Source organism: Palaemon carinicauda, unplaced genomic scaffold (genome assembly GCF_036898095.1).
Source record: "Palaemon carinicauda isolate YSFRI2023 unplaced genomic scaffold, ASM3689809v2 scaffold149, whole genome shotgun sequence".
Taxonomy (NCBI): Eukaryota; Metazoa; Arthropoda; class Malacostraca; order Decapoda; family Palaemonidae; genus Palaemon; species Palaemon carinicauda.
Genome location: NW_027169025.1, coordinates 1 through 264,373, shown reverse-complemented (window position 1 = coordinate 264,373; position 264,373 = coordinate 1). Strand labels below are relative to the sequence as shown.

The following is a 264,373-nucleotide window of genomic DNA, read 5'->3' as shown; positions in this document are numbered from 1 at the left end:
CTTTTAGCTAAAAGTTCCGTAAAAAATACCAGATAAAATGTTTTTTTTTTTTTTTAAGTCTATTGGAAACGTTCCTTGCCTGGCGTTCTACTGGACAGGAGTTCGAGTCCCGCTTAAACTCGATAGTTCCTTTTAGTATCTGCAACCTCACCATCCTAGTGAGTTAAGAATGGGCTGTTTTGGCTACCCTATAGGTCTGCTTACCGAGTCATCAACAGCCATTGCCTGACCCTCCCTGGTCCTAGCTTGGGCGCTGATGTTAGTCTCTAGAGAATTGTCCTGCTAAGCCATTGTTCCCATCCCTTGCCTCTGCCATTCACGAGAGGCCTTTAAACTAGAACTCCACTTTCCAAATATTAATCAGAAATATGAAGTTTTTAATATACTCGGTTTTAAAAATTAGTTTTCTCTAAGCTTGGAACTCTCCACATACTTGCGCGTTCCTTTAAAGGCTTTAAAACCATTGTTCTCTAGTCTTGGGTAGTGCCATAACCTCTGTACCATGGCCTTCCACTGTCTTGGGTTAGAGTTCTCTTGCTTGAGGGTACACCCGGGCACACTTCTATCTAGTTTCTCTTCCTCTTGTTTTGTTAAAGTTTTTATTGTTTTATAGGAAATATCTATTTTAATGTTACTATACTTAAAATATTCTATTTTTCTTTATTTCCTTTCCTCACTGGGCTATTTTCCCTGTTGGGGCCCCTGGGCTTAGAGCATCCTGCTTTTCCAACTAGGGTTGTAGCTTAGCATTTAATAATAATAATAATGATAAAAAGCCACTCATGAAGGGCAGAGGCAAGAGACAGTGACATTGCCCTATCAAGCAGGACAATGCCCTAGAGACTGACCATATATTCATATGATGAACACCCAAACCCCTTCTTCACCCAAGCTAGGACCAAGGAGGGCCAAGCCATGGCTGCTGATGACTCAGCAGATAGACCTATAGGCTCCCCCAAACTCCCCATCCTTAGCTCCCAAGGCTGGTGAAGTTACAGACACTAAAGGTACTAGCGAGTCTGAGCGGGACTCGAACCCCAATTTTGACTTTTTGTAGCTGTTAGAATATTTTTGTTTACCTGTATTTGTTTATGTTCAAATGTTTATGTTTAGACTTACGCTAATGAGAGCGTAACTTACGCAAAATATACATCTGTATACGTCACATCATTGAAGAATTGCTGATGATAATTGTTCAATACAAATATAAACAGCTTTGTTTGAGCAGAAGGGACAATACGCAAATCACATCTATAGCTGTTACATCGTTAGGAATTGTTTCCAATTCCAACTGGATTTGGTTTTTATCTAAACATAAACAGTTTTGTTTACCTTATCTAAACATAAACAGTTTTGTTTACCTTATCTAAACATAAACAGTTTTGTGGTTCTTATCTAAACATAAACAGTTTTGTGGTTCTTATCTAAACATAAACAGTTTTGTTTACCTTATTAAACATAAACAGTTTTGTTTACCTTATCTAAACATAAACACTTTTGTTTACCTTATCTAAACATAAACAGTTTTGTGGTTCTTATCTAAACATAAACAGTTTTGTTTACCTTATCTAAACATAAACACTTTTGTTTACCTTATCTAAACATAAACAGTTTTGTGGTTCTTATCTAAACATAAACAGTTTTGTTTACCTTATCTAAACATAAACAGTTTTGTGGTTCTTATCTAAACATAAACAGTTTTGTTTACCTTATCTAAACGATCCTATTTACCACTAACAATCAACTCACAAACACAAACAACAATAAACTAGAATGGTCATTCGGTAGAGCGCATACCTTCGCCTATATCAATTTGTGTCATAAGATAGGAAATTAAATTATGAACATTTTGGCGCAAATTTCATGCAAATTATATAAATGGCTACGATATGGCAAAAAGACGTTTTGACCTTTACGTGACCCTGACCTTGACCTTTGACCGAATCACTCCCAAAATCTAATGAAATCTTCTATGGATCGTGACCAATCCTCCCCAACCAAATTTTATGAAACTCGGTTAAATGGTTTTTGAGTTATGCGAACCACAAAAAAAAAAAAATAACAAACAAACACACATACAAACATACGTTGATTTATCCAAAAAACCTCTCTCTCTCTCTCTCTCTCTCTCTCTCTCTCTCTCATATAGTTAACTCTAATATATAATCATTTTATCAACAAACTAACATACATTGATTTATCCAAGAAACCTCTCTCTCTCTCTCTCTCTCTCTCTCTCTCTCTCATAATTAACTCTAATATATGATCATTTTATCAACAAACAAACATACGTTGATTTATCCAAGAAATCTCTCTCTCTCTCTCTCTCTCTCTCTCTCTCTCTCATAGTTAACTCTAATACATAATCATTTTACCAACAAACAAACATACATTGATTTATCCAAGAAACCTCTCTCTCTCTCTCTCTCTCTCTCTCTCTCTCTCTCTCTCAGAGTTAACTCTAATATATAATCATTTTATCAACAAACTAACATACGTTGATTTATCCAAGAAACCCTTTTCTCTCTCTCTCTCTCTCTCTCTCTCTCTCTCTCTCTCCCATAGTTAACTCTAATATATAATCATTTTATTAACAAGCATGTCAACCAATTATTCCAACCTCACCCCGCGTTCAATAGTGAATAATATATATTTCAATTATATATTTCACAATATTGATGGAGCTTCATCCGGCCTGCAATTACAATCTGGAATAAAAGGTATTAATTGGTCACAGTCAAAAGGATTCAACATTCGAGATAGGGTCTCTTCTCTGCCAGCTGATTCTCGAATTATTTTTCATTGGACGTGTATGATCAAGGTTTTGATTAGGTCGTTGGTGGTGAGATGTGCGTGTATGTATGTATGTATGTATGCATACGAAATATGTATGTGTGTATCTTAGTGTACACAAACACACACACACACACACACACACATATATATATATATATATATATATGTGTGTGTGTGTGTGTGTGATTGTGTTTACATATATATGACTATTTATGTATATGTATATACAATATACTTTATATGTATATATATATGTATATATATGAATTATGTGTGTATATATATATATATATATATACATATATTCTTTTTATTCATATTGATTCACACGTATGTACAAACATCTTGAAATCGTCATGATTAATTAAAGTACAATCAAAATCAACGCTTATATCTTTACAGCCGAATGACCCAAACAGTTTAATGCTTACCCTTATTTCTATCCATCTAAGGTTCGAATCCCTGGAGGGCTAGAAATATTGATCACATATATATTTTTCCATGTTGGAGCCCTTGGGCTTATAGCGTCCTGCTTTTCCAACTGGGGTTGTGGCTTAGCTAATAATAATATTAATGATAATGACAATAATAATAATAATAATATACTACTTCAATATTACAATAAATCCAAATACAGTGTATATATATATATATATATATATATATATATATATATATATATATATATATATATATATATATATATAAATTATATATATATATATATATGTGTGTGTGTGTATCCGTTTCTGAGTGGGGATACATTAACGCAATTAAGGGGTACTAGTCAGATCCACCCATACTAGGTCGGTTTGCTGTGAGCGATGAGACAAAAATCTCCCACCATCACCAACATGCAATTGGCCGGCATGGTGATAAAAATGTCCAAACCCCAGACATGAATAAAGACATGTCTGAGGCCTTTGTCATGCATTTATTATTGTAGATAGATAGATAGATAGATTTTTAATGTTTCTTTAACTTTGTATGACTTTTAAAATTTTAGTAGTGATTCTCGAAAGCAAATTCCCCTTTGAGAAACACATTAAGTCATTGTCTTCTTCTATTGTACAAAAAAATAGCTTATTGAGAAAGTCTTGTTAAGATTTTCGGTGATAAACCTATTCTGAAAAAAAGTGTTTTAATTCTTAAACTAAAGAAATATCAGGCAAGTGAACGTGAAAAAAATATATCACAAACTATATTCTTCTAACCCTAAAGACGAATTTCCAAAAATAAAAGAGAGTGGGACAAAATAGGGACTTTAAAATTGAATTGGAAACAAGGTTTTTTGGGGAAAAGTGTGAGAAAGGATCGCAACTCGAAAATATTTTGGAGGAAAACTAGAAAAAAAAGTAAAATAAAAAGAAATTGAAGAGAAATTTTATTTTAAATGTAAAGTTTTGAAAGTTTGGCTTCTCCGGAAATTATTTTTCATGAAATTATCTATCATGGTGTTAATGTATTTCAGGAAATGTTATTTTCTTTAAACAAGAAAAAGGAAAAAGGAAAAAGATTGAAAGGAAATATGAATGTTAATGTAAAGTTTGGCTTTTACAGAAAGTATTTTTCTTGAAATGTGCAATATGGTGTCAGTTTCATTGCATGAAATGTTAATTGTCTGATCAACAAAAACAGGGAAATGTGATGGCAAATGTAAAGTTTGGCTTCTCCAGAAATTATTTTTTATGAAATGTGCAATATGGTGTCAGTTTCATTGCATGAAATGTTATTTGTCTGATCAACAATAACTGGGAAATGTGATTGCAAATGTAAAGGTTTAGCTTCTCCAGAAATTATTTTTCATGAAATGTGCAATATGGTGTCAGTGTCATTGCATGAAATGTTATGTCTGATCAACAATAACAGGGAAGTGTGATTGCAAATATAAAGTTTGGCTTCTCCAGAAAGTATTTTTCATGAAATGTGCAATATGGTGACAGTTTCATTGCATGAAATGTTATTTGTCTGATCAACAATAACAGGGAAGTGTGATTGCAAATATAAAGTTTGGCTTCTCCAGAAAATATTTTTCATGAAATGTGCAATACGGTGTCAGTTTCATTGCATGAAATGTTATTTGTCTGATCAATAATAACAGGGAAATGTGATTGCAAACGTAAAGTTTGGCTTCTCCAGAAATTATTTTTCATGAAATGTGCAATACGGTGTCAGTTTCATTGCATGAAATGTTATCTGTCTGATCAACAATAACAGGGAAATGTGATGGCAAATGTAAAGTTTGGCTTTTACAGATATTATTTTTCATGAAATGTGCAATATAGTGTCAGTGTCATTACATGAAACGTTATTTGTCTGATTAACAATGAAAAGGAATTATGAATACAAATTCAAATTGAAAATATCAGAATTTATTTAACGAGTAACTTGTAAAATTACCCAAAATATTTGTATGATATTTAAATGATTTATCATCTTTTCTTGAGGAATTTATTTAACAAGATTACTTTGATATAGTTCCTAAGAAGTTCTTAATCTTTTACCTCCGCAAACGAAGTTGGAAGGAGGTTATGTTTTACCCCTGTTTGTGTGTTTGTTTGTGAACAGCTTCCTGGACACAGTTTTACCCGTAGAGTAATGAAACTTGCAGGAATTAACTGTTATGTAAAATGCTGGAAATAATAAAATTTTGGAAGGTCAAGGTCAATGGTCAGGGTCAAAGTCAAAGGTCAAGGTCAAGGTCACGGTCAAGCAAAATGTCCAGTTCAGTTTGTTTGTGAACAGCTTCCTGGCCACAATTTTACCCGTAGAGTAATGAAACTTGCAGGGATTAACTGTTATGTAAAATGCTGGAAATAATAAAAATTTGGAAGGTCAAGGTCAATGGTCAGGGTCAAAGGTTAAGGTCAAATGTCAAGGTCAAAGCTTAAGGTCAAAGCTCAAAGGTCAAAGGTCAAGCAAAATGTCCATTTCAAGTAATCAGGCATAAGTTTGGACAGTTGTCACAGAGACTTCAAACTTGGTTCATATTTGAGTGTATGAAAATCCACGCCAATTAGTACATGTTAAAATCAAAGGTCAAGGTCAAGAAAAAGGTCGAGAAATAAGCTGACGCAGTGGAGGTCTGCGCTCTACTGAGTACCCCTCTGCTTATTCCTGTAGTACAATGTAGTCTTCTGATCATATCTGCAGTTCTAAGGACACTCCAAAATCAAACCATTGTTCTCTAGTCTTGGGTAGTGCCATAACCTCTATACCATGGCCTTCCACTGTCTTGGGTTAGAGTTCTCTTGCTTGAGGGTACACTCGGGCACACTTCTATCTAGTTTCTCTTCCTCTTGTTTTGTTAAAGTTTTTATAGTTTTTATTGGAAATATTTACTTTAATGTTGTTACTATACTTAAAATATTTTACTTTCTTTATTTCCTTTCCTCACTGGCCTATTTTCCCTATTGGAGCCCCTGGGCTTATAGCATCCTGCTTTTCCAACTAGGGTTGTAGCTTAGCGTTTAATAATAATAATGATAATAAAATCATATTTTCCGGATTTTTTTAAGTCATTTGTGTGGTGTTACTAAACCAATCTTTCGATAGAGTATATCATTTTAAATATTCTATAAGAATTCTATGATGTTTTTTCTTTTATATATTATTTTCCTTAAATATACAGTTTTTTTCATTCCTTATGTACGTCATCATCATCATCATTATCATTATCATTATCGTTATCATTATTATCATTATTATCATTATCATTATCATTATCGTTGTTGTGTTGTTGTTATACAGAGGAGATTATTATTATTATCATCCTCAGCATCATCATCATCATCATCATTATCATTATCATCATCATTATCATTATTATTGTTGTTGTTGTTGTTGTTGTTGTTGTTGTTGTTGTTGTTGTTGTGGTTGTTGCTGTTGTTGCTGTTGTTGCTGTTGTTGTTGTGGTTGTTGCTGTTGTGAATGAATGAATGATTTAAAGTTTTCAGGCATCCTGACATCTAAGGTCATTGACGCCGGTGTTGCTGTTGTTGTTGTTGTTGTTCACGCGCACGATCCTTTACGTGCAACCGCCCAGGTATTACCCATTACCTAACAAATACTATCACCATCCTTTCGAAATACTGCCTCAGGACGTCCTTCTCATGAGGAAGAATGTTATCCCACTAAAGATCAAGGAAGCCGAGGCGAGAGTTGTATCCCGCTTCGATAGACCCCATAATCTCATTCGCTGCAATGAGATTTTCACCCTTAAGGTATGGAATGATGAGGCCGCTTCCCTAAGACGAACCGGGAATAGGGAAATTCGAATTCCCGGGAGAGCGAATGTGTCATTTCCTCCTAGATACGATTCATTATAGGAAATGGGACGATGAGATTGAAATGTGAAGAGGAGTTGATAGCTAACCTGGATGTGGTATACGCTTTGGCGTAAGTGAGACATTTAATGGTAGTTTTATCGTGTAGAAAAAAACAAATGACGATCATGCTTGTGAAATAGAACATAAATAGGTTGGACAGAGGATTTAAAACGTAAAGGGAGATTAGTTCACCAAACTTTCAACTGGGCTCCACAAGGCACTAGAAGAGTTGGAAGACCAAGGCCTACATGGCTGAGGACTATTAAGCGTGAAGTTATTTCATAAAGAGGTAGATGGAGAAGGTTTAGGTATGCTCTTCGTACTCCCCAAGAGAGATTAGTTCACCAAACTTTCAACTGGGCTCCACGAGGCACTAGAAGAGTTGGGAGACCCAAGCCTACATGGCTGAGGAATATGAAGCCTTAAGTAGGAGATGATGAATGGGGAAGTATCGATTTAAAAGGTCAAGATAGAGAAGACGAGGAATCTAAAGGAGGCTCTTACAACTGGGCTCCACAAGGCACTAGAAGAGTTGGAAGACCCAGGCCAACAGGGCTGTGGACGATGAAACGTGATGTAGGAGATGATGAATGGTGAAGTATTGATTTAAAAGGTCAAGATAGAGAAGACTGGTGAAATCTAACCGAGGCCCTTTGCGTCAATAGGCGTAGGAAGAGACGACGATGCAAGAACTTCTAAGGTATTTGACGTGTTACAGATGATCTCCCTGTGTAGGTGAATAAAACAATCAACCCCGTGGAGGCTTTATTGCACAGGAGGCTCACCCATGATTCAGCTTTCAAGATATGAATGTATTGGAGACTCCTATGTTGTTGTTGAGTTGTTTGTTTCTTCAGCTTTTCAGCAGCATAGAGATTTACTATGGCGAGGAAGCCTCTAAATGTTATGCATTTTACATGCTTACAAATATAATCATTATTCACATTTTCAATATACTTTTTGCCTTAGGCTAACAAGTATTTTTTATCATTAAAGGGTTGTAGCTTAACTAGTAATAATAATAATAATAATAATAATAATAATAATAATAATAATAATATTATTATTGTGTCTGGGAGCGCAAGACCCTTAAGTTGAATACTTGACTGGTTTTGAGCTCCGGGAACCTGTCGTCCAGAAAGGGGTGAATTGGAAATCTGTCTCAGAGCTTGACATCCACCTAACTTATATGAGTGACTGTACAGTTGGACTATTCAACATATAACCATTGCTCTTTAGGATCTAAGTTGCCATGCATTAAAACCATTAGATAAAACAATCTAAGTAACTTTATTTGAAAATTCATTTTATACATAAAATAAATACAAATAGTTCATTGTTTGTCATATAACAAACTAAGATTAGTTTAAGATTGCCATATAGGCCTACTGTGTGTGACATAAGCTCATGTTTTGATAATCTGCCAGGACTAGGATATAAATTTTTAAGAAAAAAAATTGTCTTCAGAATAAGTCAAAACATTATTTTAAATTATGAATTTTATAAATTTTTAAGAAAAAAAAAATTGTCTTCAGAATAAGTCAAAACATTATTTTGAATTATACATTTTATAAATTTTTAAGAAAAAAAAAAGTCTTCAGAATAAGTCAAAACATTATTTCAAATTATACATTTTATAAATTTTTAAGAAAAAAAAAGTCTTCAGAATAAGTCAAAACATTATTTTAGATTATAAATTTTATAAATTTTTAAGAAAATTGTCTTCAGAATAAGTCAAAACATTATTCCAAATTACAAATTTTATAAATTTTTAAGAAAAAAAATTGTCTTCAGAATAAGTCAAAACATTATTTTGAATTATAAATTTTATAAATTTCTAAGAAAATTGTCTTCAGAATAAGTCAAAATATTATTCCAAATTATACATTTTATAAATTTTTAAGAAAATAAAAAGTCTCCAGAATAAGTCAAAACATTATTCCAAATTATAAATTTTATAAATTTTTAAGAAAATTGTCTTCAGAATAAGTCAAAACATTATTACAAATTATACATTTTATAGATTTTTAAGAAAAATAATTAGTCTTCAGAATAAGTCAAAACATTATTCCAAATTATACATTTTAGAAATTGTTAAGAAAAAATGGTCTTCAGAATAAGTCAAAACATTATTCCAAATTATAAATTTTATAAATTTTTAAGAAAACAGTCTTCAGAATAAGTCAAAACATTATTTTAAATTGTACATTTTATAAATTTTTAAGAAAACAGTCTTCAGAATAAGTCAAAACATTATTTTGAATTATACATTTTATTAATTTAAGAAAAAAAATTGTCTTCAGAATAAGTCAAAACATTATTCCAAATTATACATTTTATAAATTTTTAAGAAAAAATGGTCTTCAGAATAAGTCAAAACATTATTTTGAATTATACATTATTAATTTCTAAGAAGAAAAAAAATTGTCTTCAGAATAAGTCAAAACATTATTTTAAACTATACAAATGTAAAATCTTGAAAAATTGGATATGTCTCATGAAGACTTGTAAGGTTGGGTATTTTTTTTTTTTTTTTTTTTTTTTTTTTTTTTTTTTTTTTAGATGGGATAACTAGATCAGCGAGATATTAAAGGTTCTTTCCTTCAAACAAAATCCAAAAACCTTTAAAATTGGATATATCTAATGAAGACAAAGTTATTATTTTCTTTAAAAGTGATAAAAACTATATCAGTGAGATACTTCAAGTTCTTTTCTTCAAACAAAATCAGTCAAAATCCTATTGGCTAAATTTTTTTTTACCTAAAATGGAGTTTAAAAATTAAAATCTCAGTTTACGATTTAAGGTTATGTTATTTAAAAACCAAGGTTTTAAAAACTCTTTGGTTGTGAAATTTAAAAGTATTAGATTATTTCCTCATAAAACCGTAAGAAATCGGTCAGTCAACTACGTACAAAAGTTAGTTAGAAAAATCGATAAATATAAATAAATTATGGTATATACAATCTTAAACTCAAATATAAAATGAGAGAAAAGCAAACAAAACGCATATTGGCAAGTAATTAGGGCTAAAAAAAATATATTACAAAATGTGGTGATATTAGCAAGTTTTTGACAGCATGAAACTGATAATGCCAAATTAAAATCTCTTCACAAAATGTCATATTTTACGATACTGCCAAAGTGAAATATAGTATTTAGTATTTTGTATCATATTTCATTAAAATCCCTACAACATCTAGTGCCATATGAGAGGTTTTCTTTGACTTTTTTTTTTAACTAATATCATATTTTTCTTGCAGCCAGAACTTTATAGACAAGGCAAGATCGAAAGGGAAAATCTGCGTGCTCGCCGGAATGCTCTTCTCAATCTTGGATATGAACTGCGAACTGATCTCTTCGATGAGCTCAGACTTCCTTGTGTTAGCTGCAACGATTTTCGGCACCATTAGCTTCCAATTAAGGCCAGTGAGCGGCGACAGTCTCATCGTAACACTCCGAACGTACTGCGACTTGCGCAAGTCCCCGATGAATTCGTTCATCTCTTCTATGCCCGTCCAACGACTGGTGATGAGGACTTGCGACAGGGGGAACTTCAATACCATTTCTTTAACGACCTCTTTAGCTTCGTCGGTAGCCCCATCGAAGCCGTCCACTAGCCAAAGGATCTTGGAGGATACCAGCCCATTCAAGACTGCCTGGTCATCAGTCCCCTTTGGGAAGTATTCGAAGTTGAGGATAGACTCTAGATTTGGGATATCTTCTTTCGTTTTCACCTTATCTACTTCGAAAACGATCGCTGCATGGAAATCCTTTATATTGAGAACATCTTCGGCTTCGTGGAATATCCACTGATAATTCAGATAGTTAACTAAAGATGTCTTACCCGAACCTTGAGCTCCGAAGATGACGAACACCTTCGGCTTGTGGAGATTCGTGGCGGGGTCGAAGTCACCGTGAAACTCAGTGAAATCAGTGGCGAAGAGGTCGTTGACGCTGATCTTGTGATTGTCACCCCATTCTAGGGTCATTGGCAGGTAGGTTTCGTAAGCATTTGCCACTTGGTTGTCGAATATGTCCACGGTGTGGATCTTGGAGAATTCTACCAGCGAGAGACGCATCGCTTGCAGGCAAGTGCCGAAAGATGGGTTGGTCAAGTTGTCAAACAGTATGTTGTCCTGAGACATCTGTTGGAAAAATAAAAAATGATTGGTTAAGTCAATAGGGTATGTTGGAAAATAAAGAAAGTAATGATTGATTAAGACGATAGAGTATGTTGGAAAATTAAGATGAAAGGGTATGTTGGATAATTAAGAAAGTAATGATTGATTAAGACAATAGGGTATGTTAGAAAATAAAGAAAGTAATGGTTGGTTAAGACGATAGAGTATGTTGGAAAATTTAAGATGAAAGGGTATGTTGGAAAATAAAATAATTAATGATTGATTAAGACAATATGGTATGTTGGATAATAAAGAAAGTAATGGTTGGTTAAGACGATAGGGTATGTTGAATAATAAAGAAAGTAATGGTTGATTAAGACAATAGGGTATGTTTGGAAATAAAGAAAGTAATGATTGATTAAGACAATAGGGTATGTTTGGAAAATAAAGAAAGTAATGATTGATTAAGACGATAGAGTATGTTGGAAAATTTAAGATGAAAGGGTGTGATGGAAAATAAAATAATTAATGATTGATTAAGTCAATAGGGTATGTTGGATAATAAAGAAAGTAATGATTGATTAAGACAACAGGGTATGTTGGATAATAAAGAAAATAATGATTGATTAAGACAACAGGGTATGTTGGATAATAAAGAAAGTAATGATTGATTAAGACAATAGGGTATGTTGGAAAACAAAGAAAGTAATGATTGATTAAGACGATAGAGTATGTTGGAAAATTTAAGATGAAAGGGTATGATGTAAAATAAAATAATTAATGATTGATTAAGACAATAGGGTATGTTTGGAAATAAAGAAAGTAATGATTTATTAAGACAATAGGGTATTTTTGGAAATTAAGTAAGTAATGATTGAATAAGACAATAGGGTTTGTTGGAAAGTAATGGTTAAGACGAAAGGGTATGTTGGAAAATAAAGAAAGTAATGATTGATTAAGATATGGTCTTTCCTGGAGGTATTAAAGGACTGGCTATTTTTCACAAGCAACTACAGAACATCTCTCACTCCATATTTTAGTATAAACTTAGAATATCCTTTAAAATAGATGGAATATAGTAAGACAAGCAAGTCAGAGAAATCATCTAACATTAATGCTATCATATAATGAATAAATGGAAAAGCCATTCGCAAAATGTTAAGCACAATAGTTCACCAATAAAATACATTTGTTGAATCCTCGCATAGGCCTACATACTTCTAGTAGGGGAAGTGGTCATTGAACTATCAACTACATCGTCGTGGAAGCTATACTAGAGGTTAAACATGTACGGGTATAGTTTAATTTTACTTTAATTGCTATTTTCCTGGTTCTATTAAACAGAAATTCTGTGACCCACAGGGCATACAAGTTTGGTGTGTACATTCGAATTGGTCATTGAACTAGCAACTACATCGTAGTGGAAGCTAAACTAGAGGTTAAACATGTACGAGTATAGTTTAATTTTACTTTTAATTGCTGTTTTCCTGGTTCTATTAAACAAATTCTATGCCCTACAGGGCATACAAGATAAGTTTGGTGTGTACATTCTTAGGTAGTTATAGAATCATAAGAGTAAATACAACAGCGAATAACTTCAAAAATGTAAAAAAAAAGAAATGTAAGAAGCTTTAAGTTGTAATGTCCTTTACGGTGCAAACGAGCTAAAATAACCCTCACTGCGACTAGCAATGTTGATCTCAATTATGTTAGCGTGAAGGACAGATTTTCAAACCAAGCTCATCAAAGAGCAGACTGAATAGAAGACAATTTTAGTTTGTTACTGTGATTTAACAAAGTCTCTCACTCTCTCACACACAGACACTTTGTCTAAATGCCACGCACTTGGTTTAAATGTCTCACACTTGGACTGGTTTAAATGTCTCACACTTGGGCTGGTCTAAAGGCCACGCACTTGGGCTGGTCTAAAGGCCACGCACTTGGGCTGGTCTAAAGGCCACGCACTTGGGCTGGTCTAAAGGCCACGCACTTGGGCTGGTCTAAAGGCCACGCACTTGGGCTGGTCTAAAGGCCACGCACTTGGGCTGGTCTAAAGGCCACGCACTTGGGCTGGTCTAAAGGCCACGCACTTGGTCTGGTCTAAAGGCCACGCACTTGGTCTGGTCTAAAGGCCACGCACTTGGTCTGGTCTAAAGGCCACGCACTTGGTCTAAAGGCCACGCACTTGGTCTAAAGGCCACGCACTTGGTCTAAAGGCCACGCACTTGGTCTAAAGGCCACGCACTTGGTCTAAAGGCCACGCACTTGGTCTAAAGGCCACGCACTTGGTCTAAAGGCCACGCACTTGGTCTAAAGGCCACGCACTTTTGGTTTAAATGCCACACTTTTGGTTTAAATGTCAACAAAACCTATCAATGATTAATTAACACAGATAGAACTATTTTAAGAATATCAGGCAAATACACAAACAACCCTGTTTTAAAAGGGTACACCAACTCACTTTCTTGACGAAGACGAGAAAAGCACTCGAAAAAAACACACAACACAAGATGAAACTCCTTCAAATATTGAAATGAAAAGCCAAGGTATGTACTCTGAACGTGGAAGAATAACTTTGACAATATAATTTGGGGCTCTTACGGCATCACCTCTGTTTATTCCCTAAAAAAAAAAAAAAGTTTCATTTCACTTAGAGAAAAGTAACATTTCCCTTGTTATAATTGCTAGAGTATAGTCTACGACGACTGTTAATGATAGTTTCGGAATTCATGATAACAGTTGTTTAGGAATTCTCTCTCTCTCTCTCTCTCTCTCTCTCTCTCTCTCTCTCTCTCTCTCTCTCTCTCTCTCTCTCTCTCTCTCTCTCTCTCTCTCTCTCTCTCTCTCAGGTTATAATAAACTGTCGAAACACTGACGAATTTAGACGAAATGAGAAGTAGGCTAATATTGATGACCTAGCCTGTATCTATTATTATTATTATTATTATTATTATTATTATTATTATTATTATTATTATTATTATTATTATTATTATTATTATTATTATTATTATTAGCTAAGCTACAACCCTAATTGGATAAGCAAGATGCTATAATCCCAAGGGCTCCAACAGGGAAAAATAGCATGGATAATTAGCGATTGCCTAATTGAGTATTAGTGAGTTTTCATATTAAACTATTTTAGCTTTTTTTTAGAGTATTACATTAGTAGGAGCTCAGCTCACAATCTCTTGTTGGAATTGTAGAAATTCAGATTGTTATATTTTTGGTGTCTAGGAGAACGTATATAATTCATGTTTGAAATAACTTTTTTTAATGAAACTAGGTTGTTTTATTGCTGAAATTTTTATTTTCATATTTTTACAATCGCGTAAGGCTCCTTATTCAATGCTTTCTCTGTCCTGGGTATATATTTAGTTACCATTTCTTCAAAATTTTAGTGTAATCTATTTATTTTAGTTTCCCATACAAATATTCCTACAGTTTTCTATGACTTCCCACAATGACTAGAATATCCGTTTTCTTTTACTATACGGGGTATTCTTAACTAGATATTTATTGCACATTCGTTTTTAATATCTCGTTGTTTTTTCATTTATATGTTTAATTTCTCTGTGTTATTATTGCACTTAAAGATGCAAAAAGTGTCAGATGTTATCAATGAATAGGAAAATAGCGTAAAAATGCATATTTTGTTTGTATTGCAATTGCTAATCTTTATGCTCGTCATAATAACATCAAATGCAATAAAATGATAAAAATATATATAAATTAAATTCCAATTTACTAATTGATTTTATATTGTCATTGTTTAAATATAACGGGGAACAGAAATCTTATAATTTTTCTTTTAATTTCTTCCTTTTTAATTTTATATAAATCTATGGGAGCCCGTAGTAGTAGGCCTACTATAACTAGAATGCTTTTGATTATCTGTCCAGCTCCATGGAAAGCTGTTACATAGATAACCCTTCATTACTACTGTTCAATCATTCATAACTGATATTTCAGGCTATCAATTTAGATAAGATTCGGACGATATTTTGATGTACCTTATTAGCCTCAAATTAAATCCCATCTTTGTAAATGAAGTTCCTCGTATTTGTATTTTAACTGATATCTATTTGATTTATACATTAAGAACGTATCTATTCGTATAGAATTAAAATATATATGTCTCTGCACTATTTAATTAATGAAAGTAAGGTGAAATAATCCATTTTCCTATGTATTACCGTATTTTAAAAGTTTGGTCGATATACTACCAGCTTTGAAATACCTGTCATTTGTCTGTTTATATATCTATTAAATACTCACAAACATCAATAGTAATTCAAATATAGATTTTGATGGATAAAATTGGAAAATTTCGAAATAATAACCGTTTAAAATTGTCTTTCTTTGAGTTTGAAATAGGCCAAGTTCATTTCTATAATCTAATATTTCTTAAATCACGCTTAAGAAAACTCACAGGAAATATATAAAATACATCTGTATTTTATTTGATAAAAGACTTTGCTTTTGCACAAACCAGATTTGCATCTAGAAGAAAAAGAAGAAAATTTTCAGCTGTTTGGGGACGTCACAGTGAGCATGCGCAGTTGCGCCAGGGTTGCCAGATATGGAGATTTATACCCTAGATTTGGAGACTTATCCCTACATTTGGGAATTTATCCTTAGGTTTGGGGATTTTGGATGACTGGTGACGATATTCTGTACATGTATCTATGAACAAGAAACAGATGATTAAGCCTTTATATTGTTGCAATTAGTTTATTTACAATTTCATCAAGTATAACGAGTAATTTCTGTATTAAAAGAAAATATATTTCTGGAAATGGGGATTTTTATCAAGAGTTTTAGGGAATTTTACACTAACCCACCTGGCAACACTGAGTTGCGCACCTCACAATTGTAAACATTGTGGCCTGAGCTGTCATTATGGACACAGATGGTGAGAAATTTTCTATAAATGTACATTTAAATGCTAAATATTAACATTAAAAGGCCATTAGCCAATGCTAGTTATTGCTAGGAATGTTTTAAAACTATAATTTCACATTTATCGAATACCGTCTTGCTTTAATGTATCAGCCGTCAAATGCTGGGACCAGGGAGTGACAGACAATGGCTGCCACTCGGCTGGGGTAAATGAAGCTTACTTTTACTTTTAGGGGTTTATTTCTAGCCCTCCATCAGACACTAATAGTCTGTTCAGGCGGGCCTTGATGTGTGAAAATAATTTCGGTATTATTGTAGTGTATCACATTAATTTCGAATAGTCTACATGGGTCATCAGCATGTCTAACTCTTACAGCAGCGCTAGTAGCTTGAGGGTAGGGGACCAAGCAATCACGAAGATATTTAGGCTTATCACTTGTAAGTGCCTTGTGAGTCAACAAACAAATCTTAAATTCAATTCTAGCCTTAACAGGTAACCAATGTAGATCGATCAGCGCAGGAGTTATTCTCTCCCGAAATTTAATGCCTTTTATCAGTCTAGCCTCCCGGATTTGCACATTTTGAAGCTTTCTTAGTAGTGTATTGGGCAATTTATAGTACAGAGAATTGCAATGATCAAGCCTTAATATTAAGTGACTCATCACTAAAATTTTTGTACTGCCCTCTGTTAAATATTTTCTAATAAATGCTATCTTTCTCAGGTGATAGTTACACACTTTCACTGTTTGATCCCTCATTGACAAATTGCAATCTATCAGTACACCCAAATTTTTCACAACAGGCACAATACTAACATCGATTGTATGACCACCTACTGACGTTGATACCAGAACATTGTTTATTAACCCTTTTACCCCCAGGCTATTTGGAAGTTTCCAACCCTTAACCTCCAGGCATTTTTTTTTTTTTTTTTTTTTCCCCCAAGCACATTTTGCAATATATATTTTTCGAATTGCTCTAACAGCCTTAATTTTCGTCAATCAGAGGTCAGGTTGGTCTCATTCTTTTGGAAAATGTCTGAAGTTTCTCATAAAGTTATCAAAAATATGCAAAAAAAATGTAAATAGCAGTTTTTTGCAAGGACGTACCAGTACATCGATGGGGGTAAAGGGAAGAGTTTTGTGAAACGTACCAGTACGTCCTTGAGTTCTTTAGCCTTCATCATCTACCCAACAATTAAAGTCTCCACCAATTAATGTATTTTTAATATCGTCCACCACACCCGCAAGAACACTAAATTCTTCTATGAATTTCTTCATATTACTCCCTGGTGGTCTATACAATGATATATTTAATACCTTACTGTTTCTTGTCAGTTTTAAATAGATAGTCATGTATAAGTACTGGCTTGGATAGATGAAGCATACTTTATATAAGTATTCGTAAATGCGTTTATGGAAATCGTGAATTACGAGTAAGCTTAATTTTGCTTACCCTACAGTAAAGCTTATTATTTCAATTATAATATTCAACTAGGGTAAAGTATAGGTAAAGTTATATTTACGGACGGGGAAACATTGCGAACAGAAATACATGTTTTCCTGTAGTATATAAAGTGATTTAATCAAATTTGACCTTCATCCGTAGGAAAAAGCTGTTATTTCGGAGGACAACTTTCCCTGTTCCTATCTATAATAAAACCAAAGTATTTGTTGTATGGGTCAATATATTTTAATTTCTATCCAAATATATGAACCATATATTTTTCGTACTCATAATTTTCAATATTAAACTTACCCGATAATCATGTAGCTGTCAACTCCGTTGCCCGACAGAATTCTATGGAGGGATACGCCAGCTATCACAATACTAGAAGGGGGTGTACTCACCAGCGCCACCTGTGGCCAGGTACTCAATCATTTGTTGTTTACACCTCCTCAATTATTCCTCTGTCGTGCCTCCGGCTAGACGTTCTGGGATACGCTTATGGTCTTCGAGTTTATTCTCGCTTATTTGGTGATGTATTCTCTTTGATTTACGGCTGTCGCATTACTAGAAACCTTCTGATATTAGCTAGATAGCTTTTATTTAATTCAGTTTAACGGTTAACGATTTTTTGCTTGTTTTTTGGATCTCCCTTTGACTTCTCTTGAAAACAAAATGTCTGACATTTCGCAAGCCCCCTCCCATAGACGATGTAGGTCTTGCAATAGACGTATTCCGAAGGTCTCGGTAGATCCTCACACCGCTTGTTCTGACTGTAGGGACAGACCCTGTCAGTTAGAAAATCGATGTGAGGAATGCGCCGGACTTTCGGAATTGGATTTTGTCCGACTTTTGAAGTATTCTTCTAAGTTAGAGAGAATTAGAGCTAGGAGGAGTTCGTCTCACTCTTCTTTATTTTCCTCATCTCATGATCCCCAACCTGATCCTACCCCTGTAGTGGCTACCCCCGATCCTACTGTGTGCCCTCCGCCTGATATGTCAGTGGTTTTACGCGCTATTCAGGCTTTAGGCGATAAGGTAGAGTCAGTGGTAAGTGACCATAAGTCTCTGATGGCCGAAGTGAAAGAGTTGAAGGCCAAGAGTGCAGTGGGTGAAGTTAGTGCCAGTGCTGTGACGAGTGCTAGTGTCGGTGCAGTGCCTTGTACTAGTGTTAGTGCCAGTGTGGTGCGTGGGGATTTTTCTGTGCGAGCCAGTCGTTCTCCCAGTCCGGGACCTCTTGCAAGCTCCCAAGCCCAGGGGAGAAGCAATGTCGAAGGGCATAAGGGTTCGGCAGGCCTTGTTAGGCGCACAGAATTATCCTCAGTGGTTGCGGGCGTGTCTTCCACAGACCGTCACTCCCACTTGCAGACGATTGAGCCCGTCTTCCGCTCGTCCGCTGATCTTCTCTCGGGGAAGAAACGTTGGTCTCAGGTCTCTAGACCGCTTAAACGCAGAGTCCAGCCATCGAGTGCTCAGCCAGGTTGCAGTAGTTGGCTCAGCTCTGACTCGCCTCATTCATCTAGCGACTGTACTCCGCCCAAGAGGAGTAAGGTACAACAGAGCTGCACCGGTGGTGCAACCACTGTTATGGCTTTACCTCAGTCTGCCACTGTCTCTGCTGATCCCAAGTGGTCTATGCTTCAGTCCATGCAAGCTCAGCTGTCGGACCTGATGCGTGAGTGTCGTGCTGAGAGTGTTGCTCCTCCTGCACCTGTGGTGCACCAACCTCCTGCACCCGTTCAGCCTGTGCTGCACCCGCCTGCACCGGTGGTGCACCTACCTCCTGCACCCGTTCAGCCTGTGCTGCACCCGCCTGTACCGGTGGTGCACCAACCTCCTGCACCCGTTCAGCCTGTGCTGCACCCTCCTGCACCGGTGGTGCACCAACCTTCTGCACCCGTTCAGCCTGTGCTGCACCCACCTGCACCGGTGGTGCACCAACCTCCTGCACTCGCTGCACCCAGTCGCAGCTCCATCTGCCAGGCATACGAGGTTGAACCACTTTCTGTGTTCACTGTTCCCAGTGTTGTTCAGCATCAGCCTTCTTTAAGGCAACCTTCGGTTTGGGATCAGGAGGATTACTCCACTCTTCCTCCTCCTCCCCTGGCTGCTCCACCGGCGGTGCAACTCTCGGTGGAAGTACAACAACCTCTTCCACCTGTGAGTCAGTCTCCTCAGTTGCTGCACCGAGCTCTACCCGTGCACCCTGATCCTGCTCCTCAGACATCTCTGCTTGCGGGATCTTTACCTTGTTCTGCACAGCCTCGGTCTCTTCACGCTCCACTCATACCACAGGAACAGGAACGGACTACTCCGCCTCCGTCCTCCGTTCAGCTGGTGCATTCCTTGGGTGCAACTCTTGCTAGGAGTCATCCTCCTTCACCCTTGCACCTGCCTTCTGCTCCGACTGTTGTTCAACCTATGCAGTCTGAACCTCAGGTTTTCCCTCAAGTTGAGGAAACCTCTGCTGTTGTTCCTACCCATTCTGACTCTGCGGTTCAGCATTCTGGTCCTTTTGCTTCGCTACCTTCTGCTGATGAAGTGTCGGATGATGAGGAGGCACATCTTGATCCCTCATCAGACGTGGAGGAGTCTAAGCCTTCTCCATTGTCTGTTGATTTTAGAAAGGTCTTGGCTCTACTCAGGGAGCTTTACCCTGACCACTTCGTCTCTGCTGTTCCCCGCTCTCCTCCATCTGAGTTTTCGCTAGGCGTGCAACAAGCTAAGTCGTGCTATACTAAGCTTGTCCTAGCTAGATCCTCCAAGAGGGCCTTAAGGATCTTAGGGGATTGGCTTCAGTCTAAACAACACCTGGGCAAGACTTCCTTCATGTTCCCTCCAACGAAGCTCGCATCGAAAGGTTGCGTTTGGTATGCCACAGGGGAAGCACCAGGCTTGGGAGTTCCTGCCTCTGCCCAGGCTGACTTCTCAAGTCTGGTGGACTCGCCTAGGAGGACTGCGATGAGACGCTCGAAGGTTTGTTGGACCTTCTCAGACCTGGATCATCTTCTGAAAGGGTTGTTCAGAGCTTTCGAGATGTTCAATTTTCTCGACTGGTGCCTGGGAGCCCTCAGCAAGAAAACATCTCCTGCGGACAAAGACTCTGCCATGTTAATTATGTCCTGCATGGATAAGGCTATCAGGGATGGATCGGGTGAGCTAGCGTCGTTATTTGTATCAGGGGTGTTGAAGAAAAGAGAACAACTGTGTTCCTTCCTCTCAGCCAGCATTACACCGTGCCAGCGGTCTCAGCTCCTTTTTGCTCCACTCTCTAAGTTCCTCTTTCCAGAGGAGCTAGTTAAGGACTTGTCGGCTGCCCTGATACAGAAGGACACGCACGATCTTGTAGCTTCATCGGCTCGTAAGTCTAAGGTTACCACCTCTGTCCCCAAGACTTATCGCTCTCCAGTGGCTGATACCCCGGCCACTAGGTTCATACCGCCCTTTCGTGGTAGAGCCCCCAGCCGAGGAAGCTCCCGTCCAGACTCTCACAGGGGCAAGTCTAAGAAAGGACCCAGGACATCCAAGGGAAAACACTGACTCTCAGATTCTCCAGACAACAGTAGGTGCCAGGCTCAAGATCTTCTGGCAAGCCTGGGAGAAGAGAGGTGCAGACGCACAGTCTGTCAGTTGGCTGAGGTACGGTTACAAGATTCCATTCTGCCTCAAACCGCCTCTGACCACATCGCCCATCAACCTCTCTCCCAACTACAAAGAAGAGGACAAGAGGCTAGCATTGCAACAGGAGGTGTCGCTACTTGTGCAGAAGAAGGCAGTGGTTATAGTCCGGGACCATCAATCCCCGGGCTTCTACAACCGTCTCTTTCTTGTGGCCAAAAAGACAGGAGGTTGGAGACCGGTGCTGGACGTCAGCTCTCTCAACGAGTATGTCACCAAGCAGACGTTCACAATGGAGACGACCAAGTCGGTCTTAGCAGCGGTCAGACAGGAGGACTGGATGGTCTCATTGGACTTGAAAGATGCATACTTTCACGTTCCCATTCATCCAGACTCCCAACCTTTCCTGAGATTCGTTTTCGGAAAGGTTGTCTATCAGTTCCAAGCCCTGTGTTTTGGCCTAAGCACAGCTCCTATGGTCTTTACTCATCTGATGAGGAATGTAGCGAAATTCCTGCACTTATCGAACATCAGAGCCTCCCTCTACCTAGACGACTGGCTGTTGAGAGCCTCCACGAGTCGTCGTTGTCTGGAGAACCTCTCTTGGACTTTAGATCTAATCAGAGACCTAGGTCTATTAGTCAATTTAGAGAAATCTCAACTCATTCCCTCCCAATCCATTGTGTATCTGGGAATGGAGATTCAGAGTCGGGATTTTCGGGCTTTTCCATCGGCCCCCAGGATAAACCAAGCCCTACAGTGCATCATGAGCATGCTGAAGAGGAGCAATTGCTCAGTGAGACAGTGGATGAGTCTCACAGGGACCCTCTCATCTCTGGCCCTGTTTGTCGAGCTGGGGAGACTCCACCTCCGCCCTCTTCAATTCCATCTTGCAGCTCATTGGGACAAGGGCTCGACTCTAGAAGCAGTCTCTATCCCTATCAACCAAGAGATGAAGACCACTCTCCGGTGGTGGAAGCACAATCTTCTTCTCAAGGAGGGTCTATCATTGGCCATCCAGACCCCCCATCTTCTTCTCTTCTCGGATGCATCGGACTCGGGCTGGGGTGCGACCTTGGACGGACGGGAATGCTCAGGAGTGTGGAACAAGGAACAAGGATTACTCCACATCAATTGCAAGGAACTGTTAGCAGTCCATCTTGCCCTGTTGAACTTCAAGTCCCTCCTGCTAGGCAAAGTGGTGGAGGTGAATTCAGACAACACCACAGCCTTGGCTTACATCTCCAAGCAAGGAGGGACCCATTCGAGGAGCCTTTACGAGATCGCAAGGGACCTCCTCATTTGGTCAAGAGGTCTAAACCTCACTCTGGTCACGAGGTTCATCCAGGGCGATATGAATGTTTCAGCGGATCGCCTCAGCAGAAGGAATCAGGTCATTCCCACGGAATGGACCCTCCACAAGAGTGTGTGCAACAGACTTTGGACGTTGTGGGGTCAGCCTACCATAGACCTGTTTGCCACCTCCATCACCAAGAGACTTCCGCTTTATTGTTCCCCTGTTCCAGACCCTGCAGCGGTTCATGTAGATGCTTTCCTTCTGAACTGGTCCCATCTCGACCTGTACGCATTCCCTCCGTTCAAGATTATAAACAAAGTTCTGCAGAAATTCGTCTCGCACGAAGGGACACGGCTGACGCTGGTTGCTCCCCTTTGGCCTGCAAGAGAATGGTACACAGAGGTACGTCAATGGCTAGTAGACTTCCCCAGGACTCTACCTCTAAGAGTGGACCTTCTACGTCAACCACACGTAGACAGGTTGCACCCAAACCTCCACGCTCTTCGACTGACTGCCTTCAGACTGTCGAAAGATTCGCTAGAGCTAGAGGCTTTTCGAAGGAGGCAGCCAGTGCGATTGCCAGAGCTAGAAGAATTTCCACTCGTAGAGTCTACCAGTCTAAGTGGGAGGTCTTCCGAAGCTGGTGTAGAGCCAATTCAATATCCTCTACCAATACCTCTGTGATCCAAATAGCTGACTTCCTGATTCATCTTAGGAATGAGAGATCCCTTTCTACTTCTACAATTAAAGGGTATAGGAGCATGTTGGCCTCAGTCCTCCGCCATAGGGGTTTGGACCTGTCTTCCAACAAGGACCTTCAAGACATTCTCAAGTCTTTTGAGACGTCTAAAGAACGTCGTCTTTCCACTCCAGGCTGGAATCTGGACGTAGTCTTAAGGTTCCTTATGACATCTAGGTTCGAACCTCTCCAGTCAGCTTCCTTCAAGGATCTTACCCTCAAGACTGCTTTTCTCGTTTGCCTTGCCACAGCTAAGAGAGTCAGTGAGGTTCATGCCTTCAGCAAGAACATTGGTTTCACAACCGAATCAGCTACATGTTCTTTTCAGCTTGGATTCCTAGCAAAGAACGAGCTTCCTTCACGTCCTTGGCCTAGATCGTTCGAAATACCTAGCCTCTCCAACATGGTAGGTAACGAACTAGAGAGAGTTCTTTGCCCTGTCAGAGCTCTCAAATATTATCTGAAGAGGTCTAAACCTATTCGAGGACAGTCAGAAGCCTTATGGTGTGCCATCAAGAAACCCTCGAGACCCATGTCCAAGAATGGGCTTTCGTACTATATAAGGCTTCTGATCAGAGAAGCACATTCTCACTTAAAGGAGGAAGACCTTGCGTTGCTGAAGGTAAGGACCCACGAAGTAAGAGCTGTTGCTACTTCGTTGGCCTTTAATAAAAACCGTTCTCTGCAGAGCATTATGGATGCAACCTATTGGAGGAGCAAGTCAGTGTTTGCATCATTTTATCTGAAAGATGTCCAGTCTCTTTACGAGAACTGCTACACCCTGGGACCATTCGTAGCAGCGAGTGCAGTAGTAGGTGAGGGCTCAGCCACTACATTCCCATAATCCCATAACCTTTTTTAACCTTTCTCTTGAATACTTTTATTGTTGTTTTTATGGTTGTTACGGTAGGCTAAGAAGCCTTCCGCATCCTTGGATTTGGCGGGTGGTCTATTCATTCTTGAGAAGCGCCGTGGTTAAAGGTTTGGTAGAGGTCCTTTAGTAGGGTTGCAACCCCTTGTACTTTGGCACCTTTGGGTTGATTCAGCCTCCAAGAGGAACGCTGCGCTCAGTAAGGAAGACGAACTTTAAATAAAAGGCAGAGTAACGGTTCTATTCGACTTCCTTACCAGGTACTTATTATTTCATTGTTATTTGAGATAACTGTTATATGAAATTTGGGGATACTTAGCTATCCTTTAATCATGTACACTGGTTTTCACCCACCTCCCTGGGTGTGAATCAGCTACATGATTATCGGGTAAGTTTAATATTGAAAAATGTTATTTTTATTAATAAAATAAATTTTTGAATATACTTACCCGATAATCATGATTTAATCGACCCTCCCTTTCCTCCCCAGAGAGAACCAGTGGACCGAGGAATAATTGAGGAGGTGTAAACAACAAATGATTGAGTACCTGGCCACAGGTGGCGCTGGTGAGTACACCCCCTTCTAGTATTGTGATAGCTGGCGTATCCCTCCATAGAATTCTGTCGGGCAACGGAGTTGACAGCTACATGATTATCGGGTAAGTATATTCAAAAATTTATTTTATTAATAAAAATAACATTTTTTATGAATTTCTAACTCTATGATAACAAGTATGGTGGTTCAGTGATTTTAAGGGATATTGATTGTCGGAATTGCTTAATAAAAAATAAGATAACCAGTTGAAAAATTGTAGAGTAGTACAATAAAGAGTTCGGATAAAATAAGATTGTGAATCGTACGACAAAAACCCTCGTACTTAATTGAGTGTCTCTTTTGTATAATGTTATGCAAAATTAGCACAATTATTTATTCGTCTTTGCTTTGCCGTAGCTCGCTTCCCTCACAATTTAATATTGTGTTATCTCATTACTCCTATGTACAAGCGGAACATGTTTCGCTATATGTGTTAGCCCGGCACTACTATTTTGGCGTTACTGCAATTGTTATATATGTAGATTTTGTAAACTAGATGTACAGTATGTTCCAAATTTAATCTTGCTTAACGCAAGAATATAAAACAGAACAGAAAAGCGAATCTTGTATCTATCATAATAATATAAAATATTGTATAATTGTTGGAAAATAGCCTTTGATACACAAACTTTACAAAGGGATAAGCTATGGCTTTGCACTCCAGCGTCTGTTCGAACATTGGTCTTGGCCTCCATTTCCCATTATCGGACTAAATATATGAAACACTTGTTTCTCTATTACCTATCATTATTGACATAAATAAAGTAGACTTCAATTATATTCTATATTCCAATAGTGAAAACAAATAACTAAGAGGTTTAAAATGCTGGGCCATCTATTCTGTTCGAACAAGTAACTTACAACCAAAGCAAACTTCGTTGATAGTGGTTTCTGGCAGTAGTATATCTAGGATTCAAAATAATGTACATCATTTGCAACGATCTCATCAATTATGCGAGTTCCATTACCCTAACTAATATTGTACTATTCGATAATTAAACTGGAAAAATATATGGTTCATGTAAGTGGCACGAAATTAGTGTCATAAGTGCCTAGAATTTCTATCACGTCCGTCAAATGATCTGGGTTTTTTTTTGGTGGCTCGCTTCACTCGCAAATAAACATTATCTCATTGCTCCTCAGTTCGGGCAAGCGGGGTATGGATGAGCTGCACACGCCAATCACATGCATCATTATTTACTTGTTTTGGGTTTAAATCCAACCCTCCACTGAAGTCGAGTGAACTACTTCTCGGGCGGGTCCATATCAATCATCTAATGAAACATTTTCATTATAACTTATACAATTCTTTGATTGTAGCATCTTCCAAATCGGTAAATTTTTAGTTTCAGCCAAATTTGGAAAAATGCAATAAAAATATATTTGTTGCATCAGAAATAGTGTGGTTTCAATGAATTTAACGTTTATTTTGACTGCAAACCAACCGATTTAGAGATTTACTATGTATACCCTAGTTCATCCCACCAATTATGGGGGACACCCTTTGGGAACCGGGGTTTTGGGTGGGGGAAGGGGGGGAGGGTGTTGGGGCATTGAATGATAATTGCAATAAATGAATAATTAATGTTCCAGCACCCCTCCCCCATACCCCTAACTAGGCCTACCGGGGGGAGGGGGGTAGGGCAACCCAGCGACCCCCCCTTAAAGCCACAGTAATTTTCAGGGCACCACAGAACCTAACAAACCCACCTAACCTAGCCTAGGGGCCCTGTACCCCTACCGGGGGGGGCTTCGCCCCCCCTGCGACCCCCCCTTAAGGCCACAGTAATTTTCAGGGCACCACAGAACCTAACAAACCCACCTAACCTAGCCTAGGGGCCCTGTACCCCTACCGGGGGGGGGCTTCACCCCCCCTGCGACCCCCCCTTATGGCCACAGTAATTTTCAAGGCACCACAGAACCTAACAAACCCACCTAACCTAACCTAGGGGCCATGTACCCCTACCGGGGGGGGCTTCGCCCCCCCTGCGACCCCCCCTTAAGGCCACAGTAATTTTCAGGGCACCACAGAACCTAACAAACCCACCTAACCTAGCCTAGGGGCCCTGTACCCCTACCGGGGGGGGCTTCGCCCCCCCTGCGACCCCCCCTTTAACCAGGGGTAAATTTGAATATATATATTTTGTTAAATCACTTCTTACCTTAAACGGAAGATGACGATGAAGATGTGGAAGGTTGTGGATGACCCTCTTCTGAATCATCAAGTACTGGAATACGTTCAGCCTCTGATTGGGGAGGATACAATTTACTGGCTGCAATAAAAAAATGATGGAGCAGCTCCTCCTCAGGGTATTTATGTATAAAAATGAACCGGGACAAATACTGCCTGAAATATTCGCAACGGTTACCAGGGCGTTGTATCCACTCCTTCACCTCCCGCCAAAGCCGTTCAATATTTTGTGTATGGGTTTCGGGGTTCGAAGGATCCACAAAATTCTTGGAATGATTTACACTGCGGTGATCGTAACCCAGAGAGCCCAGAGAATTGTAAGACCGCCACTTATCACTCACAATAATGCTGCCCTGTTTAATGTATTTCTGAACTAAAGGGATGAGGGTAGCTGCATCACGCTTTTGCGGTAAAGGGTCAATTAAAGGAACAATAAATGTTTTTTTGGACTCCCTCTCAATACCTCCGAACACCCATATATCACTTAGAGGCCTTCCACGGTCAAACTTCCGTTTACCAAAATGAGATTCGTCAATCTCCACTATTACACCATCACCACCAATAGGCTCTTGGTTATCAAAACAAAATTCAGTTACTTCTGAACAGAAGCTTCTCCAGTCTACACTAGTAGAAGAAGATATACCAAGGCCCTTTATAACGAAATGGTGGTCCCAACACTTATGCAACCAATGGTTGACAAATAAAATTAATTTCCACTGGGGAAGGTGGGACCCGTGCAGAAAAGTTCCCTTAAAATCACTGACAGTGTAATTACACAAACGTCTTTTTCGCGTTTTAGCTATTTTTACAGATTTGGTACAATACCACACATGTCTATCCTCACGAAAATGTAAAGCCGAATCACATTTACCACACGGCACACTTGAAGGTAATACGGAATGCTCCCTTAAAAAACGATTCACTACTTCAGGAGTTCCATTATAATTCCCATGAAATCTGCCGATCACATCGAAATAGGAATATCGACATATTTCACACAACCGTACCGGAGGATCCATGACAGTCAAGTGACGTGTGAAGAAAATATAGAAACAGCAACTTTTGAAAACCGAAAACAAACGACAATCACGGGTTTCTCCCATAATGAAATAGGGAAAAAAACAAAATACTGTCGTCTACAATGTTATATTGCACGAAAAACAGATCCTTGAAACAAGACTGAGAGACCAATGAATCGTCCAATAATAACCCTTGAAAAGAACCCAGTAGTATTTTGATTGGAGGAGTGACATTAGTGGGAGGAGCAAATGCGCATTCAAGCAAATGTTGTCACATTGCGCAATGGGGAGGAGCCAAGTAAGATGAAAACAGATATACAAACGAACAAGAGCTACCTTGCGTGCCCATGGAAAGATAAACACTAAACTTAGAAAAAGTCAAGACCTTCAATTCCTGAAATATTTTTTTTCTCTGTAAGTATGCATTAGCGACAATAATGTATTGAGAAGAAGTGTTTTGTTATCACGTGCTTTACTAGGAAAATATATTAATATAATACATTTCCCAATTTGGTTGAATCTAAAACTTTACCTCCAAATCATATGATCTTGTGAGCAGCAGTAACTATATACTGATCTAAGAGTTTTTAGTATAATCAGTTACTGATGTATATTTTCAGATGATACAGAATTTTACTTCTCCATAAATGATACAGACATCACTACTGAAACTCTAATCGGAATTCTTGCCGGTGTTAGGGAATGGATGACAATCAAAAAGCTAAAATTAGATTAAAATAAAGCTGAGTTTATGGTGTTTGGAAAGAAAGACAGCCTAAGGAACTTAGGGGATATTCAAATAAACATAAATAACTCTGCCTCGATATCTCGTAAAGTTCGCAATCTAGGAGTATCTCTTGACTGTAACTTGTCTTGCTATGACCAAATGAAATATGTAGTAAAAACTGCCGGTTATCATCTTGGAAACATTCCGTGAAGAAACTTTTGATAAACTGTGTTATGACTAGGATTCACTATTGTAACTCCATCTACCACAATTTACCGAAAGTGGCCCACCTTCCATTAGGCTTACAGAGAAAAGTGAAGAATTAGCCAGCAGTCCTCCATTTCTTATTGTGAATTCCAGTATTAAAGTATCATATTAATCGATATTACAATTTTATGTTGGAGAAAATATTGAAGATTTAAATTTTATCATCTGCAATTTATTGTTTTGATGAAGGTAGGTGTAATAGGCCGAGTGGTATTACATTGAAGAGGTTTAAAATTAATACATCATAAATGAGATTAGGAAATAGTGATGGTAGGAAGGTTGCAAGTGGGGCAAAACCCTCCTGCCAATAAGTAAGTATGACCTAGTGCCTTAGATTAGGTTACATTGCAGCCCTGTTAACTATTTGTTCTGTGTTTTCCCTCACCCAAAAACTCCTAATGCCTCTGTTCTTGTTTTCCAAGGGGGCCTTATACCACTGAAGGTACTAATTTCTAGCGTATAAATGTTTGTTGTTCCTACGTTAATAGAAATCTCATCCTTTAGTAAGGCTATGATTTCAGCAAAACCTGTAAATGGCCATTGAAGAAAATTAATGAGGTGCTGGCAGTTAGCGGTAGTTACCAGTACGGACTAGGGAAGGTAGACCTCGATCGATTCGTTCTTCACCATTCCACACAGCTTGAAGGCACATCTTAAGCTGCCTTGGTCTAGGCAAACATGGAAGACGATACAAGGTTGGAGGTGCCAGTATCCGCTAGTAAAGACTCCCTGAGGGCAGCTCACTCATTTTAAGTCTATTCCTCCAGTTTTCTCGAACCTGAGGAAGTACCGCACTATGTGATGGATGGAACATGTTCTTCTCCCCTTCCTTTGAACCAACAGGAAACGACGCTATCCCTACGGATGTCAGTAGAGATACTTGCACAGCCACCATCAACTGTTGCTGGAACAGAAGCCATGGGTATGGAAACAGCTGTGATGTCAGCGTTGTCGGTTCCTTGGATTGGCCACTGGTCTGGCACGCTTTCATATTTTATGGTACAGTATCTGAGGATCTAACGGTACCTAAAATCCGCAAACAATATTGTTTGAGGAGCCACAGTAGTTCTTTCAGGGTTGAAGGCAGTGGAGTTTTTATTACATCAGTGCACTTACCATTGGAGCAATTGGATAATAAAATGCTGTGATGCACTGGTCAATAAGTTCGTAAGACAAGTGGCCTCTAGGGACTCAATATTCTTGATTCACATTCTGCTTATGCTGAGTGTTTTCCTCTTTCCACCTGAAATCATGGAGGCATTAGTGGAGAAGTGGGAAAGGAAAAAGCAAGTCAGGCCTCCTTCAGAAGAGCCGCCACCATCAAACAGCCTCCCAATACGGTAGCAAAACCCAAGGACTCGCCTCCGAGGTAGCCACCAAAGAGAATGAGACGGAACAAAAATAAGACAACCTACAAAAGATCGACAGCAGGTCCAGTCCTTTTGTTATAGACAATTTGATGGCGGGAGAGGACCACACTAGAGTTGGCAATCCCCTCATAACACCGCCTGGGATAGAAGGCATGACAAGCCCGTGGACAAGGTGGCAATTCCACGGGGGAAAGTCATGGACGGTGGAGATACTATGCATAGGATACACACATTCGCCCTCCTCTCACTCTAGTTGCGATGAGCCGCTCATTGTATTTGAGCTATTCCAACAAAGCTAGGGTTCTCCAGGAAGCAGCCACAAAGATGTTTGGAAAGAAAGCCTTCGACGAGGTCGGGAACTCGTCTCCAGGGTTTTACAGAAGTTTGGAAGCTGAAGACCAGTCATCGACATGTCCCAGCTAAACAAGTTTGTTATGCAGACGAAGTTTAGAATGGAGATACCCAACACGGTCCTGCAGGCAATACAACAAAACGATTTTTTGATGTCCATAGATCTGAAGGAGGCTTGTTCGATATTCTGGTCCGGCAAAACTCCAGGAGACCCCTTCGGTTTATCCTGGGGACGAGGAAATTCCAGTTTTGTGCCCTCTGTTTTGGACTGTCCACAGCCCCATAGGTGTTCACGAGAGTGTTCACACTGGTGTCAGCCTGAGGACACGCAATGGGTGTAAGATTTCAGTATCTTGACGATTTTTGAGGTCAGAAACCCAACTTCTAACCCACAGGGACTTTCTGTGTTTTGTCAGGATCTGGGGGTCCTGATAAATAAAGAGAAATCTGTCCTCACTCTGAGCCAGCAGACTGTTTATTTGAGATTGATAATAGAGACAATCCAATCCAAAGTCTTTCCATTGCTTAACAGGCTGCAGAGGTTAAGAAGGGTAATACGCCCTTCTTAACCATGGATTCCCTCACAGTCAAGCAGTAGCAGAGACTGCTAGGACATCTAACTTTGCACGGTGCAGTGGGCCATGAAGATCGGGTGGCGTCAGTTGTTAGATCCACTGAACGTACTGGGAAGAGTGGCACTGCAGATCTAAACACATGGATCCCGATGGTTACAGGAGAAGAAGGCACTTCACTTCAGTTCTATGGACAGAATTGAAGGCAGCGTTCATAGCTTTGATCTACTTCCGGGAAATTGTAAGAGGCCACTTGGTAGTGTTAATGAGTGACAACACCACCATAGTGGCTTACGTAATCAAGTAAGGAGGTACTTCTTCATGACTCCCTTATCAGTTGGCAGGGAAAATGCACTCATGGGCAATAGCCAATTCAATATCCCTGTCAGCACAATTTATTCCAGGCAGAAGGAATGTTATCACAGACAATTCAAGTTTTCTGTGTCTGGTTGCAGGCTTTGAATGGTCCTTGAATCCTTTAGTAGCTTTTTGCGGTTCCCTAATGATAGACATGGTTACTACTCACCTCTACAACAAGCGAAGAGTCGTTTCCATACCAAGTGGGGACCCTAGAGGACGCATTCCAACACCCGTGGGACACCCACAGTGTTTATGCTTTTCCGCCATTCTGTCTTCTACAGAAGGTAATCAGCAGAGTCATGGAGACACCAAGTCTCAGGATGACTCTAGTGGCATCGAGGTGTCCGCATGCAGAACAGTACCCTGACCTTCTTAGTCTCTTAGCGAAAGCTCTGAAAGAGCTCCCGACCTGGCACAATTCCCTGTACCAGCCGCTCATGAAGAGGTACCACAACGCGGTGAAGTGGCTGTTTACTTCACGTCTGGAGGTTATCCAGCATCTCTTCCACGAGAGAGGCTTTTTGCGATCAACTGCGAAACAACTCTCAGGATGCCTCCAGAAATCTTTGACAGCGATCTACCAGGCGAAGTGGGCATTCTTCTGTGATTGGTCTCATAGGCGCAACACTTCTCCACGTAGAGCCTCTATTCCACCAAATGCAGATTTTCTTGTTTATCTATGAAATGAAAAACTCCTATCGGTGTCGGCGGTCAAAGGCTATACAGTAGCTCCGCCTTGAGCCAGGTATTCAAACTGAAAGGAGTAGATCTCTCTCCCTCATGGGAATTAATGGCTTTGAACAGGCCTGCCTCCCTTGTGAAATCAGACTCCCAGCTTGGAATGTGACCAGTGTGCTAAGATCACTTATGAAAGTGCCATATAAGCCATCTAGGCGGGCCTCGGGCAAAGATCTCACTCTTAAGATGATTTTCATGGTATTTTTAGCTTCAACCAAATGTGTGAGAAAACTATTTAGTGTGTCTTACTTGGTATCACATTCTGAGCGGTGAAGGCTGGTCTCGTTCTCGTTCATACCCAAATTTGAAGCAAATACTAAAAAGCCATCTATTATTGACTTGGGGTTTGATTCTTCTTCATTTTATTGCTGAAGGAGGCAACCGATAATTCCGACGAGCTGCCTGCTTCTTAGTCTTATAGGGGCAATGAGTCTCCACCTGAATTGTACGCAATCATGTAGGCCCCATTAGCAAAACCTCTTCCTGAGTACAAGGAGGATGAAGGTCTTTAAAAATATTTCTTTCTGACTTCGTGAAACAATCCACAGCGCTTACAGGGAGCCACGGGACACACCATCGACCTCAGCTGTCCCTCCTAGAGCTCATGAAGTCAGGAGAATTAATATCACTTTGGCCTTCAAGGAGAAGTACTCACTTGCCTAGGTGTTGAAGGCAGGTGTATGGAAAAGACAGACCACCTTCACGGCACATTATCTTCAGGATTAATCCCACAGGTCCTTGGACATGTTTTCTATAGGACCCATGGTAGCTGCCCAGTGAGTGGTGTAGCGAGCCTCGCTCCTGAATAGGACAGGAGGCATCATTGTTAGGATAATGGTTGCAACATAAGTATAAGGTATGAGTTTTTTTTCCCCTCTTGGGGGTTAACTACTACACACTATAATTGTTCAGTGGTTACTTTCCACTTGGCAAGGGTAGAAGAGACTCTTTGGATAAAAGCAGCACCTCTTCCAGGGAAAGGACACTTCAAAATCAAACCATTGTCCTCTAGTCTTTGGTAGTGCCATAGCCTCTGTACCATGGCCTTCCGCTGTCTTGGGTTAGAATTCTCTGGTTTAAAGATACACTCAGGTGCACAATTCTATCTGTTTCCTTATTTCCTTTGCTCACTGGGCTATGCTTCTCCCTACTAGAGTTGTAGCCTAACTAATAATGATAATAGTAATATGGAGCTGGAGTGGACACAGATGCAGGTGAGCACACTAGAGAGGTAGTTATCTTACTGGTACTGTACAATACAGTATACATACATACATACATATACCAAGGCGCTTCCCCCAATTTTGGGGGGTAGCCGACATCAACAAATGAAACAAAACAAAAAAGGGGACCTCTACTCTCTACGTTCCTCCAGCCTAACAAGGGACTCAATCGAGTTCAGCTGGTACTGCTAGGGTGCCACAGCCCACCCTCCCACAATACAGTATAAGTATATAATCCCCACTCTCCTTACGAGGGGAGTGCAAGATGTAAGGCAAACCCTCTACAATAGTTAAAAATAGACAATAGGGGGCAATGTTCCCACTGGGAAAAAGATAGGCTCTTGTATGAAAAATCTCTGTGCCATGACACAGCAGTTCATTTAAACCTGGTACACGAGATGTAAGGATTTTTTGCTCTCCTCTCCTTCCAGGACTGAGCATCGCAATCTTAGGTTGTTAGCCAGCCAGTTTGGCGAACTGGACTTCATCCCTCCTAGCGATGAGTCCCCTACTGAAGGACAAGGTTTGATTCCCATGAGTTCTTTAGGTTTCACTTCTTGCCTCAGACAAAATCAAAATAAAGCCTAGGCCAGCTATTGAGGGCCTGGGCTTACCTCGCTCCTTTGGGTGACTACCACTAGCTGCCAATGCCTCGTTGATTTCTTCAATGGCAGTTTCTGGTTCTTTGCCGAAATCATACCCTACTAAAGACTTGGGTTTGTATGGCTAGGAAAAATACAAATTACTTTTAAAATTTATGAATTTTACTAAAATTTGCGATAATTTGAGTTATATATTTCTTTTGCAATTTAATGCTATCTGAGTTTTTTTACTTTCTATAGCATAGCTTTGGTCTATTAGGCCGTGTCTTTGGGAGGCAAAAAACAAAACTGCTTGAAAAGATTATAATAGTATATTAATAATGAGGATAATAATAATAGCATGGTATTAATGATGAAATTAGTAATGGTGGTGATGATATAATCATATAAATTAAAAAATTTTAAAAGAGTTTGGTCAGTATTTCATTTGGAACAAATATAACATAGATATAAATTAAATCAAATTAATTTTCAATAACAAACTTCGTTACAAATTTGCCATCATACCTTTTTTGCCTCTGAATAGGTCCATCAGACATTCTTCTTGCAGCAGGGCTAGATGCGTGAACCAAAAAAACCCTTCCTCTCCCTTCTCGTCCTTTCCCTTCCTATCCATTCTTGGCTGCCTATCAGGTGGCCCCTTAATCAACCTAACATTGCACGAGGGTCTGCCCCTCTCTTTTACTCCTACTATACTTCTTTTTCTCCCTTTTCCCTTACTCCTTCCCTTCCCGAGTACCTGCCTTAGGGCTATAAACTGGATTGTATCCAGGGGTACTCTTCCTTATCCCTTATTCTCCACTTCCCTATCCTTATCCTTGTCGTTGTTATATACGCATTTGAAGTTCTTAGAAAAAGATTATTGATCTCACAAAATGGTGTAAAGATTCCAAAATTGTCTTGATACTAAATGATTGCTTCTTTTCAGGCTCCTGATGCAGATGTCCTTCAAATATAGTACAAGAAGAATACATTCGCTTGACGTGCTGACTCTCAACTGAGAAGAAAAATAATAATACCAAGATTTTAAGAATTTCAAGCCCCTCATGCAAGCGTTCCTTTTGTATATTGCAAGAGTTTGACATTCGACTGACACAGGGACTCGTAGCAAGAAAATAAGCGCAAAGGAGTTTCCCTTCTGAAAATGGACAATCATCATTAATTTTCAAGCTCTTATAACTGTGGTGTTCCTCGATATTCTTTTTTTTACAATGTACTACCATGCAGCTATTTCATTGATTGCACATTTATTCCTTCCAGTCCCCCTGAACTTTCATTTGCTTATTTGATTTTCACTCCTCTCCGCTCCATTTACACTAGGACATCCTGAACATTTCCACTGCCTCTTTCCATATTTCCTTGGTCATGTCATTCTGTAGATGCATTTGTTCCTATACCTATACACACCTTTGTTCTTTAATAGGAGTGAGTTTTCAGTGTAGCTTGAACTCTTGAACTCGGCTGTTGAAATTTAAAGGGGTCGGTAGTTACAGGCAGGTGATGGAGAAGCCACGCTCCCTTGCTAGCAAACTGTGTTGCCACTTTTTTCATATGGTTCAAACGTACTTCCATCGTCCCCAACTCAGTTTTAATATTTTGCTTTTTACTTTAGATAAGTCACCCAGCAGATCGTCACGTGCGGTCATTGTGCTCCATCGTAGGGAAGAGTTTCTTCTGCCACTAGGTGTGACGGCGAGGGGATCTGCCCTTCTTATTTTTTTTTTTTGTGTCATCCCGTTGGAGGTAAAGCATTAAGGACGTGTCACCTTGTTGAGCTGTCTTTTCAAAGAGTTCCTGTGATCTTATCCATGATAGAGCATCCTCACCAGTCTGGACGACACCTTAGAAGGCGAAATACTAGTTTCTCCTCCTCTGCCTTACCTTACTTCTAAAAGAACACCATAGAGGACGTCAACGAAGAAGCCCAGGAAGTACGATCGATATGTGTTGCATATGAATGTCTTCTATTAATTTCCTCGTGCGAGAGACGTTGTACCAAGACCGCACTGCACCCTTCGTTTTTCCCCTTCCTGGACTGCTGTGAAGGCGGTCCTCATGAGAATCCATGCGCATTGGAAGTCTATGCCTATGCACTTCACATACAAAGAATCGACACACAATACTGTTTTGGAACGGACCACTTTCTACACTCACCTGAGGTCTACTCACACATGCTGTATGTACAGTACAGTTTTTTTTTTACCTTAGTGCCCCTCAGGCATTCTTGTGCAAGAGATTTTTATGTACATGATTTCAACATTCCTTACTGCCATGTGCAGAGGCTCTCGTACAGTTTTTTTTTCTTTTTTTTACTGCCTTTCAAACATACAAGTACTTTTACACTTTTGCACATCAAAATTCTACATGTTAAGGGTACACAGCGTCATATACTGGATTACCTCAACTCTTGAGCAGTGTTGGTGTATGTGTGACTCCTTCAGTTTCTTTCCCTGTGGGAGAGAGAGTTCCGTTCCAAGAAGCCCTTGTCGGTTGGGACGGAGGCGGCTCCACCTTTCTTTTTTCCCTTCCTGAACTGGTTTGAAGGCAATCCACTTGATAAGCCTTGTGGATCAGGCATCCCCACTCATCGGGAATCCTCGCTTATGCGCTTCACTCTCAAGGTATCCAAGGTGCTGTTTACTAACGTACTCCCTTTTTTACACACCTGAGATTCACTCCCACAAGCTCTATGTACGGTCTTTTACCTTAGCGCCCCTCGTACGTACTCATGCAAGAGATGGGTGCATGCAACAGGTTTCCATATTCATGGTCTTGATCTTCATTACTTTTGCAGTTAAGGGATCTAGTATGTTTTTTACGTACTGCCTTTCACACGTATGTATGCAAGTACTTTCACACGTAAGGACATCAGAATTCCATTGCACGAACTCTCCGTTCCCAACTACCATCTACACGGACTCACGTACATGGGAGAGGGCTGCTGCTGTACGTCATCCTCTAACCGGACACCTATGTATGAGGTACAGGCTCGTGCTCCTTCCACCAGTACCCTTCCTGTATGGGAATGAGTACACACATCATCAGACAGGATGAAGGCCTCTGCCCTTACCCTCCAATATCTTCAAAGATATTTTCACCCATAAGGACAAATGCCCTTTGACCTCTCTTGAGGAACAGGAGGAGTCATAAGTTTCATGAGACACTGACCGGTTCCTCTACAGAGTTTCGTAGGAGAAATAGTGCTTTACCAAAACTTAACCCTACTCAAGGAGATGGTTTAGTAAAAGCGGAAGGAACTTATTTTCGTGCTTCTAGTGATAAGTCGCATGTAATACCAAGTAGAAGCATTACTTGTTTGGCCATTAGTAGCAACCCTTGTCCTTCTATAACGGCCATTAGTAGCAACCCTTGTCCTTCTATAACGGCCATTAGTAGCAACCCTTGTCCTTCTAGAACGGCCATTAGTAGCAACCCTTGTCCTTCTAGAACGGCCATTAGTAGCAACCCTTGTCCTTCTAGAACGGCCATTAGTAGCAACCCTTGTCCTTCTATAACGGCCATTAGTAGCAACCCTTGTCCTTCTATAACGGCCATTAGTAGCAACCCTTGTCCTTCTATAACGGCCATTAGTAGCAACCCTTGTCCTTCTATAACGCCTAGCGAAGAATTTTTAGAGAATTACTTGTACATACCGAGAGCGTTTCCACTTGGGAATACAGTCCCGGTATGTTCTCACCTTGGAAATGAGACAATATTTTGTATCATGAATTTTCCTTACCAGATAGTGTCTCGGTACGTGGTATAGGGGTGCACGTGCCGGCCTTTGCTGCTCGCTCTTGCATGGAGCCAAGCATGTGCATCCCAGACAGGAGGATTGATTGGTGCTACCCTCTTTCCCTTCCCTCTCAAGATATTTACAGAGACAATGACCCAAACCGGGGCTTCCATATCGCCACTGGTTTCTGCATGTTTCGTCACCCCTTGAGTACTTCCTGCATAACCAATCACAACAGAAGAATCGTACACCTAGCGATTGCATCTCTCACATCTGTTCCTCATTGTCATTCTGGTTACAGAATATCTGGAATCTGCTTTGTTCCAGCTTTCCAATCCAGGAATCTGGTGAAAGAAGAAGCTATGATCATTCACATCTCTGGCATAGAGCACAAGATCTCTTCATGAGCTTAGAGGTTTCCTTTTAGTTTTCCCTTCGTATTTTATCTACGTGGGAACGGTCTGGCTGCGTTCTCTCCTGTGGACAAATTTCCTTGTGCTTGTTCTTCACAATTGTCATTTTGAGGCAGGATTGACTGTGCACTGTTATTGGGAATTCTATGATCGGAATCAATGCGGTCAGAACACTTGATCGGTAACCATGCAATCAGAATCACACGATTGGAAACCACAAGATCGGAACTTACACTCGTTCTTCAGACAGTCTCGACTTTCAAATATCCAGGGAACTACCATGTCAGGAAGATTTTCCAATTCAAGTTACTAGGCTTTGAACTGGACAGTGGGACCCCCCCCAATTTTTTTTTCTTTCAGGTGTTCACTCTTGTGTCAGCTTAAGCTGATTTTGATATAAACTGTGTTCTTCAATACCGGGATGTCTGGCATATCCTTTCTTCCTCTTGGGAGCATCTGTGGCAAAGAAACTTAGGATGTTGTGGGATTCCCTGTCAATCAATATTTTCCCCACAAATCTCAACAAGAAACATCTTTTGCAGGTTCCCCAGTACCGGCAGCAACCATAGAGGGTCATTTTAAATACCCATAGTACAACACCAACGTCTAAGCTTTCCTGTGTTCTGCCCGATTATTATTATTATTACTTGGTAAGCTACAACCCTAGTTGTAGAAGCAGTATGCTTTAAGCCCAGGGGCCCCAACAGGTAAAATAGCCGAGTGAGGAAAGGAAACACAGAAAATGAAATATTTTAAGAAGAGTAAACATCAAAATAAATATTTCCTATATAAACTATAAAAACTTTGATAAAACAAGAGGAACAGAAATTAGATAGAATAGTGTGCCCGAGTGTACCCTCGAGCAAGAGAACTCTAACCCAAGACAGTGGAAGACCATGGTACAGAGGTTATGGCACTACCCAAGACCAGAGAACAATGGTTTGATTTTGGAGTGTCTCCTTCTAGAAGACCTGCTTACCATAGCTAAAGAGTCTCTTCTACCCTAACCAAGAATAAAGTAGCCACTGAACAATTACAGTTCAGTAATTAACCCCTTGACAGAAGAATTGTTTGGTAATTTCAGTGTTGTCAGGTGTATGAGGACAAGGAGAATATGTGAAGAATAGGCCAGACTATTCGGTGTATGTGTAGGCAAAGGGGAACCGTAACAAGAGAGAAGGATACAATGTAGTACTGTCTGGCTAGTCAAAGGACCCCATAACTCTCTAGTGGTAGTATCTCAATGAGTGGCTAGTGCCCTGGCCTACCTACTACCTGTAATTGAAGGTTTATCAGCATATGCTGATTTCCCCAAATGTAAAAGTATCCCTGGTGGCTCCCAAATGGCCACACACCGCATGGTATCCAGACTTGCTGACGCTCCTAGTCGAGGTACCAAGAGAACTACTCCGATGGCCCAGATTCCTGTATCAATCCGACCTGCAGAGGTGCCACAATGCAGTGCCATCCCTGTCACTTCACAGTTAGGGACTATATAGCATCTCCTTCCAGCAGAAAGTTTTTTGCGATGTACCACACTGGGGATGTCTGGATATTGCAGTAATTCCTCTGGCAACGTGTATCTTCTTTGACTGGTGCTATACAAGGGTTACTTCCATGGTCATGGCCCCTCTGCATCTGATAGCAGATTATTCTTGTCTACCTTTGCCGGGAGAAGTTCCTCTTAGCTAATAAACTTTAATCACCTCAAACACAGTCTTCCTCCTTGCATTAGCCTCGGAGAAGCAGTTACGTGAATTTTGCGGCGTTTCAAGCGGATCCAGCCTGACAGACCACAGTTACAAAACTTTCTTTAGTGCAGGTAGACTGAAAAAGAAAGTCTCCAAGAATACCATATCCTTCTCTCTTTAAGTTAAGATTAGGAAAGATTATCTTCCATCGGTCTGGAACAACCAACTCAAGCTCACTCTCGTGAAGTCACAGCGATTGGTTCTACATTAGCCTTCTAAAAGGACCTGTCAGTGAGTCAAGTGTTGAAGGCTGGAATGTGGAAATGCCAGACAACCTTCTTAGCCCACGTCCTGCTTGAGTATATCCACAAGTCCTTCAATACATTCTCTATGGAACCTGTGGTTGCTGCTCGGGAGGTTGTATTAAGCCTAGCCTAGACGTAAGTCTAGGATGAGGGGTAAGAAGGTCTGGCCCTTTTCCTTTATCTTTTCCCTTTTGGAATGCAGCGGTCGTGCTGTTATCCGCTGGATCGGACGCTGCGGCAGATAAGCTTTCATATTGAACAGTTTTTCTATATGAGTAGATTAGGAGTCTCCCACATCCTCCTTATGAAGGGGAGGAAGTTTACGAATGTGGAAAACCCCATCGCTTATTAGACGACACTTTTCAGACACCGTACCCTTTAGTGACCCTTTGTCGTTGGACAGACACATAGCCTATCACCTAAGAATCTTTTCTCAGGTGATGGGAAATGAACGGGAGTCGAGAGTTTTGCATCTCTTCAAGTAAAAGTGTTCGAACATACCGGGATATTAAACCAGCCAGTTTGGTTATAGGGACTTCCGCTTTCCTTAGGAGAAGTCTTCTACTAAAGGACGAGGGTTTGTATACAGTAAGGAATAAAAGGGATTTGACGAAGGAAAAATCTATTTTTGAGCGAGGGACCTGTGTCGCCCGGTGAAATGCTCCTTAAAGCACCATTTCTAAGGTATAGATACTGCTAAATATACCAGAGAAAAAGTTGCATGGAATGCCAGGAATAAACCCAGCTCGCTCACTCTAAAAGAGTGTCGGTATAGTAACTGGGGCGTGTTAGAACCACTACTAGAGGTCCCTTACCAGTTAGACCTCTCCTTCCTCAATATCCCCCGATACTACTAGGTACCGTTCTACATCCAACTACTGCCCGCTACTACGACTAACCCCCCCCCCACAAATTTTTTAAAAAGTAATTTGTATTTTCCTAATACAAACCAGGGACCTTTAAGTTTTACTTCCCCCATCAACCAGGCAACAATGTCAAGGTCAGAGTGGCTACTCGGTAAGCTGACAAAGGATCAGGCTTCCCCGCCATCAGCCAATAACTACCAACATCTCGTGAAATTTTAAGAGCCAAGTTCTAGGTACGCTGAAAACCATCCTATTGAAGGACTCAGATTTGTATGGTAAGTAAAAATACAAATGACTAGTTCAGTCTCCACCTTACCTGTCAGTGCCACGCTGTTCCTCTTGCATGAAGTTCTACAAACCTTATGTGCCCATTGTAAGAATTTTCTCTCTCTTCTGATTAGACATCTTTAATTGCCTGTAGTATGGTAATCTTGTTCCATTTCATCCATGCTACACCAACTCTATTCTGCCCTATCTCTACCTGTTTCTCAGTCCAGTGTGTCCCAAAGCTAACAGAAGTACAATTATTCGTAAGTGTATACATATATTACAACCCTGTTCTTCCCTTCCTTCTCATCCCCATTTGTTATTGTAATAGATTTTTAGGCTTTGAAATTCTATTAAATCCTTTTAGATTAGGAATCAAGAGCACTGCATGCATCTGGCACCATCTAACGTTTGGAAAACAGAACAACCGTTCAGCCACTCTCCTGATTGTATGTCTCTTACATTTTTTCCAGTCAAGAGAATCTTAGTTCTGCTTGCTTTGATATTTGATTGTTCTTTCTCCATTCAACAATTTCTTCAACTTCCAATATCAGCTGTCCCTTCCTTGCCTTGTTTTGTTTACTTTAGGTCATCAGCATAAAAGAGCTCCCTGGAACTAGTTTTCAGGTCCCCTTTCTATTTTTTTCAATTGCCATGATAAACTGCACGCCATGAACACCAGCATTTGATTATCATCTTTTACCCTTATCACTGGCTTAAGTTGATAATTGAGTAACATTACTAGCTCTTACGAGTATGTATGGTACATACATACATATACCAAGGCACTTCCCCCAATTTTGGGGGTTAGCCGACATCAACAATGAAACAAAATAAAAAAGGTGTCCTCTACTCTCTACGTTCCTCCCAGCCTGACAAGGGACTCAACCGAGTTCAGCTGGTACTGCTAGGGTGCCACAGCCCACCCTCCCCCATTATCCACCACAGATGAAGCTTCATAATGCTGAATCCCCTACTGCTGCTACCTCCGCGGTCATCTAAGGCACCGGAGGAAGCAGCAGCGCCTACCTGCATGGTATTTTTTGTAATTACTTCTTCATAAAGATTATTTCTGTTTTTCATATCTCTTTTGTGATTTATTTTGATAGTTTATCGTAGCCTTTCCTCTTGCATTTTTTTGTTATATGTTCACTGCATGCTGAAGCAGTCATGCCCCTTTATTATTCCTTTTATTGCAGTCCATCACCTTTTCTTTTACATAGAATTGGACCTAATCTCTCTTTCCACTAGTTCTTTATCATATTTTCATATTGTTAATCTCATGTTGTTATTCCAAGTGGTACTGGGCACTCTCCCATTTATCGTTCCCCAAGAGACCTTTTTATAATGTCTTGAGCTGCTGTTATCTAAATCAACTACTCTTACGTTGGCAACATAATGCAGTTCGTTTTCGTGTCTTCGTTTAGATTTCCATCGTAATTCCTTGAGTGTTCAAGTTTATCGTTAAATCTCGATTTCTACTTTATAATCTTTTTTATACTGAGCCCCCTCATATTATACTGAGATATTTTTTTATTTTTCATCATTTGGACAGTAGTCCTTCGCTTTCATTATGATTTAAGCCACTAATTTTTAGTATCTTATTTTCCTAGTTAGAAGTTTTGTAATTGTTGCATAAAATAGTACAAACGTTATGTATTCATCTCAAGTGTAAGCAAGATATGATTATCTGTAGTCCAGTTCGTTCTAAAACTAACAAATTCTTTACCTCTTACAAGACCTGTCTCTCTCTATAGAAACAGAGTTCTAACACCCCTCTCTCTTCCAGCAAATGAATTTGTGCTTCAAAAATGTCTTACTGTATTTGTTTTGTAATCTGTTAAATTTGGTATACAGAATTACACCACACAATTTTTCTAGACCAATTAAGGGATTTTGACGAAGGAAAAATCTATTTCTGGGCGAGGAACCTGTGTCGCCCAGTGAAGTGCTCCTTAAAGCACCATTTCTAAGATATAAATACTGCTAAATATACCAGAGAAAAAAGTTGCATGGAATGCCAGGAATATACCCAGCTCGCTCACCCCTAAAGGGTGTCGGTATTTAAACTGGGGCAAGTGATACCACTACCAGAGGTCCCTTTCCAATGAGACTTCTCCCTCCTCAAAATCCCCCGTGTGGTGCTCACATTAATTTTTAACCTTTTTCTCTCCCTTTCACTCATAATCATCATCATAATGAACAATTTTATATCACCCTTCCTTCTCCGGGTTATGCGGAAACACATAGGTCTTCATCTATCCACTTTTTCTATGTTTTCTTGGTCCTTTTGCGTCTTTGTCATGCGACTTACTTTTCTTGACATGTTCTTCATTCCCTATCATATCCCGGATCACTTGGCCTTTTAGTTTTAGCCTTTTTTCCAGCTTCCTGGCACCATACCTCTGCACTAGTTCCACGGTTACAATACTCTAGCCATTATTCTTCATATTTAAGGTATTCTCATCAGTGTCCATTTTTGTATTGCGTTAGACAGCCCCTCCTTATGCATCCTACACAAGTCTGTGTTCTCTCTGATTATGGGTATTGCTCTTCAGTTCATTCACACAATAGCCACTCTTCTTTTTTACTGGTCTCTCAACACGTAGTTCACAATCCAGAATCTGAAGAATAGCCCCAAAAATGCTTTACCCCTTTAAAGACCATGTTATCTGTCACATCATAGTTCTCAACCTGTTTATTATCTCCTTTTCAGGTATTCTAAAACCTCTTTTGTATTGTAGATTTTTTTTCAATCCATATCGCCTTCTTGAGACCACCTATTTCTGTATGTATGTGGTGTTGATGTTGTGGCCTTAGTTGTCCTGTAAAAGCCATTTGGCCACTTTCCCTATTGTACATTTTCCTTTGCTTCTTTTCCTCTGCTCCGATGCTCCGTTTTTTCTAATATTTCCACTACTACTGCTTCTCTTTTGTTGCATAAGATAACTCTTAGGATCGCTCTTTCTTTCTTTATTTACCAGTTCTCTTTCCTTCTCTCGGTTTCATTCATGCCGTTGATACTACTCTCTTTCTGACTACTCACACAACTCCAGTGCCAGTCTTTTGTCAGTAATTTAACTTGACTTCTCAAGATTCCCCATTTATTAACCCTTTTACCCCAGGCTATTTGGAACTTTCCAACCCTTAACCCCCAGGGGTTATTTTTTTTTCAAGCACATTTTGCAGTATATTTTTTTTAAATTGCTCTAACAGCCTTAATTTTCGTCATAGAGAGATCAGGTTGGTCTCATTCTCTTGAAAAATGCCTGAAGTTTCTAAAAAAATGTCAAAAATATGCAAAAAAAAAAAAAATGAATGGCAGTTTTTTGCAAAAACGTACCAGTACGTCCATGGGGGTAAAGGGATGAGTTTTGTGAAACGTACCAGTACTGTACGTCCTTTGGTGGTAAAAGGGGTAAAACCTTTTTTTCATTTCCTTCTCTTCCTCATTTGCTCCTTTCGGTGTTATTGAACCTGTGTTCTGATATAAGTATGTTTCATCCTATCCATCACCTTGAAAAAAAAAATTTCCATCATGTTTACCTTTCTAAGACATAAAATGAGTACCATCACCTTGAATTTTTTTTTTTCCATCACAGGTACCTTTCTAAGACATGAAATAAGCTCTCTTCACTCTTTCTATCAAACTCTCATTAGATCTATGTCATTTATTCCCCTTTATTCTTATTATCTCCTGGTCCCTAAGTCTTTTAAGATATCCGACTGTTTTCCAGCCTATGAAATCCACAACTATCTCCTTTTGTCATTGGCTATACGATCTTCCCTCTTTTTCCAGCTCGTGAGTCTTGGCATTATATGGTTGCACCTTTTCAAGATTTGTTTTCCTTGTTATTTCTCTCATGCTGCTCCTGTATTTTGTAGTACAGAACTTTAGTATCCATTCTAAATCAGCTTTTTCTACTAATGAAATGTTTATACTTGACCGTAGCGCAGCTGTCTCTATGTTTGATAAGTGTTGAAGCTTCTTTTCCACCTTCTCATTCAACTGCTTCTTTGCTGTCTCCTAAACATGGTAAACAACTAAAGACTATCCCGCATCAACCACATAGCTACTTTTTTCTTTTATTCTACCCTTTCCTTTGGTTCCTTTTCAGTCGTCATAAACCTTTGTTTTGCATATGTTGATTCTCTGTCCTCTATCCTACAGTATATACTACTCTTTCCATTTTTAAGCATTCTCACCACTCCTACCCCTTCCCCCCAAGTTCTAATTTTGAAACTTTGTTGTTAAAATGAAGCTGTTCCCAGTGTTTTTTTCAGCGACCATACTAGCTTGGTGTATTCTATGCCCATGTACAGTAAAGCCCTTTTTTGGTGCTGCTGCAATTTGTTAAAAGTTCTGCATTTAATTTTTGGGGGTCTACTCTAACTAGCACCGTACTGTGCTATATTTACTGGCATCTTTACTACTTTTTCTCCTCTTGATTCTTTTAGCATCCATTATACTAAAAATGATACTAGTAGATGATGAATTAAGAAGTATTGCTTTAAAAGCTCAAAATAGAGAACCGACAGTATCTATCCAAGACCCTTTGCATCAATAGTCGTAGGAGGAGATGATGATGATGATACTATTCTTTTGATTGGATTTTCTCTCTTCATATATCTATCTCTGCCTCATAGCCACTCTCCTTTTACCCCCACAGTCCTATTTTTCTTCTTCTTTGCCAGAGTTTGGAAGCAGTTTCAATTGTATTCTGTCAGATCAGCAGGTTTCAAGTTGTCCAGTGGGTCCTTTTGACTAACAGGGTTAGCTTTTTGTAATGGTAGAAGAGACTCTTTAGATATGGTCAACAGCTCTGCTAGGAGGAGGACACTCCAAAATCAAACCATTGTTCTCTAGTCTTGGGTGGTGTCATAGCCTGTGTACAATGTTCTTTCACTGTCTTAAGTTAGAGTTCTCTTGCTTGAGGGTTCACTTGTGCACATTATTCTATCTTATTTATCTTCCTCGTGTTTTATTGAAGTTTTATAGTTTATATTTATATTTTAATGTTGTTACTGTTCTTGAAATATTTTACTTTTCCTTGTTTCCTTACCTCACTGGGCTATTTTCCCTGTTGGAGCCCCTGGGCTTATAGAATCCTAGTTTTCCAACTAGGGTTGTAGCTTGACAACTAATACATACATACATATACCAAGGCACTTCCCCCAATTTTGGGGGGTAGCCGACATCAAACAAATGAAACAAAAAAGGGGACCTCTCCTCTCTATGTTCCTCCTAGCCTGACAAGGGACTCAACCGAGTTCGGCTGGTACTGCTAGGGTGCCACAGCCCACCCCTCCTCGTTATTCGCCACAGATGAAGCTTCATAATGCTGAATCCCCTACTGCTGCTACCTCCACGGTCATCCAAGGCACCAGAGGAAGCAGCAGGGCCTCCCGGAACTGCGTCACAATCACTCGCCATTCATTCCTATTTCTAGCACACTCTCTTGCCTCTCTCACATCTATCCTCCTATCATCCAGAGCTACCTTCACTCCATCCATCCACCCAAACCTTGGCCTTCCTCTTGTACTTCTCCCATCAACTCTTGCATTCATCACCACCTTTAGCAGACAGCCATTTTCCATTCTCTCAACATGGCCAACCACCTCAACACATTCATGTCCACTCTAGCTGCTAACTCATTTCTTACACCAGTTCTCACCCTCACTACTTCGTTCCTAACCCTATCTACTCTAGAAACACCAGCCATACTCCTTAGACACTTCATCTCAAACACATTCAATTTCTGTCTCTCCGTCACTTTCATTCCCCACAACTCCGATCCATACATCACAGTTGATACAGTCACTTTCTCATACAGAACTCTGTTTACATTCATGCCCAACCCTCTATTTTTTACTACTCCCTTAATTGCTCCCAACACTTTGCATCCTTCATTCACTCTCTGGAGTACATCTGCTTCCACTCCACCATTGCTGCAACAACAGACCCCAAGTACTTAAACTGATCCACCTCCTCAAGTAACTCTCCATTCAACATGACATTCAACCTCGCACCACCTTCCCTTCTCGTACATCTCATAACCTTACTCTTACCCACATTAACTCTCAACTTCCTTCTCTCACACACCCTTCCAAATTCTGTCACTAATCGGCCAAGCTTCTCTTCCGCGTCTGCAACCAGTACAGTATTATCCGCAAACAACAACTGATTTACCTCCCATTCATGGTCATTCTCGTCTACCAGTTTCAATCCTCGTCCAAGCACTCGAGCATTCACCTCTCTCACCACTCCATCAACATACAAGTTAAACAACCACGGTGACATCACACATCCCTGTCACAGTCCCACTCTCACCGGAAACCAATCGCTCACTTCATTTCCTATCCTAACACACGCTTTACTATCTTTGTAGAAACTTTTCAGTGCTCGCAACAACCTTCCACCAACTCCATATAACCTCATCACATTCCACGTTGCTTCCCTATCAATTCTATCATACACTTTCTCCAGATCCATAAACGCAACATACACCTCCTTATCTTTTGCTAAATATTCCTCGCATATCTGCCTAACTGTAAAAATCTGATTCATACAACCCCTACCTCTTCTAAAATCACCCTGTACTTCAAAGATTGCATTCTCTGTTTTATCCTTAATCCTATTAATCAGTACTCTACCATACACTTTTCCAACTACACTCAACAAACTAATACCCCTTGAAACTAATAATGACAATAATAATATGTTCTCTCTAAATCATCTTCATTTTCCTTGTCATACATAACCCATGTTTCTGCTGCATAGTAAAGTTGTACAGGTCAAATGCATTCATTGAAAGTTATTACCAAATTAATTTGAAATCATTTTTTTAATCAATTTAAAGGTGATTTTTTAATAAAAATATTTTTGCTTGTTTTATTAATACTGTACCAGTAATTTTTTCTCTCTCTCCTGCTAAATTGCCTCTAAAATAACCATGTTTATGTCTCAAGTTGGTTTACAATGCCTCTTTTGCCTTAGCAGCCAAATTCCTAATTTTTAAATGTGATGATAGGAAAACTTTCTATGAAGACACATTGGCTCTCCTGTCGTTTATTTTGCTGTGACACGGTAATGATTTTGAACTGCAAAAACTTTTGAATATTTTGTCATCTGCCCCTTAACCCTTTAACCCCCAGGCTATTTGGAAATTTCCAGCCCTTAACCCCCAAGGGGTTATTTTTTTCCCAGCACATTTTGCAGTATATATTTTTTAAATTGCTCTAACAGCCTTAATTTTTGTCATAGAGAGGTCAGGTTGGTCTCATTCTCTTGGAAAATGCCTGAATTTTCTCAAAAAATTATCAAAAAATATGAAAAACAAATTTTTATAGCATTTTTTTGCAAGGACGTACCGGTAGGTCCATGGGGGTAAAGGGATGGCTTTTGTGAAATGTACCAGTACGTCCTTTGGGGGTAAAAGGGTTATAAAGTGGTTAATGCTGCAATCGGTTCATATTTTCTACCTCTGTTTAGACTTTCTGTGTTTATATCTTCCTGTTTAATTTCTTTTAGATTTAATCTTGTGGTGCAACTGTAGTCCCCTTTATAGTGTCATATGGACCCTGTACTATGTCATATGGCCCCTTTATAGTGTCATATGGACCCTGTACTATGTCATATGGCCCCTTTATAGTGTCATATGGCCCCTTTATTGTATCATATATCCCCTTTAGTGTCTTATGGTGCCTTTATAGTGTCATATGGCCCGGCCCCTGTATAAATCATATGGCCCCTTTATAGTATCATATGGCCCCTTTATTGTGTCATATGGCTCCTTTATTGTGTCATATGGCTCCTTTATTGTGTCATACGGCCCCTTTATAGTATCGTGGCTCCTTTATTGTGTCCTATGGCCCCTTTATTCTTTATTCTCTCATATGGCCCCTTTATTGTGTCATATGGCCCCTTTATAGTGTCATATAGCCCCTTTACAGCAGCATATGGCCCATTTATAATGTCATATAGCATATCATAATGTAATAGAGCTACCATGAAAGTGTTGCTGGTTTTTTATTTGTGAAGAGAGTTCTTGTCAATCTTGAACAGTTAACACTTTGGAGGTTGTAACCTTATCAATTGCATTTTGGGACATTTAGTCGAGCTAAATCGAAACAAAGACCACCTGTGTCTGTGGGTGTCCCATTATGACAAGTCTTCGTCCTTCGTTATCTTTAGGCTTGCTAGTTTATCAAGTCTGTAACTTTAAATAGCTGAGTTTAGCGACATCAGTCGTTTCATAACAATGAACCATTGATTTTTTCCTAATCAGCCCCCTTGGGAGAGGAGTATATTCACTGCTTGATATTTACACCTTTCTGACACAAGATTTCTATTCTCTGTTCAACACCTGCCTGTTCAGAGCTCTTGTTAGTCCATCTTACTTCTGGTTTTAAGATTGCACTTTAAGTGTGAAGACTTTCTCCATCTCTGCATTGCTTGTGTACGCTCATTTAATGTTAGCTTAATTGAAGTTTTTTTGTAATTTATTGCTGTTTTAGGGTAATAAGGAAGTCTGTTGTTATTTCCTGCTAAGGCAAAAGAAAGAAATTGTGATATCTAGAGGCATTTAATTTGTCTTGCTCTCTTATTTCTAATTGTTCTCTCTCTCTCTCTCTCTCTCTCTCTCTCTCTCTCTCTCTCTCTCTCTCTCTCTCTCTCTCTCTCTCTCTCTCTCTCTCTCTCTCTCTCTTTCTCTCTCTCTTTCTCTCTCTCTTTCTTTCTGTTTCTTTCTTTCTCTTTCTTTCTTTCTCTCTCTCTCTCTCTCTCTCTCTCTCTCTCTCTCTCTCTCTCTCAAAATTCTGACTTTCATCTCATTATTCTTTCATGCTCCTCTCAAAATTCTGACTATTTCATCTCTCTTTATTCTCTCATGCTCCTCTCAAAAATCTGACTGTTTCATCTCTCATTATTCTCTCATGCTCCTCTCAAAATTCTGACTATTTCATCTCTCATTATTTTCTCATGCTCCTCTCAAAATTCTGACTAATTCATCTCTCATGCTCCTCTTAAAATTCTGACTATTTCATCTCTCATGCTCCTCTTAAAATTCTGACTATTTCATCTCTTTGTTCTCTCGTGCTCTTCTCAAAATTCTGACTATTTCATCTCTTCATTCTCTCATGCTCCTCTCAAAATTCTGACTATTTCATCTCTCATTATTCTCTCATGCTCCTCTTAAAATTCTGACTATTTCATCTCTCATTATTCTCTCATGCTCCTCTTAAAATTCTGACTATTTCATCTCTCATTATTCTCTCATGCTCCTCTTAAAATTCTGACTATTTCATCTCTCATTATTCTCTCATGCTCCTCTTAAAATTCTGACTATTTCATCTCATTATTCTCTCATGCTCCTCTCAAAATTCTGACTATTTCATCTCTCATTATTCTCTCATGCTCCTCTTAAAATTCTGACTATTTCATCTCATTATTCTCATGCTCCTCTCAAAATTCTGACTATTTCATCTCTTTATTATCTCATGCTCCTCTCAAAATTCTGACTATTTCATCTCTCATTGTTCTCTCATGCTCCTCTTAAAATTCTGACTATTTCATCTCTCATTATTCTCTCATGCTCTCAAAAATCTGACTATTTCATCTCATTATTTTCTCATGCTCCTCTCAAAATTCTGACTATTTCATCTCTCATTATTCTCTCATGCTCCTCTCAAAATTCTGACGATTTCTTCTCTCATTATTCTCTCATGCTCCTCTCAAAATTCTGTATTTCATCTCTCATTGTTCTCTCATGCTCCCCTCAAGATTCTTACTATTTCATCTCTCATTATTCTTTCATGCTCCTCAAAATTCTGTCTATTTCATCTCTCATTGTTCTCTCATGCTCCTCTCAAAATTCTGACTATTTCATCTCTCATTATTCTCTCATGCTCCTCTCAAAATTCTGACTACTTCATCTCTCATTATTCTCTCGTGCTCCTCTCAAAATTCTGACTATTTCATCTCTCCTTGTTCTCTCATGCTCCTCTCAAAATTCTGACTGTTTCATCTCATTGTTCTCTCATGCTCCTCTTAAAATTCTGACTACTTCATCTCTCATTATTCTCTCATGCTCCTCTCAAAATTCTGACTATTTCATCTCTCATTGTTCTCTCATGCTCCTCTCAAAATTCTGACTGTTTCATCTCATTATTCTCTCATGCTCCTCTCAAATTTGACTATTACATCTCTCATTGTTCTCTTATGCTCCTCTAAAATTCTGACTATTTCATCTCTCATTGTTCTCTCATGCTCTCAAAATTCTGACTATTTCATTTCTCATTGTTCTCTCATGCTCCTCTCAAAATTCTGGCTATTTTATCTCATTATTCTCTCATGCTCCTCTTAAAATTTTGACTATTTCATCTCTCATTGTACTCTCTGCTCCTCTCAAAATTCTAACCACTTCATCTCTCATTGCTCTCTCATGCTCCTCTCAAAATTTGACAATTTTATCTCATTGTTCTCTCATGCTCCTCTCAAAATTCTGACTACTTCATCTCTGATTGTTCTCTCATGCTCCTCTCAAATTCTGACTATTTCATTTCTCATTGTTCTCTCATGCTCCTCTTAAAATTCTGACTATTTCATCTCATTATTCTCTCATGCTCCTCTCAAAATTCTGACTATTTTATCTGTCATTGTTCTCTCATGCTCCTCTCAAAATTCTGACTACTTCATCTCTCATTGTTCTCTCATGCTCCTCTCAAAATTCTGACTATTTCATCTCTCATTATTCTCTCATGCTCCTCTCAAAATTCTGACTATTTCATCTCATTATTCTCTCATGCTCCTCTCAAAATTCTGACTATTTCATCTCTCATTGTTCTCTCATGCTCCTCTCAAAATTCTGAATATTTCATCTCTCATTGTTCTCTCATGCTCCTCTCAAAATTCTGACTATTTCATCTCATTATTCTCTCATGCTCCTCTCAAAATTCTGACTATTTCATCTCTCATTATTCTCTCATGCTCCTCTCAAAATTCTGACTATTTCATCTCTCATGCTCCTCTCAAAATTCTAACTATTCATCTCTCATTGTTCTCTCATGCTCCTCTCAAAATTCTGACTATTTCATCTCATTGTTCTCTCATGCTCCTCTCAAAATTCTGACTATTTCATCTCATTATTCTCTCATGCTCCTCTCAAAATTCTGACTATTTCATCTCTCATTATTCTCTCATGCTCCTCTTAAAATTCTGACTATTTCATCTCATTATTCTCTCATGCTCCTCTCAAAATTCTGACTATTTCATCTTCATTATTCTCTCATGCTCCTCTCAAAATTCTGACTATTTCATCTCTCATTGTTCTCTCATGCTCCTCTCAAAATTCTGACTATTTCATCTCTCATTATTCTCTCATGCTCCTCTCAAAATTCTGACTATTTCATCTCTCATTATTCTCTCATGCTCCTCTCAAAATTCTGACTACTTCATCTCTCATTGTTCTCTCATGCTCCTCTCAAAATTCTGAACCACTTCATCTCTCATTGCTCTCTCATGCTCCTCTCAAAATTCTGACTATTTTATCTCCTTATTCTCTCATGCTCCTCTCAAAATTCTGACTATTCATCTCTCATTGTTCTCTCATGCTCCTCTCAAAATTCTGACTATTTCATCTCTCATTATTCTCTCATGCTCCTCTCAAATTCTGACTATTTCATCTCATTATTCTCTCATGCTCCTCTTAAAATTCTGACTATTTCATCTCATTATTCTCTCATGCTCCTCTCAAAATTCTGACTATTTCATCTCATTATTCTCTCATGCTCCTCTCAAAATTCTGACTATTTCATCTCTCATTATTCTCGCATGCTCCTCTCAAAATTCTGACTATTTCATCTCTCATTATTCTCTCATGCTCCTCTCAAAATTCTGACTATTTCATCTCTCATTATTCTCTCATGCTCCTCTCAAAATTCTGACTATTTCATCTCATTATTCTCTCATGCTCCTCTTAAAATTCTGACTATTTCATCTCTCATTATTCTCTCATGCTCCTCTAAAATTCTGACTATTTCATCTCTCATTATTCTCTCATGCTCCTCTCAAAATTCTGACTATTTCATCTCTCATTATTCTCTCATGCTCCTCTCAAAATTCTGACTATTTCATCTCTCATTATTCTCTCATGCTCCTCTCAAAATTCTGACTATTTCATCTCTCATTATTCTCTCATGCTCCTCTCAAAATTCTGACTATTTCATCTCGCATTGTTCTCTCATGCTCCTCTCAAAATTCTGACTATTTCATCTCTCATTATTCTCTCATGCTCCTCTCAAATTCTGACTATTTCATCTCGCATTATTCTCTCATGCTCTCTCAAAATTCTGACTATTTCATCTCATTATTCTCTCATGCTCCTCTCAAAATTCTGACTATTTCATTCTCATTATTCTCTCATGCTCCTCTCAAAATTCTGACTATTTCATCTCTCATGCTCCTCTCAAAATTCTGACTATTTCATCTCTCATTATTCTCTCATGCTCCTCTCAAAATTCTGACTATTTCATCTCATTATTCTCTCATGCTCCTCTCAAAATTCTGACTATTTCATCTCTCATTATTCTCTCATGCTCCTCTCAAAATTCTGACTATTTCATCTCTCATTATTCTCTCATGCTCCTCTCAAAATTCTGACTATTTCATCTCTCATTATTCTCTCATGCTCCTCTCAAAATTCTGACTATTTCATCTCTCATTATTCTCTCATGCTCCTCTCAAAATTCTGACTATTTCATCTCATTATTCTCTCATGCTCCTCTCAAAATTCTGACTATTTCATCTCTCATTATTCTCTCATGCTCCTCTCAAAATTCTGACTATTTCATCTCTCATTATTCTCTCATGCTCCTCTCAAAATTCTGACTATTTCATCTCTCATTATTCTCTCATGCTCCTCTCAAAATTCTGACTATTTCATCTCATGCTCCTCTTAAATTCTGACTATTTCATCTCATTATTCTCTCATGCTCTCTCAAAATTCTGACTATTTCATCTCTCATTATTCTCTCATGCTCCTCTCAAAATTCTGACCATTTCATCTCTCATTATTCTCTCATGCTCCTCTCAAAATTCTGACTATTTCATCTCTCATTATTCTCTCATGCTCCTCTCAAAATTCTGACTATTTCATCTCATTATTCTCTCATGCTCCTCTCAAAATTCTGACTATTTCATCTCGCATTGTTCTCTCATGCTCCTCTCAAAATTCTGACTATTTATCTCTCATTATTCTCTCATGCTCCTCTCAAAATTCTGACTATTTCATTCTCATTATTCTCTCATGCTCCTCTCAAAATTCTGACTATTTCATCTCATTATTCTCTCATGCTCCTCTCAAAATTCTGACTATTTCATCTCATTATTCTCTCATGCTCCTCTCAAAATTCTGACTATTTCATCTCTCATTATTCTCTCATGCTCCTCTCAAAATTCAGACTATTTCATCTCTCATTATTCTCTCATGCTCCTCTCAAAATTCTGACTATTTCATCTCTCATTATTCTCTCATGCTCCTCTCAAAATTCTGACTATTTCATCTTATTATTCTCTCATGCTCCTCTAAAATTCTGACTATTTCATCTCTCATTCTCTCATGCTCTCTCAAAATTCTGACTATTTCATCTCTCATTATTCTCTCATGCTCCTCTCAAAATTCTGACTATTTCATCTCTCATTATTCTCTCATGCTCCTCTCAAAATTCTGACTATTTCATCTCTCATTATTCTCTCATGCTCCTCTCAAAATTCTGACTATTTCATCTCATTATTCTCTCATGCTCCTCTCAAAATTCTGACTATTTCATCTCTCATTGTTCTCTCATGCTCCTCTCAAAATTCTGACTATTTCATCTCTCATTATTCTCTCATGCTCCTCTCAAAATTCTGACTATTTCATCTCGCATTATTCTCTCATGCTCCTCTCAAAATTCTGACTATATCTCTCATTATTCTCTCATGCTCCTCTCAAAATTCTGACTATTTCATCTCTCATGCTCCTCTCAAAATTCTGACTATTTCATCTCTCATTATTCTCTCATGCTCCTCTCAAAATTCATACATTTCATCCTCATTATTCTCTCATGCTCCTCTCAAAATTCTGACTATTTCATCTCTCATTATTCTCTCATGCTCCTCTCAAAAATTCTGACTATTTCATCTCATTATTCTCTCATGCTTTCCTCTAAAATTCTGACTATTTCATCTCTCATTATTCTCTCATGCTCCTCTCAAAATTCTGACTATTTCATCTCATTATTCTCTCATGCTCCTCTCAAAATTCTGACTATTTCATCTCTCATTATTCTCTCATGCTCCTCTCAAAATTCTGACTATTTCATCTCTCATTATTCTCTCATGCTCCTCTTAAAATTCTGACTATTTCATCTCTCATTATTCTCTCATGCTCCTCTCAAAATTCTGACTATTTCATCTCTCATTATTCTCTCATGCTCCTCTCAAAATTCTGACTATTTCATCTCATTATTCTCATGCTCCTCTCAAAATTCTGACTATTTCATCTCTTTATTCTCTCATGCTCCTCTCAAAATTCTGACTATTTCATCTCTCATTGTTCTCTCATGCTCCTCTCAAAATTCTGACTATTTCATCTCTCATTATTCTCATGCTCTCTCAAAATTCTGACTATTTCATCTCTCATTATTCTCTCATGCTCTCAAAAATCTGACTATTTCATCTCATTATTCTTCTCATGCTCTCAAAATTCTGACTATTTCATCTCATTATTCTCTCACTCCTCTCAAAATTCTGACTATTTCATCTCTCATTATTCTCTCATGCTCCTCTCAAAATTCTGACTATTTCTCTCTCATTATTCTCTCATGCTCCTCTCAAAATTCTGACTATTTCATCTCATTATTCTCTCATGCTCCTCTCAAAATTCTGACTATTTCATCTCTCATTATTCTCTCATGCTCCTCTCAAAATCTGGCTATTTATCTCTCATTATTCTCTCATGCTCCTCTAAAATTCTAACTATTTCATCTCTCATTATTCTCTCATGCTCCTCTCAAAATTCTGACTATTTCATCTCATTATTCTCTCATGCTCCTCTCAAAATTCTGACTATTTCATCTCATTATTCTCTCTGCTCCTCTCAAAATTCTGACTATTTCATCTCTCATTCTTCTCTCATGCTCTCAAAATTCTGACTATTTCATCTCAGTATTCTCTCATGCTCCTCTCAAAATTCTGACTATTTCATCTCTCATTATTCTCTCATGCTCTCAAAATCTGACTATTTCATCTCATTATTTTCTCATGCTCTCAAAATTCTGACTATTTCATCTCATTATTCTCTCACTCCTCTCAAAATTCTGACTATTTCATCTCTCATTATTCTCTCATGCTCCTCTCAAAATTCTGACTATTTCATCTCTCATTATTCTCTCATGCTCCTCTCAAAATTCTGTATTTCATCTCATTCTCTCATGCTCCTCTCAAAATTCTGACTATTTCATCTCTCATTATTCTCTCATGCTCCTCTCAAAATTCTGACTATTTCATCTCTCATTGTTCTCTCATGCTCCTCTCAAAATTCTGACTATTTCATCTCTCATTATTCTCTCATGCTCCTCTCAAAATTCTGACTATTTCATCTCTCATTATTCTCTCATGCTCCTCTCAAAATTCTGACTATTTCATCTCTCATTGTTCTCTCATGCTCCTCTCAAAATTCTGACTATTTCATCTCATTATTCTCTCATGCTCCTTCTTAAAATTCTGACTACTTTCATCTCTCGTTATTCTCTCATGCTCCTCTCAAAATTCTGACTATTTCATCTCTCATTGTTCTCTCATGCTCCTCTCAAAATTCTGACTATTTCATCTCATTATTCTCTCATGCTCCTCTCAAAATTCTACTATTTCATCTCTCATTGTTCTCTCATGCTCCTCTCAAAATTCTGACTATTTCATCTCTCATTATTCTCTCATGCTCCTCTCAAAATTCTGACTATTTCATCTCTTATTCTCTCATGCTCCTCTCAAAATTCTGACTATTTCATCTCTCATTATTCTCTCATGCTCCTCTCAAAATTCTGACTATTTATCTCTCATTATTCTCTCATGCTTTCCTCTAAAATTCTACTATTTCATCTCTCATTATTCTCTCATGCTCCTCTCAAAATTCTGACTATTTCATCTCATTATTCTCTCATGCTCCTCTCAAAATTCTGACTATTTCATCTCATTATTCTCTCATGCTCCTCTCAAAATTCTGACTATTTCATCTCTCATTATTCTCTCATGCTCCTCTCAAAATTCTGACTATTTATCTCATTATTCTCTCATGCTCCTCTCAAAATTCTGACTATTTCATCTCTCATTATTCTCTCATGCTTTTTCAAAATTCTCACTATTTCATCTCATGCTCTTAAAATTCTGACTATTTCATCTCATTATTCTCTCCATGCTCCTCTCAAAATTCTGACTATTCATATCTCATTATTCTCTCATGCTCCTCTCAAAATTCTACCATTCATCTCTCATTGTTCTCTCATGCTCCTCTCAAAATTTTACCACTTCATCTCTCATTGCTCTCTCATGCTCCTCTCAAAATTCTGACTATTTTATCTCCTTATTCTCTCATGCTCCTCTCAAAATTCTGACTACTTCATCTCTCATTGTTCTCTCATGCTCCTCTCAAAATTCTGACTATTTATCTCTCATTGTTCTCTCGTGCTCTTCTCAAAATTCTGACTATTTCATTTCTCATTGTTCTCTCATGCTCCTCTCAAAATTCTGACTATTTCATCTTATTATTCTCTCATGCTCCTCTCAAATTCTGACTATTTCATCTCATTATTCTCTCATGCTCCTCTCAAAATTCTGACTATTTCATCTCTCATTATTCTCTCATGCTCCTCTCAAAATTCTGACTATTTCATCTCATTATTCTCTCATGCTCCTCTCAAAATTCTGACTATTTCATCTCTCATTATTCTTCATGCTCCTCTCAAAATTCTGACTATTTCATCTCATTATTCTCTCATGCTCCTCTCAAAATTCTGACTATTTCATCTCTCATTGTTCTCGCATGCTCCTCTCAAAATTCTGACTATTTCATCTCTCATTATTCTCTCATGCTCCTCTCAAAATTCTGACTATTTTATCTCGCATTATTCTCTCATGCTCCTCTCAAAATTCTGACTATATCTTTTCTCATTATTCTCTCATGCTCCTCTCAAAATTCTGACTATTTCATCTCTCATGCTCCTCTCAATATTCTGACTATTTCTTCTCTCATTATTCTCTCATGCTCCTCTCAAAATTCAGACAATTTCATCCCTCATTATTCTCTCATGCTCCTCTCAAATTCTGACTATTTCATCTCATTATTCTCTCATGCTCCTCTCAAAAATCTGACTATTTCAATCTCATTATTCTCTCATTTTCCTCTAAAATTCTGACTATTTCATCTCTCATTATTCTCTCATGCTCCTCTCAAAATTCTGACTATTTATCTCATTATTCTCTCATGCTCCTCTCAAAATTCTGACTATTTCATCTCTCATTATTCTCTCATGCTCCTCTTAAAATTCTGACTATTTCTTCTCTCATGCTCCTCTTAAAATTCTGACTATTTCATCTCTCATTATTCTCTCATGCTCCTCTCAAAATTTTGACTATTTCATCTCTCATTATTCTCTCATGCTCCTCTTAAAATTCTGACTATTTCATCTCTCATTATTCTCATGCTCCTCTCAAAATTCTGACTATTTCATCTCTTTATTATCTCATGCTCCTCTCAAAATTCTGACTATTTCATCTCTCATTGTTCTCTCATGCTCCACTTAAAATTCTGACTATTTCATCTCTCATTATTCTCATGCTCTCTCAAAATCATGACTATTTCATCTCTCATTATTCTCTCATGCTCTCAAAATCTGACTATTTCATCTCATTATTTTCTCATGCTCTCAAAATTCTGACTATTTCATCTCATTATTCTCTCACACTCCTCTCAAAATTCTGACTATTTCATCTCATTATTCTCTCACACTCCTCTCAAAATTCTGACTATTTCATCTCTCATTATTCTCTCATGCTCCTCTCAAAATTCTGACGATTTCTTCTCTCATTATTCTCTCATGCTCCTCTCAAAATTCTGTATTTCATCTCAGTTCTCTCATGCTCCCCTCAAGATTCTTACTATTTCATCTCTCATTATTCTTTCATGCTCCTCAAAATTCTGTCTATTTCATCTCTCATTGTTCTCTTATGCTCCTCTCAAAATTCTGACTATTTCATCTCTCATTATTCTCATGCTCCTCTCAAAATTCTGACTACTTCATCTCTCATTATTCTCTCGTGCTCCTCTCAAAATTCTGACTATTTCATCTCATTGTTCTCTCATGCTCCTCTCAAAATTCTGACTGTTTCATCTCATTATTCTCTCATGCTCTTCTTAAAATTCTGACTACTTCATCTCTCGTTATTCTCTCAAGCTCCTCTCAAAATTCTGACTATTTCATCTCTCATTGTTCTCTCATGCTCCTCTCAAAATTCTGACTGTTTCATCTCATTATTCTCTCATGCTCCTCTCAAATTTTTTACTATTACATCTCTCATTGTTCTCTTATGCTCCTCTAAAATTCTGAATATTTCATCTCTCATTGTTCTCTCATGCTCTCAAAATTCTGACTATTTCATTTCTCATTGTTCTCTCATGCTCCTCTCAAAATTCTGGCTATTTTATCTCATTATTCTCTCGTGCTCCTCTTAAAATTTTGACTATTTCATCTCTCATTGTTCTCCCGTGCTCCTCTCAAAATTCTAACCACTTCATCTCTCATTGCTCTCTCATGCTCCTCTCAAAATTCTGACAATTTTATCTCATTGTTCTCTCATGCTCGTCTCAAAATTCTAACCACTTCATCTCTGATTGTTCTCTCATGCTCCTCTCAAAGTTCTGACTATTTCATTTCTCATTGTTCTCTCATGCTCCTCTTAAAATTCTGACTATTTCATATCTCATTCTCTCATGCTCCTCTCAAAATTCTGACTATTTTATCTGTCATTGTTCTCTCATGCTCCTCTCAAAATTCTAACCACTTCATCTCTCATTGTTCTCTCATGCTCCTCTCAAAATTCTGACTATTTCATCTCTCATTGTTCTCTCATGCTCCTCTCAAAATTCTGACTGTTTCATCTCATTCTCTCATGCTCCTCTCAAATTTTTGGCTATTACATCTCTCATTGTTCTCTTATGCTCCTCTAAAATTCTGAATATTTCATCTCTCATTGTTCTCTCATGCTCTCAAAATTCTGACTATTTCATTTCTCATTGTTCTCTCATGCTCCTCTCAAAATTCTGGCTATTTTATCTCATTATTCTCTCGTGCTCCTCTTAAAATTTTGACTATTTCATCTCTCATTGTTCTCTCATGCTCCTCTCAAAATTCTAACCACTTCATCTCTCATTGCTCTCTCATGCTCCTCTCAAAATTTTGACAATTTTATCTCATTGTTCTCTCATGCTCCTCTCAAAATTCTAACCACTTCATCTCTGATTGTTCTCTCATGCTCCTCTCAAATTTCTGACTATTTCATTTCTCATTGTTCTCTCATGCTACTCTTAAAATTCTGACTATTTTACCTGTCATTGTTCTCTCATGCTCCTCTCAAAATTCTAACCACTTCATCTCTCATTGTTCTCTCATGCTCCTCTCAAAATTCTGACTATTTCATCTCTCATTATTCTCTCATGGTCCTCTCAAAATTCTGACTATTTCATCTCTCATTGTTCTCTCATGCTCCTCTCAAAATTTTAACCACTTCATCTCTCATTGCTCTCTCATGCTCCTCTCAAAATTCTTACTATTTTATCTCCTTATTCTCTCATGCTCCTCTCAAAATTCTGACTACTTCATCTCTCATTGTTCTTTCATGCTCCTCTCAAAATTCTGACTACTTTATCTCTCATTGTGCTCTTCTCAAAGTTCTGACTATTTCATTTCTCATTGTTCTCTCATGCTCCTCTTAAAATTCTGACTATTTCATCTCATTATTCTCTCATGCTCCTCTCAAGATTCTGACTATTTCATCTCATTATTCTCTCATGCTCCTCTCAAAATTCTGACTATTTCATCTCTCATTATTCTCGCATGCTCCTCTCAAAATCTGACTATTTCATCTCTCATTATTCTCTCATGCTCCTCTCAAAATTCTGACTATTTCATCTCTCATTATTCTTTCATGCTCCTCTCAAAATTCTGACTATTTCATCTCATTATTTTCTCATGCTCCTCTAAAAATTCTGACTATTTCATCTCTCACTATTCTCTCATGCTCCTCTGAAAATTCTGACTATTTCATCTCTCATTATTCTCTCTTGCTCCTCTCAAAATTCTGACTATTTCATCTCTTTATTCTCTCATGCTCCTCTCAAAATTCTGACTATTTCATCTCTCATTATTCTCTCATGCTCCTCTCAAAATTCTGACTATTTCATCTCGCATTGTTCTCTCATGCTCCTCTCAAAATTCTGACTATTTCATCTCTCATTATTCTCTCATGCTCCTCTCACAATTCTGACTATTTCATCTCGCATTATTCTCTCATGCTCCTCTCAAAATTCTGACTATTTCTTGTCTCATTATTCTCGTATGCTCCTCTCAAAATTTTGACTATTTCATCTCTCATGCTCCTCTCAAAATTCTGACTATTTCTTCTCTCATTATTCTCTCATGCTCCTCTCAAAATTCATACAATTTCATCTCTCATTATTCTCTCATGCTCCTCTCACAATTCTGACTATTTCATCTCTCATTATTCTCTCATGCTCCTCTCAAAAATCTGGCTATTTAATCTCTCATTATTCTCTCATTTTCCTCTAAAAATTCTAACTATTTCATCTCTCATTATTCTCTCATGCTCCTCTCAAAATCATGACTATTTTATCTCATTATTCTCTCATGCTCCTCTCAAAATTCTGAATATTTCATCTCATTATTCTCTCTTGCTCCTCTCAAAATTCTGACTATTTCATCTCTCATTATTCTCTCATGCTCTTTTCAAAATTCTCACTATTTCATCTCATGCTCTTAAAATTCTGACTATTTCATCTCTCATTATTCTCTCATGCTCTTTTCAAAATTCTCACTATTTCATCTCATGCTCTTAAAATTCTGACTATTTCATCTCATTATTCTCCCATGCTCCTCTCAAGATTCTGACTAATTCATATCTCATTCTTCTCTCAAAATTTTGACTATTTCATCTCTCAATGTTTTCTCATGCTCTTCTCAAATTCTGTCATGTGCATCACAAAACTCCCTCTACTTCATCTAATTATTCTGTTATACTGGTCTCAAAATTCTCTCTCTCTCTCTCTCTCTCTCTCTCTCTCTCTCTCTCTCTCTCTCTCTCTCTCTCTCTCTGTGCTGTAAGGCATTAGTGACGTAATAAGCCAAGACGTGTTAATGACGTCATTAGAAGATGCCGTACAAAGTGTTTTGTTACACCTTATACGTCATTTTCTGATGTCATTAAGACCGTCTTGGCTTATTACGTTACTAATGCCTTACAGTATAACCAGTACATCCTAATTATTATGTAATAAATCAAAGTTCAAATTGTTGTAAGGTATTAGATACTATGTAAGACATATTTGTATAAGCAAATGAAAATAAAGATTCGGTTTTGTTACGGACGCTCTTTTAATTAAATCCTTAGCCTTTTTATTTTAGTTACCCCTAAAATCATCAAAGAAAATGAAAATTAATTTTTTTTGGTTACCCCTGAAGTCAACATTACGATGACCCAAGAGAGGTTCTCGACAGGGAGTAACCAGCCAGTTATCAGCTTTGAAGCTGATCCAAAGACCCGTTTTCTAAGCTGACAGCTTAATTGCTGAGACGGGAAAAGTCCCTCTCTTCCTTTGTGTTCTTCCAGGTGCATAAACCCGTTTTCTGTGTCCCTGTTGAAGACTTATAGTACATTTTAAATGTAAAAGATGGATATGAACAGGAGTCCTAGGGAGGTGGTAGGGGTAACCCCAGAGAAGAGCCAGAGCTTACGTTCTCTCTCATTGGCTGTGGTTTTGTACTGGTTTTGTACTTAGGTAAACGCTACTCACAAGTAAAGTCTTGTGAAACATGCAGTGGAAACCCGTAGAGTTTTCCAACAGAACTTCTTATCAATGTTGAAGTTATACCCAAGGAAATTCTCAAATACAATTCTTCAATGAATACCACGTGAGGAAATCTACGGGGTGTAAACCTACACTTCAACATTCTACTTGTAGATTAACTTGAGAATTTTACACACAGGAATTTTACCATCTTGTTATAGAAGTTATTGTTGCTGTTTTTAACCTCATAGAAAACGGGGAACCCCCAAACTTACTATATTACCGAATGAAATTGACTTGACGACTGACCGATTTACTTTGAAACTTATATATTACAATAGCAAATTTTAATTAATACGGATATATAATTAATCTTAGCAGTATATATAATCGAAATTGATTTTAATTGATCGTAATAAAATATTGACGAATTATTTAAGTTTAAAGGACTAGGCCTACACGTTGACTATTCTTTGACATACAGCATTCTGACGTTCAATTTGACATCAAAATGTCAATACATGTAACGAAATATAAGTTATTTCGTGATTATGATATTTCATAATCACAAAGGACGTCTATTTTGCCACTGGTATATACTATTTGATGTGAAACCTAACGACAAAATGCCTAATTATGTCAGAAAATAAACTTGTGTAGGCCTTGCTTCCTTGCTTATAGATTGTCCAGCCTTTTGCTGAACACGGGCTCTTGCGTTGGCAGTAGGCCTACCTCATAGATCAAATCTATATAGATATTCAAGTGATTACAAATTATTCGTATAAGTGATTGCAAATTATTCATATGTTACTAAAGATTACTTCACAATTGTATTAATAGATTTCGTCTTATCAAATACTTTTTCTTACTTTTTTCCGCAATTTTTAATACACTTTATTTGAAAAAACACCAAGTTTTAGCCTACGTAGGCTACGATTAGAAATCTATTTAATAAAAAGAAAAATTATATACCGATTTTCATTTGATGCAATTTGCAATATAGTGATGAATTTAAATAATATTAACTTTAATTTTTTTTGCTCAATCTTTTGAACATTTCTTAATTAGACCTACACTTACTAGAATTTTATTTTTCAACTGAATATTCGCTTACTTTAACTTTTTCTTCTCAATCTTACCATGCCATTACATTAATTCGTTTTTATATTTTCTTACCATTTCAAAAATTTGATCTTAATCGTATTCATATATTTCTTATAACACATTTAGTGACATCGCTATTCAATATACCGGTATTAAGCTTTTTCTTACAAATTTGCAATTTCTTAATAAATTGAAAATTAGAAAATTGAATTTATCAAGTTACGTTATTACTAATATTAAGCGAAAAGTTGAATTTAATGTTAAAATTCGTTCCTTAATAAACACTTCGTTTTTCTAAATCATTAATATTATACCTGTCATTCACACACTGATTTTTTCATAATTTGATAGATAGCACTTTTTCAATATTTCCACTTTTTTTCGTTTTGAATATTTTAGATAATCTATGTTTTTTACTTTTTGACTTCATTTGCATATTAAATCAACATTTTGGGTTATATGCTTTGCCAAATTATCTTCATTTGCATAGTTATTCTAGATTAAATTTGGAGACTGCTAATATTTAATGTTTAGCCAAAAACAAATATATAGGCCTATGTATAGTCAAAGGGCTTATTCAAACCGGCAAATTTTGACTTTTGGATATATTATACTCGAAAAATTTAATAAGTTTTTAAGGGTGATGAGATTTCATATTTAATTATTTATCAAAATACATTTTTATGGGAATGAATTATGAACTACGTTAATTATAGACCCTGATTTGCTAACTTACTGCTATTTAAGGTGGGACAATTCAGTCACTTCATTAAATTAATCAGTTTACGGGTAAATCATATTACTTCTTTCAATTACTTAACAAATTACTGTGCTTAAGAGGGCAAGAAATTGTTATTTTATTAAATAAGAATTACGAATTAAAATAGTACTCTAATTTTTCAATTCATAAAATTCTTAAATTTTTAAAAAATTATTCTTTGATAAAATTTACTTAAAATAGCTTTTAAAAATTACTCCTTTTTTATTGAGAAATTTTACTTTAATTTAAAATGTTACTCTACTTTTTACAAATGGGAAATTCACTTGAATTAGATTTTAAAAATCACTTTAAATAAAGGGTTGGTCAAATTTCATCAAAATGTCTCCATAATATCAAGTATCTTAAATTTAATTCAATAGCTTGGGCTACATAGCCCAGGGCTAGGCCTATATGGCCAATCAGTCCCTCTTTTAGACCTATAAATTTACTTCAAACCTTTATCCATTGTGCATTTGATTTGGTGCTATCTTCATAAAGAACAATTTACATAACTTTATTTCTACAAAGCTTGATAAGTATAGATTTTATTTTCTTTCAGATGTCTTAAATGGAAATTATTGGAATTCCACAAATAAACAATTTCAAATTCTAATTTTATTCTAGAGTACAAATCATCCTTTAGTTGTGAAAATACAGTTAGTTACATTGTGACACTATTCCTCAAAACCGAAAAAGTGACTCAAACACCGTAGGCCTACTTGTGAACCACTGGGTCCTTTTGGTGTCGATATATGACTACTTCCAGGTAAATAAAGGAATTGTCTAGTATTACTTTAGCCATTTCTTTAGCTGTTTTGAAGCTAGGATCTTTCATTTATATCTCCCACAAGATTTTAACTAGACCAAGATGATGCAGTTTTAGGATGTTCACTATAACAGCACTACAATATATATTGTGCTCGCCAGAATAGGTCTATAAATACATAGTATAGTCACCTGAATAAACCTACAAAATGTATTGTGCTCGCCAGAATAGGTCTATAAATACATAGTATAGTCACCTGAATAAACCTACAAAATGTATTGTGCTCGCAAGAATAGGTCTATAAATACATAGTATAGTCACCTGAATAAACCTACAAAATGTATTGTGCTCGCAAGAATAGGTCTATAAATACATAGTATAGTCACCTGAATAAACCTACAAAATGTATTGTGCTCGCAAGAATAGGTCTATAAATACATAGTATAGTCACCTGAACAAACCTACAAGAATATATTGTGCTCGCAAGAATAGGTCTACAAACTCATAGTATGGTCACCAGAATAAGCCTACAAGAATATATTGTGCTCGCCAGAATAGGTCTACAAACTCTTAATATAGTCACCTGAATAAACCTACAAAAATATATATTGCTCGCAAGAATAGGCATACAAATATATATTGGTATTTGTGTAGCTTTTGTGAACAGAACCACATGACAGTAAATTCTAATTCTGAGTTTCCAACAGATCACCATAAGCCAATTAAGAATGAGATTCAATAATAATGCCACTATAAAAAGCTTAACTATAAAAACGGTGTTTTATACTGATCAATAGAAAAGGACAATACCATGAAACTTGTCCCATTGTCGATTAGGACAAGGGAGGTCACTATTTTCACACCAATTGACAACGGCTTGGGACAAAATTCTTGGAAAAATTTGAATTTACACACATTTCTAGACCTTCCTTTGAAATGTTAGCAATGTACTGATAAACTTGAAGTTACAATCTTTTAATAAAAATTGCAAATTCTTAAAACAGATTTTGATACTTCCAAACAATCGTTTTTCGAGAGAAATTGCAATCATTATATCTCTCAAAGAAGCTATTGTACTCCCAATGCTAAGTTGCAAAGACTTGCAGAATGCAATATATTAGGAATGTTTAATAAACTTGTCTTTTATTCCAAATCTTTCAGATTCTTGTCTTCATTCCATAAACTCTTTGTTAACTCAGCCACTCTTCGCAGCTAAAATTTCCATGAAAATGCTATACCAACATTAAAGCCACTTGCGAGATGGGCTCCAAAAAGCACAAGAAGAATTGGAAGACCAAGGCCTACGTGGCTGAGGACTATGAAGCCGTGAAGGAGGCGATGATGAATGGAGAAGTATTGAACTAGAAGCTCAAGATAGAGACGACTGGCGAAATCTAACCGAGGCCCTTTGCTTCAATAGGCGTAGATGATGATGATGATGCCCAGAGAGAGAAATTCTCTCTCTCTCTCTCTCTCTCTCTCTCTCTCTCTCTCTCTCTCTCTCTCTCTCTCTCTCTCTCTCTCTCTCTCTCTCTCTCTCTCAACAAATTAATAAGTAAAACTAATCTATGCTCGAAGCTAAACAATCTATAAATATCGGAAAGGATCCAAGCCAGTTTAGCCAAAATAATCATCTGGAACGAAATCACTCGAGTCTTGAAATAGCTCATAAAATAGCTTGAATACCAACCATTAAACTTTATCAAACTTCCTAAACAAATAACTAGCGAACATGTTACTTATATGAGCAAGGCATCTTGGGCAAGAAATCTTAAACTAATAGGAAATGTAACAAAAGGGTTCTTGAGCTAGTAAAAGAGCACATTAATGAACTGATACTTTTTTAGATAAAGCATTTTAGATTACTTCAAGACTTCAAATCTGGAAACAGTATTTTAGTAAGCAATGTACCGACAAAAACAAACCATTAGAAGCTTTGCACCTATCTATAAAGAGATAGAGTGCCCGCAAACTTATTTTGCAGAGTGAGCAATAAGGAACCAGGAGACATACTTAGCTTGTAAGACATTACGTCCCATTGAAAATCGAGTTTAGGCTTACTAAAAGACAATTATTTATTCCTAGCTAGAAGAAAAACAGACCACCTATGTCAACAAATTAACAGAATGATAAAGGTAACAAGAACTATATGAACAACTTGAACAGAAAAAACAAATACTTTGTGGCTAAAAGCATCTTGTATTACTAAACAAATGCAAAAGTATTAAACTTCGTTAATGAAAGAAAGTAGGGAAATAATCTTTGACTCATAAGCATCATGGTATGAACTCGCTACTTGCAAAATATCAAATTTAAAATATTTTACCGAATTGTAAAAATGATCACACAAGTTTATAAATCCAAAAGCAACAAGAGTCCAAGTTTGACTTCCTGAAGCTAAAGCCAAAAGCTACATAGAAACACTTTTGGAATCAGACTTAAAAGCCAGGTTTGAATGTCCTGAGACCAATACACAATGGAAAAGGAAACTATTCATGAATAAACTTTTTCTGAACCCCTAACTTCTTTGAGTACCAAGCAACATATCAGTTGCAAACTTTATCTCTCAAAACTAGAAAAATAATGAAGACCAACACTAAAGAAAACAGAATAAAAACAAAAACCGATTTTCAAATTCCAAATTAATATCTTTATACCAATGTTTATTATCAAAAATAGAGTTCCTGACTGAGATTCGAATACTGATTCTGTCATCATGTACAAAAGTAAAAACACTAAAACAGAAAAACAAAAACCGATTTTCAAATTCCAAATTAATATCTTTATACCAATATTTATTATCAAAAATAGAGTTCCTGACTAATATCCACTGCCACATACTACAGTTGGATGGTATATCCACTGTCACCAACTGACATCTGAACACCAAATAAAATGCTATCAAGCAACATCAGCAGAACAAACAAGGTAATCTTGCTGGGAGACTTCAATGCTCTTGCCGGAGAAAAACGCACGGGCAGTATGGATGCTAATGACCAACATTACTCCTATGCACAGAGCACGATATTGTCAAACGCATATTCCATCTCAAGGAAAAGTTCAAAATCACATAAGTACATGCGATTTAAAATCTCATATATTAGACATCAAGGAATGATACAAGTATTACTCAAGTCTAGGCTCGGAGTGTTCGACTGATTAATGGACAAGCGAGATCCATCTTTAAATTAAAAAGCTACTTCAAATCCCCAACCAGGGTCCATCTAAGAAACTGCACTGCACTGGGTTGGAAAAACATGAAACAAAAAGATCCTTTTTGAGCTCAAATTGCCGAGAAAATATCTTCCTCATTCGACATTCCTGAAGAAGACCTTAACAGTAAGTGGACAAAGTTCAGCAAACTTATGACATTCCTAAAGAAGACCTTAACAGTAAGTGGACAAAATTCAGCAAACTCATGACATTCCTGAAGACGACCTTAAGAGTAAGTGGACGAAATTCAGCAAACTTATGACATTCATGAAGAAGACCTTAACAGTAAGTGGACGAAGTTTAGCAAACTTATGACATTCCTGAAGAAGACCTTAACAGTAAGGGGACAAAGTTCAGCAAACTTATGACATTCCTGAAGAAGACCTTAACAGTAAGGGGACAAAGTTCAGCAAACATTTGACATTCCTGAAGAAGACCTTAACAGTAAGGGGACAAAGTTCAGCAAACTTATGACATTCCTGAATCAAACCTTAACAGTAAGTGGACGAAGTTCAGCAAACTTGTGACATTCCTGAAGAAGACCTTAACAGTAAGTGGACAAAGTTCAGCAAACTTATGACATTCCTGAAGAAGACCTTAACAGTAAGTGGACAAAGTTCAGCAAACTTATGACATTCCTGAAGAAGACCTTAACAGTAAGGGGGACAAAGTTCAGCAAACTTATGACATTCCTGAAGAAGACCTTAACAGTAAGTGGACAAAGTTCAGCAAACTTATGACATTCCTGAAGAAGACCTTAACAGTAAGTGGACAAAGTTCAGCAAACTTATGACATTCCTGAAGAAGACCTTAACAGCAAGTGGACAAAGTTCAGCAAACTTATGGCATTCCTGAAGAAGACCTTAACAGTAAGTGGACAAAGTTCAGCAAACTTATGACATTCCTGAAGAAGACCTTAACAGCAAGTGGACAAAGTTCAGCAAACTTATGACATTCCTGAAGAAGACCTTAACAGTAAGTGGACAAAGTTCAGCAAACTTGACATTTTCAGCAAACTTATGACATTCCTGAAGAAGACCTTAACAGTAAGTGGACAAAGTTCAGCAACTTATGACATTCCTGAAGAAGACCTTAACAGTAAGGGGACAAAGTTCAGCAAACTTATGACATTCCTGAAGAAGACCTTAACAGTAAGTGGACAAAGTTCAGCTAACTTATGACATTCCTGAAGAAGACCTTAACAGTAAGTGGACAAAGCTCAGCAAACTTATGACATTCCTGAAGAAGACCTTAACAGTACGTGGACAAAGTTCAGCAAACTTATGACATTCCTGAAGAAGACCTTAACAGTACGTGGACAAAGTTCAGCTAACTTATGACATTCCTGAAGAAGACCTTAACAGTACGTGGACAAAGCTCAGCAAACTTATGACATTCCTGAAGAAGACCTTAACAGTAAGTGGACAAAGTTCAGCAAACTTATGACATTCCTGAAGAAGGCCTTAACAGTAAGTGGACAAAGTTCAGCAAACTTATGACATTCCTGAAGAAGACCTTAACAGTAAGTGGACAAAGTTCAGCAAACTTATGACATTCCTGAAGAAGACCTTAACAGTAAGTGGACAAAGTTCAGCAAACTTATGACATTCCTGAAGAAGACCTTAACAGTAAGTGGACAAAGTTCAGCAAACTTATGACATTCCTGAAGAAGACCTTAACAGTAAGTGGACAAAGTTCAGCAAACTTATGACATTCCTGAAGAAGACCTTAACAGTAAGTGGACAAAGTTCAGCAAACTTATGACATTCCTGAAGAAGACCTTAACAGTAAGTGGACAAAGTTCAGCAAACTTATGACATTCCTGAAGAAGACCTTAACAGTAAGTGGACAAAGCTCAGCAAACTTATGACATTCCTGAAGAAGACCTTAACAGTACGTGGACAAAGTTCAGCTAACTTATGACATTCCTGAAGAAGACCTTAACAGTACGTGGACAAAGTTCAGCTAACTTATGACATTCCTGAAGACAACCTTAACAGTAAGTGGACAAAGTTCAGCAAACTCATGACATTCCTGAAGAAGACCTTAACAGTAAGTGGACAAAGTTCAGCTAACTTATGACATTCCTGAAGAAGACCTTAACAGTAAGTGGACAAAGTTCAGAAAACTTATGAGAGATGCTGTGGAAGCAACAATTGGCTTCACTAAACACTCGTGTAGACTTGGTTTGATGAGAACTGACAAAATCCATTAACTACTTGAACAATAGGAAGTGCATAAAGCATATCTCGAAAACCCCCACACTCAATTGCACAAAGGTGAGAAGCCAAGATTGGAGGCACATCATCAAATACCTGATTTAAGCCTTCACTGACAAATGCAACATGCAAGACTTTTATATCATCATCAAATCAATTTATGGCCCTAAGTAAAATGCAATCACTCATCACTAACACCTGATGGTATATTCATACCAAAGAATGGACCGAGATTCTAAGCCACTGGGCTGAGCATTTTCATGCTACACAAACATCGTTAATGTTGTTGAGTGTTATTGATTCTCTGCCTAACTTGCCATTCATTCAGGAACTTAAAACTTCCAGAATTGCACGAAGTTCCAACCGAAATAAGCAGCATTAAAGAAAGCAAAAGCTGTGGTGCTGTCAGCCTTCCAGGTATGATTTTTCATCTTTGAGACTACATTCTAAAAGATCTGCAGCACAAGATAATCTTTTCCTATAGTAAGGAGAGCAAGGACCTAAATCCTAGATAGATTCCATAATTCTTGTATGAAAGGATAGAGGGAGAACCTACTGCAACAGCAGCCATGGTATTTGTATTCAATCTGCAGTTGATAAAATACGAACAAGTTTTTTTGCTTTTCTGTTAACTAAACATTTACCCCAATGTGTGCTACCAGAGATATAGTGGGGTCTTAGGAAAGAAAGAGGGAACATTGCCATGATTTTTACTCTGAGGCAAATACAGGAGAAATGCAGAGAGATGAATACGGAGTTGTACATAGTCCTTCAAGACTTTTGACAGTGGGCCCGAGTTCCTATGGAAGATGCTTGCCAAATTATGTCCTTCCTGGCAGATTTTTTAAACATGGGAGCTAAAGTCTGTATAGACAACTTAGAATTCTTATCTTTCCCTGTGGAAATGAGACTCGATCTGATTCATACGCTAACACTTGTCCTTTCCAATCTGTTTATCTCCTCAATAATGACTATTTCAGGAAAAACAAAGAATATTGAATGGACAGTGGCCTGTTCAACATCAGACTGTTCCAAGTCCATACAAAAACATCAAAACAACAATTGGTTGCCCTGCAGTATCCTGATACTGCTGCCATTTTGACCTAACCCCCTAAGTCAATGCAAGATAACTTAAACACACTATTTTCAATATATCAACCACTTGGATTAAGGACAAATATAAGAAAACAGAAGTCACAGTAGAGCAACTAAATCAGAATGTGTCCATCTTTACTTTCAATGATGCAGAACGACAAATATAAGAAAAGTGACAGTACAGCAAACTAAACTAAATCAGAATGTGTCCATCTTTACTTTCAATGATACAGAACTGTAGGATGTGCCATTTGGTTCATATACCTTGGTAGAATGATTTTATCCACATCTGTGATTGATGATGATGTGCTGGAGTAAAACAAGACTTAGTACGCATTTAGCCACCTAAGGACTAAGATTCTACAGAAAAAAAAAACTCTTCAGACTGACCAAGAAGATTCAAGTATGTAAAATTTGTATTTCTACTCTTCTTTATGGCACAGAGGCCTGTACTATCGATGCTACCTCAAGCAACTAATATTTTCATCTTTCGTGCTTGCAAGAAATTATGGGCCTCGCTTGGAGAAATTGGATTCTACACATTCTGGAACAAACTAAATACACAAGCATAAGCCATTCTAGTCAAAATCCATCAACACATTTGGTTCATATGTTCCCTATGCATAAGGAATGGCTTCTCCAAAAAATGTTTATACGGACAACTAAAAAACGGCCACTGAAGATCTGGAGGGCCTAAGATGGTATAACGACCAAGTTGGATTAACCTTAATGCAAAACTCCAACCTTGCCAGGAAACCATTGTTAGTGACCATATGATATGGAAAATGTTTTCCCGGTCACTACACTGGAACAGAATCGCGTTTAAAGGTCGCTCATGAATGGCAGAGGCAAGGGACAGTGACACTGCCATAACAAGCAGGACAATACCCTAGAGACTGACCGTATGGTATATGATCAGCGCCCAAGCCTTCTCTCCACCCAAGCTAGGACCAGGGGCAGTGGCTGTTGATGACTCAGCAAATAGACCTATAGGCTCCCCCAAACCCCCCAACCTTCGCTCACAAGGATGGTAAGGTTGCAGACACTAATAGCACTAACGAGACTGAGCAGGACTCTAACCCCCGACTGGCGATCACCAGGCAGAGACGTTACCAATCAGGCCACAACAACCTCACAGGTTCAAAAGATAAATCTATCCCTTAATAGATAGTTAATCACCAATCCAGGAACCTGCTATCTAATGGTAGGAAAAATAACACTTTTAATCCTCAAGTGCAAAGACTTTGTTCCTGGAAATAGACACCACCATGAAAAAGATGTTATGAATCAAAAGATATAGCCTCTGGGGGCTTCCTAAGTCCATTATCACATACAAGACTTCTTTACAAATCCACTGACAATCTGAAATGAGTAATCTTAAGATTATAGTTCAAAATCAATGTAAAACCAATAGAAATAATTCTAAACTTAATTTGAATTTAGTTACCCAAGATGAGGGCTCCAACTGGGAAAAATATCCCAGTGAGGAAAGGAAACAAGGAAACACACAATAGTGAGCCTGAGTGTACTCTAACCCAAGATAGTGGAAGACTATGCATTCCAAAGTTGATTAAGCTTAAAGTTGTCTGGTTTCAGTATCAACTGAACATCCGCACACCAGAACGTCAGATGGGGCAAGCCCAACTCACTACTGTGGAGCCCCACAACAGTAGTATCCTTACCAGTAAACACCTTAAACTCACTGTCAAGAGCTTGGATCGATCTGCTGCCATGTAAATGCAAGGCAAATGCGTTGCCACTGAACCAGCCGCTTAACCAGTAACAATAAAGTCTAACATCTAGTTTTGCAAATGGAAAAAACAATATTTCTTTACATATAATCTACAACCCTGAAATGGAATTTAAGTCCCAGATTTCTTCAAGGAAATGAAGATCTTATCAAATGCTTGACCACATCAAAATTGTGACACGCAGAGTCCAAGTACCAACATGAAGTTGCTTCAATAGTTTTGACAGTTGTTACTAAACGAGGAGACCAAACAACTTCAATAATTTTGACAGCTGTTGCTAAACGAGGAGACCAAACTTCAATAATTTTGACATCATAAACTAAAATATAGTCCATATTTTTTTCCGAGGCGCAGTTGCACCGACTCGCAGAGGTGCCCTTTTAGCACTGAAAAATTTCCTGCTAGGTGACTGGTTGGAGTAAATAATTCTAACCAATCAGCTAGTACAAAACTTTTCCGATCTAAAAGTGCCCCCACGCGAGTCAGTACAAATGTGCCTCAATATAAAAAATTGAGTATAGTCATCACCAAACTGACACAAATTTATATAATTTCTTTAAATAGAAATTAACTTTCCCATAGCTTCTGTTCAATCAAAGCTTTCCATATTAAAAACCTTCAAAGAAAAAGGCAACATGAAAAATGGGATTTGCATCAATGCGATCATTTCAGGACAGGGTAGACATTCGTTCTATGAATCATATTCTGCATTTGTTTAAATCTGGAGCCTTGACAAAGCCACAACAGCTCCCGACTCAAAATGTTTCAAGGCGTTTTGATGATAAGACTTGCTCAAGCCACTAAAGCTCCGACTAAGACTTTGTTACAAAGTGATGGTAAGACTTTTCTCCTACTATATGAAAGGCTAATTCATGATTTCTTATCAAAAATTGTTTCTTTTCTATCCATGGCAAAGACTTTCATTCAAAATGCCTCCAAGATTTGATAACGCTGATATTAATATACATTGGTTCCTCCATAGACTTTTAAAAGAGGCTATCATTGTATTCATTCCTCCTTGATGTCAGTTATATTTAGGATATGTACATACATATACCAAGGCACTTCCCCCAATTTTGGGGGGTAGCCGACATCAAACAAATTAAACAAAATAGGGGACCTCTCCTCTCTACGTTCCTCCCAGCCCGACAAGGGATTCAACCGAGTTCGGCTGGTACTGCTAGGGGTGAGACAGCCCACCCTCCCCCGTTATCCACAACAGATGAAGCTTCATAACGCTGAATCCCTGAATCCCCTACTGCTGCTACCTCCGTGGTCATCTAAGGCACAGGAGGAAGCTGCAGATTAAAAGGATATATAAGCCCAACCTGGTACCACTTCCTAAAACAACAGCATGTGTCCAAAAATATAAATAAAAGTATTTTTACCTTTTCAACCAAAGGAATAACTTTTGACTTGGTTTTTCGAAATATCTAATTTCAACCTTTTAAGACATCTGGCAGGATATAAATATATATCAATACTTATCAATATGTAAAATAAAGTTTCATGCAAACTTAAAAAAAATCAGCATGTGATACAGTCAGTCGATTTCACACTAAACAGAAATGGTAAGTTTTTATCTATCAAAATACGTATTAAACATTAAGACTAAGTTGAATTTCTAACTATAAATATTAAATCTCGAAATTGACATGAAAATTGTCCAGAAACTCCTAACTCAAAAATATACCAATTAAAATCAAAGAATATTTACCGCCATGACAAAGTTTCTACAAATTGAAAAACCTAAATGTCCCCCTCCTGTTTTCTATGAGTCATTGCAACAAGCAACACATTTTCTTTAACAAAACAACCTGTGGAAAATTTCAAGAAAATCTGTAAGTAGAATGTCGAAGAGTAGGTTTAAACCAAGTAGGGTTCCTCACGAGTTATTCATGGAGGAATTATAATTTTGAATCTCGAAAGGCAATCACTCTTCAACATTAAAATGAAATTCGATTGGGAAAACACTACACATTTCTACGAAATGTTTCAAAAGACATAATTACAAGTAAGACAATTATTCACCTACGTACAAAAACCACAGACATTTTTGAGATAGAGTAAGCAGATGGCTCGTCTCTGGGGTTAACCCTACCACCTCCCTTAGGCCCTGTCCACACTACTGGGCAGTCCCCGACGGGCAAACAGTGATACCAGGCCACAATAGCTCATGAAAAGGAGGGTTGATGACGTCAGAAGCGGGAAAACTAAAGGCAGGGATCTGGCAACACTTTATGATGCCAGATCCCTGTCTGTGGTTTTCCCGCTTCTGACGTCATCAACCCTCCTTTTCATGAACTATTGTGGTCTGGTATCACTGTTTGCCCGTCGAGGACTGCTCGGTAGTGTGGACAGGGCCTTAGACTCCTGTACATACCCGTTTTCCCTTACATTCAAAATGGACTAAACAGTCTTTAACAATGACACAGAAACCATGTTTATGCACCTGGAAGACCACAAGGGAAGAGAGGGACTTTTCCCATCTCAGCAACTGAGCTGTCAGCTTAGAAAACGGATCTCTGGATCGGCTTCGAAGCTGATAACTGGCTGGTGACTCCCTGCCGAGAACCTCTCTTGGGGCATTGCAATGCTGACTCCAAGGAGCTCTCTTTATTTTTAAGTCTTTCCAAGTTTTTTCTAACTACTACAATCTTTCGGAGTTTTTTCTAACTACACATTTCAGATAAATGAACTTCTGAACTTCAACTTTATCTTGGAATTGATGATGAATAATTCACAATGTTTCTATGAAGTTTTGTATAAGGAAATTGTTCAAGTTCTCATTTAGTCCTTACTGACAACTAAAGGTTTTATACTAATTTCTAACACGAAAGATTAACTTGTGGGAATATAGCTTAAAACTTGAAAATTTACTTCAAAACATTTGTTGAATCGAAATATATCAAGGCCTAAACTTACTAAAGTTATCTGTTGAACGCAAAGTATAAACACCTAAAGTTTTACTATAGTTTACTATCCTCTCAAGCAAAGATCAGAATGTTAACTTTAAGGAAGCTGAAAGCAACAATTAAATACAAGAAGCCTCAAGACTAATGGTCAAGAATACAGTAATACTTTTAAGCATGTTGAGTGTACAAAGGATCTTCCAGGATGAAATCTGGCTACAGAGAAGCATGTTAAAACTCCAGAGAGGAGAAAAACTAAGCTTCTAATAGCTGATGTCTAGAAAAATCTATTTTCTTTAGTTAAAAAAGAAAGGGTTTAATGCTACTTAAAACATCTCAAACTCAGATTGTAGGGTCAAACTGTATGACATATCCATAAGGACACAAGATATAACTGATCCTACTAGATTTAGATGCTTGGTGAGAGCTGAACAGGACATAATCCCTAGAGGTCCTATGTGACTTGAGAACTGAACAGGGCATAATCCCTAGAGGTTCTATGTGACTTGAGAACTGAACAGGGCATAATACCTAGGGGTCCTATGTGACTTGAGAACTGAACAGGGCATAATCCCTAGGGGTCCTATGTGACTTGAGAACTGAACAGGGCATAATACCTAGAGGTCCTATGTGACTTGAGAACTGAACAGGGCATAATCCCTAGAGGTCCTATGTGACTTGAGAACTGAACAGGGCATAATCCCTAGAGGTCCTATGTGACTTGAGAACTGAACAGGGCATAATCCCTAGAGGTCCTATGTGACTTGAGAACTGAACAGGGCATAATCCCTAGAGGTCCTATGTGACTTGAGAACTGAACTGGGCATAATCCCTAGAGGTCCTATGTGACTTGAGAACTGAACAGGGCATAATCCCTAGAGGTCCTATGTGACTTGAGAACTGAACAGGGCATAATCCCTAGAGGTCCTATGTGACTTGAGAACTGAACAGGGCATAATCCCTAGAGGTCCTATGTGACTTGAGAACTGAACAGGGCATAATCCCTAGAGGTCCTATGTGACTTGAGAACTGAACTGGGCATAATCCCTAGAGGTCCTATGTGACTTGAGAACTGAACAGGGCATAATCCCTAGAGGTCCTATGTGACTTGAGAACTGAACAGGGCATAATCCCTAGAGGTCCTATGTGACTTGAGAACTGAACTGGGCATAATCCCTAGAGGTCCTATGTGACTTGAGAACTGAACAGGGCATAATCCCTAGAGGTCCTATGTGACTTGAGAGCTGAACAGGGCATAATCCCTAGAGGTCCTATGTGACTTGAGAACTGAACTGGGCATAATCCCTAGAGGTCCTATGTGACTTGAGAACTGAACTGGGCATAATCCCTAGAGGTCCTATGTGACTTGAGAACTGAACAGGGCATAATCCCTAGAGGTCCTATGTGACTTGAGAACTTAACAGGACATAATCCCTAGGGGTCCTATGAGACTTGAGAGCTGAACAGGGCATAATCCCTAGAGGTCCTATGTGACTTGAGAGCTGAACAGGGCATAATCCCTAGAGGTCCTATGTGACTTGAGAACTGAACTGGGCATAATCCCTAGAGGTCCTATGTGACTTGAGAACTGAACTGGGCATAATCCCTAGAGGTCCTATGTGACTTGAGAACTGAACAGGGCATAATCCCTAGAGGTCCTATGTGACTTGAGAACTGAACTGGGCATAATCCCTAGAGGTCCTATGTGACTTGAGAGCTGAACAGGGCATAATCCCTAGAGGTCCTATGTGACTTGAGAGCTGAACAGGGCATAATCCCTAGAGGTCCTATGTGACTTGAGAACTGAACTGGGCATAATCCCTAGAGGTCCTATGTGACTTGAGAGCTGAACAGGGCATAATCCCTAGAGGTCCTATGTGACTTGAGAGCTGAACAGGGCATAATCCCTAGAGGTCCTATGTGACTTGAGAGCTGAACAGGGCATAATCCCTAGAGGTCCTATGTGACTTGAGAACTGAACTGGGCATAATCCCTAGAGGTCCTATGTGACTTGAGAGCTGAACAGGGCATAATCCCTAGAGGTCCTATGTGACTTGAGAGCTGAACAGGGCATAATCCCTAGAGGTCCTATGTGACTTGAGAACTGAACTGGGCATAATCCCTAGAGGTCCTATGTGACTTGAGAACTGAACTGGGCATAATCCCTAGAGGTCCTATGTGACTTGAGAACTGAACTGGGCATAATCCCTAGAGGTCCTATGTGACTTGAGAACTGAACTGGGCATAATCCCTAGGGGTCCTATGTGACTTGAGAACTGAACAGGGCATAATACCTAGAGGTCCTATGTGACTTGAGAACTGAACAGGGCATAATCCCTAGAGGTCCTATGTGACTTGAGAACTGAACAGGGCATAATCCCTAGAGGTCCTATGTGACTTGAGAACTGAACAGGGCATAATCCCTAGAGGTCCTATGTGACTTGAGAACTGAACTGGGCATAATCCCTAGAGGTCCTATGTGACTTGAGAACTGAACAGGGCATAATCCCTAGAGGTCCTATGTGACTTGAGAACTGAACTGGGCATAATCCCTAGAGGTCCTATGTGACTTGAGAACTGAACAGGGCATAATCCCTAGAGGTCCTATGTGACTTGAGAACTGAACAGGGCATAATCCCTAGAGGTCCTATGTGACTTGAGAACTGAACTGGGCATAATCCCTAGAGGTCCTATGTGACTTGAGAACTGAACAGGACATAATCCCTAGGGGTCCTATGAGACTTGAGAGCTGAACAGGGCATAATCCCTAGAGGTCCTATGTGACTTGAGAACTGAACAGGGCATAATCCCTAGAGGTCCTATGTGACTTGAGAGCTGAACAGGGCATAATCCCTAGAGGTCCTATGTGACTTGAGAACTGAACAGGGCATAATCCCTAGGGGTCCTATGAGACTTGAGAGCTGAACAGGGCATAATCCCTAGAGGTCCTATGTGACTTGAGAACTGAACAGGGCATAATCCCTAGAGGTCCTATGTGACTTGAGAACTGAACAGGGCATAATCCCTAGAGGTCCTATGTGACTTGAGAACTGAACAGGGCATAATCCCTAGAGGTCCTATGTGACTTGAGAACTGAACAGGGCATAATCCCTAGGGGTCCTATGTGACTTGAGAACTGAACAGGGCATAATACCTAGAGGTCCTATGTGACTTGAGAACTGAACAGGGCATAATCCCTAGAGGTCCTATGTGACTTGAGAACTGAACAGGGCATAATCCCTAGAGGTCCTATGTGACTTGAGAACTGAACTGGGCATAATCCCTAGAGGTCCTATGTGACTTGAGAGCTGAACAGGGCATAATCCCTAGAGGTCCTATGTGACTTGAGAACTGAACAGGGCATAATCCCTAGAGGTCCTATGTGACTTGAGAACTGAACAGGGCATAATCCCTAGGGGTCCTATGTGACTTGAGAACTGAACAGGGCATAATACCTAGAGGTCCTATGTGACTTGAGAACTGAACAGGGCATAATCCCTAGAGGTCCTATGTGACTTGAGAACTGAACAGGGCATAATCCCTAGAGGTCCTATGTGACTTGAGAACTGAACTGGGCATAATCCCTAGAGGTCCTATGTGACTTGAGAACTGAACAGGGCATAATCCCTAGAGGTCCTATGTGACTTGAGAACTGAACTGGGCATAATCCCTAGAGGTCCTATGTGACTTGAGAACTGAACTGGGCATAATCCCTAGAGGTCCTATGTGACTTGAGAGCTGAACAGGGCATAATCCCTAGAGGTCCTATGTGACTTGAGAACTGAACAGGGCATAATCCCTAGGGGTCCTATGTGACTTGAGAACTGAACAGGGCATAATACCTAGAGGTCCTATGTGACTTGAGAACTGAACAGGGCATAATCCCTAGAGGTCCTATGTGACTTGAGAACTGAACAGGGCATAATCCCTAGGGGTCCTATGTGACTTGAGAACTGAACAGGGCATAATCCCTAGAGGTCCTATGTGACTTGAGAACTGAACAGGGCATAATCCCTAGAGGTCCTATGTGACTTGAGAACTGAACTGGGCATAATCCCTAGAGGTCCTATGTGACTTGAGAACTGAACAGGGCATAATCCCTAGGGGTCCTATGTGACTTGAGAACTGAACTGGGCATAATCCCTAGAGGTCCTATGTGACTTGAGAACTGAACAGGGCATAATCCCTAGAGGTCCTATGTGACTTGAGAACTGAACAGGGCATAATCCCTAGAGGTCCTATGTGACTTGAGAACTGAACTGGGCATAATCCCTAGAGGTCCTATGTGACTTGAGAACTGAACAGGGCATAATCCCTAGAGGTCCTATGTGACTTGAGAACTGAACAGGGCATAATCCCTAGGGGTCCTATGTGACTTGAGAACTGAACAGGGCATAATCCCTAGAGGTCCTATGTGACTTGAGAACTGAACAGGGCATAATCCCTAGAGGTCCTATGTGACTTGAGAACTGAACAGGGCATAATCCTTAGAGGTCCTATGTGACTTGTGAACTTAACAGGACATAATCCCTAGGGGTCCTATGAGACTTGAGAACTGAACAGGGCACAAGTCGAAATTCAGAAGTATTGTACAATAAAAACATACAAATTGGTAGTACAAAATTTTCCCATTATTTGAATTTGCAAGTTGAAAATTTTTGACTTGATAAAAATCTTATTAAATTTGATGGGAATTGTGTTTAACACTTTAACATTTATACCTTAAGTTAGAAAACTAAGTCAAGACACAATGACATTGGGAATTAAATTATTACAATTTTCTATTCTGATGGAACTGAAACCAGACACCTTTAACCTCCATGATCGCTTACTGTTCTAAAACCTTTACACTCGACGACTGTGTCTTGAAATATGCATACAGTACATATCTTAATGCACTTCATAAGATACTTAACAGTATTAAAAGCATTTTGAATGACTCAATTTTGCTTTTAAGTTTATCTAGATGAATTATTTTCAACGTGAACTTAATAAAAAATCTACGTAATTATCGAACGTTTGAAAATTATGGCAGATTATCTGTTCAAATTCTATCCCTGGTTGACAAAAATCTAAACTATCGTTTGCTTTGGGAATTATTGCAAATTTTCTATTTGTTAATAAACTACTACTATCAAGGATAGTAACAATTGAGAACTTCAGTCTTGTGCTGCCTATTAAACTAAGATTCTTACATAACCTGCCAATGTCTAGGCTATATCAGTATTGCAAAACTTTATCAAGAAACTCATTCTGAATTTTTCCATAATTGGTTAGTTGCAATAACTAAAAATCCTTATAATGGAAGCTAGTTAAACTATAATCTATGAAACTGCGTAAAACTATTAGCAATAGTTTGTAGTTTTGCTAAAAATTACCAGGTATAGACCTTCTAGTTCTAGGTAAACAGAATTATAACTACCACAATGTTTGCAAAAATGCATTCCTATTCTGGATAAATTGTGCATTTCCTAAAAAGGTAGACCAGTAAAAACTATCATAAATTACGTGAATTACTCTTACTAGTCTAAAAATTTTGGTAATAGTTTAATCTAGATAATTATTGAATTCTGGCCGCTAAAACATTGGACTGAAGCAACATACTGAGCAATGTGCTACCTGATACCATTATCATTCCGATTATATATCTCTAAATGGTATATTTCCCTAACCCTTTTACCACCGGGGTATCTGGAAATTTCCAACCCTTAACCCCCAGGGGGTTATTTTTTTCCCAGCACATTTTGCAGTATATTTTTTTTAAATTGCTCTAACAACCTTAATTTTTGTCATAGAGAGGTCAGGTTGGTCTCATTCTCTTGGAAAATGCCTGAATTTTCTCAAAAAAAAATATCAAAAAATATGAAAAACAAATTTTTATAGCATTTTTTTGCAAGGACGTACCGGTACGTCCATGGGGGTAAAGGGATGGCTTTTGTGATACTTGAAATCACCTGATATAGTAAGCTTGAATAATAGAGTATACTGAAGTACCTGATACTAATGGCAATGGGTTTCACTATAAACAGACCTAACACTATATTTTGAAATGACTATAAGCAAGTTCAATGAGTCATTTGTTTCTATGATTTTGATGCAATTTTCTATAACAGCAGAATAAGAAGTAGTAGTAGAAGCAGCTTCTTGGTTTTCGCCGAGATCTTGACGTATGAATTCGAAGTTTTTTTAAATTTTCCAAGATGTTTAAATCTGTGGAGATGAAAAACAAATTAATTATGCGATGCCACACTAAGATCTATTAACATATCAGGATGAAGGAAAAGTAAGAAGTAGATGTTGAATGGAGAAGTATTGAATTAAAAGCTCAAGATAGAGACGGATGGAGAATCCTAACTGAGGCCCTTAATAGGCGTACGAGGAGTTGATTATCAGGATGAAAACTATGAGCTAAAACTAGGCCTTAAGCATAGGTTTATTTAGGCCTCATTTTCAAACTTTTAAAAAATGTGGCAAAGTTGAGGCAGAGACTTTAAACTATGGACCTCTGTTATAATTTAATAATGATAATGGTGCATATATGATATAAACTAAGATTGTAAATGTGTATTTCATAATAAAAGGGAAAATAAAGTTTTATTTACCTACAACTATTATTACAGGCAACTTCATTACCAATGGGCAAGAATGCAAAATTAACCAAAAATGACAGTCTTAATGGAGTTGAATATTTCAACATTACATAGGTGTTTAGTTTTATAAAATCTAAGAATATTAAAAAATTATACTTAAACTCATTATATTCCAGCAATTAATATCTTGCATCAAAATGTTAAGAATATCTATAGATCTATAAACTGAGAGTTCTTACAAACTTTAAATTTCACCTTTTAATTTCAGTTTCATGATGCAAATAATTTTCGATTTTGGTTACTTTAAGTTTCTGGAAAATTAGCTGTAAATTTTATAGTTCTGAACTGACTCCATTTTAAATATCACTATCAAATCGAGTTGAACATTTATACAATTGAAATTTTCATATTTACCTACCTTATCACAATGCTGTAGACGAATTTCCTTTAAAATGAGGATTTTAACTTTCTCTCAAGACACTAAGCTGTATATATTCCCAGTGCTTCTACAATCAATATTCAGAACTTCAGTCTTCTAACCTGGAAACCAAGGTCGATTTCCTGAAATGAAGAGAAAATAGCTATTAAGAAAATAGTTCATAACATCCCATACTGCTATATAATCCACCAGCTTCAAATTAAGACTAAAGACAATGTATTTTATAATGAGGCCTCAAACACATTGTATCTAAGTACGACTTCTATTACCAAAAGGGGCACTAGATTGGACAAGTACCTTTGGCTTATATTGCAGTAACTTTTCAAAAAAATACAATTGCAAGGTACTATTACAACTGAATAAACGAATTATTGACTTCTATTACCAAAAGGGGCACTAGATTGGACAAGTACCTTTGGCTTATATTGCAGTAACTTTTCAAAAAAAAATACAATTGCAAGGTACTATTGCAACTGAATAAACGAATTATTGTTACTATTATCATAAATAATTTTATCATCATCATCAAGAATATATCAGCAGATAACAGATTTGTATACACCAAAGAAAACATTTTTCAACAAATACAATTCCAAGGTAGGTACTATTGCAACTGAATATATACGAATTATTGTTACTATTATCATAAATCATTTTTATTATCATCATCAAGAATATATCAGCAGATAACTTATTTGTATACATCAAAGAAAATATTTATTGTTAAATACTTAAAACTCACCCATGAAGAGCCAAGTTCCAATGCTCTATAGGCCTAGCTCTTTCGGAGTTCTTAGTAGTACTACGGCTCCTCGTCACAAGCTCTCTGGGTCATAGTGATTCTCCATACACAGATCTCTCCATGATCAGGTGCTAGACTTCTTCGATTCTTCCACTATTCGGATTATAATCTTTCAGCTCTTTGTTACCCGATTTATTTCTCCTTTCGTCAATGTTTCTTTCCCTGATAACTTGGTTACAAGTATCTTGTATTCAGAGACGTTCCTCCTGCTTACAATATCTTGTATTCAGAGACGTTCCTTTTGGTTACAATATCTTGTATTCAGAGACGTTCCTCCTGCTTACAATATCTTGTATTCAGAGACGTTCCTTTTGGTTACAATATCTTGTATTCAGAGACGTTCCTTTTGGTTACAATATCTTGTATTCAGAGACGTTCCTTTTGGTTACAATATCTTGTATTCAGAGACGTTCCTTTGATCTCTTGGTACCGAGATGTAGTGTCACATTTTCGTAATAGCTGATTTTGTATTCTTTTTCTATAATTTGAACCTGGACTATCTCATTTGTCCTCTTATTTTTATATAGTTATTTCTAAATTATAAAAGTGCTGACATTTCCAATTTATCATTTGTCCATGGTTCTTCGCTGATCACTCCAGATAAGTTTGAGGACACTTATCACCTCACTGATTGAAGCAAAGCTTGTTGGCCTAAAATTACTGTAACTTTAAGTGACAAACTAATAAACAACGATTTTTTATCCTGTACAGCGTAGTAACAATAGTGTCGCCAGCTTTGAAAACCTTTTGTGGTCTTGATTCCTCTACTTTTAAAATCCTATTTGTTACTTTTCGTTCTCTGGGTGGAGGTTATTTTCATTTTGATTTATTTAGTGAATCTGACCTTATAATCAACTTTCATCTGGCTCTATAAATGGCCCTGATCTGCCATTGCAATGTGTTCTCGTCTGCCCTACTTGCAATCGGCTCTCGTCTGCCCTTAAATTGGCTCTCGTCTGCCTTTACAATTGGCTCTCGTCTGCCTTTACAATTGGCTCTCGTCTGCCCTTACAATCGGCTTTCGTCTGCCCTTACAGTTGGCTCTCGTCTGCCTTTACAATTGGCTCTCGTCTGCCCTTGCAACTGACTCTCGTCTGCCCTTGCAACTGACCCTCGTCTGCCATTACAATTGGCTTTCATCTTCCATAAATTGGCTCTCGTCTGCCCTTCCAATCGGCTCTCGTCTGCCCTTCCAATCGGCTCTCGTCTGCCCTTCCAATTGGCTCTCGTCTGCCTTTACAATTGGCTCTCGTCTGCCCTTACAATCGGCTCTCGTCTGCCCTTACAGTTGGCTCTCGTCTGCCTTTACAATTGGCTTTCATCTTCCATAAATTGGCTCTCGTCTGCCCTTCCAATCGGCTCTCGTCTGCCCTTCCAATTGGCTCTCGTCTGCCTTTACAATTGGCTCTCGTCTGCCTTTACAATTGGCTCTCGTCTGCCCTTACAATCGGCTTTCGTCTGCCCTTACAGTTGGCTCTCGTCTGCCTTTACAATTGGCTCTCGTCTGCCCTTCCAATCGGCTCTCGTCTGCCCTTCCAATTGGCTCTCGTCTGCCTTTACAATTGGCTTTCATCTTCCATAAATTGGCTCTCGTCTGCCCTTCCAATCGGCTCTCGTCTGCCCTTCCAATTGGCTCTCGTCTGCCTTTACAATTGGCTCTCGTCTGCCCTTACAATCGGCTTTCGTCTGCCCTTACAGTTGGCTCTCGTCTGCCTTTACAATTGGCTTTCATCTTCCATAAATTGGCTCTCGTCTGCCCTTCCAATCGGCTCTCGTCTGCCCTTCCAATTGGCTCTCGTCTGCCTTTACAATTGGCTCTCGTCTGCCCTTACAATCGGCTCTCGTCTGCCCTTACAGTTGGCTCTCGTCTGCCTTTACAATTGGCTTTCATCTTCCATAAATTGGCTCTCGTCTGCCCTTCCAATCGGCTCTCGTCTGCCCTTCCAATTGGCTCTCGTCTGCCTTTACAATTGGCTCTCGTCTGCCCTTACAATCGGCTCTCGTCTGCCCTTACAGTTGGCTCTCGTCTGCCTTTACAATTGGCTTTCATCTTCCATAAATTGGCTCTCGTCTGCCCTTCCAATCGGCTCTCGTCTGCCCTTCCAATTGGCTCTCGTCTGCCTTTACAATTGGCTCTCGTCTGCCTTTACAATTGGCTCTCGTCTGCCCTTACAATCGGCTTTTGTCTGCCCTTACAGTTGGCTCTCGTCTGCCTTTACAATTGGCTCTCGTCTGCCCTTGCAACTGACTCTCGTCTGCCCTTGCAACTGACTCTCGTCTGCCATTACAATTGGCTTTCATCTTCCATAAATTGGCTCTCGTCTGCCCTTCCAATCGGCTCTCGTCTGCCCTTCCAATCGGCTCTCGTCTGCCCTTCCAATTGGCTCTCGTCTGCCTTTACAATTGGCTCTCGTCTGCCCTTACAATCGGCTTTCGTCTGCCCTTACAGTTGGCTCTCGTCTGCCTTTACAATTGGCTTTCATCTTCCATAAATTGGCTCTCGTCTGCCCTTCCAATCGGCTCTCGTCTGCCCTTCCAATTGGCTCTCGTCTGCCCTTCCAATTGGCTCTCGTCTGCCCTTACAATCGGCTCACGTCTGCCCTTACAGTTGGCTCTCATCTGCCTTTACAATTGGCTTTCATCTTCCATAAATTGGCTCTCGTCTGCCCTTCCAATCGGCTCTCGTCTGCCCTTCCAATTGGCTCTCGTCTGCCTTTACAATTGGCTCTCGTCTGCCTTTACAATTGGCTCTCGTCTGCCCTTACAGTCGGCTTTCGTCTGCCCTTACAGTTGGCTCTCGTCTGCCTTTACAATTGGCTCTCGTCTGCCCTTGCAACTGACTCTCGTCTGCCCTTGCAACTGACTCTCGTCTGCCCTTGCAACTGACTCTCGTCTGCCCTTGCAACTGACTCTCGTCTGCCCTTGCAACTGACTCTCGTCTGCCCTTGCAACTGACTCTCGTCTGCCCTTGCAACTGACTCTCGTCTGCCCTTGCAACTGACTCTCGTCTGCCCTTGCAACTGACTCTCGTCTGCCATTACAATTGGCTTTCATCTTCCATAAATTGGCTCTCGTCTGCCCTTACAATCAGCTCTCGTCAGCCTTTGCAATTGGCTCGCGTCTGCCCTTACAATCGGGTCTCGTCTGCCCTTACAATTGGACAATGTCTGGCCCTAAAACCAGCAATTACTTTGCCCCAAGTTCAGAACACATCTGGCTCTACAGTCAGACCTCAGGTGACCTAATAAACGGTCTTCATCTGAGCATACAATTTGGCTCTCATTTGACTAACTAGTTACTTTTTTTCCAGTCCTATGCAATTCTTTAATGGTTGTTTTCATGATCTGGAAAAACTTACTGCAACTGCTCTATGCTCACAAAACTCTTAAAACTACTTTTACGTTTTGCTACTTGTTGATTTCATGCTCTGAATATTTCATTCTAATTTACAGTTGCGTATATGGTCATTTGTATGTAGTTTTTTCAATTGATCTTAGGTGTATTTCTTGTACACTCGTCCTAAGTCCCAAATTTCTTTAAATTCCAACATCAATTGCACAAGATTCATCGTGGCAGGTCTAGCTTCGAGTAAGTTATATTCATTAGTTTGTCCCATTGGTGTTTCAATACAGAGAAGTGATTTTCTCTGTGTAGCTGAAGTGTTCTATGGACACAAAGACTTTCTTGATTGGCAGATACTGTCTTCAGTAACTGTAACAATGACCCTGTAAATAAGAGATCCATTTAGAAATAAAATTTAATGAATGTCAAGAGTTTTACAGAGTAAATTTTCACTTGATATATCATCTACACTTTCTATTTTCACTTAATAGTTTTTCATCAAGAAATTTCATCTACACTTTCTATTCTTGCACAGTAAAATGGGAAAAATAGTCGTCTATGAATAATGTATGTACATGTTCCCAAGAAGTTTTATTTTTTTTGGAAATTGAAGTAATGTACTAAAAATGTGTACTATAGATTAAGCTAATTATGAACTGTAAAAGGTCATTTAGAAGGGTATCTTAAGTGCTCATGTTTGCACAGAAAATTCAGAGAGATTAATGCAACTTTCTCATAGTAGGCTACAGCTAAAGACATCTTAAATAAGTTTTGTCAAACCTGTCACAGGAATAGTTTTAACCCAATAATTACTCTCAATACTATGGTTTTCATTACCATTAAGAAACAAGTTACTTGGAATGTTGCTAAAAATAAACTTTTGAAATGATATAATTTCTTAATAAAGGGCATTTATAAAGCAAAATAGTTATTGTATATCCTTATTCAATAACTTGAAAATAAAAACTTGAAATAATGAGTAATACCACACTGGGTTTCTCTAGCTTGATTAAAAAGGTAAAGTTGCGGGTTTTAGGTCTCCCCTGAGACGACCTTCATCTCCTCAGGCGACCATAAGCCAGCAGGGACTATCACTAGCCCCCTCTAATATCCCCCCCCCCCCAGGGTTCCACCCTGGGATGTACCCCCCGGTAAAAGGTCTCACACTATTCGCGCCTTAGCGGGGGATGCGAATTCGGGACCTCTGAAACAGAAGCCCGCAACGCTACCAACCTAGCTGTCTGTAATTTTCATTGTGAATCTTTAGCGAAAACCTATTTAGCCTAAATATTGGACATCAAGCTTACATCTACTAAATTTTCATTCTATGCTTGATATTTAAGATATTGGTATCAGTTTTTGATTTTATGATTGCTGAACTAAATTTACTGTATTATCCTACATGCTTGATGCTTCCCCATCTTTGACAAATCAAGAAAATGGTATTTCCTTCAAAAGTTCCTTACCGTTCATACTGCAGTAACAGATTTTCATTCTGGGATTGTGGCAGAGAAGTAGATCGATTCTTCTACATCGCAGTTTTTTACTGGAACGTTCACAGAAGACAGGCCTGAGAAAGAGAGTATTACTGTACTTTTTGTTTTCAAATTATAGATAATCCTACTTGGGGAATTAGACCTAAATATGTATCTAGAGGCTAGATAGGCCTATCTGGTAATTCAATTAATATATAATATCCAAATAGAAGTTACACTGATTATTAATGATGTAGGATTGTGAAATTTATTGTTTGTAAAATTGTAAGAGTTGGATGAGCAGTAGTTGCGTAAAGAATGAATGCATAGAATTAAGAAAATTACAGTATCTCAAAGATACAGAACTGAGAACTGCTAACACAATGTGTGTACAAAGAAGTGTTTTTAAGATGCACGAGCTTAAGTCTAGTTGAGCAGTGGTACCCCTTATCCAAAAGTATGTCGTCGTCTTTAGGATGTACGGGAATATTTAATTGGCAGAACAGCAGTCGACTATTATAATTTAACTGTTGCAATTGAATCCAAAATTGCTTCTATATACCAGTTATGTTCAGAGGGCAATGCTCCTTGAATCAAAGAACGGATCAACCAGTCAAATTCTAGCCACAAATGTCCCCTTATTCCAGTAACCTCTTGGACCTTAACAAATATACCAAGTTGTACTGTATTCCAGTGACACATTTGTGTATATACTTAAGTCTTGGTGTGAGGTATTTCATAAATGCAATTACAGTGTGTGTGCATGTCCTTATTACGTCCTGTCACGATATAATTCCCCCTTGACATAGGTCCCTCATCCAGAAATGAGTAACAAAATATGGTATTAAAACTTTCAATTGAAAATCTGTCACAATTTCAGTGAAATGTGGCAAAGGATACAACATATTTGGTTTATTGTCCTCAAAAGTCAAGTTAAAAGTTTCTTGCCCGTGAGAGAATCTTTGAATAAAACTTCCTTCTGTCCAATTTCTGTATAGCTCATCTTAGATAAAATCTACTCTGATTGGTATTGAATCTAATTTTAGCTTATGACTCGTGAATTCAATGATTTCACATCTTGAAGGCAATTTGATAATGTAATTCCTGTCTGTGAGTGGAAATATAGGTAACTTGACCACTTTAAAGCTCACAGAGTACAATGGAAATTTATGAATGATAATATATGATAAGCATTGTATTTTTATTTTGATCTGACACAGGTCATCCTATGTGGTCATGCAGACTTTGGGTAACCTAATAGAATTTATGACTGACATGACTGGAGTTACTGTCCAGCTAGATAAATACAAATATCCCAAATGAGCGAGAGAGAGAGAGAGAGAGAGAGGAGAGAGAGAGAGAGAGAGAGAGAGAGAGAGAGAGAGAGAGAGAGAGAGAGAGAGAGAGAGAGAGGGGGGGGGCAGTGATTTTTCTAACTACCGGTACTAAAAACAAAACTTTACAACTTTCTTATTACAAAAAAATATCTAATTTTCCTCAAAGTACACAATGTTATCAAAACACTGACTGCACAGGATGACCTGTTTGGACTATGTACCTTCGAACAGTGATCAAAATCCAATAAAGATAAATTGTATGTTTATTTTGCAATTAACACACTACGGGACAAACATTCAAATAATTGAAATTGAGAATATTCATAATTACGAGTAGTTTAAGTTATACCTTTTGCTTTCCTCGATAAATGAACAGCATATGAGTAAGAGACTTTACTGCAACCTGTGATCTCACTAAGTAAACGTTTCAAAATACAAGTTTTATAACTTTTTAAGTAATTCAAAAGATCATATACTGAAGTTTTATAGCCTTTTAAGTAATTCAATGGATTATATAATGATTTCAGTTCCATTTATGTAACAAAACTACCAAATTATCTGTAATCATTCGTGTTACCAATAGATACCTCTATTATAAAGCACATGGGAACCACAACGTATCAGATAATTGAAAATTGAAGTTATTATAAATATTAGACAAATTATAACTAACCACTACACTAATAATAGTAAAATGAATATATAAGTCCCCAATGAATTTGGATACTGACAAATATACCAACTAAGCAGATGAATTTAATTAATTTCTAACTTACCATATCATTTGTGGTGATGACCAAATGTGGAGAAGTCCTCTTGTGGGGGCGGAGTCCTCTTGCGGGGGGGAGTCCTCTTGCGGGGGGGGAGTCCTCTTGCGGGGGGGAGTCCTCTTGCGGGGGGGGAGTCCTCTTGCGGGGGGGGGGAGTCCTCTTGCGGGGGGAGCCCTCTTGCGGGGGGGAGCCCTCTTGCAGGGGGGAGCCCTCTTGCGGGGGGGAGCCCTCTTGCGGCGGGGGAGGGGAGCCCTCTGGCGGGGGAGGGGAGCCCTCTTGCGGGGGTGGAGTCCTTTTGTGGGGGAGTCCTCTTGTGGGGGTAAGTCCTCCTGAGGGGGGTAAGTCCTCCTGTGGGGGGTTAGTCCTCTTGTGGGAGAGGCCCTCATGGGTTAAGTTCTCTGGTGGGAGAGCCCCTCTTGTGGGGCGAAGTCCTCCTGTGGGGCGAAGTCCTCCTGTGGGAGGTTAGTCCTCTTGTGGGAGAGGCCCTCATGGGTTAAGTTCTCTGGTGGGAGAGCCCCTCTTGTGGGGCGAAGTCCTCCTGTGGGGCGAAGTCCTCCTGTGGGGCGAAGTCCTCCTGTGGGGGGTTAGTCCTCTTGTGGGAGAGGCCCTCATAGGTTAAGTTCTCTGGTGGGAAAGACCCTCTTGTGGGGCGAAGTCCTCCTGTGGGGCCAAGTCCTCTTGTGGGGACAAGTCCTCTTGTGGGAGAGGTCCTCATGTGTTAAGTTCTCTGGTGGGAGAGTCCCTCTTGTGGGGCGAAGTCCTCCTGTGGGGGATTAGTCCTCCTGTGGGGGGTGAGTCCTCTTGTAGAGGCGAGTCCTCTTGTAGAGGCGAGTTCTCTTGTAGATTCGAGTCCTCTTGTGGGAGAGGCCCTCATGGGTTAAGTTCTCTGGTGGGAGAGTCCCTCTTGTGGGGGAAGCCCTCTTGTGAGAGAGGCCTTCTCTCGGAGTTGGCCCTCTTGTGGGGCAAGTCTTCTTGTGGGGCAAGTCTTCTTGTGGGGCAAGTCTTCTTGTGGGGCAAGTCTTCTTGTGGGGCAAGTCTTCTTGTGGGGCAAGTCTTCTTGTGGGGCAAGTCTTCTTGTGGGGCAAGTCCTCTTGTGGGGCAAGTCCTCTTGTGAGGCAAGTCATCTTGTGGGGCGAGTAGCTCTTGTGGGGGGAGTCCTCGTGGGGGGAGTAGCTCTTGTGGGGGGAGTCCTCGTGGGGGGAGTCCTCGTGGGGGGAGTCCTCGTGGGGGGAGTCCTCGTGGGGGAAGTCCTCGTGGGGGAAGTCCGCTTGTGGGGGGAGTCCTCTTGTGGGGGGAGTCTTCTTAGAGGAGGCCCTCTCTTGGGGTGGGAGTCCTCTTGGGGGGGAGAAGTTTTCTTGTGGGGGAGGCCCTCTCTTAGAGGAGGCCCTCTCTTAGAGGAGGCCCTCTCTTGGGGGGAGTCCTCTTGTGGGAGACTCCTCTTGGGGGAGAGTCCTCTTGGTGGGGAGTCCTCTTGGGAGGAGGCCCTCTTGAGGGCCAAGTCCTCTTGGGGGGGAGGCCCTCTTGTGGGGGAAGTCCTCTTGTGGGGGAAGTCCTCTTGTGGGGGAAGTCCTCTCTTAGAGGAGGCCCTCTCTTGGGGGGAGTTTTCTTGTGGGGGGAGTTTTCTTGTGGGGGGAGTTTTCTTGTGGGGGGAGTTTTCTTGTGGGGGGAAGTCCTCTTGTGGGGGTGGGGAAGTCCTCTTGTGAGAAATGTCCTCTTGTGGGAGATGTCCATCAGTTCAGCTCAACACGATGTTTACTAAGTCCTTTCGATACATCCACCAAATAAAGTCAATTTGATACAACTCGAGTTTTTTATTATTATCTTTATTATTATTTTTATTATTATTTTTATTATTATTATTATTATTATTAACTCCCAATATCCTTCTGAGAGCTTTATTCTCAAATCTACTAAATCTATTGGAAATAGTTTCATTGTCCCAAATACCTAAGTTTAGTAATTTCTCTATGATTTTAATATAATTATCATTTACGTATGTCCTTATTTAAATACATTACCAATTGTTCATCCCTCGAGAATTTAAATCTATTGTCTAAATTATAATAATTTACTATATTAAGCTACAATAAGAAATACAATTACTATTTTTATGTTGCTGGAAGTTATTTTATGCACGAGGTCGCTCTAAAACGCTTTGGCTATACGTAAACAGAGAAACTATTTAAAACCTTTAAATAATTACAAGGTCATTTTACATTTAGTTCAAGACAATCAATTTGGAATTAAATTACGTTATAAGAATATTTCTATAATTTTCTGCTAAAGGTAGAGTCTTGTAAAGTTAAATTAGACAGAGTTTGGCGTTCAAAAATTAAAAGTGACTATTTATTTGAGTTAACTTGAGTTGTATTAAATTGATTTAACTTTTGTAATAAATTGATTTAACTTGAGTTGTATTAAATTGACTTAATGGATGTATTGAAGACTTGAGTTTAACCAGAATTAGGTATAGTAGCGATGCCTTGTCTGAAAAAAAAAAAATTAATTATTAAAAAAAGAATATACTTAATTTTATACAACTATGAAACTTTAGATTGCATTCATTTACTTTTTAATATTACAAGAATTATAATATTGATTAAATTTTGTTTCAATTATAAAGTTTGGAATTTTTTGTGATAAAATGTAATTTTTTATAAATATCTTTGTTTTGATAAATACAGTTGCCTGAAAATGTATGTAATAGATCAGAATTGGAACATAAATTACATATAATATAATATGTATTGAAGGTTTTCAAATTCATATTGAAACTTAAAATGACACAATCTGTGATAGGCAGTGTATTAAAAACTCTGTTAATTTCAAATTATAATTAAAAATTAAATGAAAGGCATTAGAGATATTTCATATACAATTAATATATACAGTCCTTTGGAAAATAGTTGAAATCTTATGTTTATCAAGCGTAGATATCATTGTAACAAATAAGAAAATTAATATACAATAGGCTTATGTCAATTTCCCATAATTACTTTTTCGTTTATTAAAGTAGTGTTATTCACCATGGACTTCCTCCTACAGCAATATGACATTAAAATTTGAAAAGCAGGGCAAGAATTTTCCTAGCATCGTAAAACAACCTTATATTATCTGGATTTTATTTTAGTTTACTTCATTTTTTTTTTTTTTTTTTTTTTTTGCAAAAATTTACCAAGTCCAATCCACGTGCAATGTTAATTCAATTTTCATTAATGATTTACTGTTATACATTGTGTACAGTAGCAAAACTAAATTGAATATAACATCACGAGTATATTCTCAATTTATACAAGATAACCAGGTTCCTGACTGACTATACCGGACTATAATGTAGTATAGTTGCTCAGTCTCCCACCAGAGATAAATTCAACAGCTATCATGGTCCAACCCAAGATTTAAAATAAGCCATTGGACACACAAGGGCTTGGCTTTTAAAGTTCGACAACTCGCCTGTTTAAATAGTGTCATCTTCTCTTCCTGATTTAATACCACCGTGGTCCGCTATAGTCCTCAAAATTCAATACCACCATGGTTCTTTATGACCCTCATAATTCTACACCTCTATGTCCCTCTAAATTCAACAACCCATGGTCCTCTATGGCCCTCAAAATTCAACACCTCTATGGTCCTCCAATTTCAACACCCCATGGTCATCTATGTCCCTCTAAATTCAACAACTCATGGTCTTCTAATGGCTCTTATAATAAAACACCATTATGGTTGTATGGTCCTCGTAATTCAACACCTCATGGCCTCTATGGCCATCATAATTCCATACCACCATGATCCTTTATGGCCTTCATAATTCAACACGACCATGTTTCACCATTGACCCTCATAATTCAACATCACCACTGCTTTCGTATATGACAATCCATGCTTCCCAAAATACAGATGTGGTTTAACAAGAAGAAATATAAGCCGTTTTAAATGTGACAATCCGAACATGGAATGTAGCTGATGTACAAATACACGAGTTGCATTTTTATACCCAAATTAACCTCGTATTATGTACGCCATTTAGTACAAAAATAACCATCTATCATGACCACAAGATACGTACAATATTAATTATATATCCCATAACTTTATGTGGAAAAGTTACTTACCACACAGCACGAATATCACTTAGCCTACTTTAATTACTTTGTCGGCTGATTTTCCTGCCCTGTACAGCAAGGGAACCCTACTCTCTACAGGACCTCCACTGTCGCTTTACCTTGTTCGTTTAGTTATAGTTGTTGCCTAATGAAATTACCAGCAATCTATATAAACAAGAACCTCTTTTCGTTTTTTGAACACAACAAAATTTACCACCTAAAACGCAGAATCGCCCGCTTGACTTTTGGCAGAATTAACAACTCTGGCCTAACTAGCTAAGAACGAGGCTCGGAAAATTTAGCACTAGCAGTAAGTGTTACGTCACTGTTACGTCACTATTACGTCATAGAAAGTTCTATAAACCTCGGCATTTTGAATTTGAAAATAAATTTTACATACACACGTCTATAAGGTTTTTTTTTTATTACCATTGAAGTCTTGCAATCACGCGTTTTCAAATCAATCTTTATTTCTCTCAAATAGTGGATATCCTTAAGACACATTCACCATTACTATTCTCTAACATATGCGCTTCTTAATGAGATTAAAAAGCTCACTAATAAAGATTAATTTTTATCAATCTGTACACCAAACCAAATCCCTTAATGAAACTCGTCTTAAACATTGCCAGCAAATATTTATTAAAACTACAAAGGCTAAGAAAGATTAAATCTGCGTTGCCTGAATGTATATATCAAGTAGGTACACAAAGTATAGCTAATTATTACGTTCGTTGTATGGTTTTGGGGGGTTGATTAAGAGAGAGAGAGAGAGAGAGAGAGAGAGAGAGAGAGAGAGAGAGAGAGAGAGAGAGAGAGAGAGAGAGAGAGAGAGAGAGAGAGAGAGAGAGAATGGAAGTATACAGCTAAGAACAGTTTTGCACAAAAAATAGACATAATTGGAACATTAAAGAAGAGGCTCGCTCTCTCTCTCTCTCTCTCTCTCTCTCTCTCTCTCTCTCTCTCTCTCTCTCTCTCTCTCTCTCTCTCAGAAAAATAATTGGCAGACAACTAGTAACAGTCCAGTCAAGCCAAACTGGACGAAACTCCTTTGGCTAAAATCACTTAACAGTCTTAGCTAAGATATAACTAAATTAATGCCAAAGATATTAAAGAATTCGATTCTGACCTTTAAAAAACAGAATTAAAATCTCAGATTGAAGGAAATTTCTCACCCGACACTGAACCCCAAAATATGCGTGACAACTAATCCAATACAACAGTAGAGTTAGAAATCTAACGAATAAAAACAAATGTCTAATTGTATAGGCCTCATTACATTTTAAACACCCGTTGGAGCCCTTGGGCTTTTAAAATCTTGCTTTAGTAGCTAGGGTTGTACAGTCACTCATATAAGTTGATTGCTGTCCGGGTGTTTGATAGATTTCTATTTCACCCCTTTCAGTACGACAGGTATCTGGGAGCGCGAAATCGGTCAAATATTCAACTACCTATTCGCACTCTCAGACACCTGTCACCCAGAAAGGTGGGGAAATGGAAATCTCTTTCAAAAACCCGGACATCCATCAACTTATGACTGTACCTCGGCTAGTAATAAAATCATTTTTAGTATGGGTTTCATTGATGCATAAAACTTCACTAGACATCCGAAAGATTGAAGATATTATTAAGGCTTTCAAAAGGAAATTGGACTTTCTTGTTCTCTTAAGTGCTTCGATAATGTGGATTTAACAAACGAGCAATACGTGAGGTGAAATGCTGAGTGCCCTGTGATGCATACGATAAAATGACATGGTTCTGTAGAGAATAGGGTTCCCTTGCTGTATAAGGCCAGAAAAGCAGCCCTTAAAGTAATATAAATAAAAACTACTATATTTCCTTTACAGTTCCATGGGGGGGGACATATGAAGCCATCAGTATTCTCACCATTCTTGAGAGATTAATAAGATACTAACAAGGTCTCCTGTGAAATTCTCAATATTTTAAACATTCATCCTGCATTTATATTCATTCCACTTTTTGAAAAATCAAAATTTCAAAGGCAACTTTCTACTATTGAAATTAGTTTATAAACTACTTATGAGCTGCATTGCTTTATAAGAAGCAAATTTGCCCTGAATTAGTCATAGAAAAATTCCTTGTATGTCAAACTATTTGCTTCAGATATAAAAACTGTCTGTGCTTCAACAACGCAAGCTCCATACCCTATTCAGTTCAAATAAATACTATAGAATAAAATCTAAGTTTTTATACACATGCGAAGTTTCCAAATTTCATAAAGGTTTGAACCCTGTCCCTCGGTGACTCTCCCCACTGCAACCAACTGAATACCTACCCCTTTCAACCCCCAAAGGACGTACCGGTACGTTCTTGCAAAACACTATTTATTACATGTTTTTACATATATTTGCTAACTTTATGAGAAACTTCGGGCATTTTCCAAAAGAATGAGACCAACCTGACCCCTCTAGGACAAAAATTAATCCTATTACAGCAATTTAAAAATATATATATAGCAAAAATGTGCTCGAAATTTAACCTTATGGTGGGGGTAAAAGGCATACGAACAATACAAAGGTCGAGAGACAATATGAAATTAATCACAATTCACAACAAAATAATACAAATATAAAATAAAGGCTTAAATCAATTCAAGACTTGAATTACACAGCTTTAAAAGCAACACATTGTAGGAGGGCATTGAGAAATGCTATACGAGAGATTTACCCCAATGACAAATATCTTTTGCTAGACTTCAAAAATTTGTTATAACCTTTATGCAAATTCATATCCTGCACTTGTTTTACTTGTTTTGGGTTTAAATCCAACCCTTTACTGAAGTCGAGTGTACTACTACTCGGGCGGGTTCCATATTAATCATTTAAACGAAACATTTTCATTATAACTTATACAATTCTTTAATTGTAGCATCTTCCAAATCCTATGATCTTGTGAAAAGTAATGTCTTTAGTTTCTTCTTAAATTCAATTGCTCCCTTTAGGTCCTTCATTTCAGTTGGCAGTTTATTATAATGTCTAGGCGCACAGTAGCTAAAAGCCCTTTCACCAAATTTACTATTTGTTCTTGGTTCAACTCGACACATACTTAATATTAACCATAGTAAATTGCATATCTCGTAATGGTTACTAGGCCACTTTCAAAATGTGTCCGGATTTGTTGACCTAAAATTTGATGAATTTATGAAAGGTTAGAGTCGATTTTTATAAAAATATTGAATCTTTGAATTAAGTTTAATGATCCAATAAATTATTTTGCTTAATGATCTCTGTGGCACCTTCAAAAAGTAACCATCCATTACACTTACGTCCTGGAATTAAGTTTGGATCATGATCCAATAGATTATTTTGCTTAATGGTCTCTGTGGCACCTTCGAAATACAATCATCCATTACACTTACGTCCTTGAATTAAGTTTGGATCATGATCCAATAGATTATTTTGCTTTAATGATCTCTGTGGCACCTTCAAAATGTAACCATCCCTTACACCTACTCACGTCCTAGAATTAAGTTTGGATCATGATCCAATAGATTATTTTGCTTAATGATCTCTGTGGCACCTTCAAAATGTAACCATCCCATTATACTTACTCCCCTCTTGTAACTAACAGCTTACAAATACTATTCCTTCCAGTACACTTGATTTCTTCTAAAAATTCCAACAAGCTACTAGCGCTGCTGTAAAGATTTAGATGCCGAATGACCCATATAGACTATTCGAAATGAGTGTGAATCATGCAATAGGAGGAAGAATGTTCAGTTATGCTGCACTGAGACTCTTCAACGACCCTTCCACTTGATGTCAAGAATAGCAAAAATGTGGCAGCTTTCAAGAAAAACCTGAAAACTTATCTCTTTAGAAAGTGTTATGATAGTGATCTGAAAAACCATTAAGCCTGAATACAAATGCTAGCGAATAACTGAAAAGATACAGAGCAAAACAAACTGGAAAGAAGTTATTTTCACACATCAAGGCCCACCTGAACAGACTCTTAGTGTCTGATGGAGGGCGAGAAATAAACCCCTTAAAGTAAAAGTAAAGTAAATGTAAGCAAAGGGGTGGTTTTTCCAGATTCAAATCACTCAGAAATTCAACTCTGATCTTGTGTCACTATTTTAAAGGTCCAAATGCCGTACAGAATGGCAGAGACAAGAGAGAGACTGCCCCTATCAAGCAGGACAATGCCCTAGAGACTGACTATATATACATATGATCAGCGCCCAAGCCCCCACCCCACCCTCTCCACCCAAGCGAGGCCCAAGAAATGTCAGGCAATGGCTGCTGATGCTGATCGACCTATAGGCACCCCCAACCCCATACCCATTAGCTCACAAGGATGGTGAGGTTGCAGATACTGAAGGAACTAACGAGTTTGAGCATGACTCGAGCCCCCTTGTCTGGCGATCACCAGTCATGGACGTTACTACATACTGTAGAACACCACAGCCTGAATCAGTAAACGTGTGTACGAACTTACTTTACTTTTAGGGGTTTATTTCTCGCCCTCCATCAGACACTAAAAGTCTGTTCAGGCGGGCCTTGATGCGTGAAAATAATTTCTTCCCAATTAATATTATGCTCTGTATCTTTCCAGTTATTCGCTAGCATTTGTATTCAGGCTTAATAGTTTTCTGATCACTATTAATAACACTTTCCAAAGAGATAAGTCTTCAGGTTTTTTTTTTTTTAAAGCTGCCACAATTTTGCTATTCTTGACATGAAGTGGAAGGTCATTGAAGAGTCTCGGTGCAGCATAACAAAAAGTTGTTCTTCCTATTGCATGGTTCACACTAATTTCGAATAGTCTATGTATTACAATTGAAATTAATTTGAACGAAAATATAGCAAATTGTATATCCCTGATGTATACGACTGGTATTTACTAAATATATACAAGTTGCTAAAGTTTGCGTTGAGAAAAGCAAGAAAATGAAAGCAAATACTCAACTTCCTTTTAATTTAACACTAATCACTTAGTTCATTGCAAATTAACAAACTGATTGCGGTATAAACATGGCTATTTATAAACAAAACTCCTGTTCGACTATTACCCTCCGCCAATACCCAAATCAGAACAGGATTAGTAGAGTACTCTATTAATCCTGGATCAGAATTCAGCGAGATACTTTCTTGGGCAAGAGCCCGTGGCTTTGCGCCATCTACTGCAAGTCGTTCTAATGCCTGACTACCTACCTATAGGCCATTTCTTTAGCGAGGCAGATTTGCACCGACCTGCAACGGTGCCCTTTTTAGCTCGGTTAAAGTTTCCTGATCGCTGATTGGTTAGAATTATCTTGCCCAACCAATCAGCGATCAGGAAATTTTTCCTAGCTAAATGGGCACCGCTACGAGTCGGTGCAAATATGCCTTGCTAAAAGAAATTGACTATAGCGAAATATTCGCCATACCCTACGACTTACTTTACTTTTACTTTACTTTGCTTATGTAGTCCTATACAGCAGGGGAATCCTACCCTCCTACAGGACCTCCACGGTCGTTTTTATGATTTTCATTCGGGAGCACTAATTAAATTACACTGGCTGCCGGTAAAGGCGAGAATTGAATACAAGCTACTCTTACTAACGTTTAAGATACTGAACCAAAATATCTAAAAGAATGCCTGAACAAACTAGAACTAGAAACAAATGTTACCATAAGACACATGAGTGACAGCTACTGTGCGCCTAGACATTATAATAAACTGCCAACTGAAATGAAGGACCTAAAGGGAGCAATTGAATTTAAGAAGAAACTAAAGACATTACTTTTCACAAGATCATATGATTTGGAAGATGCTACAATCAAAAGAATTGTATAAGTTATAATGAAAATGTTTCGTTAGATGATTGATATGGACCGCCTAAGTAGTAGTTCACTCGACTTCAGTGGAGTGTTGGGGTTTAAACCCAAAACAACAACAACAACAACAACAATGCGTGTTGTAATCATACAGTTTGATCATCAGTAAAAAGAAAAAACTCGCAGAATAAGAGTCTATGGTCTGCAACCAGCATAGGGGAAATAAAAAAAAAAAAAGCCGAACAAAAAATAAAAAATTTGCCTCTATCTTACATCAAAATATCAAAAGTTCACCTATGGGAAAATTGTATGAGGCCATTGACAATGGTCATATAGAACAGGCGAGACCTCACACGATGCTTGTCACAGAAACCATTACTAAAATTAAGAAATTTTCAGCCTATGGCATAAGAAATATGGTATTTGTCTTGAAACACAAGTCATGCGTTAAACTAAGATATGCAAACTTTAATTAATTTTCCTAAATAGTACTTTCAAATAAAGATTGACACCAGAACGCAGTTCGTCTACATTCTACAATTCTGGGCAAATGGATTAAACATGAACACCTTTTCAGTCAATTATTCTGAACATTTAATCTACAATATACCATGCTTTACTTTAAGAGGTGCTTTTCTGATCATATACAGCAGGGGAACCCTGCTCTCTCTCTCTCTCTCTCTCTCTCTCTCTCTCTCTCTCTCTCTCTCTCTCTCTCTCTCTCTCTCTCTCTCTCTCTCTCTCTCTCTCTCTCTCTTCTCTCTCTCTCTCTCTCTTTTGGCAGCTTTCAAGAAAAACATGAAGACTTCTCTTTGGAAAGTGTTATAAGAGTGATGAGAAAACTATTAAGCCTGAATACAAATGCTAGCGAATAACTGAAAAGATACAGAGCAAAATATAAACTGGAAAGAAATTATTTTCACACATCAAGGCCCGCCTGAACAGACTCAGTGTCTGATGGAAGGCGAGAAATAAACCCCTAAAAGTAAAAGTAAAGTCAGTCATTTAAACGTATACATTTCAGGGCATTCAGAATTTTACTCCGTATATTGCTCGTTTATTGTCAAATCCACATCACAGAAGCATTGTGATATACTTAGGTTAATTATATTTAGGTAAATATTATAAACAACTTGCTTGTTTGGAGCTTCACTTATTGAACTGTTTGGGAAAGGGTCGTTTCCACAATATGTATTCTTCATCTCTCTCATAACCTTTAACAAGTCGCACATATTTATTTCCTTAAATTTTATTAACTTCTTACCCTCCTTCACTGGCATAACTGACTGGCATGGCTAATTTTAGGGGAAACCTCTATAGATTTTATAATTTTTTTTTTCACTGAAGAATATAGCAAATTTCTCTGCAATAGTTACTTCATAGATAACGAGGTGATTAACACCTGTCCAATGCTAGACTGAAAATTTTAAAAGTGAAATTCAACTAAAGAAAATTTTATTATTATTATTATTATTATTATTACTAGCCAATCTACAACCCCGGTAGGAAAAGCAAGGTGCTATAAGCCCAGGGGCTCCAATAGGGAAAATAGCCCAGTGATGAAAGGAAATAAGGAAATAAATGAGAACAAGTTAACAATAAATCATTCTAAAACAGTAACAACGTCAAAACAGATATGTCCTACATAAACTATTAACAACGTCAAAAACAGATATGTTTATATAAACTATAAAAAATCTCATGTCAGCCTGGTCAACAAAAACTTTTCCAGATACATTTAAAAAAAGTTGAAAGTCATGTTCCTAATTGTATTTTGTCTGCAATATTTCAGATAATTTCATATATAACCTACATGTCTTGGTTGGTTTACCGAGTCGATAGGTCCACACTAGGCCTCTTGCTCAATGTATTTGTGGAAGTATTCCTGCAGCCATAATACCGGCTTGAATAATCCTATAAATGCATTTATATCATGGAATTGTATAGATAGTTTCAAAGAATTAGACGTTTGCTACCTTGATCATTTCAAAATGTGAAAAGACTATTTGCATTCCAGATCAAATCAAAATAATTAAAAGAAAAAAATCCCTTTGATCCTGAATAAACATTGACCAACTCTACGAAGAGACCTTTCTAATTCACTTCATTGACACCAAAATTACATAAAAATGGTTAACAACTTTGATTGGATTACAGTGTAAGATTTAGACTTGGGGGTCCTTGGACAACATCTCAATTTCTTTCTATGACAAGATCTTCTATTATAGGTGATTAACAATCCTATTTAGAAATGAAACCACGCGGCAACACCGTCCTATTATTAATTAACAATACATAAAACCACTTTCGAAAAATCTCACAGAACTTACCCCGTGGCAAGTACGATTTTCAGAAATGTCATAAAAATCCAGATTAAAAATATTCGCTGAAAATTCACTGGGTCATTGAATCTCCAGTTCAAAGTAATAAACAATCTGGAGAAAGTAATAAACACCTTTAAATTGTCTGCTTACCCATTGCCTTCATTGTTTACAGAAGCACTATTACAGACAAGACATTCTTCCTCTGTTTCTTTCACAGAAATGAACCACCTAGACCTACTGCCCTACAGCTTTCAGGGATATCCCTAGATCGTCCCGATATATGTCCCTACATCGGAAGTCATTTTAACTGTAGGCTATGTAACTGCTGTATCTTATAGCCTACTGTATATTTGTATTATAGCCTCCTATGTATTTACTTATGATTACTGTATTTGTGTAACATCAAACACGAAATTCCAGTCTTATAATAAAATGATAACCTTAGACCTATAGGCTACTTATTTTCTTTCTATTTCATTGTGGGATGTGAAAGATATATTCATAAAACCATAATTAGGCTATACTGAATATCATAGTAAAAAATAAATAAAATGCAAATTAATCACAGTAAGCTAATTAAATATTATTGAAGACTGAATTATCCATAGGTATTTCTATTAGTGTTTTACTATATACAAATAAATGATAATTTCCAAGCTTGTTCCTAAGACGACAAGAATTCCAAGATTTGGGGAAAATTCCCTAAAAAGGAGACCCCTTGTCAAAGAATAGCTTCAGCCAATCAGAGACCTCCACCATATACTCTTTTCATTGGCTAGGAAATATTCAAACAATTATTCGATACACTTATTGAATTATAAAATGCGTTCATAATACATATGTATGAATATTCTTCTGTATTTGATAGATATATACGAGTGAAGTTATATAAAAGTATTATAGTTGTTTCATGAACAAAGTAACTCAACGTGACTTAGAAAAAGAAAACGATACCTATGTTATGTTAATGAAAATCTTATTGGAGGGTTACTATAATAATTAATGATGCTATGAATATTATTTTCAATAACTTATATGATTGTAGGATATGAATTTGATATAATTTACCAGATAATAATAAAAATATCAGCATAAACTGACAATAGATAGGTTATTAATAGCTATGAATAACTATATATGAATCATTTCAAGGAATTTTCTTAATATTCTAGAAGGTCTAGTTTGACAATAGATTCCATATACAATCTTCAAATATGTGTTAGTATTAAAAATTGTATAAGACTTGAAAATATCAACATTTGGGTACAGGCCCAGTTTACTAGCATTCTTTCAACTCCAGCATCCCTTGAACCACAAAAGTCTTTATATATGTACAGTAAAAGTAGATGCTTAATACCATTATCAACGTATTTTGATTGTATGAAACTTATACACAAACTTATTCCTGAGGAATATTTTGATGTAGGTCTGATTTATACTTTAGTAAATAGATTGCATTCTTACAACTGCATCATGAATAATAATGTCTTGCTATTAAAGGATTTGTAAACACTTCATTAATTGTACTAAAGGAGTTTCCAGAAGATATTCGTATAACCACAAATCATTATTTAATGGATACATACGAATTAAATGTGGAAGTAAATAGATATACTTTGTCTAGCGCTACATCATGAATGGAACATCAGATTTAATGTTTACATTAGTCTATCCTATTTATTAAAAGAAAACGATGAGTAATTTCATTAAAAGAAAACTTTATTTATGGTAAACTAAGTTTTACTTATTAGACATAAATCAAATATAGGTTCTGTCTATATTTTAAGGATGAATGGAGATTTTTATGAATTAATGAATACAAATATGTAATATATTTATACAGCTATATAGGATAGGATTTAATCAAGATTAAACGGAAATGAAGAATATATCAACATCAACATCAGGAGTAATTTCATTTAACAAAAAAATATCCATGAATAAAGAAACAGTACGAGTGAATCACTGTTTTGTCTTTTCCTCCACATAAGACTTAATATTTCTTTTCTTTTTTCTTTTCTGAATTTGTTTCACTGAATAAAAATGATATTATTTTCTAAGATCTTTGATTTTTTTCTTTTCTATATTCCCGTAAAAACAACAAAAAAAAAAAATGGGTCAAATCTTGTTCCTCATTTTCACACAAATTAGTTTACATTTCTCCCATTGTGTCTATTTACAAATTACAGTTTGCATTCCTCCCATTGTGTCTATTTACAATGTTTAGTTTTAACCTATTAGTTCTTGCTCTAAAAAATATCACTGGTGCAAATGTGTTGTCATATATTTTTCCTTTAGTTTCTTTCTTTCATGTTCTATATATTTCTAAGCTCACTTTACTTTCGATTTCTTCTTTCCATTCTCAGTGTCCCACTTTCTGATTTCGGATTTTATTTCTGTCTTGGTCATTCTTATCTGCCTTGTATCTAAATTTAATTCTTCTATGTACTTTGCTGGTTGTTTCCACCATCTTCCTTCTTTTTCTTATATGTCCAGGATTATTATTTTCAATACTTAATTCCCATACAGGGTACGATTTACATACTGCAGCTTCCCATCCATTTTGTATTGACAGATGTCACCTAAAATTTTCCTATATACCCAATTCTCTATCCTTTGTAATCTATTCCAGTTTCTTTAAATTAATAATGTATGTTCCATACAAAATGGATGGTAAAATAATACTTTTCCTAAATATTTTCCTCATTATTACTTTATTTCAACCTTTCTCTATAACTGATCATGTTCATTTAGCTAGTTTTTGCACTTTTTGTATCATTATTTTTCTGAGTTTTAAATATGTTCCTATTACTGTCTAGTTTAATTCCTAAGTATGTTAAACTTTCTACTACTTTGATTCCCTCTATGTGATATGGCTTTTCTTCCATATTGTAAATCATATTACTTTATTCAAACCCACATTTTTGACGTCTCTACTAAAAGTTGGATGTTACACTTTGCATTATCTATATCCTCTGCAATTAGTAAGGCATCACCTGTAAAGAATAATGATTCTATCTCTATTAAATTTCTAAAGTCATTTCCTTCCTCTTCTATTTTCTTCATGACAATATACGTAGTTTAAAAAGTGAAGATGATCTTGTGCAACCCTGTTTTATCCCACTCGTAACCTCCATTTCTTGTTCTATACCTTCTTCCCTTGAGATCTGGAAGATCTCATTCATTGTCTGTCTCTCAATGACTATTAATTCAGATGGCTGCCTGTCTCAAGGCTAGCCTCTTCTGTTCCACTATTCCAGTACAACAAAATCTTCTCCAAGGGTCACAGCATAACTAGAAGTAGTCAGACTAGTTTGTTCTTCATTCGTCCGGCTGTCAAAGAAACAGTATGAATCTTTATCGAGGCAATACTGTATACCAGAGCAAGTTTGACCTCTTCCCTCTGCTGAGTCCATCTCGTAGCGTATTCCCTTGAGATCTGGAAGGCCGGAATCTACTTGCCATTCATGGTCTGTCTCTCAATGACTGTTAATTGACTGCCAATCTCAAGACCAGTCTCCATTGTTGTTCTTTTTCTTGTCTCTTAGTGTTATTCCCATCATTATTCTTTCCATAGGTCTTTGAGTTGTAACTAATTTAATTTACATACAAACACACAGACGCACACATTTGTATAGACGTTTCCAGCAGATCAACATGTATCATGACAGACCACATTCAGGCAGGCCTCGTGCTTCAACATGTCAGGATCGATATCCGAGGACAACCGCTTGAACTGAGCAAGAACTCTACGAAACAATCTCCAAAATGCCACCGGTGTTAGTGTCAGTGTTAAGCGTGTGAGGAACCAACTAGATGCCGACGTTTCACGGTGACCCCAAGACCAACTCCTAAACACCATCAGACGAAGTTGGCATTTGATCATGCACACATGGAGTGGTATATCAAGGCCTGATCATGCATACTCTTCTCTGATGTGTCAAGATTTTGTTTCTCCAAGAACAAGACACCAGAGAGTGTGAAGAGCCCGTAGGGAATGTTTTACACAGAGTGGCATTGTTGAGCACAATCGATTTGGTGGTCCCTCTGTTATGGTGTGGGCAGTGACCAGTGTCAGGGAGTTGCACAGACCTTAATGTGTTCCAACAAGGGGCCATTAATGCCCAGATGCAGCCTACCGTTGTTTGTGCCTATACTGGTGCTGTAGGCCTTTACTTTCTGGTAATGGATGACCAAGCACGAATCCATAGAGCAAGGGTGGTGCAGGACTGACTGGATAAAGAGGGAATCTGACGTGTGGACTGACAAGCCTGTTCATTGGATCTCAATCCAATCGAACACCTTTGTGACCAGTTCATGAGAGCCGTACAGCGAGGTCTTCACCCTCCAACCAAAGCCACTGAGCTCAGAGCTGCCCTCCCTGCCCTTGAATCACCCAACGGGGCACAGTTACAGAGTATTACCTAAGCAGAATTTAGAGTTTCTCAGATAATCACTAAATTACACCCCTAGATTGATAAGACCAAGAGAAACCAGATGATTTGTTATTTCTTATTCTTCATTTCTATTTACCTCTAATCTTTATTTATGAGTATACCTGTTTTGTCGTAGTGCATAGCTTAAGAGGAGGGATGTAGGATGAATATGTTATCGTGTGACAGATACAGTATTAATAATTACCATCGAATCACATTATATCATATCTATGATTAGCAATGCATAGCATACCTATGTACGCGGCAAGATATTGTCCTGAAGCTACCTTACGATTGCGAGATCTTGCAATAAACCATCAACATAGAAATAGTACCTCTTCCTTACCCTGTTCATAGAGCAGCTTACAAAACCTAACCTTACTTTTTTCATAATGCATATACTGTACTGTACTTACATCAGAATTAAAACATCAAATCCTGTAACAAAGTATGCAATATACTTTTATAAATCACCATTACAGGAGTAATATATAGTAGCAATGAGTTAAAAAAAAAAAACGAGAAAAAATAAGGAGAATATAAAGAAACATTATATGACCCACATCAAGGCTTAAAATATGTAACATGATTTCCAAACTAAGAGCACTGCCATATCTTTCTCTCACTCACTCTCATTCTGAGGTTCTATATCTTGCAACAGCAGCATAAGTCAGTTGCAAGTTTCAATAACCCTTTAAAGATGATTACTTACATTATTAAGATATTGATGGAGATTATTTTGATAGAAGAGAGATAGAGATTAAATGTTGAAGATACTTGGAAACCGAATGTTAGAGGTTTTTAGAAATAGATACAAATTAGTGTTGGAGATTTTGTCTTGAATACCCAATGTTGGAGACACATTGCAGGGAAAACAACAGTGGAATAAGAGCTAGAGGGAAACTAATTGTTAAGGAAATTACTGGTAACAAAGTTGGAGAAAAAGTTTTACAGACCACATTGGAGGAGGACTGTTGGCAATTGTGTTCGAGGATGTTGTCGCCGGTGTTGTAGAAAAATTTCTATATGCTGTTGGAGGAACATCAGCAGATATGGAATATTCTATTTCAAATGAAAAAGAACTACTCTAAAAAGGACAATAAAATTAAGATGAAAAGTATTAAAAATATTTCTTTAAAAACAAAACAAATTTACCTACAATTTTAAATTACTTGGAATGAATAATAATTACTTCCCCATTAATTGTAGCATATCTTGAAGGCACTTTTGAATCTTTCTTCTGTCCTCGTGCACGAGACCACTTCCGGCGTTCAAACCGACGAGCAATCTCTGACTTTCTTGGAGCTTCGCGATCAGAGAGGATACGTTCTCTGCATCAGAAGTTGGCGATCCAGCCGATCTCTTCCTCTTCGTCCCTCGGTCATCTTGGTTACTTGCTTGGGATGATAACGGTGAGTCTGCAGCCTTAGCGATATCCCCAACAACACTACTGATACTAATATATGGATATTTCTCATCTCTAGTATCTCCATCCTGCATTTGCATTTGTATGAGAGAGAGTCTGGTATGTCCAGCCGGTGGTGGAAGCGGTTCTTGCTTCAAGTGATTGGTTACTCTCATTTGTAAGTCCTCATCACATTCTTCTATAGTCATTGGCAGCACCTGAAAAAATTTAGAGGACTTGGAACATAAACTTATAATTTGTCAAGGCATAAACAGTTCAAAATGCGTTGTACAAGTCCTAATTACATACATATACCAAGGCACTTCCCCCAATTTTGGGGGGTAGCCGACATCAACAAATGAAACAAAACAAAAAAGGGGACCTCTACTCTCTACGTTCCTCCAGCCTAACCAGGGACTCAACCGAGTTCAGCTGGTACTGCTAATAACAGGAATATATTGAATTGTTTGGCAGCTGCAAGATAAAAAAGGAGAAATGAAGTTGTTCCAATAAGCGTAAGAACATGCTATTTGTGATTCACTTGCATGATACAAGAAAATCAGTAAAATACTATACAGCAGTTTCAATTAATGAAGAGACCTAAGATGTAGCTTCAAGGCATACAAAAAAACTAGAGGGGCACTCAGTAGAGTGCAGACCTCAGCCACGGCAGCTTATCTCTCGACCGTTTGCTCGACCTTGACTTTGACCTTTGGTCTTAACATGTATTAATTGGCGTGGATTTTCATATGAACCAAGTTTGAAGTCTATGAGACAACAATGTCCAAACTTATGGCTGATTAAGTGAATTGTACATTTTGCTTGACTGTGACCTTTGACCTAGACCTTCCAAAATTTAATCGTTTCCAGCTTTTTACATAAGTTAATCCTCGCAAGTTTCATTACTCTACAAATAAAATTGTGGCCAGGAAGCTGTTCAGCAACAAACAAACAAACACACAAACAGGGATTAAATCATAACCTCCTTCCAACTTCGTTGGCGGAGATAACAAGCGTTGGTTTCACCTACTTAGAAGACGTGATAGAGTGAAGTCCCGCGGCAAGACAAAAAGGAAAAAGGACAATTATCTGAAATACAGTTACTATACAAACCAAACTGAGGATGATCTAACCTGGTGGTTGAATCGGTGGAACTTTCAGAAGTTCAACACGGCTGCAAATGCTTCTCTGTTGAACTTGTTGACATAAGTCTTGTTTTACAGTTCATACATATTTTGCCTTTCTTGGCATTGTTGCTATAATCTTTACTTGATATATTTTATAAACACACACAAAGATAAAAGATAAAAGAAACATTAAGTTCCTAAATAAGTGAAAAACTTTTAAAGCAAATTGTATAAAGATTATTGCAGATTTTCTAGACCAGCAATACTTTTTGTCTGAGGTCATTACAGATGTTCTAGACTAGCATTTACATTTGGATCTTCCCAGACTGTACCATCCTGTATATAAAACTAGGTATGCAGTTAGTTCTAAACAGTCTTGCCTTCTCCATCACAAGGCTCAATACTATACAGTATTCAAGAAGTTTTATTCCAGCTGCGACCCGATTCTGGAACGATTAAATGACTTTGCTTGGATGGATAAAGGGTTGTGGTAACCGATGTGGCAATGTCCCTGACTGGTGAACGCCAGACTGGGGTTCAAGTCCCATGCAAACTCGTTAGTTTCTTTGGTCGTTGCAACCTCACCATCATTGTGAGCTAAAGATGGGGGGCTTGGGGGAGCCTATAAGTCTATCTGTTGAGTCATCAGCAACCATTGCCTGGCCCTCCTCTGTCCTAGCTTGGGTGGAGAGGGGGCTTGGGCACTGATCATATGTATATATGGTCAGTCTCCAGAGCACTGTTCTGCTCGATATGGGCAATGTCATTGTTCCTTGGCTCTGCCATTCATAAGCAGCCTTTAAACCTCCGGTGAATAGATATATAATCAATTTAATTTTTACACCAACAAATTATTACTATAACTTGCCGCGTGAGGTTCCTATGCCTCTCACCAGGGGACTTGGTTCCCAGCTGCTGATCACAGACAAATCTCATTTTCATTATATTTCACCATTTCTTTTCTATAGGATCAGTCCCTTCTTGCATGCAAGTACAGTACTTCATTTTATAGAGAGCTGCAGTACAAAGTGAGGTAACTTTCATTTTGCTCAAAATAATAATGATATTGTCATCATGATTATTATTATCAATAACAAGTAACCATATAAAACAACACATCCTACCTAAACTAATTCACTATAAGGACACCACTTACCAAAGATAATTGACTGTAAGGACACAACTTTTCTAAACTATTTCACAGTAATTAAGGACACCATTTACCTAAAATAATTGACATTATGGACAATTTTTCTAAACTACATCTCAGTGATTAAGGACACCACTTACCTAAAATAATTGACTGTAAGGACACAACTTTTCTAAACTATTTCACAGTAGTTAAAGACACCACTTAGTTAATTTGCCTGACTAAGGGCACAACTCACCTTTTCATGAACAGTATGCTTCCCGAAAGTGACAAATGCCTCGAGAGCACTCTGAAGAATCAACGAACTTGAGCTTTTCAGCAATGCTGACAAGCACCCTGCAAGAAAAAAGTAAACAAAACAAATATGAGAGCTTAAATGTTAGAAATAAATACTTCATATTAACCCTTTTACCCCCAGGCTGTTTGGAACTTTCCAACCCTTAACCCCTAGGGTTTTTTTTTTTTTAATCACATTTTGCTATATATTTTTAAAATTGCTCTAACAGCCATAATTTTTATCATAGAGAGGTCAGGTTGGTCTCACTCTTTTGGAAAATGCCTGGTTTCTCAAAAAGTTATCAAAAATATGCAAAAAAAATTGTAAATAGCAGTTTTTTGCAAAGGACGTACCAGTACGTCCATAGGGGTAAAGGGATGAGTTTTGTGAAACGTACCAGTACGGCCTTTGAGGGTAAAAGGGTTAATCAAAGTAGTCAAGGCAATAGATTTCTTGCATTAAATTTCCAGAAGAGTTCCAGGTAATGTCTAATTTACGTACTAGCTATCAGACTAAGAATGTCCTCTTTCTCTGGTGACGAGGAGACCGAGATGTGGCCCAAAGCTCCAATTAGACTGGATATAGCTAGACACACAGCTGGGGTACCGTGAGATGTACTTCTTCTACAAAGCGACAAGATCTGCAAAGTAACGAAATAAACAGTACGATAAAAATATTTACCCTGAATGATATATGTTCAGTTTTTAACTGACTTACTGATCATCAACATAAGTTATAAGTCATTAATCGAAGATTACATGTAATTTTTAATGCAGTTATCTGTATCTTATTTCACTAAAATGATAACAGGTTATAAGTACTTACGACACCTCGTAGTAAGGAGGGATTTTGAGGAGGGAGAAGTCTAATTTGAAAGAGATCTCTGGTAGTGGTATCACTCGCCCCAGTTTTAATACCGACACCCTTTAGGGGTGAGCGAGCTGGATATATTCCTAGCATTCCATGCAACTTTTTTCTCTGGTATATTTAGCAGTATTTATACCTTTGAAATGGTGCTTTAAGGAGCATTTCACTAGGTATTACAGGTTCCTCGCCCAGAAATAGATTTTTCCTTCGTCAAAATCCCTTTCATGTTCAGTATGTGCACAGGGAATGTACTGTATAAGTCACTTTTTAACCCTTTTACCCCCGGTAAAAGGGTTAAAAAGTGACTTTACCCCCGGGGTATTTGGAAATTTCCAACCCTTAACCCCCAGGGGGTTATTTTTTTCCCAGCACATTTTGCAGTATAAATGTTTTAAATTGCTCTAACAGCCTTAATTTTTGTTATAGAGAAGTCAGGTTGGTCTCATTCTCTTGGAAAATGCCTGAATTTTCTCAAAAAATTATCAAAAACTATGAAAAACAAATTTTTATAGCATTTTTTTGCAAGGACGTACCGGTACGTCCATGGGGGTAAAGGGATGGCTTTTGTGAAACGTACCAGTACGTCCTTTGGGGGTAAAAGGGTTAAAGTTAAAATTCAACCTACGCCAAAAATCAACTTACGTTGGGTCTTTTGAAACAAATAAACAATTAGGACAGTGTAATACTCTACCTGGAAGAGCTGGGTGTTTGAAAAGTGCCCGAGTACTAAGATGGACGAGTAGACCATGTAAGACAACATCTCATCCATGGCAGTCGAGCCAATTAATTTCTCAGGCATCCTGAAAGAAAATAGATCCTTCAGATTTTATGTCATTGATTGAAGATTGTTATAGGAGTAGGACACTCCAAAATCAAACCATTGTTCTCTAGTCTTGGGTAGTGCCATAGCTTCTGTACCATGGTCTTCCACTGTCTTGGGTTAGAGTTCTCTTGCTTGAGGGTACACTCGGGCACACTGTTCTATCTTGTTTCTCTTCCTCTTGTTTTTGTTAAAGTTTTTATTGTTTATATAGGAAATATTTATTTCAATGTTGTTAATGTTCTTAAAATATTTTATTTTTCCATGTTTCCTTTCCTCACTGGACTATTGTCCCTGTTGGGGCCCCTGGGCTTATAGCATCCTGCTTTTCCAACTAGGGTTGTAGCTTAGCATTTAATAATAATAATAAAAAGTTTAAACATATATATAGTATGGATGAAAATCAACATAATATCATGCTCCAATAGAAATCAATTTCTACCTCAAAATGGGATCAAACTCTAGTCTCTACAAATGAAAGGCAAGGTTGCTACCAATCATGCCACCAGAGGCTCTAAAAGAAGTTGGAACCTAAGTGCTAACTGTTTTTTTTCAGGATGTACCTAATGAGACCACGGTATACTCAATACCCATCACTAATGGAAGTCAAATTACAAAATACAGTGAACCCTCGTTTATCGTGGTAGATAGGTTCCAGACGCGTCCGCGATAGGTGAAAATCCGCGAAGTAGTGACACCATATTTACCTACTTATTTAACATGTATATTCAGACTTTTAAAACCTTCCCTTGTACGTAGTACTGTTAACAAACTACCCTTTAATGTACAGAACACTTAATGCATGTACTACAGTACCCTAAACTAAAACAGGCACAAATATTAAAGGCAATTTTATATCATGCGTTTCCTAAACACGCTAAAAAGCACGTTAAAAAATGGCAACATTTATCTCTGATCATAATGAAGAAACAAACTGGAGGTAGAGCTTTGCTTATTACCCATACATATTTCCCATACTATTCCCTTAGAACTACATCACATCTTCCTACTTTAGATATATATATATATATATATATATATATATATATATATATATATATATATATATATATATATATATATATATATATATATGTGTGTGTGTGTGTATACATATATATATATATTTATATGTATACCGTACACATATACATACCTACATATATACATACATACATACATATATACATAAATACATGCATACATATATATATATATATATATATATATATATATATATATATATATATATATATATATATATATATATATATATATATATATATATGTTACTGTATATATATGGGTTATGGAAAAAATCCGCGAAGTGGTGAATCCGCGATGGTCGAACCGCGAAGTAGAGAGGGTTCACTGTATCAGAGATGCAAGAATCAAAATCGTATGTCATTCCAGTGCTAAGGAAAAGTCTTTACCTGGATAGTAAAGTAGAATGAATAGAGGAAATGCCGGTAGAACCGATACAATAGGGAGAAATAGAGAAGAATAGAACATCTTTTTTGCAATGTAGTTTCTCCTATTTTGAGGATGAGAGGTTTATTTTCCCATTGGAACATACATACCTTATTAAAGTGAGATTAATTATGGTCAAAATATTTTTTCCCTTCTGTTAAGAGTTAACTAATCGTCCAAGAATTATCGGCGATGCACAATCGCCACCATCAACCTAATAATCAAAAGTACCGCACAACTGATTCTGAATTCCTGCATCGAAGAGACTAGCTTTCCATTAGATAGTTACAAAAAGTAATTGATCCCCAAAAAACATAACAATAAGACCAACGCAAAACTTCAAGATGAAAACAACTTGCCTTTTCCAAAGCTGAGCCAATTTTTCTGCAAACTCTTTTTCAGCTGCTTTTTCCAAGACATCTGCATTACTAGAAGGTGAAAATGTAGATAGGGATATAGCCTCTAAGTCTTCTCTCTGAAAGTAACATGCGAGAACTGTCGTAAAAGTGTGCACGTAACAATTAGAACGATTCGAAAGAACAATTCCTAGTTGTCACAAACAGGTCAGACATATTTGAAAACTAGAGGGACACTCCGTAGAGCGCAGACCTCCGCCGCAGCAGCTAATTTCTCAACCTTTTGAACAATCTTGACCTTAACCTTTGACCTCATCACACATTAATTGGCACGGATTTTCATACACTCAAATATGAACCAAGTTTGAAGTCTATGTGACAATGATGTCCAAACTTATGCTTGATAACGTGAATTGGACACTGCTTGACTATGACCTTGACCTTCCTAAATTTAATAATTTCCAGCTTTTTACATAACAGTTAACCCTTTTACCCCCAAAGGACGTACTGGTACGTTTCACAAAAGCCATCCCTTTACCCCCATGGACGTACCGGTACGTCCTTGCAAAAAAATGCTATAAAATTTTTTTTCTTAATATTTTTGATAATTTTTTGAGAAAATTCAGGCATTTTCCCAGAGAATGAGACCAACCTGACCTCTCTATGACAAAAATTAAGGCTGTTAGAGCAATTTAAAAAAATGTTATTTTTATTAATAAAATAAATTTTTGAATATACTTACCCGATAATCATGTAGCTGTCAACTCCGTTGCCCGACAGAATTCTATGGAGGGATACGCCAGCTATCACAATACTAGAAGGGGGTGTATTTACCAGCGCCACCTGTGGCCAGGTACTCAAGTACTTCTTGTTGACACCTCCTCAATTATTCCTCGGTCCACTGGTTCTCTATGGGGAGGAAGGGAGGGTCGATTAAATCATGATTATCGGGTAAGTATATTCAAAAATTTATTTTATTAATAAAAATAACATTTTTCAATATTAAACTTACCCGATAATCATGTAGCTGATTCACACCCAGGGGGGTGGGTGAAAAACCAGTGTACAAGACTAAAGGATAGCTAAGTATCCCGTATTTCATATAATCAGTTATCCACAATAACAATGAAATAATAAGTACCTGGTAAGGAAGTCGACTTGAACCGTTACTCTGCCTTTAATAAGATCGTCTTCCTTACTGAGCGCAGCGTTCCTCTTGGGAGGCTGAATCAACTCAAAGGTGCTAAAGTATACAGGGCTGCAACCCATACTAAAGGACCTCATCACAACCTTTAACCTTGGCGCTTCTCAAGAAAGAATTGACCACCCGCCAAATCAACAAGGATGTGGAAGGCTTCTTAGCCGACCGTACAACCCATAAAAAGTATTCAAGAGAAAGGTTAAAAAGTTATGGGATTATGGGAATGTAGTGGCTGAGCCCTCGCCTACTACTGCATTCGTTGCTACGAATGGACCCAGGGTGTAGCAGTACTCGTAAAGAGACTGGACATCTTTGAGATAGCATGATGCGAACACTGACTTGCTTCTCCAATAGGTTGCATCCATAACACTCTGCAGAGAACGGTTCTGTTTGAAGGCCACTGAAGTAGCCACAGCTCTCACTTCATGTGTCCTTACCTTCAGCAAAGCAAGGTCTTCTTCCTTCAGATGAGAATTTGCTTCTCTAATCAGAAGCCTGATGTAGTAAGAAACTGAGTTCTTAGACATTGGTAGAGAAGGCTTCTTGATAGCACACCATAAGGCTTCTGATTGTCCTCGTAATGGTTTTGACCTTCTTAGATAGTACTTAAGAGCTCTAACTGGGCAAAGTACTCTCTCCAGTTCGTTCCCCACCATGTTGTACAGGCTTGGGATCTCGAACGACTTAGGCCAAGGACGGGAAGGAAGCTCGTTTTTAGCCAAAAAACCGAGCTGCAAGGAACATGTAGCCGTTTCAGATGTGAAACCTATGTTCCTGCTGAAGGCGTGGATCTCACTTACTCTTTTACCTGTTGCTAAGCACACGAGGAAAAGAGTTTTAATGTGAGGTCCTTAAAAGAGGCTGATTGGAGCGGTTCAAATCCTGATGACATTAGGAACCTTAGGACCACGTCTAGATTCCAGCCTGGAGTAGACAACCGACGTTCCTTTGAGGTCTCAAAAGACCTAAGGAGGTCCTGTAGATCTTTGTTGGAGGAAAGATCCAAGCCTCTGTGGCGGAAAACCGCTGCCAACATACTTCTGTAACCCTTGATCGTAGGAGCTGATAGGGATCTTACGTTCCTTAGATGTAACAGGAAGTCAGCAATCTGGGTTACAGTGGTACTGGTTGAGGAAACTGCATTGGCCTTGCACCAGCTTCGGAAGACTTCCCATAAAGACTGATAGACTCTGAGAGTGGATGTCGTCCTTGCTCTGGCAATCGCTCTGGCTGCCTCCTTCGAAAAGCCTCTAGCTCTTGAGAGTCTTTCGAAAGTCTGAAGGCAGTCAGACGAAGAGCGTGGAGGTTTGGGTGTACCTTCTTTACGTGAGGTTGACGCAGAAGGTCCACTCTAGGAGGAAGAGTCCTGGGAACGTCGACCAGCCATTGCAGTACCTCGGTGAACCATTCTCTCGCGGGCCAGAGGGGAGCAACCAACGTCAGCCGTGTCCCTTTGTGAGAGGCGAACTTCTGAAGTACCCTGTTGACAATCTTGAACGGCGGGAATGCATACAGGTCGAGATGGGACCAATCCAGCAGAAAGGCATCCACGCGAACTGCTGCTGGGTCTGGAATCGAAGAACAATACAAGAGGAGCCTCTTGGTCATCGAGGTAGCGAATAGATCTATGGTTGGCTGACCCCACAGGGCCCAAAGTCTGCTGCAAACATTCTTGTGAAGGGTCCACTCTGTGGGGAAGACCTGACCCTTCCGGCTGAGGCGATCTGCCATGACATTCATATCGCCCTGAATGAGCCTCGTTACCAGCGTGAGCTTTCGATCTTTTGACCAAATGAGGAGGTCCCTTGCGATCTCGAACAACTTCCTCGAATGAGTCCCTCCCTGCTTGGAGATGTAAGCCAAGGCTGTGGTGTAGTCGGAGTTCACCTCCACCACCTTGTTAAGCTGGAGGGACTTGAAGTTTATCAAGGCCAGATGAACTGCCAACAACTCCTTGCAATAGATGTGAAGTGTCCTTTGCTCCTGATTCCATGTTCCCGAGCATTCCTGTCCGTCCAGTGTCGCACCCCAGCCCGTGTCCGATGCGTCCGAGAAGAGACGGTGGTCGGGGGTCTGAACAGCCAATGGTAGACCTTCCTTGAGAAGAATGCTGTTCTTCCACCACGTTAGAGTAGACCTCATCTCTTCGGAAACAGGAACTGAGCCCGTCTCTAGCGTCATGTCCTTTATCCAGTGAGCAGCTAGATGATACTGAAGGGGGCGGAGGTGGAGTCTCCCTAACTCGATGAACAGGGCCAGCGATGAAAGTGTCCCTGTTAGACTCATCCACTGCCTGACTAAGCATCGGTTCCTTCTCAGCATGCTCTGGATGCATTCTAGGGCTTGGAAGATCCTTGGGGCCGACGGACAAGTCCGAAAAGCTCGACTCTGAAGATCCATACCCAAGGAGACAATGGTCTGGGATGGAACGAGCTGAGACTCCTCAAAATTGACCAGGAGGCCCAGTTCCTTGGTCAGATCCATAGTCCATTTGAAAATCTCCAGACAGCGACGACTTGTGGGAGCTCTTAAAAGCCAGTCGTCTGACGGAGCCGGACACAAGATCATGATACTGCTGCACAGTCTGTAAACTGTCAATCATGGGCAAGCGAGGAAGTACAGGGACAACCCGAATCTGTCTAGACTGTCTGGGTCGTACAGACAACTCCTTAACGGGTTGCTGAGGTTGCCGCACTGCGTCACAACAAGTCCCTTCTGTTGGTTGTTGAACGTCTTCCCCGTGACACATTGACTCCGTAAACAAAAAATTCTCTAACAAGGACTAAGCTTGGACTGCATGTCATGCAACACAGCTCAAGGTCTATGGGAGCAGGTGTGGTAACAGACGGGATTAGCGGCTGAAGTGGAACCATTACCTTCCCTGTAAGCATGTTATGCTTAAATAAAAGTCCATAAGAGGTTATGCAGCTAAAGGCTCCCTCCAAATGACAGAGTCCTCAAGGGAATATCAGAAGGAGGGAGAAAAGAACTTTCTCATCTACAGGGACCTTATCCTAGAAAAGCTAAGTTCTCTGAGTGAGGGTTCACTGGTGCAAAAGCAGCAGACTAGAAGGCAACGTTATGAAACTGCTTGACAGTCTAGTGAGTTGGCAACAACCCAAGATGTGTTGAGAAGCATGCGGTAAGGTATGCAGAGCATGATGTATGCAGAGTATGCTGTATGCAGAGCATGCTGTATGTAGAGCATGTTGTATGCAGAGCATGCTGAATGCAGAGCATGCTGTATGCAGAGCATGTTGTATGCAGAGCATGCTGAATGCAGAGCATGCTGTATGCTGAGCATGTAGTAAGCAGAGCCTGCTGTAAGCAGAGCCTGCTGTAAGGAAAGCAGAGCGTGTGCATGGCGTTTAACATTTCTCAGAAATTCCATGACCAGTGCTAGAGTGCTTTATGCATGCTTGCATGGGGTTTAAACCATGGTATGAAAATGGAGGTAAGGTATGCTGAACAGCAGAGTCAGAACGAGCTGGAACAACAATAGTTGTGGTTTCCTCTTCAAGACTCCGATGAGGGAACACCTGAGGCTCAGTCTGCAAAGGCTGAATAAAAGACAAGCAGAAGGAAGGCGCATGGGTGGAGGAGGCTGACTCCTAGCATGAGTGGTTGAACCCAAGGGTTGCGCTTGCTGAGCGGTTGGCGGAAGCGGAGTAGCAAGTTCCAGTTCCTGTGGTGTGAGCGGAGCGCGATGAGGAAGAGGCTGCGCAGAACAAGGTAAATGTCTCGCAAGCTGAGGCTCCTGAGGCGCAAGGCTAAGGTGTTGTGGTGCTTGCCTTGTGGAGGGTGAAGCTCGCTGCAGCGAGAGCTGAGGAGACTGACTCATGGACGGGAGAGGTTGTTGTACCTCAACCGAGTGTTGCATCACTGGTGGAGCAGCAAGTGGAGGCGGAGGAAGAGAGGTATAATCCTCCTGATCCCAATGTAAAGGTTGCCTTAAGGAAGGCGGAGGCTGAACACCACAGGGAACAGCAAACTCAGCACGTGGCTCAACATCGTACGCCTGGCAGGTGGAACTGCTGGCAGGTGGTACTGCGATCAGGCGGAGCGAGTGTAGGTGGAGGGAGTGTAGGCGGAGGCGGAGGAGCAACACTCTCAGCCCGACACTCACGCATCAAGTCCGAAAGCTGTGCTTGCATGGACTGTAGTAGAGTCCACAACATCGTACGCCTGGCAGATGGTACTGTGATCAGGCGGAGCGAGTGTAGGTGGAGGGAGTGTAGGCGGAGGCGGAGGAGCAACACTCTCAGCCCGACACTCACGCATCAAGTCCGAAAGCTGTGCTTGCATGGACTGTAGTAGAGTTCACAACATCGTACGCCTGGCAGGTGGTACTGTGATCAGGCGGAGCGATCATAGGCGGGGGGGGGGGGGAGTGTAGGCGGAGGCGGAGGCGCAACACTCTCAGCCCGACACTCACGCATCAAGACCGAAAGTTGTGACTGTATGGACTGCAGTAGAGTTAACTTGGGGTCGGCAGACACTAAGTTCTGCTGAGGTAAAGCCTTAACAGCAGAGATCTGTTGTGGCAGAACCTTACTCCTCTTAGGCGGAGTGTAATCAACTGATGACTGAGGAGAGTCAGAGCTAACCCAATGACTGCATTCGGGTTGAGAACTTTAACTTCGTACGTCTGGCATAGGTCTGGACTTAACGTTTAAGAGGTCTTGAGACCTGAGACCAGCGTTACTCTGCCTTTATTTTCTCCCCTAATCTCTTCTGCAGACGAGCAAAATAAGGGCTCAATCGTCTGCGGGTGGGAGTGACGGTCTCGGTAAGACACGCCCACAACCACCGAGAATACTTCTGTGCGCCGATCAAGGCCTGCTGAACCCTTATGCCCTTCGACATTGCTTCTCCCCTGGGCTTGGGAGCTTGCAAGAGGTCCCGGACTGGGAGGACGACTGGCGCGCACAAAAGTACCCTCACGCACTAATCACTTATCACTTTGATTTCTGTTTGCACTTATTTCACTGAACTCGAAACTTTAAGTGGTTTGTACCTGAAATACGCAATTCTATCCTTTCTCAAAGTTAGTAATTGCGAAAACAGAATTACAATGTAACAGAAAAATCTAATGAAAGATAATTCAGTGGTTGGAAAGAGACTAAACACTAGATCACTCTAGAAACGTTTAGTTTCTTCCCCTAAAGAGACTAGGGAGAAGAGCAAAAAAACGATAACGACGTTACTCGTACGCCTGGCAGGCTTGAATGAAACGTTTATCCTCTTTCTCCCTCCGTCTCTATCTCTCTTTCTCTCTCTCTCTCTCTTGACTTAGAACCTGAGAGAAGAGCCCAATCATATATATCGTTAAAACATATTATTGTTAAAGGAAAAAACTGAAAAGTTCCTTTATTAGGATCAAAACCATTAAGTTAAGAAAGAATGAACAAAACGCTAGACACGGTTACTCTTACTGCAACGTGAAACCGTGAACATTCTTTCTCTATCGTAACGATAGAGTGCAAGTTGAACGTTCTGAACGTCAACAACTGCAGAGACAAAACAAAACGTTAGTTCAACTTTGAAAACAGTACGAGACTGTCAAAGAAAATCTTTCAAACTCTGTGGCGGAAATAGCATAATATGTTAACAGGTAAAACCGAAATGACGGGCTCAAAGTTTATTAACTTCGGTAAAAGACCGCCTACTATTAGGAAGGTCGAATATAAACAAATATAAAAATTAATTTTAATGAGTTTATAATAAAAGGAAGTTAATCGAAGAGGCCTATAAGAGGCGGAGAGATATAAAATAAATCTATAACTTTTGTTAAGCAAAATTAAGAAAGAGAGTCTATACTCTCTTAGACACCAACACTTCCGTCTAAGGGAAGGGTCGGCCATTGAAAGGTGAACGAGAGTTCATACTCTCTCGTCACCATAATTGATCAAATTAATTCCAAAAGCTAACTAAGCTAATATAGAAGTTTCCAGTAAAGCGACAGCCGAAATCAAAGAGAAATACTTCACCAAAGTCGTGAAAATACTCCAAGAACATAAGCGTATCCCAGAACGTCTTGCCGGAAGCACGACAGAGGAATAATTGAGGAGGTGTCAACAAGAAGTACTTGAGTACCTGGCCACAGGTGGCGCTGGTAAATACACCCCCTTCTAGTATTGTGATAGCTGGCGTATCCCTCCATAGAATTCTGTCGGGCAACGGAGTTGACAGCTACATGATTATCGGGTAAGTTTAATATTGAAAAAATATACTGCAAAATGTGCTGGGAAAAAAATAACCCCCTGGGGGTTAAGGGTTGGAAATTTCCAAATAGCCTGGGGGTAAAAGGGTTAATCCCTGTAAGTTTCATTACTCTACGATTAAAATTGTAGCAAGGAAGCTATTCACAAACAAACAAACACACACACAAACAGGGGGTAAAACATAACCTCCTTCCAACTTTGTTGGTGCAGGTAAAAACTGCTGTAACATTCTCACCAGGCTGAAAACCACATCTCCTGTCGCCTTTCGTGCCACTACGGATGAAATGTTTTTTGCTGCGGATTTCAGGACGCTGCACTTAATTTCCCTCGTCTCAATCGCTCCATCGAACTGTAAGACACTCAGCAAGAGAGATGTACCCGAGCCTGGGTTTAGCCCTGAAATTTTAGAAAATGAACAGGATGTAAAATACGTAATTGATAAGTACATCAACCAAATGACAGATTAATTTTGATAAGTAATTTAACCATAAAACTAATTAATTGGTGCTAAAGAGGAATAAAGGTAGTGGGGTGGGGAGGTGTAGGGATGAAGGGAGGATAGTAGTAGTAGGGGATGTTGATGAAGGAGAGGTCTAACTGGTACGGGACCTATGGTCGTGGTTCTATCATGCCCCAGTAACTACAGTATACGGACACTCATTGAGTGAGCGAGCTGGGTTAATTCCTGGCATGCCATGCATTCCTTTTTTTTTCTGGTATATTTAGTAATATTTATGCCTTAGAAATGGTGCTTTAAGGAGAATTTCACTGGGCGACGCAGGTTCCTCACCCAGAAATAGATTTTTCCTTCATCAAAATCCCTTTATTATTATTATCATTATTATTAGCTAAGCTACAATCCTAGTTGGAAAAGCAGGATTCTAAAAGCCCAAGGGCTCTGACAGGGAAAAATTGGCTAGAAAGGGAAGAAAATCAGGAAATAAACTACAAAAGAAGTATTGAATAAAGAATATAAAATATCATGACATCAGTGACAACGTTGAAATAGATATGTCACATATAAACCATGAAGCAAGACTCACGTCAGCCTATTCATCACAAAAACATTCCTCCCTATCAAGAAACAATTTTCCCTGATAGTATTTCTCCTACACACTTTTCATTCCAATGAACATTTTGAGTAAATAGAGAGAATTCTAACTAACTAGTCAAGCTCCGTAAAACAAAAGATAACGTCCTTTACTTCTTTCCTTCAAAACAGAAACGAATCTATCCTTGTCTTCCGCCGTCAACTTGGGGATCAAGCGACTCAGGAGAGATGATACTATCAGGCGCTGGTGAGAATGAATGCCATTTTTGGGTAGAATATCCAACAGCAACATACAGTAATCCCAGCATAGGTTGCTGGTTCCATACCTGGAAAAATGAATATGACAAATTCGAAGATAATTTGTATTTTTCCTAACCATACAAACCACACTAATTACATAGGGTTTACTTTCGGCGTAGCTGAAGTGACGAGCCATTAGATTTTAACATGGGTTAAACTACCCCTGCGCTAGTTAGCACGGGGGTAGGGGAGGGGTAGCTAGCTACCCCTCCCCCCTCCACACACCGGTGAGCTGCCTCACTTCACTTTTGGCTCGGACGATGTACAGACGTTTCTGTCCCGTCCTCGCATATTGACAGCCTTAATTTGTTTGCTTTTTCTTCCAGTGTGTGTTTGTTTGAAGTTGGCCTCTACCTTTGCTTTCCACCATGCGGAAATGCCCTGGACTTCCCGATCACCCCAGTGGAACTTTTATGTCGGCGATCGAGACAGACCCTCACACCCTTTGCCCGCAGTGTCGAGGTCAACGGTGGTTTAAAATCTAATGGCTCATCACTTCAGCTACGCCGAAAGTAAACCCTATGTAATTAGCGTGGTTTGTATTTCGGTTACGGAACAAATTAAAATTAAAAGGCAGAAATCAATGTAGCTGAAGCTGATTGCATGCTGTTAAGGAAAGTGTCTAACATAAACTTATAATAATAAAAATAGCAACAATAATAGAAACCACTGCAGTCATTAGAGGATAAAAATAAGACAGCACATTACATTCCAAACTATTTTCTAGTTTACAGTATGAATATTCTGTATCCACAATAACCTCTTGTTTTGCAAGGCAAAACAAACAAACGCCTTACTTTCGAGCAATATGAATCTCCAGTTACAAAAAAAATACCTCAACAATCTTTTCAACCTTACCTCGAAACAAAGCACCACACATCAGCAGCAAGGAGAGCTGGCCACGTCTGGCCACTCAACAGCCATTCCAAGAGAACTTCTTCCAAGACTCTGAAGCGGCTGCCGTCAAGACCTGCCACGAGGACGCACATTCGAGTCAACACGTGCTCATACAAGGACACCTTGCTCTGCTGTTTTCCCTTGCACGTCACGCCGTCCATCGTACAAGGTAACGACAGAGACACGTGACCTGCAAATCACAGCTGTGGTGAAGGTTTGACCAGTTCTATGGCAATGAATTAGGCGGTGAACTTATTATGTCAAGCAAAGATTTGTAGCTGCTCTTATTAACTTGAAAAAAAGTGAAAGTTAATGATCAGAACAGAGGAAAAGTCTTCTTTTCAAATTGAAAAACAGTTAGCATCAAACAAGCCTAAAAGACCATCAAATTGTAAAGTTAGCTTCCACATACCAAGATTCCACATGTCAAATTAAAGAACGGTGAAGTAAGTTGAGGCAAATAAAAAATGAAAATGGACAGTTAGGTACTATGGAGCTGAAGTAGACAGTTAAAGTAATTCAGGTGTGGTCCTTTGGGTTATACTGACTTTCGTAACAAACTAATAAACTAAATTGTGAAAATATGACTCGGCATAAACATCAATTATCAATATAAATATAACTCAGATTAAAGTGAGCATTTTATTAAAAAACCTTATTATAAAACCTTGTCCTCCACCTTTCACTTTCATCACCAATGCACGTTTTCATTAACTTACTTTTCTGCATCGTTGAGAATACTGCAGAAAGAAACTTCTTCAGATGAATAAGGACCGTTGCTGAGGGTGGAAGGGCTACAGCTACCAAAAGCAGTAAATAACTGCTCCAGTCTTTTATTATCTCATCCGTTAATTCTTTCTTGTCTTCAAAAAGTACCTGAAAATAAGACAAAACATTTGGAAATAGATTCCTGATACAAACAAGCAACTGACGTGGACTGTTTCACTAAGAATATTTTCCACAAATAAACCTCTGCTTACTGTATTTGTAACGGGAATTGGTGACTCTTCAATGCCATGGTTTTATTACTATTTCGTTCCTTATGTCATATTGCCTAGATTTCAAATTCTCTGTCTGCTTAAGAGGGGAATCCATTTAAAACCAGGTGTCCTTTCTCGCTGTATTGAGTATAGCTTATTCTGCTGAGCATTCGATAGCCACGTTACTATAATTGATCGGGAATCTTCTATAGTAAGTAAATGCTGTAAAACTTTTGAAAAAATTCCAACATCACTCTGATGTTCTGTAACATCCCACCCTACTTTGGGTTGCTTTTACATGTCTGACATGTCCCCTATAAGAACAGAGACAACAAAGTACAGGAACCAGATGCATTCGGACACTAGAAAAATAGTCCAGCATCATCTAACATTAGGAAGAAAAGACTAAAGTTGCAAATTAAGTAAAGTAGGGTAACCTAAATACACGACACTTGCTCAACCTGTAACTACTTCACTAACCTTGACAAAATCCTCATCTTCTCGTAGATGCAGCAACAGCGGTTCAATACCAATCGTCAGCTGAGTCTCTATTTCCTTCTTCAATTCATTGGGAAAATTCTTCAGGATGACATTACCTGGTGAGTACCTGAAAAAAGCGAATGAGGTAAATATTGATGTTAAAATATACTGTATTGTAGTTTCACAAGACTTCAGAGTTGCATGGGAAATTCTAAATATGTCAATTTTTCACGAAAGACGGAATTAAAGGAATTGGAAGGTGGAGTGGGAAGAGCTTGGTTGAATAAATGAAAAGTAAATAATATAATACAATATAGGAGCTGAAAAGTTTAAGAGTTATACTCAGGTACAACCAACAAAACACTAGGCAAGACACGGTGCTTATACTTATATAACCTACATTACAATAATATTTGCATGCACAGGGACTTATATGAATGAATAAAATTAATTTCCTTACATCCTTGGGTGTAAATTAACCTTAATTTCTACTCAAAGGTAGATAGAACAAGCAACTGAAAGCGCTAATCAAGCCAAGCTACAAAGGAAGCAGGATAATGACAGAAAAAAATTAAAGAACATCAACAGAGACATCCCTTGGAAGACAGAAAATTTTAACTGAGAGAAAAGAAGGACAAGAAGAAAGTTTGTTTATCTGGTTGGAAATAATCGCACATAAACCCTACAGCAAAAGGATCACCGATTTCCAGAGCTACTCTCTCCATATGTAAAGCAAAACTCAGTCCAATACTATTATTATTACTAGCCAAGCTATAACCCTAGTTTGAAATGCAGGATGCTATAAGCCCAAGGGCTCCAACGGGAAAAATAGCTCAGTCAGAAAACTAAATAAGGAAACAGATAGAATAGTGTGCCTGAGTGTAGCCTTAAGCAAGAGAACTCTACCCAAAAACAGTGGAAGATTGTGGTACAGAGGCTATGGCACTACTCAAGACTAGAGAACAATGGTTTGATTTTTGGAGTGTGATTCCCCTAAATGATCTGCTTACCATCGCTAAAGAGTCTCTTCTACCCTTACCAAGCGGAAAGTAGCCAATTAACAATTACAGTGCAGTAGTTAACCCTTTAAGTGAAGAAGAATTTTTCAGGTATCTTAGTGTTGACAGGTATATGAGGACAAAGAAGAATGATTAAAGAATAGACCAGATTATTTAAGTGCGTGTAAGTAACGGAAAAATGAGCCACAACCAGAGAAGGATGCACTGTACTGCTACCTGGCCAGTCAAAAGATCAAATTCCCTTTTATCTACGATAAACTTACCTAAAGAGCAATAAAAGTAGGGAAGCAATGCTGCAGTGACCACCTCGCAAGTACCCTCGATACTTTTCGCAAATAGCCACCACTATCTTCAAGCAGAAGTTTATCGTCTTTATGGTGCGTTGCATTATCTTCTGAGTTTTATTGGCCTATAAAAAAAAATATGGTTTAAAATATGTTATATATATTTTACCACAGAAGAAAACACAAGCACACAAGAGTTTAAAAAGTCACATTCCTATAAAAAAAAGTTTGAACGTTGACACTAGTTTGTAAACACAATAGAATAAAAAAGGGATTTTGACGAAGGTAAAATCTATTTCTGGGCTCAACCTGTGTCGCTCCGTGAAATGCTCCTTAAAGCACCATTTTAAAGGTATAAATACTACTAAATATACCAGAGAAAAAAGTTGCATGGAATGCTAGGAATATATCCAGCTCGCTCACCCCTAAACGAGAAATATTATCATATAAACTTGGCTCCAATCAACATATACAAATACTTATAATCAAGACCATAAAAATGATAATGTTATTCTGCATAACAATGTTTAAAGGCTTTTGACATCCTGATACTGGAAGAACTTGACAGCTAGAGTATCCACTGATGAAGAAAAGCCTAAAGGCTATATGTTAAACATTAATTTGTATATGTGCTGCCAAAGGGGGTTCATGAGAAACAGAGGCAATGGAAATGTCATTGCAATAGTAATGTCACAAATATCACATTTGATCACTGCCCACAACACTTCTCCACATATGCTAAGACCAGGGAAGATAAGGTAATGGGTGTTGATGCCTTGACTCACCCAAAAAAAAAATTTCCTCAGCTCGGAAGATGGTGATGATGATGATATTTGTTTTTTATGTTCCATGGGAGAAGTACAAGAGGAAGGCCAAGGTTTGGGGGGATGGATGGAGTGAAGGAAGCTCTGGGTGATAGGAGGATAGATGTGAGAGAGGCAAGAGAGTGTGCTAGAAATAGGAATGAATGGTGAGCGATTGCGACGCAGTTCCGGTAGGCCCTGCTGCTGCCTCCGATGCCTTAGATGACCGCGGAGGTAGCAGCAGTAGGGGATTCAGCGTTATGAAGCTTCATCTGTCGTGGATAATGGGGGAGGGTGGGCTGTGGCACCCTAGCAGTACCAGCTGAACTCGGTTGAGTCCCTTGTTAGGCTGGGAGGAACGTAGAGAGTAGAGGTCCCCTTTTTTGTTTTTGTTTCATTTGTTGATGTCAGCTACCCCCCAAAATTGGGGGAAGTGCCTTGGTATATGTATGTATGTTCTATGCGATTTTGGTTCTTTTCTCTCCTCTATCCTTAGTTTGAAAGAAGAAATTTCCATCCATATTGTCAAAGCAACAGCGGTTTAAGATTCCTTGCCGATGACTTCGGTTCAGAACAGGATACTAACACAAGGTCAATTATACAAATAAAGAATGTAATCCTGTATGATATATTCTGCCCATAGAAGGCTTACTTAAATACCACTTCTTATGATACTAATTTTAATCAGCTTGGACTCTCAAATCTTAAGAAAGATACTGTTGATTCAACAGCATTGTAGAGACAAGCGCTGATGTCCTGTAGAGAAATTTCCTTTGCAACTTACTCCCATGTTAGTAGGAAAGACAGTTAAATAGGGTCAATAAAATGGAAGATAATCAAACTTTAAAGAAGATATTGAAACCAGTAATGTAATAAGTGTGTATAAGTATGATCTATTTTAGTATGCCCTACTACAATGCATTTCTTTACGTTTTCTTTGCAAGAATGCGGAAACTTGTCTTCTGAGTCCTGCTATATATTGATAATTCCTAAATTATGATTAGTTTCCTAGATCTGTTTTTATACAAAATTACTTTTCCCTATTTAGGAAAGTAGATTAGTTATGCTCAAAGCATATATATCTGTGCGATTCAAATTTCTAATAATGTTCATTCAGTTCTATTGTGTTCCTGTAGCAAAAAAGGGATTTTGACGAAGGAAAAATCTATTTCTGGGGAGAGACCTGTGACGGCCGGCGAAAAAGTCCTTCTTTGTACTTTTTCTGATATAAATCTTCCAAATATACCAGAGAAAATTAAAAGCATGGAATGCAGAGGTTACAACCCTCGCGCGAGCACCTTGTTGGTGTCGTATATCTAAAAAGGGCGTTTGTAAAACACTATTCACAGGCTGTCTTCCATTTAGATAATCCCTTCATCAAAGGGGGAGGGCCGTGACAGGCCCTAGAGAATACAGTTGGGTTACCCTACCGACACCTACCACTCGCGCTCACCAGGTCATCCTTCTGTTTTGGACTTGCCAGCAAAGTTGATAAGTGTTTTGCCCAGTGTTTTTCGAAGTGATAATGCTGACGGTCTTTCGTTGGACAAAAAACTTAGCAATGAATGTGGATGTTGATCCTAGAACATATATTAAAAAAGGACAAAGGGGAGAAAAAAGTTTACAAGGACATTCTTCATCCGGAAGAAAGTATCCTGAAGAGTTGTGGTGCTACAGAAGCGGCGGAGACGGTTCAAAGAGAGGACATTTAGTCAACACAACTTCCACACATACAATAAAGTACACCAGTTGCTATAATACCTCTCAGTATTGCATTCAATGTAAAAGAAACTTACTAAAACACCAACAAGATATTCTAAAGTTTTAACCCTTTTACCCCCAACGCTATTTGGAGATTTCCAACCCTTAACCCTCAGGGGTTATTTTTTTTCAAGCACATTTTGCAGTATATATTTTTTTAAATTGCTCTAACAGCCTTAATTTTCGTCATAGAGAGGTTAGGTTGGTCTCATTCTCTTGGAAAATGCCTGAAGTTTCTCAAAAAACTATCAAAAATATGCAAAAAAATTTTAAATAGCAGTTTTTTGCATGGACGTACCGGTACGTCCATGGGGGTAAAGGGATGAGTTTTGTGAAACGTACCAGTACGTTTCTTGGGGGTAAAAGGGTTAAAGGCCACCCATCAATAGCAGAGGCAAGGGACAGTGACATTGCCCTATCAAGCAGGGCAATGCTCCAAAGACTGACCATTTTACATATGATCAGCAGTTAAGCCCCTCTCCATCCAAGCTAGGACCAAGGAGGGGAAGGCAATGGCTGCTGATGACTCAGCTGATAGACCCATAGGCTCCCCCAAAACCCCCATCCTTAGCTCACAAGTATGGTGAGGTTGCAGCTACCAAAGGAACTTACGAGTTTCAGCAGGACTCGAACCCCAATCTGGCAATCACCAGGGAAGGAGACTACTACCAGGCCACCACAAGCCTAGTAGTATCAAATATTTCTTGAATGGGTTTCCCAGCCTCAGTCACTCATTAAGCTACTTGAGTGATGAAGCTCTAAAGTCTGAAAAATAATCTTTATTTTACTGCTGTGTGAATTTAATCCCTCAATTGATCTTCACAAGGCTGACCTGAAATTTTCATTAACCCTTTTACCCCCAAAGGACGTACTGGTACGTTTCACAAAACTCATCCTTTTACCCCCATGGATGTACCGGTACGTCCTTGCAAAAAAATGCTATAAATTTTTTTTTTTTTCATATTTTTGATAATTTTTATAGAAAATTCAGGCATTTTCCAAGAGAATGAGACCAACTTGACCTCTCTATGACAAAAATTAAGGCTGTTAGAGCAATTAAAAAAATATATACTGCAAAATGTGCTGGGGAAAAAATAACCCCTTGGGGGTTAAGGGTTGGAAATTTCCAAAGAGCCTGGGGGTAAAAGGATTAAGAGTGGAGATCAAAACAAAATAAGAGCAACCCCTTTGAGATTGAACAATTAAAAACAGAAGCAACTTATAATAAATGTAGATCTCTACAAGTTGGAGTCAGAGGACAGCCCTTTCTCTGCCAGAATCTCGATAATTATTCGCTGGCCATTTCCAGCTTTTGCCAGAATCTTACCACTACTACAGGATGAAGGTTTTTGTATTCATGTACATAAGGGACACACGAGGCGGACACAAAGGGTCGAGAGCGACGTGTGAGTATGGTATCACGTCGCGACCAGAGAACTTACTGGCTAACGGGACCCAAGCGGACCTCGACCTAGCTCAAGGCTACCCTCGGGGCACGTTCTCTCACTCCCGGGTTAACCCTCCATAGAAAACGGGTATAGGGTATACTACACAAAACTCTGGTCGGTAGAGAGGAGATTACAGGTAACTCCTAAGAAAGTAGTTTGAGGTAAGTATTTGTGTTGGAACAAACTTATTTTATGTTGTAAAAATATTAATTTCAAGAAATTGACATGAACACACAAATGTAATAGGTCATTGAAACTTTGGCTTGCTTTCAACCAAGAAAAAATAATGATGATGACATTACCGTATCCACAAACCATTACTGTATTCTACATTTGAAAAACGGAGAAACGACATAAGGAAGAATCAGAACTTTACCGCTTCCTTGTCTTCGAATGGGAGAGCCTTAAGCATTTCAAAGCCGTTGCCTATTTCTTTAACCAGGGCCTTCAGCGGAACTGAGGTATCCAAGGTGGTGGTCAAGCAGCTGTGATGCTGACTGACGAGACTTGCGTACGCTCGCCACACAGCCACGAACGCTCTCAAATCCGACAGCTGCGACAGGTGGGAGGCTGTCGTGCACAGATGTTCACAAACTGCAAAGGAAGTAATTGACAATTAATTGAGAAGAATATCATGTTATTTGATCATGCTATACACAATTGCACATAAAATGAGGCAAATAAAAGACACTACTATGTTGATGAGGTCCCTTCAACTGAGGTGGCTCATATTTGAAAAGAAAAGGACAAGAAAATTGTATTACAGAAATGAAAATTGAAAAAGCAAATAGAGAAACATATATACCTTGAATGAATATATAAAGGAATACAGATGTAACCATACTGCAATTAGGTTGGTTATAACACCTCTCCAAACTACAAACTTTATTGCAATCTGCCACTGCAAAGCAGGGTGGTGGTGGCCGATGTGGTAACGTCCCTGACTGGTGAACGCCAGACTGGGGTTCGAGTCCCGCTCAGACTCGTTAGTTCCTTTGATCGCTACAATCTCACCATCCTTGTGAGCTAAGGATGGGGGCTTTAGGGGAGCCTATAAGTCTATCTGCTGAGTCATCAGCAGCCACTGCCAGGCCCTCCTTGGTCCTAGCTCAGGCACTGATCATATGAAATATGGTCAGTCTCCGGGGCATTTTCCTGCTTGATAGGGTAATGTCACCGTCCCTTGCCTCTCTCATTCATGAGTGGCCTTTAAATCTTTAAACCTTTAAAAGCACTAGTAAAAGCAAAAAGGATCTCACATACTTATCGTGGGTTGAGCAAAAGGAGCCTACTAATATTTCCTACTTCTGAACCAAGAAGAAAATATCACTGAACAAGTTTAAGGGATTTCTCGCCACTTAAGAAAAAACAAAAATATCAGCTAATTTATAATAACTAACAATAACCTCGTTTGTCCTGTTGGTCCTAATAAGTTACAAGTCAAGTATTCAATAATAATGTAATAAAAACACTGTTGATGTATGTTCATAAAAGATTTGATATATTTAACGCAACTTCCGACAGTCTGCCATCAATACTGTTGTACCGCACGTGTTTCACACATGCTCGTACACTGTAACGGTTTTGCTTTTTATCTTACCATTCGCTCTTCCCTGCAATGTTAACCCTTTTACCCCCCAATGGACGTACTGGTACGTTTCACAAAACTCATCCCTTTACCCCCATGGACGTACTGGTACGTTTCACAAAACTCATCCCTTTACCCCCATGGACGTACTGGTATGTTTCACAAAACTCATCCCTTTACCCCCATGGACGTACTGGTGCGTTTCACAAAACTCATCCCTTTACCCCCATGGACGTACTGGTACGTCCTTGCAAAAATCTGCTATTTACATTTTTTTTTTTGCATATTTTTGATAACTTTATGAGAAACTTCAGGCATTTTCAAAAAGAATGAGACCAACCTGACCTCTCTATGACCAAAATTAAGGCTGTTAGAGCAATTTAAAAAATATATATTACAAAATGTGCTTGGAAAAAAAAACACCTGGGGGTTAAGGGTTGGAAAGTTCCAAATAGCCTGGGGGTAAAAGGGTTAAAAAACCAACTTTTATAAACCTGACAGACCATGTTTATTTTTGTTTGAATTTTTGTGACGTTTTTGCTCGCAAATCCTGGTACTCAATATCTGTTTTAATAAAGTTTCCCTGCATTCACCTCGCCTCTCAGTTATCACCTAACTGGCGCCTTACACACTATCAATTTCATATCATGAGAGGAATGATGACTATGGAGTTCTGTCTAAATTTCCCTTGTTCCAGTCTTCATTAACCCTTTTACCCCAGGGCTATTTGGAACTTTCCAACCCTTAACCCCCAGGGGGTTATTTTTTTTCAAGCACATTTTGTAGTATATTTTTTTTAAATTGCTCTAACAGCCTTAGTTTTGGTCATAGAGAGGTTGGTCTCATTCTCTTGAAAAATGCCTGAAGTTTCTCAAAAAAATTATCAAAAATATGCAAAAAAAATTGTAAATAGCACTTTTTTGCAAGGACGTACCAGTACGTCCATGGGGGTAAAGGGATGTGTTTTGTGAAACGTACCAGTACGTCCTTTGGGGGTAAAAGGGTTAATGTCCTGCTCCTCCTCTCCCCTAATAAGGAGGGGTAATGATCTACACCTACTCACAGTCTTGGGTAATGCCATAGCCTCTGTACCATGGTCTTCCACTGTCTTGGGTTAGAGTTCTCTTGCTTGAGGGTACATTCTGGCACACTTTTCTATCGTTTATCTTCCTCTTGTTGGTTTGAAGGTTTTATATGAAAGATTCATTTTAATCTTGTTAATGTTCTTAAAATATTTTATATTGTTCATTACTTCTCTTGTAGTTTATATACTTATTTTCTTTCCTCACTGGGATATTTTTCCCTGTTGGAACCCTTGGGTTTAAAAACCTTGTGTGATACACACTAACAAGAGCCTCTCTTTGGGACAAACTGAATTACTGTTTGATTGCCATTTGCTTTCCACTTTTCGACTGCTTCCTTTGGTCTCTTCCCACTTCTCTAACGACATCTTACTTCAATTTTCACTTCTCATTCAAGATAAAATCCTTCAAGAAAGACCTACAAATGTAGATGTGCGACTAGGTAGCCTTGCCAAACTGTTTCACAATAACCTCAGTAACTTAAATTCAAAACTCCACCCAAGCTTGGACCAAGGAGGGCTAGGCAATGGCTGCTGTTGAGTCAGAAGATAAACCTATAGGCTCCCCCAAAACCCGCCATCCTTAGCTCACAAGGATGGTGAGTTTACAGCGACCAAAGAAACTAACGAGTTTAAGCAGGACTCGAACCCCAGTCTGGCGTTCACCAGTCAGGGAGGTTACCACATCAGCCACTACAACCCTTGAAATAGCTGCTTGAAATAGACTTCTAAATAAGTCCCTTCAAATGAAATTAGTTCTATTTCAGAATGAGCATCGCAGTGATAGAGTACTTACTATAAACTAAGACATCAACATCGTCATCACTGAACGTATCAAAAGTAATCTTGGGCGTGAGGTTTGCGAAATGCAAGCTGAGATCCACCGTCTGACGACACAGCTCGGTCAGGGAATCCTTGACGGCCTCGAAACAATCAGCGTAGGTTTCTTTGCTGTAACACAAAAGATATATGGTTGAGTATCGGCCCTAACAAATAGTACAGAAGGTTCTCAAATTATGAAAATTTGTAAATACAAACACAAATCCAACAAAAAATGATAAAGATAACATAAAAAAGGGATTTTGACGAAGGAAAAATCTATTTCTGGCCGAGGAACCTGTGTCACCCAGTGAAATGCTCCTCTAGCACCATTTCTAAGGCATAGTTATTGCTAAATATACCAGAGAAAAAAAGGATGCATGTAATGCCAGGAATAAACCCAGCTCGCTCACTCATTGAGCATCGGTATAGTATACTGGGGCGTGATAGAACCACGACCATAGGTCCTTCGCCAGTTAGACCTCTCCCTCCTCAACATCCCCCGGAACAACGAGGTGCCGTCCTACACCCGTCTGCTGCCTCCTACTACGACTATCCTTCCCCACCCCTACACCTCCCCACCCCCTTACCTCATTCCTCCACAGCACCAGCGTTGGTCAGACGTGTTTTGCTTTGCTCTGTGTTGTTTTGTGTTTTTGAAGATGTCTGACGTTTTAGAGATCCCTGCTCCCAAGTTGAGTATTATATTTGTCTGGTTGGGATTTCTAGGTAGCGACACTCATTTTATCTTTTACCGTGTTGGGTTTTCTAATTTTTCATCTTATCGCCGCTTGTTCAGGTTCCCTTGCGGGAGTTCGCCTACTGTATTATCAATTACTACAGTAAGCACAATGCCATTTGTAATAACCTGATATCTATTTGATATGAAACCTGACTATTTGTTGACTCTTGTAGCTGGCTATCATAGGCATGGGATTCAGGTTAGGTGTACACTATAGTCCATTTCTTTTAGCGATGCATATTTGCACCGACTCGCAGCGGTGCCCTTTTAGCTCGGAAAAGTTTCCGGATCGCTGATTGGTTGGACAAGATAATTCTAACCAATCAGCGATCAGGAAACTTTTCCGAACTAAAAGGGCACCGCTGCGAGTCGGTGCAAATATGCATCGCTAAAAGAAATGGACTATAGGCCAAAAGATACCAAATTTCGACTTACAAGCTTCTTGGACCCAATTAAGCTAGTAAGTAGAGGACCTTCTGTATCACCCCTAACAAATGATATGCACATCTAAAACTATCAGAAGAAGCATAGTAAATCTGAGATATAAGAATGGCTATTTCAAGTTGAAGGGTTCTAAAGTCAAACATGATTAAATTGAACATCCAACTCATGACTTCGACCACCTACTCTCTACTGTTTTCAGTCAGTTGATCTTGTTAACATTAGTGAAAATTCCTACAGCTGTTTTTGCATACTTTCAAAAGAAATTAATTTACCAGTATTTACTTCCGCCAACGAAGTTGGAATGAGGTTATGTTTACAGTAACCTACAATTTGTGTTTGTTTGTGTGTGCTTGTTTGTTAACAGCTTCCTGACCACAATTTTAAATGTAAAGTAATTAGACTTGCTTAGATTAACTGATATGTACAAAGCTGGAAATGATTAAATTTTGGAAGGCCAAGGTCAGAGGTCAAGCAAAATGTCCAATTCACGTAATCAGCCATAAGCTTGACGTCATTCTCACAGACACTTCAAACTTGGTTCATTTTTGAGTAAGAAAATCCACTCCAATTAATGCATATTAATGGTCAAGGTCAAGCAAAAGGTCGAGAAATAAGCTGCCGCGGCAGAGGTCTGCACTCTACTGAATGCCCCTCTAGTTTTATTATGTTAATACATAAACTGGTTCTTATTTCTAACAGTTCCTAAATTGAACATTCTTATCTAGGGGACCTACTACGGGAAAACATTGACACAAAGAACATAATTTCTCATCTTAGGTGAAGGCAAACCCATTTCTTGAAAAGAGGAAGGATGGACTTCTACTAACCTGGTGGTACAGTGTTGGAGAGAGGCATTCATTATGTGAAGAACAGCCCGGGGAACATCCTCCGTGCTTTCGACGCACACGCGGTCAGCTTGACACAAAAATTGCACGGTTATAAGGCAACATTCAATTATCAGAATACATTGCTGCAAAGAAAGATAATCGTAAGTGGGTGTAAGGTATAGACTTACATTAAAATATGCTAATTTACTTTAAATAGACCATAATTAAGACTTTCGGTGAATAATAGTCCACGATGTAGTCGAATTGTATTCAAACTTTTATTTAATCTAAATACTGAACCGGGACTCAATCCACGTAAACCTTAGTGAACTTGATTGTTCTATAACTGCAATGAAATTTGTTTAAACCTAACCTCATTACAAAGTTATTTAGTGGGAAAAGAATAAAAATTTTAACTAAATATTGAACCGGGACTCAATCTTCGTAAAACTTAATAAACTTGATTGTTTTATGACTAAAAGGAAAGTGGCTTAAACCTAACCTCATCTCAAACTTATTTAGTGGGAAAATAATAAAAAAAAAATTCCTCAACTTACATCTAATAACTTTCGCGTGATTGTTCCTCGAGACACATATCAAAAGGAATTAAATAAAAGCAAATACTTTGGAGATACCACACTAGCTTTCTGGAAGGAGATACTGTACAAACCAAATAGCAAATATAAACAGAACATTACTTATACTAATATCAAAGCTGTCTTTGCAAATACAATACAATGTTCTTGCATTTGCAAATATCAAACATGCATATATCTACAGATAGTCATTTTAAAGATTTGCTTTAACATTTATTATATTAACCCTTTTACCCCCAAGGTAAGGTTAAATTTTGAGCACATTTTGCTATGTATTTTTTTTAATTGCTCTAACAGGCTTAATTTTTGTCATAGAGAGGTAAGGTTGGTCTCATTTTTTTTGGAAAATGCCTAAAGTTTCTCATAAAATTATCAAAAATATGCAAAAACATGTAAATAACAATGTTTTGCAAGAGCGTACCGGTACGTCCTTTGGGGGTGAAAGGGATAATATCTAATAATAATAATAATTTTCATGGCCTTATTTCAAAGTTTACTTTTCTACATCATTTACAATTAAACATCACCAATTTGATAGGAAAAATAATAACCTGCAGAAGCTGATTAACAGCGTCAGCATCAGTTTCATCGTCTACTGCGCACTTCCCTAAGGACGTTGCAAAGAAAGTCTTGAGCGCCGGGGAGGTGTACTTGAAGAGCTTGAAGGCCTCGGCACCAACCTCTAGGTGAGACAAAAAGGCGCCGAGGGCAAACCTCGTCACCTGGATGCCTTCGCAAGCGTCGGGGGATCTTCTGAGGTAATTGTGTTCAGAGTCAAGGAAATTAAACTAGCAATAAATGTATCTTTTCAATATCTCTATTAAGTATTTAAGTGTTAGTCGATACAAATATCATAATCGCTCTTACATACTAAAAAATTTTGTCATAATACTGTACTTGCTACCAGTTTACCTTACAATTTCTTCTAGCTGCTGGATCTCCAAAACGCCTGACATCTTCAAAAATGACAAATTCGAAGATAATTTGTATTTTTCCTAACCATACAAACCTTAGCTATTTACATTGGGTTTACCTTTTAGCGCAGCTGAAATGACGAGCCAATAGTTTTAGCGAGGGTTAATTACCCCCGCGCTAGTTAGCGGGGGGTAGGGGAAGGGTAGCTTGCTACCCCCCCCCCCCCACACACACACACACACACACACCGGTGACTTGCTTCACTTCACTTAGAGGTAGGACTTGACTTGGGGGTCAGGGATGGTGGGCACATATGTGTAAATAGCTCAGGTTTGTGTGGTTAGGAAAAATACAATTTATCTTCGAATTTGTCATTTGTTCCGTAACCGAAATACAAACCACGCTATTTACATTGGGTGACTTACCCCTTAGGAAGGGTGGAAAGTCCCCAGCCTTACTGACTTCGGGGGCTCAATCTCTCAGTGAGCAGCACTAGAGAAAAGGAGCCCCTGCACCTCACAAGTTCCTAGCATCGCTAGGAACGAGTGGCCTACATATGCAGTGTGTGGAGGAAAGTGTGACTCGTCCTATGAAGTTGACCTTGAGACCTTTAGATAGGAATCTAGGATAGGACGTTCCCAATACCACCTCGTCAGGGTATGGGGGACGCAACAGTATTAAGCTTAATACTAGGAGCACAAAGAAGCATGGGTTACCTGCAGAGGTCGAGGTCAGCTATGCGAGGACCAGGATGCTACTTCCCTAAGAGAGGGGAGAATGAAGAAAGAAGTAAGGGTCAGACATACTCTTTCATTCACGCAGACTAAGACCGGTTAACAACGCCCTCAACCTACTGCTACTTGTCCAAAAAGGAGCCTGAGGTTAGACCAGCTGTTGTGCAGCCACCACAGGGCCAATAGAAAACGTATCGAGGCTCCTGTGGGTCACGTCTTGCAGGTAGTGGGCTGTGAAGGTCGTCTGACGCTTCCAGACCCCAGCTTGAAGTACCTGCGTCACAGAGAAGTTTCTCTTGAAGGCCAGGGATGTAGCAACACCCCTGACATCGTGTGCCCTAGGGCGACGTGACGGAGGAGGGTCTGGATTCAAGGCATGGTGGATAACCCTTCGAATCCAAGCTGAGATGGTGTTCCTGGTGACCCTCCTCTTAGTCCTGCCTGTGCTCACAAACAAAGCTCGCACTTGAGGACGGACTGCAGCCGTTCTCTTCTAGTAGTGCCTCAGACACCTCACTGGACATAGTAGCAGCTGGTCTGGGTCGCTTGTTACAGAACGGAGACTCGCGATCCTGAAAGAGTCGAAGCGAGGATCCGGCACTCCAGGATTCTGAGTCTTGGCAACAAACTCGAGGACGAACCTGAACGTTACCTCCCCCCCATCCCCTTGAATGGGCGATGTCGTACGAGAGACCATGAAGGTCACTAACCCGCTTGGCCGAAGCCAAAGCGAGTAGGAAAGCCGTCTTCCAAGACAGGTGGCGATTGGAGGCCTGGCGTAATGGTTCGAAGGGAGGTCTCTTAAGAGCCCTGAGGACTCGAACCACGTTCCAAGGAGGAGGTCTCACTTCCGACTGGGGGCAGGTAAGCTCATAGCTATGTATGAGTAAAGAGAGTTCTAGCGATGAAGAAATATCCACGCCCTTCAGCCTGAAGGCCAAGCTTAAGGCTGAGCGATAGCCTTTCACTGCCGAGACAGAAAGGCGCATTTCTTCCCGCAGATAAACGAGGAAGTCCGCTATTGCTGGAATAGTGGCATCGAGTGGAGAGATACCCCTCCCACGACACCAACCACAAAAGACTCTCCACTTTGCTTGGTAGACTCCCTCAGAGGACCTTCGCAGGTGCCGAGACATTCTCTCCACAACCTGTTGCGAAAAGCCTCTCTCCGTGAGGAGACGCTGGATAGTCTCCAGGCGTGAAGCCGAAGCGAGGCCACCTGCCTTGTGAGGGACCCCGAAGTGGGGTTGTCTGAGAAGCTCGTGTCGTGGAGGAAGTTCCCTCGGGAGCTCCGTCAGAAGCTGCAGAAGGTCCGGGAACCATTCCGCGTGATGCCATAGCGGAGCTACTAGAGTCATCGAACAGTTGACCGATAGTCAGGTCCTGTTGAGCACCCTTCTCATCAGACAGAACGGTGGGAAGGCGTACACGTTGATGTTGTCCCACCGTTGCTGGAAAGCATCTTGCCAGAGTGCCTTGGGGTCCGGGACTGGGGAGCAGTACAGGGGCAGCTTGAAGTTCAACGCTGTCGCGAACAAGTCCACAGTCGGGGAACCCCACAAAGTCAGGACTTTGTTGGCTATCTGAGGATCCAAAGACCACTCGGTACTCACTATCTGCGAGGCCCTGCTCAGACTGTCAGCGAGCACATTCCTCTTGCCAGGAATGAAGCGAGCTGATAGTGTTATCGAGTGGATTTCGGTCCACCTCAGAATCTCTACTGCAAGATGGGATAGCTGCTTGTTGATATAAGCCACTACCGTGGTGTTGTCGCTCATCACCACCACGGAGTGACCCGCCAGGGACCATTGGAACTGCTGAAGAGCCAGAAAGACGGCCTTCAATTCTAGCAGGTTGATGTGTAGGCACTTTTCTGATTCTGACCAAAGGCCTGAGGCCCTCTGGTTCAGAACGTGCGCCCCCCACCCTTCTTTTGACGCGTCCGAAAACAGAGTCAATTCCGGGGGGAGGACGAGAAGACTCACTCCCTTCCGCAGGTTCTCGTCGACCAGCCACCACCGCAAGTCAGTCTGTTCCAAAGACCCCATCGGGATCACAATGTCCGGAGAATAGGATCCTTGATTCCACCAGGACTCGAGCCGCCACTGTAGGGATCTCATCCTGAGGCGGCTGTTTGGAACCAGACGAGCCAGGGAGGATAGGAGACCTAAGAGACGCAACCACGACTGGGCGGGGAGCTCTTTTCGCCTGAGGAAGGGTTCCGCCACCCTCCTCAGCCTTGCTATCCGGTCATGGAGATTGGTGTCTATTAGCATGCCTATATAAACCAGTCCTTGGAACGGCTGCAGAGAGGACTTCTCAAGGTTTACCACGATCCCCAGATCCTGGCAAAGATCCAGAAGCCTGTCTCGGTGCCGAAGAAGGGTCGACTCCGAGTCTGCTAGGATCAGCCAATCGTCCAGATAACGAAGGAGACGAATGCCGTTCCTGTGCGCCCAAGATGAAATCAGGGTGAACACTCTGGTGAACACCTGAGGATGAGGAGCTGTGGAGAGACCGAAACACAGCACCTTGAACTGGTAGATCTTGTCGTCTAGGCAGAATCTCAGGTACTTCCTGGAAGACGGATGGATTGGGATCTGGAAGTACGCGTCCTTTAGATCCAGTGTGCACATGAAGTCTTGTGGTCTCACCGCAAGTCTGACCGTGTCTGCTGTCTCCATGCTGAACCGGGTTTGCTTGACAAACCCGTTCAGAGCTGAGAGGTCAATGACAGGTCTCCAGCCTCCAGACGCCTTCTTTACAAGAAAGAGTCAACTGAAGAAGCCTGGGGAGCCGTCGACAACCTCCTGGAGAGCACCCTTCTCAAGCATGGTCTCGACTTCGGCCCGAAGGGCCAGCCCCTTTGCCAATCCCGTGGCATAGGAGCTCAACGACACTGGATTCGCTGTCAGGGGAGGGTGAGATGTTGTGAACGGGACGCAATAGCCTTGGCCAATCACTGAGACCATCCAAGCATCGGGCCCGTGTTGCTGCCACCTGCGGACGCAACGCTGAAGGCATCCCCCCACAGGTGGACACGCAGGGGGACTGCCACCCCTAGGGCTTGCGGCCGCGGCCGCTACCCCTAGGAGTCTTGCCTCCTCTGGAGGACTTGCCGCCCCTCTTGACCTTGGCTGGAAAGGGCTGGGCCTTAGACACCACTTTCTTAACTGCCGGTACCTGCTTCGGAGCCTTACGAGGCTTCTGCTGCTGTTGCGGTGGAGCTGGAGGCTTATAGGGCCGAGCTGTAAGGGCCCTATGGAGGAGGGAGTCCGTGCTGGATTTCCTCCACCTCTCAGCCGTTCGCTCCATGTCCTGAGGCTCAAACAGGTTCTCCCCAAGAAGGGAAGCATGTCTGAGCCTACACACATCCACGGCGGGGACCTTCGGATGGAATCTCTCGGTCACTGCATCGCGCCGCTTCAACACCGAGTTGGCCCACAGGGTGGGGACCTGGTGCGCCAAAAACTCGATGGAGCGGGTGCCCGAGAGTAAGAAGGTCTCCAGGGCCTTCCTATTGGTCTCCTTAGACAAGTCCTCGGAGCGCAATAGGATGCCCAGAGTTCCTAGCCAAAAGTCCAGCCACGAAGTGGCCTGCATGGCACACTTCGCGACCTTTTCATGGCTAAGGATCTCTGCCGCCGAGAACGACACCTGCCGGGCAGAGAGCTTCTCAAGGGGAACTCCCTTCGCCAGCTCCTCCACGGAGTGATGGAGAGGAAGAGCGAGACTGGACTCATCCAAGATCTCAAAATACCTCCTGTGCTGAAGACGAGGAGGAGGGATGAGCTTGTTCCCGGCAGAGGAACGACTGGAGGAGGCAAGAATCGCGAGCTGAGCGTTGGCCCTGGCTCTGGCACTCTTCAGAACCCGAGACCAGGGCAGAGCCGCACTGGACTTAGGGGCCTTCCGAACGTCAAACACTTCGTCCAAGATAGTGTCCTTGCCTTCACGGGGGGCGATCACGGGGTCCATAAGCCCGTTAAGTTGCCTTATCAGGCTCAGGACCTGCCAGAAGGCATGTTCGGATTCCTGCTGATCTCCTCCTTGCGGGCTGGCAGCTAAGTCTCCTGTCCCCAGAATCTCTTCCAGGGGTGAAGCGTGGACGTTCCCCCGGGGAGCCGCGGGTTCCTGGCGAATCCTCAAAGATGATTTCGGGACGGTCTTGGAGTCCTTGGATTCCCTCCTGGGAGGGATACAGGATCCCAACAAAGAGGTTCGAAGAGCCCCTTTCGCACGAGACGACTCTCCTCCATGAAGAGAAGGCTCCCCCCTTGGTGCCGAGGGGAAGACTACCGCTTCACTGGACTCACTCGAGGACGGAAAAGCCTCGTCCACGGGAGAAGGAGAAAACGCTCGAGCAGGAGAAGGGGGCTTCGCAACAGACCTCTTGGGAAACAACTTCGCCCTGGGGGAAGTCACCACGAAGTCCACTCCTCTCTTTCTCTTCAGCATAGGAGAGGGAGCCGTTGGTTTGTTGCCCTGATCGGCGAGTGCTGGTTTCATTACCCTCACTAACGCCCGCATCAGAGGACCAAACCAAGTCTGTTGCTCCACGGACACAGAGTACGAAATCCTCACTGGAGGGAAAGGGATCGGGCGATCCTTTGGAGTGGACACCACAGTACCTGCCTGAAAAGAAGGGGGGGAAGAAAGACGCACTAACCTCTCCGCAGTGTCTTCCCTGTCCTGCACAACAGTCCTGCGTATAGATGGAGGCGATCCAGAGAGCTGTCTGGAAACACGCGTTCCTGCTGCTACCACTGGCTGCGAAATTCGCCGTGAACGATGGTCGCGCAGGCGTGCAGGCGAGCAGTCGCGTGGGCGCGCAGGCGAGTGGGCGCGAGGGCGTACAGGCGAACGAGCGCGTGGCCGAGTTGGCGAACGAATGCGTTGGCGCGATGGCGAGGGAATGCGTTGCCGCGTGGGCGAGTGAGAACACTCCGAAGATCGCTGGCGACGTAGGTCAGGAGACCTGTAGCGCGAGGGAGAGCGATTGCGAGCAGGCGATCAGTGGTGAGCTGGCGAACGCTGGCGCGCAGGTGAGCGATGGCACGTTGTCGCATGGTGACGCGTTGGCGAGCGATAGCGCGCAGGTGAATGATAGCGCGATGGTGAGCTAGCAGAGGGCGAACCATGTCCTTCCAGAATCTCTGGCCGACGACGCGTTGGAGACCGCATGCGCGTAGGCTGTAAGTCACGCGGGCGGTCCGGAGATCGCCGATGATCAGGTGATCGTTGACGCGTAGGAGAACGCTGACGAGCAGGCGATACTAGGATCGTCTGTGAACGCTGGCGAGCAAGGGGGCGACGCGTAAAATCCTGTGAAGGAGCAGTTGGCGCGGCGCGTTCGCGAACAGGAACACGAAGAGCGTAGGCGCGTGGGCGAACATGTGCTTTAGAAACACGCGCTGGAGAACGCGGACGATGTTGAGTAGAAACAAAATGAGGATCGCGAGAGAGCTCAGGAGACTGATGGCGCGCAGGGTGCCCAACAGGGACTGCAGGATGTTCAGAGACCACAGGGGAGCGCTGGCAAGCAAGAGGGCAATGATCCTCAAAAGAGCGCTGACGAACGGGAGAGCGCTGACGAGCAGGAGAGCGCTGACGAGCAGGAGAGCGCCTGTGCGCTAACACTGCAGAAAGGCGAGCAGGGGAACGCTGGCGCGCTGAGCGCTCTTCAGGAACCACAGGATGGAGGATGTCCTCAGGAGAGCGCTGACGAGAAGGAAGGCGAACAGGTGAGCGCTGACGAGCAGGAGAGCATTGACGAGCAGGAGAGCGCTGACGAGCAGGAGAGCGCCTGTGCGCTAACGCTGCACGTGAAAGGGAAGAATCCCTTTGCCCCGAAGAAACCGTTGCCCGTCGGGTGACGAGGTCCTCAGAAGGTGGAGTTCTAGCAGGAGTAGGAGACCGGTCCGCAGAGGTCCAAAGGAGCAGGAGCTGTAGGCTGAGTACGACGAGGAGAGTCCCCTTCGGAGGAAGAAGATCCAAAAAGGCGCCTCTTAACCCCCTTATAAGGGGATGGGAGGCCCTTGCGACGCAGCGGACGGTGAGCCTTACGGCAAAGGCGGCCACAGGGAAGATCATCAGGACCATCAGTCCTCCGAAGGGGAGTCTCAGTCAAGGCACTCCCCTTGAAGGGAAGCTGAACAGCAGAAGAGCCCGTAGGACTCACTTCCCCCTTCGAAGGATGTACGGAAGGGGGAGGAGAGCCGTCAGCACCAACATCCTCAACTGCACCTGCAGAGGATTGCCCCGCCCCGTCGGAGGCCTCTGCCACCACGACGTCGACGATAGACAGAGGGTCTACCTCTGCTACTGCCGGCGACTGCTTAACGGCGGCCCCCAACGAGACAAGGTCAATCAAGGCAACCCTGGAGGGAAAGCCCAAATCTGTAAAAGATCATCATTAGACAACGAATTATCAATAACCTCCCCCGGAGGAGGAGGGGGAACCGCCCCGCTATGGGAGGCGACGCCCTCTCCCCCCACCCAAGGTCGGGAAACAGAACTAGGGCCTGCGCTACCACTCGGCCGACTCTCCTTAGGAGCCGGACGAGGGGGAGCTTCGGAGGAGGTTTGGGCGACGAAAGAAGAGTCCCGAGAACCTTCCTCCTTCAAGGCAACCCCCGAAGGAGAACGGTCTCTCTTGGACTTCTTCTTACGCCGGCGGTCAAACCTCTCCCCCTGGGAGGCAGACCACTCCCTACACTCACTACACGTTTTCCTGGTCACACCGTCGGTCCCGACACTGAGGGCAAAGGGTGTGAGGATCCATATCCAAGGGCGACATAAAGGTCCCGCAAGGGCGGCCGGCAACACCAGGGCACGTACGCATAGCAAAGATAAAGGTAGTCAACTTCAAACACACACACAAGCTGTAGAGAAAAAGCAGAAAAAAGATTAAAGGCTGTCAACGAGGACGATGGACAGACACGTCTGTTCATCGCCGATCCAAAAGTGAAGTGAAGCAAGTCACCGGTGTGTGGGGGGGGAGGGGTAGCAAGCTACCCTTCCCCTACCCCCCGCTAACTAGCGCGGGGGTAATTAACCCTCGTTAAAACTATTGGCTCGTCATTTCAGCTGCGCTAAAAGGTAAACCCAATGTAAATACAGTGAACCCTCGTTTATCGCGGTAGATAGGTTCCAGACGCGGGTGCGATAGGTGAAAATCCGCGAAGTATTGACACCATATTTACCTATTTATTTAACATGTATATTCGGACTTTTAAAACCTTCCCTTGTACGTAGTACTGTTAACAAACTACCCTTTAATGTACAGAACACTTAATGCATGTACTACAGTACCCTAAACTAAAACAGGCACAAATATTAAAGGCGATTTTATATCATGCGTTTCCTAAACACCTAAAAAGCACGATAAAAAATGGCAACCAATGTTTTGTTTACGTTTATCTCTGATCATAATGAAGAAACAAACTCATTTAGTGTACTGTACACATATATGTATAGGTTAGTTTTTGCATCGATTATATTGATGTACAGTATACAGTATGTTGATTTTGTTATTACCAATGTTTTACTTAATTTTCCTTAGGACTTCCAAATGAAATGTTTTTCTTTATGACGCCACCTGAAACGACGGCGTCATAAAGTACGCTCAGTAAACAACCACGCTCAGAACAAAGAAGGCATTTAACGCGCATGATGAAAGTGATAAATAATGATATTTACAGTAAAAGCATTTACAAAATATGTTATTACAAATATTATTTACCGTATCTATATAAAATCATACAGTACATACTGTACGTAGCAAAGCAGGAAAACAATTTACGAGAGAGAGAGAGAGAGAGAGAGAGAGAGAGAGAGAGAGAGAGAGAGAGAGAGAGAGAGAGAGAGAGAGAGAGAGAGAGAGATTGTTTTACGTACGTAAATGTAAATTTTAAACAAAAAAAATATGATAGGCTTTTAAAACCTTCCCTTTAACTTAATGCATACAGTACTAAACTATAAAACAGACACAAATATTACAGTAAAATGTTTAAGTAAAAAATAAAGATTGTTACTGTACTCACCACGAAAGAAGTTCAAGAAAAACTTGAATGATGATGGCGATGAATTTGCTGCACAGTAGAAATGATGATGATGAAGCTGATGATGTCTTCTACTGTGCAGCCAATAATAGTATTTTACGTCTCTTCAGACGGAGGTGTCTTTTCCTGGGACACCTCTTCAACTTCTTCCTGAGACACTTCTTCAATTTCTTCTGAGGGCATTGTGATCGGAAGTTGCTGCCGCTGCTTCTTCTTTCGCAAGAGCATCCTGTAGGGAGCCATGTGTTCATCGATCTTGGTGCAGAATTGTACAGAACGAACCATATCCTCGTCCCACTCTTGCGACATTTCTTTCACCTCATTCGCAAGCTTGCAGAGCTTGGCAAGCCGTTCTAATTTTAAGACCGTTTCTTCGACATTTTCTTGGAACTCTTCCTGTGTTTCACTGTCTTCACTGCCCGATTTCGTCAGGTCTTCGAGGTCTGCGGCCGCGTAACTTCTACTGTCTTTTAACATAGTATCGAGAAGCGTCACCTTCTCAGCAATCATCATTTTTCGGTGCTGTTTAGGCTCACTACCAGCCTTAGTAGAAGCAGAAGGCTTGGGAGGCATTGTACAGTAGGGTTTAACAGAAAGTTCAACTTAAAACAGTCGCACACAGCACAGATTCAACTTCACAAACTTAAGAACGTCTACTCAGCAATACGCGGAAAGAGAAAGTGAACGATGCAGTCCCGCGAGAACTTTGATGCTGCGGGTAGAAGATGCGGGCAAAACACCAATCACAGGCTAGATAACAAAACTTGAGTTTTGATTCGTCATCTATCAGCGCTTGAACCAATCACAACCCGTCTTATACAGTACTATGGTGCGTTGGTTACTCATAGAAGATGTCCCGCGCACACTGAACGTACGTAGATTAAGTACAATACCGTAATAATAATAAATAATGATAATAATACTGTACAGTAATAATAATAATAATAATGATTAATAATAATAACAATAATAATTTTATTAACAACAACAATAATAATAATAATAACAATAATAATAAAAATTTACGTACGTACGCTATTTTACGCCTCTCTCTCTCTCTCTCTCTCTCTCTCTCTCTCTCTCTCTCTCTCTCTCTCTCTCTCTCTCTCTCTCTCTCGTCTCGTACGCTTACAGTACTTATTCGAAATGTGATTTTTGCAACAAAGAATATTATTGGATGCAGTACTGTACTACGTACGTATACATACAAAAGATTCATGGAAAAGAAGCACATCCATTACAGTACACACCATTCTAATATGGTATGACTGCATCTGATTTGCGTTTCATGTTCGATTTAATTTTACTACGTACTGAATTATCGTATGATCACATTCTCTTTTCGTGTTTTATTTCTTTCTGTGCTGAATTATATATCATATGTAATGCAATGAACAATCAGTAAGAGCAGATATTACTAATTACAGTATTAATGGAATTACAGGTAACAAAATATCGTATTTGGTTATCTTCAGATTTCGCGGTATTTTCGAATTTTCCGGAAAATCCACGATATGTATATATATATGGGTTATGGGAAAACCCCGCGAAGTGGTGAATCCGCGATTGTCGAACCGCGAAGTAGCGAGGGTTCACTGTAGCGTGGTTTGTATTTCGGTTACAGAACAAACAAAAAATAACACAGAGCTACGAAAAACACGTCCGAACGTTCACGGGTGCTTAGAAGGAATGAGGGGAGAAGGATGGGTAGTGGTAGTGGTGGGGAGGGGGAGGCAGTAGCAGTAGAGAACGACACCCTGTAGTAACAGGGGATGTTGAGGAGGGAGAAGTCTAATTGGAAAGGGACCTCTGGTAGTGGTTTCACTCGCCCCAGTTTTTATACCGACACCCTATAAGGGTGTGTGAGCTGGGTATGATCCTGGCATTCCATGCAACTTTTTTCTCTGGTATATTTAGCAGTATTTATACCTTTGAAATGGTGCTTAAAGGAGCATTTCACGGAGCGACACAAGTCCCTCGCCCAGAAATAGATTTTTCCTTCGTCAAAATCCCTTAATCATTATCATAAACAATTTTACGACAGCTCTCCCCATACCAGATTAGATTTGAATGAGTCATTTTGACTATATTATATCCTGGACTTTGCTGTACCAAAGGTAAATTGTGAAATCAAAATCTCTTTGTGTAAGGAAACACTATTTCCTAGCTAGGATAAATTAAGAATCGGCCAGTCTAGCAATATCAGAAACTGAAAAAAAGCAGTGGTTCTTTAGTAGAAAAATTTACAAGCCAAAAAATATCTTAATTTTGTAACTTACCAAATTAATTACTCTACAAACATACGATATATCAACTATTATTATTACAACTTTCAGCAGAAATTACTTGAGCTCATTCATGAATAAGTTTGGATTCAAAGACCTTCAACAGTACAGCATAAGGTAGAGGTGCGCATTTTGTGTCAAAATCTACCAAAATTACTCGATTTCCACCTTTTAAAGGACAATTCCTTAGTTAAGACTTATGGGCAGAAAAGTGACTTGGTGGGTTTGCTAAGCTAGTTTATAATAATAATAATAATAATAATAATATTAGTAATAATAATAATAATAATAACAATAATAATATTAGTAATAATAATAATAACACCAATAACATTAGTAATAATAATAATAATAACAACAACAGCTTAATGAAAGTCCTAAAGAAGGCATATACTCCACAAAGAAAACTAGAGAATGGTTCTGCGGTCTTTTCCTCATCTTCCTAAGCATGTCCGACTTGGAAGAACACAACGGCATTCAACACAGGGAGAATTCTCCGAGCAGGAATGACCCAAGTGAAGCAAGCAAAGAGAATAAGCACTAACAATATTAGCCCTTTCTCAGGCACTTCCGCACATCAGGTTTACTCTTTCAATCCGCGGTGAAACACAAACCGTAAACAAAGACAAACATCCACAGGAAAAGTGAAAGGATTTCAACAATATAACTTGTGAGGAACACAAGAGAAGCAGATCTGATTGCAGCCCATGGCCGATGAAAAATTAGCTACGGGCGATGAAAAATTAGCTACAGCCGATGAAAATTTAGCTACGGCCGATGAAAAATTAGCTACGGCCGATGAAAAATTAGCTACGGCTGATGAAAAATGTTATTTTCATTAGTAAAATAAATTTTTGAATATACTTACCCGATAATCATGTAGCTGTCAACTCCGTTGCCCGACAGAATTCTACGGAAGGGATACGCCAGCGATCACTATACTAGAAGGGGGTGTACTCACCAGCGCCACCTGTGGCCAGGTACTGCAGTACTTCTTGTTGACACCTCCTCAATTTTTCCTCGGTCCACTGGTTCTCTATGGGGAGGAAGGGTGGGTCAATTAAATCATGATTATCGGGTAAGTATATTCAAAAATTTATTTTACTAATGAAAATAACATTTTTCAATATTAATCTTACCCGATAATCATGTAGCTGATTCACACCCAGGGAGGTGGGTGAAAACCAGTGTACATGTATATCAGTAAGCTAAGTATCCCGTATTTCATATTATCAGTTATTCAAAATAACAATGAAATTATAAGTACCTGGTAAGGAAGTCGACTTGAACCATTACTCTGCCTTTAATAAGTTCGTCTTCCTTACTGAGCGCAGCGTTCCTCTTAGGAGGCTGAACAACCCTAAGGTGCTGAAGTATAAAGGGCTGCAACCCATACTAAAGGACCTCTACACAACCTCTAACCTAGGCGCTTCTCAAGAACGAATTGACCACCCGCCAAATCAAACAGGATGCGGAAGGCTTCTTAGCCTACCGTAACAACCCAAAAAACAACAATAAAAGCATTCAAGAGAAAGGTTAAAAAGGTTATGGGATTAAGGGAATGTAGTGGCTGAGCCCTCACCTACTACTGCACTCGCTGCTACGAATGGTCCCAGGGTGTAGCAGTTCTCGTAAAGAGACTGGACATCTTTGAGATAAAATGATGCAAACACTGACTTGCTCCTCCAATAAGTTGCATCCATAATACTCTGCAGAGAACGGTTCTGTTTAAAGGCCATCGAAGTGGCTACAGCTCTCACTTCGTGGGTCCTTACCTTCAGCAAAGCAAGGTCTTCATCCTTCATGTGAGAATGAGCTTCTCTAATCAGAAGCCTTATATAATACGAAACTGCGTTTTTGGACATAGGCATCGAAGGTTTCTTGATGGCACACCATAAGGCCTCTGACAGTCCTCGTATAGGTTTTGACCTTTTAAGATAGTATTTCAGAGCTCTGACAGGGCAAAGAACTCTCTCTAGCTCGTTACCCACCATGTTGGAAAGGCTAGGAATTTCGAACGATCTAGGCCAAGGACGTGAAGGAAGTTCATTTTTAGCTAAAAATCCGAGCTGTAAAGAACATGTTGCTGATTCGGATGTGAATCCTATGTTCTTGCTGAAGGCGTGAACCTCACTAACTCTTTTGGCTGTCGCAAGGCAGACGAGGAAAAGAGTTTTGAGAGTAAGGTCTTTGAAGGAAGCTGACTGGAGAGGTTCGAACCTAGGAGACATAAGGAACCTTAAGACTACGTCTAGATTCCAGCCTGGAGTGGACAAACGACGTTCTTTAGAAGTCTCGAAAGATTTAAGGATGTCTTGTAGGTCCTTGTTGGAGGAAAGATCCAAACCTCTGTGGCGGAGAACTGAAGCCAACATACTTCTGTACCCTTTAATCGTAGGAGCCGAAAGAGATCTAACATTCCTAAGATGTAACAGGAAGTCAGCAACTTGGGTTACAGAGGTATTGGTAGAGGAAACTGCATTGGCTCTGCACCAGCTTCGGAAGACTTCCCACTTGGATTGATAGACTCTACGAGTGGATATCCTCCTTGCTCTGGCAATCGCTCTGGCTGCCTCCTTCGAAAAGCCTCTAGCTCTAGCGAGTCTTTCGACAGTCTGAAGGCAGTCAGACGAAGAGCGTGGAGGTTTGGGTGTACCTTCTTTACGTGAGGTTGACGTAGAAGGTCCACTCTTAGAGGGAGAGTCCTGGGAACGTCGACCAGCCATTGTAGTACCTCTGTGAACCATTCTCTTGCAGGCCAAAGGGGAGCAACCAGCGTCAGCCGTGTCCCTTCGTGAGAGACGAACTTCTGAATGACTCTGTTGATGATCTTGAACGGCGGGAATGCATATAGGTCGAGATGGGACCAATCCAGCAGAAAAGCATCCACGTGAACTGCTGCTGGGTCTGGAACTGGGGAACAGTACAAAGGGAGCCTCTTGGTCATGGAGGTGGCGAACAGATCTATCGTTGGCTGACCCCACAAGGTCCAAAGTCTGTTGCACACGCTCTTGTGAAGGGTCCATTCCGTGGGGATGACTTGATCTTTCCTGCTGAGGCGATCTGCTGAGACGTTCATATTGCCCTGAATGAACCTCGTTACCAGTGTGAGGTTTAGACTTGTTGACCAAATGAGGAGGTCCCTTGCTATCTCGTACAGCTTCCTCGAATAGGTCCCTCCCTGCTTGGAGATGTATGCCAAGGCTGTGGTGTTGTCGGAGTTCACCTCCACCACCTTGTTTAGCAGGAGGGACTTGAAGTTCATTAAGGCCAGATGAACTGCCAGCAGCTCCTTGCAGTTGATGTGAAGCGTTTCCTGTTCCTTGTTCCATGTTCCCGAGCATTCCTGTCCGTCCAAGGTCGCGCCCCAGCCCGAGTCTGATGCGTCCGAAAAGAGATGAAGATTGGGGGTCTGAATCGCTAACGATAGACCCTCCTTGAGAAGGATGTTGGTCTTCCACCACATGAGAGTAGTCTTCATCTCTTTGGTGACAGGAATAGAGACCGCTTCGAGCGTCAAATCCTTGTCCCAGTGAGCTGCTAGATGGAATTGGAGAGGGCGGAGGTGGAGTCTCCCTAACTCGATGAACAGGGCTAACGATGACAGGGTCCCTGTTAGACTCATCCACTGTCTCACCGAGCATCTGTTCCTCTTCAGCATGCTCAGAATGCACTCTAGGGCTTGGCTGATTCTTGGGGCCGACGGAAAAGCCCGAAAAGCTTGACTCCGAATCTCCATTCCCAGGTAAACGATGGATTGGGAGGGAATAAGCTGGGACTTTTCTAAGTTGACCAAAAGACCCAGTTCCTTGATCAAGTCCAAAGTCCAGTTGAGACTCTCCAGACAGCGACGACTTGTGGGGGCTCTTAACAGCCAGTCGTCTAAATAAAGGGAGGCTCTGATGTCCGCTAAGTGGAGGAATTTTGCAATATTCCTCATCAGACGCGTAAACACCATAGGCGCTGTGCTTAGGCCAAAACACAGGGCTTGGAATTGGTACACAACCTTTCCAAAAACGAATCTCAGGAAAGGTTGGGAGTCTGGATGAATAGGAACGTGAAAGTAAGCGTCTTTCAGATCCAACGAGACCATCCAGTCCTCCTGCCTGACCGCTGCTAGGACCGACTTCGTCGTCTCCATAGTGAACGTCTGCTTGGTGACATAAGCATTGAGCGCACTGACGTCCAGCACCGGTCTCCAACCTCCTGTCTTCTTGGCCACCAGAAAGAGACGGTTGTAGAAGCCCGGGGATTGATGGTCCCGGACTATCACCACTGCCTTCTTCTGTAACAGGAGCGACACCTCCTGGTGTAACGCTAGCCTCTTGTCCTTTTCCTTGTAGTTGGGAGAGAGGTTGATGGGAGAAGGGGTCAGAGGGGGATTGCGGCAGAATGGTATCCTGTAACCCTCCCTTAGCCACTTGACAGACTGGGCGTCTGCACCTCTTCTTTCCCAAGCTTGCCAGAAGATCTTGAGTCTGGCTCCTACTGCTGTCTGGAGAGGAGGAGAGTCAGTGTTTGCCTTTCGAAGGCTTGGGACCTTTCTTAGACCTGCCCCTGAAAGCGTCTGGACGGGTACTTCCTCGGCTGGGGGCTCTGCCACGAAAGGGCGGAATAAATCTTGTAGCAGGAGTATCGGCCACTGGGGTGCGGTAAGTTCTAGGAACCGAAGGAGCAACCTTAGCCTTACGAGCTGAAGAGGCCACAAGGTCATGAGTGTCCTTCTGAATAAGGGCCGCAGACAATTCCTTGATAAGCTCCTCAGGAAACAGGAACTTAGAAAGCGGAGCAAAAAGTAACTGAGACCTTTGACAAGAGGTGATACCAGTGGAAAGGAAAGTGCAAAGTTGTTCCCTTTTCTTGAGTACTCCCGAAACAAACATGGAGGCAAGTTCGCCGGACCCATCGCGAATTGCTTTATCCATACAAGACATTATAAGCATGGCCGAGTCCTTGTCAGAAGGGGCAGTCTTCTTGCTCAAGGCCCCCAGGCACCAGTCGAGAAAATTGAAAATCTCAAAGGCGCGAAAGACACCCTTTAAGAAGTGGTCTAAGTCGGAAAAGGTCCAGCAGACCTTAGAGCGCCTCATAGCCGATCTACGTGGAGAGTCAACCAAACTTGAGAAGTCAGCCTGGGCAGAGGCAGGGATTCCCAAGCCTGGTTCCTCTCCTGTGGCATACCATACGCCCGCCTTAGAAGTCAGCTTAGTAGGAGGGAACATAAATGAAGTCTTCCCTAGTTGCTGTTTGGACTGCAACCAATCCCCTAACATTCTTAAAGCTCTCTTAGAGGACCTAGCAAAGACGAGCTTAGTGTAGGCCGACTTAACAGGTTGCATGCCTAGAGAAAACTCTGATGGAGGAGAGCGAGGGGTAGCAGAAACAAAATGATCCGGGTAAACCTCTCTGAAAAGAGCCAGGACCTTGCGAAAGTCAATGGAGGGTGGTAACGACTTGGGTTCCTCCTCGTCCGAAGAGGGATCATCTAGGTGCGCAGCTTCCTCCTCAGAAACCTCATCACCTGAGTGTTGAGAAGCGAGAGGTAAAGTTACAGCGGTATGCTGAACAGCAGAATCCTGACAAGCGGGTGCATAAACACTTGCGGTCTCATCCTCAAGTCTCTGTTGAAGAGGATGAGGGCTGGTAATGACAAAGTCATGAGGCTGGGATGAAGGAGGTTCTGCGGAGGTTTGAGGAGCAAGTGTGGTGAGAGGCGACTGTAGTAAAACCTGAGGTTCAGGCTGCAAAGACTGGTCAAGTAGAGGAGAAGGTGGTAGATGCATGCGTTGAGGTGGCTGACTCATTGCATGAGGTTCCTGTCTCAAGAGTTGCGCTTGCTTCAAGGGTTGAGGTGGTTGCGCAGTAAGAGATTCCTGTCTCACGAGTTGAGGTTCTTGAGGTGTGAGCTGCGAGAGTTGAGGTGGCGGCTGCGCAGAACGCGGCTCCTGTCTCACGAGTTGAGGTTCTTGAGGTGCTTGCCTCGAGAGTTGAGGTTCTCGCCTCGAGGAAAGTGGAGGTAGCAGCTGCGAGAGCTGAGGTGGCTGCCTCAAGGATGGTAGAGGTTGTCGTACCTCAAGAGGTTGCTGCCTTGAGGAAGGTCTTACTGCAAGAAACTCTTGCCTCAAAGGAAGAGGAGGTTGTAAGGCATAAGACTCCTGTCCCCATTGTTGAGGAGGTTGTCGCGTGGTAAGAGATTCCTGCCTCAAGGAAGGTGGAGGTTGCTGCACAACGCTGGTAACTGGCAACTCCCAACGCGGTAGCTCACGCATGGAGGTAGCTTGAGGAACCTCAACTTCGTACGTCTGGCAGACTGGACTGCGGAGAGGAGGAGGAGCGCTCGCAGGAGGAGGTGTAACCTTCTCTGCCTGAAACTCACGCATTAAGACCGCAAGCTGCGACTGCATGGACTGCAGCAAAGCCATCTTGGGATCAACAGACGATGAGGTCTGTTGAGGCAAAGCCTTAACAGAAGTTAAGGTCTGTTGAGGCATCGCCTTACCTCTCTTAGGAGGTGTGCAGTCACCTGATGACTGCGGCGAGTCAGAGCTAGCCCAATGACTACATCCGGGCTGTTGAACTCGTGAGGTCTGGACTTTACGCTTAAGAGGTCTTGAGACCTGAGTCCAGCGTTTTCTCCCCGAAAATTCTTCTGCAGACGAGGGAAATAAAGGCTCAATCGTCTGAGAGTGGAAGTGACGATCTCTGTAAGATACGTCCGCAACCACCGAGGATACTTCTGTGCGCCGATCAAGGCCTGCCGAACCCTTTTGCCCTTCGACATTGCTTCTCCCCTGGGCTTGGGAGCTTGCAAGAGGTCCCGGACTGGGAGGACGACTGGCACGCACAGAAGTACCCTCACGCACAACACTGACACTGACACTAGCACTCGGCACAGCACTGGCACTACCACTTCCCACTGCACTTTTCACTTTAAGTTCCTTGACGTCCGCCAAGAGGAACTTGTGGTCACTCACTACCGACTCCACTTTATCACCTAAAGCCTGAATGGCACGTAAAACATCAGACATATCAGGCTGAGCACAAATAGTAGGTTCGGGGGTAGCCACTACAGGGGGAGGAAAAGGTTGAGGATCATGGGGTGAGGAATAAAGCGAAGAGCGAGCCGAACTCCTCCTAACTCTCTCTCTCTCTAACTTAGTGGTATACTTGAGGAATCGAACAAAATCAAGTTCCGAAAGTCCGGCGCATTCCTCACATCGATCTTCCAACTGACAGGATTTTCCCCTACAGTCGGAACAAACGGTGTGAGGATCAACCGAGGCCTTCGGAATACGCCTAATACAAGTCCTACATCGTCTTTGGGGAGGAGCTTGAGAAAGGTCGGACATCTTGAATCAAAGAACAGTCAAGGGGGATTCCAATTAAAGCAAAAGATCGTTAACCATTAATCAAATCAATATAAAAGCTATCTAAGCTAATAGACAAGTTTCCAGTATAGCGAAAGCTGAAATCTTAGAGCAATACTTCACCAAAAACCGTGAACAAGACTCCAAAATTATAAGCGTATCCATGTAGGTCTTGCCGGAAGCACGACAGAGGAAAAATTGAGGTGGTGTCAACAAGAAGTACTGCAGTACCTGGCCACAGGTGGCGCTGGTGAGTACACCCCCTTCTAGTATAGTGATCGCTGGCGTATCCCTTCCGTAGAATTCTGTCGGGCAACGGAGTTGACAGCTACATGATTATCGGGTAAGATTAATATTGAAAAATTAGCTACATTAAATTAGGAGGGATGACAGTTATCCACAACTCACCATCGGAACTACCTTGCTTAATTTCAACCATCATCATCACTTCCTACACCTACTGACGCAAAAGGGCCTCGGTTAGATTTCGCCAGTCCTCTCCATCTTGAGCTTTTAATTTAATACTTCTCCATCCATTATCTCTGACTTCAAGTTTCACAGTCCTCAGCCATATAGACCTGGGTCTTCCAACTCATCTAGTACCTTGTGGAGCCCAGTTAAATATTTGGTGAACTACAGTAATCTCTCTTTGGGGAGTGCAAAGAGCATGCCTAAACCATCTCCATTTACCTCTCACCAATACCTGTTCCAATTCCTCTGAACAATACTTGACTCCTACTCTGAAGGAGTAGGGTTTGTATCTACGTTGGAAAGAAATCCCTGTTTCAGAAGCCTATTTCCTTTCAGGTGAACTAAAGTTACTTCTAACGTAAAAACCAATCTTTGCAAGATCACAAACTATATATAAAAATTTATAAAAACCTAAAGTTCTGTATACAGTACTATACGTATAAGGGATTTTGACAAAGGAAAACTCTACTTCTGGGCGAGGAACCTGTTTCGCTCCGTGAAATGCTCCTTGAAGCACCATTTCAAAGGTATAAATACTGCTAAATATACCAGAGAAAAAAGTTGCATGGAATGCCAGGAATATACCCAGCTCGCTCACCCCTAAAGGGTGTCGGTATTAAAACTGGGGCGAGTAATACCACTACCAGAGGTTCCTTTCCAATTAGACTTCTCCCTCCTCAAAATCTCCCGTTACTACGAGGTGTCGTTCATCAACATAGCACAGTATACAGCAGTACTGGATTTTTATACCTTACAAAACCTAGTACCATAAACCAAATGAATTAGTATAAGATTAAAATCCAACATGTACAATAATTTAAACATTCTAACACTGAAATACCGTAACGGTCAAGCTATAAAAGGATATTGTAAGCACAGGAAGTATGGTGGGCAATTTTGCTCGCATCTCTTCATCAGTCCACTGAACCGCTTCATTCAAAAGTTCGTGTAGATTTGCATCGTCATCCTGAGAACGTTGCGAACCCATCGTTCACTTGATCCTGAAATACCCAGGGTAGAATTATTCATTCAATCTTTAAATGTATCAAAATGACAAATTCGAAGATAATTTGTATTTTTCCTAACCATACAAACCTTAGCTATTTACAAAGGGTTATTACTTTTAGCGTAGCTGAAATGGCGAGCCATTAGAATTTAACGAGGGTGTATTACCCCCGCGCTAGTTAGCGGGGGGGGGGTAGGGGAGTGGTAGCTAGCTACCCCTCCTCCCCCTCACACACAGGTGAATACTCACTTTCACTTAGAGGTAGGACTTGTCTTGGGGGACAGGGCTGGCGGGCAAATATGTGTAAATAGCTAAGGTTTGTATGGTTAGGAAAAATACAAATTATCTTCGAATTTGTCATTTGTTCCGTAACCGAAATACAAACCACGCTATTTACAAAGGGTGACTTATCCCTTAGGAAGGGTGGAAAGTCCCCAGCCATACTGGCTTTGGCTTTACCCGGGGACTCAGAATCCGAGTGAGTCGCACTCGAGAAAAGGAGTCCCTGCACCTCACAAGTTCCTTGCACCGCAAGGAACCATGTGGCCTACGTAAGCTTGTGTGTGAAGGAAGAAGTGTGACCCGTCTTAGGCAGTTGACCTGGAGTTCCAGAAGGAACTCTGGGTTAAGACGTTCCCAATACCACCTCGTCAGGGTATGGGGGACGCGACAGTATTGACTCAATACTCGGAACACAAGGAAGCATGGTTTACCTGCAGAGGTTCGAGGTCAGCTATGCAGAGACCAGGATGCTGCTTCCCTGTAGAGGGGATGATGAAGAAAGAAGTAAGGGCCAGACATACTTCTTTCGTTCATGCAGACTAAAACCTGATAACAATGCCCTCAACCTTCTGCTACCTGTCCAAAAAGGAGCCTGAGGTTAGACCAGCTGTTGTGTAGCCACCACAGAGCGATAGAAAACGTATCGAGACTCCTGTGGGTCACGCCCTGCAGGAAGCGGGCTGCGAAGGTCATCAGACGCTTCCAGACTCCAGCTTGTAGCACCTGCGTCACAGAGTAGTATTACTCGAAGGCGAGGGACGTTGCGATGTATCCAACATCGTGCTGTAGGGCGACGTGACGGGGGAGGGTCTGAAGACAGGTCGAGATGAATGTCCTTGAGTCCGGGCTGAAGAGGTATACTGGTGACTCTCCCCCCATGTCCTCCTTGTGTTCCCAAATCGGCTGCAACTGGGGCCAAACTGCAGCTGTTCCCAGCGCTAACCTCTCGATTCCTGTACTGGCAAGAAAGAGAAGGTCTTGGGACATCAGACACAGAATGGAGACTCAAAATCTTGAATGAATCGGACCGAAGGGTCGGGACCCTCAGATTCTGAGTCTAGCCAACAACTCAGGAGCGAGCCTGAATGTTGCCTTCCCCTCTTCCTTAGAAAGGGGGGGAGTAGTAAGAGACCAAGAAGATTGCTTACACACTGGCCGTGGCCAGAGTGAGCAGAAGACCCAGGGCGGAATACAATCCGAGGCCTGTCGTAAAAGGGTCTTGAGAAGATCTCTTAAAGGACTAAAAGTCCGAGCCATGCTCCAAGTTGGAGGTCTTCCTCCGACTAGGGCAGGGACGATCGTAGCTTCGCATGAGCGAGGATAGATCCAGCGGGCAGGAAAAAGTTATTCCTTTAAGCCTGAAGGTCAGGGAAAGGCTGAGCGACAGGCTTCATTGCCAAGAGCGGAAAGGAGTTTCCTCCCGCCGAAAGGCAATAAGACCGTTATTGCTGGAGAAGAGGTCTCACGGGAAGAGGTATATCTCCCACGGCACCAACCACCTTAGACTCTTCACTTTGCCTGGGAGACCCCTGTGGATGACTATCGCAGATGACGCGACCTCCTTACCGCGACTGTAGCGGGTTGTCTCTTCTAGAGGAGGAAGCGTAGTGTCTCCAGGCATGAAGCCGAAGCGACGCCCCGGTTCGGGAGAGATGTCGCAGTGTGGTTGCTTGAGTAGTCTGCGCCGTGGGAGAAGCTCTCCCGGGAGTTCCGTCAGGGGAAGCAGAGGGTCCAGAAACCGTTCTGCACATAGTCCCAGTGGAGCTCTCCCATTGAAAGGTTGACAGACAACCTGGTTTTGTTGAGACCCATTGTCCGCAGACAAAAAGGAGGGAAGACGCAGGCGTCGAAGTTGTCCCACCATCACCGGAATGCATCTTGCCAGAGTCTCGGGGTCTGAGACTGGGGGGAAAACTAGCGGAAGCTTGAGGTTCCAAGCTGTCGCGATCAGGTCCCCCAGACCAGCACTTGCTGGTTACCCAAGGTCAAAGACCCCTAGGTACACTCTCTCTATGAGGCTCTGCTCGGATAGTCTGAGAGAAACATTCCCCTGCCTGGAATGAGAGAGCCGATGGTGGAATTGAGAGAATCTCAATCATCCCGATATCTCTACTGCAAGATGTGAAGGTGTGAAAATGCGTCCCCTGCTGGTTAGCATGAAGTCGACACGCAACGGGGCGACTTGGCAGGAGCGGTAGGATCTGAAGAGGGGCCAGACTAAGGCCCTTAAGCCTGCCTGAATGATGGAGAGGTATCCTTCAGGTCTTGACCATAGGCCTGGACCGGAACATGCCCCCCCCCCCCCCTTTCCTTTGACGAGTCCGAGAACCGCATCAAGAATGTGGGGAAAGGACGAGAATATCCACTACCATCAAGAGGCTCCATAGGTCAACACCCATTGCAGGTTTAATAGTTCCGCTGGTCCCATAGGGCCAGGGAGTCCGGTTAAACATTGCCTGAAGCCACCGGAACTTGGATCGCCCCACATGGAACTTATCCTGAGGCGACCGTTCGGACTATAAACGGGTCAATGAGGAAAGAAGAACTAGGAAACGTTCCAAGGTAGGGCTGAAAACTCTGCTTGACTGAGAACAGGTACTGCGACTCTCCTCAGTCTTGCCACGGTGAACCGAAAGGAAGGCTCGGAGGATGTGGTAACAGAATCTGGCGTCCCCAGGTGGTCACCCATCCAAGTACCGACGTTGCTTAACCTCGCTGGACGGACGAGAAGCGGGGTTTCCAACGTGGTAAGGCGGTTGACTCAATATCATGGCCAGATACTCCAGATGTTGAGGCAGAGGAAGAGAAGGCTCCAAGCAAAATACCATGAGCCCACACTCATGGTCAGCATTCGGAAGCTTTTCCCGGCGCTGAAGAAGGTCGAAACCCGAGCCTACCGGAGTTGACCAGCCCTCCAAACAGCAGAGGAGGCGGAAGTCTGCACCTGAGCGGCCAAGAGGAAGGCAGGGAGAGTTCTCTGGGGAACCAAACCTGCTATGCCACGGCGGGATAGCCACACTGCATCGTAAGCAGGAATACTTGCAGTTTAGGCTGAATTCGATGAGCACCCTGGAAGATGGATGGAATGGAAACTGAAAGTACCCGTCCTTCCGATCCAGGGTTAAAGGAGTCCTGTCGCCTCGTTACCAGTCTGATCGATTCTGCTGGTCTACGCTGGCCGAGGTTTGTTCGACAAACTTGATCAGGGCTGAGAGGTCGACTATGGACATCCCCTCTCAGATCCTTCCTTACAAGAAAGGATCGACTGAGGGGGCCGGGGGTGAAGCCGTCGATGATCCTAAGGAAGACCTTCGCCTAAGGTATGGATCATTCTGCCCAACCGGGCAACTCTGCTGATGCTATGGCATAGAAGTTCAGAGACACTGAATTCGCTGACAGAGACGGCAGGCGCGATATCCTTGGCTACTCACAGAGATTGTGCGGGAATGGGCATCGGGAAGCTGTCATTCGGATGAGTAACCTTAAGCATCCTCCCAGCGAAAAAACCTGCAATCCTAGAGTTCGTGAACTCCTTTTAGGACTATGCCCCCCCGGGGGAGTCTCCCGTGCCATCTGTTCCTGACAGGAGGAAACTGCAATTGGACACCTTGTCCCAGTTGTCGTAGCCGATAACTTAGGCCGACGTGGTTGAAAGAAAAGGGAGCTGGAGCCCTGCAGAGTCTGGAAGAAAGCGCCTTGGAGGAGTGAAACCGGAAGTCGATTTACTCCGCACAGCAGATGTTTAAGTCTCTGTCCTTGGGCAAAGACAAAACTCTTCTCAAGGATGGAAGGGTGTCTGAGGTCGTTGACCTCCACAGATGAGACACCCGAAGGAAGCTTTCAGTCAGTGCGTCCAGATGGTACAACATCGAGCTTGTCCGCAAGTAGATACTTAACGACGAAAGGCCAAGGTGCCTGAGCTCGAGAGGAGGAAAGTACCCTTGATCTTCCTGTAGCTTCCTTGAACCAAACCTCGGGCCGTAACCGAGGAGGGAAAGAACCTGGTAAGCTCCCAGAGGAAGAGGTAAGCAGTCACCCCTTGTCCGATGGAGAAATCTTCAACGGAAAGCCCCCCCCGCCAAAAATCCTTCCAGGGCGGGAGAAGGAGAGAGTACTCGTGCAGGAGAGGGGACCCTCGAGACCGACCTCTTGGGAACCAACTTCGCCCTGGGGGAAGTCACCACGAAGTCCACTCCTCTCTTTCTCTTCAGCGTAGGAGAGACAGCCGCTGGTTTGTTACCCTGGCCGGTGAGTGCTGGTTTCATAAACCTCATTAACGCCCGTGCCAGCGGATCAAACCATGTCTGCTGCTCCAAGGACACAGAGTCCGAAATCCTCGCTAAGGTGAAAGGGATCGGGCGATCCTTTGGAGAGGACACGACGGTTCCTGCCTGAAAGAAGGTGGGAAGAATGCTGTACTGACCTGTCTTCGTCCTGCACTACCAACCTGTGCTTGGATGGAGGTGATCCCGAGTGCCGCCTAGGAGCACGCGTCCCTGCTGCTACCACCGGCTGTGGAATTCGCCGCGAACTATGGTCGCGCGAGGGCGAACGGTCGCGCAAAGGCGAATGGTCGCGCGGGCGCACAGGCGAGTGGTCGCGCGGGCGCGCAGGCGAGCGGGCGCGCAGGCGAGCGATCGCGCGGGCGCGCAGGCGAGCGATCGCGCGGGCGCGCAGGCGAGCGATCGCGCGGGCGCGCAGGCGAGCGATCGCGCGGGCGCGCAGGCGAATGGGCGTGACGGCGAGGGATCGTGCTGCCGCGTAGGTGAAGAAGATCGCTGGCGGTAAGCGATGGCGAGCAGCATGTGTAGGTGAATGATCGCGTGATAGGGTGCGATGGTGATCAGCATCCGCAAGAGGGCGAGCGTTCAGGGTTGTGCGATGAGGAGCAGCATGCGTAAGCGGGCAATCGTGCAGGGTTGTGCGATGGCGAGCAGCATGCGCAGGTGAATGATCGCGTGAAAGGGTGCGATGGTGATCAGCATCCGCAAGAGGGCGATCGTTCAGGGTTGTGCGATGAGGAGCAGCATGCGTAAGCGGGCAATCGTTCAGGGTTGTGCGATGGCGAGCAGCATGCGCAGGTGAATGATCGCGTGAAAGGGTGCGATGGTGATCAGCATCCGCAAGAGGGCGATCGTTCAGGGTTGTGCGATGAGGAGCAGCATGCGTAAGCGGGCAATCGTTCAGGGTTGTGCGATGGCGAGCAGCATGCGCAGGTGAATGATCGCGTGAAAGGGTGCGATGGTGATCAGCATCCGCAAGAGGGCGATCGTTCAGGGTTGTGCGATGAGGAGCAGCATGCGTAAGCGGGCAATCGTTCAGGGTTGTGCGATGGCGAGCAGCATGCGCAGGTGAATGATCGCGTGAAAGGGTGCGATGGTGATCAGCATCCGCAGTTGAGGGTCGCGCGATGGCGATCAGCATCCGCAGTTGAGGGTCGCGCGATGGCGATCAGCATCCGCAGTTGAGGGTCGCGCGATGGCGATCAGCATCCGCAGTTGAGGGTCGCGCGATGGCGATCAGCATCCGCAGTTGAGGGTCGCGCGATGGCGATCAGCATCCGCAGTTGAGGGTCGCGCGATGGCGATCAGCATCCGCAGTTGAGGGTCGCGCGATGGCGATCAGCATCCGCAGTTGAGGGTCGCGCGATGGCGATCAGCATCCGCAGTTGAGGGTCGCGCGATGGCGATCAGCATCCGCAGTTGAGGGTCGCGCGATGGCGATCAGCATCCGCAGTTGAGGGTCGCGCGATGGCGATCAGCATCCGCAGTTGAGGGTCGCGCGATGGCGATCAGCATCCGCAGTTGAGGGTCGCGCGATGGCGATCAGCATCCGCAGTTGAGGGTCGCGCGATGGCGATCAGCATCCGCAGTTGAGGGTCGCGCGATGGCGATCAGCATCCGCAGTTGAGGGTCGCGCGATGGCGATCAGCATCTGCAGTTGAGGGTCGCGCGATGGCGATCAGCATCCGCAGTTGAGCTAGTAGCTGGCGAACCATGTTCCTTCAGAAGTGTTGGAGAACGTTGGCGTGCCAGCTGTAACACACGTGGGCGATCCGGAGATCGCTGGCGAGCTGATGATCGCTGACGAGCTGACGATCGCTGGCGAGCTGATGATCGCTGACGAGCTGATGATCGCTGACGAGCAGAAGGCTACGCGTGGAAGCCTGTGCAAAGAAGAAGAGTCCTTGACCCCGACCTGAACCGAAGTTCTAGATCGCGAGGGCGAACGTGGGCGCACAGGGCACGTAACAGGAACCGCAGGGAAGATCTTGAAAGCGCTGACGAACAGGAGAGCGCTGACGAACAGAAGGGCGCGCAGGGAAACCCTGACACGCAAGGGAAGAACCCCCGTGGGGGCAACCCTTTGCCCCGAAGGGATCGTTGTCCGCCGGGAGACTGATGTCCGTCGGAAGACCGCTGTCCGTCGGGAAGACCGTTGTCCGTCGGGAAGACCGTTGCCCGTCGGAAGACGAGATTAGACTGCTGTCCATCTGCACCAAGACGGAAGATCGAGAAAAAGAAGTTGTAGGTTGCAAACGGAGATTCAAAAAGGCGCCTCAAGCACCCTTATAGGGAGATGAGAGGCCCTTACGACGAGGCGGACGGAGGGCCTTACGGCGAGGGAGGCCAACAGCAACAGCAACAGAAGAAACCTCCGAAGAGGAGTCTCTATGAGTGTACTCTCTCGCGAACGAAAGAGAAACACTTCGTGGAAGAGACTGGTCAGCCAGTGACCTAAAAGGGGCAATCCTCCGAAGAGGAGCTCCTGCAGTTGCCCAGCCCCTTGAGCGAAACTGCAGGTGCGACCGCTCAGCACCAAGAGCATAGTCGCACGAAAAAAAGGCAAGAGAAGAACCCCCCAAAAGAGGAAAAGCTCAAGCCTGGACAGGAAAAAACTTCCCTCGGAAGGAAAGTTATCCGCCCAAGGAGGCAAGCCTCCTGACTGTTCTAAAATGAACTGGAGAGCTGTCCGTCGACACGGGAGTACTACCAGTAGAAGGAGACACGCCCCTGACGACAATACAAGGGGGGAGGCAGCAACAGCCGAATCCCCAGGACTCAACCAGACAGCTCACACCGTTGCTATATTACAGAAACGAACTAGATCGGTAACTGTAAAAAAATAAAACAAATAATATTAGTACACATTCATTCCCCCGGGAAGGCTCCGAAGAGGAATCCCGAGGAAAAGGAACAAGAATTACACAACAGGCACGTGCCCTCACAACCACTTACACTCGCGGAAGGAGAGCTGTAACCAAAACAGAATTATAACAATTATAATTATGTAACTATGTAATTATGTAATTTAAAAATGAATGAACACTAAAGAAAAAACGAAAACCTGAAAGGAATCGTTCTACAAGCTGAAAAATTAACAACTACAATTAGATTCATAAACTAATTGAGACAAAATGTACGGCGTAGCAACCCCACCCACACGGGAAGGAAGCTACAAGGGCGTAGTAAAACATAGTAAAAGGGTGAACGACCTCAAGAGAGAGAGAGAGAGAAAGACCGAAGTCAAACTCGATCGCAACCCATAAAATTAGGCCGTGGTGGCCTAACTGCCGAGGCCTCCACGTAGATATCGTACACTACACACACACATCTGAAAAGGAAACTTACTTATTTCTATACTCAAATATATATACAAACATGAAAACATGTTTACATATATATTGAGTAAAAGAAAAGTAAGCGATTAAGTAAAGACAAAACAGACAATGGCTGCCAAGCGAGGACCAAGACAGAGACGTCTGTCACAGTCCGAGCCAAAAGTGAAAGTGAGTATTCACCTGTGTGTGAGGGGGAGGAGGGGTAGCTAGCTACCACTCCCCTACCCCCCCCCGCTAACTAGCGCGGGGGTAATACACCCTCGTTAAATTCTAATGGCTCGCCATTTCAGCTACGCTAAAAGTAATAACCCTTTGTAAATAGCGTGGTTTGTATTTCGGTTACGGAACAAACATTATTTGGGGAAAATTTATGTCGTTTGATTTACTTGAACAAGAAACATTAAAATCTAATCATCATATTGTACTAGAGTTCATTTCTTTTATCGAGGCAGATTTGCACCGACTAGCAGCGGTGCCCTTTTAGTACGAAAAAGTTTCCTGATCGCTGATTGGTTAGAATTATTTCGTCCAACCAATCAGCGATCAGGAAACTTTTCCGAGCTAAAAGGGCACCGCTGCGAGTCGGTGCAAATCTGCATCGCTAAAAGTAATAGTACTGTAAACTGTAAATCACAACTTATATACAGTATACATAGACTCATAGTGTGTTTTGAGAGGTTGATTACATCAAAGAAATCAAATAAAAAATAAACACATAGCAGAGGCATATTACCCAGGCACTGAAAGAAAAATGAACACCTAAATTTTAAAGTAGATACTCTGTATTTTTCATAGCTAAACAAAAACTCAAGTTCTTTAACATAGGGGTATTTCAGCGATACCTAAAAAACATTTGATGAAATGTTAACCCTTTTACCCCCAAAGGACGTACAGGTACGTTTCACAAAACTCATCCCTTTACCCCCATGGACATACCGGTACGTCCTTGCAAAAAAAAATTATTTTAAATTCTTTTTGCATATTTTTGATAATTATTTGAGAAAATTCAGGCATTTTCCAAGAGAATGAGACCAACCTGACCTCTATATGACAAAAATTAAGGCTGTTAGAGCAATTTTTAAAAAATATACTGCAAAATGTGCTGGAAAAAAAATAACGCCTGAGGGTTAAGGGTTGGAAATTTCCAAATACCCTGGGGGTAAAAGGGTTAATACATTAAAAATGCAGTTCGATAACGACAGCATGGTATACACCACCCATCTCTGTCTAACCGAGTCAACACAATATTGACTTATAGGCCTCAAGAAAGAGAAAAATGATTAAGGAGGAACATCTGATCAAAGGACTCCACCTGATCGGTAAACACACGACCTTATAGGTCGGGTAATGGGTGGAACGTATCAGAAATATATATATATATATATATATATATATATATATATATATATATATATATATATATATATATATATATCTATATCTGCCGATAATGGGGGACCCCAAGTGGGAACTCGGGGTTTTGAGTGGGGAAAACATACTAGGGAAACGGTATCTAATGGTAAAACAAGACTTTTCTTCTCTATACATTACCTTCTTCCGGAGCCTTTGTATATCAGCGGCCAGTTCCTCAAGCGTTGATTAAAAATGGAAAACAACTAACCTAAACTTTCCCCCCTAACCTAACCTACAAGTCGTGTCCTTACCTACTTAACTAACTGGGGGGGGTTAATGCCCCCCTGCGACCCCCCATTACACTGCCGTATTCTAAGTTAGACATACAGTAATGATACATACAGGTGGCCGCTATCATACATACACCCAACCTTCTTGGATGTATAATAAACTGATGAAAAAATACGCTAATTATCTATATCCTATACGACCTGTATATTTTTTATTTATTTGTTGACATTCTAAGGGTCATTTGTAGTCAGTCTCGTTCGTTCGTTTGTATATAGCATTTTTCGACCCTGTAGACTTGTGAAACTTTAATTTATTCTTAGCCCACAGTCACCAAGGATACAGGTGGCCGCTATCATACATAACCCCCAAAAACTTTAACTGCGCCTATGGGTACCTTACGCAGTAAAATTCTGCATAAAGGTTAAAGGTGTCTGGTTCCAGTTCCAGTTCCATCAGAATAGATGCTCACCAGAACGTCAGCCGGGCAAGCCCAAACCCCAACAGTGGTGCCCAAACACAGCATTGGCCTTCCTTGTAAACAGCTTAAACTCACGGACCTGGGTAGGGATCGATCTGCTGCCATGCGAATGCTAGGCGATAACGTTACCACTGTACTAGCCACGAAAATAATTAAGAAATTGAGAAAATACAAGCCCTCCTAGGGTAGTTTAGCTTCTAAATCAAATTATTATAGGCTATATTGATATTATTATTATTATTACTATCCAAGCTACAACCCTAATTGGAAAAGCAAAATGCTATAAGCCCAGGGGCTCCAATAGGGAAAAATAGCCCAGTGAGGAAAGGAAATAAGGAAATAAATAACTGAAGAGAACAAATTAACAGTAAATGTGACACTATCGCTACCTTAATGGCAAAGCAAACACATAATGAGGTTAGTACTTGAAAAATTTACTTTTCTAAACCTATATTCTGTCAATAAGATGAAATTTACCTAATTAACCATGAAAATACATACGTAACATCCAAAAACTGCAAGAGAAATCACCTTCGGAATTGGCACCCCTTCTAAAACTTACGCCAAAATCCAAATGTAAACACAGGGTTGCTAGAGTATTTTGACTGGATTATCGTACATAAGACTTAAAATTGTCGTATTTTAACCAAAATTATCGTACAGTTTCAATACAATTATTAAGGAGTTATATGATTGACTTATTTCAAAATATTTTAGTATAATTGTTTAATTAAACACACACATTTATATACCTAAGGTATGTATCGTACATCGTACTGGACCTAAAATAATCGTACATGTACGATAGTTATCGTACGAATGGCACCCCTGTGTAAACATCAGCGAAGAATCAGTTTTTAAAATGGTATATCCTTTGATATGACTATTTTTCACTTGCTCTTAATAAATAAATTGGAGGTTTATTATAATATAATTTATGCTTAAAATATTTTTAATAAATATAATATTCATCAAGATATCATTCACTATCTCATATATTCTATCAAAGTATATTTAGACAATAACTTTTTGAAACATCATTTGGAATCTAAGGTTCATTCTAAAGTACATTTCTGTTTGATAGATTTTGAGCGCTATTAATATTTCGGATAAATATAGCATACAATGGTAACTAATTATAGTCATTTATCTTAATAAAATAAGGAATTTCAACCTAATTATCTAACAAATATTAAGAAATTTACTTAATTCATTCTTCTTTAGCTGGTTCAGATATAACAGTCTAATTTCTCAAACATATATATTTCGTAGTCTATATTATCTAATAAACCGATATTATCATAACCCTGAATTTATTCATCTTAGCGGCCACCTATATCTGTATAGAAGGGTTATATAGTAATAAAAACTGTCTCATATACTGTACAATGAACAGTGGTGTTATGTAACAGCATTTTAAGTTACTCTTTTGGGCAATTGCTTCATTCCTGTTTCATCTATTAAGTACTAGTATGGCATATTTGTTGGTTTTCATGCATTTTCTTAATTTGTACTTCAAAGTTCAAAGTTGGAGCAAATGCTTTTTTGTTGACCAGGCGGACATGAGTCTTTTTATAGTTTATATATGTCATATTTGTTGTTGACGTCGTTAATAGTTTATATATGATATATCTCTTTTGACATTACTTTTTTTAGAATGATTTATTGTTAATTTGTTCTCTTCATTTATTTATTTCCTTATTTCCTTTCCTCACTGGGCTATTTTTCCCTATTGGAGCCCCTGGGCTTATAGCATCTTGCTTTTCCAATTAGGGTTGTAGCTTGGATAGTAATAATAATAATAATAATAATAATAATAATAATAATAATAATAATAATAATAATAATAATGAACTGTGTTGTTATGTAACAGCATTATAAGTTACTAATTTTAGCAATTGCTTCATTCCAATTTAATTTATTAAGTACTAGTATAGCATATTTGTTGGTTTTCATACATTTTCTTAATTTGTACTACAGGGATTACAATATATTGGTTCGTATATTTATGTATATATCTTATTTATAACTGTAATCGAACAGTTTAACATGTTTTTTTCAAAAAGGCCCATAAAAGAAACACAGGAAATATGAATAAATCACACTATATTTCGGGTCGATGTTTATTGACCGAAATATAGTGTGATTTATTCATATTTCCTGTGTTTCTTTTATGGGCCTTTTTGAAAAAAACATGTTAAACTGTTCGATTACAGTTATAAATAAGACATATATATATATATATATATATATATATATATATATATATATATATATATATATATATATATATATATATATATATATATATATATATATATATATATATATATATATATATATATATATATACATATACATACTGTATATATATATAAAAAACATTTATGTATATCTTTTAAAGCCTATATATTCTACCCCGTAGTTTCTCTTTGTTTATACTTACTACAGCGTAGAAATTCTACGCTGGGTTGCCAGTTTGGCCTTTTTTCGGGCCAAAAAAAACTCAAATTTGACCTTTTGTATTTAGATAGGTTGGCCTTTAGTAATATGAAAAAAGCCGGCCCTTAAATACTATATTTTTGACCTTTTTCTATTAATGGGTTGACCTTTTAAAGCCTCTGTTGATTAGAAATTGACCTTTCCTCATTTAGAAAACCTGGCAACCCTGCGTAGAATATGTTCAATGTAAACAACTAACCATAACAAAAAGATAGAAAAGCTATATCCTTGGAAAAATTAGTTTCCAGAGAGGCTATTTATACCATATTTGTTTAAAAAATCGCTACTTTTATGAATACAAGTAATTATAAGATACATTTTATTCATAAATTATTTATTTACAAGCAGTATAATTAGTAAAATAAGCTATTTATACAAGAAATGTATGAACTTTAACCGGTGACACAAGGGTTCATTATTAAGTATACCAGCTTGCCTTGTCTTCTAGCCAAGGTGATATTTAATTATTTCTCATTAAACAACATTCTATTACTTAAATTCTGAAAGTAATCTTTGATTAATAGATTTATCTTATTAAATTAAGTCAGGTATTCATATTCGTTAAAGATTAGTTACCAAATTTCTCCTTTGATAATGTGTAAGGTTAATACCGTGTACCCAAAGTGTTGATTATTATACCCCCATTAATATATCCTATGACTACGTGTAATTTATAGGTACTATAAAGGGGGTCCCCCCATTATCGTAGGATTATATATATATATATATATATATATATATATATATATATATATATATATATATATATATATATATATATATATATATATATATATATAATATTACTGAAACTTCATTTACGACGGGAACGAGTGTCATTTCGGAAGAGCGCATTTTTTCTATAAGAAATAGTTTTTTTTCCTAGGTTACATTGCCCTGTAATACAGTAAAATTATACCCTATAGGTGGTAACCATTAATATATCCTATGACTATGTGTAATATATAGATACTATAAAAGGGGTCCCCCATTATCGTAGGATATAGATATATGTATATATTTCTGAAAATATTTATTTTCGACGGGAACGAGTGTCATTTTCGAAGAGCGTATTTTTTCTATAAGAAAAAGTAGCTTTTTTCCTAGGTTACATTGCCCTGTAATACAGTGAAATAATACCCTATAAAGATCCATCACATTATTAATTAACTGAGATTAAGGATAAGTTTTCTATATAAGTCCATTTCATGGTGGTATGGGGTTACGGTATGCTAATGCCAGTAAAGATCACATATATCTCAAGGTAAGACTGCTTAGCCATAGGTTTAACCATTAGTCAAGTTATGTATGATAGCGACCACCTTTATGTAAGATGACGGCTGACTAAGAATACACCAGTGTAAGGGGGGTCGTAGCGGGGCGTTAGCCCCCCCCCCCCCCCCCCCCATTAGGCAAGTCGGTAAGGACACGGCTTTTAGGTTAGGTTAGGATGGGGAAGTTTAGTTTAGTTGATGTTCAAATTTTATGTTCGCTAGAGGAACTGGCCGCCGATATACAAAGGCTCCGTTATATCTAATCAATTTATATGTTGGGTAACATCTGCATACAGGCAAATTGCTATTGGGTAAGTGTGTACCTGTGTCCGAGGACTGGTAAGGATTGAAATTTCAATTTGCTTTCTAACCTAATTTTAGGTGTTACTTATTGGTAGGTGCCTATGGTGCGATCGTAAATTCCAACTTACATTAAGTGTCTCATCCATCAAAGTATCTCTGAACGACTGAAGGGTAAAGTTATATCTACTATTGCTCTCTCGTCCAAATTACCAGTCAATCTTCGTAGGATCATTTTGGCACCGGTCGGGGCTCAACTTGGATACTGGAAGCTGTATCCTAAGTAAGCTTAGGTTAGGATGTATCCCATTTGTAACACTGTAGGTCAATGATATTCTCCAACACCACGTGCACAACCATGTTGCAGTTACTAATCCTCTACCGTAAACACCTAAACTATGTTGTTCTGCCATACATTATGCTAGCCTAGTATAGATTGCAAACTTTGTCTTTTTTTCAAACAGTGTGTTAAGGTCAAACCAGTTTCTTGTAAAAGTGCAGCTCTTGGACGAGGTGTGTTGTACTTGCCATGAACATAGGAAGTAGAAATAGTATAACCAAAATAATGGTACTGGATCATAACGTTACCCTGTAAATTGTGCCAATTGATTTCCCCGCCTGCAGTGCATCGCCATTTGCTCCAAATTCTATTAATCAATCATATAATTCTTTTAATGCATGTTTGGAGAGCAGTTTCTCTCATGTAGGATGCATATCTGTCTCACAGTTTTACCTCACCTTTTCCTTAATACTTTACCCAAGGACTCTCATTAAGTAAATATTTATTCATGCCCCATTACTACTAATAAACAGAAACCTCATAATTCCTACATACTTAAACTGACCTAGGATGCCATGATCAGAACAGTGCACATGCAAATATATATCATACCCCCTTATTGTATATGCTGTCCCCCAGAAATGCATTCTTGTCACAAAGTAATTGAACTTTAAAACAATGATATTTTATCTATTTTTTTTTTTTGGAAGGCCAGTTTGTAGGGTTGTGTTGTAGACCATACAGGACCTAGGTGGAGGCACACACTAGTCTTAATCTTGTCTCTAATGCAACAAAGATATGAATTGAGATTTCCAGAATGGCAGCATCTAGTTTATGTGACCTAGCCCCAGCTGGAGATTTAAGGTGAAGGAAGCTTAATTCAAATAGTCGTGCACAGAGGCACTAGAGTTACTTAGACGTAAGCTTTTACTTTTAATGGTAAGCTTCAGTTAACCTTTATTGTATGTTATCATTGTTGCAAACTGACCATAGTTATTTGTGCCTTAGTTGACATCCGGGTATAGATACATGGCTTTCTTGTTATTAGCATCGGCCTGAGGCACTGCAGCTAGATTTATCCATGTTTGAAGACCTCAAGTTTTTAGTCTGAAAAAAATACAAATTATTTTGTTAAAAATTTATATTTTGATAGCAGGAATTGATACAGGCCATATTGAATTTACATTGTAATACTTACTACTGTACAGGATCACTATTTAACCCTTTTACCCCCAGGCTATTTGGATATTTCCAACCCTTAACCCCCAGGGGGTTATATTTTTCCCTGCTCATTTTGCAGTATATATTTTTTTTAAATTGCTCTAACAGCCTTAATTTTTGTCATAGAGAGGTCAGGTTGGTCTCATTCTCTTGGAAAATGGCTGAATTTTCTCAAAAAATTATCAAAAATATGAAAAAAAAATTTTTATAGCATTTTTTTGCAAGGACGTACCGGTACGTCCATGGGGGTAAAGGGATGGCTTATGTGAAACGTACCAGTACATCCTCTGGGGGTAAAAGAGTTAAATTGTTAGTCATTGTTCATGTAGGCAATTGAGCTTAGCTTCTATGATGTCTTAACATCTATGGTATCTTGAAAGGAATTTTTTTCAGTATCGTTTAAGCATTGTACTAATGTTGTTTGTTTCTATGTCTACAGTATACTGTCTTTTATATTTGCTAAATGTACTTTTAAAATTTTTGTATGTACTTATCTTACAGATTAATCATTTGTTACAACATATGGGCACCAAGTCAAATATCTTTATTAAAACTGCTAATACATTTTAATGAATGGCAACATTCAGTTTCCATGCTTTGGAATCCATCATGAGTTGAAGCAGTGAATTAGAATCAGCAAGCGGTCAACATGGTAGAGGTGACGGCTGTAGAAGAAACCTGGGAGCTCCCTTTGGCTGCTATTTTTTGTATTGCTATTGCAGCATATACCCTTCTTATAATGATAGGTAGAAATGCTTTTTTTCTAATTTTGTAACAGTATTGCTGCATGCATTAAATATTATGTTTTTTTCTCTGCTTTGATAGTGATTTTGTTATTATTTAACAATGATAGGCAAAGCTAGGATTTTAGTTGCAAAGGGAGTGTGCTATAAGCCCTCGAGTTCACCTAGAGAACCAATATGGATCATAAGATCTATGAAGCCTCCCCATTACGCTATATAAAAAAACAAGAGGAAAAACCAGCTAACAGAAAAGTGTGCTTGAGTATACATCAAGCAAGAGAACTCTTTCCTAAGAGGGAAAGGCCATGGTACAGTGACTATGGCAGTATCCAAGACTATTGAATATTGGTTTTATTTTGGAGTGTCATTCTCTTGGAAGAGTTATAGGTGCTTACCACAGGTAAAGAGTCTTTCTACCCTAACTTGGTTTTCAAATATCCCCCGATGACCTTCAAACGTCATGTGTTAGGGGAAAGGAAAATGTGTAAAGAAATACACCAAACTATGTACAGCATGTGAAGACAAAGAAAAGAGCCAAACTAATAAGATGTAACATTAAACTGTCACTTTTGTGATAGTATGTGAAACTTTATTTTTTCTCTGTCTATTTATTCTTGTTTTGTGGGCTCAGGCCATGTCGTCCTGATGGAAGGTTCCTTCAGTAGCTTCCTTAGGGTATATTTGACTAGTCAAATATACCCTAAGGAAGCTACTGAAGGAACCTTCCATCAGGACGACATGGCTATCTCACCCTCTGTGCTTAATTTCATGTTTACGCTCCTATTTTATCTGTATTTTTTACTGCTTTGCAAAAAGTTATTTCAATCTGTGAGCTTTTTATATGATTTAGTGCTTCTGGCATGTTTCATATGATAGAAATACACAAGCTTTTATCAGTTTTTTATTTTTAAAAATTTTTTTAAAAAGTTTTTTGGTCATCCGGTATAACCCCTTTACTACGAGGCAGCGTTTTCGCCCTCGGTAGCTATGTACGAGGTTTGTCACCATCGGATATATATGTACACTTTATGATAACCTACTTTTCCTTATTTGTTTTGCCGCAGAATAAATTTTTCATAAGTTTGCTTTCGTTTCTATTGTATTTCACTCTAAACCATAGGTATTCTTTCGTAATGTTTATAAAGTAGGGTCATACAGCATGTAATTGTTTTTGTTATAGTATTTTGAATAGTATACATACTCTTGGTGTGCATTTGCAAACCAATTTTCTTTTGCTTTCACACTTCAGTTGTTTGGAGATTAGACTAATGAAAATGAATCATTTCGTCCAAGTTCAAAAATGTAAAATGAGAACATTTGTCCTTTTATTGTGATTGTATACAATCCTTAATATTTTTATTGTAATTAAAATACTGTACTTATACTGTGGATGTTACTTACTACTTTACTGATAACAATATTAATTTGAAAATCATATAGATGCTAAAATTACTCTGTATTTTCACAGGACTGACTATCAGGCAGTGTCTGTTAAAGAAGGGTTTCTGTGAAAGCTGCCAAATGATCTCTTGCTGCAACTGCGCGGAAATAGGTCTGCGGTGCGCCCAGGTCTGCTCTTGCTGCGGGCCAATGCCTTCGTGCTCTAGGATTCTCGATTGTTGCTGCCCAGACAAAGAGGTACAGTATAAAGAAGCTTGCTAGTTAAGTAGATTTTACGAAGTCAAACTGTGATTTTGTTTGAATACTTTAATTCTATCTCTTGGATTCATAGAATTTTCCCACACTTGAACGACGGTCTCTACTTTTATTTAATTTCTTTTTCATGGATGAATTTATATAAGGGAGAAGTCTAATTGGAAAGGGACCTCTGGTAGTGGTATCACTCGCCCCAGTTTAAATACCGACACCCTTTAGGGGTTAGCGAGGTGGATATATTCCTAGCATTCCATGCAACTTTTTTTCTCTGATATATTTAGCAGTATTTATACCTTTGAAATGGTGCTTTAAGCAGCATTTCACGGAGCGACACAGGTTGAGTCCAGAAATTGATATTTTGTCATTCATTCCAAGTAATTTTTTATATTATTATTATTACTTTTGCTGCCGTCATGGTTTTTTCATCTAATATTTAATTAAATGAGGAATAAGAAATAATTGGGAATTATTATTATTATTATTACTTGCTAAGCTACAATCTTAGTTGGAAAAGCAGGATGCTATAAGCCCAAGGACTCCAACTGGGAAAATTAGCCCGGTGAGGAAAGGAAATAAGGAAACAAATAAACTACAAGAGAATTAATGAACAAATTAAAATAAGATAAGATGAGTGTCGCTACCTAGAAATCCCAAACAGACAAATATAATACTCAACTTGGGCGCAGGGATCTCTAAAACGTCGGACATCTTCAAAAACACAAAACAACACAGAGCAAAGCAAAACACATCTGACCAATTCTGGTGCTGTGGAGGAATGAGGTAAGGGGGTGGGGAGGTGTAGGGGTGGGGAAGGATAGTCGTAGTAGGAGGCAGCAGACGGGTGTAGGACGGCACCTCGTTGTTGCGGGGGATGTTGATGAGGGAGAGGTCTAACGGGTGAGGGACCCATGGTCGTGGTTCTATCACGCCCCAGTATACTATACCGACACTCATAGAGTGAGCGAGCTAGGTTTATTCCTGGCATTCCATTCATCTCTCTTTTTTCTCTGGTATAATTAGCAATAACTATGCCTTAGAAATGGTGCTAGTGGAGCATTTTGCTGAGCGACACAGGTCGAGCCCAGAAATAGATTTTTCCTTCGTCAAAATCCCTTTTTAAGAACAATAACATTAAAATAAATGCGTCTTATATAAACTATAAAAACTTAAAAAAGCTAGAGGGAGAGAAATAAGAGAGAATAGTTTGCCTGAGGTTACCCTCAAGCAAGAGAACTTTAACCCAAGACCATAGAAGACTATGGTACAGAGGCTATAGTACTACCCAAGACTAGAGAACAATGGTTTCATTTTGGAGTGTCCTTCTCCTAGAGGAGCTGCTTACCATAGCTTAAGAGTCTCATCTACCCTTACCAAGAGTAAAGTAGCCACTGAACAATTATGCAGTAGTTAACCCCTTGATTGAAGAAGAATTGTTTGGTAATCTGTGTTGACAGATATATAAGGACAAAGGAGAATGTAGAAAGAATAGGCCACACCATTCGGTGCATGTGTTGGCAAAGGAAAATGAGCCATAACCAGAGAGAGGGATCCAATGTAGTACTGTCTGGCCAGTCAAAGGACCCTATAAATCTCTAGCTGTAGTATCTCAATGAGTGGCTGGTGCTCAAATTCAGGTAGAAAATCACAGAGTAGAAATAAGACTAAAATTCGTTGCAAATTATTTCAAATCTAACCTTTTGAAAATGTATATGACAACTTTGTGAAAGAGCCACTATAATATCCATGATTTAGAAGTTTCTTTGCTAGCATTTTGGGCTGGATTGAAACAGAAGTTTTCTAAATCTTAACCCTTTTACCCCCAAAGGACGTACTGGTACGTTTCACAAAACTCATCCCTTCACCCCCATGGACGTACCGGTACGTCCTTGCAAAAAACTGCTATTTACATTTTTTTTTTTGCATATTTTTGATAATTTTTTTGAGAAACTTCAGGCATTTTCCAAGAGAATGAGACCAACCTGACCTCTCTATGACAAAAATTAAGGCTGTTTGAGCAGTTTGAAAAAAATATACTGCAAAATGTGCTTGAAAAAAAATAACCCCTGGGGGTTAAGGGTTGGAAAGTTCCAAATAGCCTGAGGGTAAAAGGGTTAAGGTCTCTCAGGAATTACAGGTCATATCTTTTTGTTTTCTGATTGATTCTATGAGATTTTGAAGAATATGCCTAGTCCTGAGATCCAGTAATACATATTATAGACATTTCATCTAACTCATTATTATTATGAATTAGTTGAGCTAGCTCCTTGAGTCATATTTATAAAGAGGTTTGAGTTGCCAAGAGTCAGTGATAGGCTGACATAAGTCTTTTATAGTTTTTATATGACATATCTGTTTTGTTACTGTTTTTAGAATTATTTATTATTGATTTTTTTCTCATCATTTATTTATTTCCTTATTTCCTTTCCTCACTGTGCTATTTTTCCCTGTTGAAGCCCTTGGGCTTATAGCATCTTGCTTTTCCAACTAGGGTTGTAGCTTAGCTAGTAATAATAATAATAATAATAATAATAATAATAATAAAACAAGAAGGTAGAATGCGGTGTTGCATAGAACCTGTATCACTATGCAAGGTCTTTTAGATGGTAAACCCAATCTATCAGGGCGTCATGTCATCGACGTGGTCTGTCAATTGCCTCCACCTGATCCTATCTCTAGCTCTCCGTATAAATTGTCCCGCTGCTTAAAACCAAGAGGATGGATACAATTAGCCCTATACCTTGATTTTGGATGTAGTGTATTTATGTAAAATGTGAAATCTGACAAATTTTTTTTTTACCTTAATCCTCTGGTGATCCAGTGACGCACTATGGCATTATCCATTCGTATAACCATAAGTACCATATAGAAAATTTATTCAGCTTTCTTATGCAACTTTCGATTTATTACAATCTTTATTCCTTTGTCTGTTACAAGACGAAACATCAACATAAATACTGTAGTTCGACGTGACGTCATTGCACACGGGGCAATGCCCCAGACAAGTCATGACACCGACAGCAATTTTGTCACAGCCGAAATCACCAGAGGGTTAATATATTATATATATGGTGGTGCAAACAAGTACAATGTCGTACTTCCATGTTATCTTGAAAAGGTTCCACAATGATGTAAGATGTGTTTGAAAACTTGGTGTATATTTGTAGATATTACAAAAAACGTTTAGAACTTTCGTCCATCATCTGTGGATTTGGTCACTAAAAGATATTATATATATTTTCATCTTTCAGAGCTGCAACTGCCTCAGTGACGACCAGTGCGACAGTTGTTTCGACTGTTCGGGCTGCACCTCATGCTGGGATGACTGTTCGCAGAGCAACAACTGTGCGCAGTGCTTCGATTGTTCCTCGCCATCCCTTTGCAGTCCAGGGACGCTATGCGACTGCCAGAGCTGCTCGTGTGCATGTACGACACCAGAATGTTCTACCATCAATTGTCTGTGTTGTGAGATAACCATCAAAGGAAGAGGAGGCCCGGATGATGGTTAAAGGGACCGCAGTTGCTGTAGATTTGTCATGCTCCATATGTCAGGGTAGTTCTATTTATATTTATTTATTTCCAAGATACTCGTCTTATATGTCATTTTTCCAAATGGATATTTATATTTTTATAAGAAAAAAAAAATAGTCTTGTATCAAGGCACTGTTCATTATTCTTTCAAATGGCAAGGTTTATGTAACGTCGTTGTATAAAAATTGAGACAAACCGAAAACATCTGTGGTTGTGGAAATGATATAAGCACATCTAAAATTTGTGCTGATTATCACTACAGGGGATTACTATTGAGTTTACTACAATTATTTCCAATAAACATTTCCGAGTATCGACGTTACGAACTACAAGGCCTTTTTGTAATATGAAACGGGTGTAAATGATTTTTAAGTGCCTCAGTTAACACTACTTTTAACAGTCGACTAATGTATATTTATTTCAAATTATTTTAGCTTGTCAGGGATGAGTGTATAATAGTCTATAATAATTCTTGAAAAAACACCAAAATAAGTACAAAGGTGCCGCAGTCGAGTAAAATAAGTTGAGGGAAACATTTACAATTGGCATTGCAGATAGTGTGAGACCATATTCACTGTGGATTGTTTAAGTTTCCAAACATCATCTTGCAAACAATTCCCTCAAATCTTTAGCTGGGTGGTCCACATACCTGTACAGTGTTAAGGAATACCCTGTACAGGTACACAGCATAAAGTGGAATTTGGAAAATACAAACAGTTTTGGTCTTGACACTATACTGTACCAAGAAACATCCCTTATGTATGTTTTGAGTCTGACGTATTAGCAGAGCTTCTCGTAGCTTGTCCGTCCATTACACTAGCAGAGCATTTTGTTGCTTGCCCGTCCATTCGTACGTAGAGCTTTAGCCTGTTTGTGATTATGGGATTTGCTGTACCTGAAAAATGAATAGGCTGAAATGTTCACAGGTTTAGTACAGGTGACTTATTTGTTTATACAGTACAGTATTTTTTCTATTATTACCATTTAGGATATTTTTTTCTATAACTTAATCAGCAAACAAAACCAGTGTATTACCTTAACAAGTTCTCTGCATTGAGGTGGCTTCTATGTAGACAGTTAACAATCTAGTCAGCTTCCAGGTGCTAGTCTTAAATATTAGCCTCATTACTATTCACAAAGTGATTACCTGTGATTTGTTTGTACAAGCGTACGCGTATGAGAATGCTGTATGTATCAACCAGCGTACGCGTATGAGAATGCTGTATGTATCAACCTGCGTACGCGTATGAGAATGCTGTATGTATCAGCCAGCGTACGCGTATGAGAATGCTGTATGTATCAGCCAGCGTACGCGTATGAGAATGCTGTATGTATCAGCCAGCGTACGCGTATGAGAATGCTGTATGTATCAGCCAGCGTACGCGTATGAGAATGCTGTATGTATCAACCAGCGTACGCGTATGAGAATGCTGTATGTATCAACCAGCGTACGCGTATGAGAATGCTGTATGTATCAACCAGCGTACGCGTATGAGAATGCTGTACGTATCAACCAGCGTACGCGTATGAGAATGCTGTATGTATCAACCAGCGTACGCGTATGAGAATGCTGTACGTATCAACCTGCGTACGCGTATGAGAATGCTGTATGTATCAACCAGCGTACGCGTATGAGAATGCTGTACGTATCAACCAGCGTACGCGTATGAGAATGCTGTATGTATCAACCAGCGTACGCGTATGAGAATGCTGTACGTATCAACCTGCGTACGCGTATGAGAATGCTGTATGTATCAACCAGCGTACGCGTATGAGAATGCTGTACGTATCAACCAGCGTACGCGTATGAGAATGCTGTATGTATCAACCAGCGTACGCGTATGAGAATGCTGTACGTATCAACCTGCGTACGCGTATGAGAATGCTGTACGTATCAACCAGCGTACGCGTATGAGAATGCTGTACGTATCAACCAGCGTACGCGTATGAGAATGCTGTACGTATCAACCAGCGTACGCGTATGAGAATGCTGTACGTATCAACCAGCGTACGCGTATGAGAATGATGTACATATCAACCAGGTGTCAATGGTGTACTCGTATGAGAATGCTGTACATTCAACCGAATGTTGATATTTATTTTATCTTTATTACCTTATTTCTGTTTTTCTTATTGGATTCTAATTTGGCAAATCATTTTACGAGTTAATAGTCATTTAGACCTATCCTCAGAAAAGTTATTAACAATTTATTTTATGAAAATAGGAAATGTATTTCATAAACTCTCACTATATCTATCAAGTTATGAAATTGACCATTTTTAATATCGTTCGAGTTAAGTTGTAACTCCCTTTTAGAACTGAAATAAAAAGTTTCCTAGTATTTAAATATTGTTTCAAATTAACCACTTGCTTGATGTGTATGAAATCCCAGGTAAAAAATTTAGAAAAAATTTATTGGAAACCTTATATACAATGTCTTGTATAGTAGAAAATAAATATCGAACTAAGAAGATCTAATTTTTAGTATCGCTGAAAGTACCTACAAGCAGTTTCACAGATACATCACTGCTTGAAACTATAAATCCCGTAATTTCTTAACAATGAGGAAAACTCTGATAACCTAGAAATGTATACATGTTATAATGTATATTTTTATTCAACAATGTATCATTCTAATACGATAAAGTTACATTTTTGTCGATGACAATTCCCTTCACCTTTGAAATTTGTTCTAATACGATAAAGTTACATTTTTGTCAATGACAATTCCCTTCACCTTTGAAATTTGTAAATGAATAAAGTACAGATGGATGCAAAAATTCCTGGCACCCATCGCTCTGCGGAAGCACACCTTGTCACATCCTTACTGTGCATCGAGTAACCAATAGTGTACGCAGAGGTGGTGGGTGCGGCTACACACAGAAACTCGCTGTGTAGTAAGGGTGTGATGGTTCACTTCTTTAGAGTGCAATATGCCTGGAATTAATATGCTAAACTGTACATACAGTTCTTATTGTATTAACAAAACCAGTACTGTATCTTTAACGGCAACATAAGATGAAAAACCTTTTGAGATTTGTATTAAATCAAGGTACGTACGTCAGCTCTAATAGTATTAACAAAACCAGCACTGTATCTTTAACGTCAACGTAATCGAGATGAAAAACCTTTTGAGATTTGTAGTAAATCAAGGTACGTACATCAGCTCTAATGGTATTAACAAAACCAGCACTGTATCTTCCACAGGAATATGATTGTGCAAGATGAAAAACCTTTTGAGATTTTTAAATAATTAATGTAGCAGTTCCTATAGTATTAACAGATAGTATTAACAAAATCAGTACTGTATCTGGTAACAGAAAGTAAACGATATGATTGTGCAAAATTGAAAATATATTCCTAGACAAAAAATACCAGAGCTTTTAAGTATTTGATGCAACTGGTGCTTTATAATACAGTTACATTAGTAATGACTTTTTCAATGTCAATGCGAGTCACCACATCTGCACACAATTCCAATAAATAAGAACAGCGCACTACCATTGTCATCTTGATTACAAATTTCCTGACGTTCTTATTAATGAAATCCATTAAATAATTGAAATTTCCTCCCATATACCTACAATTGTTTGTTCCCTTAAGATAATTGGACATGTATAAAATATATTTATTATATTAATTCTAATCGATTTAATATCCTATGGCCACGACATACAGGCGAGTTCATGATTCGAAATGTCTTTCGAAAAAACTAAAATAAAACTCAATTATTCAAAGAAAGCTGAATGAATATACTGTACTGTAGCTTCAATTATTTCATATTTAAATTCCATCAACGATGAGTTTTTAAATTTCACTTTAAAGAAATTTGATACAGTATTCTTTAACATTTAATATTTTAATGCCACCATTACCTAACTTAAAAGAATCTTATTTCTCATCGATTACTATTCTTCAAACGAATTTTTGTACTTTTCAGTATATTCATTGATAGTTTAGTGTCAAATTAGCAAAATTTTAATAAAAATAATTTTCCTTTTAATAAAATAAAATAAAAAGTCTAAACCGCTTACCATTATCGAAGCTCGATATCAAAAACCAATTCCTTTTAATAATTGCTATAAAATAAAATGTCTAAACCGCTTACCATTATCGAAGCTCGATATCAAAAACCAACAAAACAAATGTTAATGTTTCAACTGAAAATATTACTTTGAAATGCTTTTAATCAATACATATCGTCGGGGCCGATCTCCGCCGTGTACTGAAGGCCGCGCTCCTTCATGAATCGCGCCCGCAGTTGCTCTTGCTCCTGCTGGCGCTCTTGTTCGACACGCTGCGCTTCGAGGATTTCTTCGATGCTGACTTTCTCCAGAGAGGCAGCACCTTCTTTCGTGTCATCCTTTGAACAAGAGAAAATTTTTTGAGACGCTCTAAATGTACTGTTTCATTTTTCACTAATTTTAAAAAAGATGAGGTTATTAACACAAATAATAAATTGAAGTTGGATAATGTCAGGAAAACTACGGAAAAGTGGCATAGCACCTCAAAGAGCAATACAGTCTCTTCGGAACTAAGATTTTATATAATTTCTAAGGTAATGCTTCTCATTTCAAAGGTAAAGGAAAAGAAAGAACCCTCACCAGCAGCAAAGATAACACATTCAGTTGGGTAACTCTAAATTGTAATTGATTCATAAATAAAAACAAATTGGACCTTAGGCTCCTATGATGTTGATTACCTGTTCCGCAACTCTATCGATACGAAATCCAATGGACAGGCATCTTATCGTCACCCTCATCAACTAACTGCCTAAGTCATTTTCTCCACTTGTTGGGAAATAAAAAAAAATCCTCATTTCCTAATTCTTTATATCATTGTGTTGAGCTTCAATTAACAAATTCTAATTCACAAACTCTTCTGTTAGGAATTTGTGAATTGAAACTCAAGATAATGATATAAAAATGTTATTTTCATTAGTAAAATAAATTTTTGAATATACTTACCCGATGATCATGTAGCTGTCAACTCCGTTGCCCGACAGAAATCTACGGTCGGGATACGCCAGCGATCGCTATACAGGTGGGGGTGTACTCACCAGCGCCATCTGTGGTCAGGTACTCCAGTACTTCTTGTCAACAAGACCTCAATTTTCTCCTCGGTCCACTGGTTCTCTATGGGGAGGAAGGGTGGGTCCATTAAATCATGATCATCGGGTAAGTATATTCAAAAATTTATTTTACTAATGAAAATAACATTTTTCAATATTAATCTTACCCGATGATCATGTAGCTGATTCACACCCAGGGAGGTGGGTGGAAACCAGTATACATGTTAACAAAGAAGCTAAGTATCCCGTATTTCATTTTTATTAGTTATTCAAAATAACAAATAAAATAAATAAGTACCTGGTAAGGAAGTCGACTTGAACTATTACTCTGCCTTTAATAAGTACGTCTTCCTTACTGAGCGTAGCGGTCCTCTTAGGATGCTGAACGACTCTTAGGTGCTGAAGTATAAAGGGCTGCAACCCATACTAAAGGACCTCATCACAACCTCTAACCTAGGCGCTTCTCAAGAAAGAATTGACCACCCGCCAAATCAACTAGGATGCGGAAGGCTTCTTAGCCGACCGTACAACCCAAAAACAACAATAAAAGTATTCAAGAGAAAGGTTAAAAAGGTTATGGGATTATGGGAATGTAGTGGCTGAGCCCTCACCTACTACTGCACTCGCTGCTACGAATGGTCCCAGGGTGTAGCAGTTCTCGTAAAGAGACTGGACATCTTTGAGATAGAATGATGCGAACACTGACTTGCTTCTCCAATAGGTTGCATCCATAACACTCTGCAGAGAACGGTTCTGTTTGAAGGCCACTGAAGTAGCCACAGCTCTCACTTCATGTGTCCTTACCTTTAGCAAAGCAAGGTCTTCTTCCTTCATATGAGAATGAGCTTCTCTAATCAGAAGCCTGATGTAGTAAGAAACTGCGTTCTTAGACATTGGTAGTGAAGGCTTCTTAACAGCACACCATAAGGCTTCCGATTGTCCTCGTAAGGGTTTTGACCTTTTAAGATAGTACCTAAGAGCTCTGACAGGGCAAAGTACTCTCTCCCGCTCGTTACCCACCATGTTGGATAGGCTAGGGATCTCGAACGATTTAGGCCAAGGACGTGAAGGAAGCTCGTTTTTAGCCAAAAAACCGAGCTGCAAGGAACATGTAGCCGTTTCAGATGTGAAACCTATGTTCCTGCTGAAGGCGTGGATCTCACTTACTCTTTTGGCTGTTGCAAGGCATACGAGGAAAAGAGTTTTTAATGTGAGGTCCTTGAAAGAGGCTGACTGGAGAGGTTCAAATCTTGATGACATAAGGAACCTTAGGACCACGTCTAGATTCCAGCCTGGAGTGGACAACCGATGTTCCTTAGTGGTCTCAAAAGACCTAAGGATGTCCTGTAGATCTTTGTTGGAGGAAAGATCCAAGCCTCTGTGGCGGAAAACCGCTGCCAACATACTTTTGTAACCCTTGATCGTAGGAGCTGATAGGGATCTAACGTTCCTTAGATGTAACAGGAAGTCAGCAATCTGGGTTACAGTGGTACTGGTTGAGGAAACTGCATTGGCCTTGCACCAGCTTCGGAAGACTTCCCATTTAGATTGATAGACTCTGCGAGTAGACGTCCTCCTTGCTCTGGCAATCGCTCTGGCTGCCTCCTTCGAAAAGCCTCTAGCTCTTGAGAGTCTTTCGATAGTCTGAAGGCAGTCAGACGAAGAGCGTGGAGGCTTGGGTGTACCTTCTTTACGTGAGGTTGACGCAGAAGGTCCACTCTTAGAGGGAGAGTCCTGGGAACGTCGACCAGCCATTGCAGTACCTCTGTGAACCATTCTCTTGCGGGCCAGAGGGGAGCAACCAACGTCAGCCGTGTCCCTTTGTGAGAGGCGAATTTCTGAAGAACCCTGTTGATAATCTTGAACGGCGGGAATGCGTACAGGTCGAGATGGGACCAATCCAGCAGAAAGGCATCCACGTGAACTGCTGCCGGGTCTGGAATCGGAGAACAGTACAATGGGAGCCTCTTGGTCATCGAGGTAGCGAACAGATCTATGGTTGGCTGACCCCACAGGGCCCAAAGTCTGCTGCAAACGTTCTTGTGAAGGGTCCACTCTGTGGGGATGACTTGACCCTTCCGGCTGAGGCGATCTGCCATGACATTCATATCGCCCTGAATGAACCTCGTTACCAGCGTGAGCTTTCGACCTTTTGACCAAATGAGGAGGTCCCTTGCGATCTCGAACAACTTCCTCGAATGAGTCCCTCCCTGCTTGGAGATGTAAGCCAAGGCTGTGGTGTTGTCGGAGTTCACCTCCACCACCTTGTTTAGCTGGAGGGACTTGAAGTTCATTAAGGCCAGATGAACCGCCAACAACTCCTTGCAATTGATGTGAAGCGTCCTTTGCTCCTGATTCCATGTTCCCGAGCATTCCTGTCCGTCCAATGTCGCACCCCAGCCCGAGTCTGATGCGTCCGAGAAGAGACGATGGTCGGGGGTCTGAACAGCCAACGAAAGACCTTCCTTGAGAAGAATGCTGTTCTTCCACCACGTAAGAGTAGACCTCATCTCTTTGGAAACAGGAATTGAGACCGTCTCTAGCGTCATGTCCTTGTTCCAGTGAGCTGCCAGATGGTACTGAAGGGGGCGGAGGTGGAGTCTCCCTAACTCGATGAACAGGGCTAGCGATGAAAGAGTCCCTGTTAGACTCATCCACTGCCTCACCGAGCATCGGTTCCTTCTCAGCATGCTCAGGATGCACTCTAGGGCTTGGTTGATCCTTGGGGCCGACGGAAAAGCCCGAAAAGCTCGACTCTGAATCTCCATACCCAGGTAAACGATGGTCTGGGATGGAACGAGCTGGGACTTCTCTATATTGACCAGGAGGCCCAGTTCCTTGGTCAGATCCATAGTTCATCTGAGATTCTCCAGACAGCGACGACTTGTGGGAGCTCTTAAAAGCCAGTCGTCTAAAAAAAGGGAGGCTCTGATGTCTGCCAAGTGAAGGAATTTCGCAATATTCCTCATCAGTCGCGTAAACACAAGAGGTGCCGTGCTTAGGCCAAAGCACAGGGCTTGGAACTGGTACACAACCTTTCCAAAGACGAATCTCAGAAAAGGTTGGGAGTCTGGATGGATGGGAACGTGAAAGTATGCGTCTTTCAGGTCTAACGAGACCATCCAGTCCTCCTGCCTGACCGCTGCTAGGACCGACTTCGTCGTCTCCATTGTGAACGTCTGCTTGGTGACATAAGCATTGAGCGCACTGACGTCCAGCACCGGTCTCCAACCTCCTGTCTTCTTGGCCACCAGGAAGAGACGGTTGTAAAAGCCCGGGGATTGATGGTCCCGAACTATCACCACTGCCTCCTTCTGTAGCAAGAGCGACACCTCTTGTTGCAACGCTAGCCTCTTGTCCTTCTCCTTGTAGTTGGGAGAGAGGTTGATGGGAGATGTAGTTAGAGGGGGATTGCGGCAGAACGGAATTCTGTATCCCTCCCTCAGCCACTTCACAGACTGAGCGTCTGCACCTCTGCTCTCCCAAGCTTGCCAGAAGGTCTTGAGTCTGGCTCCTACAGCTGTCTGGAGAGGAAGGCAGTCAAAGCTTGCCTCTTGTGGACTTGGCACCCTTCTTGGACTTGCCACGGTGACTGTCTGCACGGGTACTTCCTCTGCTGGAGGCTCTGCCACGAAAGGGCGGAATGAACCTGGAAGCAGGTGTATCAGCTGCTGGGGTGCGGTAGGGTCTAGGCACGGAAGGTAAGGTTTTAGCCTTACGTGCTGAAGAAGCCATGAGGTCATGCGTATCCTTCTGGATAAGAGCAGCAGCCATCCCCTTAATTAACTCCTCCGGAAACAGGCACTTGTAAAGAGGAGCAAACAACAACTCTGACCTCTGGCAAGGGGTGATACCAGCAGATAAGAAGGAGCATAGATGTTCCCTTTTCTTGAGGACCCCTGATACAAAAGAAGCCGCAAGCTCGCCAGAACCATCTCGAATTGCCTTGTCCATACTGGACATGATCAGCATGGCCGAGTCCTTGTCAGAAGGAGCAGTCTTCCTGCTTAAGGCTCCCAGACACCAATCGAGGAAGTTGAATATCTCGAAGGCACGAAAGACTCCCTTCAACAAGTGATCCAGATCTGAAAAGGACCAGCAGACCTTCGAACGTCTCATAGCCGACCTGCGGGGAGAGTCAACCAGACTTGAGAAGTCGGCCTGGGCAGAGGCAGGAACCCCCAAGCCAGGTTCCTCTCCCGTGTCATACCAGACGCCCGACTTAGAAGCCAGCTTGGGAGGAGGAAACACAAAAGAGGTCCTTCCCAGTTGCTTCTTGGACTGCAACCAATCCCCCATAACCCTCAAAGCTCTCCTTGATGATCTGGCGAGGACAAGCTTGGTGTAGGCAGGCGTTGTAGACTGCATGCCCAGAGCAAACTCGGAGGGAGGAGAACGAGGGGTTGCAGACACAAAGTGTTCAGGGTACAACTCTCTGAACAGAGCCAGGACTTTGCGAAAGTCTAAGGAAGGTGGCGAAGACTTGTGTCCTTCAACATCAGAGTGAGGATCATCTAGATGAGCAGCTTCATCCTCAGAAACCTCATCGCCCGACAGTTGAGAAGCGAGAGGCAAAGGCAGAGCAGCAGGCTGAACGGCTGAATCCTGCAGAACGGGTGCATGCGTACCTGCGGATCCATCATCATGCCTCTGCTGTACAGACTGAGAGCTGGCAACAACAAAGGCAGAGGGCTGGTGTGAGGGAGGGTCTGCGGTGGCCTGAGGAGCATGCGGTGTGGTAAGAAGAGTATGCTGTAAGGCATGCGGCTCATGCTGCATGGCATGCGGCTCATGCTGCATGGCATGCGGCTCATGCTGCATGGGATGAGGCTCATGCTGCATGGCATGCGGCTCATGCTGCATGGTATGCGGCTCATGCTGCATGGGATGAGGCTCATGCTGCATGGTATGAGGTTCATGCTGCATGGTATGAGGCTCATGCTGCATGGAATGCGGAGCATGCTGTAAGGGCTGCAGAGCATGCTGCATGGGTTGAGGAGAATGCCGCATAGTGCTGGAACCCGGCAACCCCCGATGCGGCAGCTCACGCATGTAAGCAGGAGGCGCAGCAAGAACATGCGTCTGGCAGTGAGGACTGCGCAACGGTGGAGGAGCTCTCGCAGGAGGAGGGGTGTTAACCTTCTCTGCCTGATACTCCTGCATCAAAGCCGCAAGCTGAGACTGCATAGTCTGCAGCATGGACCACTTAGGGTCTACAGTGGTTGGAGCAGAGGCCTGTTGAGGCACCACTCTACCTCTCTTGGGAGGTGTGCAGTCATCAGATGACTGCGGCGAGTCCGAACTGACCCAGTGGCTACACCTGGGCCGTTGGACTAGCTCGGAAGGGACCTTACGTTTGAGCGGTAGTGAGACCTGGGTCCACCGTTTCCTCCTGGAAACCTCTTCCACAGACGAGGAATGTAAGGGCTCATTCGTCTGGGAGTGGAAGTGACGATCTCTAGCAGATACGCCCGCAACCACTGAGGATACAACTGTGCGCCGATCAAGGCCTGCCGAACCCTTTGGTCCTTCGACGTTGCTTCTCCCCTGGGCTTGGGAGCTTGCAAGAGGTCCCGGACTGGGAGGACGACTGGCACGCACAGAAGTATCCTCATGCGCAACACTGACACTGACACTATGCACAGCACTAGCACTAACACTTCCCACTGCACTCTTCACTTTTAGTTCCTTGACATCTGCCAAGAGAAGATTGTGGTCACTAACCAACGACTCCACCTTATCACCGAGAGCCTGAATGGCACGCAACATATCCGCCATTACAGGCTGAGCACTCGTAGCAGGTTCGGGGGTCACCACCACAGGGGAAGGAAAAGGTTGAGGGGCATGGGGAGAGGAAAAATCCAAAGAGCGAGAAGAACTCCTCCTAACTCTCTCCTTCTCTAACCTATTTGTATATCTGAGGAATTCATTAAAATCGAATTCCGAAAGCCCAGCACATTCCCCACATCGATCTTCCAATTGACAGGATTTTCCCCTACAATTGGAACATACGGTGTGAGGATCAACAGAGGCCTTCGGAAGACGCCTATTACAAGTCCTAACACTACATCGCCTGTATTTAGGAGCTTGGGACTGGTCGGACATCTTGAATTTCAGAAGCAGTCAAGGGGGAATTCCAAAGTAAAGCAAAGATCGTTAACCAATGAATCAAATTAATTCCAAAAGCTATCTAAGCTAAGGGAAAAGCTTCCTGTACAGCGAAGGCTAAATTTTAGAGCAAATACTTCACCAAACCGTGAACAAAAGACTCCAAAATCAACAGCGTATCCATGTAGGTCTTGCCGGCGGCACGACAGAGGAAAAATTGAGGTCTTGTTGACAAGAAGTACTGGAGTACCTGACCACAGATGGCGCTGGTGAGTACACCCCCACCTGTATAGCGATCGCTGGCGTATCCCGACCGTAGATTTCTGTCGGGCAACGGAGTTGACAGCTACATGATCATCGGGTAAGATTAATATTGAAAAAAATTAGGAAATGAGAAGGTTTTTTTTTTTATTTTCCAACAAGTGGAGAAAATGACTTAGGCAGTTAGTTTATGAGGGTGACGTTATGGTTTCCTGACAGGTACTGTATACAGTTATTTCTTGACTTCCCTCAGGCACCTATGCTTTATTGTAATATTAATATTATTATTACTAGCTAAGCCACAACCCTAGATAGAAAAGCAAGATGCTACAAGTCCAAAGATCCCAACAGGAATTGGAAAAAATATCTTGGTGAGGAAAGGAAAGTGTTAGAATAGTGTAGCTGAGTATACCCTCAAGCTAGAGAACAAGACTGGAAAACCACTGGCTAAATTTTACTGTGGTGGTCTATTATCTTTATTAAAAGATAAGCTGCAACCCTAGCTAGAAAAACAGAATGCAACAAGTTCTATTATCTTTGTTAAAAGATAAGCTGCAACCCTAGCTAGAAAAACAGAGTGCAACAAGTTCTATTATCTTTGTTAAAAGATAAGCTGCAACCCTAGCTAGAAAAACAGAGTGCAACAAGTTCTATTATCTTTGTTAAAAGATAAGCTGCAACCCTAGCTAGAAAAACAGAATGCAACAAGTTCTATTATCTTTATTAAAAGATAAGCTGCAACCCTAACTAGAAAAACAGAGTGCAACAAGTTCTATTATCTTTATTAAAAGATAAGCTGCAACCCTAGCTAGAAAAACAGAATGCAACAAGTTCTATTATCTTTATTAAAAGATAAGCTGCAACCCTAGCTAGAAAAACAGAATGCAACAAGTTCTATTATCTTTATTAAAAGATAAGCTGCAACCCTAACTAGAAAAACAGAGTGCAACAAGTTCTATTATCTTTATTAAAAGATAAGCTGCAACCCTAACTAGAAAAACAGAGTGCAACAAGTTCTATTATCTTTGTTAAAAGATAAGCTGCAACCCTAACTAGAAAAACAGAGTGCAACAAGTTCTATTATCTTTATTAAAAGATAAGCTGCAACCCTAGCTAGAAAACCAGAATGCAACAAGTTCTATTATCTTTGTTAAAAGATAAGCTGCAACCCTAACTAGAAAAACAGAGTGCAACAAGTTCTATTATCTTTATTAAAAGATAAGCTGCAACCCTAACTAGAAAAACAGAATGCAACAAGTTCTATTATCTTTATTAAAAGATAAGCTGCAACCCTAACTAGAAAAACAGAGTGCAACAAGTTCTATTATCTTTATTAAAAGATAAGCTGCAACCCTAGCTAGAAAAACAGAATGCAACAAGTTCTATTATCTTTGTTAAAAGATAAGCTGCAACCCTAACTAGAAAAACAAAGTGTAACAAGTTCTATTATCTTTGTTAAAAGATAAGCTGCAACCCTAGCTAGAAAACCAGAATGCAACAAGTTCTATTATCTTTGTTAAAAGATAAGCTGCAACCCTAACTAGAAAAACAGAGTGCAACAAGTTCTATTATCTTTATTAAAAGATAAGCTGCAACCCTAACTAGAAAAACAGAGTGCAACAAGTTCTATTATCTTTGTTAAAAGATAAGCTGCAACCCTAACTAGAAAAACAGAGTGCAACAAATTCAAGGGCTTCAATGGAAAGCACCCCCCCCCCCCCCCCCCCGTTGTGCAAAAGAAATTATTTATGAATTAAAATAAAAGAAATAACATTAAAAAATCATTGTATATTAAGATATCCAATATAGTTCAAACAGATAAGTAACAAAAACTATGAAACAAGACATATTAAATACAGTATCGATGGATATTTCTTTTGATCTATTGAACCACAGCAATATTGTTTTTTTTCTTTATAATTTTTATTCCTTTTAAAACTATTTCAAACTTTCCTAGTCCAACTCCTATCCTTTGAGAATAAATCTTTGAGGTCCCCTACACCATATAATTGATAATTAGGTACATAAACCAGTAGGAAATCCTAAGAGACAATAAGTGACTGGTTTGCAAGTTTCTTTGTATTAACCCTTTTACCCCCAAAGGACGTTTCACAAAACACATCCCTTTACCCCCATGGTATTTTCCAAGAGAATGAGACCAACCTGACCTCTCTATGACCAAAATTAAGGCTGTTAGAGCAATTTGAAAGAAATATACTGCAAAATGTGCTTGAAAAAAAATAACCCCTGGGGGTTAAGGGTTGGAAAGTTCCAAATAGCCTGGGGGTAAAAGGGTTAAAAGTACGTACGGACAATGCTAAGCACCACAGCACAATGCAGGCAGCAGCACAATGCACCAAGTAGTATGGATTGTATATATAAATTTGGGTTATATAAAGTTAGGATAGGTTATATATATCCAAGCATTGGGACTTGTGATACCATTAAGCACCCAAGTGCAACTGGAGGAAAACCTATTCGGTTCCAATATGAAGTAAAAGTTAAATATCAGACAGCATGATGGAAGAAAGGAACCAGATATGAAGGTACTGTAGTGTGATACAATGCAAGTGCATTTAGTTGCATCAGGAACACTACAAAGGGCTTTAACCCTTTTACCCCCAAAAGGACGTATTGGTACGTTTCACAAAACTCATCCTTTTACCCCCATGGACGTACCGGTATGTCCTGGCAAAAAACTGCTATTTACATTTTTTTTTTGCATATTTTTGATAATTTTTTTAGAAACTTCAGGCATTTTCCAAGAGAATGAGACCAACCTGACTTCTCTATGATGAAAATTAAGGCTGTTAGCGCAATTTCAAAAAAATATACTGCAAAATGTGGTTAGAAAAAAAATAACCACTGGGGATTAAGGGTTGGAAAGTTCCAAATAGCCTGGGGGTAAAAGGGTTAAGTAACACCTTCAGTGAACTGCAAGAATGGTAATTATAGACAAATTAAGTACAAAACCTTCAAGAAACTTACAATTTCCCCAAGCAAGACAACATTCTCTCCTCTGATGACAAAGACCCCTCGATCAATATCTCCGTACCGGTTTCCAACGTGAATACGCTCTATTGTCCGATGGAGAACCAAATTTGCAAACTGGTCGACACTTCTCAAGTACCCAATAAGCGTCCTCCCATCTCTTAGGTACACCATTAACTTCTCTGAAAATTTCAAACTTGGGTAAGACAGTGAACTCTAGCTTATATTTGTTACATTTAAAAACGAGGCATAAAAGCCAAAGTAAAGTGAAAATCAAAAATAGAATAGCTTAGCTTTGTTGTAGTTATTATTTAAAACTTTTTAACAATTATGTTATTTTTATTAGTAAAATAAATTTTTGAATATACTTACCCGATAATCATGTAGCTGTCAACTCCGTTGCCCGACAGAATTCTATGGAGGGATACGCCAGCTATCACAATACTAGAAGGGGGTGTACTTACCAGCGCCACCTGTGGCCAGGTACTATAGTACTTCTTGTTGACACCTCCTCAATTTTTCCTCGGTCCACTGGTTCTCTATGGGGAGGAAGGGAGGGTCAATTAAATCATGATTATCGGGTAAGTATATTCAAAAATTTATTTTACTAATAAAAATAACATTTTTCAATATTAAACTTACCCGATAATCATGTAGCTGATTCACACCCAGGGGGGTGGGTGAAAACCAGTGTACAAGATTAAAGGATAGCTAAGTATCCCATATTTCATATAACAGTTATCTCAAATAACAATGAAATAATAAGTACCTGGTAAGGAAGTCGAATTGAACCGTTACTCTGCCTCTTTTTTAAGTTCGTCTTCCTTACTGAGCGCAGCGTTCCTCTTGGAGGCTGAATCAACTCAAAGGTGCTAAAGTATATAGGGCTGCAACCCCTACTAAAGGACCTCTACACAACCTCTAACCCAGGCGCTTCTCAAGAATGAATTGACCACCCGCCAAATCAAAAGGATGCGGAAGGCTTCTTAGCCTACCGTAACAACCATAAAAACAACAATAAAAGCATTCAAGAGAAAGGTTAAAAAAGGTTATGGGATTAAGGGAATGTAGTGGCTGAGCCCTCACCTACTACTGCACTCGCTGCTACGAATGGTCCCAGGGTGTAGCAGTTCTCGTAAAGAGACTGGACATCTTTAAGATAAAATGATGCAAACACTGACTTGCTCCTCCAATAGGTTGCATCCATTATGCTCTGCAGAGAACGGTTTTTATTAAAGGCCATCGAAGTAGCTACGGCTCTTACTTCGTGGGTCCTTACCTTCAGCAATGCAAGGTCTTCCTCCTTTAAGTGAGAATGGGCTTCTCTAATCAGAAGCCTTATATAATACGAAACCCCATTCTTGGACATGGGTCTCGAAGGTTTCTTGATGGCACACCATAAGGCTTCTGACTGTCCTCGAATAGGTTTAGACCTATTAAGATAATACTTGAGAGCTCTGACAGGGCAAAGAACTCTCTCTAGTTCGTTACCTACCATGTTGGAGAGGCTAGGTATTTCAAACGATCTAGGCCAAGGACGTGAAGGAAGTTCGTTCTTTGCTAGGAATCCGAGCTGAAAAGAACATGTTGCAGATTCGGTTGTGAAACCAATGTTCTTGCTGAAGGCATTAACCTCACTGACTCTCTTAGCTGTTGCAAGGCAGACGAGAAAAAGAGTCTTGAGTGTAAGGTCCTTGAAGGAAGCTGACTGGAGAGGTTCGAACCTAGGTGACATAAGGAACCTTAAGACTACGTCTAGGTTCCAGCCTGGAGTGGATAGACGACGCTCTTTAGAAGTCTCAAAAGACTTAAGGATGTCTTGAAGGTCCTTGTTGGAAGAAAGGTCCAAACCTCTGTGGCGGAGAACTGAAGCCAACATACTCCTGTACCCTTTAATCGTAGGGGCTGAAAGGGATCTCTCATTCCTAAGATGTAATAGGAAGTCAGCTATTTGGGTCACAGAGGTATTGGTAGAGGATACTGAATTGGCTCTACACCAGCTCCGGAAGACTTCCCACTTAGATTGGTAGACTCTACGAGTGGAAACCCTTCTAGCTCTGGCAATCGCACTGGCTGCCTCCTTCGAAAAGCCTCTAGCTCTAGCGAATCTTTCGACAGTCTGAAGGCAGTCAGCCGAAGAGCGTGGAGGTTTGGATGCAACCTGTCTACGTGAGGTTGACGTAGAAGGTCCACTCTTAGAGGTAGAGTCCTGGGGATGTCGACTAGCCATTGAAGTACCTCTGTGAACCATTCTCTTGCAGGCCAAAGGGGAGCAACCAGCGTCAGCCGTGTCCCTTCGTGCGAGATGAATTTCTGCAGGACTTTGTTTATTATCTTGAACGGTGGGAATGCGTAAAGGTCGAGATGGGACCAGTTCAGCAGAAAAGCATCCACATGAACTGCTGCAGGGTCTGGAACTGGGGAACAGTACAGCGGAAGTCTCTTGGTCATGGAGGTGGCAAACAGATCTATGGTAGGTTGACCCCACAAGGTCCAAAGTCTGTTGCACACACTCTTGTGGAGGGTCCATTCCGTGGGAATGACCTGATTCCTTCTGCTTAGGCGATCTGCTGAGACGTTCATGTTGCCCTGAATGAACCTCGTGACCAAAGTGAGGTTTTGACTTCTTGACCAAATGAGGAGGTCCCTTGCGATCTCGTATAGGCTCCTCGAATGGGTCCCTCCTTGCTTGGAGATGTAAGCCAAGGCTGTGGTGTTGTCTGAGTTCACCCCCACCACTTTGCCTAGCAGGAGGGACTTGAAGTTCAGCAGGGCTAAATGAACTGCTAGTAGCTCCTTGCAGTTGATGTGGAGCGTTCCCTGTTCCTCGTTCCACGTTCCCGAGCATTCCCGTCCGTCCAAGGTCGCACCCCAGCCCGAGTCCGATGCATCTGAGAAGAGATGAAGATTGGGGGTCTGAATAGCCAACGATAGGCCCTCCCTGAGAAGGAGATTGTTCTTCCACCACAAGAGAGTGGTCTTCATCTCTTTGGTGACTGGGATAGAGACTGCTTCGAGAGTCAAACCCTTGTCCCAATGAGCTGCAAGATGGAATTGAAGAGGGCGGAGGTGGAGTCTCCCTAGCTCGACGAACAGGGCCAGTGATGAAAGGGTCCCTGTGAGACTCATCCACTGTCTCACCGAGCAACTGCTCCTCTTCAGCATGCTCATGATGCAATCTAGGGCTTGGCTTATCCTGGGGGCCGATGGAAAAGCCCGAAAATCCTGACTCCGAATCTCCATTCCCAGGTACACAATGGATTGGGAGGGAATGAGCTGAGACTTTTCTATGTTGACTAACAGACCCAGTTCTCTGATTAAGTCCAAAGTCCAGTTGAGACTCTCCAGACAGCGACGACTCGTGGAGGCTCTCAACAGCCAGTCGTCTAAGTAGAGGGAGGCTCTGATGTCCGATAAGTGGAGGAATTTCGCTATATTCCTCATCAGATGCGTGAACACCATAGGAGCTGTGCTTAGGCCAAAACACAGGGCTTGGAATTGGTAGACAACCTTTCCAAAAACGAATCTCAGGAAAGGTTGGGAGTCTGGATGAATAGGAACGTGAAAGTAGGCATCTTTCAAGTCCAACGAGACCATCCAGTCCTCCTGCCTGACCGCTGCTAGGACCGACTTCGTCGTCTCCATCGTGAACGTCTGCTTGGTGACATACGCATTGAGCGCGCTGACGTCCAGCACCGGTCTCCAACCTCCTGTCTTCTTGGCCACCAAAAAGAGACGGTTGTAGAAGCCCGGGGATTGATGGTCCCGGACTATAACCACTGCCTTCTTCTGCACAAGTAGCGACACCTCCTGGTGCAACGCTAGCCTCTTGTCCTCTTCTTTGTAGTTGGGAGAGAGGTTGATGGGAGATGTGGTCAGAGGGGGTTTGAGGCAGAATGGAATCCTGTAACCCTCCCTCAGCCAACTGACAGACTGGGCGTCTGCACCTCTCTTTTCCCAAGCTTGCCAGAAGCTCTTGAGTCTGGCTCCTACTGCTGTCTGGAGATGCGGAGAGTCAGTTTTTTCCTTTAGAGGCCTTGGAACCTTTCCTAGACTTGCTCCTGGAAGAGTCTGGACGGGAGCTTCCTCGGCTGGGGGCTCTACCACGAAAGGGCGGTATGAACCTCGTAGCAGGAGTATCAGCCACTGGGGTGCGATAAGTCCTGGGGACTGAGGTAGCAACCTTAGTCTTACGAGCCGATGAGGCTACAAGATCATGTGTGTCCTTTTGTATCAGGGCAGCAGACAAGTCCTTAACCAGCTCTTCGGGGAAGAGGAACTTCGAGAGCGGAGCGAAAAGGAGTTGAGACCTTTGACAAGGTGTAATGCTGGAGGAAAGGAAGGTACAAAGCTGTTCCCTTTTCTTAAGAACCCCTGATACAAACATCGACGCAAGCTCGCCAGATCCATCTCTAATGGCCTTATCCATGCAGGACATTAATAGCATGGCAGAATCCTTGTCCGCAGGGGAGGTCTTCTTGCTGAGGGCCCCCAGGCACCAGTCTAGGAAGTTGAACATCTCAAATGCTCTAAAAACACCCTTCAGGAAGTGATCAAGGTCTGAGAAGGTCCAGCAAACCTTAGAGCGCCTCATTGCAGTTCTACGAGGCGAGTCTACCAGACTTGAGAAGTCAGCCTGGGCAGAGGCAGGTACTCCCAAGCCTGGTTCCTCTCCTGTGGCATACCAAACGCCCGCTTTAGAAGTGAGCTTAGTCGGAGGAAACATGAACGAAGTCTTGCCAAGGTGTTGCTTAGTCTGCAACCACTCCCCTAAGATCCTTAACGCTCTCTTAGAGGACCTTGCTAGGACTAGCTTAGTATAGGTAGACTTAGCTGGCTGCATGCCCAGCGAAAACTCAGATGGTGGAGAGCGGGGAATAGCAGAGACAAAGTGGTCTGGGTAAACCTCCCTAAACAGAGCCAAGACCTTACGAAAGTCAATAGAAGGCGGAGAAGACTTGGATTCATCCACGTCTGATGAGGGATCCAGGTGTGCCGCCTCATCATCAGACGCCTCATCACCAGAGTGTAGCGAAGAGATCGGAAAGGTATGCTGAACAGCAGAGTCAGAACGAACTGGAACAACAATATTAGTGGTTTCCTCTTCAAGAATCTGTTGAGGGAACACCTGAGTCTCAGACTGCAAAGGCTGAACAAAAGAAGCAGAAGGTAGGCGCATGGGTGGAGGAGGCTGACTCCTGGCATGAGTGGCTGAACTCAAAGGTAGCGCTTGCTGAGTGGATGGCGGAAGCGGAGTAGCAAGTTCCTGTTCCTGCGGTGTGAGCGAAGAGCGATGAGGTAGAGGCTGCGCAGAACGTAGTAAATGTCTCGCAAGTTGAGGCTCCTGAGGCGCAAGGCTAAGGTGTTGTGGTGCTTGCCTTGCGGAGGGTTGAGCTCGCTGCAGCGAGAGCTGAGGAGACTGACTCATGGAAGGGAGAGGTTGTTGTACCTCAACCGAGTGTTGCATCACTGGTGGAGCAGCAAGTGGAAGCGGAGGAAGAGAGGTATAAGCCTCCTGATCCCATTGCTGAGGTTCCCTTAAGGAAGGCGGAGGTTGTACACCACTGGGAACAGTAAACTCAGAACGTGGCTCAACATCGTACGCCTGGCAGGCGGTACTGCGGTCAGGCGGAGCGAGCGCAGTGCAGGCGGAGGCGGAGGCGCAACCTTCTCAGCCCGACACTCACGCATCAAGACCGAAAGCTGTGCCTGCATGGACTGCAGTAGAGACAACTTGGGGTCGGCAGACACTACGGTCTGCTGAGGTAAAGCCTTAACAGCAGAGATCTGTTGCGGCAGAACCTTACTCCTCTTGGGCGGAGTGCAGTCGACTGATGACTGCGGCGAGTCAGAGCTGAGCCAATGACTGCAGCCCGGTTGAGCACTCGCGGACTGGACTCTGCGTTTGAGTGGTCTAGAGACCTGAGTCCAGCGTTTCTTCCCTGACAATAGATCAGCGGACGAGTAAAAGACGGGCTCAATCGTCTGCAGGTGGGAGTGACGGTCTCTGGAAGACACGCCCGCAACCACCGAGGATACTTCTGTGCGCCGATCAAGGCCTGCCGAACCCTTTTGCCCTTCGACATTGCTTCTCCCCTGGGCTTGGGAGCTTGCAAGAGGTCCCGGACTGGGAGGACGACTGGCACGCACAGAAGTATCCTCACGCACCACACTGACACTGACACTAGCACTTGGCACTGCACTGACACTAGCACTCGTCACAGCACTGGCACTAATTCCACCCACTGCACTCTTGACCTTAAGTTCCTTGACTTCGGCCATAAGAGACTTATGATCACTTACCACTGACTCTACTTTATCGCCTAAGGCCTGAATAGCACGCAACACAACAGACATATCAGGCTGAGGGCAAATAGTAGGTTCGGGGGTAGCCACTACAGGGGTAGGAAAAGGTAGGGGATCATGAGGTGAGGAAAAAAGTGAAGAGTGAGAAGAACTCCTCCTAACTCTGCCTCTCTCTAACTTAGTTGAATACTTCAAAAGACGGACAAAATCAAGTTCCGAAAGTCCGGCGCATTCCTCACATCGATTTTCTAACTGACAGGGCCTATCCCTACAGTCAGAACAAGCGGTGTGAGGATCTACCGAGGCCTTCGGAATACGCCTATTACAAGACCTACATCGCCTATGGGTGGGGGCTTGTGAAATGTCAGAAATCTTGAATCCAAAGAGTTAGCCAAGTGGGGTTTCAAAATCAAGCAAAAGATCGTTAACCGTTAATCAGGACTATATAAAAGCTATCTAAGCTAATATAAGAAGGTTTCCAGTAAAGCGACAGCCGAAATCAAAGAGAAATACTTCACCAAAAGCCGTGAAAATACTCCAAGAACATAAGCGTATCCCAGAACGTCTTGCCGGAAGCACGACAGAGGAAAAATTGAGGAGGTGTCAACAAGAAGTACTATAGTACCTGGCCACAGGTGGCGCTGGTAAGTGCACCCCCTTCTAGTATTGTGATAGCTGGCGTATCCCTCCATAGAATTCTGTCGGGCAACGGAGTTGACAGCTACATGATTATCGGGTAAGTTTAATATTGAAAAATCATTGTTCTATACTGTACATAAAAGCCACCATAAAAGCTATGTTAAACATATGTAGGGTAAACGAGAATCTGAACACAATAAAACAATAAAAAAACGAAATTATGAAGCAGAAAAATGCTATTATTGGTACAGTTTTAATTTGCAGGAATCAGTACTTTACACTGTATGAACCAAAATAAATTAACAACATTTATTTCTGATATCTATGGATATATTCTGAAACTCAAAACAGCATTCTCTTTCGCACATCATCAACGACTGACTGAAAATAAATCTAAATAGAGACTGGTTACTACATCCTTTTAACCCTTTTACCCCCAAAGGACGTACTGGTACGTTTCACAAAACACATCCCTTTACCCCCATGGACGTACCGGTACGTCCTTGCAAAAAACTGCTATTTACAATTTTTTTTGCATATTTTTTATAATTCTTTGAGAAACTTCAGGCATTTTCCAAGAGAATGAGACCAACCTGACCTCTCTATGACAAAAATTAAGGCTGTTAGAGCAATTTAAAAAAAAAAAAAAGTATACTGCAAAAATGTGCTTGAAAAAAAATAACCCCTGGGGGTTAAGGGTTGGAAAGTTCCAAATAGCCCGGGGGTAAAAGGGTTAAGTCACCTGCATCACGAAATCGGACTATGGGTAAATAATTTCAAACAAGGCCAACTTTTATATCTTTATGTGAGTGTGTAAAATCTGTGCTTCAGTATTCAGAAGACATATAAGCATTTACATAGAAAATAGAAGAGATTTTGACATTTAAATATTAAATGCAAAGGTTTAAGGTTTAAAGCACATAGTCTTGAAACAAATTATATATTGCTACGCAATTTCTCCAAATTGATTTCAGGGATTTAAGTCACATGGACCAGAAATCAGGATGGGGAGACCATTCAGCACCAAAGATACAACTGGGGGGAGGGGGGGCAACACCCTCTCCACCACTGCACTTTTAGGTAATAGGTGGGGAAAAGGAGGCATGAACATTGTTTTCAGGAATGTTCCTGGTATGACCGAATACCCCAAGTTAGGATAAATCCCCGTGATTACCATTCCTACCTAAATATCAGTTTCATTTTAAGTTCCACGTAATCCCTGGGTTTGCAACCTACCCAGCTTGTTACAGGCACAGTAGAGTTAACAAAACATTTTACAGAAGCTTCCAAATTGCTTAAAATACATAAAAAAACTATTGAAAAATATAGTTCAATACTGAATAAATACATTTCAAATTTGAAAATCTTATTTCTAACCTGATTAACTACTAGGTCTATAGGTTAAAATTTGACATGAAAACCATTTTACCCAATTCTCAGATTTGACTAAACCTATCTCCCTTTACCTAGCCTAACACCATTATTGAGCTTCGGAAGGTTACAGTAGGCTAACTTTATGACCTGGACTACTAGGCTTGCTTTAACAAAAGCAAATGTATGCAACTAGACTCTGATACTTATGGTACATTAACCCTGCCGGGTAGGTTTTAGATTGGCAGAACCAACATAGCTCCCCTATTTATAAACCTACGCTGATCATGTATGGAATAAAAAATGTTCAGCACGTTCTAAAATCTAAACCATGTCTTTCCCTGAACGATTAGGAATTTCTTTAAAAGAAACAAAATTTCCCTTGATACCATAAAATTTTGTAATTCAAACAAAGCTATTTCCCTTAACCCTTTTACCACCAAAGGACGTACTGGTACGTTTCACAAAACTCATCCCTTTACCCCCATGGACGTACCGGTACGTCCTTGCAAAAAACTGCTATTTACAATTTTTTTTTGCATATTTTTGATAATTTTTTGAGAAACTTCAGGCATTTTCCAAGAGAATGAGACCAACCTGACCTCTCTATCACGAAAATTAAGGCTGTTATAGCAATTTAAAACAAAAATATACTGCCAAATGTGCTTGAAAAAAAAATAACCCCTGGGGGTTAAGGGTTGGAAAGTTCCAAATAGCCTGGGGGTAAAAGGGTTAATATAATTCTCTCACTCTTATAGTTCTTATAATTCCCAGTAGATGTCATTTCCACCACTTAAGCAGCGGAGACGGGTAATCCAAAAACGGCAGGGCCATTGCCCAAGGATATTCTTTTTATTTAGCGGTAATCAGAAACCAACTATCAAAAATTTAACCTAGGCAAAGCTAGCATCAAGTCTATCACACCAAACCTTTGTTCTTAGCTTTGTAGACATGAATTTGGCAGAGAGCCACGACATAACGAATACGGCAAAACACTCGCACATAGGAAGGTGATAACATTACTTTGCGAGTGAAGCGAGCCAAAGCTGAGCAAAGACCAATAGGAGATTAAATTGCGTAATAGAAGGAATGCGTAAATACGTTACATATTTCATTAAGTGTGGGTGATGACGGACATCCTAGAAAATGAGATGGAATTCATATTTTCCATGCGATTGGACAATTTATTACGCCGATCAGAGCCTCTGCATAACGACGGACAGGAACAAGCGCACAGAACACCATTAAACCTAAACTTCCCCACCTAACCTAACCGACGAGCCGTGCCCTTACCTACTTACCAGTAAAGATATAGAATAGTGCAATAAAATTGCTGTTTAGTGTATTTTGGGGTGTACGGAACATTTTTGATAATGGTTCTTAGCAAAAATCCATAGCTTTTAAGTTATGGGGAGTCGACTACATAACTGAAAAGTTATGGCTTTGCGGTCGGGTATCGTCATCAATAACATTCAAAACGCCGGAATATATACCGTGAACCAATCTAATTGAGTATTTAAATAAACTTTATTAAACTTTTTCTTCTCGATTCCCGACAATAATCATAAAACTTTACGTTATAATAAAAAAGTTACTGTAATCAAAACCCGGTAATAAGTAATGAAATACGATCAAAACTGGAGCTTTTGTTTCAGCGCTTACACGCAAAAAGATAAAGTGAATTTTCAATCTCGTATTATATAGGTCGGTTGTAGTGAGAACCACAGCAGTGCTATCGTACGGTTCCACAAAAATCTCTTTGCATAATCAAGTGTATTTACCTGTATGTTCGTAAGCCAAGTAACACTAATTATTTACTGGCTTTTGTTCTCCTGCATAATTTCACTGCTCCTCTGCTTTGGCAAGTGGACCATTAGCCCCTTGGGCTAGTATTTTTGCGATAATTTAATTATCTAATCAATCACATACAGTAGTTCCAACTGGATTTTTCTCAGCCATGGCTCGCTACACTTGCATTTCAACATAACTTCACGGCTCCTCTGTTCTGGCAAGCAGACCATGTTCTGCTATGTGCTTTAACCCCTTGGGCTAGTATTTTTGCGATAATTTAATTATCTCATTAATCACATAGTTGCAACTGTTTTTTGCACAGCATTGGCTCCCTACGGTCACAGTTTAACAAAGGGGGTGAGTTCAAAGGGAGTTTTAGCTTCGCGCCTCACCCTGTGTTCGAACATGGATTTCGCTTCCATTTCCTATCATCAGACTAAATTTACAAAATACATTTCTCCTGTAACTGTCATTATTAAAATTATAGATGGAACAAGAGGTTTAGAATATAAACCAGGGATTTATTCTGTTCGAAAAAGTGACTTGGTATGGATGCACATTCTATCCATGTTTTTCTGAAGTGCCGGGCGAACAGAGGCTTCTGCTGTATGCGCCAATAACGAATCAAAATGTGAATTTTTTAATAAAATCTGGGTATTTGTTTACAAGACCACACCCTCCATATACTGGCAAATTATGAAAAGCTCTTGTTTTCCTCTATTACTTTTTCATAAATTAAAACAATTTGCCACTTGGGAAACAAGTTAAAATTATAAAAAACTATAGAATCATAAAAAGAAAAACTAGCCTGGTTTCCTCACTAAACAACCTGGGACTGACATCGTCAACATAGTTAACCAAACAGAAGTTTGTGATGCCAGCATACATTTGATATATCAAAATATATACTAAATTTAAAATGGAGTAATCACTCAAAAGTGTCCATAAAATATAAAATTAACAAATCGTGAAACTTTTGAGTAATTACTCCATTTCTAATTTAGTATATATTTTGAATATATATCAAATGTACGCTGGCATCACAAACTTGTGTTTGGTTGACGATGTCAGTTCCAGGACATTTGGAGACAAAACCATGCTAGTTTTTCTTTTTATAATTCTACAGTTTTTTTTATAATTTCAACTTGTTTCCCATGTGGCGAATTGTTTTAAATTATGAAAAAGTAATAGAGGAAAACAATAGCTTTGCATGTTTTGGCAGTATATGGAGAGCGTGGTCTTATAAACAAATACCAAAATCACCAACTTAATTAATAGAGGTTTTTGCCAGTAGTATACGATATTCAAAATAGTGTATTTACAAAGATCTATTCGATTATGCAAGTTTCAATGTCCTAACTAACATTGGACCATTCTATAGTTGAACCTAATTGCCTAACAAGGGGGTTTACGACCCCATCAGACTGCCGGATTCTTAGCGATAAGGTTAAAAATAGGGATTGAGCCTTTGTATATCAGCAGCCAGTTCCTCCCATTTGGATCAGGGGGTGTATGTATGATTGCGGCCAGCTGTATGTATTATTATGTCTAACTTAGAATACAGCAGTGTAGGGGGGGTTGCAGTGGAGCATTATTCCCCGGTAAGTAAGTAGGTAAGGACACGGCTTGTAGGTTAGCTTAGGGGGGAAAGTTTAGGTTAGTTGATGTCCATTTTTAATGAACGTATGAGGAACTGGCCCAAATATACAAAGACTCCTGGTTTAGAAATTGACATCAACTAACCTAAATTTTCCCCCCTAACCTAACCTACAAGCCGTGTCCTTACCTACTTACCTAAAGGGGGGGTCTAACGCCCCCCTGCGACCCCTCTTACACTGCCGTATTCTAAGTTAGACATAATAATACATACAGGTGGCCGCTATCATACATACACCCCTAGGGATTATGGGGCATAGCCGTCATCATACATACACCTCCAACCTGTCTGTCCTTATCTGTCCCAACATTATCAGAGTTGGGCTAAACTTACACCCGGTGTGACGGTCTGAACGATCCCCGGTCTCAGAATTCTCCTTGATAATCTGCGCATGCGCAAACATTACCGTTTGCCAGTGCATACGAGGTTGATGTTTTATTTTCCTGTAATGTTAGCGTGCGCAGCTTAACATTACCGCTTGCCAGTACATACGAGCTTGATGTATTATTTTCATGCGAGCGAAGCGAGCTAATGGCGGAAAAGAACCATTATACAATGTCAAGGAGAATTCTGAGACCGGGGGATCGTTCAGACCGTCACACCGGCCTACTATGCTACCTTTAACAAAGCAAAACTACCCAACTATTGAATAAAGTAGCTTATAACTCACTATCCAATTCGTCAAAAAGTTGAGCTGCTCCTGGGATATTACTCATCTTGCTAATTACTTATCGAGTCACTTCGAGCGGACGTCTCATGTGAAATTTGACAAACCCGTTTGTTTACATTCGGATGGCGTTCTTCCTCTTTGTTTGGTTGGTCGAGAAATCTGGTTTCGAATCAAGTCATTGAGCTACAATAACCATACGAGAAAGACCTAAAGAAAATAGTAGGATTATTCTTATTTAGTGAATAAATATAGAGAAGAAAAAAGAAGTATTAAACCTTGATCACCATATTTACTATCGAGCTATCACATATCTTGAAAAAACAAAAAGTGGGCTTTAAACTATATGCAGATGATACTCAGTTCTACCTTTCAATTTCAGCAACACAAGATACAATGAAGAAAATTGATGAGATAATGACTGAAATAAAAACATAGATGCAGAGGAAAAAGCTTAAATTAAATGATGATAAAACAGAATGTATGTTTTTTGGCACAAAGGTGGCTTTGAAGAATTACCAGTTATTTCAAAGTATAAAAATTGGTGACACTGATGTTAGGATTGTGCCTGTTGTGAAAAATTTGGGTGTACTGAAAGATTGTAATTTGTCAATGAGGGATCAAATAGTGAACACAGTGAAAGTGTGTCACTATCACCGGAGAAACTGCATTTATTAGAAAATATTTAAAAGAGGGCAGTACAAAAATTTTTAGTGATGAGTCACGTAATATCAAGGCTTGATTATTGCAATTCTCTGTACTATAAATTGCCCAATACACTACTAAGAAAGCTTCAAAATGTGCAAAACCGGGCGGCTAGACTGATAAAAGGCATTATATTTCGGGAGAGAATAACTCTTGCGCTGATCGATCTACATTGGTTACCTGTTAGGGCTAGAATTGAATTTAAGATTTGTTTGTTGACTCACAAGGCACTTACAAGTGATAAGCCTAAATATCTTCGTGATTGCTTGGTCCCCTACCCTCAAGCTAATAGCGCTACTGTAAGAGTTAGACATGCTGATGACCCATATAGACTATTCGAAATTAGTGTGAATCATACAATAGGAGGAAGAATTTTTTGTTATGCTGCACCGAGACTCTTCAACAACCTTCCACTTGATGTCAAGAATAGCAAAAATGTGGCAGCTTTCAAGAAAAACCTGAAGACTTATCTATTTGGAAAGTGTTATGATAGTGATCAGAAAACGATTAAGCCTGAATACAAATGCTAGTGAATAAGTGAAAAGATACAGAGTAAAATATATACTGGAAAAAAATTATTTTCACACATCAAGGCCTGCCTGAACAGATTCTTATAGTGTCTGATGGAGGGCGAGAAATAAACCCCTTAAAGTAAAAGTAAGTCCAATTTTCATACCATTTTAAAGAAAGACAGAAACAGTGTATAACACAAAAAAAAAATAATTCGGTTATTGTTTGTGAATGCCATTCAAGAGAGAGAACTCTTGATATTTTACCCAAAGCTTTCGTGAAGAGAAATTCTCCTTTAAGCAGAAACTGCTCAAAATACACTACAATTCATCTTTACTACCAGCCCAGAACAGTAATATTAAACTGTTTACAGAGAGAGAGAGAGAGAGAGAGAGAGAGAGAGAGAGAGAGAGAGAGAGAGAGAGAGAGAGAGAGAGAGAGAGAGAGAGAGAGAGATTTTTAAGGAGAGCCGTTATAAAGAAAGCTCATTGTTTCCCTACACACACAATCCTACATTCGTAGGTTGAAAATCCTAAATTGACTTTCTTATTTAGCCGTTATTTGTGTGAAGGAACCATGCCAAAGGACATCCGTGCGTCCATTGAACTACAGAAGGACATAAAGGATAATTCGCTAGAGGTGCAGGATTTCATAGCGGACATTCGTAAATGGGAGAAGGAAGTTAAGGAGAAGGAAACTTTGGCCAACGAGAGGGAATCTGAGACCACATCTAAGGTTAGACTAGAACGTTTTATTGAATTGTATGGATTTTTAAGTGATTTATGGGATTTTAAGGGATTTATGCTCTTTTTAAGGGAGTTATTGGATTTTTAAGGGATTTATACTATTTTCAAAGGATTTGTGCTATTTTTAAGTGATTTATGTTATTTTTAAGGAAGTTGTGCAATTTTTAAGTGATTTATGCCATTTTTAAGTGATTTATGCTATTATTAAGGGATTTATGCTATTTGCAATGGATTTATGCTATTTTTAAGTGATTTATGCTATTTTTAAGGGATTCATTGTATATTTAAGGAATTTTGTCAATTAATTCATCAATTAAACCATTTTGGGTGTATGTAATTAATTGGGACAAGAGTATGCTTATTATCAAATTGATTTTTAGTGGGAATTTATCTCTGAAATATAATATTAAGCTAATTTTACGATTAATGAAATATTAGTAAATATATTCTTTTATTTATAGCTAATTACACGAGCCATATATTTTTCCTGTTCGATATCTTGTATTATATGTATTTCTGACCATGGTTTTTGTGGAAAACCACTGGTTTATGAGTTTTTGGGGTAAATTTTCATTTTAGTACAATATCTTTCACAGCCTTTGAAAAGGATATGCTGTAATTGTAAGTGTTTTGAAAATTTTTTTTCTATTATGATTTGTGCCGGAAATACATAGTTTTTGAGTTATGGTGAGTCGACTACCATAACTGAAAATCTGTGGTTTTGCGATACATATCGTCATCAATTAGGTTTAAAACACCCTAATATCAACCAGGTACTAGGCTAATTACAATGATATTTAAATTGAATTTTTTAATCGTTGTGTCCGTCAGCCATTAGTATAAAAAAACAGATGTCATATTAAAAAAGGTCTTTAATCTAAACTGAGTAACGGTAATTAAACATGATCAAAACACTGGCGGGTTTCATTATAATCACGGATGGAGAAAGCTTTTCTACTAAAAAACAGGCGGAGCCTTTCTATGTCAGTAGCCACTAGCCAGTTCCTCTTGTGGATTGAAAATGGACATCAACTAACCTCAACTTTCCCCCCCTAACCTACAAACTGTGTCCTTACCTACTTACCTAACGGCGACCTTCCTTACACTGCCGTAATCATACATGCAGGTGGCCGCTATCATACATACACCCCAAACAGGCGTTTCCTATAGAAAAATACCCATTTTCTATTGAGTCATTCGTAGCAGTGTTTAGCGTACCTGTACTATAAATACTTCCTTAATTAATTGAGCAAATGATTTATTGTTTTTTGCTCTGCCGTATGCTCGTTTCACTCATGATTAAGCATTATCTCACAGCTGCTATATTGTGGCGAGCGGAACGTGTTTCGCTATGCGCGTTAGCCCCATGGGCTAGTATTTTGGTGTTAATTATTAATTAGACAAACTTGAAGGGGTGAATACCATTTAACAAGGAGAGTTGTAGCTTTGCGCTCCTGCATCTGTTTGAACATGGACTTTGCTTCCATTTCCAATAATCAGACTAGATACATCAAACACACGTTTCTACCCTAACCATTTACAGTAATTTTTCAATATTAAACTTACCCGATAATCATGTAGCTGTCAACTCCGTTGCCCGACAGAATTCTATGGAGGGATACGCCAGCTATCACAATACTAGAAGGGGGTGTACTTACCAGCGCCACCTGTGGCCAGGTACTCAAGTACTTCTTGTTGACACCTCCTCAATTATTCCTCTGTCGTGCTTCCGGCAAGACGTTCTGGGATACGCTTATGTTCTTGGAGTATTTTCACGACTTTGGTGAAGTATTTCTCTTTGATTTCGGCTGTCGCTTTACTGGAAACTTCTATATTAGCTTAGTTAGCTTTTGGAATTAATTTGATTAATTATGGTGTCGAAGAGAGTATGAACTCTCTTTCACCTTTCAATGGCCGACCCTTCCCTTAGACGGAAGTGTTGGTGTCTAAGAGAGTATAGACTCTCTTTCTTAATTTTGTAACAAAAGTTATAGATTTATTTTATATCTCTCCGCCTCTTATAGGCCTCTTCGATTAACTTCCTTTTATTATAAACTTATTAAAATTAATTTTTATATTTGTTTATATTCGACCTTCCTAATAGTAGGCGGTCTTTTCTTGGTACCGAAGTTAATTAACATTGAGCCCGTCATTTCGGTTTTACCTGTTAACATATTATGCTATTTTAATGTCTTTGAAAGAATTTCTTTGATAGTCTAGTACTGTTTTCAAAGTTGAACTAACGTTTTGTTTTGTCTCTGCAGTTGTTGACGTTCAGAACGTTCAACTTGCACTCTATCGTTACGATAGAGAAAGAGTTTTCACGGTTTCACGTTGCAGTAAGAGTAACCGTGTCTAGCGTTTTGTTCATTCTTTCTTAACTTAATGGTTTTGATCCTAATAAAGGAACTTTTCATTTTGGGAAATATTTCAGTTTTTTCCTTTAACAATAATATGTTTTAACGATATATATGATTGGGCTCTTCTCTCAGGTTCTAAGTCAAGAGAGAGAGAGAGAGAGAGAGAGAGAGATAGAGACGGAGGGAGAAAGAGGAGAATAAACGTTTCATTCAAGCCTGCCAGGCGTACGAATAACGTTGTTATCGTTTTTACTCTTCTCCCTAGTCTCTTTAGGGGAAGAAGGTAAACGTTTCTAGAGTGATCTAGTGTTTAGTCTCTTTCCAGCCACTGAATTATTTATCTTTCATTAGATTTTTCTGTTACATTGTAATTCTGTTTTCGCAATTACTAACTTTTGAGAAAGGATAGAATTGCGTGTTTCAGGTACAAACCACTTAAAGTTTCGAGTTCAGTGAAATAAGTGCAAACAGAAAATCAAAGTGATAAGTGATTAGCGCAAAGTTCAGTGTTGTGCGTGAGGGTACTTCTGTGCGCGCCAGTCGTCCTCCCAGTCCGGGACCTCTTGCAAGCTCCCAAGCCCAGGGGAGAAGCAATGTCGAAGGGCAGAAGGGTTCAGCAGGCCTTGATCGGCGCACAGAAGTATCCTCGGTGGTTGTGGGCGTGTCTTACCGAGACCGTCACTCCCACCCGCAGACGATTGAGCCCTTATTTTGCTCGTCTGCAGAAGAAATTTAGGGGAGAAAACGCTGGTCTCAGGTCTCAAGACCTCTTAAACGTAAAGTCCAGACCTATGCCAGACGTACGAAGTTAGAGTTCAACAACCCGGATGCAGTCATTGGGTTAGCTCTGACTCTCCTCAGTCATCAGTTGAATGCACTCCGCCTAAGAGGAGTAAGGTTCTGCCACAACAGAGCTCGACTGTTAAGGCTTTACCTCAGCCTACTGTAGTTTCTGCCGACCCCAAGTGGACTCTACTACAGTCCATGCAAGCACTGCTTTCGGACTTGATGCGTGAGTGTCGGGCTGAGAGTGTTGCGCCTCCGCCTCCGCCTACACTCCCTCCGCCTGCGCTCGCTCCGCCTGATCGCAGTTCCACCTGCCAGGCGTACGATGTTGAGCCACGTTCTGAGTTTGCTGTTCCCAGTGGTGTTCAGCCTCCGCCTTCCTTAAGGCAACTTTTACAATGGGATCAGGAGGATTATACCTCTCTTCCTCCGCCTCCACTTGCTGCTCCACCAGTGATGCAACACTCGGTTGAGGTACAACAACCTCTCCCGTCCATGAGTCAGTCTCCTCAGCTCTCGCTGCAGCGAGCTCAACCCTCCTCAAGGCAAGCACCTCAACACCTTAGCCTTGCGCCTCAGGAGCCTCAACTTGCGAGATTTTTACTGCGTTCTGCGCAGCCACTACCTTTTCGCTCTCAGCTCACACCGCAGGAACCTCAACTCGTTCCTCAGGAACTTGCTACTGCGCATCCGCCAACCACTCAGCAAGCGCAACCCTTGAGTTCAGCCACTCATGCCAGGAGTCAGCCTCCTCCACCCATGAGCCTACCTTCTGCTGATCAGCCTTTGCAGACTGAGCCTCAGGTGTTCCCTCAACAGAGTCTTGAAGAGGAAACCACAACTATTGTTGTTCCAGCTCGTTCTGACTCTGCTGTTCAGCATACCTTACCTCCATTTTCAAACCTATGATAATGGAGGTTATTTGTATTACTTATAAAAATATATTTGTATTCCTGGCAATATATTTTTAACAATATCGCAAAATATGGCAAAAATATGAATCATGAGTTATGAATGTAAGGTATATATTATGTTGATATTAAAACCCCATGCAAGCATGCATAAAGCACTCTAGCACTGGTCATGGAATTTCTGAGAAATGTTAAACGCCATGCACACGCTCTGCTTACCTTACATGCTCTGCTCACAGCATGCTCTGCATACTACATGCTCTGCATACAGCATGCTCTGCATTCAGCATGCTCTGCATACAACATGCTCTACATACAGCATGCTCTGCATACAGCATGCTCTGCATACAACATGCTCTGCACACAGCATGCTCTGCATTCAGCATGCTCTGCATACAACATGCTCTGCATACAGCATGCTCTGCATTCAGCATGCTCTGCATACAACATGCTCTACATACAGCATGCTCTGCATACAGCATACTCTGCATACAACATGCTCTGCATACCTTACCGCATGCTTCTCAGTCACACATCTTTGGTTGTTGCCAACTCACTAGACTGTCAAGCAGTTTCATAACGTTGCCTTCTAGTCTGCTGCTTTTGCACCAGTGAACCCTCACTGAGAGAACTTAGCTTTTCTAGGATATGGTCCCTGTAGATGAGAAAGTTCTTTTCTCCCTCCTTCTGATATTCCCTTGAGGACTCTGTCATTTGGAGGGAGCCTTTAGCTGCATAGCCTCCTATGGACTTTTATTTAAGCATAACATGCTTCCAGGGAAGGTAATGGTTCCACTTCAGTCGCTAATCCCGTCTGTTACCACACCTGCTCCCATAGACCTTGAGCTGTGTTGCAAGACATGCAGTCCAAGCTTAGTCCTTGTTAGAGGATTTTTTGTTTACGGAGTCAATGTGTCACGGGGAAGACGTTCAACAACCAACAGAAGTGACTTGTTGTGACGCAGTGCGGCAACCTCAGCAACCCGATAAGGAGTTGTCTGTACGACCCAGACAGTCTAGACAGATTCGGGTTGTCACTGTACTTCCTCGCTTGCCCATGATTGACAGTTCACAGACTGTGCAGCAGTACCATGATCTTGTGTCCGGCTCCGTCAGACGACTGGCTTTTAAGAGCTCCCACAAGTCGTCGCTGTCTGGAGATTTTCAAATGGACTATGGATCTGACCAAGGAACTGGGCCTCCTGGTCAATTTTGAGGAGTCTCAGCTCGTTCCATCCCAGACCATTGTCTCCTTGGGTATGGATCTTCAGAGTCGAGCTTTTCGGACTTTTCCGTCGGCCCCAAGGATCTTCCAAGCCCTAGAATGCATCCAGAGCATGCTGAGAAGGAACCGATGCTCAGTCAGGTAGTGGATGAGTCTAACAGGGACACTTTCATCGCTGGCCCTGTTCATCGTGTTAGGGAGACTCCACCTCCCCCCCCTTCAGTATCATCTAGCTGCTCACTGGATAAAGGACATGACGCTAGAGACGGTCTCAGTCCTGTTTCCGAAGAGAGGAGGTCTTCTCTCGCGTGGTGTAAGAACAGCTTTCTTCTCAAGGAAGTCTACCTTTGGCTGTTCAGAAACACAACCGCCGTCTCCTCTCGGACGCATCAGACACGGGCTGGGGTGCGACTTTGGACGGACAAGAATGCTCGGGAACTTGGAATCAGGAGCAAAGGACACTTCACATCAATTGCAAGGAGTTGTTGGCGGTTATTCTGGCCTTGATAAACTTCAAGTCCCTCCAGCTTAACAAAGTGGTGGAGGTGGACTCTGACAACACCACAGCCCTGGCTTATATCTTCAAGCAGGGAGGGACTCTTTCGTGGAAGTTGTTCTAGATCGCAAGGGACCTACTCATCTGGTCTAAAGATCGAAAGCTAACTGGTAACGAGGTTCATTCAGGGCGGTTTGAATGTCATGGCAGATCACCTCAGACGGAAGGGTCAGGTCATCCCCACAGAGTGGACCCTTCTCAAGAATGTTTGCAGCAGACTTTGGGCCCTGTGGGGTCAGCCAACCATAGATCTGTTCACTACCTCGATAACCTAGAGACTCCTGTTGTATTGTTCTCCGATTCCAGACCCAGCAGCAGTTCACGTGGATGCTTTTCTGCTGGATTGGTTCCATCTCGACCTGTATGCATTCCCGCCGTTCAAGATTGTCAACAGGGTACTTCAGAAGTTCTCCTCTCACAAAGGGACACGGCTGACGTTGGTTGGCTCCGCTCTGGCCCGCGAGAGAATGGTTCTTAGAGGTACTGCAATGGCTGGTCGACATTCCCAGGACTCTTCCTCTCGGAGTGAACCTTCTAAGTCTACCTCACGTAAAGAAGGTACACCAATCCTCCACGCTCTTCGTCTGACTGCCTTCAGACTTTCGAAAGACTCTCAAGAGCTAGGGGCTTTTCGAAGGAAGCAGCCAGAGCGATTGCCAAAGCAAGGAGAACATCCACTCTCAGTATCTATCAGTCTATAGGGGAAGTCTTCCGTAGCTGGTACAAGACCAATGCAGTTTCCTCAACCAGTACCACTGTAACCCAGATTGCTGACTTCCTGTTATATCTAAGGAAAGTAAGATCCCTTTCAGCTCCTACGATCAAGGGTTACAGAAGTATGTTGGCAGCGGTTTTCCGCCACAGAGGCTTGGATCTTTCCACCAACAAAGATCTACAGGACCTCCCTAGGTCTTTTGAGACCTCAAAGGAACGTCGGTTGTCCACTCCAGGCTGGAATCTAGACGTGGTCCTAAGGTTCCTTATGTCATCAAGATTTGAACCTCTCCAATCAGCCTCTTTTTAGGACCTCACATTAAAAACTCTTTTCCTCGTGTGCTTGACAACAGCTAAAAGAGTAAGTGAGATCCACGCCTTCAGCAGGATCATTGTTTTCACATCTGAAACGGCTACATGTTCCTTGCAGCTCGGTTTTTGCTAAACGAGCTTCCTTCACGTCCTTGGCCTAAGTCGTTCGAGATCCCAAGCCTGTCCAACTTGGTGGGGAATGGTCTGAAGAGAGTACTTTACCCAGTTAGAGCTCTTAGGTACTATCTAAAAAGGTCTTAACCTTTACAAGGACAATCAGAAGCCTTATAGTGTGCTATCAAGAAACCTTCTTTTCCAAGTTCTAAGAACTCAGTTTCTTACTATTCAGGCTTCTGATTAGAGAAACACATTCTCATCTGAAGGAAGAAGACCTTGCTTTGCTGAAGGTAAGGACACATGAAGTGGGAGCTGTGGCTACTTCAGTGGCCTTCAAACAGAGCCATTCTCTGCAGAGTGTTATGGATGCAACCTATTGGAGAAGCAAGTCAGTGTTCGCATCATTCTATCTCAAAGATGTCCAGTCTCTTTACGAGTACTGCTACACCCTGGGACCATTCGTAGCAACGAATGCAGTAGTAGGCGAGGGCTCAGCCACTACATTCCCATAATCCCATAACCTTTTAACCTTTCTCTTGAATACTTTTTATGGGTTGTACGGTCGGCTAAGAAGCCTTCCACATCCTTGTTGATTTGGCGGGTGGTCAATTCTTTCTTGAGAAGCGCCGAGGTTAAAGGTTGTGATGAGGTCCTTTAGTATGGGTTGCAGCCCTGTATACTTTAGCACCTTTGAGTTGATTCAGCCTCCCAAGAGGAACGCTGCGCTCAGTAAGGAAGACGATCTTATTAAAGGCAGAGTAACGGTTCAAGTCGACTTCCTTACCAGGTACTTATTATTTCATTGTTATTGTGGATAACTGATTATATGAAATACGGGATACTTAGCTATCCTTTAATCTTGTACACTGGTTTTCACCCACCCCCCTGGGTGTGAATCAGCTACATGATTATCGGGTAAGTTTAATATTGAAAAATGTTATTTTTATTAGTAAAATAAATTTTTGAATATACTTACCCGATAATCATGATTTAATCGACCCTCCCTTCCTCCCCATAGAGAACCAGTGGACCGAGGAATAATTGAGGAGGTGTCAACAAGAAGTACTTGAGTACCTGGCCACAGGTGGCGCTGGTAAGTACACCCCCTTCTAGTATTGTGATAGCTGGCGTATCCCTCCATAGAATTCTGTCGGGCAACGGAGTTGACAGCTACATGATTATCGGGTAAGTATATTCAAAAATTTATTTTACTAATAAAAATAACATTTTAACCTGATAAGTGAAATAAGAGCTATGGTTATATTGCATGTTCCAATATTGAAAATGAATAAGAAAGAGGTTTAAAATCTAAAATGTTGGGCCCTTTATTTTGTTTGAACAAGTAACTTAATATAGAAGCACCACCTATCAGTGTTTTTCTGAACTGCTGGGCGGAAGGAGCCTCCTGTGGTATGTGCTAAGATAACAAGAGGAGCAAATTGGGTAATTTCTTAATAAAATCTGTAACTTTGATAATAGAGGTTTCTGTCAGTAGTAATGTATATGGGATTCAAAATAGGGTATCTGCAAAGATCTATTCAATTATGTGAGTTTCATTGTCCTAACTAATATTGCACTTCTATAACTGAACCAATTTTTGGGTACCTTTATATAAAAACAATTATGGAAGCCCCAATGGGAAACTAAGGTTATTTTGGGGGGGAAATACCCGAAACGAGTGATTTGGAGTAATGATAATGGTAATAATGCAAAATAAACACAAGATAGCCAGTTGGAAAAATATATGGTTCATGAAAGTGGCAGGAAATTGAAGTATCATAATCATCTATGATTCACATCACATCCTTCTAATGGATTTTGCTCCGTCGTGGCTTGCTACGCTTACAAATAATCATTACTTCACTGCTCCTCTGTACTGGCAAGCGGTACATGGATGTGCAGTACACGCAAGCCCCTTGGGTCATTAATTCGGGGATGTTTCTACTTCACAAGAAAAACAATAGTTATATGCTGAATGGAAAGCGTTTTCAACATTATCAATAACCAAAATAGATGAAATTACATTTAATTTGGTAATAGATTGAACTTCCCTCGTGGAGACTTCTTTATGTGATGGTAGTTGTGCTGGAAGTGAATGGAAAGGTAAAAAAAATGGCTGTTGTAGAACAACATCCAAGAACTTGTGCTTATATATTTAGAAGCTTGTAATTGGTTAAAAAAGCCAGGTCAGCACAGCTGACAAAAGCGAAAGCAAACAATGCATGCGTAGTAACACCTAACCAGATTCCCAAAAGTAAACAGTGTACCTAGACTTCAAAATAGACATCACTTTTTAATCGATCGATATGTAATTTATTATGCCCCAGCCCCCATTTAAACATTCTGAGTAAAGATAAAGGACAGACTTAGCCAGCACTCGTCCATTTCTTATACTGTAGTGAATTCCAGTTTTGCTAGTACTTGTAATTGAAGTACAGTATTAGTTATTAACCTTTTCCTCTCTATGTTTAGTCGGGACTGGGGTATAATAACTTCTTTAACTCCTCAATCAAGTCTCCGTCCTTGTTTCCTCTCGAGGACGTTAGAGGCAGTAACGGTGAAGTGGAGAAAGGTTAGCCATCAAAGTGAAGAAGGTATTAGTGAGCGGGGAGGTGGTGCTTCTTCCCTCTACCACTGTTAACTACTGTCCGTTTGTTGACACCGCGTTAAAAGTTTTTATAGCTGTATGCGAGCTCGTGCTATTATCATCTTCCTATGTAAAGAACTGCAGTTTTGTATTGTTTGGAAAACTGCAAATTACTTACTTGGCTGTGTTTGTTATCTGTAAATTCATTAATATTTTGCTGACAAGATTTTTTTTCCTTTCAGGATTGGCCTCCTGTCCGTTGCAAAAAGTCTGACGGTTCGACTGTGAAGTTAGTAACCGATAGCGGAAAAAGGAAAGAGAAAAAAGAACCTAACAAGAGTAAAAAGGAGAAGATCTCATCTTACGATTATGCTGCATGGGATAAATTTGATGTGGTATGGAATAATCCCTGAATTGTCTTTGAAGTGTTTGCTAAAAATCTATGAGTTTTCCTCAGACAGGAAGGTCTTAGTATTTCAGTCCTTGGTGGCTAACTTCTGACTTTTTATTTTCACCAAATAAATTCCGTGTATGTGACGCTGCAGAGGTTTTTATATAAGGGGAATAATGACTGCTACACCAGATACATACAATTAGTAATGGTGTTTTTATACCGTAAGCTACTTGTGTTTGGCCACTCTATTTTCATAATTTTGGTCATATGAGCAATGCATAGAATGTATACTTACTTCCAAGATCGAATGCTAGTGAATATAATGAAAACTTTTCTCCAAAGTCTGCCAAAATAGGTTGGGGAGACTGTATAACAGGTTTTAATTTCTTATGAAAACTGTTGACCTTTTGTGCAGTTGAGTCATGAAATTACAGTACAGTACTGGGTTTCAAGTATTCAATCATTTTTTTTTATTTCTATTTATTTGAATTTAAACAGCTGACTATATTCCTCCTGTTACCTTGAGTTTTCTTAGGGGAGTAAATTCATTATCGAGTTTTTCATTTGTTAAATACAAGTAAATTATAGAAAGGGCTTCATTAAGAATTTTGCTTCTTGTCGTATAATGTTAAATTTATTACATCTATTGTTTTAGCTTGGCTGATAGTCTAATTCTAAATCCATTTTCACAGGACAAAGCCCTCGAGTCATCATCCTCCGAAGATGAAAAAGAAGTGCCGCCCAAATCCCCCAAACCCCAAATTATAGAGAAAAGCTTATCCAACTCCAAACCCCAAATTATAGAGAAAAGCTCATCGGCTTCGTACAAAGCTCCCACTCAAAATCAGAAGGAGAGAGCTGTCAAACTTAAAGATGAGGTAAGTGTATAGTCTTTCTCTTTGATTTGATTTTCCTTGATATCACGGGATCAGTGACGGAAAGTCGCCTAATTATACGCTTTGCACATCTGAATCTTCTAAGTTACACTTCGTGTCTCAACTACCCCACTCGAGTTTGTAAAGTTAGGAAAGATACAGTGACTTTAAAAATTGATATTTTTAATGACATCATACATATACCAAGGCACTTCCCCCAATTTTTGGGGGGGTAGCCAACATCAAACAAATTAAAAAAAGGGGACCTTTCCTCTCTACGTTCCTCCCAGCCTGGCAAGGGACTTAACCGAGTTCGGCTGGTACTGTAATTATTATTATAATCGTCTTTTTCTATCTTCTACAGGGAAATAAACACTACAGTAACAACAGACTTGAAGATGCAGTTGCTAAATATACTCAAGGGATGGCGCTGGATCCAACAAATCCCATTTTGCCGGCTAACCGAGCCATGGCGTATATAAAACTGGAGAAGTAAGTGGATGATTTTTAGCGCTGGTCTTACGTTTAAGTAAATTTGAAATATGTGAAGTACAGTGATACCCCTCTGAACAGTTCCGACCTTATGTCGCTCATTCTTAAGCATTATGTACAAACATATAACTATGTTACATAGTTTTTCTCTACCACGTTCGTTACTACATTGTTATATAATGAGTAAGTACTGTACTGTGTTTCAGAAGCTTATTAATGTAAGAATGTTTTTTTAAAGAATGGTACTAGGTTATAAGTACTTTTTCATACAATACATGTATAGGGTGGCAATCCAACCTATGTCGAAGATCGCCTTGTTGTTGTCTGTTCTCTGGTATCCTGCTCATGCAAACGGTTTTACAGAGTCCAGTTGTTGAACTCTGTAACGGTTGGCATGAGCAGGAAGCAGGTTATGTTATTGCTGTAATGTAATGTGGTGCTCAAATTATGAAGACAAGGTTTTGGAGTAATATACTTTTTGGATGTATACCAGGAATGAGTGGACTGGTTTAGTCATATATGATCTTAGTATAAATACAAATGATTTAATAGTACCAGGAAGATGTTACCAATTTTGGTGGTCTTAAAATTTTCTTGCCTTCTTGTGTTGAAGTTCTAGTGGGGCCTGTTCCCACACCTTTTCTATGCATAGATATGCATTTGAGACTATGTGGTGGTGGTAAAAGTATTAATGGCATAGGTGACAACTGCAGCGTCCTAATATGTGTGGACTTTGATATGATTACCGGGAAACCATGAATAGCATTTCCTTTGTTCACAGTCTGGACTGAAGTTGGGAGGTACCTAATTTTGTTGTTGCCAAAGTTGAAACGAAGAAGACAGAAGGTTTAAAGGCTGCTTATGAGTGGCAGAGGCAAGGGACAGTAACATTGCCCGAGCTAGGAGGACAAATACCCTAGAGACTGACTATGTATACATATGATCAGCACCTAAGGTAGGATTAGGGAGGGCCAGATAATGGTTGCTGATGCCTCAACAGGTAGACATATAGGCTCCCTCAAACCCCCATCCATAGCTTACAAAAATGGTGAGGTTGCAGATACTACAAGAAACTATCTTTTTTTTTTTCTCTGGTATATTCAGCAATATCTATGCCTTAGAAATTGTGCTAGAGGAGCATTTCATGGAGCGACACAGGTTGAGCCCAGAAATAGATTTTTCCTTCGTCAAAATCTCTTTATTGAAGTGGTCAATATAGGTTTGATTAAAGGCTATGAACTTATTGGAATTTTGGGCTTAAAAGGCATTTTGCAACCACGCTTCATGAAAATCTTGTCTGTTTCTTTGAAAGGGGTCATGTATTTTCTGCTTAGATGGATGAAAATATAAATATTAAAAGATAAATGGAAGAGATTCCTAAAAGATTTAAACTCAGAATGTTGAGATTCATGGCTGGGGCACTGTGGGAAGATCAAATAATCAATGAAGAATTGCAGAGAAAGACAGAGATAGTTTCAACGTTTGATGAGAAGAGACGGGGAACTGGGATGAAGGACTTTAAGAAGGCCCAAGAAATCATGGTAAAAGGTGATTATGAAAGACGTAGGCTAGGTAAAATTGTGGGAAGACTGTGTGCAAAATAGTGGTGTGGAGAGATCTCACTTTAAGTCTAACCCCACAATAAAAAAAAAGCTGACAATGATGCTTGTCATGGTAATTAGCGGATTTTTTTTTATCTATGAGTCATCTGCATTTTCTTACTACCATTGAGCCCCTTGTCATTTTTGATTGCTCAGGTCCACTAGTGAAAAATAAATGATAACATTGTCATATGTGATTTTATTTGTAGAATGTAACACAATTCCAAATTGGGAACCATCTACTTTATGTACTCCTTCTTATGCGAGTTCATTGCCCAAATAGTTGAGTGTATTTTATTATTTCAGGTTTGAGGCTGCAGAACTAGATTGCAGCCGGTGTCTTAAACTAGATTCCAACTACATAAAAGCTTATTTAAGACGGGGTACATCACGTCTAAAGCTTGGAAAAATACAACAATCAGCCGAAGACTTTCGTAAGGTAATGATACGTACAGTTTCTTTTGGGTTATTGAAGAGGGCTTTAATCATTACAAATGGTTTTGTATCAGTGTGGTTGAAGCCCCACACTGTCAAATTTACGAAGAAGGACTAAAAGACTTGTTGCCGTATAGAAGGTCGAGGTGTACCTAAGGACAAAATGACACATTGCCATATTTTTTACTTCATAGAATATCTTCTCACCCCACTAAATTCTTGTAGTCGTCTTTGGGAATCAATGACCTATTAAAAGATTATCTCCCATGAAGGCCACAGCCGAAATATTGCTTTTTTATTTTTTTTTTTTTAAGTCATAGTGTCTCTTACAACATGGTATCTATTTTTTATTATTATTACAGTGTTTTTAACGTTTCTTTAATGATACAATTAGTACTTGCCTTCTTGTTAATTTTCTGATTTATCCATATTCTTCATTTCTTTCTTTTTTGTTATTTGTTTTCCTTCCTAGTAGGGTTGCAGTTGGCTATAAGGAAAATTGTGAAGTAGTTAAATGTAAATATCAACAGTTGGTTTTATCAAGGTATTCAAGTGATTGTTATTGTGGTACAAGTAAAAATTTGGAGATTTGACTTGTCTTTTTCCCAAAAATTTTACATTAAGATCAAATTTTCATTTATGGAAATTTTATATTGCAATACTATACAGTATAATAATACTTGTACTGTCTTCTTACGTAGGTGCTTGAGCTGGAGCCATGGAATAAAGATGCAAAGAAAGAGTTGGAGAACATAGAGAAAGAAAAGAACGAGGTTTCAAACAAAGAGAAGTCAGATCAAGAAAAGAAGTCTCCGCAGAACGAAAACAAGCCGGTATCTGTCGAAGCATCCGTAAACACAGCATCAAAAAAGAAAGATAAATCCGAGGCATCGACTAAACCGCCAGAGACTAAACCGAAATCTGGGAAGAAATTGAAAATTACGGAAGTCGACAGTAGTTCCGACGTTCCGAGAGCGTCTTTATCAAAAGGCTCGGAAGAAGTCGCACCCATTGTTAAATCACCTCATCAGAGATCCCAGGTAGGTCTTGATAAGTGTATAATTCTGAAATCAGATTTTCATTCTTAATGATCCCCCTTCAGATTGGAAAATAAATCCTTTAAAGTTATATCCTTACAACAGAGAAACCTTGGATATTCAAATTTTTTACACTTTCAGTACCCAGGAAATATATGATTATTCCTACGCAGATAAAAACTTCTGATTCATTTATATGGGTTTACCCCAATGTCGATTTTCTGCGACTAAACAAAAAATAACTGGTGCCTAATAGGTAACTATTGTAGGTTATTAAGCATCTCCACGGCTGGGCAGTTTTACGTGCTGCTGCGAGGCAAGTTCCACTCTTCTTTTAGTTGTGTTGTCAAGAGGTTGTCCTTTCTTGCTGTTCTATGATCAGGACTCGCTCCACACTGAATTACCTTGGTAATGCTTTCTGTTATTCTTTGGGCATTCATGTCTAGTGTTGCTAGTGTAATGTATACTTTCCATGGCTGTGATGGTCGTCCTTGTGGTACTCTTGAGATAGATCCACATCTACTATGCCTGAACTGATATGGTAAGTAGTGTCCACTGTCTATCTCTCCATGGCTGGAGGTTATCCAGCATATCCTCTGAAAGAGAGGCTTTTCGGGACTGACTGTGAAACAACTCAACGGATATCTCCCAAAGTCTTGTGCAGCAGTCTACTAGGCTAAGTGGTCAACTTTCTGGGATTGGTGTCTTAGGGGGAATATTGCTCCACTCAAGCCACTGTTCCTCTAATTGCTGACTCTTTAGTGTCTCTGAGGAACGAGAAGTCTCTCTCAGTCACTGCGGTCAAAGATTACCATTCAGTCTTGAGCCAAGTATTTAAACTGAAGGGTCTTAATCTTTCCCCTTCATGAGTACTCTGCTCTCATCAAAAGCTTTGAACAGACCTGTCCTCCCCGGAAACTTGAACCTCCCTCTTGGAATGTGATCAAGGTTCTTAGGTCCCCTAAGATGGCCCCTTACGCATCCTTACATAAAGCTCTAGACAGAGATCTTACCCAAAAGACGGTCTTCTTTCCTGCCCTAACCTCCACCAAGAGGGTAAGCGAATTACATAGCGTATCTTACCTTACTTCACATTCCAAGAGGTTGTGGCTAAAACCTAAAATCTGGCTATACTTGACTCTAGATTTGACTCTTTCATGATCTCGTCTCTCAAAGAGGAAACTGATTATTACTCTCCCGTAAGAAATAAGTGAATAGAACAGCTCCTGTCAGACCTAATTACGTAGTAGGTTGGCTAATGTACCAGCCACCCATTGAGATACTACCGCTAGAGTTATTGGGTCCTTTGACTGACCAGACAGTACTACATTGGATCCTTCCCTCTGGTTATGGATCATTTTCCCTTTTCTTACACACACACACACACACACACACACACACACACACACACACCGAATAGTCTGGCTTATTCTTTACATATTCGCCTCTGTCCTCATACACCTAACAACAATAAGATTACCAAACAAATCTTCTTCTTTCAAGGGGGTAACTAATGCATGGTAATTGTTCAGTGACCACTTTCCTCTTGGTAAGGGTACTAGAGACTTTAGCTATGGTAAGCAGCTCTTCTAGGAGGACACTCCAAAATCAAACCATAGTTCTCCATTCTTGGATAGTGCCATAGCCCCTGTACTTAGGTTAGAATTCTCTTGCTTGAGGGTACACTCGGTCACACTATTCTATCTGATTTCTCTTGTTTTTTAAAGCTTTTATGTTAAACAGCATATGGAAGATTTATTTTAATGTAGTTACAGTTCTTAGATTTTTTAAATTGTTAATTACTTCTCTTGTAGTTTATTTACTTTCCTTACTGGGCTGCTTTTCCTGTTGGAGCCCTAGGGCTTATAGCATCTTGCTTTTCCAACTAGGGTGGTAGCTTAGTTAGTAATAATGATAATGATAAAATTCCTAATCTGTTCATAAGTACTGGTCACTCCAAAAAGAAAATTTTCAAGAACACTACAGTATTTCATTTTGGTTACGAGAAGCAATTATGAGAGCATATAAATCCTCAGGGGAAGTATCGCCAAGTGCCCCCACTCAAGCACAGGATATTTTTGGTCTTGCCGCAACCTTAGCATTCCTCATAACTACTCAGTGACCCAGGTCCTTAGTGCAGAGGTCTGGAAGTGGCAGATGTTCTTCACAGGCGACCATTTAAAGACTGTACACATAGGTCTCTAGATATCTTTTCTTTGGGTCCTATTCTTGCAATGCAGCAAATAATCTAATTATCGCTCTTTTGGGATACCTAACCATTCGTCATAGCTTTAGTTATTCCCTGCATTGTAAGGGTATGAACAGAGGATCAAGTCAATGTGTACCTACTTTCTCCAAGCAGGGGATCTAGGATTACTCGCATTGACCACACCCAAATGCAGGTCAGAATATTTTTTCTTATCATTATATTATATTAAGTTAACATATTCATTGAAGCTGGTGATTGTAGGGCATGGCTTCTAGGGATCTGACACTTTGACCCTATGTTTTGCCTGTGACTTTTTAATCCTTTGTGTCATTTATGCAAAGATCCTACCTCATCCACCCCACAAGTCTTGACCTGGATAGAGTGAAACTTGCATGGCATCACCATGTAACACTACCCAACAGTGATGTTGCCTAGCAACCAGCACCTGCTATTTTTTGTCTGGTGGTAGAAACTCAACATGGGAGTAAACCCATATAAATGACTCACGTTTGTATAGTTAGGAAAAATACAAATTGTATTGAAAATTTATAGTGTTTTGGTTGGTATAGCTAGTGTTCTCTCTTATCCTAGCAGGTATAGCTAGTTCTCTCTCTTATCCTAGCAGGTATAGCTAGTTCTCTCTCTTATCCTAGCAGGTATAGCTAGTTCTCTCTCTTATCCTGGCAGGTATAGCTAGTTCTCTCTCTTATCCTGGCAGGTATAGCTAGTTCTCTCTCGTATCCTAGCAGGTATAGCTAGTTCTCTCTCGTATCCTAGCAGGTATAGCTAGTTCTCTCTCTTATCCTAGCAGGTATAGCTAGCTCTCTCTCTTATCCTAGCAGGTATAGCTAGTTCTCTCTCGTATCCTAGCAGGTATAGCTAGTTCTCTCTCTTATCCTAGCAGGTATAGCTAGTTCTCTCTCTTATCCTAGCAGGTATAGCTAGTTCTCTCTCTTATCCTGGCAGGTATAGCTAGTTCTCTCTCTTATCCTGGCAGGTATAGCTAGTTCTCTCTCTTATCCTGGCAGGTATAGCTAGTTCTCTCTCGTATCCTAGCAGGTATAGCTAGTTCTCTCTCTTATCCTAGCAGGTATAGCTAGTTCTCTCTCGTATCCTAGCTGGTATAGCTAGTTCTCTCTCGTATCCTGGCAGGTATAGCTAGTTCTCTCTCTTATCCTGGCAGGTATAGCTAGTTCTCTCTCTTATCCTGGCAGGTATAGCTAGTTCTCTCTCTTATCCTGGCAGGTATAGCTAGTTCTCTCTCGTATCCTAGCAGGTATAGCTAGTTCTCTCTCGTATCCTAGCAGGTATAGCTAGTTCTCTCTCTTATCCTAGCAGGTATAGCTAGCTCTCTCTCTTATCCTAGCAGGTATAGCTAGTTCTCTCTCTTATCCTAGCAGGTATAGCTAGTTCTCTCTCTTATCCTAGCAGGTGTAGCTAGTTCTCTCTCTTATCCTAGCAGGTATAGCTAGTTCTCTCTCTTATCCTAGCAGTTATAGCTAGTTTTCTCTCTTATCCTAGCAGGTATAGCTAGTTCTCTCTCTTATCCTAGCAGGTATAGCTAGTTCTCTCTCTTATCCTAGCAGGTATAGCTAGTTTTCTCTCTTATCCTAGCAGGTATAGCTAGTTCTCTCTCTTATCCTAGCAGGTATAGTTAGTTCTCTCTCTTATCCTAGCAGGTATAGCTAGTTCTTTCTCTTATCCTAGCAGTCATAAAAGACTAGGAGAAAACTTATACTGCAACATTTGTGAATCAAATCATGGTACTACAAACTAAGACGGGTAGATTATTATTTTTAAAATTAGGAACTTACAGATGAAGGAAATCAGAAATATCATTGAAAAATATCTGCATACTGTATTACAAGATTGAGAAAGTTATAGATGAATTACTGGTACCAATCTTGAAGGTTTATTGATGAGTAGTGTTCCACATTCATTTTGTGAAATTTAATGATAAAAATTCCTGATATTCCAAGCAAGTGATATTAAAGGTGACCCCTTGCTGTCAGGAGATTGGTGGTATAGCATGCTATCTTTACCTTCTTTGCTAGAATATGGTGAGTGCAATGTTTTTCTTATTACAAACAATATTTATCACGTGAATAAATGAATGGTTGACATAACTCAAATGATTTTGTTTGTCCAATTTTTACAGTTCCATTATAATTAAAAAATGTTTGTACAGCGCTAACCTAGATAATTAAAAGAGTTTAACTCTTTATAAAGGAAACTAAACTTTGTATGAAAGAAATGCTGTAGCTGTTGGAAAATAAACTCCCCCCTTACTTGTTTCACCATGCACACGATAACCAAATAATGGTAGTGGAAAGTGTGCAGAACTAGTTTCACTTGCAACTGTAAAGGGGAAAGCTGACCGAGGACTAAGATTTGTTGTTAATTTTATTTGTATTGATATAATATTTAATGTTTTACACAAGGGTGAACTTACGTATATAAAAGCCCGCTGTTCAAGATGATGTGTTTATGCCTCATTAGAATACATGAACAGCATACATCAGCGTACTTAAAAATCTGCATATTGACACTTTCATTTACAGAAACCTCTCAAAAAAATAAAAGTTTTGGATATTCCATCTGAAGACTGTCTCCCTAAAGATTTGCCTATAGGATCCGTACCAAAGGAAAAGACAGCCAAGGTCGTCTCAAATACAATTTCTAACAATATCAGAGTTGCAGAGAATTCTCAGGAACAAGACATCGTCGCTGCAAAGGTTAGAAAACTTTATTCACTTGTTCATAGATTTAATTAATCAGTGCCGAAAGTAGGATCAAAAAATGATGATGGATATATTAATAAATAAGAAACTAGTGATATGGTGTTTAGTAGAATCTTTATGCTTGCTGCTTAGTGTAGAACAGCTTGCTGCTCAGTGTAGAACAGCTTGCTGCTCAGTGTAGAACAGCTTGCTGCTCAGTGTAGAACAGCTTGCTGCTCAGTGTAGAACAGCTTGCTGCTCAGTGTAGAACAGCTTGCTGCTCAATGTAGAACAGTTCAGAGTAGAGGAAAAGTATTAATACACATGTAAATATTTCTGAAAAGTCCTGCTACGAAGTGTTAGTGATATGGACATTGAAATCACATGCTTATTTGGTATTACAAATACATAAATTGCAGAATTGTGAAGAGAGAACTTGAGTAAATATATATGATTACACAAATATCTAAAAGTCAGAATGGATTTGCATATACAGTAGTATGTAAACATTAGAAAACAGCAAATGTACGTATTGAACTTTGACATGCAAGTTTATAGATTAAAAGAAAATATTGAAAATTGGAATCAGTTGTGCTAATATTTTTCACATGTATTATGTACAGTATGAATATCACAGTTTAAGTAGAGAAGGAGCTCTAAAACTACACATTATTTTTATATTACTGTTGTGACATTTATTGATTTACATATTTCCCATAGGAAACTGGACAGCACTATGTGGTAGTTGAATGCCACTGCTAGAGATCAGTACTAATAGAATGTTTTCCTGAATCTTTTCAGAATGCACAAAATAAATTAGAAAAACCAGTAGTAGTGAATTTGTCATTGCCACCAGTTCCTCGCACGTCATACCAGTTTTCACAAGATTGGCAAAGGCTAACCGGACATCAGCCCCTGGCCGTTGAATATTTAAAGGTGGGCACTGTCATGTATTTGTAATATTATGCGTATCTTTTATTGGTGATATATATGTCAGTGATTTGTTCCTAAACAATACAAACCATCGTTGTTGGAATGCAGCAGTTAAACTTTAAATGAGGTTTAAACTACTGACTGGTAGTTACTGTCTCGCTCTAACCTCAATGGAAATTCAGCTGTCACATGGAGAACTTGTTCCTCTTGGCTGTGAATATTTGCCAGTTTATGCTATTTTGCATTAAATCAAATTTTTGCTTTTTCTTTCAGCTGTGTTTTCTGATTGTCTGTGATTATTCAAACATGTCCTGGGATCCTGCCCAAGTCCTGCGGGAATGAGCTGTGTGGAGGTGGACCCTCACAGTTTATGCTGGTTGCACCAGGGGCACATATGCTCTGAAGTGTCTCGTCTTTTGAGGAGTGTAGGGAGTAGCCATCCTCCCAGTAGGTGTTGTAAAGCAGGAGGAAGAAGGCGGCCAAAAGGGATCCTTTGCCTTCAGGGTCTTCCTCGAAGTTTCTCTCAAAACACTTCCTTTGGACTCTCCCCTGTTTCTTCCTCCGTAGGACATTCGGGTCATATCTTATAGCGCCAACATTGTATCCACTCCATAGCAGCCTTGTTACATTTGTAGAGGTCCAAATCTGTTAAAATTGGCCCGTGTTCACACCCACAAAGTATGTGGTCTATTGTGTGGATGGGATGCCCACATGGGCTCTCGAGCAGAGGGGCCCGAGACCTCACTTATGAAGATTGCTTCATGTCCTTCCAACGCTAGCTCTTCCTCATTTAGAGTAATCCAGTCCTTTCCACAGAGGTTTGTTCAATGTGGAATTGACTCACATGGGCCCTGAATGGCCTTACCAGATGGGCAGTGGTCTTTTTCTCTCCGGGGTTCTAGGCAGGAAGTTGCTGACTTCATGGGGTTGAGGCTAGTGGTGGTTATGAAGCTCTTGTGGGATCTCAGTTTTTGTCTAACCAACCAGTGATCATAGAGCAGGTGCCTTTCATCATTGCCTTGTTTATAATTTTGGGGTCTTTAAATGGGCTGTTTGGTGGTGCAATGCTTGCCAATCTAGTTGCATGTTGCACCAGTAATGATGCAACATGCTTGATAGAGTTCAGTGACAATGACTTTTCACAGATAGGTTCGGTGTCAATTTTACGGGAATATCATGGCCTTTCTCAGATTAGTGAGCAGTGTTCAGCAGTGGAGAAATTGAGTGCCAGAGCAGTTTGTTTAAGCGTTTGAGGATTTGTTCTCCAATTTTAATTGGCAAGTTTGCTGAGGAGGTTATTTCTGGTACCTACCTACCTTTACTTTCCTTACATGCTCGCTAAAAGATAGTGTTTGGTCTAATGTAATGCCTAATTTGATAGGAAAGCTACTATACCTCGATTTAATATGTTCCCTTTTGCGAGGTAGGTTTTAAGATTGAAAGCACATACCCGTGTTTTTTCTGGGTTTGCATTTAGGAAGTTTTGCTTGTAGTGTTCATTAAGATGTTTCAAAGCATTTGGTAATTTCCTCTCAATGGTAGTAAATGAATCAGATTGTATGACTAGGCAAAGATCATCTTCATATATAAATATGTGGTTGTTCATTGGAATAATGTTGAAAAGCTTGGGGGCCGCTAAACACGGACCCCTGTGGGAGGGTAGTTTTGTTTTCGCCATCTGCTTTTCCTACCGTCTATTTCAACAAAGAAAACTCTGTTACTCAGCAGCAACTTGATGATATACACAATGCTTGAGTTGCGATTAACTTTGGCAAGTTTAAAAAGAAGCAACCTGTGGTTCACAGTGTCATAGGCTGCTGTTAGGTCAACAAATATTGCCCCTGTTATTTTTCCAAGCTCAAAGCCATCCTCAATATACTGAATGAAGCTAAATACCTGGGAGTAGCAGGGTCTTCCTGACCTAAAGCCAGCCTGATCTGGTGTCAATTATTGTTTTTCAATATTAAACTTACCCGATAATCATGTAGCTGTCAACTCCGTTGCCCGACAGAATTCTATGGAGGGATACGCCAGCTATCACAATACTAGAAGGGGGTGTACTTACCAGCGCCACCTGTGGCCAGGTACTCAATCATTTGTTGTTGACACCTCCTCAATTATTCCTCTGTCGTGCTTCCGGCTAGACGTTCTGGGATACGCTCATGGTCTTCGAGTTTATTCATGGATATTTGGTGAAGTATTCTCTTAGATTAACGGCTGTCGCATACTGGAATCCTTTTTATAAGTAGAATCAGTGGTAAGTGACCATAAGTCTCTGATGGCCGAGGTTAAAGAACTGAAGGTCAAGAGTGCAGTGGGTGGAAATAGTGCCAGTGCTGTGACGAGTGCTAGTGTCTGTGCAGTGCCAAGTGCTAGTGGTGCCAGTGTGGTGCGTGAGGATTTTTCTGTGCGAGCCAGTCGTCCTCCCAGTCCGGGACCTCTTGCAAGCTCCCATGCCCAGGGGAGAAGCAATGTCGAAGGGCTTAAGGGTTCGACAGGCCTTGTTAGGCGCACAGAATTATCCTCGGTGGTTGCGGGCGTGTCTTCCTTAGACCGTCACTCCCACCTGCAGACGATTGAGCCCGTCTTCTCGTCCGCTGATCTTCATGCAGGGAAGAAACGTTGGTCTCAGGTCTCGAGACCGCTTAAACGTAGAGTTCAGTCAGCGAGTGTTCAGCCAGGTTGTAGTCATTGGCTCAGCTCCGACTCGCCTCAGTCATCGGTCGACTGTACTCCGCCCAAGAGGAGTAAGGTTCTGCCTATACAGACCCCGACTGTGACTTTACCTCAGTCTGTTATCGTTTCTGCCGACCCCAAGTGGACCCTGCTTCAGTCCATGCAAGCTCAGCTTTCGGACTTGATGCGTGAGTGTCGGGCTGAGAGTGTTGCACCTCCTCCTCCGCCTACACTCCCTCCACCTGTTCTCGCTCCGCCTGTGCTCGCCCAGCCTGCACCTGCTCCGCCTGTGCTCGCCCAGCCTGCACCTGCTCCGCCTGGTCGCAGCACCATCTGCCAGGCGTACGATGTTGAGCCACTTTCGGAGTTTGCTGTTCCCAGTGTTGTTCAGCCTCAGCCTTCTTTAAGGCAACCCTTGCTTTGGGATCAGGAGAGTTATTCCACTCTTCCTCCTCCTCCCCTTGCTGCTCCACCAGTGGTGCAACTCTCGGTTGGGGTACAACAACCTCTCCCCTCCGTGAGTCTGTCTGCTCAACCATCGCTGCAGCGAGCTCAACCCTCATCTAGGCAAGCTCCTCTACACCATGGACTTGCGCCTCAGGAGCCTCAGCTTGCGAGAACTTTACCTTGTTCTGCGCAGCCTCAACCTTCTCATGCTCCACTCATCTCACAGGAACAGGAACGGACTACTCCGCCTCCGTCCTCCGCTCAGCTTGTGCAATCCTTGGGTTCAACTCTTGCTAGGAGTCAACCTCCTTCACCCATGCGCCTGCCTTCTGCTCCGTCTGTTGTTCAGCCTATGCAGTCTGAGCCTCAGGTTTTCCCTCAAGATGAGGAAACCTCTGTTATTGTTCCTACCCGTTCTGACTCTGCGGTTCAGCATTCTGGTCCTATTGCTTCGCTACCCTCTGCTGATGAAGTGTCGGATGATGAGGAGGCACACCTTGATCCCTCATCAGACGTGGAGGAGTCTAAGCTTTCTCCATTGTCTATTGATTTTTGAAAGGTCTTGGCTCTACTCAGGGAGCTTTACCCTGACCACTTCGTCTCTGCTGTTCCCCGCTCTCCTCCATCTGAGTTTTCGCTAGGCGTACAACAAGCTAAGTCGAACTATACTAAGCTTGTCCTAGCTAGATCCTCCAAGAGGGCTTTAAGGATCTTAGGGGAGTGGCTTCAGTCTAAACAACACCTGGGCAAGACTTCCTTCATGTTCCCTCCAACGAAGCTCGCTTCGAAAGGTTGCGTTTGGTATGCCACAGGGGAAGCACCAGGCTTGGGAGTACCTGCCTCTGCCCAGGCTGACTTCTCAAGTCTGGTGGACTCGCCTAGGAGGACTGCGATGAGACGCTCGAAGGTTTGTTGGACCTTCTCAGACCTGGATCATCTTCTGAAAGGGTTGTTCAGAGCTTTCGAAATGTTCAACTTTCTCGACTGGTGCCTGGGAGCCCTCAGCAAGAAAACATCTCCTGCGGACAAAGACTCTGCCATGCTTATTATGTCCTGCATGGATAGGGCCATCAGGGATGGATCGGGTGAGCTAGCGTCGTTATTTGTATCAGGGGTGTTGAAGAAAAGGGAACAACTGTGTACCTTCCTCTCAGCCAGCATTACACCGTGCCAGCGGTCACAGCTCCTTTTTGCTCCACTCTCAAAGTTCCTCTTTCCCGAGGAGCTAGTTAAGGACTTGTCGGCTGCCCTGATACAGAAGGACACGCACGATCTTGTAGCCTCATCGGCTCGTAAGTCTAAGGTTACCACCTCTGTCCCCAAGACTTATCGCTCCCCAGTGGCTGATACCCCGGCCACTAGGTTCATACCGCCCTTTCGTGGTAGAGCCCCCAGCCGAGGAAGCTCCCGTCCAGACTCTCACAGGGGCAAGTCTAGGAAAGGACCCAGGACATCTAAGGGAAAGCACTGACTCTCAGATTCTCCAGACAACAGTAGGAGCCAGACTCAAGATCTTCTGGCAAGCCTGGGAGAAGAGAGGTGCAGACGCACAGTCTGTCAGTTGGCTGAGGTACGGTTACAGGATTCCATTCTGCCTCAAACCGCCTCTGACCACATCGCCCATCAACCTCTCTCCCAACTACAAAGAAGAGGACAAGAGGCTAGCATTGCAACAGGAGGTGTCGCTACTTGTGCAGAAGAAGGCAGTGGTTATAGTCCGGGACCATCAATCCCCGGGCTTCTACAACTGTCTCTTTCTTGTAGCCAAAAAGACAGGAGGTTGGAGACCGGTGCTGGACGTCAGCTCTCTCAACGAGTATGTCACCAAGCAGACGTTCACAATGGAGACGACCAAGTCGGTCTTAGCAGCGGTCAGACAGGAGGACTGGATGGTCTCGTTGGACTTGAAAGATGCATACTTTCACGTTCCCATTCATCCAGACTCCCAACCTTTCCTGAGATTCGTTTTCGGAAAGGTTGTCTATCAGTTCCAAGCCCTGTGTTTTGGCCTAAGCACAGCTCCTATGGTCTTTACTCATCTGATGAGGAATGTAGCGAAATTCCTGCACTTATCGAACATCAGAGCCTCCCTCTACCTAGACGACTGGCTGTTGAGAGCCTCCACGAGTCGTCGTTGTCTGGAGAACCTCTCTTGGACTTTAGATCTAATCAGAGACCTAGGTCTATTAGTCAATATAGAGAAATCTCAACTCATTCCCTCCCAATCCATTGTGTACCTGGGAATGGAGATTCAGAGTCGGGATTTTCGGGCTTTTCCATCGGCCCCCAGGATAAACCAAGCCCTAGAGTGCATCATGAGCATGCTGAAGAGGAGCAATTGCTCAGTGAGACAGTGGATGAGTCTCACAGGGACCCTCTCATCTCTGGCCCTGTTTGTCGAGCTAGGGAGACTCCACCTCCGCCCTCTTCAATTCCATCTTGCAGCTCATTGGGACAAGGGCTCGACTCTAGAAGCGGTCTCTATCCCTATCAACCAAGAGATGAAGACCACTCTCCGGTGGTGGAAGCACAATCTCCTTCTCAAGGAGGGTCTATCATTGGCCATCCAGACCCCCCATCTTCATCTCTTCTCGGATGCATCGGACTCGGGCTGGGGTGCGACCTTGGACGGACGGGAATGCTCAGGAGTATGGAACAAGGAACAAGGATTACTCCACATCAACTGCAAGGAACTGTTAGCAGTTCATCTTGCCCTGTTGAACTTCAAGTCCCTCCTGCTAGGCAAAATGGTGGAGGTGAATTCAGACAACACCACAGCCTTGGCTTACATCTCCAAGCAAGGAGGGACCCATTCGAGGAGCCTTTACGAGATCGCAAGGGACCTCCTCATTTGGTCAAGAGGTCTAAACCTCACACTGGTCACGAGGTTCATCCAGGGCGATATGAATGTTTCAGCGGATCGCCTCAGCAGAAGGAATCAGGTCATTCCCACGGAATGGACCCTTCACAAGAGTGTGTGCAACAGACTTTGGACCTTGTGGGGTCAACCTACCATAGATCTGTTTGCCACCTCCATCACCAAGAGACTTCCGCTTTATTGTTCCCCTGTTCCAGACCCTGCAGCGGTTCATGTGGATGCTTTTCTTCTGAACTGGTCCCATCTCGACCTGTACGCATTCCCTCCGTTCAAGATTATAAACAAAGTTCTGCAGAAATTCGTCTCGCACGAAGGGACACGGCTGACGCTGGTTGCTCCCCTTTGGCCTGCAAGAGAATGGTACACAGAGGTACTTCAATGGCTAGTCGACTTCCCCAGGACTCTACCTCTAAGAGTGGACCTTCTACGTCAACCACACGTAGACAGGTTGCACCCAAACCTCCACGCTCTTCGACTGACTGCCTTCAGACTGTCGAAAGATTCGCTAGAGCTAGAGGCTTTTCGAAGGAGGCAGCCAGTGCGATTGCCAGAGCTAGAAGAATTTCCACTCGTAGAGTCTACCAGTCTAAGTGGGAGGTCTTCCGAAGCTGGTGTAGAGCCAATTCAATATCCTCTACCAATACCTCTGTGATCCAAATAGCTGACTTCCTTCTTCATCTTAGGAATGAGAGATCCCTTTCAACACCTACGATTAAAGGGTATAGGAGCATGTTGGCCTCAGTCCTCCGCCACAGGGGTTTGGACCTGTCTTCCAACAAGGACCTTCAAGACATTCTCAAGTCTTTTGAGACGTCTAAAGAACGTCGTCTTTCCACTCCAGGCTGGAATCTAGACGTAGTCTTAAGGTTCCTTATGACATCTAGGTTCGAACCTCTCCAGTCAGCTTCCTTCAAGGATCTTACCCTCAAGACTGCTTTTCTCGTTTGCCTTGCAACAGCTAAGAGAGTCAGTGAGGTTCATGCCTTCAGCAAGAACATTGGTTTCACAACCGAATCAGCTACATGTTCTTTTCAGCTTGGATTCCTAGCAAAGAACGAGCTTCCTTCACGTCCTTGGCCTAGATCGTTCGAAATACCTAGCCTCTCCAACATGGTAGGTAACGAACTAGAGAGAGTTCTTTGCCCTGTCAGAGCTCTCAAATATTATCTGAAGAGGTCTAAACCTATTCGAGGACAGTCAGAAGCCTTATGGTGTGCCATCAAGAAACCCTCGAGACCCATGTCCAAGAATGGGCTTTCGTACTATATAAGGCTTCTGATCAGAGAAGCACATTCTCACTTAAAGGAGGAAGACCTTGCATTGCTGAAGGTAAGGACCCACGAAGTAAGAGCTGTAGCTACTTCGTTGGCCTTTAATAAAAACCGTTCTCTGCAGAGCATTATGGATGCAACCTATTGGAGGAGCAAGTCAGTGTTTGCATCATTTTATCTGAAAGATGTCCAGTCTCTTTACGAGAACTGCTACACCCTGGGACCATTCGTAGCAGCGAGTGCAGTAGTAGGTGAGGGCTCAGCCACTACATTCCCTTAATCCCATAACCTTTTTAACCTTTCTCTTGAATACTTTTATTGTTGTTTTTATGGTTGTTACGGTAGGCTAAGAAGCCTTCCGCATCCTTGGATTTGGCGGGTGGTCTATTCATTCTTGAGAAGCGCCTGGGTTAAAGGTTTGGTAGAGGTCCTTTAGTAGGGTTGCAACCCCTTGTACTTTGGCACCTTTGGGTTGATTCAGCCTCCAAGAGGAACGCTGCGCTCAGTAAGGAAGACGAACTTTAAATAAAAGGCAGAGTAACGGTTCTATTCGACTTCCTTACCAGGTACTTATTATTTCATTGTTATTTGAGATAACTGTTATATGAAATTTGGGATACTTAGCTATCCTTTAATCTTGTACACTGGTTTTCACCCACCTCCCTGGGTGTGAATCAGCTACATGATTATCGGGTAAGTTTAATATTGAAAAATGTTATTTTTATTAATAAAATAAATTTTTGAATATACTTACCCGATAATCATGATTTAATCGACCCTCCCTTTCCTCCCCAGAGAGAACCAGTGGACCGAGGAATAATTGAGGAGGTGTCAACAACAAATGATTGAGTACCTGGCCACAGGTGGCGCTGGTAAGTACACCCCCTTCTAGTATTGTGATAGCTGGCGTATCCCTCCATAGAATTCTGTCGGGCAACGGAGTTGACAGCTACATGATTATCGGGTAAGTATATTCAAAAATTTATTTTATTAATAAAAATAACATTCTTCGATTGTAGGAGGTATGCAGGCCATAATCATCTGTTCGTACAGTTTATATAAGATGCAGAGGAGAGATACTGGCGAGATACTGGCTGAAGCTCTTAGGAATCATTGGAAGGAGTGCCAATACACATGATTTAGTCCTGCCACAGTGCAGTATTATCTCAGATATAGTGTTGTCCAGCCCAGCAGCTTCTTGGAGTTCTTCAACAGTGAATGGTTCAAACTTGTTTTCTTGCATGGCACGTCTGATTTTGTCCTTCATTCTTTTGAGATGTCCCGATTGTTTGCCATATGGCTTTCCATTAAGTAAGAGGTGTTTTGCTACTATGTTAGGAGTTACTGCACCTAGTCCTTTTTGGAAATTCTTATCAGAGTTCAGTTTACTGTACTGATCATTTTCCATGCTTTCTTATTGTTCCAAGTCATGTGAGCTGGGTATTGGCTCTTGCCATCTCTTCTTTTTCTTGTTGGATACCAAAGCCATCAAAAGCTCTCCAAGTTCGATGGTGTCCTTGGAAAACAGGTCTGAATTGTACGCCTGTGTATGATCATTGTCAAGTCAGAGCAGTGGTTATCTGGCTTGTGGTCCAAACTTGGGATAGGAAGCTCAGTCGGGTACCCTAGCAAAACGGCGTTGCCTCCTCCTCAGAGTGGTTCCCCTAATGCTTCTTCTCATGATTTAAAGAGGATGGGTACCCTTTGACTGTTGAGGCCTTCAAGTATTCCAGTCTCACTGTTGGACGGGCGGGCTTGGAAGAAATCACTAATAGGATTGACAATTATCTTACCTCACAACCAGGGGGCTGCAGGAATTGGAGGAGGTGCGGTCATACGGTGCGGAGGACTGGACCATCCACTTCGTGCATCAAATATCATCATCATAAATAGGTCTTGGAGAAACAACATGCCTTCCAACAGGAGATCCAGAAGATGATCGAGAAGGAAGATTAAGGATGTTTTCCAGAAGGTCAGTGACGGGAGCCTCAACTTTTCCTTGTTGAGAAGGCGTCTGGAAGCTGGAGACCATCATCAACCTTAAACTCTGAACCTGTTCATCAGAAAGACCAAATTCAAGTTGAAGACTGCAACCACGGTCGTTTCAAGCTGTCAGACCAGTAGACTTCATGGTCACTCTGGATCTGAAAGATGCCTACTTTCAGATCCCGATCCTTCTGGCCTCTAGGAAGTTCTTATTTGATATAGCAGGCGGACGGACAAGTATACCAGCTCAAGGTCCTCTGCTTCAGCCTGTCGACAGCTCCTCAGGTTTTTACGTAGGTTTTCGAACTGGTACTATTTTTGGCTCACAATAACGGGATGTATATGCTATGGTACTTGACAACTGGCAGCCTCGCAGACTCAGTAGAAACTCTACTGGATCACCAAGACAAGCTTCTCGAGTTTTGTCTGGATCTAGGGATCGTGATATATCTGGAAAAGTCTGTCCAACCTCTGACTTGGGAACTAGTCTACCTGGGAATGTCTTTCCATCAGAAGATGGAATTTTTCGGCAGCTTCGCATTGCCTTCCCATTTTACTCGACAGTCTGTTTTTCCAGCTTGGCGATGGCAGATGTTAACTAGGCCATCTAGCTTCAATAGGACGCCTGTTTCCCATGGAGGAAACTCCGTACGAGAAACCTGCAATGGGACCTAAAAATCTGTCTTAACATCGGGGTGATCCCTAGAGGTTGATCCATGTAGGACCACACTCCAGAAAAGACCTTCTCTGGTAGTTGGACTGATTAAACCATAAGAAGGTGTCTCCTTTGGCAGTAGCTCCCCCAGAATTCAGGCTCTTCACAGATGTTTCCACCGAAGGTTGGGAGGCTCACCTTGGCCAACTGTTAGTATCTGGAGAGTGGTCAGAACCAGATCGTCTACAGCACATCAGTTTTCTGGAGATGAAGGCAGCGAAGTTAATAATGCAGCATTTTCAGCGACTGCTTGAGGGACACTCGGTGGTGCCAGTGAGAGACAACAACACTGTGGTGTCCTACATCTATAAGAAGGAAGGCAAAGTTTCACATCAGCTGTGCTAGCTGGCAGTAGAGAGACTGCAGTGGTTGGAAGACGGTGCGATCTCTCTTTCAGCCCATTTCATCCTGGGCAAAAGAAACATCCAGGTGGATCATCTGAAGAAATCATTTAAATTTCATCATACATTTGACATTTTATTATTTTGAGAGGCTGGTTAAATAAGGTAATGCTCTTGATTTAAGTTTTTCTATATATAATTGATGAGTTTTAGAATATAAATAATAATATAAATATAAATTTGCAGGGAATCCAGCCATCATTTTTCCAAGATGTAGACTTAGAACCGGAAGTATTTGTAGATTTCGTGTCGGCACTGAGATGGGACGAATTCAGTCCGGAGGAAGTGGTGGCATACCTCAGTGCCTTGGCCAAGTCAGATGGTTTCAGTGTTAACATGATGTTTCTCGACACTAAACAAAAGAAAGGTAAGGATGATTTATGGTTCTCCATCCTGTTTGAATAGAGAATAAATTATATAGTAAATCCGTATCACTGAATTCTGCGGCAAACAAATCAAGTTATTTCTAATGCCAAACATTAAAGTATGTGTTTATATTCAATTTCATGACATTCTTCAACTGTCTAATGAATTAATCTAGAAAGACAGCTCATGGGCCATATCTGAATGGTCATTATCCAGTGGTCAAAATGACAAGGGAATGAATACTGTATAGTTTTAGAAAAACAATACACCTAGTTTTTGCATATTTATATGTTTTTAAACTTTACTTTTCAACAAGGTTTATAGTATTGTTCTTTAAGCATTTACAGTATCCTTGGTAACAGCAGTGTTACTCCTCCTTGCTTTCTATCCTTTATCATTTTAAAGCCTAGAACATTAATATATTCAATATTAAATTTCATGACATTCTTCAACTGTGTAATGATGGAAATAATCTAGAAAGACAGCTCATAGGCTGTATCTGAATGGTCAAAATGACAAGGGAATGAATGCTGTATAGTTTTAGAAAAACAATACACCTAGTTTTTGCATAATTATATTTGTTTTCAAACTTTACTAGTGATAAACAAGGTCTATAGTGTTAGTCTTTAAGCATTTACAGTATTCTTGGCAATAGCAGTCTTACTCCACCTTGCTTTCTATCCTTCATCATTTTAAAGCGTAAAACCTTAATATATTTAATATTTTCAGTTTGTTGTTATTAAATTTCTTGGTTTTATAATACGTTGAATCTCATATATGTATAATGTATTCTTTAAGAACACATTCTCAGGTAATTTTAGTTTTTCAATATTAATCTTACCCGATGATCATGTAGCTGTCAACTCCGTTGCCCGACAGAAATCTACGGTCGGGATACGCCAGCGATCGCTATACAGGTGGGGTGTACTCACCAGCGCCATCTGTGGTCAGGTACTCAAGTACTTCTTGTCAACAAGACCTCAATTTTTCCTCTGTCGTGCCACCGGCAAGACCTACATGGATACGCTGTTGATTTTGGAGTCTTTTGTTCACGTTTTGGTGAAGTATTTGCTCTGAAATTTAGCCTTCGCTTTACAGGAAGCTTTAGCCTTAGCTTAGCAAGCTTTTGGTATTAATTAGATTCATTGGTTAACGATCTTTGCTTTACTTTGGAATTCCCCCTTTGACTACTTATAAAATTCAAGATGTCTGACCATTCCCAAGTTCCTAAATACAGGCGATGTAGTGTTAGGACTTGTAATAGGCGTCTTCCGAAGGCCTCTGTTGATCCTCACACCGTATGTTCCAATTGTAGGGGAAAATCCTGTCAATTGGAAGATCGATGTGGGGAATGTGCTGGGCTTTCGGAATTCGATTTTAATGAATTCCTCAGATATACTCGTAGGTTAGAGAAGGAGAGAGATAGGAGGAGTTCTTCTCGCTCTTTGGATATTTCCTCTCCCCATGCCCCTCAACCTTTTCCTTCCCCTGTGGTGGTGACCCCCGAACCTGCTACGAGTGCTCAGCCTGCAATGGCTGATATGTTGCGTGCCATTCAGGCTCTCGGTGATAAGGTGGAGTCGTTGGTTAGTGACCGCAATCAGCTCTTGGCAGATGTCAGAGAGCTGAAAGCGAAGAGTGCAGTGGGAAGTGTTAGTGCTAGTGCTGTGCATAGTGTCAGTGTCAGTGTTGCGCATGAGGATACATCTGTGCGTGCCAGTCGTCCTCCCAGTCCGGGACCTCTTGCAAGCTCCCAAGCCCAGGGGAGAAGCAATGTCGAAGGACCAAAGGGTTCGGCAGGCCTTGATCGGCGCACAGATGTATCCTCAGTGGTTGCGGACGTATCTGCTAAGGATCGTCCCTTCCACTCCCAGACGAATGAGCCCTTACATTCCTCGTCTGTGGAAGAGGTTTCTAGGAGGAAACGGTGGACAAAGGTCTCACGACCGCTCAAACGGAAGGTCCCTTCCGAGCTAGTCCAACGGCCCAGGTGTAGCCACTGGGTCAGTTCGGACTCGCCGCAGTCATCTGATGACTGCACACCTCCCAAGAGAGGTAGAGTGGTCCCTCAACAGGCCTCTGCTCCCACCACAGTAGACCCTAAGTGGTCCATGCTGCAGACTATGCAGTCTCAGCTTGCGGCTTTTATGCAGGAGTATCATGCAGAGAAGGTTAACACCCCTCCTCCTGTGAGAGCTCCTCCACCGTTGCGCAGTCCTCACTGCCAGACGCATGTTCGTGCTGCACCTTCTGCTTACATGCGTGAGCTGCCGCATCGGGAGTTGCCGGGTTCCAGCACTATGCGGCATTCTCCTCAGCCCATGCAGCATGCTCTGCAGACCTTACAGCATGCTCCGCATACCATGCAGCATGAGCCGCATTCCATGCAGCATGAGCCTCATACCATGCAGCATGAGCCTCATCCCATGCAGCATGAGCCGCATACCATGCAGCATGAGCCGCATCCCATGCAGCATGAGCCGCATGCCATGCAGCATGAGCCGCATGCCTTACAGCATGCTCTGCATACCAAACCGCATCCTCCTCAGCCCACCGCAGACCCTCCCTCTCACCGGCCCTCTGCTTTTGTTGTTGCCAGCTCACAGTCTGTCCAGCAGAGGCATGGTGATGCATCCGCAGGTACGCATGCACCCGTTCTGCAGGATTCAGCCGTTCAGCTTGCTGCTCTGCCTTTGCCTCTTACAACTCAACTGTCGGGTGAGGAGGTTTCTGAGGATGAAGCTGTTCATCTAGATGATCCTCACTCTGATGTTGAAGGACACAAGTCTTCGCCACCCTCCTTAGACTTTCGCAAAGTCCTTGCTTTGTTCAGAGAGTTGTACCCTGAACACTTTGTGTCTGCAACCCCTCGTTCTCCTCCCTCCGAGTTTGCTCTGGGCATGCAGACTACTGCGCCTGCTTTCACCAAGCTTGTTCTCGCCAGATCATCAAGGAGAGCTTTGAGGGTTATGGGGGATTGGTTGCAGTCCAAGAAGCAACTGGGAAGGACCTCTTTTGTGTTTCCTCCTCCCAAGCTGGCTTCTAAGTCGGGCGTCTGGTATGCCACGGGAGAGGAACCTGGCTTGGGGGTTCCTGCCTCTGCCCAGGCCGACTTCTCAAGTCTGGTTGACTCTCCCCGCAGGTCGGCTATGAGACGTTCGAAGATCTGCTGGTCCTTTTCAGATCTTGATCACTTGTTTAAGGGAGTCTTTCGTGCCTTCGAGATATTCAACTTCCTCGATTGGTGTCTGGGAGCCTTAAGCAGGAAGACTTCCCCTTCTGACAAGGACTCAGCCATGCTGATCATGTCCAGCATGGACAAGGCAATACGGGATGGGTCTGGCGAGCTTGCGGCTTCTTATGTATCAGGGGTCCTCAAGAAAAGAGAACATCTGTGCTCCTTCTTATCTGCTGGTATCACCCCTTGCCAGAGGTCAGAGTTGCTGTTTGCTCCTCTTTCCAAGTGTCTGTTTCCGGAGGAGTTAATTAAGGGGATGGCTGCCTCTCTTCTCCAGAAGGATACGCATGACCTCATGGCTTCTTCTTCTTCCGTGCCTAAACCTTACCGCCCCTTAGCAGTTGATACACCTGCTTCCAGGTTCATCCCGCCCTTTCGTGGCAGAACCTCCAACAGAGGAGGTACCCGTGCAGACAGTCACCGTGGCAAGTCCAAGAAGGGTTCCAAGTCCACAAGAGGCAAGTTTTGACTGCCTTCCTCTCCAGACAGCTGTAGGAGCCAGACTCAAGACCTTCTGGCAAGCTTGGGAGAGCAGAGGTGCAGACGCTCAGTCTGTGAAGTGGCTGAGGGAGGGATACAGAATTCCGTTCTGCCGCAATCCCCCTCTAGCTACATCTCCCATCAACCTCTCTCCCAACTACAAGGAGAAGGACAAGAGGCTAGCGTTGCAACAAGAGGTGTCGCTCTTGCTACAAAAGGAGGCAGTGGTCATAGTCCGGGACCATCAATCCCCGGGCTTTTACAACCGTCTCTTCCTGGTAGCCAAGAAGACAGGAGGTTGGAGACCGGTGCTGGACGTCAGTGCGCTCAATGCTTATGTCACCAAGCAGACGTTCACGATGGAGACGACGAAGTCGGTCCTAGCAGCGGTCAGGCAGGAGGACTGGATGGTCTCGTTAGACCTGAAAGACGCATACTTTCACGTCCCCATCCATCCAGACTCCCAACCTTTCCTGAGATTCGTCTTTGGAAAGGTTGTGTACCAGTTCCAAGCCCTGTGCTTTGGCCTAAGCACGGCACCTCTTGTGTTTACGCGACTGATGAGGAATATTGCGAAATTCCTTCACTTGGCAGACATCAGAGCCTCCCTCTATTTAGACGACTGGCTTTTAAGAGCTCCCACAAGTCGTCGCTGTCTGGAGAATCTCAGATGGACTATGGATCTGACCAAGGAACTGGGCCTACTGGTCAATTTAGAGAAGTCCCAGCTCGTCCCATCCCAGACCATTGTTTACCTGGGTATGGAGATTCAGAGTCGAGCTTTTCGGGCTTTTCCGTCGGTCCCAAGGATCAACCAAGCCCTAGAGTGCATCCTGAGCATGCTGAGAAGGAACCGATGCTCAGTAAGGCAGTGGATGAGTCTAACAGGGACACTTTCATCGCTGGCCCTGTTCATCGAGTTAGGGAGACTCCACCTCCGCCCCCTTCAGTATCATCTGGCTGCTCACTGGATCAAGGACATGACGCTAGAGACGGTCTCAATTCCTGTTTCCGAAGAGATGAGGTCTTCTCAAGGAAGGTCTTTCGTTGGCTGTTCAGACCCCCGACCACCGTCTCTTCTCGGACGCATCAGACTCGGGCTGGGGTGCGACATTGGACGGACAGGAATGCTCGGGAACATGGAATCAGGAGCAGAGGACACTTCACATCAATTGCAAGGAGATGTTGGCGGTTCATCTGGCCTTAATGAACTTCAAGTCCCTCCAGCTAAACAAGGTGGTGGAGGTGAACTCCGACAACACCACAGCCTTGGCTTACATCTCCAAGCAGGGGGGGACTCATTCGAGGAAGTTGTTCGAGATCGCAAGGGACCTCCTCATTTGGTCAAAAGATCGAAGGCTCACGCTGGTAACGAGGTTCATTCAGGGCGATATGAATGTCATGGCAGATCGCCTCAGCCGGAAGGGTCAGGTCATCCCCACAGAGTGGACCCTTCACAAGAATGTTTGCAGCAGACTTTGGTCCCTGTGGGGTCAGCCAACCATAGATCTGTTCGCTACCTCGATGACCAAGAGGCTCCCATTGTATTGTTCTCCGATTCCAGACCCGGCAGCAGTTCACGTGGATGCCTTTCTGCTGGATTGGTCCCATCTCGACCTGTATGCATTCCCGCCGTTCAAGATTGTCAACAGGGTACTTCAGAAATTTGCCTCTCACAAAGGGACACGGCTGACGTTGGTTGCTCCCCTCTGGCCCGCGAGAGAATGGTTCACAGAGGTACTGCAATGGCTGGCCGACGTTCCCAGGACTCTCCCTCTAAGAGTGGACCTTCTGCGTCAACCTCACGTAAAGAAGGTACACCCAAGCCTCCACGCTCTTCGTCTGACTGCCTTCAGACTATCGAAAGACTCTCAAGAGCTAGAGGCTTTTCGAAGGAGGCAGCCAGAGCGATTGCTAGAGCAAGGAGGACATCCACTCTCAGAGTCTATCAATCTAAATGGGAAGTCTTCCGAAGCTGGTGCAAGGCCAATGCAGTTTCCTCAACCAGTACCACTGTAACCCAGATTGCTGACTTCCTGTTACATCTAAGGAACGTTAGATCCCTATCAGCTCCTACGATCAAGGGTTACAGAAGTATGTTGGCAGCGGTTTTCCACCACAGAGGCTTGGATCTTTCCTCCAACAAAGATCTACAGGACATCCTTAGGTCTTTTGAAACCTCTAAGGAACGTCGGTTGTCCACTCCAGGCTGGAATCTAGACGTGGTCCTAAGGTTCCTGATGTCATCTAGATTTGAACCGCTCCAATCAGCCTCTTTCAAGGACCTCACATTAAAAACTCTTTTCCTCGTATGCCTAGCAACAGCTAAAAGAGTAAGTGAGATCCACGCCTTCAGCAGGAACATAGGTTTCACATCGGAAACGGCTACATGTTCCTTGCAGCTCGGTTTTTTGGCTAAAAACGAGCTTCCTTCACGTCCTTGGCCTAAATCGTTCGAGATCCCTAGCCTATCCAACTTGGTGGGTAACGAGTTGGAGAGAGTACTTTGCCCAGTCAGAGCTCTTAGGTACTATCTGAAAAGGTCAAAACCCTTACGAGGACAATCAGAAGCCTTATGGTGTGCTGTTAAGAAGCCTTCGCTACCAATGTCTAAGAACGCAGTTTCTTACTACATCAGGCTTCTGATTAGAGAAGCTCATTCTCATATGAAGGAAGAAGACCTTGCTTTGCTGAAGGTAAGGACACATGAAGTGAGAGCTGTGGCTACTTCAGTGGCCTTCAAACAGAACCGTTCTCTGCAGAGTGTTATGGATGCAACCTATTGGAGAAGCAAGTCAGTGTTCGCATCATTCTATCTCAAAGATGTCCAGTCTCTTTACGAGAACTGCTACACCCTGGGACCATTCGTAGCAGCGAGTGCAGTAGTAGGTGAGGGCTCAGCCACTACATTCCCATAATCCCATAACCTTTTTAACCTTTCTCTTGATTACTTTTATTGTTGTTTTTGGGTTGTACGGTCGGCTAAGAAGCCTTCCGCATCCTGGTTGATTTGGCAGGTGGTCAATTCTTTCTTGAGAAGCGCCTGGGTTAGAGGTTGTGATGAGGTCCTTTAGTATGGGTTGCAGCCCTTTATACTTCAGCACCTAAGAGTCGTTCAGCATCCTAAGAGGACCGCTACGCTCAGTAAGGAAGACGTACTTATTAAAGGCAGAGTAATGGTTCAAGTCGACTTCCTTACCAGGTACTTATTTATTTTATATTGTTATTTTGAATAACTAATAAAATGAAATACGGGATACTTAGCTTCTTTGTTAACATGTGTACTGGTCTCCACCCACCACCCTGGGTGTGAATCAGCTGCATGACCATCGGGTAAGATTGATATTGAAAAATGTTATTTTCATTAGTAAAATAAATTTTTGAATATACTTACCCGATGATCATGATTTAAAGGACCCGCCCTTCCTCCCCATAGAGAACCAGTGGACCGAGGAGAAAATTGAGGTCTTGTTGACAAGAAGTACTTGAGTACCTGACCACAGATGGCGCTGGTGAGTACACCCCCACCTGTATAGCGATCGCTGGCGTATCCCGACCGTAGATTTCTGTCGGGCAACGGAGTTGACAGCTACATGATCATCGGGTGAGTATATTCAAAAATTTATTTTACTAATGAAAATAACATTTTCTGGGTTCTATGAAGGTAACATACATTCCTAACTATACGAACCAGAGTTTTTTTACTATAGGGGAGGGATAACAGTGAAGCTGGTATACAGCAGTTAAAACTTTTAATGATGTGTAAGCAACCGTATAGCCAGAGCAATTCCTCCTGGGGACCGTGGGGAAATGGAAGTGGAAAGACCTGTCACACTACTCCTCAAAGAGGAGTGTGTGAATTAGCTCTCTAGGTTGAATCTCCTGTACTTCAGGATCCTTCTTCCCTGTCAGGAGATGGACACAGCGTGGCATCCAACATACTGGAGATAAATTCCTGTGATATGAGCTCTCCGAGTGAGACAAAAAGGGTTGAAAACTTTCGCTCTATAACTAGAGGATCAAGGTGAACTGTTCTCCGCTTACGAGGTTCAGTTGTTTCAACTTTCTAATACCAGGAGAGCTCTTCCAGTGACCTTGGAGGAAGATGAAAATCATGCGAATTGTCTAAGATACTAAATATGATTGGCCATCCTTCATTGTCATCTGAAGTATGCCCCTCACATCATCTTCGATGAGCAAACTTCACAAATGAGAGGAGAGAACGAGGCGACAATACAGTGCTAGTTTTTTCGAGTCTTGCAAGAGGCATTTAGAAGAGGTGCGCCTAAGAGGCATGTCGGGAGATGCGTCAATGTGCAAGAAGACAAGAAAGCTCCTCCAGAAGTAGCATATATAGAAAACTACGCATCTATTGTAGATGTGAGTGTAGTAGCGCCTAGTGACTGGTGCCATGCACCTCTGCGAGACGCATGGTTGCTAACAAGGGTCATCTAGTGAAGCTTTGTAGAGAACTAGGTGGAGTACAACTGGGAGCGCAATTAGAGTGTAACCAGGTGGGGTAAACCAGGATTTGGGTGACAGTGCTTCGCTTAGAGGCTCTCCCTCCGATGGTGACTGCAACTATGCTGCGGACTCTAAAGACACCAGTGGCAACAAAAGGAACAGGACCATGAAGACAACAGAAGAAACAGGACCAAGATGGACTGGAAAAAGACTACCTTCTCAGTCACTCTTAAGGACAAGAAGTGCCACAAAGGTTGAGGAAAAGGAGAGGAAGTTTCAGGATAACGTTGACAAGCACCTTGTGCGCATGCTCAAAGGAGCAATGCTGAGGAGGACTTCCTGATGGGTGCAGCCTGGCGAGAAGGCCCTTGGTTCCATGAAGTTTCCTGCAGGTCAGGATGAAGGACGGTAAAGGCGTCATAGACCCTCCTCTGAAGAGGATAGATCTGGAGTAGTATACCCCGAAGGATGACTAGACTGCAGCTGAAACAGGATCTTGAAGTTGCTTGCTGGATCTAGAAGGTTGAAGTTGCTCATTGGATCTAGAAGGTCCTTGAAAATCAGGGTAAAGGATGCCAGAGACGTCAAATATTTTCCTCTCAAGAGGAAAAATCAAGCAAGGATGATAAGCAACATTGAGAGCATGCTCTAAGGAGCAGAGGAGCTCTGTAGAAGGACCTCCTGAAGGGCGAAGTCGTTGTTGGCGTAGTCTTCCAAGAAGGCCACCATCGTACTTGGGCAAGTGACAGCTAGTGCCGGTAGACGCTACACCTCTCACAGAACCATGCAAAGGAACAAATAGTTACAAAGGAACTCTGTGTTGTTCAGCTTGTGCTTTGGGATCCTCTCTCAATTCACCACCTTGCAAAAAAAAAAAAAAAAAAAATAATATAACCTTCAACCTTGATGTTTGTAAAAGGTTAATGGAATTCCTCATTCCCGAAGGCCTCCGGAGGAAGTTGATGGAAAAGAAACCTGTAAGGAGAAGGGATTTTGACATCCCCAGAACTGCTTCCCTTTGAAGGACAACTTCCCGACTCTGATTACATGTACCCTGCCTGGCGATCACTAAAGGACCAACAACGCACACACAAGTGGTACCAGAAGGTCCTGAATAGCGGTGAAATATGTATGATGAGTAGTCACAGACACACACAGGCAAGGCTGGAAAGAGAAAATAGAAAAAAAAAACAATTCAAATAATTCCTGTAGTAAAAACTGCTCAAGTTTCCAACAGAAAGGAAAAATTGTACTGATGATTTAAAGTGTACTAATGATTGAAATCCAATTGAAGTTACAGTTAACTACAGCCTCTGCACTGCTGGCAAGTTAAATACCTGTAGTTTTACCCACTGTATTACAGCTTTGCTGTTACCCTTCTCTTGTAGTAAAAAACAATGGTTTGTATTTGTGAAGGCACAAAGATAAATTGAGATTCAGCCTTACCTTTGTTTTTACAGTAAGGTTTCTTTTTAAGATTCTTGCTTAAGATTCCTTCTATTAAAATGATCTGCATGACTTTAGTGTAAGTAGGATTTACCCATTTTGCTGTTTCAATGTCTTACTTTTTTTTCCTCTTTCAGTATTCCATGAAGTAATCGAAAAATGCAAATGCCAGGAAAAGTTGCATGCTGCACTACTCTCAAAACTTGAAGAAAACCTACTATAGATGCTTGAGAACTTCATCCATTCCTAAAATTCTTTTCTGCTTAAAAAACACAAGACATTATCACTGTTAATAAACTTTCAAAATCATTGGATGTTTGCTTATCCTAAAATAAGTAAAATTTTTTTTTTTAAATGTGTAAGTTTGTAAATAGTATGGCATACAGTACTTAGAAGGTACGTACATTCCATAAGTTTTGAAGATGAACAATAATGTTATGAGACATCATGGATTTAATCAATTACATAATGCTTTTGCAGCCGATAATTGTCTTCATTACATTACAATTTAACTTCAAGCTTTATAAAATTAATATAATTTATTCCTGTGTGGATACAAACCCTTCGTCTTTTATATGGGTTTACTCCAGAGTTGCTTTCCTATGACCAGACAAAGAAAATTGCGTATCTGCCAACCATACGTGGTTAACTGCTGTACCTTCATATTGGGTGAGGGTGGGCCATTCTTCTTCTGGTTGCCGTCCTGGACGGTTTTCTCATGCTAAGATCACAACTTCATGCTTTGCTTCAGAGTGCCTTTTTCTTTTACTGTGCATATCAGTGATGAGTGGTTTTTCAGCTTATATGCAAACCTGTCCTGGCCTTGAAGGGTGTCCTAACAGAACTCTCATTCCCGAACTGGCTAAGATCACAACTTCATGCTGTGCTTCAGAGTGCCCTTTTCTTTCACTGTGCATATTAGTGACAAGTACTTTTTCAGCTTATATGCAAACCTGTCCTGGCCTTGAAGGGCGTCCTAACAGAACTCTCATTCCCGAACTGCCTTGGTAAGTAGTGTTCTCTTTCTTCACCCTGTGAATTTTGTAGGTCTTCCTCTCAAGAGGGCAAGAAGCAGAAGCCCCTTACTGTGATGTATGATCCTCCTACTCCGATCATTGTTTTCCTGTAGTTTCCTGGAACTTCAGTAATTGAAGACGACAGCCATGATTTTCAGATTAGACATAAATTAAACGTTCACTGACGTCTTATTGCCCTTAGGCCATACTGAACCTGATTTAAATCCTACTAATACTGATCCTCCGAGACTGTGCAGGTATACCTAGTCCCCCAGTGTGCTAGTCTTAAGAGATCTCCATCCCTCACCACGAGAATCACACCTTTGTTTCAGATTTTACTAACCAGGGAGACTTCTCTCATTTGGAGATTCTCTGATCAAGGTATTGAAAATCTCCCATTGTTCTCAACTGAGAACACCTCACATGGTGAATGATAAAGTTATGTATAAACCTGAATTTCCTATTCATATGTTTGTTTTGTTATAATCATTATTAAAACAATGGTTTAAATACAGAATAGGCCTAGGCATACAGAAGAAGTGGTCTTATAAACAGAAAATTCACATCCAGAATTTCATTTTGCCATGGCTGAAAACCATTTGAAAATATGCTTCTTGTTTTCTTATCAGTTTCCTTTATATACTGGAATAATTGAACTTTTAAGAAATAAAAACATCATCAAAACTGATTGTTGAATAGGCTTAATTGTAAAAATGTTCAGTCTTTAACACGTAATTTCTTAACCTAACCCAATAGAGTACACGTCATCTTAACAAACTATTGATTGTAAAAATATGTAAATTCATTTCTTGACGTCGAGATGAAATTAAAGGTGTGGGCCTATTAATTGAACATGGTCAAAAACTTTCATTGATAATGTCCATTCAACACCGTAGGCCTACTGTATTTTCAAGATAGGCTCAATCAGCCCTTTTACCCCCAAAGGACGTACTGGTACGTTTCACAAAAGCCATCCCTTTACCCCCATGGACGTACCGGTACGTCCCTGCAAAAAAAATGCTATTTACAATTTCTATTTTATTTTTTTGATAATTTTTTGAGGAAATTCAGGCATTTTCCAAGAGAATGAGACCAACCTGACCTCTCTATGACAAAAATTAAGGCTGTTAGAGCAATTTGAAAAATATATACTGCAAAATGTGCTTGAATAAAAAATAACCCTTGGGGGTTAAGGGTTGGAAATTTCCAAATAGCCTGGGGGTAAAGGGTTAATAACAGTCTCAAAAAGTTTGATTTTCACAAATTGATGAATTTGAGATCTATACAGCCTAGCGTTTGGGGGTCTATCAGACCATTCAGAGCCATAGGTCTATGTGTAGAGATGATTGTAAATATGCCTTTTGCTCTGTATAGTCATTATTAAAAAAAAAAAAAAAGTTAAATATACTAGTGAAATTTTAGTTGTGATATCCCCCAAAGCTGGAAAACATGCTTAATTGCAATGTTCTTTATTGAAGAATCTGGTCATCCTAATACAGACAGCTGACAGGTCATATATATATATATATATATATTCACTCAAAACTTATATATATATATATATATATATCACTAAAAACTTGTATCTTGTCAAGATACAAGTTTTGAGTGAATATATATATATATATATATATATAGTTTTGAGTGAATATATATATATATATATATATATTCACTCAAAACTTGTATCTTGTCAAGATACAAGTTTTGAGTGAATATATATATTCACTCAAAACTTGTATCTTGTCAAGATACAAGTTTTGAGTGAATATATATATATATATATATATACATATATTCACTCAAAACTTGTACCTTGTCAAGATACAAGTTTTGAGTGAATATATATATATATATATATATATTCACTCAAAACTTTTATCTTTTCAAGATACAAGTTTTGAGTGAATATATATATATATATATATATACATATTCACTCAAAACTTGTACCTTGTCAAGATACAAGTTTTGAGTGAATATATATATATATATATATATATATTCACTCAAAACTTGTATCTTGAAAAGATAAAAGTTTTGAGTGAATATATATATATATATATATATATATTCACTCAAAACTTGTATCTTGTCATGAGTTCTTACTGAACCACAACACCAAGTTGAGAGAGAGAGAGAGAACAATCTTAAGATGATAAAATCTTCATCATCGGGGATTACCTAATAGAGTTAAATTTTAATATGGTAAAGTTACCAAAAATGATTAAAGTTGATGAGAAGATTAGATATTTTATGGTTGATTCCACTGAGACAGACACCATCCCAACAACAACTCTATATTTAGATGTAAAGTTTCGCACAATTTATGTTATAAAAACTGATTTTCAGCCAATTTTGTATTTTATATCAAATATTATTTTGATATTATAATAAATCTATTAGAATAAAAATTAAAATATGATAAAATATATCTTGGTGTAGTTTTTCTTGTTGGAAATATATGTCTTTTGGGGGCTCGATGCTCGGCGCTTTCCAAAGAAAACTCGATATATAACGATAACTTGAATTTAAAAAATATACTTTTATTGCATATCTTTACTTATGATAAGAGATAACGTTCTCATGGAACAATTTATACTGATTAACAGTTTCCGAGTTTTTTTGAGCTTTAAGATGGTATAATTTTAAGAACTCAAATATCATTGTTATTTTGAACGTAGTCTTGAGGTAGGTAGCATTCGGACACATTACTCTATCTTACTTTTCTTTACTCTAGTATTCTCTGAAGTTTTTTATAGTTCATATATGAATGATTCATTTAAACGTTGCTACTATTCTTAAAGCATTTTAGTTTAATTGTTCATTACTTTTCTTGTTGTGTCTTTATTTCCTTATTTCCTTTCCCACATTGGGCTATTTTTCCCTGTCGGAGCCCTTGGGTTTATAGCATCCTGCTTTTCCAACTAGGGTAGTGGATTAGCTAATATATATATATATATATATATATACAAGTGTATGCAACCCGTCAAAAAGACGACTATATTTTTAGATATGCACGCAAACTCACACACAGAAATTGAACTCTTACCACCCCCTCCCCCTTTCCTAATTACTAACCCCTTCACATTACACCCCCCCCTCTCTGAAGGACTGAGAGAGACCGAGTAGTTATACGTTTGGCAATGACGCTCAACATGACCATATATATATATATTTATACTGTATATATATATATATATATATATATATATTTCCTTTCACGTTCAGGGGGTAGAGAGAGTAGTCATACCCTGGTGAGAGGGAGTACAGTACCTCAAGAGGTACACTCGGATGAGTAAAAATTAGTAGAGATTGACTGTTGAAAATAGTGTTGGAGTAAAAGGTGCTAGAATGTTGGAGAAACACTGTTGGAGGAATAATAATAGTCCAAATACGTGTTTTTGTATCTATATAAATATCTAGACGTCACTTTTCACTTTGTATATAATTTCAATTATCTTTTATCAAATACTATTGGAAAGCGCATAATTTGTATTTTCACATGATATAAAATAAAACTTAAAAAAATATGAAGTATTCGATATAAAGACCCCAATTGTAGATTTATAGTTTATATTGGAAATATTTATTTTAGTGTAAATGTTCTTGAAATATTTTATTCTTCTTTGTTTCCTTTCCTCACTGGGGCTATTTTTCCTTGTTGGAGCCCCTGGGCTTGTAGCATTCTGCTTTTCCAAATAGGGTTGTAGCTTAGCAAGTAATAATAATAATAATAATAATAATTATGATAATAATGATAATAATAATAAAAATAATAATAAAATGCTTTTGTCTGTGTTCAAACAAAACTTATGTAATCTACTGATAGATTAGGCCTATATATAAAATGTATTCAGTTTTCCATTGTAATCTTTATTACTTATATCTCTTACTTATCTATTACACAAAATGGGATAGAAGGTGTATTTATAGTAAGACACTTTTAGACTTTTATTACATAGGAATTTTACGAGTGGATATTTTTTTCCACACACGGTTGTGGGTTTTCAAATAATTGCAATTTTTGTGGATATTTTTTGCCCCACACGGTTGTGGGTTTTCAAATAATTGCAATTTTTGTGGATATTTTTTTCCCCACACGGTTGTGGGTTTTCAAATAATTGCAATTTTTGTGGATATTTTTTTCCCCACACGGTTGTGGGTTTTCAAATAATTGCAATTTTTGTGGATATTTTTTTTCCCACACGGTTGTGGGTTTTCAAATAATTGCAATTTTTGTGGATATTTTTTGCCCCACACGGTTGTGGGTTTTCAAATAATTGCAATTTTTGTGGATATTTTTTGCCCCACACGGTTGTGGGTTTTCAAATAATTGCAATTTTTGTGGATATTTTTTTCCCCACACGGTTGTGGGTTTTCAAATAATTGCAATTTTTGTGGATATTTTTTGCCCCACACGGTTGTGGGTTTTCAAATAATTGCAATTTTTGTGGATATTTTTTTCCCCACACGGTTGTGGGTTTTCAAATAATTGCAATTTTTGTGGATATTTTTTTCCCCACACGGTTGTGGGTTTTCAAATAATTGCAATTTTTGTGGATATTTTTTTTCCCACACGGTTGTGGGTTTTCAAATAATTGCAATTTTTGTGGATATTTTTTTTCCCACACGGTTGTGGGTTTTCAAATAATTGCAATTTTTGTGGATATTTTTTTCCCCACACGGTTGTGGGTTTTCAAATAATTGCAATTTTTGTGGATATTTTTTCCCCACACGGTTGTGGGTTTTCAAATAATTGCAATTTTTGTGGATATTTTTTTCCCCACACGGTTGTGGATTTTCAAATAATTGCAATTTTTGTGGATATTTTTTTCCCCACACGGTTGTGGGTTTTCAAATAATTGCAATTTTTGTGGATATTTTTTTCCCCACACGGTTGTGGGTTTTCAAATAATTGCAATTTTTGTGGATATTTTTTCCCCACACGGTTGTGGATTTTCAAGTATTTAAAATTTTCATGCTTTATATACTATTGTAATGGACATTTATTGTAGTTTCAAAACTATTCCGCCTTTTGCAATGGAATCTAAAACGTTTGGCTTCTTTTCCACTCAAATTATATTGTAAGGACACCGATCCCTTTGCCGTCCAGAAAATCTACAAACTACTTATTTATTTAAATTCTCTCTTCGCCACACTGTGGTGTCCTATGTATATATATTCCGCTCTACCAGAGCTACATTTTGATATATGTATCGTTTCATAACATGTTTTTGTTAACCCATAATTCATATATTTGTAAGTGTAAGAAAACACATATATTTCAATCTGACTTGGCGCCAACATCATCCTACCTTTCCGTCCGCACCTTGTAATATACTTTCGTGCACATTCAAATAAAGTATCAGTTGATCTTGGTGACGCTTGTCTCACTGTCCTTACAATATATTTTTTCCAACATATGTTTGTTTGTATGTAGGCCTATGTGTGGAAAAAATATCGTTATAAACAGCAAGTCAACATGAATAGATGTATAAAAACACACAATGCCAGTGTTTGTTTGTTTCCAAGAATTATTATGACAATCGAATACTGTTTTTTCTATATTGAAGAAGCTGAATATAAGCCAAAATTTAACCTCATATTTCTTCTGAAAAAAAAACTAATAGATTTAGTTTCTTTTATCAATTAGATATAATTAGTAACAATGCCATCTTTTTCAATAGATAAAGAAGTGATGTCTCTTCTCAGGACAATTAAGACTAATTTTTAGTATAGTTTAGCCCTATAAAATAAGAATCGTTTTCTTTTATCTATTAGACTGTAATAGAAAACGGAGTTATGTGATAGGTTGCATGCACTACTTACTCTATCAATAAAAAGACTCTCTCTCTCTCTCTCTCTCTCTCTCTCTCTCTCTCTCATAGGGCTTTTGATTCTGAATTCTGCGATCGATATGCATAAATACAAACTGGTATTGAAAATTTATGTTTGACTTAGAATTGAGAACTTGAAATAACTTTTAAAGAAGAGAAAAATAATTTTTATTATCATTGGATTGGAATATCATGTACTTAAATAAGTAAACAATTGGAATACTTTAAGAACAGTACCGATATCAAAATAAATCTTTCATATATAGTCTATAAAACTTCGAAAAAAAAGAGGAAGAGAAATAAGATAGAATGGTGTGGCAAAGTGTAGGCTACCCTCAAGCAAGAGAACTCTACCCAAAGACATTGGAAGACCATGGTTCAGAGGCTATGGCACTACCCAAGACTAGAGAATAATGGTTTGATTTTGGAGTGTCTTGCTCCTAGAAGAGCTGCTTACCAAAGCTAAAGAGTCTCTTTTACCTTTACCTAGAGGAAAGTAGCCACTGTGGTGTGGGGCTTGAAGATCTATTTCAGATATCTAATATATTTTCAAATCAGGCCTTCTGATACAGTTTTCTTTACATTAATACGTGTTTATTAAAAATAAAAAACTTATCCACGTAAATACAGAAACATATATACATGCGTATATACCTACAAACAAATGCTTATACATAGATGAATACATACCAATATAGGCCTGAATATTTGTACATTTATAAACATGCATTTGCATATTCATGTACATATCATTCTCATCACATAAACATACAATAACATACACATTTGTGTATGTTTTACATATCAATACTGCAAGATTAGGAAGATCATTCCAAATTTAGTCACAGCTGGAATAAAACTCTTACAATACTGTGTAGTATTGTGACTTATATATTACAAAGTGACCCATTAAAGTGACGGGTATGTATCTAAATACTTATCCGTCATATATATATATATATATATATCTTTGGCTTGTATAATATCAGTGGTGATAGTGACTCCCTACACCACAAGATTACGTGAACTCAATCGTGTGAGTGTGTGTGCTTTTCTTACTCTCTCTCTCTCTCTCTCTCTCTCTCTCTCTCTCTCTCTCTCACCAGCTGTCTTTTCCGAGTGGTGTTTGTGTGAAAGGTTAATCTCAACCTTTTCTCCTTCCCCCCTTTTTTTATCATCTTGTCTGGCAGCGATAAAACCGGTTAGCAGGCCTTCGAGTTCCCACAGCCTCTTTCTTAAAATATAAACCCTCTTTGGTTCACTGTTTTTGCGTCTTAGGTAAAATGCCTCTTTTTTGAGATCGGTTACGTTGGATTGCTTTTTATAACACACACACACACACACACACACACACACACAGTGTCCTTCAATATCGAATTCTACTTTTGGGAATGTGTATATCCACTATTTGCTTCATGGTGAATGCTTCTGTCTGGGTAAGGATTCGAACTTATGCCTCTTAGCCGGCCCACTTTCCAGAAGTAGAATTCGATGTTACGATATTAAATGCGATTGTGGTTGACATTTACACACACACACACACACACACAGACACACAAACACACACACACGTACACACATATCTATCTATCTATCTATCTATATATATATATATATATATATATATATATATCTTATCCCTTTTCGAATGGGGAAACCTTAAAGTGGTCAAAGGATTTGCATATCACCATGATAAGCATAGCTGTACTAGTCAGGGCCACGCATACTAGGTTGCTCTGATATGAGCAATCAGACGAAAATCTCCCACCATCACCAATCAGCACTGGTCAAGAGCCGTGATGAAAACTTACCAAACTGAAAATTAAGATGATGAAAGAATATTGATGAATATACAAGGAAAATAATATTAAAAAATAAAACCTTTGGGGTAGTAATAAAACTAGATTCGATATTAATTAGTATATGGAAAAATAAGAAGAGAACAATTAAACAACAACAACAACAACAGCAAATACAACAACAAATACAACAACAACAACAACAAGAAAGAGGTAAATTACTAACGTAAAAAATATCGATTATGAAAAATGTAAGAAGGAAAAGAAGAAGAAGAAGAAGAAGAAGAAGAAGAAGAAGAAACTACAACGGCAACAATAACAACAACATCAACAACAACAACAACAAGAAATAATTAAATTACTGACGTAGGTAAGGACAATATATTAAAATGAAAAAAAAAGAAAGAAAAATTGATTATGTAAGAAGAAGAAGAAGAAGAAGAAGAAGAGGATGAAGAAGAAGTAGAAAAAACAACAACAACAAAGAAGTAAATTATTGACGTGAAAAAATATCGATTATGGAAGATGTAAGAAGGAAAAGAAGAATAAAAAGACTAAGAAGAAGAAGAAGGAGAAGAAGAAGAAAAAGACTCCCCCAAAACGAACGCTTGGAAGGATGATCTCGAGGTGAAGGATGAGCTAGTCCTTGTGTTGACACCGAGGGCTATCATCATCCATCTGTCTCGTCATACTTGTGATTCCAAGGCGGTGGAAATATGTGGTGGAGGGAGAGAGAGAGAGAGAGAGAGAGAGAGAGAGAGAGAGAGAGAGAGGCTAGGAGGTGGTTGATGAGAGGGAGGGTTTGAGAGAGGAAGTGGAGTATAAGTGTGAAGTTCAGAATGAGGGAAAAAATGATAAAAATTATAAAAATGAGAAATATGTGGTAGAGAGAGAGAGAGAGAGAGAGAGAGAGAGAGAGGCTAGGAGGTGGTTGATGAGAGAGAGAGGGAGAGAGTTTGAGAGGAGAGGAAGTGGAGTAAAAGTGTGAAGTTCAGAATGAGGGAAAAATGATAAAAATGATAAAAATGAGAGAGAGAGAGAGAGAGAGAGAGAGAGAGAGAGAGAGAGAGAGGCTAGGAGGTGGTTGATGAGAGAGAGGGAGAGTTTGAGAGGAGAAGAAGTGGAGTAAAAGTGTGAAGTTTGGAATGAGGGAAAAAGGATAAAAATGATAAAAATGAGAAATATGTGGTAGAGAGAGAGGAAGAGGGAGAGAGAGAGAGAGAGAGAGAGAGAGAGAGAGAGAGGGAGGGAGGGAGAGGCTAGGAGGTGGTTGATGAGAGAGATGGAGAGTTTGAGAGGAGAGGAAGTGGAGTAAAAGTGTGAAGTTTGGAATGAGGGAAAAATAATAAAAATGATAAAAATGAGAAATATATGGTAGAGGGAGAGGGAGAGAGAGAGAGAGGGAGAGGATAGGAGGTGGTTGATGAGAGAGAGAGATGGAGAGTTTGAGAGGAGAGGAAGTGGAGTAAAAGTGTGAAGTTTGGAATGAGAGAAAAAATAAGATTAATAATAAGAGATTGAAAATTTTCTGGGATAAATTGGTCTAAGTTGAAAAAGTTGGTTTGTTTAAAAGAAATAAAATATTTATCGTATATAATAGAAGTGATTAGTTTATAGAGATGGTGATAGGAGTAATTAAAATCGATTTTAGATCTCTGGGATACTGAGAATATATCTCAGGAATTTTTATTTAGTTATGGATGTATAAATACATTTTATTTTGAATGTGGAAATATAAAGATTTATTAAGACAGGGAAGAGTTGATATTTTAGGAATGTATAAATGGAGTTTATATTATATATAACATATAGAACAAAGTATTAATTTATGTAGTTATTGTAGAGAAAAAAATATTAATAAGTTTAGAAAAGAAACACCATTATATGCAACAACAACAACAACAACAACAACAACAACAACAACAACAACAACAACAACAAATACAACCGTTTCTAGTCCACTGTAAGACAAAGGCCTCAGACATGTCCTTATTCATGTCTGGGGTTTGGCCAGTTTTCATCACCACGCTGGCCATTGCGGATTGGTGATTGTGGGAGACTTTAGTCTGATCGCCCACAGCAAACCAGCCTAGTATGGGTGGCCCTGACTAGTACAGCTTTGCTGATTATAATGATACACAATCCCTTTCACCACGTTAAGGTATCCTCACTCAGAGAGGGATGCTCCAATATATATTAATTAATAAAATAGATCAGAGACTGAAATATATATGTAGAGTAAACCCTAGTTATATATAAAAAAAAAAAAAAAACATTAAGCTATGGGTTCAAAAAATAACACATTAAAATGAGTAAATATTGAATAACTTCAGAATAGTTGAAAAGAGTATATATATATATATATATATATACAGTGATACCTCTGGATACGAAAGTTTCTGCTTACAAAAAATTCAGGATGCAAAAAGTGATTCGAAGATTTTTATGCCCCAGGATACGAATAAAATTTCAGGATACGAAAACCTTACGAGATCCCAACTCTTCGCCCAGAGTAATTTTAAAAAGCGCGCGCCGCCAGACTTTGAACTTGGGTAGACTCACTTACAGCCTCCTGCTCACCCATTGGTTATCTCCCTACTCAGAGGCTAGCTGACACCATAAGATCCTGCTTTCCTATTGGTCGGCAACTATCCCAGCTTGCCTACGCACGGGCGTTCATCTATCTCTCTCTCTTTCGTTCCGACCGCGGTATCGTTAACAGACATTGTGTTGTGTGCTTTCGCTTGTTTGACTTAGTGTTAATATACAGTACATTCGTACGCCACGTGTTATCGTTAATAAACATTCGTTACTGTGCACTGTACTGTATTAGTGTTTACTATACATAGACTGTATATAACGTACATAGTGTATTATATTACGTATTACTGTAGCCATGGGTCCCAAGAATGTTGCCGAAGGAAAGAAGAAGAAGACGATGCTCTCGATGGAGACGAAACTTGAAATCGTTAAAAAGTACGAGTCTGGCATGCGTTTAAGTGCGATCGTCAAGGAGTATGGCCGGAATCCATCTACGATAGGCACCATCCTGAAGCAGAAGGCGGCCATAAAAGCAGCGACACCTTCTAAGGGCGTCACTATTTTCTCCAACAAGAGAACGCACGTGCATGACGAGATGGAGAGTCTGCTTCTTGTGTGGATCAAGGACAAAGAGATCTCAGGAGACACCATCACTGAGACTACAATTTGCCAGAAGGCCTCCGCCATTTTCGGTGATCTCGTGCGTGCTCAGGCCGAAGAAGGGGCAGGAGAAGAAACATCCCAGCAGGAACCCCCAGAGTTCAAGGCTTCTCGTGGGTGGTTCGAGAAGTTCAAGAAAAGGACTGGCATCCATTCAGTGGTACGGCATGGGGAGGCAGCCAGCTCGGACACGAAGGCCGCCGTAGCCTTTGTTAAAACGTTCGAAGAGTTGACTCTGCAGGAAGGCTACAGTTCGCAGCAAGTTTTCAATTGCGACGAAACTGGCCTTTTCTGGAAGAAAATGCCTCGTCAGACGTTCATCACGGCGGAGGAGAAGAGGCTACCCGGACATAAGCCTATGAAGGACAGGCTTACCCTTGCTTTTGTGCAAACGCCAGTGGGGACTGCAAGATAAAGCCCCTGCTGGTGTACCATTCAGAAAATCCCCGAGCCTTCAAAGCCCACAAAGTCATCAAGGAGAACCTTCCCGTGATGTGGAAGGCGAATGCAAAAGCCTGGGTAACGAGGCAACTGTTCATTGATTGGGTGAATGTCTGCTTCGGTCCGACTGTCCGAAAATATTTGGAAGAAAAGCGCCTCCCTATGAAATGTCTGCTGGTGTTGGACAATGCTCCAGCTCACCCTCCTGGCCTCGAGGAATATCTTCTGGCCGAGTATTCCTTCATAAAGGTCCTATATCTACTGCCTAACACCACCCCTCTCCTCCAGCCCATGGACCAGCAAGTTATTTCAAATTTTAAAAAATTGTACACGAAGCATCTCTTCAAGAGATGTTTCCAAGTCACAGAGAGTACAAAGCTCACTCTGCGTGAATTTTGGAAAGATCACTTTAACATCGTGATATGCCTCAAACTCATCGATCTCGCTTGGCAGGAAGTTTCGAGGCGTACCCTGAACTCATCTTGGAGGAAGCTGTGGCCTGATGCTGTCTCTGCACGAGACTTCGAGGGGTTCGGGAAGCCTGGAGGCGAAGCCGAGATCGTTGACGATCCTGAACCAATTCAGCAGTCTGAGGTGGCTGACATCGTACATCTTGGTACGTCCATGGGGCTGGAAGTTAGCGCGGAGGATATAGAGGAACTTATCGAGGAGCACCACGAGGAGTTGACGACGGACGACCTGAAGGAGTTGGAGACGATGCAAGTGAGTGATGTTCAAGAGCAGTTCTCTAGCGGTGATGAGGAGGATGTTACACCTTTGAAAACGGCAGACATCAAGGAAATTCTCGAATGTTTCCATAAAATGGCAGACTACGTCGAAAAGGAACATCCAGAAAAAGTTTATACCAACCGCGCGCTTCAATACTGCAATGACGTTTGCCTAACGCATTTTAGAAATGTGTTGAAAAGTAGGCAGAAACAAGCTTCAGTGGATAGTTTCTTATTAAAGAGGCCAGTGGTATTAGTAGGCCAAGACGGTGAAAGTGAAGAAAGGAAACAGAAAAGAGGAAGGGATGAAGAATTAGAAGGTGAAAGTAAAGAAAAGAAACAGAAAAAAGAAAGTGATGAAGTAGAAGGTGAAAGTAAAGAAAAGAAACAGAAAAAAGAAAGTGATGAAGAAGTAGAAGGTGAAAGTAAAGAAAAGAAACAGAAAAAAGAAAGTGATGAAGAAGTAGAAGAGATTTAGAAAATATGAAAAACGTAAAGTTATAAAAAAGCAAAAAAAAAAAAAAATCAATTTTAAGTTTTATGTTACCGTTAAGTGTTAAAGTAATTTTTTCTTTCATTTTATAGTTTTCCATACGTAATGTTAAGTGTTAATTATTTCTGCCATTTTTTTTATTTCGTAAAGTTTAAGTGTTAATGTGTTAAGTGTGTAAATTACTGTACGTAGTCTGTCACTTGTAACGTTTTCTGCCTTATGACATCCTCCTCTGCCGCGACTTCGCTAAACTGTAACGTTTTTTTC

The 264,373-nt window shown here is 40.7% G+C and overlaps 5 protein-coding genes and 1 long non-coding RNA gene across 8 annotated transcripts; 2 read left to right on the top strand and 4 right to left on the bottom strand.

Moving 5' to 3' along the window:
* Positions 1 to 8,395: 8,395 nt before the first annotated feature.
* On the bottom strand, positions 8,396 to 13,846 carry LOC137635619 (uncharacterized). Its single transcript, XM_068368090.1, has 2 exons — positions 13,708 to 13,846; positions 8,396 to 11,270 (listed from the first exon to the last, which is right to left on the bottom strand). Exon 2 carries the CDS (start codon positions 11,268 to 11,270, stop codon positions 10,359 to 10,361), a length of 912 nt encoding a protein of 303 aa, XP_068224191.1. The 5' UTR covers positions 13,708 to 13,846; the 3' UTR covers positions 8,396 to 10,358.
* An 80,198-nt stretch (positions 13,847 to 94,044) lies between these two features.
* Positions 94,045 to 104,555, bottom strand: LOC137635615 (uncharacterized). Its single transcript, XR_011042731.1, has 2 exons — positions 104,460 to 104,555; positions 94,045 to 94,589 (listed from the first exon to the last, which is right to left on the bottom strand). It is a non-coding gene; the product is annotated as an uncharacterized lncRNA (long non-coding RNA).
* A 5,189-nt stretch (positions 104,556 to 109,744) lies between these two features.
* LOC137635614 (FIGNL1-interacting regulator of recombination and mitosis-like) lies at positions 109,745 to 170,196 on the bottom strand. 2 transcript variants are annotated; one of them, XM_068368085.1, is made up of 17 exons: positions 170,130 to 170,196; positions 159,466 to 159,598; positions 139,314 to 139,526; positions 138,167 to 138,309; positions 136,131 to 136,285; positions 133,042 to 133,259; positions 128,633 to 128,778; positions 127,351 to 127,477; positions 126,610 to 126,766; positions 125,852 to 126,080; positions 124,847 to 125,019; positions 123,878 to 124,038; positions 116,221 to 116,336; positions 114,263 to 114,371; positions 113,206 to 113,344; positions 112,666 to 112,763; positions 109,746 to 110,368 (listed from the first exon to the last, which is right to left on the bottom strand). In XM_068368085.1, exons 2-17 carry the CDS (start codon positions 159,583 to 159,585, stop codon positions 109,934 to 109,936), a joined length of 2,739 nt encoding a protein of 912 aa, XP_068224186.1. In that variant the 5' UTR covers positions 159,586 to 159,598; positions 170,130 to 170,196; the 3' UTR covers positions 109,746 to 109,933. The 2 variants fall into 2 exon arrangements, with proteins under 2 accessions (XP_068224185.1, XP_068224186.1); XM_068368084.1 differs by lacking the exons at positions 159,466 to 159,598; positions 170,130 to 170,196 and having other exon boundaries at positions 109,745 to 110,368; positions 138,167 to 138,254; positions 139,314 to 139,417.
* A 2,303-nt stretch (positions 170,197 to 172,499) lies between these two features.
* Positions 172,500 to 183,732, top strand: LOC137635617 (uncharacterized). The gene is made up of 4 exons (XM_068368088.1): positions 172,500 to 172,583; positions 175,707 to 175,951; positions 177,417 to 177,586; positions 180,853 to 183,732. The coding sequence occupies exons 2-4, from the start codon at positions 175,855 to 175,857 to the stop codon at positions 181,108 to 181,110; spliced, it is 525 nt and encodes a 174-aa protein (XP_068224189.1). The 5' UTR covers positions 172,500 to 172,583; positions 175,707 to 175,854; the 3' UTR covers positions 181,111 to 183,732.
* A 1,024-nt stretch (positions 183,733 to 184,756) lies between these two features.
* LSm1 (U6 snRNA-associated Sm-like protein LSm1) lies at positions 184,757 to 208,157 on the bottom strand. The gene is made up of 3 exons (XM_068368089.1): positions 207,999 to 208,157; positions 195,562 to 195,746; positions 184,757 to 185,496 (listed from the first exon to the last, which is right to left on the bottom strand). Exons 1-3 carry the CDS (start codon positions 208,042 to 208,044, stop codon positions 185,323 to 185,325), a joined length of 405 nt encoding a protein of 134 aa, XP_068224190.1. The 5' UTR covers positions 208,045 to 208,157; the 3' UTR covers positions 184,757 to 185,322.
* A 1,545-nt stretch (positions 208,158 to 209,702) lies between these two features.
* LOC137635616 (RNA polymerase II-associated protein 3-like) lies at positions 209,703 to 250,897 on the top strand. Of its 2 annotated transcripts, XM_068368087.1 has the most exons (11): positions 209,703 to 209,945; positions 219,767 to 219,919; positions 220,611 to 220,695; positions 220,732 to 220,796; positions 221,158 to 221,285; positions 223,193 to 223,325; positions 224,023 to 224,361; positions 229,129 to 229,302; positions 230,089 to 230,223; positions 240,781 to 240,961; positions 250,726 to 250,897. In XM_068368087.1, exons 1-11 carry the CDS (start codon positions 209,787 to 209,789, stop codon positions 250,809 to 250,811), a joined length of 1,638 nt encoding a protein of 545 aa, XP_068224188.1. In that variant the 5' UTR covers positions 209,703 to 209,786; the 3' UTR covers positions 250,812 to 250,897. The 2 variants fall into 2 exon arrangements, with proteins under 2 accessions (XP_068224188.1, XP_068224187.1); XM_068368086.1 differs by having other exon boundaries at positions 209,704 to 209,945; positions 220,611 to 220,796.
* The last annotated feature ends 13,476 nt before the right edge of the window (positions 250,898 to 264,373 follow it).

What these genes read in the sequence shown, in the direction of transcription:
- LOC137635619 (XM_068368090.1), bottom strand. Translation starts at nt 11,270, where the DNA reads ATGTCTCAGGACAACATACTGTTTGACAACTTGACCAACCCATCTTTC.
- LOC137635614 (XM_068368085.1), bottom strand. Translation starts at nt 159,585, where the DNA reads ATGGGTTCGCAACGTTCTCAGGATGACGATGCAAATCTACACGAACTT. An exon ending in CTACTTTTATTGCTCTTTAG is followed by an intron (nt 127,478 to 128,632) that starts GTAAGTTTATCG and finishes CGCTTTTTTCAG; the next exon opens with GTACTCACCAGGTAATGTCA. An exon ending in AAGATGAGGATTTTGTCAAG is followed by an intron (nt 126,767 to 127,350) that starts GTTAGTGAAGTA and finishes TCTTATTTTCAG; the next exon opens with GTACTTTTTGAAGACAAGAA.
- LOC137635617 (XM_068368088.1), top strand. Translation starts at nt 175,855, where the DNA reads ATGGTAGAGGTGACGGCTGTAGAAGAAACCTGGGAGCTCCCTTTGGCT. An exon ending in TACCCTTCTTATAATGATAG is followed by an intron (nt 175,952 to 177,416) that starts GTAGAAATGCTT and finishes GTATTTTCACAG; the next exon opens with GACTGACTATCAGGCAGTGT. An exon ending in GTTGCTGCCCAGACAAAGAG is followed by an intron (nt 177,587 to 180,852) that starts GTACAGTATAAA and finishes TTCATCTTTCAG; the next exon opens with AGCTGCAACTGCCTCAGTGA.
- LSm1 (XM_068368089.1), bottom strand. Translation starts at nt 208,044, where the DNA reads ATGAGTAATATCCCAGGAGCAGCTCAACTTTTTGACGAATTGGATA. An exon ending in ACTTTTTGACGAATTGGATA is followed by an intron (nt 195,747 to 207,998) that starts GTGAGTTATAAG and finishes TGAAATTTTCAG; the next exon opens with AGAAGTTAATGGTGTACCTA. An exon ending in TTGTCTTGCTTGGGGAAATT is followed by an intron (nt 185,497 to 195,561) that starts GTAAGTTTCTTG and finishes TCTTGTTCAAAG; the next exon opens with GATGACACGAAAGAAGGTGC.
- LOC137635616 (XM_068368086.1), top strand. Translation starts at nt 209,787, where the DNA reads ATGCCAAAGGACATCCGTGCGTCCATTGAACTACAGAAGGACATAAAG. An exon ending in CACCTCATCAGAGATCCCAG is followed by an intron (nt 224,362 to 229,128) that starts GTAGGTCTTGAT and finishes TTTCATTTACAG; the next exon opens with AAACCTCTCAAAAAAATAAA. An exon ending in TGGCCGTTGAATATTTAAAG is followed by an intron (nt 230,224 to 240,780) that starts GTGGGCACTGTC and finishes ATAAATTTGCAG; the next exon opens with GGAATCCAGCCATCATTTTT.